General features: G+C 41.0%; 6 protein-coding genes across 13 annotated transcripts in view; 4 read left to right on the top strand and 2 right to left on the bottom strand.

Moving 5' to 3' along the window:
* Positions 1–4,532: 4,532 nt before the first annotated feature.
* Positions 4,533–5,678, bottom strand: cart3 (cocaine- and amphetamine-regulated transcript 3; the record flags this gene model as incomplete). Its single annotated transcript, XM_080425918.1, has 3 exons — positions 4,533–4,640; positions 5,260–5,343; positions 5,511–5,678. 3 exons carry the CDS (start codon positions 5,676–5,678, stop codon positions 4,533–4,535), a joined length of 360 nt encoding a protein of 119 aa, XP_080282044.1.
* A 23,959-nt stretch (positions 5,679–29,637) lies between these two features.
* On the bottom strand, positions 29,638–31,670 carry cartl (cocaine- and amphetamine-regulated transcript-like; the record flags this gene model as incomplete). Its single annotated transcript, XM_080433141.1, has 3 exons — positions 29,638–29,742; positions 30,852–30,932; positions 31,527–31,670. 3 exons carry the CDS (start codon positions 31,668–31,670, stop codon positions 29,638–29,640), a joined length of 330 nt encoding a protein of 109 aa, XP_080289267.1.
* An 8,464-nt stretch (positions 31,671–40,134) lies between these two features.
* On the top strand, positions 40,135–134,083 carry LOC308092288 (uncharacterized protein). 5 transcript variants are annotated; one of them, XM_080438138.1, is made up of 17 exons: positions 40,135–40,267; positions 58,049–58,162; positions 62,057–62,134; positions 64,229–64,745; positions 65,760–66,006; positions 66,948–67,009; positions 70,778–71,308; positions 76,502–76,633; positions 79,392–79,442; positions 82,285–84,256; positions 94,899–95,129; positions 115,843–116,019; positions 117,214–117,387; positions 117,467–117,628; positions 123,352–123,465; positions 131,185–131,234; positions 132,028–134,083. In XM_080438138.1, exons 4-17 carry the CDS (start codon positions 64,373–64,375, stop codon positions 132,531–132,533), a joined length of 4,782 nt encoding a protein of 1,593 aa, XP_080294264.1. In that variant the 5' UTR covers positions 40,135–40,267; positions 58,049–58,162; positions 62,057–62,134; positions 64,229–64,372; the 3' UTR covers positions 132,534–134,083. The 5 variants fall into 5 exon arrangements, 4 of the variants coding, with proteins under 4 accessions (XP_080294264.1, XP_080294261.1, XP_080294262.1 ...); XM_080438135.1 differs by having other exon boundaries at positions 62,057–62,150; XM_080438136.1 differs by having other exon boundaries at positions 40,158–40,271; positions 62,057–62,150.
* Positions 134,084–143,340: 9,257 nt separating this feature from the next.
* Positions 143,341–191,583, top strand: iqgap1 (IQ motif containing GTPase activating protein 1). Its single transcript, XM_080414327.1, has 37 exons — positions 143,341–143,624; positions 145,687–145,789; positions 156,914–157,070; positions 157,876–157,953; positions 158,322–158,398; positions 159,595–159,662; positions 160,429–160,542; positions 161,656–161,834; positions 161,994–162,081; positions 162,308–162,465; positions 162,624–162,708; positions 162,823–162,986; positions 163,407–163,567; positions 163,677–163,801; positions 164,022–164,185; positions 171,778–171,868; positions 172,101–172,268; positions 172,695–172,837; positions 172,985–173,155; positions 173,327–173,410; positions 173,527–173,598; positions 173,992–174,061; positions 174,877–175,241; positions 176,599–176,762; positions 177,210–177,434; positions 177,889–178,029; positions 178,476–178,560; positions 179,561–179,793; positions 180,482–180,614; positions 183,266–183,368; positions 184,148–184,283; positions 184,396–184,483; positions 185,213–185,422; positions 186,220–186,386; positions 186,579–186,701; positions 189,282–189,390; positions 189,812–191,583. The coding sequence occupies exons 1-37, from the start codon at positions 143,555–143,557 to the stop codon at positions 189,923–189,925; spliced, it is 4,986 nt and encodes a 1,661-aa protein (XP_080270453.1). The 5' UTR covers positions 143,341–143,554; the 3' UTR covers positions 189,926–191,583.
* Positions 191,584–192,221: 638 nt separating this feature from the next.
* Positions 192,222–245,525, top strand: crtc3 (CREB regulated transcription coactivator 3). 4 transcript variants are annotated; one of them, XM_080424186.1, is made up of 15 exons: positions 192,222–193,733; positions 200,213–200,323; positions 201,830–201,960; positions 207,692–207,751; positions 220,964–221,026; positions 222,619–222,722; positions 229,371–229,409; positions 230,536–230,621; positions 231,288–231,337; positions 233,763–233,983; positions 235,254–235,519; positions 236,657–237,022; positions 238,263–238,346; positions 239,053–239,263; positions 241,153–245,525. In XM_080424186.1, the coding sequence occupies exons 1-15, from the start codon at positions 193,602–193,604 to the stop codon at positions 241,356–241,358; spliced, it is 2,130 nt and encodes a 709-aa protein (XP_080280312.1). In that variant the 5' UTR covers positions 192,222–193,601; the 3' UTR covers positions 241,359–245,525. The 4 variants fall into 4 exon arrangements, with proteins under 4 accessions (XP_080280312.1, XP_080280311.1, XP_080280314.1 ...); XM_080424185.1 differs by having other exon boundaries at positions 229,359–229,409; XM_080424188.1 differs by lacking the exon at positions 220,964–221,026.
* Positions 245,526–259,414: 13,889 nt separating this feature from the next.
* The window catches only part of adamtsl5 (ADAMTS like 5), a 32,291-nt gene continuing 21,221 nt past the window's right edge, over positions 259,415–270,484 (top strand). The window contains exons 1-2 of the mRNA XM_080438975.1: positions 259,415–260,189; positions 270,035–270,110. Of these exons, the coding sequence (XP_080295101.1) occupies positions 260,173–260,189; positions 270,035–270,110 (93 nt within the window). The 5' untranslated portion in view covers positions 259,415–260,172. The remainder of the gene's footprint in view (positions 260,190–270,034; positions 270,111–270,484) is intronic.

Genomic DNA, 270,484 nt, shown 5'->3' with positions numbered 1-270,484 from the left:
TTTATATGAAATCCATCCATAGGTATGACAATTCTGTCCTTCAGCACGCAAAAGTTTCATGTTAAACCACATTGTCACCTGTTATGCTGAATGACAGTACTGTAGCTTTAATATCCCTTGTGTTCACTCACTAGTTTATAATATACTAGTCCATACCCGTGGCGCACATGATCATTCATCAATGAAGGTCATTAAATACCAACCACTCCTACATACCATCTCAGAGCTATGGTTATAGGTGCAGAATGTTTGTTTTTATATTTGGCAGCCTAGGACCCACATTTGGCAGCCTAGGACTGGTTGTTAGAGGGCTTCATCAACTTGGGATGCCCAAAAAGGAGGCAAAAATGCTGGCAAAGTATTGCTGTCTCTGCTATAATTGGCAGCCTCCATATATGGCGGAGACGTTGTTACTTACACCCATAGAGTACTTTCACAGACTGAGGCAAACATGCCAAGGCACCAACCTGCTCTTCAGGAGCAGTTGCAGTAGGATGTATTTTGCTCAAGAACACTTCGACACAAAGGCAGGAGAAACCAGGGATCGAACCGGGAACCTTTCACTTCAAAGATGTCCACTCTAGCTCCTGCCAGTGCTAGCCCCTTGTATGTATACCACATGAAAATAGAAATGACCAGTTGCAGTGTAACAATGCATACCGTAATTATAACATTAAGTATCAGGTAATAATGCAATGTAAAGTTTAGCCGCAGGCTCAAAGTAAAGTGATTTTTTAAATATAGTTTATATGGTATATGGTTTATATAAAGGGAGAGTGAAATTTAACTTTTAAACTTTGACATTTGACCTTTGAAGTGATCATTATATAGCGTACTATTAATAGACCATGAATTATATTTAATAGATGAAAATTCTATTCTGTTCTAGTGTAACAACTATTACATTTTAATGTTTTAGCTGTAAGAGAAGACAAAAGGATGCCAATCCTGGATCCTATCTCCTGTTTCTGTAGCGTGAGGCGGCTTAATATACAAGTTCATCCCCAAGCCATGCAAGTACACCATGTACTTGATGATGATGACGCTAGTATGTCGCAAGGACCATATCCCCCAATCCATCCTTGATGTTGAGCAGGGGGGCATTGGGTCCCATTTTTACAGTCTTTGGTATGATCCTTCCGGGTGATTGAACCCCGACCTCCCAATCTCAGGGTGGACACTCTAACCACAAGGCAACTGAGCTGGCTACGATCCAATTCAATGGTACAATCATTCATGCCTGATGTGATGTAATATGATATTACTTTTACAAAGATAGCCACTGTTTAATGAAGATGATTTTAAGCGAAACTGCAGTTTATTTTCAAAATGTTTATGGATTCCTTTTAAATTAATGCTTTGTTTGATATCTTACTGATTTAATCCTATGTGAATGATATAACATTTTACCTCATGTGTCAGTGAAACCATGTTGCATAGTAAAGTTACACCCATGTTCTTTATGGGTCATTTATCTCTTTAGTATGGAAGCAATCTAAGTTCAGGTATCCTGTACATTTTTAAAATCCTGTTTTTACACTTAAAAACTGCTAAAAGAAAAATACAATTGCTGCTAATAATAATAGGCTCATCACCCATCCTATCCCATCCCACTCCTATAATCAAAAAGGCGCTGTTTATGTGCACATGCGCGTGCATGTGTTTGGGTCACCACAGCAGACCTACACAAATATATTTCAGGGGTCTCATCATCATCATCATCTGTTTAAAGTCCGCTTTCCAGGCACCGCTGGGTTGGACTGCATTCTCGCTATGGCTTTCTTCCACCGGGAACAGTCCATGGCCATCTCGTGATCGATGCCGAGTGCTTTCATGTCAGCTAACACGGTCGTCTGCCAGGTCTTCTTAGGCCGGCCAGTGGGTCTTGTCCCCTCCAAGTTAACCGACATCACTTTCTTCACCCAATCATTCTCTTCCTTCCTTACTACATGTCCGTATACATCGCAGTCTGCCTCTCCTCACCACATCCACTATGGACTCCACTCCCATCTTCTGTCTCAGCTCTGCACTGGTCTTTCTCTCCCTGAGTGACACACCGCACATCCATCTGATCATCTTCATCTCTGCTCTGTTCAGCTGCTCTTCATAATCCACCCTCAGGGCCCATGTCTCACTTCCATACGTCATGCCACTTCTGACGCAGGCCGAGTACACTTGCCCTTTCATCTTCAGGGATGAGGCCTTGGATGTTAGGAAGGGCATGAGTTCATGAGTGCACGAGGGCATGAGTTCCCTGAACTTCTTCCCTCCACTTCTCTGGCCTTTTGAAAGGCAAATTTCCCCCCTTTCAATTTGCAAAGAATTTGTACACTTTGTCCAAATTGCTCAAGGATTCTTCGACTTTTAGTCCTGCGCTCCATTATTGACCCAGATTAGGACCACTATGCCCCCCCCTCCTACAGTTGTATGCATTATCTTACAGGGAGCTTCAGGGAGCACATGCCCCCATTCACATCAATGGGGCTGCAAAGTGAGCTGCTTCAGGTTCCTCTGGGTTCACATCAGCGAGGACTTGAGCTGGTCCCATCATGTGGGTGGCAAATGGCTCACTTAATATGGAAGATACTCTACAAAATAACATAAGGGCATTGGTGACACGTCAATAAAAGTCTCTTAGGGAATTGTAATTGCTGTTTTATTGTTTTGCTACTTTGAAAACATAATTTATTGACCCTAATACAATTAGTGTTGAACTGCTGTAATAAGAGCAGTAAGCTAGTGGAGTGACTCACTACAGAAGTCACTTGCAGTTACGTCAGTAATGTATTGTGAAATGGTCTGAACAGTGGGTGTATCATGGAGCAGGTGTTGCTGTAAGCTAAATGTGCCTTTCCAGCTATGCATAGTATTCCCTTGGTGACAGTAATATATAATAATACAACAGAAAGAAAAGTGGGTGGCCAATGCGATTGACCTGGTTGCCCTTATTCATGATTCAAGATGTGTGTGTGTGTGTGTGTGTGTGTGTGTGTGTGTGTGTGTGTGTGTGTGTGTGTGTGTGTGTGTGTGTGTGTGTGTGTGTGTGTGCGTGCGTGCGTGCGTGCGTGCGTGCGTGCGTGCGTGCGTGCGTGCGTGCGTGCGTGCGTGCGTGCGTGCGTGCGTGCGTGTAGCCTACAGTATACAATATGTGGTCGTTTGCCTGTTTCTGTGTGATTGTTTATGCTCAGCTGCAGATGCAAACAAACTTTTATATTAAATCAATGCAAATAGTTTTACACACATCCGCAATCCCCTCTCTCTCTCTCTCTCATATACTATATATCTATATATCTATATATCTATATACACATATATAACATGTTCCTTCAAACACACACACACACACACACACACACACACACACACACACACACACACACACACACACACACACACACACACACACACACACACACACACACACACACACACACACACACACACACACACACACAGTCAAATGAGGATAAAACCTTTTAAATGAATTTTAAATCACAAGCACAGTAAAAAAAAAGTATTTGGGAATCAAGACTCTTTATTTTGGTAATTATCCATTATTTTGACACCTGTTGTAGTCATGTTCTTGTGGAGAAAGGTGAAACGTAAAACATTTCCACAGTTGTTAAAGTGCAATATTTGCATTCTCAATTCCACTCCAGAACTCCAGTCTTTTACAAACAAAAAGCTTGTGTAATATCATTTTGTAAGAGGGCCAATGCCAAACTTTCTTCTTCTTTTCTAAAGATAGATCTCTCATTTCTGAACAAATCTCATCATACTATGACAACATTGATTGGAGATATATGAATAATGTATTTATTCCGTTTTAGAGGATTGTAGCTTCGATATTACTCAGTGAATTAGCAAAATAATTTTGTTGTATACCACCCAGTGCATGGTTCTCAAACTTTTTCATGTCACGGTCCCCCAAATTCATATGTATTTGGCCTTCTGAAAAAGGTGCGCGCCAGATTATTTTTTAAATAGCTGATCTACAAGCTCACGACACTTGTGAGCTTGTAGATCAGCTATTTTTAGATAGCCCATGTAGGGTTATGGTGGTTAAACTGAATTATATTAATTAATTCTGCTGGGGCTGGAACTGACGGGGTTCCCCTGGAACCCCATCAAGGACCCAGGGGGTTCCCGGATCCCACTTTGAGAACCACTGGTATAATCAATTAGTAATATCCTACATAGATTCAGAGACCATGTCAATTAACTTTACACAAAAGAGGAACATTTGGACTAATAATCCTTAAGAACTACCACAGCCACTCCAATGCTTTACAAAACAAGGTGTGACATTGTTTATTGTGAGTCATATACATAAACATTCAGTTAAACACAAACTATTAGTATATAAGTTATTTAGACAAGTCATTCAAAATGCGGCCCCTATCTGTTGCTTCTCAATAAGCATTTGTTGTATAATAAAAAATATTAATATAATAAATATTACATCATATATAACCGTGTAATGTATCCATCGCTTTTTTAACCAGCCCCCACATGTTCAAATCTTGATAAGCTCATAAGCATTTAAGCAAGAAAAAGTTACAGAATGCTCTCCGTGGACAGTCACACTTCTTTCCAATCCTGGAGCCCTTCCTTATGGCACACTGCTCTCCTACGTCACACTGAGAGGGATAACACAAATGCAGAGGTGGTCACATTTTTTAAAAGTATCATCAATACTGCAATGTATAGAAACAAGTAAAAGTCCGGTGAAAATAAATGTACTTGAGTAAAAGTACAAAAGTATTGGCATCAAAATATACTTCAAGTACCAAAAGTAAATGTAGGCTACTCATTATGCAGAATGTCCCAGTTCAAAACATTTAGAAAATAGCCAATTTACAAGCTCACAATGCGTCGCGATGCGACGCATTTCAAATAATTGTAGCTGGGTAAAAGTAGCAATATTTGCCTCTGAGATGTACTGAAAACTGGAAATACACCAGTTAAGTAAAAAAATACCTCACAATTGTACTTAAGTACAGTATTTGAGTACATGTACTTTGTTACTTTACACCACTGCAAAAAAAATATATTAAATAAATAATATCGCCATTGTTCATTACCAATTATATACAGTATACTGACTCAAAAACTCTAGTACTGCAGCATTATTTTTTGAATAGATCAAATATGCTCTCTTAGAAAGTTGTTATAGCCTTTACTGTAAATGTAACATCATATATAATATCGTGATTTTAGATGCGTCTAAAAGTAGACCTATATTTGGTTGGTATTTACCGTGGGAACTTGCCCAAATTTCTTTTCCCATAGTGGTAGTCGTTTCTTCTGCAGCTTTTCAAGAACGTCTTGGAGAGCTCCAAGCTGTTGAACAGATAAACGAGACAAATGTGTGTAATAACAGGCAATAAACAACAAAAGTTACCACTCGATCAAAACATTATTTTTTGTTGTAGCTCAGTAATAATCAGACATATATAGGACTAGCTGTCACGTTAATCACGGATGTACCATGGAAAAAACACTCTTACCAGCTCCTTTTCATTGGTCAGATTGGGATCCTTGGGGTAAAAGTCTCGCAAGGCTCTGGAATCAACATCTACTTGTGATTCGGAGTCTAGAAGCTCTGATCCCAGAACAACGGACAGAAGCACCGCGCACACAACCACAGTGGCCCACTGCATCCTGGAGCTGTCCATGGTCCTGACGCACCGCGACGCACAGTCACAATGTGAGGATCTTCACGCTCCACACACCTTTTATGTGATTCTTCTCCTTCTCCTTGACTACTCGCTCCACCTTTTTTTTTTACCCATTGATTGTTTCCTGCGTAAGAGATGTCGTGGGTGAGTCATTGCGCTCAAGTTGCTGGGCAAATTTGCCAAAAACTTGTTGGCACTGAATTGACTGAAATAGCCCACAAGGCAATCAGGCAACATTTAGATTGTCTAGATTGGAATTCTAATTCTTACATTGTGTCAGCCTAAGTGAAGATAAAGCAGTAACAGAATCACGATGTTTTACAAAAGTAAATGGATGGTGTAGCCTATTTCTTGGTATGTTGTTTACTTAATATATATATACTTTTCCTCCCATAATACTTATGGACCTACAGTATAAGCATTCATGCATTACTGTTGGATGGTCAGATATAACCAAACAGTGAGTTTAGTTTTTGTTTTGATACAAATGCTGTTTCCTCTTTAGGCTTAAATTCATAATATTCATATATTTAATGAAAATAAACTATTTGAGGATGAAAATGAATGGATGTGGCAGTTGTAGATATTCTATGATTATGGCTAAACAAGCAATTCCTTTTCTGTATAGCCTATATGTTTTGTAATAATAACTAGAAAAAGTGCTCCTCGGAGCACAGGTCTCCGCCAGGTCAGGTAGGTTATTGTGGGCCAACAATGTTGGGAATTTGCCAATCAGGATGGAATATGAAAAATCGGACAGAACCATCTTGATCACTTGACTATAGAGATAATGGGTACCGATTTGCATGATGATTGGACAACATTTGTAGGAGTAATACAACAAAGAAAAGTTTTGAAAAAATCGGCCTCCTGGTGGCGCTATAATAGGGCAATGTTAAAGGGTGGCATTTGTTCTTCAACTTAGTGCGAATGTGCTTGTAAAGTGTCACCTCAATCGGACGCTGCGTTCATGATTTGTGGCATTTTGTTCAAAACGGGCCACTTCTGCAAACTTTAGATGTCATTGTTAGCCAATCAGGATGAAATATGAAAAATCAAACAGTTCCATCTTGATCACATGACTATAGAGATCATGTGTACCGATTTGTGTGAAATTTGGATAAAATGTGAAGGCTTAATATCCAAAAATGTGTTTTACATAAGTCGGCCTCTTGGTGGCGCTATAAAAGGCAAATGTGAAAAATGCAGGGCGGATGTCTTTCCTTGGCCTCTAGGGAGTGTGCGTGAAAAGTTTCACGCAGATCGGTGCAGTTATAGTTAAAAACACAAATCAGCCTTTTATAGCGCCACCATGAGGCTGATGTGAAAAATGGCAGGTGGCATTTCTTCCTCGGCCTAGTGGGAATGTGTTTGTGAAATTTTACGGAAATCACAAGCTGCGTTTATGATTTGAGGCATTTTGTTCAAAACGGACCAATCCTGCAAATTTTGGAAGGCAACCTTAGCCAATGAGGATGGAATATGGGGAATGGGACAGATCCGTGTTGATCACATGACTATAGAGATACTGTGTACCGATTTGCATTACGTTTGGATAAAATCTGTAGGAGTAATGTAAAAAAAATTGGTTTTGAACAAATCAGCCTCCAGGTGGCGCTATAACAGACCCATGTGAACAATTTGAGGCAGAGGTTCTGAATTGGCATCCAGGGAGTGTGTGTGCACAGTTTCGGAGCGACCGGGCCAACGGTGCCGGAGATTTGGTGCTAACACACAGACAGGACACACGGACGGACGGACACACGGACACACGGACGGACGGACGGACGGACAGGGGCGAAAACATACTCTCTCGCCATGCCTTTCGGCCTGGCGGAGACAATAATGATAATTATCATTATTGTTATTATTATCATAATCATCATCATCATGCGTGATAGTCACTGTATCCTGTTGTAGCCTAATTGAAAATTAAGGATGGATTGAAATGGGAATACTGACTGAAGTATAGCCTATAGTAGCCGACATAGACTAATCTATTGCTAATAACGTACGGACCATGGATGTTACCGTTAATTAAAGTGTGATTACACGTAAAGATCTTTTTCTTTTACATTTGAAATCACAAGCACAGACAGCCCCATCTGCACCTCCAACCACAAGCTAATGTGATTTTACATGATCTGAAGCAGCCATGACTTCCACTGCCCAAAGCCAGGTGATAAATCATGATGCATTAAAGGCAACTCTAAATAAACGTTGATGTATATTGTATCCTTAATCATGTGTTTGAGACAGTTGCCTCTAGTTATCCTGGCTCAGACCAGGCCAACGCTCAATTATTTTAGTGTCGCCTGCTTCTGTTCTACCAGCAGGGACTGAGATGGAAGAGCTTTTATTGTACTGAAGACTGTGTGACTCATTTCTCTGTCTTCGATTTTTAATGACTTGAACACACAATTTTACATTTTATTTGCAACAACGAACCATTTCAATTTAAAACACCATTTCATTATCTCCGCCATGCCGAAGGCCAGGGCCAGAGATTATGTTTTCCCGTCTGTCTGTCTGTCTGTCTGTCTGTCTGTCTGTCTGAATCTGGAGATAATCTTGCAAATGACTGATCAATGCCCAAGTTTCTGTGCACGCTGCCAGAAGGCCAAGGATGATCATGGATCATATGAAGGCAAGCCTGGGAACCATCAGTGGTTGCTGTTTTCCACATACTTGTATTTTGTTTATTTTACACTTGGATAAACTCCAGTGTCTCCTCAGCTGTGAATTCTACCAAAAACAACTGCAGCAACTGTGTTTGGTGGCTGAATTTCTTCCATGTTTGACATGATAAGTTGTGAATATATATCAATATATATCTGACAAAACAATACAAGTTTATCACTGTTGTGTTCCTTTTATCACTCCCCTCACCCCCGGCATTTAAAGGCAGGGTACTGTAGGTGATAATTCTTTTTTTCTTCACTTAGTAATTTGAGTTTCTAATTATGTATTCTTGATGCTTTAACCCACTTGTTATATTTTTGGACAACTCTTGTGGCTCAATTAAGGAGATGCCTCAGCCTTGTGTTTTGACCATGCATGAATATGATTTTCACAGGAAACATTTGAATAGTGTTCCTTTCTTCTCATCACACTGATGTTGCCTATTTAAACCCCCAACCACTTCTTCTACATTCCTAATGCACCACCAACCTAACACCTAGCATATGATAAGTGCCTTCCATCCGAATATAACTAATCTTCTCACCTGTAACAACTCCATGTAGTGGCATCTGCACAACCCTGCTATGAAAAACTGACTAGTTTATGACTCAACTCTGTTTTTCTTGTGTGCAGCTTGTAGCTCTGACTACTTTGATCACTCTGCATCCGCCCACACCAAGCACAAGCCCTAATGTTTTGCCTGCTGCTCAACTACCAGACACTCCAAATGAAAGGCGATGGGCCACACAGCTCAACTGCACTCCTCAAGGTCGCCTTGTTTCATGAACTTGTTCCTACTCAGTTTAACCACCTGATGGTAAGTTAGTTCTCTTTCCTGCATTAGACTTTGGTGCATGTCTACACCTGGAAGCAAGGCTTTATTTTCCATGAACAATGTGTCTTACTCTTACAGTAGTTTGTACAGTATTGTGTTACTATGTCACCACCAAGACAACATTTGTTTGTATAAGTTTGTTGTAGTTATCATGAGGTCCTCCAACATCAGAATGCTCATTACTTACAAACAGTGTCTAATTAAGATGCACGTCACATCCTCATCCTCTGTTTGAGTTCTATCAGTCCTTCTCTGGTTTAGTGTTTAAGTGTGATAATGATGACTGAGACAGAGCCGATGTTGAGTTGACCACATTGTATTTTGACAGACTTTTGAGATGTGCCTTGATTCTTTGGACTAATGGGAAGATTGATTCATTTAATACTTTATTAGTCAAAAAAGTAAACAGCACGGAGGGTACAGTAAAACATTTAGGCTAAAAGGATAATACAAAAACGTCCTGGGGAATATTAACACATTAATACGTGTCATCAACAAATACAAATAGCTATATTATTTACAGAGGAGAAAAAGGAAAAACGGCGGCAGTGTATGACCCCTCATTTCAACTTCCACTTGTAGTTTTCTGTCAGATGCTTTTTCAGGCCAGTTTTGAAAGAAGCCAGGGATTCAAATCCTTTATTAATGTCAGAGTATTCCACATTGCGGTGGCAGAGTAGTAGAATGAATATTTTCCCATTGTATGTGCTAAATTTGGGGGGTACCAGATCGTAGGTGCAGATTACAGAAGACAAGAACAATGAGTTCAAGCTAAAGGGACAGAAACAGAGTAAGAAAGTTAATTTCAAAAGTAAAAGAGCTATCCATGAACCCAGCATTATTCGCAGCTGCCACTAAACTGCCTTGTTACAGCAAAGAGCTTTTATCTCCCAGAAAAGTCCTTCTATGGAGACTGAGGGTGGAAGGTGAAGAACGGTGGAAGATAACAAAGAAGTGCAAACATCTGGTCTCTCTCTGTCTCATACAACGTCTCAATATTTCTCTTTCTCTCACAAATACAAATACCTGTGATCCTTTTTGTTTACTCGTCAAGCAGAACGTTTGCCACTCAAGGACCTTATAAAACGTTGTGTTAATTCCCACGGTGAGTCATTTCTACCAACTCTTCAGTCTAGCAAATCTTTTTGTGTCAAAAAGGTCATGATTAATAATAGCTGCCGTCAAGCAGACGGAATATGAAAATGTATTAACAATATTATTTTTGAAACAGCTTGTTATTTGTTTTGAATTTCACTCTCTGATTGGCTGTCATTTCTAATGTGTTATGACTAGATGAGTCATTAAGATAACAGCCCATTTGTATTGCCAATTTAACAGGCAATAAACAGGACATGAACAACTGCATACTTAATTCAGATGATCGCTTGTTAACATAACTTAGAATTTCCCACTTAAAAAGTTATTGAACAATTAATCACTAAAGTATATACTGTATGCTACCAGTTCTTCAGTAACCTCATAAAGTCACTGAGACATTTATTGCAGAAGGGTCTGTGCTTCAGCACTCATCTGGAAGATACATCTTGAGACTAGAGGACATACAGTAGTTGTATGCTGTTTACTGATTAATCACGGCATTCTAGGACTGATTACAGGGGTTCAATCAGAAAACTGTACATGTCTGACACAGTGTGTTTAAAAGCAGCAGGTTGCTGCTCTTATCACAACAGGATCATAATTGCCTTACTGGCTTGCTGTCCGTTGCCTCAACCATGTCCCACCAGATTATTTCCCTATTTCCTCTATGTTTGGCCTCTACTTGTAACACAGACAATTGCTGTAGACTGCAGACTGTAGGAATGGTAAGGGACAAAATCTGCTAGGTTCTTGGTTCTCCTGATGCATCGACTGAAAGAACAAATATACCCAAAATAAAAGTGGTTAACTTGCATATCGTAAGAACATTTTTCAACTAGCACATCCGCTGGACGGCAGGTGCAGGACCAACAGTGAATCATCATCATCATCATCATCAGGTCTCTTGCTCGGTGGCGGGGGCGACGCCATGCGTAGAGCCAATCAGCTTCACCAATCTTCTCCATTTGGATCGGTCCAGTGGATCAAGGCAGGAAAAAAATAGAAGTCCGCACACTGAGACTTTTCAAAAGCAAACAAGGCTTTATTGATTAATGTTTCGACACACAGTCTTCTTCTGAAGAAGGTGTTGAAAGGTTAATCAATAAAGCCTTGATTGGGAGCTTTTGAAAAGTCTCAGTGTACAGACTTTATTTTCTTTCCTAAATTGCATAACATGCCCTGATGAAATCTCAACCCACCCCAGCCTAAATTTGTAATAATTTAAAATGGATTTTTAAAAAAAAGTGCAATCATATACAGTAGCCTACAGCCACATGTTCAGAGACACAATGCAGTTATAAATGTCTTAGGAGCAGTCGGATTTCAGCATCCTCCATATACAGTATAGCTCCCATCTCTCAATGTGGATGAATAGTGACATTTGTCCATATACACAGAGAAAACAGATAAATATACTGTACAGCCTGTGTGTAATTCCCAGTTTTTATTTGTCCTTGATATCTAAAATGTTATCCATTAGTAGTTCTTGTAATATCCTATATACTGTATGAGCAATATTCTCTTTTCTTTTCTCTCTTATCTTTTTTTAATAGTCCATTTAATTCCTAACACAAGGATATTAGACAGTGAAGTATTATGTCTTAGGTAGGACACTTTTGGGCAATCATGTTCCTCCCAACCCATATGATATATCTTGAGATACCAATGCAACTGTTATGGGGGGGGGGGGCTGTTTTATAATGATGTTATGAAAATGCTTAGGGTAAACTGACCTGTGGTTTCCTAAATATGTGAGATAATGTTTTGCTAGGATAGATTCACTTTAATAAGCCCACTTTGTACTTAATAACTTACAACCTAATCCTGATGCACAATTTAGTGCATTGGGGCAATTAGACAAACAGTTATGCCTTTAAACTCAGTTACTGTCTTGGGGCATTCTGTCTTTTGCTCTTCTCTTAGCCAGATCACTCATCCTTTTACTCATGTTTCCTCTTCTCACCTTTTCTATTTTGTAATAAACACTTTCAATTCATATCGTACTTAAAGTCCTTTGTATTTTGAGCATTTGTTTATAGCAGGATACAACCATTAATCTGTGCAGGGCTGCCTAATAAGGGGCCAGGTGAGGCCCAGGGAGCCCAGTGGCCACAGGCACACTGTTGCACCAATCTGGACCAAACTTGCCACAAGCACTGTTCAGGGGTCTGCCATGAGAATAGTCTCACCAGGGGCCACATTGTACAACCTATCTTACTGTATCAGGGACAAGCAAGCCCCCAGAACCGAGAGGGAGCAGTGAAGCGCATTGGACATGCTGGCCAATCATAGGTACTGCAGCTTATTACGACTGGGGCCAGACACACGAACGAGCTAAAACGGTTTCGACCAATGGGCTTGACTCACGAGCACGGGTTGCGCATGGAGGTGACGCAAAACGCGTCACCTCCGTGACGCAAAACGTGTCACCTCCGTGACGCAAAACGTGTCACATAGGCCCCAAATAGGCCCCGCCCGTGCCCGTCACATTTCCCAACCCGGAAGAAGGGGTGAAAAGGGAGTATGCGCTGCGAACAGCCTTTTTGCATGTAGTTTAAGCGCAAGGGGGCGGGGCCGCGGGTGGCGGGTGGGGAGAGAGCCTGGCGACCCGAGCTATGTTAGTGCACTGAGTGGCAGTTGGGGCAAACGCAGTCCCCACAACATCATTTACGATTCTGTGCCTATCGGTACATAACTCGGACGGCGCTTAGTCGACTAGCAGACCATCGGCCGGTCGTCGCGTCTGGAGGCGCTCGGGCGCGACTCCTCGGCCTCAAGGTCTGCTGAGTCGGCACGCCTCCGTCATGGTCCAAAACTATACTTTATCGGCGAAAAAAGTAGTCTGGACTGCGTTTGCCCCAACTGCCACTCAGTGCACTAACATAGCTCGCGTCGCCAGGCTCTCTCCCCACCCACCACCCGCGGCCCCGCCCCCTTGCGCTTAAACTACATGCAAAAAGGCTGTTCGCGTATGCGCTGGGTGAGCAACTCCATACAAGTGGATAGGCAGGGATTTCCGGTGCCCTCTCTATTATACTCTATGATCAGGAACCCCCAGGGGCCACACATCGTGGAGGCACACCGTTGTTCCGATCCGCACCAAACCTGACACGCAATCACCATGACGTTACAGTGTCCCAGCCTATGTTTATACAAAAATGTAAGCAAAAACACACACTCAAAGTTGGCCATAGTTGGCCTTGAACAGCTGTGATGTGTCAGAAGTTATGACGATTCCTTGGTTAGACCAGTGGAATAAGAATCTTCCTGCTAGTTCTTCAGGCCAGTGCCCCAGCAACACCATGCAAGAACACATTCGGGCAGTCTGCCTTCTCAGTAAAGGGGGTAAACCTTTGGAACTCTTTACCTACGGTTCTAAAACTAGAGACGGATGGTAATGTGTTTAACAGAGGGCTCAAATTATGGTTGAAATCAAATCAACTGTGCTCACATGTATAGTTACTGATTGGTTATTTGAATGATTATGTCTTCTTTTGTTTAGTTAATGTATTGGGTCTGATATTGATTTTGATTATGTTAATTATTAGTACATGTGAGTGTCTATATGTGTGTATGCATACATATGTATGGGTGTGTATATGTGTGTATATATATATTTATACATTTACATTTTTTTTTGTACCTGATTGGGTTTTAGATTGGTGTTACTGTATTTTAGAAAAGCTTCCTGTGGACAGGTGTTAAAAATTAGCACTCGTGCTATATACACTGTAAGCAATGCATCTGGTTCCGTCCAATGTAATTTGTGATGTCCATATCAAATAAATAAACATAACATAACATAACCATTGCCTCAGACTTGTATTGATTAATTTGATAACCTGAACGTTCTCAATATTCTTTTAAATGTTGTATCACTACAGGGACAGAGGAAACTGGGTCACTGATATAATACATCAGTGACCCTGCATCTTATATTGACATATGTCATTGACAATAATATGAGATATTGAGATACGATGAGATACGATGTCTGAGTGAAATCTTGTGTTCTGTTTGTCATCTTTTATACCCATAATACTATAATGTTGTCTTATTATGGCTGCTAGAGGTTCAGTATTTATAGGAAATTGGTCACTTTTTGTCATTACATAGCAAACGAATGGGGTCTATTATACCCTCAGAATTTTGTATCTTTGCCATCTTTGTGGATCACTCATACAATGGCCTTTGACCATGTAATTGGTGGTTCACCTTTGGGGAGGGCAAAATTAAAAACATAACGTATTAAATTAGCTTTGCAGAGTTGATCAGGGTGCTGGTTATTTTCTCATGTCAAAATATAGCTCTCCAATTAGCCTATCATAATATCTGTTTTTGGCCTCTATCTGCTCTCTTGTTAACCTCTTGTTAATCAGTAGTGCTAATACATAATTCAGGGCAGGGAAACTGCTCTGTGTCATACTTGAGTGGGTGGGGAAGATGGCTAACACAAAGACCTGTCAATTGCCACCATTAAATGATAATACTAAGTTCATTACAGGCGGTCTAACAGAGTTAAAACACCAGCCTTTTATGTTTTGAGTTAATCAAATCTGTCATCTGTGTTCTGTCATGTCACGCAACATTTCCAACATGTCAGAAAATGAATTTGTCCCATTTCTATTCCCGCTTCCTTCACACAGAATAACGGAAGAGACATCTTGGCCCACACTCTACATCGAAGTCCTTGAGGCAACAGTGAAGCGCTGAATACCGGAGATCAGTGTGCAACTTAGACAAGTTCAGTCTCTGTGAGCCCAGCCCAGCACCCTCGTGCGTCATTGTTAGGTAATTAAGGGTTATGAGCATGGAACCCTTCTCCTCCCATCTGCCTACACAGCTTGCATTTGTTCTTAAATAATACAGACTCATTTATGTACTGTAATTGCAGTATGCAGAAATCTAAATCGTGACATTACTTTTTTTTAACCAGGCTGAAAATAAATGTCCTAACCTCTGCTGCTCATGTAACCATGCACCAACACACACAGGAGCAAGCACACATTATACCCTAAAAGAGCAATTGATGTTGCAAAGTTGTGACTACTTAAAAATCTTTGTTCTCCACTGCCTTTTATTGAAAAATGCAAAGAAAATAATTTACTTATTTCTTTTAATGCAAAATGGTGCATTTTAAGTTACGCATACTGTGTTGTAGGCTGAAAAGATATCCAGAAGAATGGATATGCAGCGAAATGGTAATGAGAAGGGGGACACTAGAACCTCTTGGTAACATTTTAGTAAATGTCTGGGAAATGCATAAGCTCTGTTCAGAGGGGGTTTGGGAAACCCTGGGGTCTAGGAACCAAAATGTGTTCCATATGTTGGTGGTTGACCAGAAGAAGTATAGCTCTTATACAATGCAATCCCTCTGATGAATCAGAGTATTGCTGATAGATAGTGTGCAACTTAATCAAGCAGAGACCTTTATTCTGTTATTCCTTTAAAAAAAGAAAAATGGTCTCTACCTTTAAACCTTCTGTTCTTTATTTATCTTTAAATGCCGTTTTACTCCTCATGTAAATCACTATGTTGACAGGCTTAGACTTAGATCAATGTCTGCCTTAGATATTATCACCATATATGTTGTATATATATATTGTAGTTTAAACCAATTTAAGTATTACTATTCAATGTAAAACATCATTAAGGGTTACACTTTGTGTGTTGGTATTGCATCAATACCAAAACTTTAACATGACCTCATTGCAGTGGGATGGAGTTACATTTGCAGATTTGCTGGAGGGGGCCTCTAGCCTCAAAATGTCCTAATGTTGAAATGTTGTGATGAATCTGTCCAAAGGAGTTTTGCAGTATGTAGACTTTGTTTTCACATGGTTGTACTTCTTGTCCCAGCACCTGCAGTATATTTTGGACGTGTTCACGTTCTTTTTCTAGATGCTTTTATTGGCACACATCACTGTGACTGTGGCAAAAAGTGCACATCTTATGTGAGCATTTTGGAACGATAGGGAACATGGCCAAGGCAAAGGGAGGAGTGAGACAAAGCCACATTTGAATATAAAGGACACAGAATCTATGACAGTTCTGGGGGTACAGTTTTGCAATATTTCCAGTTATGAAAAGAACTGGGATTGTAAAGATAAAGAAATAAAGGATGAATTAGAAAAATGGGAAAATAAGTCATGTTGTTATGGAACAAAGATAATAATTATAAAAACATATGTTTTGGCAAAACTGCTATTTTTGGCAACTATTTTTCCTCCTAAGGACCAGACACTGAAAAAAATTAATAAAACAATTGTTAATTTCATATGGGGAACCACTAGAGAAGTTACAAAAAGAAACCTATTATATAAGAGTAAAACATATGGAGGCCTTGGGGCTGTGGATTTGGGACTTAAACAAAAAAAATCATTTTGTACATATGAAAAACATAGCATCTGGTTTTAAACGAAGGGCTATATGGATAGGGGAGGCACTGAGCTGGACCAAAAGGAAGGGCCGGGCAAGGAGCTCAGGGCCTTATTTTAAAGTTATGTATGGTGATCTGTTGTCAAACTCTGCACACTTAAATATTGACTGGGCTGAAATGACAAGTAAATGTATATATGGTATGATATGTAATGATTTATATGGTGGCATTTTTCCCTACAAATACCTTGATGAAAATCAAAAGCAGGTGTGTATTAAAAATATTAGTAGTAAAAATATCTCAGAGAAAAAGAGAGACGTCATGTGGCTGGTCTCTGTGAGGAGACTAGCAGTACGAGCAGTAGTCAAATGGAGCTGCTTCGTTAAAACCGTTAAATGCCCAATACTAAATTGTGGTGCAGATGAGACTATAGAGCACCTGCTGGTAGACTGTCCGAGATCTAGCTTTGTGTGGGGGAAAATGCCACAAATTGGTTTTAAAATTAAGATTAATTACATTGCTGCCATGTATGGGGTTTTCGAGGAAAAAGTGTCTGCCTTAGAACAGGATTTTTATTGGTCTGTAATTTGCACAGTTATAAATAAATTGTGGAAAACCAGGTGTGCCATGGTGATTCACCAGGAGACCATCTCAGGAGAGGTGGTCTTCTAACAAATCCAAACTGAACTTAAAACACAAAGAACTCTGGACACACGAAAAAAGAAACTGACACCATGGCACCTATTAACATTGTAAAAGAGAAAAAAAAAAAAAAAAAAAAATTGTATTGAAATGCCTTGATATATATATATTGTTTTGTATTGTAATCTGTATATATGTAATTTAATCTAATTTTGCATAAATTGTAAGCCCTGAATAATTTTCAATAAAGTAAATATAAAAAAGCAAAGCGGATTATCAAGGACATAAACCACCCCAGCCACAATCTGTTCACGCTGCTACGGTCAGGCCGTCGATACCACAGTAACACATAATGCAAAAACAAGGCATTGGTTCTCAAAGTGGGCTCCTTGGGGGGGTACCAGGGGGTCCCCAGCAAGATTTGTTAATATAGCGTCACAATCATTTGAACCACTTTAACCATATTTTATACTTTGGCTATTCAAAAATAGCAGATATACAGATCTGCTTTTTTTGTAAAAAATCCCTGGCACAAAATATTTTTTAGATGGGGGGGGGGGGGTGGTCCGCAGCCAGATACATATCATTTTGGGGGTTCTTGACATGAAAAAGTTTGAGAACCACTGGACTATAAGGGATAGTTTCCACAGCCAGGCCATCAGGCTCATGAACAGCCACTGAGGCCTGCCTTATGTATGTACTGTACATATCCGCCCATATACTGTAATGTACATACCTGCTGCACTTTTGAGACAGAATCTATTCTCTTCTGTTTCTACATGCACTATTTTACACACGCATGTCCTGTCACACATTTGTATGTTTTCTTTCTCTCTCTTTTTAAAATCTAGAGTAGCCAATTATTATAATTTTTTCTCCCCAATTTAGTTATGCCAATTAATTCCACCCCACACACATTTCTGCATCTTGTCACTGTTGTTGTATCCTACTGGTTCACCTGCCAGTGAGGAGCCGCCACCGGGAGGACGCAGCGCCTCCGTCCTACTCCTCCCACACAACACTCCCTGCTGACAGGTGTCTCCCCAGCCCGTAGGAGTACACGCAGAGATAGACAGACAGACAGACCGTTATTGATCCTGCACAGTGAATTCATTCACCAGAGGCAGCACAGCAGTTGAAGCTGCACTATGTAACTTTCCTGGTTTACCCGGATTTGAACCCGGGTCTCCTGCACAAGTGCTGACATTTCTACCATTGAGCTAATAGAGCCTACCTGCTTGCTTAGGGATAAATTGAATCTTGTGTCAAACCAGAAACAGGATGGTGTCAAAGGTCATGTCTCACCTACTCACCTCTAAATATCTCAATACAAGAGCAGGGAGACCCCCCCCCCCCCCCCCGGCCGGTTTCCTTCCTGCGAACATGGCCCAATTGTGTTCGTATATCGGCATAAAAGGGACAGAAACAGACAGCCACAGACATCTACATATATGGGCATAAAAGGGCCACAGACAGACAGGTACAACAGGTATTCTGAAAACAGGTACAACGGGTATTGGGGCATGTATTTCCCACTTTTTTCCTGGACAGAAAATGCAGATACATACAAATATACATTGTAGTGTGTATGTATACGCACGCACGCACGCACGCACGCACGCACGCACGCACGCACGCACGCATGCAAGTATAGAATAAATACATACAAAATTGAATTAATAGGAAATCCATAGGAAATCCTTATACTGTATATTCATTGCCACCTTCATTTTAGGCTCATATCTAAAAAGCAGTCTTTCAACAGTGATACATCTATGGGTTATTATTCTTGTACAGCAGCCTCTGTTAAGCTGAGGGAGTTAAAAACGAATAACAACGAAGCCCCCAAGAACTTTACAAGTGAACCTTTAGAAAGAGATTCTACAAATGTGTTGCTGCATGACAAAAGAAGTAGAAGTAGTAAAGAAAATACCAGAGCTCAAACAGTGTAATACGCCTGGAAGGTAAAGATGAAACTGAACAAGGACTAGAGCCGAGTTCGTCTGAAGTCCTTTCAAATATTCCAAAGACCTGCTGGAGGAGAAGGAACATGACAATTTGAGGTTTATGTAAGACATGCCTCCCATGCTGACTGACAGGCCATTGAGAATCCTCAATCCTAAACGTTATCACATGAAAGCTGTTGTGGAGTCAAATGAAAGCCCCCAGGAAGAAACAGTAATGAGAAGCATAATAAACGTCATATATAAGCCATGAAATAGAAAAAAGTAAAGTCTGCAGACTAGAAAATGCTCCCATAGAAATGCATTGGCAAAACACAAAAGTTTGAGCATCAGCTCTTCATCAGCTCTTCATCAGATGAAGAGCTGATGAAGAGGATTCTGATGAAGAGACATCAAATGTGGTGGTAATAAATTGCTATGGGAGCAGGGTTCCTTTGTCCAGCAGACCAGCAGTATTTATCATTTGGATGGTAGTCGTAAGATAGGCTAAAATGTATAGGGCCCTATAATTTACACTGCTATACCCTCACCCGCTGCCCACTAGCCGTGAATTACTGCCCACTAAACGTGAATTACGGATAAGGGAGCTGGCACTGTCCCTAAATGCTATTTTGCGGCCACTATACTCCCTATTCATTATGCCGACTGCATTATTTGCGCTTGGAGGTGCGCCCGTGGGCGTGTTGTTGCATTATCCCCAAAATTGCTATTTTGGCCACACACGTTTGGGAAAGTGTATAGCGAGACAATCATAGGCCACATGAGCACTTCAAATGGCCATTAAACAATGTGCATATTTATATATGTTGGCTATTTGAAAATAGTCGATCTACAAGCTCACAACCGCAACTACCATTATTTACAAGCAACTTTACAGAAAAACAAGCCCAATGTGGCTTATAATAAGCAGACCTGGCAACACTGGCAGAGGGAGAGAGGAGAGCATAAGATTGCATTGCGGATAATGGCTTGCGCAGTCTTCTCTTAAAGGCAATGGCATCTGGCACGGTGATTGGTTTTATTAATGTAACGCCCAAACCACATCTATGCATAATGTAACGGGTAGTGCAGGTGATGTTTTGCGGCTAAGGCAGGTGTCCAAAAATAGCAACTTTTGCACGGGGACGCCCCTTGCGCACTCCTAAATCCTCAAATAGTGGGTATAGCCAGTATTGACGATTATAGGGCCCATAGTTTTCAGGGTGGTAGATGACTATATTCCCTTGTTCCCTAATTAGAGATGGTTAAATTTCCAAAATATCAACATGGCAAACTCTGCATTTGTTTGCATTTGTTGATATTGGATGAGACACAAAATATACTTTAAATGAGTATAGATATGAGATGATAAAACATGGCAAACTAACTGTAAGTTGTGTCATGAAGTAAGTTGGAAACAAAAAAAGTGCAACTATTTAGATTATAAGATCAGTTGAGGAGATGCTCACATTCATTTCCATTGTGTATCTGGATGTGAAGATCTGCTGTGTCACATCATCACAGATTAAGCAAGGCTGAGTGATTGCTAGGCCACTGAGGTAAATACTAATAATAATAATTGTGGGCGGCCATAGACCAGGTCAGCATGTGTCGATGAAGTGATATCTGTCCCTGAGCAAGACTCTTAACCCCAAATTGCTCACAGGTTCTCATTGTAAACAAGACCGCAATGACTTAATTGAACGACCTGTTAAAAAAAGGATTATCCTTATCCTTATACATATTGGTCTGTATGCTGTAGATTAGATTGTTATTGTTAGAAACCTTTTTATTTTACACCTCCTACAGCACTGCTCAAAGAGTGGCCACACAGTATGGCCATAAGACCCCTTCAAATCCAAGTAATACATTTAACATTTCCTATGTGATGCCAACAGCAGGCATTCTACCAGTGATTATATTCGCACACCGTTATAGATGCTCCAAATGTGTATTTACTAAATTGAATTATTATAAACGGAATATTCAACGTTTTGACCTACGCAGTCTTCATCAAGTACATGGATGAGAACGCTTTCAAACATTAACTTACATAAACCATCTGCAGTTCCAGTACCTACATAATGTGTTAATTAATTTATTCAACAGTATTAGTTAAAGGCTTCTGTAAGCCTCACAGAATCATGTTAAGTATCACAAGCCAATCTAATTAGGTGGTACGTGACTGTGAGACCACCTCAGTGATCAGCCGATTTTATCACTTTGCCAACATCCCTGTTTTTTCCACTCTCATGTAATTTTGCCAGAAAAAAACTAAATCCACTGTTTAACAAGCCCTGAAAGTAATTAGAGTTGGTAAATAATTAATTCTGGTTGAAAGTTATTGGAGTTGTTGTAATGATTCACATTAGTCACTGAGGCTTTTCCTCTATGTTGGCGGATCCTGCTACTGAGGTAATGTCTTCGGGCTCAGAATCAAATTAGAACAATTTCTTTGTTAGGGGAATTATTTTGGACCCAAAGGTCATTAGTGACATGGTTTAATCTCCTCCTGAAGCATCATCAGACTCAGAGTCACAAACAAACAACAAAGATAACTTCAAATGAATCTGCTGAGTCATATGACTAATACTTGTTCATTACAAGTACATATCAAGGAATCAGTATGAATCAATAAAAGATCAAACTATCTATGGGTGTAAAGTGGTATTAAAAAAGAACATCCCTATTCTGGGCATGTCATAATAGGCAAACATTCGGCGAAAATAGGCAAACATTCACTAAACATAGCAGATCTACAAGCTCACAATGTGTCACAACATGCTTTTTGAGCTTGTAGATCTGCGAAGTATTCATTTCTGTCCAAATTCAAAATCCACAGCCATCAGAAATTTGGTGTATGGTGCTGATCATGAATGACATTGGCAACATTATTATTTGCATCATGCTATAATCTGGGAGTTTTTGCTGTGTTTACATTTGTTTGTGATAGGCTTATGATTGGCGTAAAAAAATATACTGTATGTTTTAGATATATTCTTGACACATGACCTACTGTACAGCATTAATGTACCAGTGGAACAGTTAAAACTCACAGAAACACACTGTTTGGTTTTCCATTGCTCAGCTGCCAGCATCAACTTACTGTCTTATGACCACAGTGTGGCAGTGGTGTAGCATGGCTTGTGCTTGCAGAAAACATTAAGCAGAATACAATTAAACTGGATGCAGAGCATAACTAGTTTGTTCAATAGATGGAGAGTTACATTGTAACTTATCAAAGAACAGACATCAATTATTTTGGAATGTAATAATGAATAAGAAGATAATAGATTGTTTCTGTAATCATTTTTGCTATGATAAGAGCGAGAGAGGGAGAGAGAAAGAGAGATGAATATAGATAATTATTATAAATGCGGATAGTGTCATTCTGATACCAGGGGAATATAATTTGTCCTGAGGAGGATGATGGATTTGCACTCAAGTGCTCTCTGAGTATTATTCCCAAACCAAGAGGATAAATGACAACATTCTGAGCAGTTTACCCTCTGGTAGATTGTTTGAATGAAAAATAGAGAAAACAAATGTTGAAGCTCACAAATTGTTTGGGATAGCGATGTTGAGAAGTGTTGCAGAGAATAAATGTTTCTTTGTGTGGAAAAACTATTCTACACAACTATTACAGTACTAATTTACTGGCCATAGGCTATATGGAAAAACAAAAGCTAATAATTACATTTTAAATGTTAGAAAGTTGTATTTCTGCTTTCTCAGTTTTTAAAAGCACAGCAGTAGAGAGAATTTCTTAAAAGAAAATATTTTGGACCTGAGGCAACTAATGTTGTGTTGACCTAAACTATTGGAGGAAAAACAAGCGCTTCAAGGTGCATGCATGCTGATGCACTGCCGCTCCTATAGAGTGTAGTGTCTAACGACCCTGAAGGAGTGGAAAATGACACATGGAGCAGCATGTTCAATACAATCTATGAGAACAAATGCAAGATGCTGGAATTACATTTCAAACAAATGGATTACCATAGATATTTTCATTATTTCAACAACCAGCTGAGCTGACTCGCACAGAAAATACAAACTTACCTATTGCTGAAAGATATTTGTGATAGATCCTATTCATAAACTCAAATAGCTCACAGAAACATTGTGTGTGTGCAGGGATACTGTGTGTTTTGTGGAACCTCAGGAACATGACCAAAAGCTATAAACATGTTCATAAACAAGAACCAGGAGACCTGGTACTGCAAGACCCCTAGTGGTTGAAATCTGAATGGCCGGGCTTCGCATGACGTGTGTCCCTTCTATGTCCCTTCTATGACGAAAGAGGGACAGACTTTTTTGGCTGGGGCCGGGGGACAAAGTGACATACCATGTATGGAGAAAACAGATACAAAGCCTCATGTAAGCCCGACCCCTTGGGTCTGGCAAAAATAAACAATAGTAAATTGTATTTCATAATACTGAGCTGCTCCCTTTCGTCTTGAGTAGTCTATTACTAGCTGTCACCAGGTTCTTAATTCTTAATGACTTTTTTTCATTAAAACAGCATTTTAAGATGCTGTAAAATAGACAGCAAAATTAAACTAACTAAACTAAGTAATTAAACTAACTTAAACTAGACTGGACTGGACCAAATTGGGAAAACGGTTCTGCCCTATAGTGTCTTTTACAATGGGCCTTCACATTAGATTAGCTGCAGACAGACACACAGACATGCACAGACGCACTCACTCACTCACACTCACTCACTCTCTCACTCACTCACTCACTCACTCACTCACTACCCCCCCCCCCACACACACACACACACACACACACACACACACACACACACACACACACACACACACACACACACACACACACACACACACACACACACACACACACACACACAAGATCACAATATTCTCACCTGCCTGGCTAATAATAATAATAATAATAATAATCAGTTGTGCACAATAAGGGTCAATTATACGCCAGCATAACAAATGAGTTACTGTGGCACTGATGCACTGGGGCTTCACTAATCCCATTACAACATTTACAGCAGAGAGCCTTATCACTGCACACGTTAATTGGTAACACAGTGTAATTAAAATTAACCATGTGCAGCACATTGCCTTGGATATTGCAATGGATGTAAGAATTGAGAAATGCCTTTATTTTTTTTATTAACAAATATCTTTATTAGATTCACAGTATTGACATGAAGTCAGTCAGACATTTTCTTTTTTTTTTCATTTTCTCCCTTTCCCCATCCCTCCCCCATATTGTTATTGCTGTCACATTTTCCTTTTCAAAAGATAAAGACAAAAAATCTGTAACAAATGCAGTGGAATAAAGAAATGTACCTGACAAACAAACATGTAAACATGGTTTAAAATTTGGTATAGACAGTGGAATGTAATAGAAAATAAATAATAAATGTAATTTAAAAAGAAATGTTCACAATAAAAGCAGGAAAAATTAAGAAAGAAATAGTTTTTGAGAAATGCCTTAATTAAACGTTTGCAACTTCCTTTAGAAAAACATGGCATTGTGACAGGTATTGTTATGCAAAATGTAATGTTACAAAAATATCTTTAGTTAGGTATTTTAGGTTACAGTATGGGAGATTAATCAATTATGTGAGGTTGACCACATAAACAAGTTAAATTCTGTAAAGATCCATCCCTTCATTTAGCCAAATAGAATATAGCAGGGGTCTTCAACGTTTTTCAGGCCCAGGACCCCTTAGCTGAGAGAGCGATAAAGCAGGGACCCCCCTACTACATATTGGATTCATGTTAAATGTGTGTTTTCAGACATTTAACCACTTGAACCCTCAATACTTTGTAAACTTGGTCTGCCCTTTTTTTCGTCTACACCAAACCCCTTTGCCGAAAATAGCCGATCTACAAGCTTATCAGCGGCTAATGTTCCCCCCAGATTAGGGATGCGAGTGTTTAAATGGTTAATGTATCACAGGCCCCTGCAGTATCTCTGAGGACCCCCTAGGGGTTCCGGACCCCCTGTTGAAGACCCCTGGTATATGGTATAGTCTATGCCAGGTTCTGAAGGGAAACACTGTAGTAATTGGGCGCAGCAACCGTATAGATTACTTCCATGCCATTTCATCATAGGGGAAAGGTTAAGAGCAGATCCATTAAACATGGTCCTTTGGGCAATCACCAAATAATTATCGCTTGTGTGTGTCTCTCTGTCTCTCGCTCTGTCCTCACCCTAGTGAGGTCATAAATACAGAATATGGGTCAATTATTCATCCCTATATCTCAGGGGAAAGATGTACTGTCAGTCTTGAATGATAACAACGGAGGCTGCCAATAATCAATATCAGCCTACACAGTAATGATCTAAGTGTATTGAGATGTCTTCTGATTTATTGATCTCATTTTGGTACCAGTATGACTCAACATATAGGACCTGTAAACCCTACAGGCTGATTTTGTAGTTGTTTTTTAGGTCAGGTGAAAAAGGTTATAAATTAAAAGATATCAGGCTGCATAAGACTGACCTTACAGTACACCGTGATGTAAGCTAAGCAACACAGCTGTAGCTAATCAAATTTATATTGGGTCTGTTAGATTAAATCATTTAGGTGTGACAATGTGCATTGGGAGCACCGTTGACTGCTTGCACATCCCATGGCTCTGGGAACACTAAAATCGAACACAACCATTATTAATTGTATTGTATTGTGTTGCTTACTAGCCTGCCATGTTTTTAATCTACTGTAGTTTTTAACCTGAACTAAAAAACAAGCTACAAAACCATCCACATACAGTTCACGTACAGTGTACATATATTAATAAATAGATAAACAACACAGACACACACACACACACACACACACACACACACACACACACACACACACACACACACACACACACACACACACACACACACACACACACACACACACACACACACACACACACACACACAATTATGTTGAATCGCATGCACTCTATGTTTTTAAATGTGTGTATGTTTTTAGATGTGGAGCCCAGAAAGTCAAGCTGTGCTTTAGGCCAGGGCACAATTAATGGCAATCCTGACAAATCAATCCAGATGGGAATTATAAGTGTGGCGCTTGCGCACAATGTAACAGCACTTTTAAATGTACAGCTTTTCAACATCCCCATTCAGGCAAAAGAATCCCTGTAACACAAAGGGTGTTATATATGTTATTTACAATTACTGCCCATGTGGAAAATGTTATGTTGGTAAAACCACACGCGCCCTCAAGACGCGCATAGCGGAACACCGCAGTTCCATCAGATGCAAAAACTTGGTATACCCTGTTGCAGAACATTTTCTTGAGGCTGATCATTCTATTTCTGCTCTCCGCTACATAGGTATTGAAAAAGTGCCTGTCCCCAGAAGAGGAGGTGATCTGGACAATACATTGCTTAAGAGAGAAGCCTTTGTGATACACTTTTTGAATACCCTAACTCCAAATGGCCTTAATTTCGATTTGAGACCTTTTCTTTGAGAGTGAGTAGAGCTTAAACGTCCACCATAGGTTATCCCAGCCTGGACATGTTTCCCCCTACTCCTCTCTGCAATCAATTGGGCTCAATTTGTATTTTTTCTTGTTTTTTGCATCCTATATTACATTTGAGAAAAGTCAGCCCTTCCTGTGCCCCGGTGATGCCAATTTATTGTTTCGGTATCAACACAACAACAACATATCACATGTCACTACAACACTAGCCACAACATTTATACTCGCTTTATTTACGCATTGTTTCGTCTACTTTTCATTGCTCACTATACATTTGCCTCCTTGGAGCATAATTATTTTCGTCCAACAATATTTTGGCACAGTAGCAACCACACCGGAAGGGGAAATCCTTTAGGACAGCGTTTAGCGTTAGCCAAAAATGTCTCATAGTAGCCTACTTACAAATTATGTCTTTGCAGTCACCGCGGTAATGTCCCTATTCCCACCACAGTCACGCTATTTTCATGCCATGTATATCCCAAACAAAACATTATTACCCACGCTATCGTCTTACTGTCTATAAACAACAATTCTGCGGGACCAAAAGTTAGGTTGCCAGATTCTGCAGGAGAAACAAGCGACATCACGCTAGATGGGAGGCCCGCGCAGCGGGCCGAACTTCTAGTTGTTATACATTCCCTTTTTCCTTCAGAAAGATATCATTAGAAATATATTATTGGAATTTTGCTTCTTTAAAACATTTTTCCCCTAAAGGTTTTTCCCACCCTCAACTGTTTGTAATATTATTAAGTATCATTGAATCCTGTTTCAGTATGTTTTTTTGACCCAAAGCATCAAACAGACAGATGACACAAGGTGGTTCTCCCTTTGCAGTCTCTTGTCCAAGAGCTCTTCACACTTGAGTTCTGGCAACTGTCCCCTTTATTATGGAGAGTTCTTGATTCAGGTCTCTTTTTTCTGTCTCTTAATGTTGGTTGTGTTCCCATTTGTTACCATATATTCACCATATATTCATATGTCTCAGAGTGTCCCAGCAACATGTATTTTTGTGTATATTGTTGTTGTGTATTTAATATTCAATCTTTTATATTCAATATTGAAGTTTGAATAATGAAATGATGAAATGTGCATAATTCACTGTCATACTAAAATAGTGTGTTGGCCACTGGTCAGTAATGGGTAATTATCCACCCCACCCATGCTGATGGGTAGATTGAGGACACTCCCATGTAATGAACACACCTTTGTCCCAGTCCCTATATAAGTGATGAGTGCATTCATTCTCTGTTGAACCCTGAGGAAGACTTCACTGTCGAAATGTTGGTTTCATTTTAAAATAAACATTTTGCATCGTGACTAAGAGCTGTGGCCTCATCCTTTGTCAATACCAATCCTGACAAATAAACAGATAAACTGCTCTGGGTGACATTTTAGTAAGACACACATACACAGGCTCCACTGTGAGCTGTCTGATAAGATGAAACCTTAAGAGGTCTATTCTTTACCATTTCAGAGATAAATGGTAGATGTTGTATAGATGTATAGATAACACATGTAAGGGACAAGGAGAGCTGAAAAGAGTCTGTTAATCTAATATTAGTATTACTTACTTAACCTTTATCTAATCAGGGAGGAAAAAACTAATTGAGGTGAAAAGTCTATTTTGCTAAAGTAACCTCAAGATAGACAACAGTACTAGTAGCCTATGTAATACATACATTAAAGCTTCAGACAGACCATTGCCACTATTTACATGGCATCAAATAAATAAATAAAAACAGGAAAAGTCTAATCAAAACAGTGAATGTCATTTTATTTCTACGCTGTCAATTTACATCTCCAAGCATTGGGGACAGTCAGTAGGAATACATCCTGATATCGAAAACATTATTGTATATTCGAGGGACAGAGAGAGGATCAGAACTGGATTAGTTTCCCACCAGACATGTTTAATTGAAGAGTTGTTTAATTGTAAAGTTATCGGGTATTTTATTACCTTTTATTTTGCACCCTAATATCCCCCACTTCCACCTTTCTACATTCTTCATCACAAACTGATACAGTATCAAGAATGTTCTGTGGGTAATGTTAAGTATCAGACTCAGCAAATCTCATTCACTACACCAGATTCACTACATACAGGTTTTTTTGTATTGCATGCTGCTGAATAGCTGCAGGCATTGAGTGAGGGAAGCATTTTTGCTATCCTTCCCCTAAAGGTAAGAAAACAAAGGACCATTAAATGTTATTACAATCTTTATGGCTCAGAAGCATTTTCACCTGCTGAGCATGTTAACATGTGCTGTAATGAGTTTTAGACATGACAATATAGTGCTGAGCTGCTAGACCAGTAAATATCTATTTTGTCATATGGATTATTACAAAAAGTACAAAGATAATAATAGTAGGACTACATTCTTACACCTACAGTATGTTATCAATACACATGGTTAGGTTTTTTTATGCTTTTAACAAAAAAACAAACACATGTTTGAAGTTGTGAATCCTTGTCTGAGACAAGAGTGTTTTCTGGCAGAGTGCAAATGTAGATGTAAAAAAAAGGAAACCAGATTAAATTGTTAATAAGTAATAATTAGTAATAAATGTTTTGGTAGGACATTAGGTAGAAAACTAAAATAAATGAAAGTACAATCAAGTAAAGTATAGAATATACCTTTATTTGACAATCAGGCATTACATCAGTACATTGCTAATTCCATGCTTTTCTTAAGAATACAATATTTGAAACTTTGTATTCACTGTTGAAGAATATAGACCATAAACCATCAATGAGGTCATAGAAGAGTGTGGATGCTGCATAGCCTCTTAGGGTTGTGAAGACAGGATAGTGATGGTTGTTGGTTTTATGGAGTAGTCTGATGCAGTGCTGTTGCTTTAGGTGCTTTGGCAAAGACGTTAATGTGGCTCTAGATACACTTGAGCAGGTATGAATTGCAGTTTCCTCTGCCGCAGTCACATAACCTCCCAATGCGGGGTCCATATTTCATTGCACACCTTTCCCCAATCCCACACTAGATAGAGAGAGAGAGAAAGAGGGGGGAGAGAGAGAGAGAGAGAGAGAGAGAGAGAGAGAGAGAGAGAGAGAGAGAGAGAGAGAGAGAGAGAGAGAGAGAGAAAGAGAGTTGTTTAATCACACAATTCTTCAATGAAATAATTAAAAACTATTAGTTACAGAAATATTGATTAGGTTTCCAATTAGTGGGATAGGTGAGTTGCAATGTCGCTTAGTTTAAGATAAGGAATCCCTCCACTTAACTAGAGTTAGGGCCACAGTCTTAAATGTTATTGCAATCTTAGTGCAATTACAGACTGCTGTTCTAGCATTTTCAGCTATCTTTTAATTACTGGTACATCATTGTGGTTCAATAGAGTAACAGGGAAGTGACTGATAAGCTGAGAGTAGAGGCTTTAGTTGTTCATAAAATATAGATATCAGAGAGGTCAAATCACTCACTCAAACACACACACACGCGCGGGCCCGTGCACACGCATACGCGCACACACACACACACACACACACGCACACACGCACACACACACAAGCACAAGCACAAGCACACGCACAGTCAAAGTTTTCTTTACATGATAGGCAGTTATTAAAGGTGCTGTAAGTGATATTTTTATTAAGAACAAAACATTTATTGCTAAAAGGTTTTTAACAATAAACGTCTTTTACCATTTCAATAGTAATAATCATTCCTATAGAGGTCTCCTCATCTCTCCAGCTCTTTAGCAAATATAAAATCCATTTTCAGGTGGGTTAATTTCATCCATTCATCCAATTCCAGTTCCAATTTTGTCTGCTCATTTGTTTGATCACTTGCTTATCGTGTATCCTGTATGGGTTCTACAGTATTTCCTGATTGGATAAAATTGGTATCCCTGAAAAAGTATTTTCTGTTTACTAAAGACCTGGAAAGATGCGGAGACCCCTGTTAAAGAACAAACACGCTATAGCAACAATTGGTACTGTATGGGAGCATAGAGCTATTTAACACTTATTTTAATTGAACGACAGCACTTTTAACATGTTGAAACAAACTTACATAGATTAGGCATAGATGTATCTATAATATTGTAGCCTACCATGATGGGACAATAATGAGAATAGAAATCTTACCATCGGGATACTCCCTCTTTTATCCACAAAAGAAGCACGGTTATCATGCATACTTCCCAGCAGCGCCTCCATTGCCTCCATCTGGTTAAGGGAGAAAATTGTAAACAGAAAAAAGTAGGATATACAGTAGGTGTTTTTAAATACTTTCTTTCATGCAGGCCTATGTAAAAAATATGTGAGGCCATAGTGAGCTTTAAAGGAATAGCTCACCGGGTGTCTGGTCACCTACTGTATAGGAGACCCATTTGACTACCCCAACCTAGCAACAGTGGTGTAAAGTAACTAAATACATTTACTCAAGTACTGTACTTAATTTTGAGGTATTTTTTACTTTTTACTGGAGTATTTCCAATATTCAGTACTTTTACTTCTACTCCACTACATCTCAAGAGGAAAATATTATACTTTTACTCCACTACAATTTTTTGAAAACTTTAGTTACTAGTTACTTTGCAGATATAAATGTATTATATTATAAAACATATATAACCACGTCAGCCCTATATACCCGATCTACAAGCTCACAATGCGTCGCGATGCGGCGCATTGTGAGCTTGCAGTATTGATACCGCTACTTAAGTAAGAAATGTGAGTACTTTTCCCACCACTGCCTAGCAACAACAACAAACGTAATAATAATAATTCATAATTTATTGCAGGTGGTAGGCTACTTACAAGTTCTTTCTCTGCAGCTACGTTAGGCTTATTATCCACTCCAAAGTCCTCTGCTGAAACCTCTTGGGATGCTTGTTCTCCATGACACACGACGGCCAGCAAGCCAACACACAGCAGTGCACGCAGCATCCCTGAGCTGTCCATGGTACCAGAGAGGATGATGCTGTAACTGTCACCACCAGCCCTTCTCTTTTATAGGCCTATACCAACAACTCACAGCCCCGCCCGCAGTGGTGGAAAGTAACTAAGTACATTTACTCAAGTACTGTACTTAAGTACACTTTTGAGATATTTTTTTACTTTACTGGACTATTTCCAGTTTTCTGTACTTTTACTTCTACTCCACTACATCTCAGAGGCAAATATTGTACTTTTACTCCACTACAATTATTTGAAAACGTTAGTTACTAGTTCCTTTGCAGATATAAATTATTATTATATTATAAAACATACATTAACCACTTCAGCCCTATTTTATCCACAGGCTATTTAAAAATAGCCGATCTACAAGCTTGTAGATCTGCTATTTTTACTTTTGATACTTTAAAAGGTAGGGTAGGTGATATTTTTTTTTGTAAAAAAAAAAAAGGTTAAAGTACTATATTCTTATAGTAATCATTGCTACAGAGCGTTTGTTCGGTCACAGGGGTCTCTCCAGCTCTTTAGTAAACAGAATAAAGTACATTTTCAGGTAGGTGACAAAATGTAAGCCAATCAGGAGAGAGCACTGAAAATGCATTTTCTGTTTAATAAAGAGCTGGAGAGACAAGGGACTTACTGAACAAACACTCTATAGCAATGAGTACTATCAGAATATAGAGCTATTTAACACTTATTTTAACCAAAGTAAATCACTTACCCTACCTTTAAGTATATTTGGATGCCAACATTTTGTACTTTTACTCAAGTAACATTTTGAACACAGGCCTTTTATTTTTAACAGAGTATTTTTATATTGTGGTATTGCTACTTTTACTTAAGTAAAATATGTGAGTAGGCTACTTCTTAAACCACTGCCCGCCCCTAAGGCCATGAGAACAAGTCAACCATGTTGCCAAAGACTTCAGTTTGAAGGATCGTTGTTCCTATCTACTCCTGCTTTAACCTGCAAGGCCAATCGACATTCCGAGAAACATTTTCTCAGTGCATCCATGTATAACATTTCTCAATCAATTGGTTTTTCTCCATAACATCAGTTTATGCTCGTGGTGATGGATTTTTATTGTGTTTATTGTGTCTCCCCAGGACCCAAGCTAGTGAACATAGCAGATCTACAAACTCACAACGTGTCGTGATGCCACTCGTTGTGAGCTTGTAGATCGGCTATTTTCACTACTTCTTAAACATTTGTTTTCTAATTTATGGAATTTCTTTGATTTTATTTTTATTTATTGATGACATTCTTTTGAAAACCCATTGCATATTTTTGCAATTCATGGAAATATTGTATTTTCTTACAAAAAAACGAAATTAAAAACGAAATGTAGAAAACAAAAAATAAAGGGGCATTTACTCGCGACCCATAAACATTGGCCGGGACCCACATATGGGTCCCGACCCACTGTTTGGGAAACAGTGCTGTACAGCACGTAATCGTAATCATGTCTGCTATAAATCTCACAAGTGATTTTTTTTCCTCTTTCACCCCATGTAGCCTAATAAACGCAGTAAACCCCTTGAGACGTGAAGAAAGGGTTAATCTGCCCCTGCGGAGTGCGGACTGCTGAGCATTACACTCTTCCATTTCAAATATTATCGATTTACAATAAAAGCCTGCAATAATAATGTTCTGCCCATAGGGCAGTGCGTGCCTGCGTGCGTGCGTGCATGTGTGTGCGGGCCTTTTCTCAATATATGCGCAGTCAACTTTATCCTTTTAGCTCAGCTGTCTGACTGTACCTCGTGCTATTTACATTTCTGTCTATATAAAGTATTCAATCAATAAATAAAAACTTTAGCTAGTGTCTGTGTTTTGTTTTCGCATTCCTAAGCCAATAATTTGATGATGGGTTGTGTATTTGATAGTCAATGTGGAGGATTGGGGATGTGAGGATATCATTATGTCCATCCACCAGATAAGCCACATATCAGCCTACAACAGCAACAAAGGGGGAGTTGACTGCCTTCATAAGGTCATAGGCTACTTATCCTTTTTCTTAAACTTTTATTCATGTAAAACATTGTGTGTTACTTGTGTAACCCTTGGCCTGGGTCCTGTCCGCCTCCATAGGTCTTGGTCCTCTCTTCCTACAGAGGTCTGGTTTACCCTATCCACAAGTTTCCTAGTGGGTGGTGGGCATCACTTCCTGTCGATTTGATCCCTGATACCTGATCAAATCGACAGGAAGTGATGCCCACCACCCACTAGGAAACTTGTGGATAGGTCTTGGTCCTCTCTTCCTCCAGAGGTCCGGTTTACCCTATAGGCCTTGCCGCCTTGGTCCTCTCTATCTCCAGAGGTCCGGTTTACCATATGGGCCTTGGTCCTCTCTATCTCCAGAGGTCTGGTCTACCATAGCTCTAAAGTATAATGTAGTCCTAATAGTAGCATTTTCCTGTGATGTCGCAAGGACACTATTTCCACGTCTACCCTGGCTTTGGTGTTTCACGCAACAATCTAAATACTGAACCAACCAATTTAAAAACTGTCTGGGGTGCTCACAAAAGCCTGAGTAGACAATAAAATGACTCCCTTAAACAGTCAAAAAGAGCTATTCTGCTCACAAATCGTTAAAATGTGTGACAGATAATAATAATAATAGTAGTAGTACTAGTAGTACTAGTAGTAGTAGTAGTAGTTGTAATAATAATTATAATTATTATTATTATATATGTGTCCCCTTTAGTTGTTGTATTTGCCAAGTACATTTGCACATTGCACAATTTGTCTTCTGCATTTACCTATTAATTTATAAGCTATTAGGCGCAGTAGGCATCTATATTGAGCAGTTGGGGTTCAGAGTCTTACTCAAAGACACTTCGACACTAAGCCAGGAGGAGCTCGCGATCGAACCGGGGACCTTACGATTCCCAGATGGCCACTCGACCTTCTGAGCCACTGTCGGCCCCCCTTTCCCTGTGGAAAGGTGACTGGTCCCTAGAGGAACGTTCATGAGCTCAAATGATTTTGAGAGCATGAATGCGCTCAGTCAGTTTAATGAAAATCTGCCACTTCGATTTTTAGATACATCTTATGCACATTTGGAAGACTTGGCATTAAAGGTAGTGGGAGAGGAAAGGTCATGGGATCACCTCACCAAAATTCTCCAGGGAGCATAAAGGTGCACAGTTAGGGCGCGCCCCCACCAAGAGTTGGCTGGCTGCTGTTTGCAGAATCTGCCAATGCATTGTCAATGCAAATGCGTTGATTCACGCAAGAGCAGATTTTTCCGCCTCTCGCGCAGACCTTGCGTTTATCTGCTCTCCGCGACTAAGCATAAAACTGCTGGAGGCAGGCGCTGATTTTCTCCCTCTGTCCAATCGGGTGAGTGGAAGGCGGACTGTCTCAAGACTCAGGAAGCAACATGGTGCTCAAGGCAGCAGGCAGTGGGTCCTGAAAGTGAGTGACAGGCGCGACACTCCCGTTTTTTAGAATCCGCTGGCTGCAAAAAACTGTGGCCGCGCACAACCTGCGTTTATCAGCGGCCAGCCAACTCTTGGTGGGGGCGCGCCCTTACATAGCAATCCAGCCAGTTATTTTCAGGGATAGAAAAAGTACTCAGATCTTTTACTTAAAAGTATCAATACTGCAGGGTAGAAATACTCTGTACAAGTCTGGTAATCAAAATGTACTTGAGTAAAAGTAATGGACCAACATTGCAGAAAAAATAGACCACAGACAGAGCAATCTGGGAACCCATCGCCAACTGAAAATGAAAAACAGCGCCCTCTGCTGTTTGTTCTATGTCTGTTGGCTCTGGGCGGACGAAAACGTAACACCAGAGCGCAAGGAAACCGGTGTTTGTGTATGCCTTCAGCGCATCACTTCCGGTTGGTGCGACTATGTTTTCATTCCCACTAACAATATTTCTACACGGAACACTAACACCACTTCTCCCAGAGAACATGGATCGTTTTGGTTATAAGCCCACTTGTTTCTATGATGAAAGAGTAAGTTAAAATGTGAATATCTTTCCGTGGTTTTGTCTGCTCCGCGGACGCTATTGTTAAATTAGTTTCGGTTTGTTTCGAGGGGGGAAGGATCGACGGACACGTGAATCCCGCCCACTACATTTGATTGGGTAAAGCGCGGCCTGCTTCCTGATCTGAAGGCACGCCCACTTGTAGCCAATGCGCACACGTTATGACGAGCCTTCACGACAGATTCCAACGCAGAGCAGAATCTGTTCTTGAGAGATTACAGACAGAGCTGCAGATGTTTACACAATTACAAACCTACATTTTCCCATAAAGCTTGTATTAAGGGTACATCTAAACAGTTATTTTCCTTAAGTTGCTGATAGTAACGATAGGTTTTTAGGCTTGTCCTCAAGTCTAGCCTCGCTGGCGGCAACTCATGGCCTCAGGCCCTCAGCATTTCTAGAAATCCTGGCAATGGCCCTGAACAAACCTTACCAAAGATTAGTTAATTGACTGTAAAATGAAGTATGAGAGCAGCAGTGGTGGACAGCAATGAAGTACATGAGGACTGTAGCCTATAAGCAAATTTTTGGAGTAGGTAGGCCTATCTGTACTTTACTTGATACTTTCACTCTAATATATTTCAAAGAGAAATATTGTACTTTTACAACTACAAACTACAACTACAACTACAAATATTGTACTTTTACAATACAAAAAAAAGTACATTATGAATGAACCACTTAAAGGGATATTTCACTTTCAAAAAAACTTTGGGTCATTTTGTCGTCTACTCAGGCTTTTGTGAGCCCCCAGACCGTTTTTAAGTTGCTTGATTTAGTATTTAGATATTTGATAATCATGTTATCAGACACGCCCCCTTCCTATACAAACCCATTATAACTTCAAACTCCATTTTTAACATGTTAGATTCATCAAAAACACCCGTCCTTGGTTCTGGCGACTCACCCTGCCCTCCCTAATACGTGAGGGGGCCGTGTTTTTTCGATAACTTTTTTCATTTATTTTATTTAATTTTTTTATTGTATTTCATTTTCTTCGTTTTCCAAAAAAAATATCAAAAATAAATGAAAAAAGTTATCGAAAAAACACGGCCCCCTCGCGTATTAGGAGGGCAGGGTGAGTCACCAGAACCAAGGACGGGTGTTTTTGATGAATCTAACATGTTAAAAATGTTTGAAGTTATAATGAGTTTGTATAGGAAGGGGGGCGTGTCTGATAAAATGAATATCAAATATCTAAATACTGAATCAAGCAACTTAAAAACGGTCTGGGGGGCTCACAAAAGCCTGAGTAGACGATAAAATGACCAAAAGTTTTTTTGAAAGTGAAATATCCCTTTAAGCCCTATTTCTCACCATAGTAAGAGAGAGAGAGAGAGAGAGAGAGAGAGAGAGAGAGAGAGAGAGAGAGAGAGAGAGAGAGAGAGAGAGAGCTTGTAGATCGGCTATTTAGTTTTCTTTTTAGTTTCTGGAAAATCATAGATTTTTTGGGGGGGAAATGTCTAAATTTCAATACAGCAATGGATTGAAGAAAATGGACTTTGTAATTTGTAGTTTTGAATACTTAGTATTTTTTAAAGCAAGTATTCCAGTACTCAAGTACAAATTTGACTGAGCAAATTTCACTTGTAGTGGACTAATATTTGACCAAGTGCTGGGGTTACTTTGAGAGAGTAGTTGAGAGCAAGTGTGCCTGCAGAAACCAGCAGAGGGCGCTGCGCCTGCAGTTTCGCCGAGAGAGGCGGCTATATTCTATGGAGGGTGTTTCCTGGAACGCATACTTTAGGATTATGAAGAACACACCCAGTGACATCAGTGAGGTTTGAAGACGAGAGAGTGAGAGAGAGAGAGAAAAAAAAGTCCCTGCTCAAACTATGTGTGGCTTGCAGCGGTTGCAGAGAAGAATGAGGAACAAGGGGGCCGAAAAGGTCCTTGCCAATTTTTTGTTGGTGTATAATTGCCCACTAGAGAAGTGCGCAAAAGTGTACGAACACAGTGTAACTTCGGGGCCAGGGGTCTTCAACGTTTTCCCAAACTGATGGGGAGATGGAGCAGGGCCCCCATACCCTACCTCGACCCCATATATTGTATAATTATGTATACAATTGTGTTTCATAAACATACATCATGTTATTGTGCATTGTGCAATACTAAGCTATTAAAAATAATAGACAGATTAATATATTCATGCTTTTATATTAAACATACATGTACAGGGTACAGTGAGTAGGGTGGCCGCACTGCCATTTATAAACATACCTTATTACTGAGAACAACAATCTGTCAATTGCACAATAATCATGTATACAAGCTATTACAAATGGACAGAATCATTTATAGATATCATCATTTATTTAATTCATAAATGTGGAAAATGTTTTAAAAATATATGAAGACAAATGGACATTTAAAAAAATATATATATAACAAATATTTGTATATATATATATATATATATATATATATATATATATATATATATATATGTGATCAAGTTTTTATTTTATTTTTTATTTTATTTTTATATATATACACTAGGCCATTATGAGCACTTTAAACCTTTACTGTATACATTGAAAATAGCCGATCTACAAGCTCACAGCGCGTTGCGAGCTTGTAGATCTGCTATTTTTTTTAAAATCTTGAAGTAAAATGTGAAATATTGAGGATTTTTGAAACACTAACAACACAAATCTGGTACGGGGCTCCCTGGCACAAAACATTTTCAGATGGGGGTTAGGGACAAATGAGGCGCAGTTTATGGAGCTAGTTCAGGCCAGGCAACTCAAGGGATTGGGGCAACCGATCAGGTGACTAGGTCACATGCTCTTTCCTCCTGATCGGGTGGTTATAGGTACTGTGCTGTTACCTGCTCACTCTGGCTGCCCTGTCTTGCTGAGCCGACGTGCGTCGTTACTGCTGCTGCTGCTGCTTGCTGAGATCTGCTACCGCTGCTCGCTGCTTACCTGCTGCTGCCCATGAAAGTCATCCCACCCGCCTCCCCGGCATCCACCTGTAGGCTCTGTTTCTAGATCCCCATGGGGGTTTAATTCATTCCCTGTAAATGCTATTTGGCATGTAACATTCATTAAAATGTTATCCTTACAGGGAATGAATGGATTCAGAGGCCTGACGCCAAACCATGCTTCCTCATGCTTTCTATTCCATGCTCAAGCTTGCTAATAAATATATATTCTAATCCAATCTAAGAGTTGTCTGACTGAAATACATATTAATGTGAGGGTCCATGGGGGGCTGTGGGGGCCGTGGGGGGCTGAGATGCTCTCAGCAGGAGGAGAAATGTTCTCACTAAATAAGTGTAGAGGAATATCTTGTGGAGTTTCAGCTACTATGCATCCCATAAATATATAGCTTATAAGGATTTTTGTAAATATGGCAACTTAGATGTAGGCCTACATAGTAGCCCTGAAACATGAACCATGGCTAGCCTACGTAGGTTTAAGGACTAGCCATTTCACTCATGATACAATTTCTCTTTCATAACAGATACATGTGCCAGATAATCCCCTACAACAAAACACCAAGAGAGTAAAAAAACAAAAACAAAACGTTTCAATCATTCAGTCCGACTTCACTATATAATATTTTGAGAAATTTAAAGTTTAAAATACAAAAGTTGTAGTAGGCTAGTAGTTGTGAATTAGCAAACTGGACATTTAGACTGAATGTTTACTTTATCCTCATCTTGCGCTAATGCACGCAACTGTTTCGCCAGGTTTTATTTTTGTTGTTTCTCATAAGCGTGCAATGCATTAGCCCTGAAACATGACTGTCATACCATGACAGTCATGGTGCCGAGTCCCCCTGGTCTAAAGTTGTGTTCGATTTTTTCACATTGCCATCTCTCACATAAACATAAACGTTCAGATTTCAAATATAAAGTGCTTACCACCGAGCCACGGATGTTACAAGGCGATGCGGACCGCGATGAGTACCCGTATCTCCCGTATTGTTCAATAAAAAGCATTTTAATCCCATCGCCGGCCATTTTGTTTTTAGTTTTTTTTTGTTTTGTAATGTATCAGAGTGCAATACACCTCCCAACCATTAGTGTCGCATGGTTGAAAGTATCGGAGACAATTTGGAGAAAATGGCCGGCGATGGGATTAAAATGCTTTTTATTGAACAATACGGGAGATACGGGTACTCATCGCGGTCCGCATCGCCTTGTAACATCCGTGGCTCGGTGGTAAGCACTTTACATTTGAAATCTGAACGTTTATGTTTATGTGAGAGATGGCAATGTGAAAAAATCGAACACAACTTTAGACCAGGGGGACTCGGCACGCTTGTATACAAGCGTCATGTGAACCATGGCTAGCAATGCATCTGTTGTCGTCAACAACACAGCCGTCTGTGCCTTGACTTCTGTGCGTTGACTCTCTCCCCGCCCCCGCCCCGCCCCCTTGCTTCAACTTCCTAGAGATGGGGACGGCGCTATTTTTACTCTATGCCTCGGTACTTCACGTTACTCCAGTCTCAGATACACTCTGGTGTTTGGGAAGAATGCACATTCAATTCAATTCATTCAGTCATTCATCTTTACCCCTTTTACAGGGGCGCTACACACATCTGTCCTCAGTCCAGACTGGAAGGACAAGAAGCATCTATCATCTAGTAGGTACATTATTTACTATTTAAGCTGCCAGGTCTCACCCTTTGAGAGTGAGAGTCACGCAATTTAACCTCTTCTCACGCCTCACGCCACACTTTTTCCCCGCACATGACGATCGTCTCGTCTGTCCCAAGCATCATGGAACCGAAAGTTCCTGGTTTTTGATTTCTTTACATTTACAACTCTCACATGTACATAAACGTTCAGATTTCAAATATAAAGTGCTTACCCACGAGCCACGGATGTTACAGGTTCATCCGACCCACGATAAGTACCCGTATCTCCCGTATTGTTCAATAAAAAGCATTTTAATCCGATCACCGGCCATTTTCTTCGAATTTTCTCCGATGTTTTCAACTGAGCGACACTAATGGTTGGGGGGTGTATTGCACTCTGATACATTACAAAAAAAATATAGAAAATGGCCGGCGATCGCATTAAATTATGCTTTTTATTGAACAATACGGGAAATACGGGTACTTACTTAGTTACTCGCGGGTCGGATAAACCTGTAACATCCGTGGCTCGTGGGTAAGCACTTTACATTTGAAATCTGAACGTTTATGTACATGTGAGAGTTGTAAATGTCAAAAAAATCTAAAACCAGGAACTTTCGGTTCCATGACTGTCATGTTTCAGGGCTAGGATGGACTGGAGAGAAGAAGGATCCGCCATTGTTTCCTTTTTGCTTGATATTGTTTGATGGCGAAACAATCATCATGACTAATACACATGAAAGAAGACCCTTCACAGCTAATAGAACATTTTTAATTTTAAGAATCGGTTCAGAATTGAATGAGTAGGTCTATAGTTAAATGTGAAGCTCTTTCTGCTATACATATGCGTCCATGCGTTTCCTTTTTGCCACACATCTACACTTCATGGAGTAGGCATAATTTTTTTTGTACCGAATTAACCAAATGAAAGTAATAAAAAACGGAAATAAAAGGGGAAAAACGCGAAAAAACGAAGATTTTCGCCCGTGCATGTGTGGCGTGTGTGCATGTGATGACACTAAAGTCTCACTCCTAGATTTTCCTGAAACTTGGCAGCCCTTAACATGTTCAATCAATCCAGACTTGGATATTAATATCTGGATGTAACTTTTTAAACTTTACTTAGAGAAGCTTTTGAAATTATGCACTGAATTGATGGTTTTGGAACAGGGCAGGTTCTAGGGGGGGCAGGGGTGGGCAGAGCCCATCCAAACGTGCATCCTGCCCACCCAATCAAAATTGGGGGATTTTTTTTTTTAATACGATTTTTTTTTTGTCAATAGAAAAAAATACCACAACATATATCTGTAACATGTATTCATTTTGATTGGGTGGGCACCATAGACTGCAGGTGGGCACCGTGGGCAGCATTTTAGACCCACCTGAAAACAATCTGTGCGTCTGCCTGCCTATGTGTTTGTGTGCTGTATACGAAGGGCGCTAGCACCCTGGGGGCGCCGCTGTGTTGACTGGGCAGGCTCACTGTGCGCTTTCCCGTGTGCTTGTGTGAGACTTTCTTCATTGTGTTTGTGGAAAAATGTGCGCTGTAGAGGAGATAGACTGAGAGGCAGATGCTAGATCCTAAACAGTGGGAAGAGAAACTGTGTTAAGCCCGTGAGTGGAGATGTTTTCAGAGCCTTCTGCACCTCAGGCCTTGTGTCCAAACGACACAACTCTGTAGCACCACGTTAGAACTCCCTCTAACACTATGGACCAGAGCTACTGTATGTCACAGGGAGGTTTCATAACATGCCGGCACAGACATGCTCAATAGTCCATGAGCCAGAGCCCCAAAATTGAGCAATTATTATCGAAAGAGTGGGCAAAACCAAACCTATATTAAATTGTTCAGAGGGTCAATACGAGTAAATAAATGTATGATAACCTCACCACAGGAGCAGCTTTTTCATGGTTATCACACATTTTGTTATTTTCCCCATACGTACATGACAGGTGAAAAAATGACAACATTTAAAAAAGAGTTATCATAATGAAACTTCCTGAGTTGATTACTTACATGAAGACAATGATTTATCGTATTACAAGTTTTCTGAAATTGTATATTTAAATATGCAAATTAGGCATTTAGTCCATGAGCCAGAGCCCCAAAATTGAGCCAGATATTGAATATTCCCTCGTTAAAAACCTTTGACTCCAACATCTTAACAAAATGAAATAAGTATGTTGACTCTGGCTTTGTCCAATGTTGATTCTGGAAAGTTATGCAAATTTGGGCATATTTTCCTAATGCCTAATTAGCATATTTAAATATACAATTTCAGAAAACTTGTAATACGATAAATCATTGTCTTCATGTAAGTAATCAACTCAGGCAGTTTCATTATGATAACTCTTTTTAAAATTTTGTCATTTTTTGACCTGTCATGTACATATGGGGAAAATTACAAAATGTGTGATAACCATGAAAAAGCTGCTCCTGTGGTGAGGTTATCATACATTTATTTACTCGTTGCGAACGCGGGAGGAGGCGCGGCGAAGCCGCGCCTCCGACCAAGTGGAGCTTACTATGTAACCCTGCTTGGGTTGTGTCTCTGTATCTCTGTATCTCTGTGTCTCTGTGTGCACTGCCTGTGTGCAGCTCCTCTGAGATAAGTAAATGTCCAATTTACACGTACCATACATCAAATGAAAGGTCTTTGAAAACTGAACACACCTGTCAAGGTTGCGTTTAAGCCCGCCCCTTCCCCCGGAAGCCACGCCCCGGAGAAGGCTCCTAAAAACTCCCCATTGAAACCCCATGTTAAATGAAAAGTGCCCGAATCGCTCCCAAACTTTTTCTACCCCCCCTAAGTGGGGGTCTACGAACAAATACATCGGGCTCGGATTTTGGCTCCGCCCCCCGGAAGTGGGTGAAACAGGCACTTCAAACACTTTGTTGAATTGTTCAAAAACATTCAAAGTTTTTTTTTTGTGAATTTGTATTTTTCTAAGATGCTCCTTTTAACGCAGATTTATTTATTTTTTTAAATTAATTTTTTTATTGGTTACTTTTTTTTTTATATTTTTTTTCATTATTTTTTTTATTTTTTTGCGTTCGCTTACCGCGTTCGCGCGTCTTACTTGTATTGACCCTCTGAACAATTTAATATAGGTTTGGTTTTGCCCACTCTTTCGATAATAATTGCTCAATTTTGGGGCTCTGGCTCATGGACTAAAGCAGGCGAAACAAAATAAAGGTGCATGCATCTAACATTGCTCTGCAGAAAATAAGTTGCTGCATGTGAGGTTAAGACGTTAGTATATCATACTAGCTTATAGTAAGTTAGACACGGACTGAGCTACAACAGCATGTTCATATCATGTATACTTTACATTACTTAATACCATTTTTCATATATTGTTTTGGACAAAATAGCCAATTGCACATCGAGGTGCCCAGATGTCCCTAGTGCCCACCTATCCTGTATCCGATTTGAACATGCTTGTACAACATTTCACATTTAAGGCCTCATTTGAACAATTGCTATAAAACCTGTGGATGTCATTATGGCATAAACAATAAGGTGAAGGGTACATTTTGGAGGTTCAAATCATCATGTATAGCCTACTTATTTCATACCCTTTTCCAAAGCATACTTTTATTATTTACCTTTTCACATTTTGCAAACAACTGCCAATGTCAAACTGCAAAACATACATACGTAGACAATACATATCTGATGTATGGCTGAAGCATTGCATTTAATTTCCTTGTGATTATGGTCTGAATATAACTTTTTACAACCATGTTACAGTAAGTGTGATGTAGTAGCCTAATGCAGGTGTAAGACCAATGTGTTTGTATTGTGTTATAGGTAGAATGCATAGTTTTCTATGCATTTCGGGGGTTTTGGGGGTTTTGACTCCAAGACAGATACAGGCATGATATGGTGAGACAGACACAGACATGATATGGTCAGACAGACATGATATGGTCAGAGAGACAGAGAGACAGAGAGACAGAGACATGATACTGGTGAGATAGATAGATAGATAGATACATACATACATGATACTGGTTAGATACCCACCCTAGTACTACTGGCTGTATCTGGGCCTGTTTTGGAAGTCAAATTCTCATTTTGGCAGTGGTGGAAGAAGTACTCAGATCTTAAAGTATAGCAATACCACAACATAGAGACATTCTGTTATAAGTAAAAGGCCTGTATTCACAATTTGAATGGTAGGCATGCCAGCCTTCACTCACGCTGGAGAATGATATAGAGGTACTGGAGGATGGAGGTAAGTAGGCCTACATCTGAACTGCCTACCAGTGTGATAGGCAGTAAAAGCACAAAATTATTGGCATCAGAAATATACTTACAGTACAAGTAAAAGTACTCATTATGCATAATGGTCTATTATTTCACATTTTTATATATTTATTTTAATTGGAATTGTATTGGAATTAGTAATGCATTATTTGATACAGGATGTGACCTAGGATGACACGTCAATGTTGTTGACAGCAGTTACTGGAACTTCCACAGAAAAGGGAATTGAAATCTCAGGAATTGGAAGTGTGGCCTGGTTGAGTCATCATTATTAGGAAATGTGCCCATATAATAGCATGTGTCTGCTCACTCATCCGTTAACATGAGGTTAATATAGAAGGCCGGATGAAGTAAGAGACATTCTCAAAAACACTCAAACACTCAAACGCTCTGCCCACTAGCATTATATTTCAGTTAAATAATTACTGTTAATTAAGGGCTTGATTAAATGTGTTGCGCATAGTATCGTGGAATGAAATATATCAAGCCTTTAACAGTCATTATTTAAGAACATGGACAGTTAGTTTATAAAGGGTTATGAGTATTCTCTAATAACTCTAATCATACAGAGTTATAAGCTGGTCATAATGTATTATAGACCTGGGATGCATAGTGTTAGTGTTACCAAAAACACAAATCTCAGCCCATATCCCCTCCCAACACAACAGTGGTCCCCAGGTTGAATCTAAGTCGGGTTGTGGTCCCTGGTTCACAATCAGTTGAAAACCCTTGCTCTAGCTGACTCTAACAGTTTATTTAATCTCAGCTGTGCGTGTTTCTTTTAAAGTGGTTTTGCACCCTGAATGCACACAAACCAAGGTTATAATAGTTTTGGATTTTTCATTATAGTTTAGTTTTAGTTAGTTTTGAAACATTTTTTCTAATTCAGCTAGTTTCAATTCGTTTTTAGAGCCGCTTTGCTAGTTTTTATTTAGTTTCTCTTTTTGTGACAACGCTTGGTTTTAGTTTCTTTTTTATTAGTGTTAGTTTTAGTTTTTTTCATACTGTGGGTTATTTGTCAGGTGCAGGATTCAAAAAGGTCAGAGTATTGTGTAATAAGAACTCAACAAAAGATACCATTTAAAATATATATATATATATTCAGTTACTGTTGGACAACCAAACCATCCACACAACTATAACAGTCCACAATATAGCAGCCTTAAAGGGATACTTCACTTTCACATAAAATAAACATTCAAAAAATATATTAAAAATAAATGAAAAAAGTAATGGAAAAATCACGGCCCCCTCACGCATTAGAGTGTCCTACTAATGTGTGAGGGGGCCGTGATTTTGCCATAACCTCTTTCATTTTTTTTTAATATATTTTTTTAATCTTTATTTTATGTGAAAGTGAAGTATCCCTTTAAGTGCAAAATATACTGTGCCTGCTACAAATCCAAATAGCCATACAACATAAGAACACAAACCCTTTCATGAGACACACAGGGACCAGGAGTCTCAGGTTTCTGGGGTGCTCAGAGAGGCTGCCTTATCAAGGTACTCGCTATAAGCCTGCTTATGGACGCTTCTCAAGTGGCCTTTCAGATTTGTGTATTTTTTTCCCAGCGGTGGAAAAAGTACTCACATTTCTTACTTAAGTAAAAGTATCAATACTGCAATGTAGAAATACTCTGTTACAAGTAAAAGTCCGGAATTCAAAATTTACTTGACTAAAAGTACAAAAGTATTGGCATCAACATGTACTTAAATTACCAAAAGCAGAAATTACTCAAGTTATATTATTACTCAAGTTTTCAAATGTATAAAATGTATAAAAAAATCTTTTGAAAATTGCAGATCAACAAGCTCACAATGTGTTGCATCGCAACGCATTGTGAGCGTGTAGATCTGCTATTTTCAAATGGCCGAAATGTATATAGGGCTGAAGTGGTTAATGTATATTTTGTAATAATAATCTAAATCTACAAAGTAACTAGTAACTAAAGATTTCAAATAATTTCCCCTCCATCAGGCATCCCGGCTGACCAGGGGGAGGCATTACTGCATGTTTTTTGTGAGGGTACCTACCCTAGGGGACACAGGGAGAACATGCATATAGATTGGTGCACATGCACATAGATTGGTGAAGCAATAGGAAGCGGCGCTGGAAATCAACCGCCTGGGTTTGGATCCGCCCTTCTAGACCATCGATAGGGCTCGCTCTTTCAGGCTAGGGCACTGATGACGTGGAGCACTGACGCAGGGCACTGATGACGTCACCGTGTCGCGCCACCGTGCCCCCGGCACTAGTGTTTATGCGGAAATACTAGTCTATAGTTTTAAAATATGTAGCACACTGGCATAGACACTATGGCACATTACATTTAGGGCTAGTCATTTGTAACCTGACTCTGCCAGATGGCGGAGTCAGGTTAAGTCATTTGGGTTTCTGGTCAAATGATTGACCAGTTATTTTGTCTGTGACAAAAATAAAATATTGATGAAAATGTCCATCACAAGCTGCCATGCTGATGACCCCTGCTCATACAGCATCAACAGCTGACATAGAAAACAGAACATTCTCTCTGTTCAGGTGATGTTTATACATCTATGTGTGGCCAGCAGTGCAGACACACCCCGTGGGAGAGGATATAATGAAAGAAATAGGATTTCCAGGCCCGGGCAGCTGGCGTAGCCGTCCGGGCAGCCTAACAGCGTGTCGCGGGTTCAAATCCTGATCCCAACGACCTTTGCTGCGCAAACTCCCCATCTCTTTCTCCCCATTTCCTGTCAGTCTACTCTACTATATACTATCAAATAAAGGCAGAAAAAGACCAAAACATATATATAAAAAAAAAAGGGGGAAATAAAAACATTGTTTCCAGGGAAGGCACTTTTAAGTTTTTGAACGACAACAGTCCATTACTTTTAGAGGTGATAAACACTTATAATCGACCTACCAGACAGCAAGGGTCAATCACAGGGGTCGGCAACCTTTTTGACATGAATTGCCAAGTTTTCATTTTCTTGATAGTCAGTGTGCCATATCAACTAGGTTTAATTATGACACCACATCAAAATTGTCACGATCCGTGACATGTTCTGTTTGCATGTTGTGTTTTCATGTAATCAAATGCTACAGCTTGGAATCAAAACGTCGGAATGCCTCGGAAATTACATATGGCGGCTGCAGAGTAGGTTACACTTAGACACCGACACTTCTGAATTAAGTGATTGTGAATGTGATTTGTCATTACAGTTTTCATGTAATCCATAAAGGTGTGACTGTTAATTCCTTGTGTCTTTAAGTTGTGTTTTTATCAGCAGTTGCCAGTTAATTAAAGACAAATACAATGTTGTTGGATCTGCGTTCACCAGACCATTCAGTTGAATTAATCCAAAACACAAGCGATTGATGTAATGTAAAGTTATCTACAACCAGCAATATGTGGGCGATAATTACACACATCAACTATGATTTTATTTTAAGGCAATCAAATGCTACAGCTTGGCATCTGAACTGCCTAACAGTGTGATAGGCAGTAAAAGCACAAAATTATTGTCATCAGAAATATACTTACAGTACCAGTAAAAGTACTCATTATGCATAATGGTCTATTATTTCACATTTTTATTTATTTCTTTTAATTGGAATTGTATTGGAATTAGTGATGCATTATTTTTTTCATCAGTTTAATGTACAGTACTTACTTACTTACTTTCCAGCACTGCATTTTGGTTCTTTCCATAATACAGTAACAGTGGCCCTGAGCAATTTGGTGCCCTAGGCAGGATTTTACCTGGTGCTTTGATCATTGTAATGCAGTCAGAGTCTGTTACTTCTGTGGAACAGTTAATTGTGTGCTCGCTGCAGCAGCAGCGAGCACACTATAGACCAATTATTTGTTTACCAACATTGAGACTGGATGCACAGGTGATTGTTTCACGCAATCAATTCTCAACCTGTTGTTTCGGGGTACGCTGATTTCAGCACACCCCAACTCCCTCTTGTGTGTTGGCTGGTGAGGCATAACCTCTTTCATTTTTTTTTAATATATTTTTTTAATCTTTATTTTATGTGAAAGTGAAGTATCCCTTTAAGTGCAAAATATACTGTGCCTGCTACAAATCCAAATAGCCATACAACATAAGAACACAAACCCTTTCATGAGACACACAGGGACCAGGAGTCTCAGGTTTCTGGGGTGCTCAGAGAGGCTGCCTTATCAAGGTACTCGCTATAAGCCTGCTTATGGACGCTTCTCAAGTGGCCTTTCAGATTTGTGTATTTTTTTCCCAGCGGTGGAAAAAGTACTCACATTTCTTACTTAAGTAAAAGTATCAATACTGCAATGTAGAAATACTCTGTTACAAGTAAAAGTCCGGAATTCAAAATTTACTTGACTAAAAGTACAAAAGTATTGGCATCAACATGTACTTAAATTACCAAAAGCAGAAATTACTCAAGTTATATTATTACTCAAGTTTTCAAATGTATAAAATGTATAAAAAAATCTTTTGAAAATTGCAGATCAACAAGCTCACAATGTGTTGCATCGCAACGCATTGTGAGCGTGTAGATCTGCTATTTTCAAATGGCCGAAATGTATATAGGGCTGAAGTGGTTAATGTATATTTTGTAATAATAATCTAAATCTACAAAGTAACTAGTAACTAAAGATTTCAAATAATTTCCCCTCCATCAGGCATCCCGGCTGACCAGGGGGAGGCATTACTGCATGTTTTTTGTGAGGGTACCTACCCTAGGGGACACAGGGAGAACATGCATATAGATTGGTGCACATGCACATAGATTGGTGAAGCAATAGGAAGCGGCGCTGGAAATCAACCGCCTGGGTTTGGATCCGCCCTTCTAGACCATCGATAGGGCTCGCTCTTTCAGGCTAGGGCACTGATGACGTGGAGCACTGACGCAGGGCACTGATGACGTCACCGTGTCGCGCCACCGTGCCCCCGGCACTAGTGTTTATGCGGAAATACTAGTCTATAGTTTTAAAATATGTAGCACACTGGCATAGACACTATGGCACATTACATTTAGGGCTAGTCATTTGTAACCTGACTCTGCCAGATGGCGGAGTCAGGTTAAGTCATTTGGGTTTCTGGTCAAATTATTGACCAGTTATTTTGTCTGTGACAAAAATAAAATATTGATGAAAATGTCCATCACAAGCTGCCATGCTGATGACCCCTGCTCATACAGCATCAACAGCTGACATAGAAAACAGAACATTCTCTCTGTTCAGGTGATGTTTATACATCTATGTGTGGCCAGCAGTGCAGACACACCCCGTGGGAGAGGATATAATGAAAGAAATAGGATTTCCAGGCCCGGGCAGCTGGCGTAGCCGTCCGGGCAGCCTAACAGCGTGTCGCGGGTTCAAATCCTGATCCCAACGACCTTTGCTGCGCAAACTCCCCATCTCTTTCTCCCCATTTCCTGTCAGTCTACTCTACTATATACTATCAAATAAAGGCAGAAAAAGACCAAAACATATATATAAAAAAAAAAGGGGGAAATAAAAACATTGTTTCCAGGGAAGGCACTTTTAAGTTTTTGAACGACAACAGTCCATTACTTTTAGAGGTGATAAACACTTATAATCGACCTACCAGACAGCAAGGGTCAATCACAGGGGTCGGCAACCTTTTTGACATGAATTGCCAAGTTTTCATTTTCTTGATAGTCAGTGTGCCATATCAACTAGGTTTAATTATGACACCACATCAAAATTGTCACGATCCGTGACATGTTCTGTTTGCATGTTGTGTTTTCATGTAATCAAATGCTACAGCTTGGAATCAAAACGTCGGAATGCCTCGGAAATTACATATGGCGGCTGCAGAGTAGGTTACACTTAGACACCGACACTTCTGAATTAAGTGATTGTGAATGTGATTTGTCATTACAGTTTTCATGTAATCCATAAAGGTGTGACTGTTAATTCCTTGTGTCTTTAAGTTGTGTTTTTATCAGCAGTTGCCAGTTAATTAAAGACAAATACAATGTTGTTGGATCTGCGTTCACCAGACCATTCAGTTGAATTAATCCAAAACACAAGCGATTGATGTAATGTAAAGTTATCTACAACCAGCAATATGTGGGCGATAATTACACACATCAACTATGATTTTATTTTAAGGCAATCAAATGCTACAGCTTGGCATCTGAACTGCCTAACAGTGTGATAGGCAGTAAAAGCACAAAATTATTGTCATCAGAAATATACTTACAGTACCAGTAAAAGTACTCATTATGCATAATGGTCTATTATTTCACATTTTTATTTATTTCTTTTAATTGGAATTGTATTGGAATTAGTGATGCATTATTTTTTTCATCAGTTTAATGTACAGTACTTACTTACTTACTTTCCAGCACTGCATTTTGGTTCTTTCCATAATACAGTAACAGTGGCCCTGAGCAATTTGGTGCCCTAGGCAGGATTTTACCTGGTGCTTTGATCATTGTAATGCAGTCAGAGTCTGTTACTTCTGTGGAACAGTTAATTGTGTGCTCGCTGCAGCAGCAGCGAGCACACTATAGACCAATTATTTGTTTACCAACATTGAGACTGGATGCACAGGTGATTGTTTCACGCAATCAATTCTCAACCTGTTGTTTCGGGGTACGCTGATTTCAGCACACCCCAACTCCCTCTTGTGTGTTGGCTGGTGAGGCGCGTCCTAGCTAGACCTGATAGAATGGGTTTCATTGCGCGCATACTGGTTGCACGCATACTGGTTCTTATCAGTGTGACGTCATCTGTTAAGGGGTCTATAGTTATTCTCATTTATTTCTTTATTATTATGTTTGGGAAGAATGCACCGTTGTGAATTCATGAAAATGTAAGTACTTTTACGTATATTTTGATGATAAAACGTGTGTGTATTTCAAGCTCCAAAACTACCACCCCTCCACACACACACACACACACACCATACTCCACCGCCCCCCCACCACCCACACCACATGACATTGTATGTGGACCCCAGGAAGACTAGCGACCGCGGCAGCGGAAGCTAATGGGGATCCGAATAAAGAATAAAGAAGGAAAGAAAGAATGACATACCCCTCCCTCTGTCATACTTTGACTATTCGGAAAAAGACGATCTACTAAGAAACCCTAGTTACTAGAACTTCAACAGAAAAGGGAACTGGAATCTCAAGAAGTGAGTGTGGCCTGGTTGAGTCATCATCTTTTGGAAATGTGCCAGCAGTTACTGGAACTTCTACAGAAAAGTGAGTTGAAAAGGGCCATCAACTGTGACCTTTTTGTCAAGATACAATAATATTCAGCTTCAAAGATTAGGACTTGGAGCTAACTTTAAACTGAGGCCATCTGTTTAAAACATTAAATGCATAGAGTAACTGTCATGAAGGGCGTTTTGATTACCATGATTACACATATTTTTTCACCAGATTATAAGTAACATCTGGTGATATGACACAATACCTTACATGCTCATTCTGCATGCATACAGTTGTCATAGTAAACAGAACATTCTCTCAGTTCAGTGTCAAGACCTGTCGAGACCTGCAGACATTGGCGCCAATCCGCACCCAAGGAGAAAGCCAAGCACCCACCCACAGGGAATGTGTCGGTCGGATGACTATTGTGTGATACTGTGTGTTATTGTGAACAGATTACAGGGAGAGAGTCAAACTCTCTCCCTGTAATCTGGGTAAACCCACCCAACATAAATCGGCATCCATGCCTGCAGAGATGGTGGTTGCAGAGAGGCAGGTTTTGTTTGCAAAGCAAGTGGTTCTTTGTGACCTTTGTGACCATCCTCTGCTCTCATGAGAGAAGAAGAAGCTGTTATCTGCATTTTCATACCCACACACACAACCGTTAACTTTACCTTGTCAAAACAAGATGACGCCGGCATGCACAGCAGCAAACTTAACCCTGTCAAAACAAGATGGCACAGAGATAAGTCGACTTGCTTGGTCTCCATACACACAACCTTTGATTTCCTATACTAACATATCTGGTCAAAATTCATGTCAGATCCTGTCTCTTCCCTCCTCTCTTCCCCCTCGGCAGTGGTGTAAAGTAATAACATTTTGAGTTTTTTTTAACTTTATTGGAATATTTTCAGTTTTTAGTACTTTTACTTCTACTCCACTACATCTCAGAGGAAAAAAATGTACTTTTACTCCTCTACAATTATTTTAAAACTTCACCACGTCAGTGGTGGAAAAAGTACTAAATATACTTAAGTAAAAGTATCAATACTGCAATGTAGAAATACTCTGTTACAAGTAAAAGTCCGGAATTAAAATTTGACTTGAGTAAAAGTACAAAATCAACATGTACTTAAAGTACCAAAAGTAAAAGTACTCATTATGCAGAATGTCCCATTTCAAGTTCTCAGATGTATAAAAATATTTTGAAAATAGCAGATCTACAAGCTCACAATGCGTTGTGATGCGATGCAACGCATTGTGAGCTTAGATCGTCTATTTTCAAATGGCCCGAATATGGGTAAGGGCTGAAGTGGTTAATGTATTTTTTCTGTAATAATAATCAAAATCCTCAAAGTAACTAGTAACTGAATTTTTCTAATAATTGTAGTGGAGTAATTGCCTTTGCAGACAGGGTCCGATTTTTATCGTTGCGTTTTTTTCGTTTGCCGCATAACGCATCGGATTTGGTGTGCAATGCTGTGCGTATTCTGAAAGAAAATCTCTCACTTTCCTGGAAAAATAACAATAGTCACCGCCCCCTATTATTATTTTTTAAATTGTATGGCACATACATACACTGAATAATGTCTGACACTTTCCCTGGCGTGGCTTGTACAGTAGAGTGTATTGCTCAAAGCAGTGAAGCAGCTTGAAGACGTTCCACCGTGGCCCGTGCATATTTGGCCACCACCTGCATTTCTTCAGTGTTTGCCAGTGGATTGTCATGTGATGGGATAGGCTTATCTTTGTCATGAATCACACCAAAATGTTTGTCGTGATGATTGGAATAGCCACCTATGCATTTAACGAGTAGGTAATTTCACTGAGGGCATTTCTTACTCCAGGGGTTTCCACATCAGGGGGTAGTAGCGCATCAGGTGTGAAACCAAAACACAGATGTTCACTACTATCATTTGTATTTTATTCTATCACTATACATCATGTTATATCATTGACCTATATGGTGTTATATCCACAAGGATGGGATGATTACAAAAGGTTATGTCTGTATCAGAAATGACTTTGGGCAGATGGGAACTGGGAAACTATTGTTAAACTTGGTGAGTGACACATTACTTTACCTGGGCGACACCTTCAAATAGTTGTAATTGAATGTTGACATGAAATAATAATCCTGTTTAGTTTAGTGTTTCAGTGGCGCGAGCGTTAAAAATACAGGTTGTAGAAGTGACAGCGCTACTCTGCGCCCGTGAAAAGACTAGGATAAACGTGCCAAGGATGCGCCAGTGATGTCACTATCATGCCATGTCACTATCATGCCATGTCACTGAGCCTCAACCTTTCTCCGCTGTGTGGAAAGCGAGATCATAGACTCGGCGTTGCCTGCGCATATTTATTTGTACAATCAATCCATAAACTTGTAATTCCCGGCCGCCTTCTCATGGTACAGTACATGTCCGGTCCGCGGCCCGGTGGTCGGGAACCTCAGTCTGACCTAGGCTAGTCTGGGAGGCTTCGGCTCAAAGCCTGAACAACAGGGGCGCGGCCACTGAGTTCTGATTCAAATCAACAGCCAATGAAGAAAAGGGGGCGGGATCCACATGCAGTGGGTGTTACATGTAAATAGGAGCGACGGGAAGCAATTTCCCCTTGAGAAATTGCGGCCGCCATTGTTGTGTACTGCTGTTTGCCTCTCGTCAGACTTTTTAGACGAGTTGCACAGCTCTCAGACCGGTAAGAGGAGTGTCCGCTCAGATTCTGAGCGTAAGTTACATCCCGCCCACAAATACCAGGGCTCTGGCCCAGAAGTTCCTCGCCGCTCCCGTTTGTATGCGAGGCGAAAAACTTCTGGGAACTCAGATTAGACCTAGGCTACCCCATCCTTTAATTCAGTGCGCCCTGAAAACGTGCTCAGCTGCTTTCCATAATCATTTTGCCCAAATAAGGGAGTTGTGCACCCCTCCTTGCCCCACCACGTTTAGGACAGATATAGCCAGGAAAGGTTGGCGTCACAAATTACCTGAACATTTATGAAGTCATAGTTTTTATTGACAATGTGTAAACATTAATGAGGTGGCTGGTGTGTGGGATGTGACCTACTCCAACCCGATCTCCTGCAGTCCAAGAGCACCCGCACTGACAAAGGTATGGCATTTGAGCATTGAGTTTCTCTCTGAGGTTCCTTATTATGATACAGTAGGCTATAAGCTCAATACCAAGTTGGGAGACGTCACTCTAAGGGAAAATATTCCAGCGGTCCCAATATCTCGCGCGGCCTAGCCTACTGTTTAAATATGTCAGAGGAGCCAGATGCCATTATATTAGGCAACAGAGATCTAAAATATTGCCAATGCTCTTGTTTAAATATGTGATGGGGATCTATATTTTAAATATATTAATTTAACAACGGTAAAGTTGTGTCTTTGTATTCGCTATGTTGTCATACTGTAGAGCAGTATATGGGTGCTCAGATATATAAACACAATGAGCCGTCAGATATGATCATTTTATTTATATGTTATTGATATGACACAAACGTCATGATATTTTTATAATGTGTTTGATATGGCATTGGTCAAATAGCATGTAAATTAACTGATTTCTTATTGGCCAGTCCAAAAAAACGCATGCGAAAAGACGCACAAATCAAACTGGGGTCGAAAAAAAAAAACGCACCACCCTACGGCAAATTCAGACCCGGTGTGCATGAGTTCATAGAGAACCATGTGTTCATTAAAAAAATTATATTGTCCGTTTTTTCCAGACGGAAAATCGCACCCTGTCTGCAAAGGCATTAAAAGTACAATATTTGCAAAAAAAACTATATAGAAGTAAAAGTGGAAATTGGAAATACTCAAGTAAAGTAATTGTACTTAAGTACAGTACTTAAGTAAATGTACTTAGTTACTTTCCACCATTGACTTTAGTTACTAGTCCCCACTAGTGACTTTGTAGATTTTGATTATTAATACAAAACACACATTAACCACTTATATTTCCTCATATATTTTGGCCATTTGAAAATAGCCGATCTACAAGCTCACAATGAGTCGTAATGCGATGCATTGTGAGCTTGTAGATCTGCTATTTTCAAAAGATTTGTATACAATGTATACATTTGAAAACTTGTGAAATAGGACATTCTGCATAATGAGTGCTTTGCTGGGCATCGGTGCCCGGATTTACAAGCCAGAACTGGGTGAAAAAAGTGTGTGTGTGGGGGGGGTTTCTATCTTTGTATCTGGAAGTTGAACCCAGCTCAACTTGAATTTGTAGCTTTGTATCCTTATATCTTTTGTAGCAGCTACAAACGTTCGATGTTGCTTTGTATCTTCATGGCACTGGCTTCCATTGAAAATGAATGGTAGAGTGTATCTTTGTATCTGCCTGTGTGAACGCACAATAACAGGCCGCTTCACGTTTTGGTGTATAACTTGTTTCGAACCTTACCTAGGGGTACGAGAGGACGGCAATAAAAAATCACACCCAGTCTGGCGTGACGAGTGCCTTTTAAGTTAATTTCATTAAGCTATATGAACTAGTGGAACAATGTTTAATCCCTGTCCATTCATTTCAAGGGTGCTCAACAGAAGCACAAAAGGGTGGGGCTTAAGCAGTAACAGCCTGTCCCTATTGGCCGTCTAAGAGCACCTAGCAAGTTTGGGACGTTTAGCATGCTGGGAACTGGAGTTATGGCTGTTTAAAGCCCAGCCAATAGTAACACAGACAGGGCGAGGCTTAAGCAATCCCAGCCTGTCCCCATTGGCCGTCTAAGAGCACCTACTATGTTTGGGAAGTTTAGCATGCTGGGAACTGGAGTTATGGCTGTTTAAAGCCAAGCCAATAGGAACATATAGGGGGTGGGGCTTAAGCAATTATAGTCTGTCCCTATTGGCCGTCTAAGAGCACCTACTAAGTTTGGGAAGTTTAGCATGTTGGGAACTGGAGTTATGGCTGTTTAAAGCCCAGCCAATAGGACCACAGAGGGGGCGGGGCTTATAATAATAACAAATTGCATTTTTATAGCGCTTTTCCAAGTGCTCAAAGCGCTTTGCAATGGTTCATTCATTCATTCAGGGGGCTTAAGCAATCACAGCCCGTCCCTATTGGCCGTCTAAGAGCACCTACTAAGTTGGGAAGTTTAGCATGCTGGGAACTGGAGTTATGGCTGTTTAAAGCCCAGCCAATAGGAACACTGTGTGTGTGTGTGTGTGTGTGTGTGTGTGTGTGTGTGTGTGTGTGTGTGTGTGTGTGTGTGTGTGTGTGTGTGTGTGTGTGTGTGTGTGTGTGTGTGTGTGTGTGTGGGGCAGGCAGTGATCTAGAGTAGTTCGCGAAACAGAGGCTTGGTTCATAACAGACGGAAATAATTATAGATATCAACAGACACTATAAGGGAGGCCATATTTCTAGCTCAACGAGAAGAGAGGCAGCCTGTGAGTCCAAAGGTCGCTGGTTCGATCCCTGTCCCAGACGATGTGTTGCAATTTTTAAAGATAACATAAAATGCCTTTTTGAGAGTAGTTATTTTCAATGTATATCCTATTTCCTTGTGAAAATAGCCGATCTACAAGCTCACAACTTTTTGGATAGCAACGCTTTGTGAGCTTGTAGATCGGCTACTTTCACTAGTTTCGGTTCCGAAGAGACATATAATTTCTCTATTGGTAAATGGTTTGTGAACCCGATCTCTGTGTTAGTGAAAAAGGGACTTGGTTCACGACAGAAGGCAAGAGTTTATGATCTTCAACAGACACCATCAGGCTGGACGAAGCTATAGCTCAATTGGCAGTGTGGCAGCCTGTGAGTCCTAAGATCAAGGGTTCGATTCCTGTCTATGGCCATGGGTTGAGGTGTCCATGAGTGAGGTTCTTAACCCTGGATACTGTTTCTAGTAAGAGCAGCTCTCATGAGGAAACCTGACATCTTTGGATTAGCTTCACTCATTAGAATACATTGGCCTATAACCTAAATGATGATGGCAATTCATTACAAAATGCAGTGATCGTGCTAATGGCCTCCTATTAGCTGTCATTGAATAGCTATAGATCAGCTGTTATTGTAGGTGCTGCGTTACTGTTGAATTATTATGTTATGTTATGTTATTATGTTATTGTAGGCTTGTAGGGTGCTGGGTGACTGCTTCATTTTCTAGAAGGAACAATTCCAACAGGTTTTTATCATAGAAATACATGACAGACAGAAGCTGGCAGCTCAAACACTTCTGTGGACACGATGCTTAAGAATTTAAAATGTTCCAGTTTGGTGCCCCAGAGTTCCCAGGTGCCCAATCTTCCGAGGTGCCCAGATTTCCTTAGTGCCCACAATGTGCCCACTCCTCTGGTTAACCTTTCATTCACATGATAATTGTATAAACATTTATTATCATTCCAGAAGTGTTCACCACAGACCAGAGTCTCCAACACCCAGCCTTCTGTCTATGAAGAGTGACTGGTCCAAAGGAGAACCTCCTGAATTCAGTAATAAACCTGGACCTCCACACACAAAGTATGTGAATGAACAGAGTGCATCTTTCTCATATAAGACAGATAATATGTATCTACAGTATATACATGGGCTACGATACTGATATGTGATCTGATGCTGTTCTTAACATTCTTTTAATAACATTCATTTTCCATTATAAATGAAAATAAGCCAATTCTATAAAAGTAGTTAGTTGACAATAGGACTGACACAGGTAAGAAGAATTTGTGAAAATTAATGATTACAAAGAGGTCTGTAATTTTCTGACAAAAAAACATACTCCAGTACAGCTGTTTTTAATCTCTGGTGTCTCTCTGCTCTTCTATTGAAATGTTTACATTCTGTGGTCTAGGAGGACACCTGCTGGTTGATAAGAGCTACTACATGCATCTGCATCTAGTGTAGTCTCAGCTTTATGTTGGTGATGTTGAATCACCTCTATATTATGATCGTGATCATCATTGCTGTAGAGTGTTTGTTCAGTAACAGTGTTAAATAGCTCTATATTGTGACAGTAATCATTGCTATAGAGTGTTTGTTCAGTAACAGTATTAAATAGCTCTATATTGTGATAGTAATCATTGCCCGTAAGGGTCCATTTGGTTCCATTAGTACACTCACAGTGTTACAGACCTGTAATAAGGAATAACATAATTGAACCCAATGTGTCACATGATCACAACATGTTGACAGCTTGTAGATCTGTGTCAACCTCCCACTATGGAGTATAAGGGGGCGTGTCCACATGTGTCAACCTCCCACTATGGAGTATAAGGGGGCATGTCCACATGTGTCAACCTCCCACTATAGAGGCACACAGGGACTACAAATTTCACGCCCACTATTGAGACAGTGCACCCACGCAAGGTCCGTTAGAACGATGTACTGCAGCTGTCTATGCAATCTCTATGAGATTATTATGAGAGTTAGCCTACTTTTAAAATGATCCTACATGAACTGGAGTTGAATAAAAATATGTTTCCAAATGTATAGAGTGTCTTTATCAACATATCTTCTTGTTTTCTCAATAGTTTGTGTTTCACATTTAATTTGTCACTTGGATGGGTTACCCATAATGTTAAAACAGCAGAGGCGAGACGGCAGACAGACAAGTAGTCGCATTTCAGTGACATTGAAGAGGAGAATTCTCATCCCAATCCAATCCCGACTGACTTTGTTCATGTATATATTTTCTCATAGATAGGCTTATATACATTTTCTGCCTACCGCGGAGCTCCGACGGTATATGAAAAATTAAAACGTGTGGGTTTACCGTTGTTGTATTCACTTGCCTGAATGTAAGTTGGAGAAATAACCCAACTAAATGGAGGAGTGATATATCCCGACATTTTCAACTACTTAGTGAATTCTCCAGGTTAGTATTAATATACAAATAGTCTTGCAAGATGCTGTTTGGATAATTGTCCAAAAATAAATGGCCTATAAAAATTATACATGAGATCTGGGTATTGAAAACCTTAAGGGATGCGTCTGTGACGAATATACCATGCGACCACTTAAACTTTAGATTTCAGATGCTAGAACTTTTGACACACTGATGGAGTGAGTATATTGTAGTATAATGTGGGTTTTATATTGAGATGGCAGGTATGTCACATTAAAAAGGACAAATAAAACAAATGGGACACTTTATTAGAACACAAAAAAAAACGCTACAGCCTCAGTAGTCAACCAGTGAAATTACATTGACAGCTGTAGTACATCGTTCTAACGGACCTTGTGTGGGTGCACTGTCTCAATAGTGGGCGTAAATTTTGTATCGAGTATAAGGGGGGGGGGGGGGGGGGGTGTCCACTGGGGCTTTGTTCTTGGCCTACAATCATTTCCAAGCTCCCAAGTTGAAAATATTTGAACTCTCATTAAACAGAGAAAAACGCCACACGTGCATTTTTGCTATTTTGTCTCATTTGTTTGAGAAAGTAGGTAGCTGATATATTGCACTTTTACCTTAGCGCTAGGTATACTCTTGGTCGCTTGTTTTTGCAGAAAGAAAATTTATGCTGTATCCAAACATGGCAATTCAATTAAATGTTATTTAAGTGTCAAATCACAACAAGTGGTCTCAAGACACTTTACATGTAGAGCAGAGACCCGACAGTCCCACCCTGAGCAAGCAATTTTGCAAGAGTGGCAACGAAAAACTCCCTCTTAGCTGGATGAAACGTCAGGCAGATCCAGAGTCTAGGGTGGGAGGGGCCAGGCTCTGGGGGGTGGGGGTAGAGGAGAAGAAGAGATTGCGACCTGTACATAAGAGAGGTAAACAAAACAAATGCCATGTGTTATTTAGATGTGTCACAGTATGTTTTGTTATAAGTTAAACAGTATGCTCACATTGCCATTGTGTTGGTGGGAGAGAAGGGGGGTGTAACATTGTATGTCATATAGCAGGATTAGAAAGTTAACTAGATAATTGTGGAAAAAAAATATATTATATATGAATTATAACTGGATCATAGGATCACAAAAAACAATCTGCAGTACAGAATATATAGAATCAGTTATAATACTATTTTTATTGTCATTTCTCTTCCACATATGGTACCATATTAACTTTTCTTTAATCAATAAGCACAGTTACCCATTTTAAACCCATTACTCATGGGATATGCATACTGTTCAGTTCACACTGTGCTCCATATAAGTCTGTTAGACTTGAACAGCAGTTTTAATTGGCAAAACAAATGATAACAACTTCACCTTTTCCAAACATGAAATAAATGAATGAAATAAATGACATCCATTAAAGGATTTTAATATTAATATTATTTAGCTTAAATTATGAACAGTAAATTATCACTTTTTAAGCGACATGAAATGAAATTAATTATTGTTTTAACTTATCCAATGAATAAATGAAATGCATAGATTGTTCCCTTTTAGCAGCATGGCATGAATGCAGTTCTACTGCACTAGTCTGAACCATAGACTGTAAAAATGAATGGACAGAGTGGTTTCTACAGACAGATTTTTCAGCGATTTCAAATCCACCATCTTTCTATATCCGGTCGGAAATGCTAACGGAAATGAATGCTATTGGCTGCAAGGGGTGGGTCTTTACTCGGTAGAACCAGTAGAAACCCTAGAAGCATACCCTACTTTATCATTCATTTAAAGATTAATGGGACCATAATTTACTAAACACATATCATGATGGTTTAAAAAGGAGTTTAAACTAACGATTGAAAACATAAAATGTTTATGAAAAGGTTTACTAAGGTAATAAAATCAAAGGTAAAGTTCGCCCAAAACCTCATTGACTCAATTGATTGTATTGAGATTATAATATCGCTACTGGAGAAGGTGAAATAGCGACATCTGCTGGGCCTTTAATAGGAACAGCAGGCTGAACGAGAACCTGGAAGTGAGCTTCAATTCCAGCGAAGCGGGTTTGCCCCTTGGGCTGAACACAGTAACCTTAAGTAAAACCTCTCTTTGACAAACACAAATAATACAAAGTTATCCAAATGTAACATGTACACTTTTCACAACAACATAACATTACTCCAATTGATTTTTGTATATATAATATTATGAATTAGTGACACCATATTCTATATGGATTACTAATGTATTTGGTGTGACATTTATGGGTACATGGTGTTAGTGTAACCAAAATACATGCATCCATCGTTAAACCTTGAATCAATTTAATATTGAAAGGGCTGTCCACTGTGTGTGTGTGTGTGTGTGTGTGTGTGTGTGTGTGTGTGTGTGTGTGTGTGTGTGTGTGTGTGTGTGTGTGTGTGTGTGTGTGTGTGTGTGTGTGTGTGTGTGTGTGTGTGTGTGTGTGTGTGTGTGTGTGTGTGTGTGTGTGTGTGTGTGTGTGTGTGTGTGTGTGTGTGTGTGTGTGGCAGTAATATTCATGTTATTTTTTGGTATTCTGCTTTATTTTAGCAGTGACAAAGAGCAGAGACAGAGAGGATGCCCTGCAGCAAGGAGCCTGGCGTGGGATTTGAACCACGGCCGGCTGTGGTATGTTCTCTACCAGGTGAGCTACCGGGGCACAACCCTCACAATGGCCCGGATTCACTAAGCAATTTACGACCATATTTTGATCGTACCGGCATTTACGACAATTCCTACACTAGTAGTCAGATTCATTCATGTTTTTTTGTCTGTGATTTGAGCGGAAAATCCGACTGTTCTCAAGTCAGCCCCGAGGCTGTCTTACCAGGGATCAAAGCTGTGCGTATGTCGTCAGAATGCTTTATTCTTCATGCAAAATCAATAACAACAGTGCCAAACCTCAAATAAAATATAACACATATAAAAAAGAAAAAAAATATGTCAAACGATGTAGGCCTATTGCTTGTAGCCTATGTATAATATAGACATGATGCAGATTCCACCACTTTTTATTTATTTTCTAGGCTATCAGTTGCATTTAGAGCTGAATTATTAGGTCCCTCAGTGTGATTGCCAGTGTCGGCCAAGCGGGCCATCTCAGCCAAAGTGTCGTGTAATAATGAAAATAGGCTATCATGCTTTAATGAAACTGCGGAGGCACTGACGCACCTCCAGTGTCCGTGTTGCGGTATTAATTTATAATACTGTAGGCTACTGTATATTGATCACATGAACACCACACACAACAGCCTAATAAATCTTACCATCTGATGAGGAAACTAGTGGATGAAAGCTGTGTCCAGAAGATCCATTCCCCATTCCGACATAGAGCAGTGATATATTAATCCAAAATTAACACATTGAATCAATAAGTAATCAATAAGCTCTGGTCCATAATCGGATAGCAGCGTTCCACTTGTATGCCCTGATGTAGTGACATGTATACATGATCAATGATGATCTAATGATGTAGTGATATGTATACATGATCAATGATGATCTAATGATGTAGTGATATGTATGCATGATCAATGATCAACTTCTAATGATGTAGTGACATGTATACATGATCAACGATGATCTAATGATGTAGTGACATGTATACATGATCAATGATGATCTAATGATGTAGTGACATGTATACATGATCAATGATGATCTAATGATGTAGTGACATGTATACATGATCAATGATCAACTTCTAATGATGTACTGACATGTATACATGATCAATGATCAACTTCTAATGATGTAGTGATGTAGTGACATGTATGTATACATGATCAATGAGGAACGTCTAATGATCTAGTGACATGTGTGAAAAAGGGATTAGAACAATGCAAATTAACTTCTCAGGAACGCGCTTGACGTTTTACGACCAGCTAGCAGCCGCCCAGATTAATCATGACCTACACCTGTGATCCGCACGTTTGAGGCATATACGCACCCCTTTGTGAATTACACGTCAGTTTTAGCTTACAGAAAATACACCTTCCTTTAGGAACTTTATTTACACCTTATTTATGACCAGCATAGTGAATCGGGGCCATTGTCTTCTAATGATGTAGTGACATGTAGACATGATCAATGATGATCTAATGATGTAATGACACGTAAACATGATCAATGATGATCTTGATGTAGTGACATGAAGACATGATCAATGATGATCTTCTAATGTGTAGTGACATGTAGACATGATCAATGATGATCTAATGATGTAGTGACATGTAGACATGATCAATGATGATCTAATGATGTAATGACACGTAAACATGATCAATGATGATCTTGATGTAGTGACATGAAGACATGATCAATGATGATCTTCTAATGTGTAGTGACATGTAGACATGATCAATGATGATCTAATGATGTAGTGACATGTATACATGATCAATGATGATCTAATGATGATGTAGTGACATGTATACATGATCAATGATGATCTAATGATGTAGTGACATGTAGACATGATCAATGATCAACTTCTAATGATGTAGTGATGTAGTGACATGTATACATGATCAATGATCAACTTCTAATGATGTAGTGATGTAGTGACATGTATGTATACATGATCAATGAGGAACGTCTAATGATCTAGTGACATGTAGACATGATCAATGATGATGTTCTAATGATGTAGTGACATGTAGACATGATCAGTTGTTGCTTATGTGCAGACATTCAGTTTGACAATGTCTCTATCTCCCCCAGCTCACCTCTTCATCTGACCAGCCAATAGAAACAATTTGATTACCACCACTTCATCTGACCAGCCAATAGAAACACTGACTTAAATTCAACAATCAAAGTTCCACGTCCACCGACCAGGACCACTGATAGACATCCGGCGTCAACATGGGGGGTCGCATTTCTGAATGCTCTCGCTCTAGCGCCAAAACAACGGCAAGGATTTTCCCACATTTTCTTCTCTTCCTCCTCTGGATTACGGATTCGTACCTTAATTCACCACGGAATTTACACCAGATGGAGATGGAGAAAAATGTACTTGAAAAGAAGGAATCCCATAACGATTTCTACCTGCACAACGGTACGGAGCGGAAACATCTTGGTTTTGGTACTGGGGCTATATACTCCACGTTGACCTCAAACCCGGATCGTAAGAATAAACCCCCGAATGGTCGGCTGGATCGAAGGTGTATGATCTTCCTGTGTCTACTGCTTTCGGGAGACATTCAGCTCAACCCTGGTCCTGTCTTCAAATCCTTCAGTAGGTTTTGTGATCTGAACGGCCTCTATCAGCTAATTACTTCTTCTAATTATGGGAGAAGAGTCTAGGACGTGTGGAGTGTAGTCCAGGGTGTTTTAGGGAAGTGAGAAGAGTCTGGGACGTGTGGAGCGTTGTCCATGGTGTTTTAGGGAATTGATAAAGAGTCTAGGACGTGCAGAGCGTTGTCCAGGGTGTTTTAGAGAAGGGAGAATAGCCTGGGACGTGTGGAGTGTTGTCCAGGGTGTTTTAGAGAAGGGAGAAGAGTCTGGGACGTGTAGAGCGTTGTCCAGGGTGTTTTAGAGAAGAGAGAAGAGTCTGGGATGTGTGGAGTGTTGTCCAGGGTGTTTTAGGGAAGGGAGAAGAGTCTAGTACGTGTGGAGTGTTGTCCATGGTGATTTAGGGAATGGAGAAGAGTATAGGACGTGTGGAGCGTTGTCCAGGGTGTTTTAGAGAAGGGAGAAGAGTCTAGGACGTGGGGAGTGTTGTCCAGAGTATTTTGGGGAAGAGAGAAGTGTCTAGGGTGTGTGAAGCATTGTCCAGAGTGTTTTATGGAAGGGAGAAGAGTCTAGGACGTGTGGAGCGTTGTCCAGGGTGTTTTAGAGAAGGGAGAAGAGTCTGGGATGTGTGAAGCGTTGTCCATGGTGTTTTAGGGAAGGGAGAAGGGTCTAGGGAGTGTGGAGTGTTGTCCAGAGTGTTTTAGAGAAGAGAAAAGAGACTAGGACGTGTGGAGCGTTGTCCAAAGTGTTTTAGAGAAGGGAGAAGAGTCTAGGACTTGTGGATCGTTGTCCAGGGTGTTTTAGGGAAGGGAGAAGAGTCTAGTACGTTTGTTGTCCACAACGTTTGGACAATCAGTCGTTTGTAATGAGGGTAGGCAGCAACCAAAAGTCAATGATTAAATGCTTTATAACATGTTATACTTCTTGTTATAAAGCATCATAGCATATAATTATACAATGTTACAAACTGATATAAAATGTTTTTTTTCACCAACTACTCAATTTTCATTCCTTTTAGCTTCAGAGAAACACTTTGTCGACCGACACCAGCCTGACCTGATTCAGAGAGTGAAGATGGTGGATCCCATCCTAGATCTGCTCCTTGCTGATGATGTCATCACCGATGAGGGCTACAGTAATGTGAGGTCTAAGTCCACCACTCAGGAGAAGATGAGGGAACTCTATCCACTCCTGAACTCCAGCAAAGCCAAAGACATGTTCTACAAAGGTCTTGAGGTACATGAGAAGTTACTTCTCAATGATATGTAAGTAATTTTCATTTACATTCAGTCCAAACATTGCATTCGTATGAGAGATTAGAAGATACCTTTTCAGGCCATGATGCTTTCAGTGTTAATATGAATCATTATCATGTATCCTCTTCATTTCTAAGAGGTGCAGTTGTTTTTATGTTTTTATTGTTGTGGTGCAAACATAACATGAGCTCTAAGTGAGGTGATCTTCAATAGACAACAACATTTCTTCTGGAGATGTTGTCTTCTCTAATACAGTCATTTTCACTTTGTTCATTATCAGTATACTGCATACTACTGACAGATGTTTGGTGCTATAGGGCCATATAGTATTTATATAGGATTGGTAGATTTATATATATGGTATTTATATAGGATTGGTAGATGTGTGTGTGTGTGTGTATATATATATATATATATATAGTCATCTAGCATTTTTTTATTCATTTTTTCATGTCATATGAAAGCAGGGAATCATAGCAAAATAATATTGGTCAATAAGATTGAGTGAATAGTTTTGAAACTACAGCTTATAGAACTGAAGTCAAGTTAAAACAGACTAGTGATACCTTTCAAAACGATCGGGTAGAAATAGCGGATTTTACTGCGATTTCGCGATGTTTGGATGGAAACTAAGGATTTTGTTAGCAATGCTAGCACATGCTAGCTCTAACCTTATATTTTAATACATGTTTATGCATTTATTTCATATTTACATGTCGATTTAAGCTCTGAAATTTCTGTCAGACATACTCTGGTACGTGAAGAGTCTAACTGGGCTATAAACTCATTTTGTGTAAAAAAAAATATTTTTGAAAAAAAAAAGTTTTTCTCCTTTCCTGAACAATGGGCACCAGCGAGATGACTGTCCTCCAGTCAAAAATGGTCACATATATATATAATAATGGTAGATTTATATAGAGTTAGTATGACAATCTTTTTACATTTCACAGCAGGGATGCTCAGCCTTCTCATCCAACACAACCTGAAAGAGCAGCTGCATCATCTGTCTCAGGTGAATGTTGTCTAAAGTTGATTGAATCTAAAGGGAGACTTTTCATTTAGGTTTATCGTGACGCGTTGTGAGCTTGTAGATCTGCTATTTTCAATAGACAATACAGCCAGATCTGAATGACTGTTAAAGCAGTTTGTGTAAATGAGTGAATGATTAAGCACCTAACTTGTAACATTGCAACTAGGCTATGTTAGATTTTAATTGCTTGTCATTGTCACTTGGAAATAAAATAGGTGTGCATATCCATGATGTAATATTATAAAATGTAATATTTTCACAGGGATTATTTATTAGTGTGCTAGATATACATTTTGGAGTGGATACCAGATACCTGTCAGATGGTCAGACAATGCTGCTCCGCAGGTCTAGATGGAACAAACGGGTGTAGCCAAAGTCTACACACCCTCAGACCTGACAAAATATCTGAGCGGGCCATACACTGAAGTCAAAGTCACGATAGAATGATAAATGCCGAAAATTACGGTGATCCTGCTGTACACCCATTATTTGGTCTACACCACTTTGATAAATGAGGGCCAATGTTTTGAAGCCATCAGATTCAACCTCTCACGGGCCAAACACATAGTATTAGATGTCCTGACCCAGAGAGACCAAGTCCTTGCATAACGGGAGCGGCCACAGCAGGATCTGTGTGACAATGGCCCCAGAAATGTGAGATACCCCTAACCACATTCAATACATATACATATACATTTTAGGCCAGGGACTTCTACTCAAGTGAATTTGTTAAAAAAAAAATCCACCCTTGTTAAGTGAAGTCAAAATAAAACTAATGTGTGATACTGTATATTTCATTACAAGCCCTCATATGTGTTGCTATGACAATCCATATCAGAGTCACTACAAAGTAAAGAAAACACTCCACATAGGTTTACATGTCCGCGTGTGTTCAAATCACTATATCACATATTCCCATTCAAATATTTACATTCTCTTCTAGAATGTAGAGGAAGGTCCTGGCTTCAAGTATGCCAAGTTTTAAACCTCCCAGGGCTTCCATTGTGAATCTACATGAGTTTACATTCCTCAACCTCCAGACGGCCAGGACCCCAATTTTTTGTTTGGGCTGTGTATAACTTTTCAAATTTAAAATATTTTTATACAAGAATCCATGTATGGGAGGCCTTAGAGATAGAGATGAGGAGAAACAATGTTGTGTTTGTTCCTACCTCCGGTAGGGGTATCTAAAAACGAAAGCCCTTTTTGTCTGTTTGTCACTGCCCTATGTCAGCTGCAACAACTGCTGCAGTCAACTCCTTACGTGGCATTGTCACAGGCTTGTCACAATTACGTTTTTTTTTTTCTCAAACAAGCTCAGTATTTTGAGACATTATGCAGTATTCTTTTAGAATTCTGGATGAGGCCATGTTCACACAGTCCACATTGTGTCAGTGGGCTGCCGTAGCTTAATGAGTAAAGAGGCCTTCTGGGAAACAGAAGGTAAGGAGAGATGCCATGTGTGTTTTGTTTAACTTTTTAAACTTTTTCTTAGCTGTGTAAAGCTGACCTTTAATTATTAATTAATTTTAATTAATAATTTATTTCACTGTTTTATTATTATTAGGGCCCGAGCACTGCACAGTAGTGCGAAGCCCTATTGAAATTGCAAAGATTATTATTATTATTCCCCCAAATGAATCACGTTTTTGAGGGGCAATACATACTCAAAAAGTTGCGCAACTTTGCACACACATCACAAAAAGGGGCGTGGCCTATTGGCTCAATAGCGCCCCCTACGGTTTCATCTACATGTATGAAAATCGGTACACACCTGTATCATGTCGCAACTTACAAAAAAGTCTCTTTGAGCCATGACCTAAACCCAACAGGAAGTCGGCCATTTTGGATTTATAGTGCCGATTTATAGTGCCGACAACCCACGGGTTGTACTTTAACAAACTCCTCATAGGCGGATTGTCGGATCCGCCTCAAATTCGCTCAGAGGACACAAAAGACCTTAACAGTGAAAAGTTATCAAAATCTTTAGTTTTCGTAAAACGGCGTGACCGTGGCAAAGCGTCAAACTTCAACACCAAACAGGAAGTGAAAATAGCTGATCTACAATTCCTATTGGCTGGCCTTTAAACAGCCATAACTTAGGTTCGCAACATGCTACCGTGTACAAATTTGGTATGTGGACTAAGACCACCAATAGAGCACTGAAGTCTTACGTCACTGCCACTAGAGGGCGCTGTTTCACGGGTTCATGGTTTTATTTTTTGTGCTGAAATCCCCATTTGGGAATCTTAGATAATGTCATATAAGAACTGTGTTCCAAACATAAACACACCACCCCGGCGTTTTTGTCAGGGGGGTGGCTCTGCATCGTTTATGATATTCATTCATATTTGATACAGCCTGTTTCTGTCGAAAATGGAATGAATTCTGCCTTAAAGGTCTTAAGAACTACTACTTCCGGGTCTGAAATCACTGTCCGTACAGCAGCCGCGTTCATGGGAAATGTAGTCTTTGGGTTGTTTGACTTGTTTCTAGAGTTTATATTGTGTTACTCTTTGGGTAAATGTTTCAGTCGATGCTTCATATCCATATGAGTAAAATCACCGGGTTGGTGTTTATTTTTGGAACACAGTTCTTATATGAAGTGATCTAAGATTCCCCAATGAGGCTATCAACACAAAAAGTAAAGCCACAAACCTGAGAAAAGCGCCGTCTACGGGTTGTGACGTCAGGACTTCGGTGCTCTATAGGGACGAGCTGTAATTTCTGAAGCCCCGCTCCCTTTGTCTTCCTATTGTCTGGGTTTAAACAGCCATAACTCCAGTTTGCAGCATGCTACCAAGTCCAAATTTGTTTTTTTGGACTTAGACCACCAATAGGGACGGGCTGTTATTGCTTAAGCCCCACCCCCTCTGTCTTCCTATTGGCTGGGCTTTAAACAGCCTTAACTCCAGTTCGCAGCATGCTACCGAGTACAAATTTGGTATTTGGACTAAGACCACCAATAGGGACGAGCTGTAATTGCTGAAGCTCCACCCCCCCTTTCTTCCTATTGGTTGTGCTTTAAACAGCCATAACTCCAGTTCCCAACATGGAAAACCTATGGAACTCCCTAGATACATTTAGAAGGCCAACAGGGACAGGCTGAAATTGCTGAAGCCCCTCCCCTCTGTGTTCCTATTGGCTGGGCTTTAAACAGCCATAACTCCGGTTCCCAGTATCAAAAACCTACAAAACTTCCTAGGTAAACTTAGACGGCCAATAAAGAGAGACTGAAATTGCTTAAGCCCCACCCCCTCTGTGTTCCTATTGGCTGGGCTTTAAACAGCCATTACTCCACTCCCCATTATCGAAAACCTACGAAACTTGCTAGGCACACTTAGACGGCCAATAGGGACAGTCTGTAATTGCTTAAGCTATGTAGCCTAACCTTTCAGCTGATTGCCATACAGACTTATATCGTGGACAGAGCTGCGAGGGCCCGTTCATCGATGCTTGCAGCTTTATTCAGAATTTAATTTAATTTGTCTATTGCTGATATTATGACACTTTTTCAGTACATAATTTTTGTTGGTGATATTACTTGTTAGATTCAGATTTGTATTACTAAACATACATTATCCACTTAAACTCACTATATATTTTGGATTTTTCAAAATAGCCGATCTACAAGCTCACATAGCGTCGTTGTGAGCCTGTATATCTGCTATTTTCAAAAGATTTTTATACATTTTGAACACTTGAAATGGGACATTCTGCCTAATGAGTACCTCTACTTTTGGAACACAGGAGAGGTTGGAGGGAGGATGGATTCTGACGCTGTGCCGAAAAAAAAAAGAAAAAAGAACGAGGCTCCTCCGGAGTTTGACGACGACTACCTGAGGGAAGCGGAGAAGAACCTGACCAAAGAGGAGAGAGAGAGTCGCCGACTGGAGAGCTTGGCTCTGAAAGAGAAAGGCAACGGTCGGTTCAAAGCCGCGGAGCACCGGGAGGCCGAGCGCTCCTACACGGAGGCGTTGGGCGTATGCCCGGTGTGCTTCAGCAGCGACAGGGCGGTTCTGTTCTCCAACCGGGCCGCCGCACGCGTCCACCTGGATCTGAAGGACCAGGCCATCGCTGACTGTTCCAGAGCCGTAGAGCTGAACCCGGACTACATGCGGGCTATCCTGAGGAGGGCCGAGCTCTACGAGAAGACGGACAAGTTGGACGAGGCTCTGCGAGACTACAAGACGGTCCTGGAGAAAGAGCCGGGACAGAACGCAGCCAGGGAGGCCTGCATGAGGCTGCCGCGGCAGATCCACGACAGGGACGAGAAGCTAGGTAAGCTGAAGGACCTGGGCAACATGTTCCTACGGCCGTTTGATAGTTCTTATTTTTTGCCATACCTTTTTGAACGGTTTGTCACACAGACTTGTGAGTCGCGTCACTTGATTCGGTTGAGAGTCCTTGTCCTTCATTGGAGTTACATAACCCCGCCATGATATGCGTTTAGTAAAATATGATCCTATTCATTCTTTTAATTAATGATAAAGTAGGGTATGTATCTACATTACATTACAGTCATTTAGCTGACGCTTTTATCCAAAGCGACTTACAATAAGTGCATTCAACATAGTTAGGGAACGAAACTACCACTCACCAGAAGTATTAAGTGCATTATCTTCTAAAACAAGCAACTAAGAGTATACCTAGCGCTAAGGTTAATAGGGACAGGCTGAAATTGCTTAAGCCCTGCCCCCTCTGTGTTCCTATTGGCTGGGCTTTAAAAAGCCATAACTCCGGTTCCCAGCATCGAACACCTTCAGAACATCCTAGGTCTACTTAGACGGCCAACAGGGACAGGCTGAAATTGCTTAAGTCCCGCCGCCTCTGTGTTCCCATAGGCTGGGCATTAAACAGCCATAACTCCAGTTCCCTGCATGCTAAACTTCTGAAACTTGCTAGGTGCACTTAGACGGCCAATAGGGACAAGTAATCGCTCTGGACAAGTAAGCTGTAATCGCTTACGCTATATAGCCTAACTTTTCAGCTGATTACCATACAGGCAGAGATGGGCGAAAATACATTGAAAAGTATTTTGATACAAAATACAAATACTGGGTCAAACAATTGATCAAAATACAAAATATAAATACAGGTCAGAGAAATGTATTTGAGATACAAAATACAAAATACGTATTTTGTATTTTGAAAATACACAAAATACATTTAATAAGAAATTATGAAATGATTAGTTATTTAATATATTGATTGCCAAATATTAAATCAATTGCCTGTCAGAATTTCTAAGAATAAATTGACCATACAAGCAGAGTGTTTTTGATGTTGTTTGGCTTTGGAGCATGCAGCCTAAATGTTTACCACTGTGTGTGAAAGCGCATGCCAGAGTTACCGTTATCATCAAAAACTAGACAACTATGGCATGAGACTGAATGCACAGCTGCCTCTACATCTGTACTTCAAAGCCTGCAAAACCGCTCTGCCAGCCTAATAATAATAATAATGATTAGGAGAAATTCTAAGCAAATCAAAGTGCTATAACTGTATCAAACATCCACCACCACCAAATTACATTGAAAAAAGTGGCAATTATCTTTGAACTGCATGCTGTATATACATAGCATCACAAATAATATTAGGCTTGTCTGACCATTTATGTGTTATGCAGTAATTTACAAAAGTAAACTATCTTTAATGCATAAGGAAACCAAACCTTGTGGCTGTGTTTGTCATATCCATGGACATGGTGAATAAACAAAGCTGCACTGCACAGATTCCACAACTTTATTTAGTAGATTATTTAGTAATCAATTCACATCAAGTAAAAAACTGAAACTGACTCCACTATGCTGGCTTCAGTGGCTTGTGGGGGTCAGGTTTGTCAAAAATAAATACAAAATTGGCATGGACATATATTCCAGAAACACATACAGCCCTATTCTGTGTGAGATTTGAACAAACCACTAATTACGGAATTAGGACTAGGCAAGAGGCGTTTCCCCGCAAAATTCGGTATTCTGTGGCACCCCCCTCACCCGCCAAACACCTGAGCTACCCGTTACATTATGCATAGGTGTGGTTTGGGCGTTACAATGATAAAACCAATCACCGTGCCAGAAGCCATTGCCTTTAAAGGGTCTACACCATGAATTTCATTTTATTTTTTGGTTTTTAGTATTTTTTGGGCTCCCCAGTGTCTCTTGTACCCCAAAAAATATTTTTTTTTAACATTCAGTCATTCATTCTCATTTCAGAGATTTTCAGAATGGGCGTGTCTGAACAGGCCATTTCAGAATGTGCAATGCAAGTGATGTCACAAACATCAATGATGGCAAACCCAATGTTAAATGAAAAGTGCCCGAATCGCTCCGAAACTTTTTCTACCCCCCCTAAGTGGGGGTCTACGAACAAATATCGGGCTCGGATTTTGGCTCCGCCCCCCGGAAGTGGGTGAAAGAGGCACCTCAAACACTTGGTGGAATTGTTCAAAAATGTTCAAAGTGTTTTTTTTTTGATTTTGTATTTTTCTTAGATGCTTCTTTTTTTTTTTTATAATTTTTTTTATTAACAGACAGAATTGCTCAGTAGCCCCCCCCTGCCCAAGAGGACGTTTTGGTATTGCAGCTGAAAGTGCTGTATAAGCCAGAGACAATTGACTTGGGATGAGTATATCTGAGTGATGATTTAGGCTCAAACCTTTTGAAAAAGGTTTGAGGGACATACACCATATGATATTAAATATCAAATATTTTTTTTAAATTCATGGTGTAGATCCTTTAAGAGAAGACTGCGCTAGCCGTCATCCCCGATCCAATATATGCTCTAGCCTATTTCCCTGTCTGCACTGTTGCCTGGTCTGATTATTATAAGCCACATTGGGCTTGTTTTCCTTTTTTATTTTATTTTATCCAAATACATTTTTATATTAATTTGTAGCCTATTGTGTTCACAATAAGCTTGTCATATTAGTCAGTTCCGGAATATTATATGAAAGCCATTTAAAATATTTATACTATTGGTACACACCAGCTGCTCCCAAATAATTAATTACATCATGTTGCGACAACGCTCCTACAGGCACCCATGGACCTCCAGCTGGTCGACCACAGGGCCGGGCGGTGGTACACAGACATACAGTAGCACATGGGTATAATAAATTGGACAGTTTTAGGAAAGGTCTATATGTACTCACTGTTATTGTTCTATTTCCACCATTCTAATGGATTCCAGGGGTGTGTAAACATAAGTAGCTCCATAGTTTCCTCTGAAGTGACGCAGTTAAAGTTAACTTACATCCATATTGTCCCCGTTATCTTTCATCATCCACCTTTGTTCAGTAATCCCGAACAGAGCTACACTTTAAGTTTACATCAATCATCTAATAGCCTCTCAAACCCAGACACATTGCTGCGATGCGTATGTGCGTCGCCTACCTACCCAAAATAACAGACATACAAGTTATCAAAGGCGCTGCGTCATGTCGTGTCGACAGCTTACAGATCTGTTATTTTGGACAGCATAAACAATGAGGCGTGCGCACGCCACGGAGTAGCCTAACACTAAACCAAAAACATTACATTACGTGGTCAACAACATACTAGACATGTAACTTGCTTGGAGCTTTTAATGCAGTGGTTCTCAACCTGTGGGTCGAGACCACAATGGAGCACTGCAACGCCTGGCGAGCTTGTAGATCTGCTATTTTCACAATATTTATCTGTGGAACCGAGTCAAACAAAATGGGGGGGTCCCCAGTTCAAATATGGTTATTTTGGGGGGTCATGAACATAGCGTTTACGCGGGGAATATAATAATAATATAGGCTAATATATATAATATAGGCTATAATATAATATTCACCCGCAGCATGGGTTTAACGAGACAGCAGCCAAAATGAAAATCACACTAGATGATCGATCATCTTATAAAAAATGTAAGTGCTTAAGATTTTAGCCCAAACCCAACGGGACCCGACCCGGCCCGTTGGCACCGGCTGAGCCGGGTCTACGTTTTTTTTACATCCAAATAAATTCACATATTAATTAATTTGTAGCGTAGGCTATTGTGTTCACAATAAGCAACTTGTCATATTAGTCAGATCCCCAAGAGTATATGAAAGCCATTTAAAATAGTTATAGATTCTTACACAGCTGATGCCAAATAATTAATCAACAGGGCAGCGCAACCCAAAAGTAGGTCAAATCAATCAATCTGTCTTGTCATGACGGCAGCAGCGGAGAGACCCCTTTAAAGTTTAAACCATAACATGACATCTTCAGACTATTGAGCTTTCTTCATGTCTTTTTCACCTCAAAGTAAATGTTGGATTATTTCTTCAAATGAGAGCACAGGCAGCGGGCAGTAGGCCTAGAAGGTAACATTGGATGTGATTTCTCCATCGCAAAAATGATTACGGTTATTCTATGAAACATATATTTCATAGAATAACCATAATCATTTTAAAAATGGTTATGGGGCAGTGTATATATTTATATAGCCCTATTTGCTCCAAGCTGTTTTTTAAATAAAATATAGACTGTTGGAATAGGGTAGAATGACTCCTGTTCTTAAGGAATTACCAAGATTTAATGAGAAATAAGGCTTCTTTAGAAAAATGACTGACGGGCTGGGCTGGGCTGGGCCTAATTTGTCAATTATTAGTCGAGCCGGCTGAAATATTTAGGGGATATGAAAGCTCTAGTTAGTAGTTTGAAGTGCTCATGTGGCTAGTTGCTTCTTTTTGTTTTCATAGACCTGCGGTTGCTTATTTCTCGCCAAGGCTGGCAACACGGCTCATGGTCCAACGCACAAAGCCATTGTAGTGTCTGTGTGCACTTGGCAGGTGCTTTTAGAAACCGGCGGGTGGTATTAGATTCCACTATCCCCCCTCCCCAAGCCATACCCATGTGTGTCTGCAGAATTGCAATGTGGGGGATATAGCAACAACACGCCCACGGGCACACCTCCACGCGCAAATAACGGCGTCGGCATAATGGTGACGGGTAGAGCAGGTGCTAGAATAACCTATTGGGGCGGCGCAGCTCCATTATCCGGATTTAACGTGGTTTAGAGGGGGGAAAAAGTGCTGGAGAATAGGGCGGATAGGGCCTAGCCCTAAATGTGTAGCCTACTAGTGGACAAACATATGTATTTCCGTACTCATTAAATCAGTGTCCTACCTATTCTGAAAAAAAATATATACCTGGACACTGGAATTTCAATTACTGGTAGTGTGTGTGCTCGTGCTCATGTCATGATGAGTCAGATATATCCATATTTGGAGATCGCTGATGTCATCAGTTCAAGGTCCAAAGTTGTGCTTTATTGGTGTTCTCTCTCTCTCTCTCTCTCTCTCTCTCTCTCTCTCTCTCTCTCTCTCTCTCTCTCTCTCTCTCTCTCTCTCTCTCTCTCTCTCTCTCTCTCTCTCTCTCTCTCTCTCTCTCTCTCTCTCTCTCTCTGATTGTGTAACATTTAATAAGTTCAGCTTATTAAACTGATGATTTTATTGTGCAGATTCTTCAGAGCCCCGTGGTTCAGTTCATGCCATTAATGAAGCACATGATGGAGGCATAGTGGTGGCTCCTGTCATCTCTGGAGCTAACATCGGTGGTTCAGTCAACATCACTGTCAACACTACACACCAAGGTACACATTGTAACAAAAATCACTGTCACCACTACACACCAAGGTACACATTGTAACAAAAATCACTGTCACCACTACACACCAAGGTACACAATGTATACACTACTGTATTGTTTACCAGGCTGATGTTTCAGTTCTACTGGCAAAATATATCGTCTCCAAACTTGGTTTGTGGACATAGACCACCAATAAGGGCCGGCCTCAATTGATTAAGCCCCGCCCCCTCTGTCACAGCCATAACTCCAGTTTGCAGCATGCTACCGTTTCCAAACTTGGTTTGTGGACTTAATAATAATAATAATATAATAATAATAAGGGTAATAATAATAATAATAACTAGAAAATGTGCTCCTCGGAGCACAAGTCTCCGCCAGTACTGTTCCTGATTAATCCTGTCTTACCTATTCAAATACTTGTCTGTCTTCTTCATCTTCATTGTCTTGAACAGTTTCAGCAGTTGATTGGTGTGTTTGATCAGCTTTGGCCTTCTGCGCCTTTGTTTGACCAATGTTAGGTGTTCTCAGAGGGACACAACGTTTTTTGAAGTGACACACCTATTTATAGAATTGTATTTCGTCATGCATTCCTCTAGCCAATCAAAGGCATTGGTGTCAACATATTAATACGTATTAAGATTTCGGTCTTGTTGTGGGATCAATTCAACTCTAGTCCTCTTCTGTGTTACTGTTGTAGATGAGTATGCTTTCTTAGCTTTGGCCTTCTGCGCCTTTGCTTGACCAATGTCAGCTGTTCTCAAAGGGACACACACACGCACGGACGGGTGATTTGGACTAGAAGATACTGTTCCAATCAAGATTGATTGATCCTGTCTTACCTCGCTTCAAAAACGTAAACGGCTTTTTGAAGTGACACACCTTTTTATTATAGGATTGTATTTCGTCATGCGTCCCTCTAGCCAATCAGAGACATTGATGTCAACATATTGACACGTATTAAGAGTTCGGCTTTGTTGTGGGATCATTTCAACTCTAGTCCTCTTCTACGTTACAAATGTAGATGAGTATGCTTTCTTAGCTTTGGCCTTCTGCGCCTTTGCTTGACCAATGTTAGGTGTTCTCAGAGGGAAACACACACGCACAGACGGGTGACTTGGACTTACTGAAGGTACTGTTCCAATCAAGTCTGATTGATCCTGTTTTACCTCACTTCAAAAAGTAGGGGCTTTTTGAAGTGACACACCTATTTATAGAATTTTATTTCGTCACGCGTCCCTCTAGCCAATCGGAGGCATTGGTGTCAACAAATTGACACGTGTCACGTGGAGCTTGCCCAATGTTAGCTTGGCTAACAATGTTTGCTCACACAAAGCGAAAACATATTCTCCACCTTCGGCGGAGACAATAACGAGGAATCCAACGGTATAGATTGGAACTCAATCCCACCACCGGAAGTGGGTCAAATTGCAATTTTGCCCCCACTATAATCATTTATTTGACCCTACCTCCCGAACACAAGGTCGCACATACTTATTTCGTTTTTGAGCGGTGTAGCCGCTCCTATAAGTGGGTTTGGGACCTATCCGTGGCGAAAGTTTTTCTTTCTGTTGCGAAAATGTGTCTTTCGCTGTACTGTGATTGGCTGATTGGCTGTGACGTACTGTGATTGGCTAGCGAGACGCATGATGAAATTAATAACTCATAAATAGCACCACTCACTTCAAAAAGAAAATACTTTTTTTTTTAAGTGAGCCTCCATCACTGTGATGACCACTGTTGTTTTTGAGCACCGAGCGGTGCAAATATACAAGTGTCACAGCAAAGGGTCTGAATACTTATCTTTGCAGGACGTGCTGTGATTGGCTAGCGAGACACATGATGAAATTAACTTAAAACTTCGCTCATAAATAGCACCGCTCATTTCACACTGGGTGTGATTTTTGGGCGGTGAAACCGCCCCTATAATTGAGGTTTGGATATTTGTACAACAAATCCTGCGCTGTGATTGGCCAAAAATGTACCCCGCCTAACCCTGCACCGTGATTGGCCAATCACAGTCTATTCAGGACTGTGATTGGCCAGTGTCACATGACACATGTGCATAGCCCTATATAAGAAACCATAACTTTAAAAAAAACATACATTTGTTTTTTTTAAGTTATGGTTTCTTCCAGTGTTTCAATAAATGTATTTATTTTTTGTACATGATTGGTTGACTCCATTCAGTATTGTGATTAGCTAGCAAGACACCGCCCACTTCACACAGGGTGTGATTTTTTAGTTAGCATCCTACTTACCATAGGGAGCCGCCCCACCCATCCCCATATAAGGGCATGACTGCATGGCCCTGTCTGCAGTCACACCTGTGTCTGATTTCTGTACAGAAATCACACACAGAAATAAAGTGAGAGAATGAAGTCAAGAATGCCTAAACTAAAGTATAAAGATGGTGGAATACCAGACTCCAAACATGAAAAAACACGGGTGCAGTGGCGTAACGGAGGGGCAGCAAGTGCTGCGGTGCGGGGGGGCCACCAGCAGGGGGGGGGCCCCGCCTGCGTTGATACAAATATTTCTACAGCAAAAAAAAAGAAAAAGTTGATTTATACGCGCGCGGTGTTGTGCACGCACATGTACGTGGGCCTCATGTGAAACTCCCGCGGGGAGGCCCCGCGATTCTGCGTTACGCCACTGCACGGGTGGGTATTGGGGGGGGGGGCTTTCAGGATGGAAGTTGTTGCCTTTATGTGCGTTTATGAGCCACACGCTCAACTCTGACCAATCACTGTCTCACATCTCAGCTTTGACAGGAGAAGACGAGGCAAGACGAGACAAAGCCTCCAAACTGAAAGGTAATGTGTGTGTGTGTGTGTGTGTGTGTGTGTGTGTGTGTGTGTGTGTGTGTGTGTGTGTGTGTGTGTGTGTGTGTGTGTGTGTGTGTGTGTGTGTGTGTGTGTGTGTGTGTGTGTGTGTGTGTGTGTGAGACAGGGCCTCAGTCCGCTTCTCCGGAAGTACTCTGCCTGAACACGGGGAGGCTCTTGCACATGGAAGGACTAGAATCTGTGGGTTGTCTCCTGGCCGGGCTCCTCCTTCGTCTCACCAGGCCCAGGACCTGAGCGCTGCGCTGCGCCAGATCCGGTGCACCGCCCCGATCCAAACATTTCCTTCTGGCGTGATGGTTCCTTAGGTCGATACCACTAGATTGGGCCGTCTAATGGTATTAGCTCCACTTGCGGTTTGCTGGAATGGCCCTCCTAAAGGCCTCACCGTGGGTTTGTTGGGCTTCTTCCTCACGGAAGACACATCCTGGGGCGCCAACCCATACTGCTCCCGGTATGCCGTCTACATACCGGCTGTCACCCGTCTCTCCGGTGGTCACCAAACTATTCCTGGTTTTCACGTAGTCTAATTCCTATGAGCCACTATAAATAGAGTCACTAACTATAAAGAATACATCACATGGATGCACCTGGGATGTATCATCAGTGTTGTAGCCTGGGGTCATAGGGTGTTTCGGGTCTCGCAACATACACCCTCGCCCAGGTGACCCAGCCCATAATTAATTATTATTAGGGCCCGAGCACTGCACAGTAGTGCGAAGCCCTATTGAAACTGCAATGATTATTAGGGCCCGAGCACTGCGCAGTAGTGCAAAGCCCTATTGAAACTGCAATGATTATTAGGGCCCGAGCACTGCACAGTAGTGCGAAGCCCTATTGAAACTGCAATGATTATTAGGGCCCGAGCACTGCACAGTAGTGCGAAGCCCTATTGAAACTGTAATGATTATTATTAGGGCCCGAGCACTGCACAGTAGTGCGAAGCCCTATTGAAACTGCAATGATAATGAATCGTGTTTTTGAGGGGCAATACGTACTCCAAAAGTTACGCAACTTTGCACACACATTACCAGTGGCGAAAAATTACGGATTTTAAATATATCATAAAGGGGCTCAATAGCGCCCCCTACAAAAGCTTGTGCTTCAAGCCCGACAATACGGTTACACCTACATGTATAAAAATCGGTACACACCTGTATCATGTCCCCACTTACGAAAAAGTCTCTTGGAGCCGTGACCGAAACCAAACAGGAAGTCAGCCATTTTTTATTTATAGCACCGTTTTTGTGCATTTCAGGCCGCGTTTACGCTTTAACGAACTCCTCCTAGGCGGATTGTCGGATCCGCCTCAAATTCGCTCAGAGTACACAAAAGACATTAACAATGAAAAGTTATCAAAAGCTTGAGTTTTCGTAAAACGGCATGACCGTGGCGAAGCGTCCAACTTCAATGCCAAACAGGAAGGGAAAATAGCCGATCTACAATTCCTATTGGCTTAGCTTTAAACAGCCATAACTTTGGTTCGCAGTATGCTACCGAGTACAAATTTGGTATGTGGACTAAGACCACCAATAGGGACGAGCTGTAATTTCTGAAGCCCCGCCCCCTCTGTCTTCCTCTTGGGTGGCCTTTAAACAGCCATAACTCGAGTTTGCAGCATGCTACCGAGTACAAATTTGGTATGTGGACTTAGACCACCAATAGGAACGATCTGTAATTTCTGAAGCCCCGCCCCCTCTGTCTTCCTATTGGCTGGCCTTTAAACAGCCATAACTCGAGTTCGCAGTATGCTACAGAGTACAAATTTGGTATGTGGACTAATACCACCAATAGGGATGAGCTGTAATTTCTGAAACCCCCCCCCTTTATCTTCCTATTGGCTGGCCTTGAAACAGCTATAACTCCAGATGGCAGCATGCTACTGAGTCCAAATTTGGTGGGTGGACTTAGACCACCAGTAGGGACGAGCTGTAATTGCTGAAGCCCCCTCTGTCTTCCTATTGGCTGGGCTTTAAACAGCCATAACACTGGTTCCGAGCATAGAATACCTACGAAATTTGCTGGGTACACTTATACGGCTAATAGGGACAGGCTGAAATTGCTTAAGCCCCGCCCTCTGTGTTCCTATTGGCTGCGCTTTAAACAGCCGTATCTCCGGTTCCAAGCATCGAATACCTCCAAAACGTCCTAGGTACACTTAGACGGCCAATAGGGACAGGCTGATGTTTCAGCTATGTAGCTTAACTGTTCAGCTGATTGCTATACAGGCTTGTATCGTAGACAGAACGTCGAGGGCCCGGTCATCGCTGCTTGCAGCTTTAATTATTATTATTATTATTGTTGTTTGTTTTTAATATTTAGCACTTTGAGATTTGGTTCAAATATAAAGTGCATTACAAATAAAATGTATTATTATTATTATTATTATTATTAAAATCAAGACATTGTTTTCATGGTTTCATGCTTCTGTCAGCTACAGAATATAATAGGATATTGGTATATGACACTTAACATTAACTTGTTCTAGTAGAGTATAGTTAATGTTTTATTGTGCTTTAGTTACATTATAACTGATTGATTATAGAATAGTTCATATAACATTAGACATAATCATGGATTAAACCTGAGTGTGTGTTGCTAGTGTGTACTATATTCTGAGTATAGGTTGTTTCAGCCTCAGTAACCACATCAAAACACAAATCACTGTTTAATGTTGAGCTGAACATTGCTATATGCTAAACATGACCTTAATTTGAATATCAAAGCAACAAAACAGACCAGGATTTTATCATGCCTTTTTATCAGCAATAGAATTGGAGATTTCACATTTAAAGTGTTACATGTTTCATTACAGATTTGGCGTTGAAAACACAAGAGGATACAAAGCTTATTGAATTCTACCGAAACAAACTCCAAATGAATGTTGAGGAACCGTTCACATGTTTACCCGAGGGGTCAGTCAAACGGACAGATAAGGAGGATTTTGAAGTTTGCTACACACATGTCAGCATCATACATATGGACGACACAGAGATCAGCTGTGAGCATGAGGTGAGACAGATGGAGAGAAACACATGGCAGGAGATCCAGCAGAGTGAAATGGTGATGAAGAAAGCAAGGCAGGAGATCCAACTCAGTGACATCTTTAAACACCCTTCTGGAAAAAACAAACGCATAAGAACAGTGATGTCTATTGGTAATGCAGGAGTTGGCAAAACCTTTCTCATACACAAGTTTGTCTCTGATTGGGCAAAGAAAAAACATCAAACTCCTCACCTCACATTTGTGTTCCAATTCCGCCACCTGAATTTGCTGCAGGGACGACGGTTCAGTTTGGCACAGCTAATTCACGAAGGCATCGATGCAACCAAATGCATCCCAGAAGAGGCTCTTAATGACATCTTCACCAAGCTGCAGAAGTCAGGAAACTCAAATTATGACAACAGCCTCTTCAAACTTCTGTTTGTATTTGATGGTTTAGACGAAAACGTCCTTCCGCTGCACTTTGAGAATAAGCCTAAGTCTAACCATGAATACTCTGATGACTTCTTCCGACCCGTCCCCCTGGAAGAGCTGCTGGTAAACCTCATGAAAGGGAAACTGCTTCGCTGTGCTCACATCTGGATAACCACTCGCCCTGCTGCAGCCAAAAAGATCCCATCTCAGTTTGTTGACATGTTGATGGAGGTGAAAGGGTTCACTGATGCCAAGAAGGAGGAGTACTTCAGGAAGAGATTCAGGAAGAAATTGAGTGATGAAAAGGATGATGAAAAGGATGATGAGGAGCTGGCCAGCATAATCATCTCACACCTGAAGACATCAAAGAACCTCCACATCATGTGTGAAATCCCAGTCTTTTGTTCGATGGCTGCCAACGTTCTCTATAACCTTTTGAAGACAGATAAGAAGAAAGATCAGCTGCTGAAGATAGATGAGAAGAAAGTACAGCTGCCAAAGACCATCAATGAGATTTACTGCTACTTCCTGATGGATCAGACAAATAGGAAGAAGCTGAAGTATGATGAGACATATGAGGTCGATCAACAGCAGCTCATGGAGACTGACAGGGTGGTTCTTCTGAAGCTGGGCAGGCTGGCGTTTGAACATCTGGAGAAAGGTAGCATCATTTTCTACCAAGAAGACCTGGAAGTATGTGGTCTTGATGTGAAAGATGCATCACTGTACTCAGGAGTGTGCACAGAGATCTTCAAAGGAGAGCGTGTGCTCTTCCAGAAAAAGGTCTACTGCTTTGTTCATCTGAGCCTCCAGGAGTTCCTGGCTGCAGTCTACCTGTTCCACTGTTTCACAGAGAAGAACATGAAGGTACTGAAGACATTCCTTGGGGGGGAGGGGGAAGATATGACCCTGGATGTCTTCCTGGCAAAAGCCATGTACAAAGCCCTGATGAGTGAAAATGGCCACCTGGACCTCTTTGTCCGCTTCCTTCATGGCCTCACACGGGAGTCCAACCAGAGACTGTTAGGAGGCCTGCTGGGTCAGACAGAGAACAGTCCAGAGATCATCCAGAGAGCCATCAACAAGCTGAGGGAGATGAATAACCCCTGGGCCTCTCCTGACAGATTTATCAACATCGTCCAGTGTTTGATGGAGTTGAACTACCACTCAGTACATGAGGAGATCCTACAGTACCTGAAGTCAGGGGACAGATCAAAGACAGAACGGTCTCCAACGGAGTGTTCCGCTCTGGCCTTCATGCTGCAGATGTCAGAGGAGGTTGTGGATGAGTTGTACGTGGACACATACAACACATCATATGAGGGGCGAAGGAGACTGCTCCCAGCTGTGAGGAACAGCAGAAAGGCTCGGTTAGTAGTCATGTGAATAGAAAACTTACTAGAACAGAGTCAGTCTACCTTCACACCACTACACTATAACTAGAAATGGTAAACATAAAACATTGGACCCCACTTTGAGTTCTAGGCGGTCCCCATCAAAATAAGGAATGGTTTAAACACTAAACCTATTTCATACTTCAGCTATTTGAAAATAGCCGATCTAAAAGCTCATGTGTCGCGACACGCGTGAGCTTGTAGATCAGCTATTTCGTCTTTCTAATTTTTACTTGAACAATTGAGAAACATTTTGAATAACTTTGACATTTTTAACAGTCTTCTCTTATGGGGGTCCCTGACACAAAATATTTTCAGATGGGGTCAAAGACATAATTTTCTTTTGAGAACCACAAATGTAAAAGATCCAGCAATAACCACATCTGTCTGGGTCTCACATAGTGACTGTGGTGTTGTGTTTATGTATAGACAAATCCACAGAGCGCTGCCCTGTAGTTGTGCATTCATTATTGCGGCATCAAACGCCTGCTGCGGTTTGCATTCTGCTCGCTTTACCTGCTATTTTAACTAAATGCTCTGGCAGATACAAAGTGTCACTGACGTGCATCAAGTTATGACACTTGTTCACATTGGAAGTGTCAAATAGTTTATAATATTCTGCTGCACGACGACAGCTGGCGGGGGATGTACCCCACATAGACTTGCACGCACGCACGCACACACACAAGAATAAAGAATAAAAGTACCTGATCCAGCAGCAAATAAAGAAATAAAGTTTTAAGGTCTACTTTTCTTTAGTGTGAACTGTGAAGAACGATGGTTCAAACGTTATATTCCCAAAAATAGATATCCATTAAACTGTGAGTGTGTAGGCACCACCTGTATGAGCCTCATTCATTGTTTATTTTGCATCGGGAGTGCCCTCGCATCCACCAACACATTAACTCCCCAAAAAGTCAGGCTCACTTCAGAGACAAGAAGTAATGTAACACAAACTTATTGCACTCCTCTTTCACTGTCAGTGAAAGAACAGTGGTTAATTCACAGGTGAAGACCGCTATGTGATTGTTGACAAGATATTAACGTGTGGAGCAGGCACGTGCAGGGGGGGGGGGAGGGGGGGGGGCTTTTGGTGCTTGGGAACCTGCCCTTTTGCCTCTGATGCCCAAAGTGCCCTTTTGCCCTGTTCTTTTTTGTAACACCCGTGGCCCTTATCAAGAAATTTGACAAATAATTTCACTATCATAATTATTATTTATAATATTATAATTTAAATAAGCTGGCTGCCATCAGTCAGTTTTAGTTTTCACTAATATAATGCAGTGATGTCATAGTGCCCCTCCCACCTCGTTAATCTTGCAGCTGCATTGCAAACAACTTGAGACAGGCACTCCGCAAGCATGGTAAGTTCACTCCCCCATCAATAAATTGTTGCTTTTACACTTTTTTTGTGCGGATAAGCTACAACACTAATCCAATATCTTAAAGTCGGTCGTCGTCTTTGTGATGTGGTTGAAATGATTAATAATTGCTGTGCAGACAAATATTATAGAGTATTTGACACTTCCAATGTGATCAAGAGGCCTAACCAGTGACACTTTGTATCTGGCAGAGCATTTGTGTCCGGGCGTATCTGACATTTAGTCATCACGGCTGCTAATTGTTCAGCAGAGTAGAAAAACCTTGGTTGATTCGTTTTTGTCTCAAATGTGCTAAAGCCACAGTAGCAATCCGGTAATATCAGGCTACTTTTCACTTAAATGTCAGAGCTTAACTCGGCATGTAAATATGACATAAATGCATCAATGTGTAAGTGAAATCGAAAATATGTCTTGGTCCGCCGAGAGTTCGCCAGGAGTTAATAGTTAAGCTAATTTCATTGTGTTAAAATACGATAGAATGCTAACGAGCTAGCTAGCCAGTTAGCCTGCCGCAGGCAGCTAGCTTGCCATTGTATAGTTGTTGTAAACAATAACATCCCATCCCATATGGATGGGATACAATACAGTGGACTAATCCACTGTATTCAGCAAATTCGAGAATAAAAACGCTTCTTTATCGGGTAATCCGTTGTCGTGGATCCACACAGCTCCCAGGCCTTATGATACGCGGTAGAAATTCCGGGTCCAGATCTATGCTGTTCTGGTGCTTTTCCGGGTGGGGAACTGCTGGTCTGGAACCAGCATCCTATCCAAAATAAGCGAGGCAGGTTTTATATTGTATATTCACTGAAGGATTCACTGTATAATACATAACTATCAAATGCTTTCGGCCAAAGGGTGGCGCTAGATGAAAGGCTGTGAGGTCACTTCATCAGTAGGGTTCATTCTCCAGGGAGCATCAATGTGACAATCCTCACATTAGATTTTCATCATGTTTGCAAGTGGACATTTTGGTCTAAAGGTGGCACTGAAGACAGATCATGTGGTCAGTAAAAGCAGTAGGTTTAATCCTGTGGGGAGAATGAATGTGATCAACAAGTTTCATGACAATCTGACCAGTACATTCAGAAATGTTGTGTGACAGTGAACATTTTGACCTAATGGTGGCACTAGAGGAAAGACTAGTTGGTCACTAAAATCAGTAGGGGTCATCCTCTGGGGAGCAGGAAGGTGAACAGCCTGTATTTATATTATTTTTTACAAGATATGTTGTTGTTTATGATGTTTATGCAAGCTCTTAATGTGCTGTGTTGCGACATGTTGTGAGCTTCAGATCTGCCATTTTGGCTGAATGTTCACCCAGAATAGATTCACTGGCCAAATGGTGGCGCTCTACCTTACAATATGTGCAACATTTCTAACTAGATAGAAGATCTCTTCATTGACAGTGAATGTGGCCTAATAGTCCTGTAGCAGAGGCCCTCCGATTTTGTTTTTTCTTATCTTTAGGGTCTTCCATTAATTAAATGGATTGTTGTGAAAATTTATTTTGGGGCAAAATTCGTTTTTTTGGCTATTCTTTAGAACTACCCCAGTCTCTGAAAAAGGCAAATCTGAATAGGGCAAAGGTAACCAAATATGCTATAACTTGAGAATGCTCACTCTTATCTTCATCAAATTTGCTGAGGTATGAACCAGGTTTCTACCCTACATCACCAAATAGTCAGAATGTAATTTACCTAAAGAAATACTGCAATATAGTCCTTTAAACATACCTTTAGTTTAGGCGGAAATTGTACTTTTGTAGTGAGGACTCCTCTTCTTTCCCTCATTTAGAAAAAAAACATACATTTATGTCAAATAAGCTGTTACTGCATAGCCTAAGATGCTATTAAACAATAACCAGTGGTTGTGTGGAGAGATCTAGTACAGTTTTATTGCAAATGAGACTTCTTTAGACATACCCCTAATCACAGTATTTGTGTAATGCTTCTCTGTATTGAGGCCTGCAATTCTCAACAAAATTAATTAATCTATGCACCTTTGATTTGGATGTGTATATAAAAAAGTTCTTACTACTGAAATCATAAATTCATATTTCCATTAATTAATGACATGGCTTCATGTTGCCCCTGCCACACACACAGTGGCGGAACAACTGAAAGCCGGGCCGGGAGGCACAGCGCAGTGATCAGGCCCCCCCTGCGCATGCACGCACGCGTGAGGGATGTGCTTTTTGGGGGGCTTTTTGTCACTTTATTTCGGTTTTAGGGTTAGGGTAGGGTTAGGTTAGGGTTATGTTGTTTAATTCTTATTTTTGCCTGATTTTACCGATTTATTATCTGACGGCCCGGGCCCTCCTGGGTCGCGGGCCCGGAGGCGGCCGCCTCCCTGGCCTCCCCGGACGCTCCGCCACTGCACACACAGCAATCATGTGTGAGTGTGATTGAATATGGTGCTGTACTTTGCTCACATACATAATTGCCTCAACATTGCCCCAAATGGTGCCCCAAAATCACAACAATAGATATCCAGGGAAGGTTAAACAATGCCAACTGAGAAGGAATTTGACTTTTAATTTGATTTGTACTTTTATTTGGTATATGTAAAGTACAAAAAGTAAAGTGTTATTCCAACATAAAAATAATAACGGGTGCATATATGAAAAAAAGCACCGTACCCTAAACATTTTTAACAAAATGTTTCTCAACAGTTTTTTGTAGGTGTCCTGAATAACATACTAAAAGTTTACCAAAGTTTGACCACTTTTAAGGTGTTATTTTCAAGATGGCATCCAAGATGGCCAAAAAAACATTAAAGTAGCTTAATTCCTTCATTATCTATCCTAGACAAGTACGTGTCTAATCCCATGTTTTGGGGGCCTGGGAATCCAATTAGATAATTGTGAAATCCAATATTTTGTTTGTGACTCTATTAAAACACTCTGAAATGGTCACCCGTTTAACTAATTAAATAATAAATGCCTTATATTTCTTTTTTACTGGAACAAGGCTTCAAGATATCCTCAAAACACAACAAAACTAATAGTCACAATTTGCAGTAATTCAGAAGGTGGTGGCAGAGAATATTGTCAGTTGATAGATAGTATTGTTTTCAATATTGAAAGGTTTTGGATAGCTCTGTGGATCAAATTTAGCCCAAACTAAATTCATCTTTGACTATACACCCCACCCCAAAAAAATCTCTCTGCACCCCTCCCCTTATCCACCCAACTTCATAACTCCTCCCCTACATACAAGAGAATATTTATTTTTCTCGTGGACAAGCGCAGTGTCATCTTGTAGACACAAGATTTTGAAAAACATTAAATAGATGTTTTAACACATTAGGAAGGCAATCAGTGTGAGTGTGCAAAGAGGGGTGGGGGTGGTTATGGAGGTTAGTGTAGAGCTGTCAGAACCGAGTATCTACTGGGTGCCTAGAGAGAGGGGAGTATGGGGGGTGGGTCTGGTCTAGAGTTTAGTGGGCCTAGGGTTCCCCTCAGGTGGGTAGAGGGGAGTATGGGGTCACTGGATTGCTCCCTGGGCACTTGGAGCGCAGATGAGCCAAGTTAGGAGCCAAGGAGACCTTGAGCTTCTCCTCTCCCCCATGTCCGACGTGCAAACCCTCCAACAGAAATTATAGACCTCCACATATTGCAAGACTGTGTCATATACATATGTATGTATGCTGGCCCCAAATGGACCACCTGGCGGGTCTGGCTGGCTCCTATGCCCGAGATAGGCGCTCGTGAGTTAGCCTGGTAAACCCCCCCTCCGGAAAATCTCATTTCCATTTGATTTCAGGAAGGAGTCTGGCCTGAAGGTTTGTATGGGCGTTTCTAGCGCATTACCAAAAAACCGAGCCTATCAGCGTCGTCGCTCATCGTTCTGTGATTGACAGCGAAAGTTGGCCAATCAGGTGGCGAGTTCGAGTGAGCCCGAATGTCACCGAGTGCAGTCTGAGTGCAGCTGACAAAACACAAACGGCAGCCATCTTTTCTGTCCGCTATTATCTCCGCTGTTTTAAAACTTCAAAAAGCTCTCAAACTTCTATTTTGAGGCACGGAATTTACTTATAAGATATCGTTTGGATAGAATGTAGTTGTTTAACTTCATACATGTGGTCAATTAATCATGACAGAGCCTATTTAAAAATAAAAATTTAGAGAACCGGCAGGGGCGGGCAGTGACACACATGTATCCGAATAAGGCAACCTATTTTGGGCATGGCCGTCTCAAAAGTCCCGTTGCTTCACATTAGTCTGGAAGTGGTAAAAATGCACTGGCTGAAGTGGGACACTGCTGATTGGCTGAAGGGGTTGTCAGTCAACGGTAATACTCCCGCCCAACTCCAGCCCACAGCCACAATTGCAGAATGGGCGATCATGCCAGACTCACTCCTGAAATAAATTACAAATGAGATTTCCGGAGGGAGGGTTTACCAGGCTACTCGTGAGTGGGCATAGGCGTTCGTGAGGAGGGTCGGCCCCCCCCATAGTGGTGGTGCATGACTGTGTGTCAGGCAGACAAGGGTGTATGTCGGACTGGCTCACAGGAGAGTCGGTGGTGGCTGACCATTAATATTCCCAGGGGCCCCCAGTGACTTATCATTATGGCTCAGAGTGTCCTCTCCCCTCTCCAGAACAGCTCCAGAACAAAAACTTGGTGTTTGCCGAAAGCAATGCTTGTTTGTTAGATAGCAGCAGAGAGACAGCCCCCTATGGGCGTGGAGGTCGGTTAGATTGGGATTCTATGGGGAGACTGGAGCCCAGGGTGTCATGGGCTGTCCCCCTATACGGACCTTCTTGCTGTTAAAATTATCCAGAAAAAAAGATCAAGGTTCAAGCTTATTGCCAGCAGTACCAATCACAAAATAAAGACATGTAAAATTTATTTTGCACTAAAACCTCACACAACTACTAGTCTCAGGAATAAGGAGATGTTTTTGACAAGCACATCTGCGCCTTATCCACGCCACACTCCTCCACCACCCCTGCCTAGACACCCAGACACTAGTCTCGCGTGGCCAGACTGTTGCCTCCCACAATTTTCTAATGTTTCCGGTCATACAGTCTGGGACTCGGAAGCTCTGATCATGATTTGAATATAAACCGGATGTGAAGCTTCCTCCCCACTTCCGTTTCGTCTTTACAGTCGCGCAAATTTATCCGACTATAAATCAAAATCATTTAAGTATATTTAGCTTGCTGCTTAGCAGAAATGGAAATTAAAAAAGAAAATGTAAAGATATTTTAAAATATATTTTCGTGAACGGAAGTGCCAGTTTCCTCAATCGGATTTTGGGAGTTGTAGTTCCAGACTGTATATGGCATTCGGAGATTGTGGAATAGTTGTCTGGCTACGTGAGACTACCCAGACACTAGATACATGTTGTGATAGCTCTGTACTGACTTGCACACCCTCTTAGGCCCATAAGGGGTCATTTCTCTCCACTGTATCCCCACTGAGGAGTCCATCTTCCCCATAGACCAGACAAGTGGCCATTGTTTTTGAGTGTAGCGTTGTGAGCTTGTACATCGGCTATTTTCACAATGTTTGCCTCTTTCTTACCTAATATTTGAGATAATATTGAGTCTTAAGAGTAATTACATTGTAACTTTAGAAATGTGCAGATACCCTGTAAACACTTATACTGTATGTTGGTTTGTTTACTGTTGAGTGATAAAACAATGTTGCACATCAAGCTAACCATCTGGGGGCCCCCCAAAATCATTTGGGGGACCCCCAGTTTGGGAACCAGACACCTTTACAAACAAATTGGTGAAAACATTTCTCGTGAGGAATTTCTTCCAAGATTTGTGTAATATTCCCAGTCTATCATATTGGCAGCCATGTTTTTACAACTGTCACAGTACCACCCAGTAATAATCAGGGTTGGGAGGGTTACTTTTAAAAAGGAATCCCCTACAGTTACAAGTTACTTGCTAAAAAATGTAGTCAGTAACGTAATCCCGATTACTCCATTTAAAAAGTAACTACTAGTTACTTTCAGTTACTTTTGGATTACTTTTAAGCAAAACTCTATTTAATTAGATAATACAAGTTTTACCATTGATAGACAAGAATGTTGAGCCTATGAAATTAAGATAAGGACAACAGAAATATGGTTAAGGTCATTTAATTGTTAAGAATTTGACCTCTCAGTTACATTACTGTACAGTCATTATGTCAACTAATAACAGATCATAAGAAAATGCATCTTGACCTACAGTACGATTTTGATTGTTTGACAACCAACACTAGCTCATTTCAAATAACACAACCGTCCCCATGGGATCTAATCTCCATCCATGTGTGGTCAAAGTGGCAAATAAAATCTCTTTTTGACATTCCTGGCTGACACTCATTTAGATAGACATGGCTATCTAAAAGAGTTAAAAATTTACTAGACAGTAAAGACTCAAAGAACTCAGCTCTATACAATTATATTTATACCGTAGGCTACTCTTTAAAGGAGAGATCCGGACATTTTAAGTGTTATCTTTGATGTGTCGCTAATCACTCACCATCATTGAAATGGACGTTGAGTTATTCCAGAGAGTCCTGTGTCATGCAGTCTGGCGACCACCTCCGTGGCATAATGGGAGCCCGTGTAAGAGTGAAATTCGTCGTTTATAATCGATTCAAAGTCTGTTTTTTTTCTCCTAGTACTCATTGTGGAGTCTCATGATACCCTAACAGGCACTGAAAGTCCCCGACGAGCTAACGCTAATGCAGAACGAGCTAACGCTGGTTGCTTGTTTCTCTCCCTGGCAACACCGAGTTGCCAGGTTCTGGGAGATAAAGGCTAGATAAAATAAATAAAATTACAGGCACAGACTATATTCCCTAAGGCTATACACAGACTAGATAAAATAAATAGAATATACCAAGTTACTATCAGAACCTACTAGTAACAATCAGAACCAAAGAAAGACACTTTAATAGATGATAGTCCCTTTAACCAAACCATCTGATCAGTTTAAGGTTAAGAGTAAAGGCTTTTATGCAGGAACATCACTGCAAAGAGGACGGAAAAGAGAGCCACGAATAACATCTGAAAGAGAGTCAATCAAAAGTAAGCCGTGGGCAGTGCTCAGTGCTGTATTTCCGAAAGCACCCCTAGTATCTCCCCGTCTGCAGTGTTGCCTGGTCTGATTATTATAAGCCACATTGGGCAAATTTTTCTGAAGTTGCTTGTAAATAATGGTAGAACGGTTGTGAGCTTGTAGATCGTCTATTTTCAAATAGCCAACATATATAAATATGCACATTGTTTAATGGACGACATATATAGCTTTGAAGTGCTCGTGTGGCCTTTTATAGTCGCTTCTTTTGGGCTTGTTTTCATAGACCTGGTTGCTTATTTCTCTCGCAAAGTCTGGCAACACAGCTCCTGACACAGCAGCAGCCTCCACTGTGAGGATTTTACACAGAGAGAGGTGCGCGCTGCGCTCAACTCCAATCCATTGCCGTCTGTGCGGAGTGTGCGCTCTTGCAGGTGGTTGTTTGGTGTTATAATAATTTATAACTTGTTTGTAAAATTAATGAGGGGAAGGGGAGAATGTAATCCTCCTGTAACGCCCGTTACAACACCCCCGTTACTGTAATCCAGATTACACATTTTAAAATGTACTCTTAAGACGTTACCGTTATGTTTTTTTTTTACTCTGATTACGTAACGGTGTTACATGTAATCCGTTACTTCCCAACCCTGCTAATAATTAATGTATTCCTTAATGGTATCAAAATAAATCTTGAAAGCTTCAACAGAATGTGAATTACATGTATAGGTGATGAATTCACCAATCCTGGGCATTATGGCATGTAGAAAAGGGAGAAATGTCAAATTACTAGGGCCGGGACTTTATCGCGTTAATTTCGATCAATTAATTACAGAAAAATTATCGCGTTAAAAAGATTTACACATTTTAATCGCACCTATTTTTGTCCTATCAGAAGCTGTAATGCATGACCCCTTCCCACGCGCGCGTTTGTCCCGTTTAGGGGGAGGGGGCGGCGGTGCGCTGGGGGGAGGGGGGGGGGGGGGTGCACGATGCTGTGCGGGTAACATGCGCGCGCTTGTAGATCTGCGATTTTCACATGGTTACTGTATGTTTTATAATAATAATCGAAATCTACAAAGTAACTTGTAACTACAGTTTTCAAATAATTGTAGAGTAAAAGTAAAATATTTGCCTCTGAGATATAGTGGAGTTACTGGAGTAGAAGTAAAGTATTAGAAATTGGAAATACTCGAGTCAAGTGCAAATACCTCAAAATTGTACTTAAGTACAGTTCTTAAGTACATGTACTTAAAGACGTATGCCAAAATCCATTTGAAAAAATTGCTTTTCTCTGTTCTCAGGTCAAATATTGATATGCGATTAAAATGCGGTTAATTGCGATTAATTAATTACAAAGCCTCTAATTAATTAGATTTTTTTTTAATCGAGTCCCAGCCCTACAAATTACATTACGTTAAATATGCTTTTAACCAATTGCTTTAATATATAATTGTACTTATAATCACTTGACTATAATTTATATATGCTAATTGGATTCCTAGATCACCAAAACATGGGGTTATGCACCAAAATTACTTGTGTAGGGCAAATAATGAAGGAGTAATGGTCTTTTAAGGAACTGGTGGCGGCCATCTTGGAAATTTGACATTTCTAATGATCAGACTTTGGTAAACTTTTGTTATTAAGTACACCTGATACTACAATAAACCATTGAGAAACCTTTTGTTCTACTTATTTTGGGGTCAAACCATATTTGCACCCGCCTATAATGTTTTATTTCCAGAGAAGGGGTATGTCTAAAGAAGTCTAATTGTCTCCGCCAGGCCGAAAGGCATGGCGAGAGAGTATGTTTTGCCCCCTATCTGTGTGTGTGTGTGTGTGCGTGTGTGCGCGTGCGTGCGTGCGTGCGTGCATGCGTGCGTGCGTGCGTGCGTGCGTGCGTGCGTGCGTGCGTGCGTCCGTCCGTCCGTCCGTCCGTCCGTCCGTCCGTCCGTCCGTGACCAGCTAATCTCCGGCACCGTTGGCTTGATCGCAGCAAAACTGTGCACACACACTCCCTGGATGCCAGTTATGGGCCTGTTATAGCGCCACCAGGAGGCCACAATAACCTACCTGACCTGGCTCCGAGGAGCACTTTTTCTAGTTTGCAATAAAACTGTACTAGATCTCTCCACACAACCACTGGTTATTGTTTAATAGCATCAATCTGTTTGATCATCTCTGATTTTACATTTAATCTTTACAGACTTGTTGGCTTTGACCGCTACCAACAGCTCGAACACGCACACTATGAAGTTGTGGCTTCAGCTCTCAGCTCTAATCCTTCACATCTAACAGAGCTGGACCTCAGTGGGAACAAACTGCAGGATTCATTCACAGAGATGCTCAAAGTGAAGAGGCCTCATCGTACGGATTCATTCATCGAGCTGCTCTCTGCTGGACTGAAGAGTCCACATTGTAGACTGCAGATTCTAAGGTGAGATTATTTTACCAGCATTATCTTTATTAATTATGTTTTGTAATATCTGTCTATCTGTCTAACTGTCTATCTATCTATCTATCTATCTATCTGTGTTGTTTTCGGTGACGATAACGACTGATTTAGTTAACGCCCCTTTTTTCATGACGAAGACGAGACGGTGGCGAGCTAAACAAAGCTCTTTGATGACTAAAATATAACAAGACATATGTGTCATTTTCGTTGACAAGACGGGACAAAATGGTTACTGGGTGGTCTATCTGAAGTTCAAAATGTATGAAAAGCTCAAAATATTATAGCCACCCTTCAGTGTGTTTCTATGGGGGATTAATGGCCAGTCATAGGGAGGGTTCTAGGACGCATAGCAACATCCGGCTCTGTGATTGGTTGGGATGCCGGCTTACTGGGGCATGTATGGCTCATGTGTTGTTGTCAGCGTGATTGAGTATGAACTCTGGTTGTTGTGAAGAGAGTGGCCTTACGATTACTTACCCCCATACAAGATTTGTGTTTAGGGCTGTCACGATTATGACATTGTACTTATCTAGAACACTACTTTGAAAATTGTCACACCATCACTAACGTTGGGTATATTTTACCCGATATAATAAATTCCTTAAAAAAAACTCATCAAAATATATTAAAGTATAACATTACATGTCAATTTGAGGTAGCCTACTCTTCTTTAACACATTCACTGCCAGAGGTTTTCTAGAACAGGCTGCCAGGCATTTTAACCATTCTGTCTCATCTTTGAGGACCCACAGACTATTTTGTGCTATGAATATGAACACATGGAATATCTCAAAACAAAGATTAGAATCTCTTCTTTCATCTGGAAAAGAAAATGAGTTGATAGCATGTTCCGTTTTTTAGCTATTGGTAGTTGAATACAGCTTGTTTTCACAAAAGAATGCTGCATTTCTTTAGAATCAGAGTTATGAGCATTTTAGTGAAAGAAACACGTTAGAGGCATAAAAATGGTTTCAAAAGGGATTTGACTTTATGTTGCGCCTTCATTGACATCAGTCATGTATACAATACTTGTTTATAAAAAATACATTTTAAAAAATGCTTTTGAGTGTACATTTATAGCTCTGTTTCACTCCAAAGTGCAAGCTTATTTCAAACAAAAAAAATCAACTCAAGTTATATACATCAAATAATAAATAATAATAATAATAATTCAAAGTTCAAAGTGCAACATCAATAAATTGGTCATCGAGAGCTTCATGAGAACACTTATTTTCCAGTCCAATATTCTATACTGCAGTGGTTTTCAAACCTTTTGTGCCCAAGCCACACCAATGGGCAAGTAAAAATCTCAAGCCACACCTGTATTCATAGCAACAAATAGCAGATCTACAAGCTTTTACTGAGCTTGTAGATCAGCTTTTTTTCCTTTTATGCCATTTATGAAAATAAATAAATACAAATAAGGGATGCCAGGGCATGACTAGGGTTGGGACCCGGAACCGGTTATTTTTCTGACCCGGTTCTTTGAAGAACCGGAGCCGGTTCCATCGTATTTGCATGAACAGTTCCCGCAAACGGTTCCTGGAATTTCGCATCTGTCTTCATTTGGCTCAGCTGTGTGCATTTCAAGCGACTGTGGTGACGTTACGCCACCACCTACACGTGTGAGTGGGGTGGATACGTCCACTGATCTAGGATCAGAATACCACCAGTGTCCTTCGAGTGTGACGGAGTGAATATTGTCAGCTCAGCAGCATATTGAACACACAAAAATCCTCACAAGTGTGGTTGCACTTTACAAGAGAGGAAAATTAGCATGCAAAGTGCATGAAATGCAGTGCAATCCTTTCTTGCAAAGGTGGTAGTACGTCGACTTTAAGTAAATCTCTCCACCAGAGACACAAAAGTTAATCTTATACATTGTACCGTGTCGAGTCTCCGAAAATCTTTACAAGCCAACTCTGTGGCCGTTTCACTATCTCGCCCCTAAACACGGTCGCCCCGGATTGCAACTAACAGTCTGGGGTGAGCGATCTGCGCCTAGCGGTCTCGCCCCTAAACATGGTCGCTCCGGATCGCAACGAACGGTCTGGGGTGAGCGATCTCCTCCTAAACAGGTGGAGAGCGTTTATTTGTTAAGGACGCCCATGCATTCTCCACTGTTGAACGTGCACCCTTTAAGTGCATATCTGCATGCACATAATTATATTGTTGTTGTTAAGTTGAAATAATAGTTGTACAAGTTGTAATAATAGTGTTGTATAATTATTTTGCTGTAGTAATCAATTCATTATTATATAAGTATAATGAATAACATAATATATATATTTATATGTATATCTGTCTGTCTTTCTGTCTGTCTCTCTGTCTGTCTGTCTCTCTCTCACACAGTGAGATGTCTCTGTTCACAAACATTTGCAACCAAATAGACCTGATTCAATAATCTATGCAGTGGTTCTCAACCTTTTCAGGCTGTGACCTCCATAATAATCATATATGAACTGGAGACGTGAGCTCTGTTGTGGTCCCGATCCACAGGTTGAGAACCACTGAAGCAGCGACGTCAAAACCTTTAGGAAAATAGCCGATCTACAAGCTCAGAAGTTGTGACCTTGTAGATCGGCTATTTTCACACGGCACTGTCTGTGTGTGACTGTCTGTGTGTGTGTGTGTGCACAGAGACACACATGCGAGCCGAGCATACCTTAGTCCTCTCCAGTGGCACGGATCTATCCATATAACAAAGAAATAAAACTTCATCCACGGAGTCACAGCGACGGTGAGGCACGTGGGCAGTCCCATAAAACCCTCGCCCGCGCGGGCTGCAAGATCTCTGGATCGTGGTGAGTTTTTCTTTATTTGTTTTCAAAACAACAATGATGGCGGCGCGATCAGAGCAGATCAGATAACGTGCACGTGGACCGCTTACCGTCTGTCCTGCCTGTGTAACTGGTTGGCGCGTGTGCACATACGAGCACAAACGCGAGAATGTCACGGGAACACGCTTGCCTCGTCTCTCAATCACGGGCAGATCAGAGTCAAAATTTGTCAACTTTCGGCTAGTGTCAGGAACAGTTCATCCCCCGCGCGCGTGTGCACGTACGAGTGCGAGAATGTCACGGGCACACGCTTGCCCCGGCTGCTCTCACTGCTCACAGCCTAGTCTAGAGTCAGAATGTGTTCAGACTGTTCACTTTCGGTTTGACCGAGCGGAGTGGCGGACTCCCTGACGTTATCGCGGCTTTAGTGTTTTGTAATAACGTGTTTTGTGTGATCACGTGACTTCTCCGTCATCTAGATGAATGATATTAACCCACGATGTGCCGAACGGCCCAATCCAATGAAAACCACTGAAAAGACCCTATCCCGAGAATTCTCGGGATTGGCAGTAAACCGCTGGATTTTATATCCCGAGAATTCTCGGTATTGGCGGGGAATGTGTTAATATTTCAACATGAAATTCCCCCCCCCCAAAAAACGAAAAACAGAACCTATAAAAAGCAGCAAAATCGGTGAAAAATTTGGGTATTGTTAAAAAATATTCCTAAAAAACAAAATAATGGAGCTGGGAACTTTTCCTTTGGTTCACCCATTCCTGGGACATGTGAGCTGTGTCCAGTGAAGGCACAGTCTAATTGCATCAGCTGACCATTGTGGGAGTATGGGATTTTTCTTTTACCCTCAATCACTAACATTGGGTGAAATTCACCCGAAGACCTGCCTGTAGAAAAAGACAGGGATGGGGGAAACAAACGTACCTTCTATGACGTCAGCCCACATTATGAAAATCATATAATTATAATTGTTTGGGTGAAATTCACCCAACGTTAGTGTTCTAGGGTTTAATTATCATACAAATAATTGTGATCAGCAATAAAATTTTGTTGCTTTTAATTCATTTTAATTATGTGGCTTTTTGGCCTTGTAAACAAAGGTTGCACTTGACAGATATGACAAAAACAATTAAATACACAAAGAAATTACTGACAATGACCGATACCAATAATCAAAATAAATAATGAATAATATAAAAGCACTTTGTAACCTTGTTTGGAAAAGCGCTATATAAATAAAATTCATTATCATTATCATCATAATAATATTTAATATTTTACACTCAAAATATGTTACAAAATAGTGGAAACAGCAGAGGCTATTTCCACTATTTGTATCAGGCCTATTTGTGTTGTTAACATATTTCAAAAATATTCAATTTTTTTCACAATTAAGTAATATTTGAAGATCTACAAGCTCACAATGAATCACATTGCGAGCTTATAGACCTGCTTATAGACCTTGAATTTGATGTGTATAGGGCTGTGTATAGTGGATAAACCGATTTTGATGCACATTAAAGCATTTAGCTGGGGACACCCTGGAACCCCCTCAACCCCCTGGGTCAGGCGGTCACTCGTTCTAAATATAGTCCAGCAGTTTAAGTAGCCTAACATTTTTGGAAGAATCGTTCACTTTGTGATACAAGCACCAAATTTTGCACAAAGTTTCTTCTGGACCTACTTACCAAAAGCCTGTTAGCCACGCAAAAAAAAAAGGATATGGCCGCCATTTTCCAAAATGGCTGCAGGCGAAAGACACTTTATGTGGTTTTTGACTTGGATTGTGATTGGATAATCCAATGTTGATTATTTTGGCATCAGAATATAGTTTTGACTCCACCCCGTTAGCCACAGGGAAAAAATCAATATGGCTGCCATTTTACAAAATGGCTGCCGGCGAAATACATTTTATATGTTTTTTTGACCTGGATTGTGTTTGTATAATCCATTGATTATTTTGGCATCAAAATATAGTTTTCACCGCCCCCCTTACCCCGTTAGCCACATAAAACAATATGGCCGCCATTTTCCAAAATGGCTGCCGGCGATGGATTGGACCAGATGTCATTGGTTTCTCAATATGAGTCTGCATCTCAGGTCAAAGTAGCCAGTGAAGATGTCAGACACCATGAGCAGTCTTACCAGTCTCAGAAATCCCTCAGAGACAAGGTCCAGAAGTTGCTCTGTGTGATGAAGGCAACCCTTTTCAGGAGGAGTCCAAGATGTTGTTCCAAAGATACAGACTTGCTCATCAAAGTAACATAGGACAGACATCGTATTGGACATTTACTTGAATTCCAGTCTGAAGATTGAAACCCGATCCAAACGAGGAAAAGGGGTAGACGCAGAGTGACTGACAAAACTAAAGTACCACCTAACTGCTGCTTCTGCTCTCGTACAGTGAGGACGCTTTTTGCTGCTCGCTCTGCCCTATGCTTACATTCCTCTGCTGATATCCATGTTTTATTTTTATTTTTTCCCCTGAGAAACCACAAATGGATCCTGGATATTTATAAACCCATGGGACTCTATTTCTTCTATAGATACAAGCTTTTGCCATATTTCAATATAACATTTTTCGACCTATTTGTCGACCTCCAGTGACTGGGTACGTGGCATATAGCCAAAGCTAATTAGCATCAGGATGTACCCGACTTTTTCAACAGAGGACCAAAAATTGCTTCAAAGGATTGCAGTGCTGGAAACGGAATTACACCGTTTAAGAGTGAATGTGGAAGTAAATCAACATTATGGAATTCCACAGTCTCAGAGCAACGGACAAGACCATGCCAACAAGCAGCCACCTAGTGTGGTTTCCGAGAAACCCCAGGACAAGGCTTTCTCATGGAATACTCTCGGGGCAAAGCCAAAGGATTTGAAGGGGCGAATAACTGGCAGAACTCGGAGCCCTGTGATTACAGATCTGACCGGCTGACCTGCGCTACCACCCGCGCGTCACCATCATCGATGCCCCCGGACACAGGGTACCGCGTCTTCTACCCCCCTTCAACAGTGGAAAACTGCCAAAGGGAGATCTACAAACAAATCTCCCAAAACATCGAGTGCTGAGCGTCAACAGTGGAAAACTGCCAAAGGGACATCTACAAACAAATCTCCCAAAACATCGAGTGCTGAGTGTCCTGTGCAGCTGGGAAACAGATTCACCCCATTGCTCCAGGACCCCAGATGCCCGTCTGATGACAGACAAAACAAATCCTCTTCACCCAGCAGGGTAAGAACCAAGAGTAACTCGGAAGGAAAAAGGCTATATGGTGAGCCTGAATTTCTGATCATAGGGGATGCCGCTGTTAAAGATGTTAAAAGCATGATAAGAAGAAAGGCAAAAGTGTTATGCTTCCCCAAAGACAAAGTCTCTGACATGAATGACAGAATTCTGAATCTTGTCGCTGAACATCCAACGGTGAAAACCCTGATTTTGCACGTTGGCACATGTGATACAGAGGACAAACAGTCAGAAATCCTAAAACATTTCACGGCCTTATTCAGCAAAATCAGCTCACTTGATGTAAAGGTGTGCATCAGCGGCCCACTACCACCTACAAGAGGCGGCGATGAACGTTTCAGTAGACTGTCTGCACTGAGCAAATGGCTTTCAACTACGTGCACCAACAAATCTGTACATTTTATTGACAATTAAAAAATTTTGGGGGATAGAAGACACCTTTTTTCTTCGGATGGCCTTAAATTGAACAAGCTGGGAACAAAATTGTTTATGTCAAACCTTTTCTACAATGTACCTATGTCTTCGCTAACCTCTGCCAAGGCCAGAGCACAAGATTCCAAAACAACAGATAATGCTCTGTTATCTGCTACCGCTGCTGAAGAATGTGAATGGCTCTGTGTAGATGAATACGCTGCCACACCACCCCCCACCGCTGCAGCTGAAGTGGAGGGGGGCGCCACACCCCTCCCTACCAAGGATGGTGGAGGAACATCCATAACAAATGAACTCTCTGATAGTGAAGACTCGGAAACAAAAACAAAGGACAGCGTACTGAAAACAACTGCTGATAACAGCCTAAATCCACAGGAGGAGATTGCCACGGCCCCCGACGTCGACTCTGCAGCCACGGTCATGCTGGAAGAGGAAGGAGACACAGAGGAGTCTCTCAATGAGGAAGATTATCCAACTCCATCACCTTCCTCCTCCTCATCATCATCTTTTTCCCTGTCCCCAATACCTCTTCTGGAGTTCACCAGTAGCATGAACGACTTGATTAGAGCAGGGATTAGACTCACCCCCCAAATCAAACGCCAGGCCCAACAACCAACAACCGTGCCCTGCCCCCCAACCATCCCCCCTCGACGGAGCCATCGCAAGAACAAGAACGTCCTGTCGGCTTCCCTAGTCTAGAGAATACATTTGATTGCTGAGATAGGCAGGGTCCATTATGCATAGCCAAAATCATGTCTGGGCCCAAGGCTATTTCAGTTAGCCTTGTAGAAAACAAGGTTTACAATATTTCCACTGTTATCTCAAATAGAGTTTCCAGGACAAGGAGTGACTTTAAACACTCTGCAAATATAGCAAATTTAACAGGCATTCCCTGTAGAGGCAGTTGAATGCCTTAAGCTAAACTTGGCCCTATTTAACATCGGGTCACTTAATGACAAGTCTTCCTCTGTAAACCATATTATCTGTAAAGAGAAACTAGATATTATCTTTCTAACAGAAACTTGGCTTGGTTCTGATGGAGCGGTGCTCCTAGCTGCAGCATGCCCACCAAAGTACAGTTTCATTCACTCAGGACGTGAGGGAAAAAGAGGAGGTGGTCTGGCGAATATCTTTTCTGACACTTTAAAATTCAAACCTCTGACAAACCTTGGCAGTTAAAATCATTTGAATACCAGGCCACCATATAGGAGAGTCAATCCTCTGTGCTTATGATTAGTATGTATCGACCTCCAAAGTGCAGCAAAGCCTTATTTCTAACAGAAATATCAGAACTTTTATCTATCTGTTCCACTAATTATGACAGAACTCTGATTACTGGAGATGCTAATCTGCATGTTGACATTGTTTCAGATGTTGTGGCTATGGGTTTCCTACAGTTACTGCACAATTTTGACTTTATGCAACATGTTGTTGGGCCAACACATAAACATGGCCATACCCTGGACTTGGTGATCACTAAAGGTTTGAATATCACTGTTGACAGTATTATTGATAAGCCCGAACTAACAGACCACTATTTATTGTGTTTTAATATGACTGTCTCTGATCTAGGGAAAAACAATACAGAATATACTATAAAAAAAACGTTTTTTTAGCTCATCTGCAGCAAACGAGTTTCCTCGTCATCTGGCGTGTGTGCAGGTGCCCCCCCTATTTGATGCTCCCTCAGTGAATGATATGGTTCAACATTTTAATCTCAAATTAGAGTCAGCTCTCGACATAGTGGCTCCTATGAAAACTAAAAAGAAACTTAGCTCTAGAGTAACACCCTGGATCAACGAGCACATGCGCTCACTCAAGAAAGAATGTCGTAGAGCTGAGCGAATTTGGAGAAAAAACAAACTCACTATCCACCTAGAGATTTCAACAGTGGCCTATAACAAAGCACTGCGCTTGGCAAGGCAGGCATATTTTTCAGGCATTATCAATGACAACAAGCAAAATGCCAGTCTTATTCTCTACCATTGAACATCTCTTAAACCCCCCCCAGGCTTACAAGGAGTCGCTCCCTGCTTCTAAAGCTAAGTGTGATGAGTTCGCATCCTTTTTTGAAAACAACATTTTTAGCATTCGAGCTGGTATTATGAATGCTGCTGCTAGCACTGCAAATGCGGCAAATGGTGCATGGTGCAAAAATGTAGATCACTCCAGAGGAAGCAAGCCTAATATCATTCTGCGCAATGAATGAAGAGGAACTCCGTAAAACTATATCACAGATGACATCATCATCTTGTTCACTGGATGCAATACCCACCCCGTTTCTCAAAGAGGTTTTAGACAGTGTGATTGGAGATATCCTAAGAATTGTAAACAGCTCTCTACTTTCAGGCGTCTTTCCAGACTCACTGAAAACGGCTGTAGTCAGGCCGTTACTCAAGAAACACAACCTTGATCCATTGGTGCTGGGTAATTATAGACCAATCTCTAATCTGCCATTTCTGGGCAAGGTCTTAGAAAAAACTATCTTTCATCAACTGGATGTGTTCCTACAGAACAATAAGGTTCATAACAAATTCCAGTCAAGTCATAGCACAGAAACAGCACTTGTAAAAGTAATTAATGATCTTAGGGTGTCCGCTGACGACAAAAATGTATCTGTTCTCCTACTCCTTGATTTAATCGCTGCTTTTGATACGATTGCTCACACAATTCTATTACAACGCATGGAGTACTGGATTGGTTTGTCAGGCACAGCCTTGTCTTGGTTTTACTCTTACCTAACAGGCAGAAGCTATTTTGTCAGTCTAGCTAACATTGACTCAGACAAACACGACATCTGTTCTGGTATTCCACAGGGCTCAATTCTGGGTCCCTTATTGTTCTCCCTGTATATACTACCGCTGGGAGAACTCATCGCCGATCACGGAGTGAACTTCCATTTCTATGCTGATGATACCCAGCTGTATCTTTCAGTAGCTCCAGACGACCCCTGCGCTCTAGACCCATTGTTGACCTGTCTGTCCAGTATAAAATGCTGGATGAGTGAGAACTTTCTTAAGCTAAATGAGGATAAAACAGAAGTTCTCATAATTGGTTCCAGTGAGCAGAGAGAATCAATAATAAGTAGACTTGGTAACCTGGCTGTAGAAAGTAACACCACAGTAAAGAACCTGGGGGTTATTATCGATTCTGAATTTAATTTTAATACACACATTAATCATGTCACCAAGATTGCTTTCTTTCATCTTAGAAATATTGCGCGAATTAGAGACTATCTGTCGTTAGACGATGCAAAAACGTTGATCCATGCTTTTGTTTTCTCTCGGCTTGATTACTGCAACGCACTCTACTCTGGCCTGCCAAAGAAAACAACTGACAGATTACAACTTGTTCAAAATGCGGCAGCCAGAATTTTAACTAAAACTAGGATGAGAGAACATATCACTCCAGTTCTAGCTTCACTACACTGGCTCCCGGTTGTTTTTAGGATTGATTTTTAAATTATTTTAATAGTTTATAAAGCTCTAAATGGTCTGGCACCTTCCTACCTCTATGACTGCCTAGAGAGATATGTTCCAAACCGGCCCCTCAGGTCTTCAAGTGCTGACCTGCTCGAGGTGCCTACAATCACATATACAAAATACGGTGAAGCAGCATTCTGCTATTACGGACCGACAGTGTGGAATAAACTCCCAGACAGGCAGCCTCTGTCGATAGCTTTAAAGCACAACTCAAGACCTATTTCTTCACTCTTGCTTTTAGCTGATTCTTTGGTTGATTTTTAAGTCCTCACTGTATTGCCTATTTTAATGTTGTTTTATGCTTTTGCTTTTATTTTATTTTATTTTTGTTTGCTTTATTGTTAAATTGGTTGTAACTGTAATTGTATTCTTGCTCTGTAAAGCACTTTGAGCTGCATTTCATGTCATGAAAGTTGCTATACAAATAAAGTTTATTATTATTATTATTAACTGGAAAAGCTTCCTGCGAGACAATGACAACAAGACTGAGATTTTGGGGTTTCTAGCTGACAAGATTATGTCCGGACAATGTGGTGATTGTGACCAAAGGAGAACATGTTCTTTGCAACATAACTGAAAGCCTGGAAGGATTAAGTCCTTGCAACCACAAAGAGGCTAATACCAGAATCTTCCTGCATGCCCTGCATGCAGTTGAGCAAAAGAACAAATCTGTGTTGATTAAGGCCTGTGATATAGATATTCTTGCTATTACAGTCAGTGTTTTTGAGACTCTCCAGGATGCAGGCTTAGAAGAGCTGTGGATTGAATTTGGTCATGGTCAGTCTATCAGGTGGTTACCAGTTCACGATTTGTGACCCTTTTTTTTTTTTACTACATTTTTATCCCACCATTTTTTCACCCAGTGCCAATTATCTAAGTAATCCTGGGCGCTACACTCCCGAACTCATGCCTCCTTCAATGCATGAGAGCTAGCAAGCCGCTTCTTATCACCTGACAGGGGAGAGGTTCCCTGGTTAGACGTAGCGCGTGGAAGGAACACGTTATTCCAACCAGTTCCTTTCCCCTCCATCAGGCACCCCGGCTGACCAGGGGGAGGCAGTATAGAGACCAGGATTACAGCATGTTTTTGTGAGGGTACCTACCCTAGGGGACACGGGGAGAACATGCAAACTCCACACAGAGAGGATTTGTGACCATTTTTGACTGGAGGGTAATCATCTCGCTAGTGCTAGTTCTTCAGGAAAGCAGAAAAACTCTGCCAGCATTTGTAACGATTTTCTTAACTTTTCAAGTAGTCACAGAATATTTATCTCCAGTATGATCGATCCCCTGATGGTTGCTAATCACAGAGGGTTTCACTGTGCTTCTGCGAAAAAAAGAAAGAAAAAAAACACGACCTCCCATTCGCTTGTTATACGCCGTTGAAAATAGCATGTCTCGCCAAAGTTACATCACAGCAACACAGGAGCCGAGATACAGAATATTTCCCAAATACTTTAACCAGAAAGTAAATGGAACAGTAAATCTTTGGATCGCGTTATCTCCTGATTCTGACGTCAAGAGAGTTCTTAACACTCGCATGACTGCCGTCAGCCCATCCCCTACACAATCCGAGTTAAGGTCAAAATGACCGTTCGTTTCCTGATATTCCATTGGCCAGTCTCTCCCCTCTGGCTCCAGACAATCCTGACACCTTGTCCCCCGCACTGTGGGGCACAGCGGGGGATTGTCTTTAAAATATCTATTAACATTTCAATTCCACTCAACTCAGTGAGCTCACATATATTGTCAGACTACATGCAGGCAGAACATTATAATATAGGCTGGGAATATAACTGGGAACGTGCATGTGTAACTTCACTAACTTGTAATAGTAAGTAACTGCAGATCATGTCTGTAAAATCTTTATATAAAAAAAGTGTATAAAACAGTGCGATCTGTAGCGGTACATTAAACTCTTGAGTGAAACATGGATAGCCTATATGAACCACTGAAGCCTCTGTCTAATTGTGTGACAGTTTCCAACTCTCCATTGTCCAAAACACATGGATATCTCTTGACAAACCAATATTATATTCATAATAATAATATTCACATAATAATATTCACATTAGTTGCCTAAGTAAGCGTCTCCTCTCCTCCTTCTGTCTCCCTGCAGCGCAACAAGTGAACACACATCGGTATGTTTCACATATGTGCTCAATCCTGCTCTACTACTGCGCAAAATATATTATCTGCAAGCATAAAACAGTCGCTGCGTGACGCGCTCGTACATTGCTCCGATCAAATACAACATTTAGTGGTTAGAATTATGCGGACAACGCAGTTGTCATTTTTATTTAATTATTATTAGGCCTAGAGGAGAGAAATCGCTTGACCAGGTGGACAGTGAAATGCAAATCATCCATTAACTTGAACAATGACAATCTCTGGGTGGTCTGAAGCGCTCTCTGAATGGGGGGGAGAGAGGGTGAGGGCGGTCAAAATAGCTGCAGAATAACGTCAGAGATGGTATAAGTGTAGCTAATTTCATATTTAGAAAACGTTTCAGATTTAAAAAAAAAAACAGAGATGATTTGAATCGAATATTTAGGAAAAGCCATGGAAGGGGAACTTCCTCAGAGCTTCATGAGAGAAGATAATCCACTTTAAATTCTCAAAATCGTTCAGATTGACTGGTTAGTCGCACAAGTGTTAAGCATTATACAGTCTGATAGCAGTTGGCATGAAAGAGAGTCTGTACCGCTCCGTATGCATGTTCGGGGGGAGAGTGAGCCTCTGGCTGAAGGTGCTCACCCTATCCTGCAGCTCGCCATAGAGTGGATGGGAGGGGTTAACCAGGATGGAGTTAAGTCCCTAATCCTCCTCTCTGCGACTGACTGCAGCCCTTCCATATGGAGGCCAACCACAGAGCTGGCCTTCTTTATGATTTTATTGAGCTTGTTTAGCTCCCCGGCCTTGATGGGGGGCATCAAGGCCGGGGAGCTAAACAAGCTCGCTTCCCCCTGGATGGTAATGGGGGTCCTCCTCTTGCTCCGTCGGGCATCTATCACCAGCTCTTTGGTCTTCCTTGTGTTCAGCACTAGGTGATTTTTTTCAGCCCATTTGGTGAAGTTCTCCACCACACACCTGTAGGCCTACTTCTCGTCATTGGGCCTCATGCAGCAATAAGTTCCTAATGTTTCCTCTTACATTTCTTCCTAAGTGAATTCCTAAGAGAAGTTGAGTCAGATTCCTGAAACGTTCTTAAAAGGCAGAATTGTTCGTAACTATGTTCTTGATGATGAAGAATCCCAATCCTCATAACTTGAAGGGGTGTGCCAGTTCATCCTAATTACCATAGGGAGCCTCCCCACCAATCCCCATATAAGGCATGACTGCATGACTCTGCCTGCAGTCACACCTGTGTGTGATTGCTGCACACAGAAATCACAGGAAACCACAGAAATAAAATTGAGAGAATGAAGTAAAGAATACCTAAACTATAAGTCTAAAGATGGTGGAAAACAACTCCAAAACAACTCCAAACATAAAAATTAATTAATTAATAGCTCTGTGGAGGTACTTCTGAAGTGAACAGTAAATTATTTTATTTAATTAGTGTATTTTATTATTTCGCTCACATTAATCAACATATCACCACTAGAGATCAATGTACATTTGCTGAAATTAGCTGTTAAAAATGTTATCCATATTTCGTGTTCTGGAGTAGCGTTAGTAGTGGATATAAAACATTTTATTACTGAAAGCTGGTGGGTGGATATGGAGGGTCTTTAAGGTAGCAGCTGCTTGGTATGTAATGGGGTGGAAATAGGGGTGTGGTGGGTGATATGGTGGTGCAAGGAGGGTTGTGGGGGGCTATGGGGATGGGTATGACGGGTGGGTATAGGGGGGCTTTCAGGTAGGAAGGGGACTGGAAAATGGGGGTGTGGCGAATGAGGGTGGGTTGGGTGGGGGGTTATGGGGTGGGTATGGGGCTTGGGCTTCAACTCAACCGGGTCCGTTTGGGTTAGATTGTAATTTCAGACCCGTCTCAAACATTTTCATGTCAAGGACCCCCAAATTCACATGCATTTGGCTGCAGACCCCACCTGAAAATATTTTTTGCCAGGGAAAAAAAAACAAGATTTATCAAAATGTTTCGAAAATAGCCGATCTACAAGCTCAAAATGGCCAGTAATGGGACGCGTTGTGAGCTTGTAGATCGGCTATTTTCAAACAAAGTATAAAATAGGGTTAAAGTGATTAAACTGTTCCTCGTTTGCTGTGGACCTCCTGGAACTCCCTCAAGGACCCCTGGGGGTCCCCAGACCACACTTTGAGAACCACTGCTCTAAAGATATGATAAAAAAAATATTATTGTAATTTAAATCCTATATTATACAACTTTAGAATTGAAGAAACTTTGAGAATTAATTATTTTTGCACAAACATGTCAGACTTAAGAACTAAAAGGCCACCCTAAGAGTGCTCTTCAGTGTGTGTAGATTCTGTTCTTATCTGAGAACATATCACAGCTAAGAAAACATTGGAGTATACCAAAATCTTCTTAAAAACTTCTTAAGTGGGTTTAAGAAGAAATTTCCTCTTAAGAACGGTTGCTGCATGAGGTCCTCAGTGATACAGCCCACAATGGAAGAGTCGTCTGAGAACTTCTGGAGATGGCATGTTCCAGATCTGAAGCTGAAGTCAGAGGTGTAGATGGTGAACAGGAAGGGTGAAAGCACTGTTCCCTGGGGAACTCTGGTGCTACCCATTGACACGCCAAACTGGCAGCCTTGTAGCCGGACATATTGTGGCCTCAGGATGAGATTGTTTGTAATCCAGGCCTCCATGTTGTGGTCCACTTGCATGGATGTAAGCTTCTCAGCAAGCAGGGGGGGGGGGGGGGGGGGCTGGATGGTGTTATTTTTTTTTGCCTGGGGCCCATAAGTATCAGACCTGTTGAAAAACAGATAGAACTTATTGGCTTTATCCTGGCTTTACCCTCCACTGATCGGCCGGTGGATTGCTTGTGGCCGGACATGTTCTTAAGACCTTTCCACACCTCTCGCGCATTATTTGGTGCCAGTCTCTCCTCTACCTTCCTCTTGTAGGCGTCTTTTGCCTCGCTGATCCTCTTCTTCAACTCCGCCTGCACCCGCTTCAATTCCGCCCTGTCACCGGCCTTAAAGGCTCTCTTCTTTTGGTTTAGAAGAACCTTCAAGTTTTCAGTGACCCAGGGTTTGTTGTTTGAAAAGCAACGTACAGTTTTGGTGGGTACAACATCATCCACACAGGATTGTATATAGTCAGTAATACAGTCTGTTAATCCATCGATGTCCTCCCCGTATGAATCATAGAACACTCCCCAGTCCGTAGCCTCAAAACGTCCCCTCAGTACCTCATTGACCTCTGGTGTCCACTTTCTCACTGTACTAGTGGTCACTGGCAGTTGCTTTAGCATGGGCTTGTACAGGGATGTGAGGTGAACCAGGTTGTGTTCTGATTCACCCAGCTTGGGCAGTGCTATGCAGTTTTATGCATCCTTAACATTTGCATTGAATAGATCCAGTGTCCTGTCCTCTCTCGTACTTGAAGTCCCCGGATTCACTCTGGTGCGACTGGACAGAGGTGGAGGGAGCGGTTACGGTGGTGTATGTGTGTACTTAATGATCTCTGATGTTGATCCTATTCCGTCAAACTTAGGATATGCGACGATCCCATCATGAAGACCATTCTATCTTCCCCGCGAATTTGGGTGCATTCTACTGTTTTTGGTTTATGTGCCTACTAAAGGGCCAGGAAGAGCTGCACAGGCAGCAAAACCCATGGCTGACTGTGTACATGGACTGCAACTGCAGTACCCAGAGGCACCAGCAATTTTGCTTAGAGACTTGAACCAGTGTTATCTGGACACTGTGTTGCCAGGATTTGAACAGTATGTCAAGGATGCGACTAGGAAAAATAACATTCTGGACAAGTGTTATGTGAACATTCCACATTCATATGTTGCCAAGGTTGGGCCGCCTATATTGACCTCATAATGTTGTGTGCATGACTCCAGTTTAAGTCAAAACTGAAGAGAGGAAAGCTGGAGTAGAAAGTAGTAAGGACATGGACAAATGAAAGCATGCCTGGACTGTACAGATTGGAAATTTTTTAGAGATGGTTCATTGGACAAAATAACCACAGTTACAAATGATTATATACATTTGTGTACAGCTGGTTGTTCCTACAAAGGAAATTAAAATCTATCCAAACAATAAATCATATGTGACCAAGGACATAAAAGATGTAATAAATGAAAGGAAAACAGCCTTCATAAACAAAGATTTCGGTGCACTTAAATTGACAGAAAAAAAGCTAAAAACAAAAATGAGGCAGGCAAAATTGACACATAGACAGCATCTAGAGGATGCGTTTAAAGCCAACAATCACAAAAAGACATGGGATACTATGAAATCCATGACAGGAATGTCATCCCCAACCAAACCTATAGTGACAGACAATAAACTTGGCTTTGCTAATGACCTAAATACTTTCTTTGCCAGAAATACTTTCTTTGCCAGATTCGAATCATTAGGCGATTGCTCTAAGTGCACTGAAATACTTAAGGCTGTAACACCTGCCCCCTCAGACAGAATTATCATCACTGAAGAGGATGTCAGGAAAGTGTTTCGGTGTACTAACACAAGGAAAGCTAATGGGCTGGACGAGTGCAGTGCTTTTCTCCTCAAAAACTTTGCATCTGAGTTGGCTCCAGTGTGGCAACCAATATTTCAAACCTCTGTAGACACACACACAATTCCTCTGTTTTGGAAAACCTCACACATAAAACCATTACCCAAAATCCAATGTCCAAAAGAAGATAAGGATTATAGACCCATAGCTCTCACTTCAGTGATCATGAAATCACTGGAAAGAATACTGTTGCAACATCTTGTGAGTATAACTAAAGACAAATTCGATCCCTGTCAGTTTGCTTATAAGAAAGGTTGCGGTACAGAGGATGCGGTTGTCACACTGGTCCACTTCATTACAAAACACCTAGATGAGTCTAATAAGAATCATGCAAGGGTGCTGTTCTTAGACTTCTCTTCAGCTTTCAATACAATACAGTCTGATATTCTGGTGTCAGAGATGGTACAGTTGGAACTGAATCCATACTTAATTCACTGGTATGCTTCGTTCCTTACTAACAGAGTACAGAGGGTGAAAGTGAACAGAACCCTCTCCTCAGCATTGACTACTAATGTTGGTGCTCCCCAGGGTTGTGTAAGCTCAGCTGTACTTTTCACCCTTTATACTGACAGCTGTCGTACTGAAAAATGTCGCACTGACACACCAGACCATACATGGGCAACTGGCGGCCCGGGGGCCACATGCGGCCCCCACCTTCACTTAATGCAGGTTAATATCGGAATACTGATATATTATTGATTTCAGCTACAATTCCAAACATGCAAACATGACCCGCTTTAATCACTTCAGTCTATATTATAGTAGCTTAATGACTAGTATTAAAATTCTATTGTCTTTTTTATGTCCACTGTATTTGTATTTACTTTTATAAAGTATAACTAAATGCATTTGAAATTAAATAAAAATGTTACTTTTCAGGATTCCAATTAAAAAATAGCAAACAAATTCAGGATTCCAATTCAAAAATAGCAAAAATAGCCGATCTACAAGCTCAAAACGCGTCGCACTGCAATGCTTTTGAGCTTGTAGATCGGCTATTTTTGCTACTTTTGTGTGACATATAATGGCATTAATTTACAAAAAAAGTTAAAATACGGAGATAAGAGGTGTCTGCCCGACAGTATATGCAATGTGGCCCTCTGGAGTGAGTGTGGAAATATAGTGGCCCTCTCCATCATCAAAGTTGCCCACCCCTGCACCAGACCAATACATTCTAAAGTACTCTGATGATACAGTTTTGATTTCTCTCTTAGATAGTTCCAGTGATCCTGGACTGAACCAACACAGAGTAAATAAGGTGGTGGAGTGGAGTGATAACAACGCTCTTATCATTAACACAAAAAAGACAGAAGAGATTGTTTTTGGTGCACCACTGGAGATACACAGATCCCCCATTACTATTCATAGTGAACAGATCAACCAGGTATGTTCGTATACATACTGTACCTAGGAGTAGTAATAGACCATCTTTTGTCATGGAAAGACCAGATTGAATCAGTGGGTAAGAAGACAAAGCAAATAATCTATTTCCTTCGCCGTCTGAGATCTTTTGGTGCTAGTAGACAGATTCTTCTTTTGTTTTTTTCTGTTATTATGAGTGTTTTTCAGTACTGTAGTACCACCTGGTATGGATGTCTTTCTGTAGCTTTAAAGTCACAACTGCTGCAGCAACTGAACATTTGTTCAAAGATTGTTGGACAACCACTTCAGAGGCTCTATACATCTACGTATAATAACAGTATGTTAAGGTTGGCAAGTAATATCACTTCAAACACTAGCCATGTTTTGTATAGAGAATATAGGTTGCTGCCTTCAGGAAGGAGAAAACAAAAATACATAGATAAAGATGAGAGCACCACATGTCCACCACTCAGCCTACCCCTGGCCTAAAACTCCTGATTAAGCCTCAATGTCGTCTGATGGACAAAGGATCTCTTCAGTTTGACATTATTGTATGTTGGAACACCGTATTGATTGTTTTTTTTTTATTAGGCAAAAGAATGTAAAACAACACAGTTACATTTATAATACTTTTGTCTAAAAGGAGACGACATTGAGGCTTAATCAGGAGTTTTAGGCCAGGGGTAGGCTGAGTGGTGGACATGTGGTGTTGCTCTCATCTTTATTGCGAACGCGGGAGGAGGCGCGGCGAAGCCGCGCCTCCGACCAAGTGGAGCTTACTATGTAACCCTGCTCGGGTTGTGTCTCTGTATCTCTGTATCTCTGTGTCTCTGTGTGCACTGCCTGTGTGCAGCTCCTCTGAGATAAGTAAATGTCCAATTTAGACGTACCATACATCAAATGAAAGGTCTTTGAAAACTGAACACACCTGTCAAGGTTGCGTTTAAGCCCGCCCCTTCCCCCGGAAGCCACGCCCCGGAGAAGGCTCCTAAAAACTCCCCATTGAAACCCCATGTTAAATGAAAAGTGCCCGAATCGCTCCCAAACTTTTTCTACCCCCCCTAAGTGGGGGTCTACGAACAAATACATCGGGCTCGGATTTTGGCTCCGCCCCCCGGAAGTGGGTGAAACAGGCACTTCAAACACTTTGTTGAATTGTTCAAAAACATTCCAAGTTTTTTTTTTGTGAATTTGTATTTTTCTAAGATGCTCCTTTTAACGCAGATTTTTTTTGAAAAAAAAAAAAATATATATTATTGGTTACTTTTTTTTAAAATATTTTTTTTCATTCTTTTTTTTCTTTTTTTGCGTTCGCTTACCGCGTTCGCGCGTCTTACTTGTGTATGTATTTCTGTTTTTGCGTCATGTAAAATGTGTGTACTGTTAATGTGTTGCATACATGGCTGCTAGGTCGCAAGACAAATTTCAGTGTGAACTGACAATAAAGTATTATCGTATCGTACTGCAGCTCACAAAGTGATGGAAAGTGGGCAGGGTCCTTGACAGTGACGCGTGGTTGAAGTCCCCTGACACCGCAATGAATGCACTGGGATTCTCTGTCTGAGATCTCGCGATCTCAGAGTGAATGATGTCACACGCTCCTTCCGTATTCGCTGAAGGCTGAATGTAAACAACAAACACGAGGGCATGGGAATATTCACGGGGCAAATAATAGGGGCGCATACTAATAACCATCTATTCAATGTTCGGGTTAAATGTGTGAACTCTTTACTACTTTAGGTACAGTTGCACAAGGTGACCCCTTGTGCAACAATAACTACAACTAAACATTAGTGTCTTGGCCTTTCCAAGGCATGAACTGTATTCTTCTTTGTTCCTTCAATGATAGTGTGATGAGGAATGCTCCCCTAGTGTAAGTTCTAACAAGCACCTTGGTGCAACTTAGACACATCATCAGGGATGTATCCTGGGGTCATTGTATGTTTTGGGGTCTTTCAACATCATACACCCTCGCCCAGGCGACCCTCTGTGATGACCCTCAGCACCTGGTCATGGCGCTATCGGTAGCGCCCGTCTTCCATTGCTTTTGGACAACAGCTCAAGATGTGCTCCAGCGATCCTCCTTTCTGGCAGAGTGGGCACAATCTAGTGTCTGCCAGGCCCCAGTGGAAGAGGTTGGACGGGCTGGGGAGGACATCGTAGACCCACTGAACCAGGAATTTTATCCAGTGTTGCTCAGACTTCCATAGCTCTGTCCACCAAATATATCATTTGTGAACGCAGCCTCAGTCCTCACTCCTCCCCAAGCAATTATAAATCAAGGTCAGATTATATAAGTCACCTGTTGGTCTATGTAGAGCCTTCAACCTACTCCTCCTGCCCAACACACCCTGCTGACAGGCTCCGCCCCCAGCCCTCAGGATTACGTGCAGTGACAATTATCACCCTCCCCGCCCGGCTTCCCTCCTCCGAACACGGGACAATTGTGTCGATATAGACGCACGACAAAGCCGGATGCACCACGGTGGATTTTAACTAACAACCTCCTCGGTGGTGGGCAGGCACTTAACCACTGTTCCACCTGCCTGACCTTGATCATTATCAATATGAACAAGTTATGTAAATGTCTAGAAAACTATATTTTAGTTGTATTATCATTAGTTTTCTTGGCAGTGAACTTTGTATAATATTTTTTGATCAACTCTTATCTTATATTTAATCTGTTATTACAGACTTGTTGGCTGTAACATCACTAAGACAGGATTTGAAGTTCTGGCTTCAGCTCTCAGCTCTAATCCTTTCCACATAAAAGAGCTGGACCTGAGTTACAACAACCTGCAAGAATCATCACTACTGGAGCATCTCTGTGCTGCACTGAAGAGTCCACTTTGTAAACTGGAAACTCTAAGGTCAGACAATTTACAATAATGTCTTTGAACAATTGTCATATTATTTATGTGATCATATATATATATACACACACACACACACACACACACACACACACACACACACACACACACACACACACACACACACACACACACACACACACACACACACACACACACACACACACACACACACACACACACACACACACACACACACACACACACACACAGTTGAGTCTATATTTGAATACAGTGAATGAGGTTGATTTCATGTTAATCCACACTAGTATAATAATAATATTTAGGCACAGTGACTATGGACAGCCAATCTGACATAAAACATTTAAAACTTAAACACCTCTGATTGCATTATAAGTGGTTGAAAGCTTTGTTAGATCATCATCTCCTATTTTTGAATATTATATGCATTGATATTAACTCTTTGACTGCCAGATATATATAAATAAATGAGGCGATTCATTCACTGCCAGCGATTTTTGGTTTTCCTTACCTTTTTCAACTAGTCACAGAATATTATAAAAAGTCATCGCGACCCCCTGTTCGCTTGTCACAGGCCGTTGAATATATATATATATTTTTTTTTTTTAAGATACAGCCGTTTTCCCAAATACGCTAAGCAGGAAGTAAATGGTGGTGGAGATCTTTTGAATCTCTCCTGAATCTGTGTGACTTGAGGATGAAAATGGTCACTCGTGTGTTAGAGAACAGCGCCATCTAGTGGAAAACCACTGAAAACTAAAAAGTCGTCTATGGCAGTGGGTTCATTTCTGAACACTAACCATATTAAGAAAATAATATCAATATAATTTCAAAATGTATTACATTAAGACTTATGCTGGTCTACCTGCTTCTCTTATGCTATACATATATTTTTTATTTATTATATATAAAGTATGTTTAGAATCTTTACTTAACCGCTGGTCCTGTAATTATAAAAGGTACAAGAACTTCTCAAAATAATCTGTTTGTAACTAAAACCATCCGTTAGTAAATTACTTAATCTGTTGTGTTGGTAATGGGTCCTAAAATCCCACTGGTAGTTATGGTTTCCTGTCTCTTTGCTGCTTGCTGAATAACTAAATAAGAATATTTAGATCATGTTATTCCTGGATGCCAACTCTTTCCAGGACTTTTGTCCCTACTCAAAAACACAGACAGTCCATCAAGATATTTAATCTGCTATTACAGACTTGTTGGCTGTATCATCACACAGACAGGATGTGAAGTTCTGGCTTCAGCTCTCACCTCTAATCTTGTCCATCTGAAGCAACTGGACCTCAGTTTCAACTGCCTGCAGGATTCAGGACTGAACTTGCTTTCTGCTGGACTGAAGAGTCCACATTGTATACTGCAGATCCTGAGGTAAATAATGTGTTTTCTCTCTGTGTGGATCTCTACTTGAACATCAACAGCAGTTTGTTAAATATTTATTTCTCTGCAGCTTGTCAGGCTGTGAGGTCACAGAGGAAGGCTGTACTTCTCTGGCTTCAGCTCTGACCTTCAACCCCTCCCATCTGAAACAGTTAGAGCTGAACTTCAACCATACAGGAGTCAAGGGCCCGGAGTCTCCAACAGCCAGCAATGACAAATCATCATACTCAAGGTAAGATCAATGGGCCTCATTCAGCAATAAGTTCGTAATGTTTCCTCTTACATTAATTCCTAAGTGAATTCCTAAGTGAGGTCGAGTCAGATTCATGAAACGTTCTTAAAAGGCAGAATTGTTCGTAACTATTTTCCTATGATGATGAATTATAATCCTCGTAACTTGAAGGGGTGTGCCGGTTAATTCCAATTATCATAGGTAGACGCCCCATATATCCGAATTAGCATCCGAATTACCATAGGGAGCCGCCCCACCAATCCCCATATAAGGCATGACTGCATGGTCCTGCCTGCAGTCACACCTGTGTGATTGCTGCACACAGAAAAATTGACATGCATTTGGCTGCCAGGGAAAATGTTTCAAGATTTATCAAAATGTTTCAAAGATCTACAAGCTCAAAATGGGCAGTAATTGGATGCGTTGTGAGCTTGTAGATCGGCTATTTAAAAAAAAAAGTATAACATAGGGTTAAAGTGGTTAAACTGTTCCTTGTTTGCTGTGGACCCCCTGGAACTCCCTCAAGGACCCCTGGGGGTCCCCAGACCACACTTTGAGAACCACTTCTCTAAAGATATGATAAAAATAGTATTTTAATACGACCTATATTATACAATTGTAGAATTAAGAAAACAGAAGAAACAGTTCATTTGCACAAACATGTTACAATTAAAACAGGATACATCTAGTGCTGGCATTCTGTACCATTTACGCTGATATGTTTAGCGCTGTAGTGGCCACGACAAGGACGCGGATGTGTACGATGGTCAATGGTCCCGTCTAACGCCTGGAACAATAATATCTCTCACGCGCACCGAAAATGGCTCGTTTTCACCACTGTAAAAAGTTAAGGAGATTCGGAGGTTTTTATCAAGGAGATGTAATGGGAGTGGACGGGAGCCAGTTTTTTTTTGCACCCATCCACATCTGTCCCTTCCATTTTAGAGGCACCTAGGTGATTCCAAAGTTGCGCTAGGGCGCCCCTTGTGGAGAAAAAAACAAAAGGAAAAAAATGCTTAACAGTTATAACCGTTTATGGCACTCCAGGCATGGCTTTTCAAAAACGGTCCGGACCGTTTTTGGCACACAATGTGTTAACACATTGGGTGCCAGAGGTTTATTAAAATATTATACGTTCAGTGCCTGCATTTCTTCCATCCACTTACGTTTTACGTTTCGTGCTGTAGATGCCCCGACGCGGAAGTCCATGTAAACAGAGCGTGCGTGCGAGACGGCGGAGGGTCCCGACTAACGCCTGGAACAATGATATTTACAACGCGATCCTCCATTGCAGCGTGATCGCCGATCGAAAACGGCTCGCTTCCACCACGTTAAAAAGAAATGGAGTTATTAAGCTTTTAGTCAAGGAGATAACATTGGAATGGCCGACCGGAAGGATTTTTGACATGGAGCCACATCCAGCCTCTCCTTCTCAGAAACTCCTTGGATGATCCCAAAGTTTCGCTTTAGCACCCCACGTGGGCCCTATGTGTAAAAATAAAATTGGGTCAAAAACGATCCGGACAGTTTACGGCACTCCTCGTTTGGATTATGAAAAACGGTCCGGACCGTTTATGGCACTCGATGTGTTAATAAAACACTGGCACTTAATGTGTTAAGAACTCAAAGGCCACGCTAAGAGTGCTCTTAAGTGTGCTTAGATTCTGTTCTTACCTAAGAAACAGATCACAGCTAAGAAAACATTGTAGTATAAAAAAATCTTCTTAAAATCTTCTTAAGAACGGTTGCTGAATGATGCCCATTGACTACATCATCTGCATACATCTGGCCATGAACAGATTTTTTTTAGGCTTTTTCTTTAACACATTGGGTGCCAGAGGTTTATTAAAATATTATACGTTGAGTGCCAGCATTTCTTCCATCCACTTGCGTTATACATTTCGTGCTGTGAGAAGCCCCGACGCAGAAGTGCATGTAAACAAAGCGTGCGTGCGAGACGGCGGAGGGTCCCGACTAACGCCTGGAACAATAATATTTCTAACGCGATCCTCCATTGCAGCGTGATCGCCGATCGAAAACGGCTCGTTTCCACCACATTAAAAAGAAATGGAGATATTAAGCTTTTAATCAAGGAGATAACATTGAAAACGCCGACCGGAAGGATTTTTGACATGGAGCCAGATCCAGCTTCTTCTTCTCAGAAACTCCTTGGGTGATGTCAAAGTTTCGTTTTAGCGCCCCACGTGGCCCACATGTATAAAAATAGAATTGGGTCAAAAACGGTCCGGACCGTTTTCGGCACTTCTCGTTTGGACCCTCAAAAACGGTCCGGACCGTTTTTGGCATTCAATGTGTTAAAAAAGAAGAAAAATAAAGTACAAATCATAAAAAAAAAAAAAAAAAAGATACAGAAATTTAGGAAGTATATTCATTTTAACGGAATTTATGCGGCCTGCGAGTGACAACGGGAGAAGGGACCAACGTTCAAGATCTTGTTTGGTACGGGTTAAAAGCGGGGAGAAGTTATGCTCAAAAAGTTTAGCAAATTTGTCTTTAACGGTTACCCCCAAATAGGAGAAACCGTTTCGAGAGACTTTGAAAGGCAATGTTTCAGGGCTGAGGTCTCTACGACCGCATGAATTTGTTCCTTTCAGATTAAACTTCAGTTAATACAGTTTTAACTACTGCAGGAAATACACATAATATGGAAATAATTATACGCAAACTTCCCTTGTAGTCTAGGACCTGGCTAAGATATGTATGCACTTCATTTAGGAGAGAATATCTCAACTGTTCTTGGCTAATATGACCCCAGGGAACAACTTAGGAACTGTGACTAATTCTCTATCCGGGGCGAAATACCCGAAAATGACCACGCCCTTTTTAAAATGACCATAACCGGTGCACTACTTCCAACATGGCTCTATCTGCTAAACCGTTGGAGCTACAGATTTACTGAGGTGCTCAAAATGTTCAGAATACTTATGTTTAGTGAAACATAGTAAAGTGTAAAATGTCTAATTTGATATTTGACAGAACAGCTAAAAGAAACTAAAAACGTATTACAGTCCAGGGCCATAGGGATATTTTTGCGCGAATCAATCTAAGAGCACCACATTTGTCCCAGATGTAATCCAGGGCATGCTCTAATGAATTAGCAAGGGCGCCCGAGCCAGCGACCTTCAGGGTCATCATAGTGGCCAAATCCAATATGGCCGCCACCTGACAACGTTTTTGGCTATAACATTTGAACCACATTTTGAGCTATGAATGCAAACTTGATGTCTAAATCACGTTTTTTGACAATTAGAAACATGTTTGAATGTTTCCACTCCACTGTGGCTGCAAAAGTCATGTAGTGGACACAGCAAATGCTGCAAAACTGAAGTCTGTTACATCTCGATATATAGATGTTGTATGATTAGAACATTAAAAACAGTCATCACCCCGAGAAACAGTCATCACCCCGAGGAATCAAAAGGACTGTGTGTGTGTGTGTGTGTGTGTGTGTGTGTGTGTGTGTGTGTGTGTGTGTGTGTGTGTGTGTGTGTGTGTGTGTGTGTGTGTGTGTGTGTGTGTGTGTGTGTGTGTGTGTGTGTGTGTGTGTGTGTGTGTGTGTGTGTGTGTGTGTGTGTGTGTGTATATAGAGTACGGTACAGTATGTATCAGTTATTGCTGTTCTGTTGTAGTAACGCCAAGACACATTCCTAGCAACGATTTGTTGTTTAGCAATTAACTTTTCTGATTCTAATTTGAACATATTGTTCAAATTCCATACACCTTTGACTATTATGATAGTATTCACTTTATGCTCAGCCTTGATGTGCATACTGTACTGGCTGTTGTTGTATCATTTGGATTCTATAGTCATTATATTGTTTCGATAAAATGACATTGTTTTCTCCAGTTTGATCTTAACTCATTCCTACAACTACTGTATACACTCAATCTGGATGAAACTTTATGTTACAGTACATGTTACATAATGTTACAGTTAGGTATAGTGGCCATATTTGTAATAAGCAAGTCAGAGTGCTCTAGATGGATTCAATCTTAAATATAAGCATTCCAATGTGTTTCTAATGCTCAAAAAGCATAAAGTAGACACCAAGTTTGCCAAAAATTACAAAGATAAGGTAAGTGAAACAAATTTGCAAAACTAATATTTATTTGAAATATGCAAAATATAGGTCCAGCCACACCCAGTCATAAAGGTAAGCATTACAACATGTTTGTAATTGTCAAAAACAGGATTTAGACACCAAGTTTGCTCATTTATAGCTCATCTGGTTCAAAACTTTTAGTCAAAACCTTTTTCAGGTGGTGGCCATACTGGATTTGGCCACAATGATGACCCAGAGCGTTGCTGGCTCAGGTACCCTTGCTAAATCATTAGGGCATGCCCTGGGTTACATCAATTTAGGTGCTTTTAGACTGATTCACACAAAACTATTCCTATAGCCCTGGACTGTAATGTGTTGGCAGTTTATTTTGCTTTTTATAGCTGTTCGGTCTTAAAATATCAAATTAGAAATATTACGCTTTACTATATTTCCCTAAACATAAGTATTCTGAACATTTTGAGCACCTCAGTAAATCTGTAGCTCCAACGGTTTAGTAGAGCCATGTTGGAAGTAGTGCACCGGTTATGGTCATTTTAAAAAGGGCGTGGTCATTTTCGGGTATTTCGCCCCGGATAGAGAATTAGTCACAGTTCCTAAGTTGTTCCCTGGGGTCATATTAGCCAAGAACAGTTGAGATATTCTCTCCTAAATGAAGTGCATACATATCTTAGCCAGGTCCTAGACTATTGCTAGAAAGCCCGGATAATTCTACAAGGAACACGGCAGTAACACAGGGATTCCTATGCAATAGACCCTTTATCCTCTCAATGAGCACAAAATTGACTGCTTCTGTGGAATGGCGGGCATGGAACCCAAACTGCAAGGGATTCAGTGGGGTATGACCTTTGTCAAGATGTTTAATGATCACATTGGCATTCCATTTCTCTGCCACCTTTGAGATGACAGGGAGGATACTGATGGGCCAGGCCCATTTCAAGTTCGAGCCAGATTTAAAAAATGGGTGTGAAGGTGGCCGCCTTCTACAATGATGGAACTTTACTATACCTGATTTACAAGTTGACAAGTTGTGTGATATATATAATATATATAAGCTATAATGATTCATTATAGCTTTAGTGTCCAGCCCGTACACATCTTTAGCTTTGGAACAACTTAATATTCCAAGTCTACTGGTGGAAGAGGATTCCATCAATATTAAAGTCATTTTCCCATATAACACAATGTGAGAGGATCCTACTCTCTTCAGTTTACTAGACAGAGTTGTTTGTCGACTGCAGTGTCATTGTTTTATTTTTTTGTTTAGTTTTTGTTCGGGTCAAAAATATTATGAGCCAGAACCTAAACCTTACCTTAAATAGTAAACAGTTCTGTCTGTCTGTCTGTCTAATGCGTCAACAAAAATATTTTATGTACTATATTTAATAAATACCCTTCATCCGCCACATTTATCAACACCCGACCATTCTTACTCTATGACTGGCAGGATGAGTGTGATTCATAAAGGCACACACACACACACACACACACACACACACACACACACACACACACACACACACACACACACACACACACACACACACACACACACACACACACACACACACACACACACACACACACACACACACACACACACACACACACGAAATACTTTTCTTCCTCTCTTCCTACCAGGGTTCGTCAGCAGAGACCAGGCTCTCCTGCACCCAACTATGTCTCCATGAAGAGTGACCGGTCCAGGGGTGGACTTTTTGACTTCAGAGTTCAACACTACACTACTGATCTGAGGTCAGAATGTAAAATAGACACAAAACTAGGAGCACAGGTCTCCGCCAGGTCAGGTAGGTTGTTGTGGGCCAGCAATGTTCGGAATTCGCCAATCAGGATGGAATAGGAAAAATTGGACTGAACCATCTTGATCACTTGACTACAGAGATAATATGTACCGATTTGCATACACAAAATGTGTTGGAGTAATATAGAAAAGAAAAGTGTTGCAAAAATCTGCCTCCTGGTGGCGCTATAATAGGGCAATGTTAAAAGGGTTGTTCATCAACGAAGTGCGAATGTGTGTGCAAAGTTTCACCGCAATCGGACGCTGGGTTCATGATTTGCGGCATTTTGTTCAAAACGGGCCACTCTTGCAAAGTTTAGATGTCAATCTTAGCCAATCAGGATGGAATATGAGAAATCAAAGAGATCCATCTTGATCATATGACTATAGAGATCATGTGTACCGATTTCCGTGAAATTTTGATAAAATCTGAAGGCTTAATATCAAAAAATGTATTTTACTTTAGACGGCCTCCTGGTGGCGCTATAAAAGGCAAATGTGAAAAATGCAGGGCAAAGGTTTTTCCTTGGCCTCTAGAGAGTGTGCAAACAAAGTTTTACACAGATCGGTGCAGTTATTGGTAAAAACACGAATTGGCCTGTTATAGCGCCACCATGAGGCAGATTTGAAAAAAATAAGCGGCATTTCTTCCTCGGCCTAATGGGAATGTGCATGTGAAATTTCACGGAAATTGCAAGCTGCGTTCATGATTTGAGGCATTTTGTTCAAAACGGACCAATCCTGCAAACTTGGAGGCCAACCTTAGCCAATGAGGATGGAATCTGGGAAATCGGACAGATCTGGGTTGATCACATGACTATAGACATACTGTGTACCGATTTGTATGACGTTTGGATACAATCTGTAGGAGTAATATAAAAAAATTGGTTTTGCACAAATCGGCCTCCTGGTGGCGCTATAATAGGCCAATGTGAAAAGGGTGCCATTTCTTCTTAGGCCTTGCACGGCAATCTGACACTGCATTCATGATTTGAGGCATTTTGTTTAAAAACCTGCTGGTGGCGCTATAACAAGCCAATCTTAAGAGGGTGGCATTTGTTCCGCAACTTAGTGTGAAAATGGGTGCAAAGTTTGACCGCAATCGGACGCTGTGTTCATGATTTGCGGCATTTTGTTCAAAACAAGCCACTACTGCAAACTTTAGATGTGAATCTTAGCCAATCAGGATGGAATATGAAAAATCTAACAGATTTGGCTTGATCACATGACTATAGAGATCATGTAATTTTTGATAAAATCGGAAGGATTAATATAAATACATTTGTTTTACATAAGTTGGCCTCCTGGTGGCGCTATAAAAGGCAGATGTGAAAAATGCAGTGCAAAGGTTTTTCATTGACCTCTAGGGAGTGCGCATACAGAGTTTTACACAGATCGGTGCAGTTATAGGTAAAAACATGAATCGACCTGTTATAGCGCCACCATGAGGCTGATTTGAAAAATTCCAAGTGGCATTTCTTCCTCTGCATAGTGGGAATGTGCGTGCAAACCTTCACGGAAATTGCATGCTGTGTTCATGATTTCAGACATCAAAACGGAGCACTCCTTTAAAGTTTGGAAGACATTTTTAGTCAATCAGGATGGAGTTTGGAAATTTTCAAAGACCAGTTTCGTTTACTGACTATAAAGATACTGTGTACCGATTTGCGTGACGTTTGGACAAAATCTGTAGGAGTACTGTGAAGAAATGCTATGACAGGCCCATATGAAACATTTGGGGCAGAGGTTCTGAATTGGCATCCAGGGAGTGTGTGTGCACAGTTTCGCTGCGATCAAGCCAACGGTGCCGGAGATTAGCTGTTCACAGGCGGACACGCGGACGGACGGACACACACACGGACACACACACACACACACACACGGACACGGACGGACGGGGAGCAAAACATACTCTCTCGCCATGCCTTTCGGCCTGGCGGAGACAACAATACATGATTTATTCATCAAACTCTACTGAGCCATTTCATGTCATGAGACATATAAATGGTCTGGTTCTTCATACTTGTTCTTGGCCCACCTGAAACATTTGAGATGTGGGACCAACCATCTCGATAGTGCAGCGGATTAGCAATGAAATTGTGAACTTTTTGTAAGAAGCGTGAAACCTTCAGCATAGCTAGTAAATGCCATAACATACATTGTCAGATGGGGAGGGAAGTCAGATAAATCCATGATGGCGGCCAGTCCACTGGGTCTAAATGTGAAACACATAATTGTGGAACTAAATACGGCGGAAAAACATTTAAGGCGTTCTTTCCGACTAATTTGGGGTTGCCCATTCATTTGATGATATTGATGAGATTGCCAGAACCCAAGGACATACATTAAATCAAGGTCAAGGTCAAATTACATAGTAATAAGTATATTTTAGCTCGGACACTGGATTATACTGCAATATAGTGAAACTGTACTTCCATTTTGTGACAATATGAATAATACAAATCAAATTAACAAACTAAACCCATGGCGGTAGTCTATTTCAATACTATATTAATAGTAAATGACAACAATCAAGGTTCAAAGCTTTTTTTATTGTCACATCTTGCGTACAGGAAAGACAGAAAAAAGAGACAAAAAAAGTTGTGATCATAATGATAATGGAAATTATCAAAATGTAACAGTCTCCAGAACAGAGGCACAGTGCAGTACATTTGAGTGCAGCTTTGGCACACTTGCATCGTCCATGCACCCTTTCGTGTAGTGACAGCGGATTAATTAATTTTTGATGCTTCAGAGAGAGTGTTCCAAAATGGTTGCCACCCAGTTGTTTCCTTTGCAGAGAGTACTTTGTTACTGTAATGAAGTACTTTTTTCGGGTATCTGTACTTTACTCAGTATTTATTTTTCGGACTACTTTTTACTTTTACTCGTTACATTTTAACACAAGTATCTGTACTTTCTATTCAATTCAATTCAATTCAAATTTATTAAAGTGTCAAATCACAGAGAAAAACAAGTTGTCTCAAGACACTTTACATGTAGAGAAGAGATCCGACATCCCACCCTGAGCAAGCAATTTTGCGCCAATTTTTTTTTTACTCGATACATTTTCAAAACAGGCTCGATGCTGAATATTAATGTTGCGCTGCAGATCAAAGGAAAAGAAGCGCTCATGCATACAGTCGGCGGGTACAACGTCAGTATAGCTCTGGCCAGAGTGAGTCACACACACCGGTGTATGTAACATACTGCAAATGTCTACTTTCTGTAACTAGACTAAAAAATAAAACTAGCGTTGACTAATCATATTACAAGATGCTCTTATTTTGAAATAGTTTTCTCGTTTTTAGAGGAAGTGTGTTGTGTTGCTGCCATCATGACGCTGGTCTGTAAACTTGGAGGAAATGTAAACAAGAACTCACACGTAGATTATAAACGCAGATTTGGGCCAAAATTCATATTAATGATATGGAACCATGCTCCTGTGACTTAAACAATGTACAGTACTAGAGGTCCGGGCGCCCTACGGGCACCCTGCCCCCTAGCCGCGCACAGGTCTGTAGTGAGGGCTGGCTTATTTTGGGGTTACAAAATCGTGGGGCAAGACAGGTCAAGTTTGAATCAGCAGGGGAACAGAGGACTCCACTTCCATTGGTTACATAAAGTTCCTAGCCCTCTGCTAGAGGAATGTTAATTCATTAATTAAGTGTTTGTTACACTGCCATTTGTTGATTCTGAATAATTACCTTGACCTCGACCTAAATGCTTACCTTGAAATCTGGTGATCTCGAAAGTATCACCAAATGAAAAGGCAGCCCCTATTTGGTTGGAAATTATACTTTAAACATTCTACTGTGTTTGGTTCCAAACTTAAATTGGACAAGCGGTTTGACCTCTCACGGTCCTCAGAGGTCAAATTTGACTCCCCATCCCATCTGAAAATTAACATTATGCCATATACTAACTATGATGAAAGTTTCATGCTTCTTACAAAAAGTGCACGCTTTGCTAAAAAATGGGAGCTTAACCGCTGTACTATAAGCCAAGTTTCCACAGTTAAAGTACTGGTCCATCATGTTGCTAGAGCTACCACTATTAGGCCGGTGTGCTTAGAAAATTAATTTAGTTCCCACGTCTGGGCATCAACGCATTTATGTAATACCCTTGTGGACTTTGGGTTAAAGGTTTTACGCACAATATCCTGCAGTTTTTTTGTCAGAAGCCAAAAATGTACTGAATTTGTGCTGTTCTTCTCAAATGTTTTAAATAATCTTTCAATTATGTTTAGAAACATCTGTTAATTTATTTTCATATTTGTAAGTGGGGACTTAACATGTGTGTGACTTTAAACACTCGTACTCAGCACTGCCTCTGTGGGTTGAGGCTGGAATTACAGTGATTCACTAACATGTGTGATTTTTCACACTTCCATTGTTGTCAATGATTAAGGCCCCAGGGAGCTTTTTCAGTCTGTAGGACAGCCATGTATCAGGCACTTACATTCAGTGCCAGAAAAATACATTGGGCCTCATGCAGCAATAAGTTCCTAATGTTTTGATGAGGGTGGGTTGGGTGGGGGGTTATGGGGTGGGTATGGGGCTTGGGCTTCAACTCAACCGGGTCCGTTTCGGTTAGATTGTAATTTCAGGCCCGTTGAAAACTCTAAAGCAGTTGTTCTCAAACATGTTCATGTCAAGGACCCCCAAATTGACATACATTTGGCTGCAGACCCCCATCTGAAAATATTTTCTGCCAGGGAAAATGTTTCAAGATTTATCAAAATGTTTCGAAAATAGACGACCTACCAGCTCAAAATGGCCAGTAATGGGATGCGTTGTGAACTTGTAGATCGTCTATTTTCAAACAAAGTATAAAATAGGGTTAAAGTGGTTAAACTGTTCTTCGTTTGCTGTGGACCCCCTGGAACTCCCTCAAGGACCCCCGGGGGTCCCCAGACCACACTTTGAGAACCACTGCTCTAAAGATATATGATAAAAATATTATTGTAATTTAAACCCTATATTACAACTGTAGAATTGAAGAAACTTTGAGAATAAATTACAAAAAAAAAATCACACTTAACTAACTGAATGCCAGAATTATTTCTGGCTGTTTCTGGCCAGTGCGACTTTTTTTTTAAGTAAAAAAAAAAGTGCTTAGGAAGCGAGATACAGCCTTTTTCAGTAATAAATTAAACAAGGAGTGGATGGAGCTGCAATCTTCAGATAATGATATCTTGGGTTCTGACAATTTTTCTTTTTTTACTATTTTTTTCAAAAACACGTGAAACACGTGATTGGCACGTTGCACCATAGCGGTAAAACACGTGAAACACGTGAATGGCACTGAATGAGTTAAGAGGAAATTTCTTCTTAAACCCACTTAAGAAGTTTTTAAGAAGATTTTGGTATACTCCAATGTTTTCTTAGCTATGATCTGTTCTTAGGTAAGAACAGAATCTACGCAACTTTCTTAAGAGGGCATTTCTTCTTAAACCCACTTGAAGTTTTTAAGAAGATTTTGGTATACTCAGTGGTGTGTTCTACCGTGTCCCGCTGTATACGCCGTATACAGTGTAGATTTTTTTTGGGAAAAAGCGTATACAGTCTACTAACCATTTCATCCATTGAAAACGCGCTAGCGTATACCCACGACCATGCGCATCTCGTGCAGGGAATGATTATCGTATACCTCCGAAAAAAAACCTAGACCACACCACTGGGTATACTCCAATGTTTTCTTAGCTGTGCTCTGTTCTTGTAAGAACAGAATCTACGCACACTGAAGAGCACTCTTAGGGTGGCCTTTGAGTTCTTAATGTTAAACGCTATCAACACATAATTGTAGTTATGCTATTGCAGAAATGGGCAGCAGAATAAACGATCATGACACTGAATATTGCAATTTCAATTAAAATGTATAGAATTAATGCTAATTCATTGCTCTGTGTTGTGTAAATGTCTTTCCATGCCATCTTAAAGGGGACACATAAACTGTTCCTTGTTTGGCTGTGGATCCTGACTCCCTCAAGGACCCCTGGGGGTCCCCAGACCAAACTTTGAGAACCACTGCTCTAAAGATTTGATAAAATTGTAATTTAAATCATATATCATGTAATTGTAGAATTGAAGAAAAAATAAGACAAAGTTATTTTGCGCTTGGGCTTCAACTCAACCGGGTCTGTTTGGGTTGGATTGTAATTTTCAGCCCTATTTAAAACTCTAAAGCAGTAGTTCTCAAACATTTTCATGTCAAGGATATATCACACTTAAAAACTCAAAGGCCACCCTAAGAGTGCTCTTCAGTGTGCTTAGATTCTGTTATTTCCTGAGAACAGCTAAGAAAACATCGGTATATGCCAAAATCTTCTTAAAAACTTCCTAAGTGGGTCTAAGAAGAAATGTCCTCTTAAGAACGGTTGGCGAATGAGCCCCAATGTTCTCTAAACATACCTGACGCGATGCTTTGGGTTGTGGTGAGATACAAAGATGTTTGGAGCTTTTGAGACACCTTGAATTTTTTTCAGCTGTCTCACGTGGTACAGGCGTTGCCTCACTTTCTTTGCCACCGCCTCTGTGTGCATACTCGAGGTCAGGTCCTTGGTGATGTGCACGGTGAGGTACTTGAAGCTGTCCACTCTCTTCACTGGCCCTCCGTTGATGAAGAGAGGTGTGTGAGGACCTTGTCTCTGTGTACAGAAGTCCACAATCATGTCCTTTGTCTTATCGACATTCAAAGTGTTTTTAAATAGTTATCCTGTCTTGAGTTCTTATCAGTCCGGTTATAGTAGGGCACTTTAGAGGCTCTGTGAGCACCCCAAAAACACATCTCTGTAACCTGTTTTTTTAGGACCCTAAAGGTGTCTAGTTATGATTTCTTCTTGTTGCCGTTGTCAACTAATGTCCCATGGGGTTTATTTTTAACCATTTCTGACACCTACCCCCAACCCAAACCATAACATGGAGATAACAGAGAATACCATAACTCTTGAAGTAAACAACATACAGCGACAAATGAACACATTTTTCTATATCATTTTGACCAAAGGGATTCATTAAAGTGGTTATTTTAAAGATTCAAGCACATCTTGACTCTTATTTCAGGACATAAACAGACAAAAACTAGAAGAAAATGTTCAAATCACAATTATCACATCTATATTTCTCTTTGTACTAAACTTTTAAGGTGTATTATTTTTTACCATAGGTTTTTTTAGGACCTTTATGGTGTCTAGTTAAGATTTATTCTTGTTGCCCTGGTCAAATAATGGCCCATGGGGTTCATTTGAACCCTTTCTGACACCTATTCCCAATGTGTGTGTGTGTGTGTGTGTGTGTGTGTGTGTGTGTGTGTGTGTGTGTGTGTGTGTGTGTGTGTGTGTGTGTGTGTGTGTGTGTGTGTGTGTGTGTGTGAGACAGAACTACGTTATTTTACATAGACAGAAACTTTAATTAAGGAGAAATGTTGCATCTACAGCTACAAAAATAAAATACTTTGTAAATGTAAAAACAAGAACCATTTCTAAGCCCTCTCCTCCAAGCTGGGCTGGACAGGCTTCCTGGTCCAGATAATGTAGTGGAAATAATACTACTACTAATAATAATAATAATAATAATACTACTACTACTACTACTAATAATAATAGTGTCAGGTAGTGGAGACATTGTGTTAGACAGTTAAACATTTATTCATTGTTGTTCTACTTCCTACAGTGTGAATCATGGAGGAGAACACTGGATTAAACCTCAACTCCTTACAAGATGTGAGTGTCTGTCTGTCTGTCTGTCTGACCGGGGTCCCCCAGGGCTCTAACCTTGGCTCCCTCCTTTTTTCCCTCTACACCAAATATGTTATCTGATCTATGGTTCAAATGGTTAATTAAAGCTGAAATCTGGAACAAATTTTAATTAATAATTTTAATATATTTTGTATGTTAAACACTTAAACCCACATCATAGACTGGAGTTCCTCAGGGCTCTACAACAATGGCTCCCAAACTGGGGATCAGGACCTCCAGGGGGGTCCTCAAATTATTTTCGGGGTCCCTAGATAATTATGTTAAAGTGCAACATTGTGTTCTCACTCAACAGTAAACAAACCAACAAACAGTATAAGTGTATACAGCCTACAGGGTATCTGCACATTTATAAAGTGACATTGCAAGGACCGTTTATGCCTTTTTAACACTAAAATAAAAAAATAAAAAGACCATTACTACGACAAACGTAACCAACACACTATACAATAAAAATGGCGAAATAGTTCTTCATGTTCCTCATGTGGTTCTAGAGAACCTAACGTTCTTTGAGGAACCTTTAACCACTTAAACACTAGTATATTTAGCATGTCTTAATAGTTGAACATTCTTCAAAAATAGCAAATCTACTTGTATATCTGCTATTTTCAACAGACATTTGGTGTAGAGGGAACACTGAACAGACCAAGTATAGAGCCCTGAGAGACATCGGTCGATGAAGGGTTAAACTGGTTAAGGGTTCTTTATAGAACCATTAAAATAAATGGTTTCTTAACGTTTACTGTGTTTTTTTCATCAGATTTCCATCGTCTCACACTGGACACAAACACAGCAAACAGCACACTCTCTCTGTCTGAGAACAACACAAAGATTGAATGGGTGGGGAGACGGGTTCAGTATCCTTATCATTCTGACAGGTTTGATACACTGCCACAGGTTCTGTGTACAGAGGGTCTGACTAGACGCTGTTACTGGGAGGTAGAGTGGAGGGGAGGGGTTGATATAGGAGTGACTTACAGAGGAATGAACAGGCAAGGAAATGGTGGTGACGCTAGGCTTGGAGAGAATGACATGTCCTGGAGTCTGTACTGTGATAGTATCTATGACGACAGTTACACTGCCAGACACAATGGGAGGAAAACTGTCCTTCCTGTCCATCCCTCTGGCTCCAACAGAGTATCAGTGGACCACAGTGGTACCAAGGTCTCCAGAGTAGCAGTGTATGTAGACTGGCCTGCTGGGACTCTGTCCTTCTACAGAGTGTCTTCTGACACACCTGTACACCTTCCAGAACACATTCACTGAACCTCTCTACCCTGGGTTCAATGTTGGTGGCGTTATGTCTCTGTGTGAGGACATACAGGGTGTGAGGAAAGACAGGGAGTGAAGACAGACAGACAGAGAGTGAGGACAGACAGACAGGGCGTGAGGACAGACAGGGTGGCAGTGGTGGAAGAAGTATGCACATTTTGAACTTCAGTAAAAGTACCAATACCACAATGTAGTAGGTGTGTACCAATACCACAATGTACTAGGTAGTAAAAAAAATCTGGTATTCAGTAAAAGAACAAAAGTATTCACATTCAAATATACTAAAAGTAAAACTGTACTGAAAGTAAAAGTACTCATTTTGCAGAATTTCCCATTTCACAAGTTTCCAAATGTATAAAAATGCTTTGAAAATAGCCGATCTACGAGCTCAAAATCTGTGGCTTTGCGACACGTTGTGAGACATTTTCAAATAGCCTAAAGTGTGCATAGGGCTGAAGTGGGTAATGTATGTGTTGCAGGCCCGGATACAGAAATTATTAACCGGGGGGGCATTAATAAATGCTGGGGGGGGCGGCTTCCTCGGCGGCGAAAATTTTTCGTGTTTTTTTTTTTTTCGTCTGTTTGTGTAATACTGCTTCCTATTGTTCTTTTGGGCTTGTTTTCCTAGGCTTCTTTCTCTCGCAATATCTGGCAACACTGCCCATGGAAAATCAATTGTGCAATGATACATGATGGAATATGATTAAGGATTATTTTGATTATGGTAAACTCACATTTCATATCATGACATAAATGTAGCTTTCTTTTTTTTTTTTTTTTTTTGGGGGGGGGCAGTCAGGGCATTTGGGGGGGCATTGCCCCGGCCCTGATGTGTTGTAATAATAATCAAAATCTACAAAGTAACTATTAACTAAAGTTATGAAATGTAGTGGAGCAAAAGTACAATATTTGCCGCTGATATGTAGTGTAGAGTAGAAGTAAAAGTATTTGAAATTGGAAATACTCCAAGTACCTCAAAATTGTACTTAAGTGCAGTACTTGAGTAAATATACTTAGTTACTTTACACCACTGCAGGGTGGGGGTTACAGAATCAATGTTGTTCGGTTTGTTGGGGGGACGGGTGGGATCCATTTTTATGGGTCACGAGTAAAGCTTATTTCTTTATGAAAAAAATAATCAATATCAAACATTTAAGAAGTAGTGAAAATAGCTGATCTACAGGCTCACAACGTGTCACATTGAGCCACGTTGTGAGCTTGTAGATCTGCTGTTTTCACTACTTTGGATCCCGTGGAGACGTAAAATCTCTCCTTTGGGTCTGGAGCTAAAACGTCTGGGAACCACTGATCTAGAACATTTAAACACGAATAACGAATAGTTTTATTTATAATAGAAACATGTACATTTACTCCAATGGTAGGGATGTTGAAAATCATTGTATTTGTCCTTTAAAATGTAATTTCACATATTTTTAACTTTTTAATGTACTCGTATCTTCAAGAAAATGTAAACAATGTTATTGCATTTACATTGTGACAATGTTATATCAATGAATACAATTGTGTTCATAAATAAAATAAAAACATTCTGGATGTAAATCTGTGCAGTGAGGGTCATGTCATTCACCTGTCTGTACTGAGCTAACACACACACACACACACACACACACAGAGTGTGATGTGCATTAGACCACCGACACTTGTACACAGACCCGCATTAACCGTGGAACTTGTGTTCCACGGCCTGGAGCCTGTAGGGGCCCTGTGTGAATTATGTATTTTTTTAATTTTTATTCAAGCCTCTTGCATACCGTCGCTGGTACTGGTGTGTCACTTCTACTTCCTGTAAGTAGACAAACAAATAAAACTACTGTCGACTAATCATTACAAGCAGCTCTTATTTTGAAAACCTCGATTTTTTGAGGAAGTTTGTTTCTGTTAACCAGTATAACTCTGCTATCATGGAAGCATGAAAACATAGTCGCACCACCGGAAGTGAAAGGCTGAAGGCAGACCAAAACCCCGGTTTCCTTGCGAACGTCCCAGAGCTTCCTCCCAGAGCCAAGTGAGATAGTAAAAAACAGCAGAGGGCGCTGTTTTTCCTTTTCATTTGGCGATGGGTTCCCAGATTGATCTTACAATGAAGGTGTGTGTGTGTGTGTGTGTGTGTGTGTGTGTGTGTGTGTGTGTGTGTGTGTGTGTGTGTGTGTGTGTGTGTGTGTGTGTGTGTGTGTGTGTGTGTGTGTGTGTGTGGGGTCAGAATTTATTGAGAGGATAGCCCCTTGAGATGAAGCATCTCATTTTAGAGGGGGTCCTATGCACATACATAAAACATTACATACAGTACAAGTACACAATAAACACATGTACAGATACAGTTAGCTTGCTCACCCTCTCCCACCCACACCCCCATTCACCTACTTGTTTTAAGCAAAGAAGTCGAGAATACAGTACTATGACCTATCTCAAAATCAGAGATAAACGTATGTACAAGCAGTATTAAAAGCATGAACAGGTAGTTTCGAGGTGTGAATACAGGGAAGTCCTGAAGCGGCCAAGAGAGGTAACTGATCTGAGAGAAAGAGGAAGGTTGTTCTAGTCAGATGGAGCTTTCAGCTTTGTAATGGAATGACCTTCGTCCAGCTACAGAACATATTCTTTTGGGAACAGTAAAATAGGGATGTTGTGAATGTCTAAGCGGGTATGGTGATTATATGGTTCCAGAGATTGTTTCAAGTAAGAAGGATAGTTAAAGTGAACACATTTAAAAAGGAATAGGTACCAGTGATGTTGCCTTCTTGCCTTAGGCTGCAGCCAATCAAGCGAACCTCAAGCGACATCAGTAGCTCCAGGAAGTTGACCGGGGCATCGGACTGCAGATCAGCAGCCCTGTTGCGAGGACCCGGAGTCCCGGCATTGAATGGAATGTCCCGAGGACACCAGTCTGTGTCCGACCACACACGAGGAGGACCCCTACGAGGCCTGCCACCACCTGTGAATTATAGAAATAGATAATTACCATAAAATATTTACACACACACACACACACACAAAAGAACAGGAGAACTGTTGCGCCTTTCTTTGTCCTTTTGATGAAGATTAACTGCAGGTGCGGTGGTCTCGAAAAACATAAAGGTAGGCTGACAAGGAGACTCGCTCACTGCATGAAGGTATAGGAAAAACTCCTTAGACGAGACTTAAAGAAATTTGTTTTCTTTATTTTATGATGCCCATAGTGTGCTCGGTGCTCAGTGAATTAAAAAGCAAAACGTTTTCAGTCCTCCCAGGACCTTCGTCAGTGCTATAGTGGTTGGACACAGACAAATACACTGCTTTTATATGGTGCTTGATCACCTCAGCTCAGGTGCTGAGGATCACTACTCAAGGTCATCACCATGGTTACCATAGGGCGTGGACAGATCAATTGCAGACAGGAAAAAAACAGGATTACACATTTGTGTTACATTTGAATCATGAAGTTCACTTTGCAAACAGTTTATGCATCCAATCCAGTCATGTCAGAATTCTCTTGATACACATTTTTGAATTTTTTTTTGTTAAAACAGTCACATTAGTAACATTTAAGGATTTTTTGAAATAAATTATACAAATTAGTACAAAATACTATATGCAGGGTTCCTATAGGTAGCATTGGAGGGAAAGGTCTTCATTCATGCCACCCGGGTTAACAGATTGCAAGTGAAAAATCCATCTGGATTCAGTTTGTAAGAGTTTGGTGTCTAAATCACCACCTCTTCTGGATTTTTTAACTTGTTCTATCACTGAGAATGACAGATCTGCTACAGAGTGACCGGCTTCCATAAAGTGTCTGGCAATAGGAGATTTAATGTCCTTGCGTCTTATGGCACTCATGTGTTCTATAATGCGTGTGCGGACTGGTCTGGATGTTTTGCCTACATACTGGAGATTACATTTACAGGAAATCATGTAGACTACATGGGAAGAACTACAGTTGACAAACGTGTCTGATCGTGTATTGTTTGTTAGTGACTGCACTTTTAAATGTGTTCATTTTCTTAGAATATTTACATGCTACACAGTGTAGACAAGGGTAGAAGCCGGTGACTCCATCAAGCTGCCCCGTGTGTTGTTGGGGGGGTATGTAGCAGTCTGCTTTCACCATATAAAAAAGTTCCAGTCCCACACTAGATAGAGAGAGAGAGAGAGAAAGAGGGGGGGGGGAGAGAGAGAGAGAGAGAGAGAGAGTTGTTTAATCACACAATTCTTCAATTAAATAATTAAAAACTATTAGTTACAGAAATATTGATTAGGTTTCCAATTAGTGGGATAGGTGAGTTGCAATGTCGCTTACTTTAAGATAAGGAATCCCTCCACTTAACTATAGTTAGGGCCACAGTCTTAAATGTTATTGCAATCTTAGTGCAATTACAGACTGCTGTTCTAGCATTTTCAGCTATCTTTTAATTACTGGTACATCATTGTGGTTCAATAGAGTAACAGGGAAGTGACTGATAAGCTGAGAGTAGAGGCTTTAGTTGTTCATAAAATATAGATATCAGAGAGGTCAAATCACTCACTCAAACACACACACAAACACACACACACACACACATGGGCCCGTGCACACGCACACGGGCACACACACGCACACACGCACGCACAAGCACACGCACAAGCACACGCACAGTCAAAGTTTTCTTTACATGATAGGCAGTTATTAAAGGTGCTGTAAGTGATAGTTTTATTGAGAACAAAACATTTATTGTTAAAAGGTTTTTAACAATAAACGTGTTTTACTATTTCAATAGTAATAATCATTCCTATAGAGGTCTCCTCATCTCTCCAGCTCTTTAGCAAATCTAAAATCCATTTTCAGGTGGGTTAATTTCATCCATTCCTCCAATTCCAGTTCCAATTTTGTCTGCTCATTTGTTTAATCACTTACTTATCATGTATCCTGTATGGGTTCTACAGTATTTCCTGATTGGATAAAATTGGTATCCCTGAAAAAGTATTTTCTGTTTACTAAAGACCTGGAAATATGCGGAGACCCCTGTTAAAGAACAAACACGCTATAGCAACAATTGGTACTGTATGGGAGCATAGAGCTATTTAACACTTATTTTAATTGAACAACAGCACTTTTATCAAGTTGAAACAAACTTACATAGGCAGTATGTATCTATAATATTGTAGTCTACCATGATGGGACAATAATGAGAATAGAAATCTTACCATCGGGATACTCCCTCTTTTATCCGCAAAAGAAAGACGGTTATCATGCATACTTCCCAGCAGCGCCTCCATTGCCTCCATCTGGTTAAGGGAGAAGATTGTAAACAGAAATAAAGTAGGATATAGGTGTTTTTAAATACTTTCTTTCATGTAGGCCTATGTAAAAAATATGTGAGGCCATAGTGAGCTTTAAAGGAATAGTTCACCGGGTGTCTGGTCACTTACTGTATAGGAGACCCATTTGACTACCCCAACATAGCAACAGTGGTGTAAAGTAACTAAATAAATTTACTCAAGTACTGTACTTAATTTTGACTGGAGTATTTCCAATTTTCAGTACTTTTACTTCTACTCCACTACATCTCAGAGGAAAATATTATACTTTTACTCCACTACAATTATTTGAAAACTTTAGTTACTAGTTACTTTGCATATATAAATGTATTATATTATAAAACATATATAACCACTTCAGCCCTATATACCCGCTCACAATGTGTCGCGATGTGGCGCATTGTGAGCTTGCAGATACTGAGCTTGCAGATACTGTTACTTAAGTAAGAAATGTGAGTACTTTTCCCACCACTGCCTAGCAACAACAACAAACGTAATAATTCATAATTTATTGCAGGTGGTAGGCTACTTACAAGTTCTTTCTCTGCAGCTACGTTAGGCTTATTATCCACTCCAAAGTCCTCTGCTGAAACTTCTTGGGATGCTTGTTCTCCATGACACACAACGGCCAGCAAGCCAACGCACAGCAGTGCACGCAGCATCCCTGAGCTGTCCATGGTACCAGAGAGGATGATGCTGTAACTGTCACCACCAGCCCTTCTCTTTTATAGGCCTATACCAACAACTCACAGCCCCGCCCGCAGTGGTGGAAAGTAACCAAGTACATTTACTCAAGTACTGTACTTAAGTACACTTTTGAGATATTTTTTACTTTACTGGAGTATTTCCAGTTTTCTGTACTTTTACTTCTACTCCACTACACCTCAGAGGCAAATATTGTACTTTTACTCCACTACAATTATTTGAAAACGTTAGTTTCTAGTTACTTTGCAGATATAAATTATTATTATATTATAAAACATACATTAACCACTTCAGCCCTATTTTATCCACAGGCTATTTAAAAATAGCCGATCTACCAGCTTGTAGATCTGCTATTTTTACTTTTGATACTTTAAAAGGTAGGGTAAGTGACTTTTTTTTTTGTAAAAAAAAAAAAAGGTTAAAGTACTATATTCTTATAGTAATCATTGCTACAGAGCGTTTGTTCGGTCACAGGGGTCTCTCCAGCTCTTTAGTAAACAAAATAAAGTACATTTTCAGGTAGGTGACAAAATGTAAGCCAGTCAGGAGAGAGCACTGAAAATGCATTTTCTGTTTAATAAAGAGCTGGAGAGACAAGGGACTTACTGAACAAACACTCTATAGCAATGAGTACTATCAGAATATAGAGCTATTTAACACTTATTTTAACCAAAGTAAATCACTTACCCTTCCTTTAAGTATATTTGGATGCCAACATTTTGTACTTTTACTCAAGTAATATTTTGAACACAGGCCTTTTATTTGTAACAGAGTATTTTTATATTGTGGTATTGCTACTTTTACTTAAGTAAAATATGTGAGTAGGCTACTTCTTCCACCACTGCCCGCCCCTAAGGCCATGAGAACAAGTCAACCATGTTGCCAAAGACTTCAGTTTGAAGGATCGTGGTTCCTATCTACTCCTGCTTTAACCTGCAAGGCCAATCGACGTTCCGAGAAACATTTTCTCAGTGCATCCATATATAACATTTCTCAATCAATAGTTTTTTCTCCATAACATCAGTTTATGCTCGTGGTGATGGATTTTTATTGTGTTATCCTTTTAGCATTATTGTATAACTGTGTACGCTTTGTATACTTTTTGCAAACTGTTAATCAATCAAAAGCACTGCAAACAAATTTCTGCTAGGCCTTGTAATGAGAATGCATTTTGGATACTGTACAGCAGTACCCAAGCTAGTGAACATAGCAGATCTACAAACTCACAACGTGTCGCGATGCCACTCGTTGTGAGCTTGTAGATCGGCTATTTTCACTACTTCTTAAACATTAGTTTTCTAATTTATGGAATTTCTTTGATTTTATTTGTATTTATTCATGGAATTCTTTTGAAAAATCATTGCATTTTTTTTTTTATTCATGAAAATATTGTATTTTCTGGGATGAAAAATGTTTTGAAAAAACTAAATCTAAAACGAAATGTAGAAAACAAAAAATAAAGGGGCATTTACTCGCGACCCATAAACATTCGCCGGGACCCACATATGGGTCCCGGCCCACTGTTTGGGAAACAGACTGTGCTGTACAGCACGTAATCGTAATCATGTCTGCTATAAATCTCACAAGGGATTTTTTTTTCTCTTTCACCCCATGTAGCCTAATAAACGCAGTAAACCCCTTGAGACGTGAAGAAAGGGTTAATCTGTCCCTGCGGAGTGTGGACTGCTGAGCATTACACTCTTCCATTTCAAATATTATCGATTTACAATAAAAGCCTGCAATAATAATGTTCTGCCCATAGACCACCGAAGTCCTGACGTCATTCGTTCATCCCCAGGTTTGCGGAAGTAATTTCTCTATGGAGAATAACATTGGGTCATCTTAGAATCGTCTCATATAAGAATTGTGGTCCAAAAATAAACAAACTGTCCCGGCGTTATTGTCAGGGAGGAGGTTCTATATCGTTTATGATAGTCAGTCACTTATATTTGATACAGTCTGTTTCTGGCGAAAATGTAACTAATTCGGCGAATTAACATTATCGAAGTAACATTATCGTTTTCTCACCGTCAGTTGATGCTTCATATCCATAAGAGTCAAACCGCCGGGGTCATTTGTTTATTTTTGGAACACAGTTCTTATTTGACGCGATATTAAAGACGTCTATGGGATTCAGAATGGGGGTGGAAAACTGCGAACCAGGTAGACAAACAAAGGATGTGTAAATGACGTCAGACTTCGGTGGTCTATTGGGCAGTGCGTGCTGCGTGCGTGCGTGCGTGCGTGCGTGCGTGCGTGCGTGCGTGCGTGCGTGCGTGCGATTCTATCAATTACACACCCCATGAAGCCTTGAATTCATGGAGATTGTTTTGTTTTCGCATTCCTAAGCCAATAATTTGATGATGGGTTGTGTATTTGATAGTCAATGTGGAGGATTGGGGATGTGAGGATTTAATTATGTCCATCCACCAGATAAGCCACATATCATCATTGACTAGCCTACAACAGCAACAAAGGGGGAGTTGACTGCCTTCATAAGGTCATAGGCTACTTATCCTTTTTCTTAAACTTTTATTCATGTAAAACATTGTGTGTTACTTGTGTAACCCTTGGCCTGGGTCCTGTCCGCCTCCATAGGTCTTGGTCCTCTCTTCCTACAGAGGTCTGGTTTACCCTATCCACAAGTTTCCTTGTGGGTGGTGGGCATCACTTCCTGTCGATTTGATCCCTGATACCTGATCAAATCGACAGGAAGTGATGCCCACCACCCACTAGGAAACTTGTGGATAGGTCTTGGTCCTCTATTCCTCCAGAGGTCCGGTTTACCCTATAGGCCTTGCCGCCTTGGTCCTCTCTATCTCCAGAGGTCCGGTTTACCATATGGGCCTTGGTCCTCTCTATCTCCAGAGGTCTGGTCTACCATAGCTCTAAAGTATAATGTAGTCCTAATAGTAGCATTTTTCTGTGATGTCGCAAGGACACTATTTCCACGTCTACCCTGGCTTTGGTGTTTCACGCAACAATCTAAATACTGAACCAACCAATTTAAAAACTGTCTGGGGTGGTCACAAAAGCCTGATTAGACAATAAAATGACTCCCTTAAACAGTCAAAAAGAGCTATTCTGCTCACAAATCGTTAAAATGTGTGACAGATAATAATAATAATAGTAGTAGTACTAGTAGTAGTAGTAGTAGTAGTAGTAGTAGTAGTAGTAATAATAATAATAATTATATATGTGTCCCCTTTAGTTGTTGTATTTGCCGAGTACATTTGCACATACCTGGAATTTGTCTTCTGCATTTACCTATTAATTTATAAGCTATTAGGCGCAGTAGGCATCTATATTGAGCAGTTGGGGTTCAGAGTCTTACTCAAAGACACTTCGACACTAAGCCAGGAGGAGCTCGCGATCGAACCGGGGACCTTATGATTCCCAAATGGCCACTCGACCTTCTGAGCCCCTGCCGGCCCCCCTTTCCCTGTGGAAAGGTGACTGGTCCCTAGAGGAACGTTCATGAGCTCAAATGATTTTGAGAGCATGAATGCGCTCAGTCAGTTTAATGAAAATCTGCCACTTCGATTTTTAGATACATCTTATGCACATTTGGAAGACTTGGCATTAAAGGTAGTGGGAGAGGAAAGGTCATGGGGTCACCTCACCAAAATTCTCCAGGGAGCATAAAGGTGCACAGTTACATAGCAATCCAGCCAGTTATTTGCAGGGATAGAAAAAGTACTCAGATCTTTTACTTAAAAGTATCAATACAGCAGGGTAGAAATACTCTGTACAAGTCTGGTAATCAAAATGTACTTGAGTAAAAGTAATGGACCAACATTGCCGAAAAAATAGACCACAGACTCAGCTGCAGATGTTTACACAATTACAAACCTACATTTTCCCATAAAGCTTGTATTAAGGGTACATCTAAACAGTTATTTTCCTTAAGTTGCTGATAGTAACGATAGGGTTTTAGGCTTGTCCTCAAGTCTAGCCTCGCTGGCGGCGACTCATGGCCTCAGGCCCTCAGCATTTCTAGAAATCCTGGCAATGGCCCTGAACAAACCTTACCAAAGATTAGTTAATTGACTGTAAAATGAACGAAGTATGAGAGCAGCAGTGGTGGACAGCAATGAAGTACATACCTGAGTACTGTAGCTTACATAAGCACATTTTTGGAGTAGGTAGGCCTATCTGTACTTTACTTGATACTTTCACTCTAATATATTTCAAAGACAAATATTGTACTTTTGACACCACTACATCCCTATCCCTAGGAAGGGAAAAGTACATTATGAATGAACCACTTAAGCCCTATTTCTCACCATAGTGAGAGAGAGAGAAAGAGGGGGGAGAGAGAGAGAGAGAGAGAGAGAGAGAGAGAGAGAGAGAGAGAGAGAGAGAGAGAGAGAGAGAGAGAGAGAGAGAGAGAGAGAGAGAGAGAGAGAGAGAGAGAGAGAGCTTGTAGATCGGCTATTTATAGTTTTCTTTTTAGTTTCTGGAAAATCTTAGATTTTTGGGGGGGGGAATGTCTAAATTTCAATACAGCAATGGATTGAAGAAAATGGACTTTGTAATTTGTAGTTTTGAATACTTAGTATTTTTTAAAGCAAGTACAAATTTGACTGAGCAACTTTCACTTGGAGTGGAGAGTAATATTTGACCAAGTGCTGGGGTTACTTTGAGAGGGTACTTGAGAGCAAGTGTGCCTGCAGAAACCAGCAGAGGGCGCTGCGCCTGCAGTTTCACCGAGAGAGGCGGCTATATTCTATGGAGGGTGTTTCCTGAAACGCATACTTTAGGATTATGAAGAACACACCCAGTGACATCAGTGAGGTTTGAAGACGAGAGAGAGAGAGAAAAAAAAGTCCCTGCTCAAACTGTGTGTGTGTTGCAGAGAAGAAGGAGGAACAAGGGGGCCGAAAAGGTCCTTGCCATTTTTGTTGTTGTTGTATTGCCCACCTAGAGAAGTGCGCAAAAGTGTACGAACACAGTGTAAGTTTAGTCTAAAAGAAACACCCCGCCGTGGAGTGAGTGAGTGGTTTAGAACACAAGACATGATGTCTCAGGAGAGGATGTCAACTTCAGACGAGACGGACGCGCTGCGGCCCGGGCCGAGATATGGGTGTAAGTTAAACTTTATACTCACCTTGAGACCGATGACAAGTAAAGAAAGGTTTCCTATGCTGTGTGTTATGCCAGGGTTCCTGACGTGACGTCTCATGATGCGCAAAATCAAACTCTTTCAAAAGTTTATTTCTTCAAAGACATTTGTGTTCTCTGTTCTGTCAGCATGCTTTAGTTTAGAGAGTTGACTTCCGCGTTTTGATTATCATTGATTGCTGAGTTGAAAGGCCTGCATTCATTGCATAGAAGTTCAGTGCAAAAAGTATGTACTCAAGACAGTACTGTACTATAGTTTTGAGGTATTTTTTTTCTTACTTTACTGGAGTATTTCCAATTTTCTGTACTTTAACCACAACTCAGAGGCAAATATAGTGTACGTTTTACTCCACTACAATACTAGTCACTTTGGAGATTTGTATTATTATTACAAAGAAAAGTACACTACCCACTTCAGCCCTATACACATTTCGGCCATTTGAAAATTGCCGAACTTGTAGATCTGCTATTTTCAAAGGATTTCTATGTATTTTATACATTTGGAAACTTGTGAAATGGTACATTCTGCATAATGACAACTTTCTACTTTTGGTACTTTAAATACATTTTGATGCCAATACTTTTATACTTTTACTCAAGTACAGTTTGGACATTTACTGTAATAGTATTGTATTGTAGTATTTCTACATTGCGCAGTATCGATTTACTTAAGTAAAAAGTGTGAGTACTTTTTCCACCCCTGGCATTCATTGCATTGCAAGTTTAGGACAATAATTAAGTGAACAACTTGACATTAACATTCCGATACTCCCCATAGAGTTATAATGATACTCCCCCATTCACAATCATAAATCAGATGTTAAAAGCAATAGATGACATAATGTGGGTGGAACTAGTCTGTGCGAGTGAAAACATCTCAGAAAACTGAGAGGAAGCTACTAACTCCGACCCTGTTAATAAGCACTGCCTAAGTAGAAATGTCATCATGGCCCAATATTCAAAGAAGGCTATATGTACTGGAAACCAGTGGTTCTCAAAGTTGGGTCCTTGGGGGGGTCCTAGGGGGTCCCCATTAAAAGTAGTTAATATAGCGTCACAATCATTTTAACACTTTATCCTTTTATACATGTATATATTCAAAAATAGCGCTGCAAGCTTGTACAGTACATCTGCTATTTTTGAAATATTTGGAAACATCTTAAAATTGTTGGGAAGATTTTGAATAATTTAGATTTTTTAAAAACACAAATCTTCTATAATGGGGGTCCCTGTCACAAAACATTTTCAGATGGGGGTCCGTGGCCAAATATATGTAAATCTGGGGGTCCTTGACATGAAAAAGTTTCAGAACCCCTGCTGTAAACTGACTGATGACAAAAAAAAGCCCCTTTGGCTTTGTATTGCGCGCGCTCTAGCCCCCATCCCCCTCTCTCTATAATAAAAAAGGGAAGGAAAAACTATTTTCAGTACTAGTGTGCAGGCGGGGATCCGGGTCCATTATGTGTAATACCACCATGGGAATCACCACGTCACCCAGACCCACATCATTGTTTTGTTTTCTGTCTATGAATAGGCGCTGTGCTGTCATTTAAAGACAAAAGCATATTATCCACTTAGTATCTCCAAACAGCCTTGAGCCTATTGTTTATACACAGCCTAGATTGTATGTAAACCTACACTCATTGCGTTGTAGAAAAATACCTTTTATGAAGCAAATCAGCGGGTGGAACCTTTTTTAGAGGCCAAAAGAGATGTAGGCTATGCATGGAAACTAGGCAACGTTATGCAATCACACCCTGAAACTGTTTCTGGAAAGTGTGAGACAGCTCTCCCATATCCCTTGGTGAATGAATGGACACAAACACCTGATTTCATGATCACAATCACCTTTAATTATTATTGTTAGGCATTATTATTACTATAATTGATAGTTGAGACAAGGACACATTGTGACATAATGAGAAATACAGAGATTTGCTGTGTATCTTTGAATGCATTGCTGTGCAGTGCAGTGCTGTGGCATTATGTACAAGTATTTACTCTGTATGTGTTGGTTGGTTGGCAGCTGTTCTGGATGGCGTGGAGCGCCTCACGGCAGAGGAGATGGACGAGAGGCGGCAGCAGAACATGGCCTATGAGTACCTCTGTCATCTAGAGGAGGCTAAAAGGTAAGAACTGGACAACCTGTTAAACATGTATTCGCTCACCTCTGAATGGACATGCAGTCTGCGACTCTGCGTGTGTGCATTCTTATGTATGTGGGGGGGTTATACGCTCACATCGACCTAACATACTCTTGGCTTAAGTTTACTGCAGGCAAGCATTTGTTGTGCATGGATTCTAGCAACCAGCTGTTGTAATGAGGGTTAGGGTCCTTGGCTTATCGAAGCCGCTGTATCATTGTATCTCATCCTGGAAGGCTCTAGTCTAGACAATGTTTTCACACTTTTGGCCATTATAAACAGAGATGTTTATAATGTGCAATCTCTCCAGTAGTGCATTCAAGACTAAGGCACTAAACATTTCTGAAAAGCATGAGTGAATGATATTAATTCTAGGTTGTAGGACTGGGATAAGGTCTATAACCATATGGTGATGGTTACAAAGTGTTACAGTTACTTATTGCTCAGAATCCACGAAGATCGAGCTCAGGTGCTTTACTAGGCATGCCGCATGTGTATGGTTGTGTGCATGCGTGTGTGTTAAGGCCCCAAAGTGGTCCGACATATGCAGAAGAGGAAGGACCAAGCAAGACAGGAAGTGACTCGGTCCCTGTTGATTTTAGTATCTCCCCGCCACTGTTGCTACAGAAACGCACGGTTGTCTTGGTAACAGGTTCCGGTGTGAGCGCTTGAGTCATTGAGCATACTCACTGGTGGATACCAGATAAAGTGGAGAAGTTAATTGCATTACTGCAGTGCACCCCCGTGCATGCCCCTTGTAGACATACTTAATTGCCTCTCTCCCCTCCCTCGGTCCCTGTCCATCCGCCCTAGTCAGCCAGCCCATAAGAAGACAGACACCTTTACACCCCTACGTTTCTTGTGTTGATTCTGCACATTGTGTCTGTGCTTTTGAGGATGTTTTGCTCTGAGCTGCAAATATTGACCCTTATAAGGAGTCTTCAGAGAGATTTTCCGATCCTACCGAGGTACCAACTCCGTCATTGGTATGTGCATAATGTGCATGTCATTTCTCCATTGGGTGAACAGAACATTGAGTTTCAGGTGTTGCAGGCAGGCCACCTGAAGCTGCAGGGTTAATGCTGTGGGCAGGAATGCTTGGTGCGTGTGCTCATGCAAATTGTCTGGATGTGCATGTGGTATGATGAGAATGTCTCTCATTGCAAAGGTGCACAGCAGGGTGTGAGAGTCTGTGAGCTTGTGTTTGTATGTATTCACATGAGTGAAGATGGCTGTAGAAATTGTGGCTCCATCCATCACGACTATTGCACTGCCAGTCTGCCACCACAGTGTGATTTATCTAAGCAATGCTCCAAAGTCATGGCCTGTAACTATTTGATGTTTCTCAATTTCTGCCAATGTGCTCATTCAGGTATCACATACTTCACCAAAATAATAGAATCCACAAAACGTAGGTGTTGGGCAGCGAGGCCCCAGCTAAGGCACATGCCGAAACACTTAGGCTAGCTGTGGGTACACATCTTGTGTACGGAAAACATGAATTAAAAAACAATAAGTACTTCGACTGAATCAAATATGGTTAGGTGACCTTTGAAGTTACTGTATTTGATGTTTAGTCAGCTTGCTTATTGTGAGGGATGCAAAATATAGGCTATCACTCTCGTGACCATGATTCCATCAAATTAAATGTTAATGTCTGTTTCATGCCACCTTCTGTGCAGGTTATCATCCCATACATTTGAATAGTCAGTGTTTAGCTCATATCTCTCAGCTCCTTTATGATTAGATAGTATATACTGTAAGAGTGACACCATTAAGTTTTGAGAAGCAGGAAAGTGAAACATTGTCTCACGCAAAGACTACCGTGATGTACTATGTTGCCCTTGTGAATGGCACTGTCTGGCACTTCACTACTCCAGTGGAACTGCTGATTTGTCAAAAGTGTGGTTGTGCTCAAACGCATACATGCATTAATGTGTGTAACCTAACCATGTAAGGTTAAGGTTTGCTACTTTGTCTTCCTTGTGAGAAATTTGTGTTAGACCAGAGCAACACTTCTGCATATGAAAGACATTTCTCAATTCATACATTACACAGTCCATTTCATAGATATACAGTTCATACACAAAATAATTTACCTGAAAAAATGTAGGTTGTCAAATACGAACATACTCAGATCACACTTCATGCTAAGTAAGTATGAAGTGTTGCATAATGCAGCAGGGCGACTAACCTCAGTTGACCCTCTCTGTATGGATATTGGTTAACAAATCTTAGACTTAAGAGCTGTTGTTATGCTAAACCTGTTGATATTTTAGCGAAGTGTTATTAATGCTAGCCGTCCAGCAGTCTGTTATGCGTCTCTCTTTTGTTATCTCTTTGAGTCTTTTTTTTAATGTCACTCTCGTTCTCTCTCTGGGAATGCAGTTGGGCTGCCTTCACTCTTAATCAAATCATTGTTAATAACTATTCGAGATGACAGTGAAAACTGCCTAATGAATCACTGCCTGATGTTTTAAATGTAGGGCACATATGGGAGTCAGTCAAGCAGCTTCTATCCTCCATAGTCCCTTGTTGTCATCATTCCTCACTTGTTTTCTCACTTTCACCTGCATACAATTCAACTGGAAATACGTTGCATCACATGGTCTGTTTATACAGGTTTAATTGTACAAACATTGAACATAGAAACAGAGTTAACTAGAAAATGTGCTTCTCGGAGCACAAGTCTCCGCCAGCAGACCTGTGCTATTTTAATAGCACGGGTCGTCTTGGTAGAACGGGTCGTCTTGGTAGAATGCGTGTGGTTTTTGGTGTTCTGCTGAATATGTAGTGTGTGCATCTAAAAAATGTTCTTCTTGAAGCAATGTGTCATATGGGAGTCCTCGTAATTGACTGGTTTGTTCAAATGCTTGTCTGTCTTCTTCATCTTCATTGTCTTGAACAGTTTCAGCAGTTGATTGGTGTGTTTGATCTATGTCAGTTTTCTCTAGTGCTACATAATGTATTTGATCAAGGTGGCCAATTGTTACAGTATTCGGCCTTGTTGTGGGATCAATTCAACTCTATAGTCCTCTTCTGTGTTACTGTTGTAGATGAGTATGCTTTCTTAGCTTTGGCCTTCTGCGCCTTTGCTTGACCAATGTTAGGTGTTCTCAGAGGGACACACACACGCACGGACGGGTGATTTGTACTGGAAGGTACTGTTCCAATCAAGACTGATTGATCCTGTCTTACCCCACTTCAAAAACATAGCTTTTTGAAGTGACACACCTATTTATAGGATTTCATTTCGTCATGCGTCCCTCTAGCCAATCAAAGGCATTGGTGTCAACATATTGACACGTGTCACGTGGAGCTTGACCAATGTTAGCTTGGCTAGGAGGGAGGTGAACACACAGCGGGACGAAGCGAAAACATACTCTCCGGCGGAGACAATAAAAACTAAAAAGAAGGTGATAAATAAATAAAATGATTTGATGAAAGCAACAACTATTTGTGTAAAAAACTCAACTCAACTAAAGGCATGAAAATCTACAAAGATGGGCTAGCTGATGCGTAAACGTGACATTCAACATGACAAGATGCATGAAAATTAGAAGAAAGCTAAAATAAATTCAATATAAAATATCCTTGATGGCGTAGAAGATGACATCAGAGTAAAAGTGAGAGACAGGGTGGGAGTTAGAGTTAGAATTAGTTTAGGGCTGGGAAATATGTCTCAAACCAATATCACAATAATCTTATAGATATAAGATTGCAATGGATTGTTTTTTGTGAAGAAAAAAAACACAATCGATTTAGACAACAAAATTGTGCATTGCATCATGATACGGTTCCTCTGAAAGATGATAAATGAATATGATTTAAATGGATATTGGGAGCTCTTGTGTGTGGATACAGGATATTCTATATATTTTTTGTTCAACACTGAATTATCACCCAGCCCTAGCTTACACACTATTAAATGTAGGTTATGTTGTTGTTTTTCTGAGATTGTCCTCTTTAAAGGGGTTGCATCCTGGGCATCAGCGTGGTTTAGATTCCATGCTACTCCCATTCCTGACGCAAGCCTGTGAGCTAACGCACTCGTATAACAGCATTTAGACTCTAAAGGCAGAGTGAAACTGAGAAGAGTATGTTTTACTTTTGTGAGGGGAAGTGGTGACATGCGTGTGTGCAAGCACTTGTGTGTGTGTGTGTGTGTGTGTGTGTGTGTGTGTGTGTGTGTGTGTGTGTGTGTGTGTGTGTGGCATGTGTTTGGCTGCTGCTTGTGTACACACTACACACAGTTATAGTAATTCTGTGTGGTCGTTGTTTAGCCCCCAGTGTGAGGTAAATGATAGCTTTGTTTCTGAACTTCCAATGGAAGGACTAAGAAGAAGAGACGAAAGCTAAGTGAAGGGGATTTGCAGCTGAGGGAGTGCCAGCTTAATTGTGGGTGATGTGGCATTTACCTCAGAAAACAATGCACTGCAGAATCGGTCTCCCTCCAGGGTCCCCACGGTCATGAAATGTCTGGAAATATTTTGAAATTATAAAAAACTTTTTCCAGTCCTGGAAAAGGTTTGGAATTCATCAAGGGTCCTGGAATATCCTGGAAAAACATTTGGCTATGCATTGTTTTTGGCTATTGATTTTGTTTATAAAAAACGTTTTCCAAAACATGTATATAACACGAAATATGTAACATTTTTCTCCGAACGGGCTGCGTGATTGCAGCCTAATGTATACCGGACGTGACAAAAAAGAACAGATCTACAAGCTTACAACATGCTGCAGAGTGTTGCGTAGTTAGTTAGTAAATTTGGTATGAAATTTGGAATGGAAATTATACCATTCTATGCTTTATTTTTGCTACACTGCCTGTCTTTAGGCATTATTACATTATTGCGCTGAATGATTGTTATTTAGGCCTGGAAATTTGGTTAAATATTCTGGAAAAGTTTTGGAGAAGTTTTGGAAAATCATTGGTAAAAATGTGTGGGAACCCTGTCCCTCCCTCCATTGATCCCCTAAATCCTCCTCCCTGTGCCTTTCTAAAAAAACATTTTAGTGTAGGAATACATGATCTCCCTGGAAAACGTACTTCATGGATGCTTCACAGCATAAGCAGTCATTCCAGTCCACTATGTCAAGTTTTTAACCATACCTCGTCATACTTCCAACAGCGTAGATGGCTGCTGTTCTATTGGCAGAGTTGCACTGGTTTTGCCTGCAATCCTAGCTGCTTAGGTCATGGAGAAGTGTGTGTGTGTGTGTGTGTTGTACACACAGTACACTTCTGCGTTAGAGAAAAATAGAGATGTAAGATTATGCATCTCATGTCAAAAACAACAAATATTTGGCCAATCATGCGACTTGAATATCTTTAATGTTTTTGAACTAACCGCTCAGTCGACACTGCCTAAATGAAAGTTGTTGATGAATGAATACTGAAGTGGCTAATAGGTTAGCGGGCCTCTCTTTTTTTGGTTTTATTATACAAATATGGCCTCCATGGGAGATGTAGCTTCCAGTGAAAGTTTGAGAATTAGTAAGTGTGAATGGTTATTGATGTTGGAACACAACGAACATGTAATTGCTACTGTATAAAGTTCCCCATAACACACTGGGTATTTGCTTGCAATTTCCTGTTTACAAATAATTTCAGTGCACTCTTGCGTATATCTGTTGTTGAAATTGGAGTATTATGTAATATAAGCCAAGGCTCTGCATTTGTACTGTATGCACAAGAACGATGTCTGCAAGCAGGTGAAACTCCCTGACTCGTGGTGATAAGATCTCTCCTCAAGAGACTTCTGTGGTCCTGACAAGTGTTTAGTCTTCCTTAGCTTGCTAAGGAGGACCTGTTTACTAGGCCAGTTAAAGTAAGGTCATTGTTGACAGTCAGGACACCGTACAAGTTCCATCACTAGGGGACTTCAGTGAAAAACACAACATGTCAGCTTCAAACAGAGGCAACATCAGTCGGAGAGAGAGGGTGAGGGAGGGAAGGATTAGGCCTTCATAAAGGCCCACAGAAACACTGTCCCCCCACCACCCACCCAGACCCCCCTCCTCACCGTCTCACTGTGAAACCTGAGGCTAGAAGTTACTCTTCCTGTTTAGATATTAGTCAGCCAAATCCCAAGTGTTTACTTTGAATAACATGCAAGTAGAGTGGGCTCAGAAGGAACGAGCTGTACGGGTATGTATGATGTGGGGAAACGTGTTGGCATGCCTTAACCACTTTAATTTTTTAACCACTTTAGGCACGACATTATATGTAATGCCTGTAATGCTCAAATTAAAATGTGTTTCCCAAAACCAAACACTTCAAAAATAGCACATCTACATGCTCACAATGTGTCGCAGACACGTTGTGAGCTGGTAGATAGATAGGCTATTTTCGCTATCCGTCGTACAAGTAAGTATATAGGGCTTAAGTGGTTTAGTAAGTCAGGACCCCTGACCCTGCTTCAACAGCCTGTCTCCCCTCGTCTGATCGCTTTTCCTGTTCTTGCAGCTGCGTCAGCCCTCTGCTGGTACTTGGTTGCTAACCCTTTTTTGACCCAGCTGGGGACACTATGGCCCTAAATCCTGGGCTGCACGGGTCAGATAGGACGATCTCATGAATAATGTCCTCAGTGGGACGGGTGCCTCCCTCCCTCCTCCCTCGTCCCTCTCCTCCAAGGACAGGATGTCTCTCTATAATTGGGACAAAGGTTACATGTATCAGTAATACTGTGCTTTCACCAACGGCGCCAGATATCCAATGTTTCACCTAAAGATACTGGAAACACACCACACACACGCACACGCTGCGATGAACAGTGTCCTCTCAGCTGTTCTCGAACTGTATGAGTGTGGCTAACTGTGCAGAGGTCAGTCAGTGCAGGATTCCAGTGTTGCAGCAAAGCATGTAATGGACAAATTGGCTCTCACTCTCATCTCTTTTTCTGATCCCCTCTTTTTTTCCTGTTCTCCCCATTCCTCTCTGTCTGTCTTTGTGCTCTGTATTTCTGAAATGACCTAATTTGCTTTAATCCCCCGTATAGGCAGAGAGTTTTTGTTCTTCTTTGGCCTGGTAAAGAGATCAGAGTGATATTGTTGATAACCTCATTTATTTTCTAACACAAAATGGCTGCTTGGCTGTGTACATTATGTCCTGATTTAATTAAACCCCTGTTCAATGTCACAATGAGTGAGGGAGAGAGAGGGAGGGATAGAGCTCGAGTAGAAAGAAAAATGGATGTGTAACTTCTCATTGTGCGGTGTGTAGATAAGGAACACCAAACATTACCCATTTTCCTCCTGGCACTGTGTAAACAATACTTCCCTCTCATGCCTTTCTCACATGCACATGAACTATGCATGTACACGCGTACAGTGCTGCAGCTTACCAATAGAAAGGTACATGTTTGTAATCAGCTAGCATCCTGCCCCTCGTCTCACTCCAGCAAATTTCAACTAGACCTGAGCCTAACCATTATTTTCATATTAGATTCATTTGGCAATCATTTCCTTCTATGAATCTATGTGCTATTAATTTAGTAAATAATAGTGCACACTCCGCTTTAGTTAATGTATTAATGAATACATTGATACTAAAATAAGTTAATTAAGTAAAGAATTATGACACATATATCAGACACTTATACATTGCTTAGTGCTGTATGTTAAAAACATAACTTATTGTTATGTTTTCTCAGATTGAAAACAAACAAAACAATATGCATATGCTGACCCCAGTGAATCCACTCTCATGGGATTGTATGTGTTTGCTCTCTGACCACAGTAAAGTAATGGTTTATTGGATAAAATGGCTAGATTTAATCTAGCTTGCTGAGGAAATTTAAGTGGATTTAAATTCATTATACTAGGCTTCAGGGGTGTCCGGGTGACACAGGGATGAAGTTACTGCCCACCACTGTGGAGAGTGGGCTTCAATTCCTCTGTGGCTTGGCTCTAACGACCACAATTGGCCATGTTCGCTGGTGGGAAGCGGGAAGGGGGGAGTGATTTCTGCACTAGTGACTCCTACAGGTTGGTCAGGCGCTTGTTCAGCAGGGAGCAGAACTGGGAGGGATAGCGCGTTCCTCCGACTGCGCTACATCCTCCCGGTGCAACTCCCCACTTGAAGTGGTTGGCGACTGGAGGAGACATGTGGTTGTCTACAACACACCCTCCCCAGACCAAACAGAAGGGGGTGGCACTTGGCAGTGCCAGGGACTATACACATGGGGGGAATTGGCAAGGACTAAATTGGGCAGTAAAAAAGATTAGAATAATTCATGCAATTATACTAAGCTTCTTCAAGTAGTCTATAGATGTAGTAATATGGACAGTAGCTCTGACTGGTGATGATATCTCCCTGGACAGAACAGTGGTCAAGTAACAGCCTTTTCCTATGAGGTTGACCTTCGAACGATGCACTGGCTGAGGTTTCCTGCCAGATAAAGTGAATGTGACATTGGACAGGAACACAGGATGCCACTTCAGACGCTTATGGTATTTGTCGCTGTCGGGTGGAAACCTTGTATGTACAAAAGGGTATGGGAAAAGAACAAAGCCACAGACTTAACCACGACTTCCAGTATGTCTTTTATTTCATTTGTCCAACAGAGAGGGCCTATTCATCCTGAGAAGGGCATAACGTGTTTTTTGTTAAATTATAAATGATCCTTTACTGTACCTATCCATTGTACAGTAGTATCTTGTTAATGGCAGGCTCTGTTGATTGTGTGTCACACATGCTGAGGAAGGAATACTTCCCAACTGTTTGTGTTGTTTGATACTGTTTGGCTACTACACGACTGTGATTCGCCAATACTTAGCTTAAATTGTAACAGTCTGTACCTGTGCATTCCAGAGAAGCCGTGCATATCTGTGTCCATTTCCTCATGTCACACATGGCTTACCTGTGTCATGTATGCAATTCGACCTTTCTTTTTTCAGCTCCGCTGTTGTTGAAGTTCAATTGTCGACATTCTAAAATCCCTTTCATAGCTGGTGTTGTTATTGGTTAAGTGGAGGGTGTGTCTGTGTTTGTGCTAGGTTGGGAAGGGTGTGTGTAAGCCTGATAAAAGAACCATTAGTATGGAGCCTTTATGGAGCCTTTCACTGCTCCAGTGTGGAGTGAAAGGAGGGGGTTGTTCATGTCTGGCCAGGCCAAGCTCTGTGCCCTGGCCTGGCTGCGCTCGCCTGAATAGGAGGCCTGTGTCGGGAGACCCCATGTCATGATTTCCTGGGAGGGGAGTTGTTTCAGCTGGTAGTTGTCTATGTGTGCGTGTGCATGTGCATAAGCTTCTTGCATGTGTGTGCGTGTTCTGAAAGCATGTGTTCATTATCTTACTCGGGATATAGGTAACCTTGTTGCAGTGAAGTCCAAGGACAAAGTTGCATAGTATCTTAGAGACAGAGAAAAAGGCAGGAGTGGGGAGAGGTGGGAGAAGGTTTGCCTTCCTCAAAGGCCATGTTTGACCATACTCTCTGTCTGCTGTCGTGAAATGCCTCATGATAAATCCAGGCTTTTTTTCATATCAGCTCGTACAGTACTCTTATAGCTAGTGCATAGGAAAAACAAGGAAGTGGATTTTATCATAGCTGCAGAATGGCGATGTGTTTTGGGGATATTGACTAGTCGTTAGTAGACTGTAGCTTAGTTACAGCTTGCCTAAACCAAACAATCCTTAGGACAAAATTGTTTTATAGTCTATGCGGCTCTGCTTTGGGTGCTAACGTTAGACTGCCCACTGTATACAATGCTGAAGGGTAATTAATTTTACCATCATCCTCTGACACACTTTGACATAATTGTTCCTGAGATTCAGACTTTCTTCAGTGGACAAAGTGTGTGCTGGCCAATATATCGATATTATATCGATATTGTGAGTGATATGATATGAGACTAGATATCATATGGGATTTTGGATATAGTAAGATCGTGATATGGCATTCTGTGTTGTCTCTTCCTGGTTTTAATCACTTAAGGAAGGGGCGGCTGAGTGGGAAACGGAAGGTTCCTGGTTCGCGCCCTGGCCCCGGTCTATGTTTCAAAATGTTCCTTAGCATGACACTTAACCCTTAACTGCTCCTACATCGCTGGGATAGGTAAATGCAGAGGGCGAATTTCATGTGTGTGCCAATATACAGTGACAACACATACCCCAAAGGAGTGGGGACCAAATTATTTAATTTTCTCCATGAATTAATTGCCATCTGGTTGTGTTTGTAGTCCGTTCAAGCAAGGTTTGTACCTCCTAACCTCCTCAGACAACCTTTCTTCAAAACACGCACCCTGAATTTCTGACCAGTCACACTCAATGTTCGCATTGGTATCTTCTGAGATGGTGTTTGTCTAGCTGGAGGTGCGAGAAGTGCCGAACTTCGACAAGGTTCATACGACCTTGCTGAACTTCTTTTCGAGAAGACGTATGCTGCAGCCTTTAGTTCTTGGAATTTGTATAGGCAGTGAAAAGTGGTAAAGAGTTGTATCACTTGTTACTGGATGTTGACAATGTGGGGTGCAGGAATCCAGTCGGCCAGGCCTGCCCTAGTATAAGAGCTCCGTATATCTGCCCTGTGGCCCATGGCTGACACATGCACACTGCAGGAATGTGACTCCACACACTATGATCTCAGGGAAATGAAATGTCACACAGTGGGAATGTTGGGAACTCATCATTTAGGAAGATGTTGTTGTGCAAAAAATAGCCGATCTAAAAGCTCACAATGCATTGCATTTGCATCGCGACATGTTGTGAGCTTGTAGATGTGCTATTTTTGCTTTTTTTCAGAAAATATTAGAAAATCTGCGCCAACAGTTTAATAAAGACATGCCCAAAATGGGGATAACAGGTTGAAAATGGTTAACTGTTGCAGCTCTATTGGACTTCATGGTCCATTTATTGTACTACATTTGAAAAATGGAGGGGATACATTTTCCCCCCAAATATTGATTATTTTATTAAAATCTATTTATTTTCATAATCCTAATTGTCTATCCATTAACAAATCGATTATTCATTGAATCGTGTCACTCCTAGTGTACAGTATGTATAGTGTGTGTTCTTTGCATGCTTTCTTTTTATGCTGTGTTCAAATGGGAGCTATGGAGCAAAGTTGTATGGTAGCTCTGACATGTGTCTCCTGTGCTACTTGCAGATGGATGGAGGCGTGTCTGGATGAGGAGCTGCCCCCCACCACGGAGCTGGAGGAAGGACTGAGAAACGGTGTCTATCTGGCCAAACTGGGCAACTTCTTTGCCCCACGCACCGTCTCCCTCAAGAAAATCTACGACCGAGAGCAGACACGCTACAAGGTAAAAATGCCAGCATGCATGATTCATGGAACTAATTAAGTCAGCATTGGGAGTTTGATTTGGTGCTAAAACACGACCAGCCCTGCTAGGGCTGGCCAACAAAATTATTTTCTTATCGTTAATCGGGTGTGTATGTATCAGACTGATGTAACCGGGCCCAAAGTACAGCAGTTGCTGACAGTCGGCGCATTGCTAAAATGGCACCACCGTGCTGAACTGTCAGTCTGTAACTATGACCAACCTTGGTGCAGAAGGAACTCAGCATGTGAAACATGGCTGCCATGGTTGCTGCGTTGATGGAATGCCTCAGTATCCAGGCCCGACTGCATCAGTCTGAGCCCCTACGGTGCGGACTGATACGTCAGTAAGAGGTGGATAATCTAGGCAAAGACAATTGCCCGGATGATGTTCTATGTGACTACCACAAGTTTATTAGCTCCATATTAGGTTAGATGTCAAATCAAAAACTGCTACCTTGATGACTATGGTGGTGTGCTACTGTATTCTGTACTTATATTAATTCTAGTGAGTAAGGGTGCCTGACAAACATTATTTTGTTCCTGAAAGCTTGTTTGTTTCAGTTTTTTGTTCCTTGAACTGATTTCAAGCCTTAGTCCTAACAATATTTTTTACACAAACTAATTATTTATCTTAGAACTTTTAACTGCTTGAAAGAGTTTAGTATTTCATTAGGACAGAGCCTCAGTTTGCTGTAACTCTTGTCTCTGGGGTTCAGTTCAGTCTACTCTGTGAGGTGAAATGGACAATGTGTTTATGTGCTCAAGCTGAAGTTTCTCTCCCACAGGCAACAGGTCTCCATTTCAGACACACAGACAATGTTATCCAGTGGCTGAATGCCATGACAGAGAAAGGCTTGCCTAAGGTAGGTGGGCTAGACCATCCATTAATTTATCCATTCTCTCTCTCTGACTGACTGACACACACACACACACACACACACACACACACACACACACACACACACACACACACACACACACACACACACACACACACACACACACACACACACACACACACACACACACACACACACACACACACTTTATGTGCAAGCTTACCTGTTATTTCAAAGACAATGCCAAGAGATGTGAAATTGCTATTGTGTCATCTGTGGTTCACTACTGTGAATCACACAGGCTTGCATAGCAGGCTGGGACATGCTAGAGTGCATCATGCAATTGATGGGGACACCGCGTAACTCTCTTTATTGATTGACTTGTGTTCCAGATCTTTTACCCAGAAACCACAGACATATACGACAGAAAGAACATGCCACGCTGCATTTACTGCATACATGCTCTCAGGTATACTACCACATGTGATAATAACATTGAATGAACCTTCTTATAAACTTGATGCTTCTTTCTCCTGCTTCTCTCTCTCTCTCCTGCTTATTTTCTCTCAATCTCTCTCTCTCTGTCTCCATCTCCATCTGACTCATCCTGTCTCTCCCCAACTCGCTCTGTTTGTCTCTCTCTAGCTCCCTCCCCCCTTCTTTCAGATGCATTTTTTCTTTTAAAAAAATTATCTTGCCCTGGGCCATTATTCTTTACTGTATGTCAAAGTCAACACAATCACACCCAGTTACTAGAGCACCAACTGTGCTCTAGTAACATGTGCAGCTGAAAAAGTATATTGTTGCTGTCGGGCAGAAAACTCTTTTTGTGTTGTTTTTTTGTAAATTAACGCCCTACTTGATCATACTACAGCGTCACACCAAAGCATCAAAAGTAGCATATCCACTGCGTTTTGAGCTTGTAGATCTGCTACTTTTTGGAATTTGAATCCTGAAAAGTAACAGTTTTGGACATGCGGTTTCCACCCGACAGAGACGATATATTCTCCTGGATCTATATATTTCAAGTCTCAGATTTTTTGACACTTTTATTAGGTGAACGGGGTGGTTTTTCAGCAGGGAGGCATTCAGAGCTATAAGGTGAACTCTCCTCTCTGCTAAGCAGTGGAGCTGTTTGTTTTAATAGAGCATTCCAGTAAATGTAAAATGGATGCAGGGTCCAGAAGCTGTAAATCTGGTCTCTGTAGTCAGGAAGTCAACGTGTGTGTGTGTGTGTGTGTGTGTGTGTGTGTGTGTGTGTGTGTGTGTGTGTGTGTGTGTGTGTGTGTGTGTGTGTGTGTGTGTGTGTGTGTGTGTGTGTGTGTGTCCTCAGGGTAGATGACTGCCTGTTTGTTGAATTTAAAAAGCAGCCCCCTCCCAGGTGGCACACAGATGCCAGAATTCTGCCACAAAAGCTTGTTTATAAACCAAAGCCATAGAAAACAATGTGATCCTGCTACCTTCCTATACACATGATGGCAGAAGGCCCAGTGACCTGTTAAAGGCTCTCTGCTGGCCTCTCTGTGTGGGAGTGTCTGTATGCTGGTACCTTCTTGGCCTCTTGTTCTTGTGTAATATGTTCTGTTCGCTCCACTCTTCTCGCACTCCTTGTTTGCTTTTGGCTTTGCCACTGTGCTCACTTTTTATATTACTCCTCCTCCACAGTCTGTACCTGTTTAAACTGGGCCTGGCCCCACAAATCCAGGATCTGTATGGCAAAGTAGATTTCACAGGTAAGAATCGACCGAGCGAGCGCGCACAATCATCTCTAATCAAGTCAAGCCTCCTTTTCCCCACTGTACATTTTGTATTATTGTTCAGATCATTAAATGTCCCAAATCATGGATCTTTTCTCAGTTGTTTGTTAAATCATATTTTACACTGTTAACCACTTAAAACCTATATACAGTACTATACTGCACACCCTTACAAGGGGCTTTCAGCAGGCAGCCGTCTGTGTGGAGGAGCTGCTGGCAATGTGAAAGTCATTAGTAATTGTGAGAGCTTTTCCTGTCGATTGGGTTCCCGCTCAGCTCCGTGTCCCAAAGCCAGAGTCAGACATCTGAGTCGGGAACAGGCTGTCTCTTTTTCCTCACTCTAGTCTAGGCCCTGCTGTGTAACTCCTCTAACCCAGAGGTTCCCAAACGTTTCAGCTCAAGACCCAAAAGCTACATTTGGTGTCTCTGTGGTACCCAAACATACTAAAATACATTATGACTTAACCACTTAAGCCCTATTACAAAAATAGCGAAATATTAAAATACCATATCTACAAGCTCAGTGTTGTTTTTAGTTTTTTTAATCTTTTGAAATAATAATGAAAAATACTTTTGTAGGAAACATATAGGAAATATATATTTACTCGCAACCCATTGTTTGGGAAACACTGCTCTATTGTAGGCCCTGGTGTGTAACTCCTAATCCAGCCCCCATGTTCTAAACCCTCTCTCTTCTCTTCTCTTCATACATCTACTTCATCTCCTATCTTCTCTCTCTCAGAGGAGGAGATCAACAACATGAAGAGTGAGCTGGAAAAGTATGGAATCCAGATGCCCGCCTTCAGCAAGATTGGCGGCATCCTGGCCAATGAGCTCTCAGTGGACGAAGCTGCATGTGAGGCGGGCTCAGATATCACTGGGAATGGGCAGAGCTTAAGGGCCATGTCAGCATCCCATTGCTGGGTGTTCTGTTGTAGTTTGTGCCACGCTGTTATTAGCTTCCGGTCTTTTGCATTTTAAAATGGTCACAAATCTCAAGACATTTGAAAAAGGTTATATCCTCCGAGCGGAGTGGAGTGAAGTAGAGACAATCTCGGTGCCCAAATTGTTGGGTTATGTTAATGTTAGTTTAGTTTACTGTCACATGCATGATTAAAAAAAATCAAATGCAGCAAATGCAATGAAAAGCTTGTGCCCTGGCTACTCTCTAGGACAGTGTTGGGCAACAGCGATAATATTTCGCCCGCCAAATTATTTTGTAAATAATTTACAATAGCTGACTTTCACTGTCAACTTTACAATAGCTGACTTTCACTGTCAACTTTACAATAGCTGACTTTCACTGTCAACTTTACCTCTTGAGAGCAAAACGTTTCACATCCCTTAAATTATACATTGTTTCTCTCCGTTCTAAAAGACCTTGAACCATGAAAGCGCTTTTGTTCAAAAAGGAGTATGACTGTCTGTCTCCAGATAGAATGTTCTTTTGAAACTTGCCACATTCAAGGTTGGGGCCTGCATAAAATGATTACATAAGCATTTCTGTATGCACATGTAAGATTTGATTCCACATGATATCAGTTGTGATACCATACACCTCTTTATTTATTAACTTTTATAACAAAGTTATTATTGCATACAAGTTGGTTTGTTCCAGGTCCTAAATTAACCATTGACTGTGTTCTGGCTCACCATCTAATGGCTATAAAAAATAAATTGTCCCGAGGCCAAACTTACTTGCCGACCCCTGCTCTAGGATAACATGCTGTACAATGTATCTATACAACAAAACGTGGTACAATATACAAACGAATGTGAAACCGTACATTGAGTTAAACTTATACGCAATCACCATTATGCACATATAAACATACAGTATATATCTACAATAACTACATATCAACATAGCTGTCGGGCCTGTATGTCTCAGGGTGGAAAATATTGCAGGACTTGATTTCACCAGTGTACGTGAAATCAAGTCCTCACCTCATCCCTCTCCCACCCCCAGTACATGCTGCCGTGATAGCCATTAATGACGCCATTGACCACGGTGTACCGGAGGGCACTATGGCTGCCATGCAGAACCCCAACGCCATGCTGGTCAACATGGATCTGAACTCCGCCCAACACTACCAGGACATGCTCAACCAAGCCAAGGCAGAGAAGGTGGCCAACTCGCGCAAACGGGTATGAATCTTGGCAGAGCATGTATGATGAAAGTGTCTCCCCACGTTTATTGGCCTCCCTGTAATTAGGACAGTAATAATGAGTGATAATGTGATGTTGGTTTGGTCTGGTAAACTGTTGGTTTTAGCATGCGGTTGTTGTGTTGTACTCCCGGTGCAGCTGGGCGAGAATGCAGACGCAGAGAGAGACATCTATGAGGAGCTTCTCACCCAGGCTGAGATTCAGGGCAATGTGAACAAAGTCAACTGTAAGTCAACGTCAACACATGCATCAACATCCTCCTGATTTGGTCTTTGCGATGATATCTTGACATAAGCCCTATATATACTTCATTGTACATCAAATATTGATAATAAACAATCTATAATTGAGATGAGGTTGAAACAATTTGGAGTATTCCTTAAAGTGTCACGAATAGCAAAAATTAGCTATGTATAATATATCCTATGTTAATATCAACTCTACCTTGACAGTGAGCACTGCACTGAGTGCAGCAGAGCAGGCCCTGCTGAGTGGAGATTTGGACAAGTTGTTTGAGGCTCTGAAGGCTATGGGCATACAGAACCTGCAGGGTCAGAACAAGGAATGGTACCTCAAACAGCTGCAGGCTGACCGCGAGAGTAAAGAACAGGTAGGATCCTCCCATTCTCAGTGTTTTCATTTAGTTTTATTTCTATTAATTATAATGTATTATTATTTCCTGGTTTGCCAAGGAGAAATGTAATGCTACTGTAGATAATTAATGATGACTGTGACTATCCTGTTTCCATATCCTGTCTACATTCCAAGACTTCTCCCGGAGAAGCCCTGTCCAAGGACGAGCTGCAGAGTGGAGTGAATTTATCCAATGAGATTGCGGAAGGCTACCTGAAGAGTATGCACTGCAAAACAAAATGAAACATTCTTTCACTAATGTATTCAGATCAGAGTATCTTTTTTTTCCCCTTTGAGTTGGTTCTGTGTTTCTTATGCTTTTGTGTGCATGTAGTGTTGCAGGCGGTGGAGCGAATCAATAGTGCCATCAGTGCGGGGGTAGCAGAGAAGACAGTGGAGGAGCTGATGAATCCAGATGCACAGCTGCCAGAGGTCTACCCCACTGCTGCAGACCTCTACCAGAGAGAACTGTCCAGCCTGCAGCAACAAAGTTCAGAGGTACACGGCACACTCTTGGAGAGAGAGAGAGAGAGAGAGAGAGAGAGAGAGATCTTCTGAAATGACATTGGATTTATAACGGCATTTAAAAAAAAATACACACCAAAAAAAAACAATATTTGTCATAAAACTGAATTTACATTATATACATAAAATGCAAGGATGCCATAAATGTTGGCCAGAGCTATGCTACTCATTTGTGTGATTATACAATAGTGAATATCAATGCTTTCCAATGGAGAGTTCCTCCATAAATCCTTTATAAATGTAGACATACTACAGAGCCCTGTGCATGTTGTATCCTTGAGAGTATCAAACTACACGTTGTATGCTAGATGAACTCTGTGTTTAGCTTGTAGTTCCACTACTGTTTATTGGCAGATTGAAGTATGAGCTGAATTTGCTGCCTCTGTCCCGCAGGGTTCTCTGTCCCACCCGGAGTTACTGGTTGCCGTGGAGATGCTGTCCTCGGTAGTACTGATGAATCACGCGTTGGATGTTGGAGACAGGGCTGCCCTCTGGAAACAGCTGTCCAGCTCTGTTACTGGACTTAGCAATGTGGAGGACGAATTTGCACAGAGGTGCGAGCACACACACACACACACACACAAGGAGACCCATCACAAGAGCGCAGTGTCATTTCCCTTCTGTGTGTTAGGGGTTTTAATGTGGTGTCTGCATGTTTCTCAGGTACATGGATGAGCTGATGCGTTTGAAGGCAGCAGGCAGAGAGGAAGGCGTTGACTATCTGACGTGGAACGACATCCAAGCCTCCATCGACAATGTCAACCAGACCGTACAGGAGGAGCATGAACGTAAGACACACATACACCCCCCCCCCCCATATTTTGGCGTATTATTTTTCAGCTTAGGAGTTAAGGATTACAAGTCTAATCACTTTATGTCCACTGTATTTTCCTTCACCACAGATGATACAATAACACACAGAAGTACTGTAGCAAGGCTTTTTCTTGAATAACAACATTATTGCAGACTATGATGATTTACTAAATGACTTGCTGTGTGTGTGTGCAGGTATTGCAGCCATTGGTCAGGTCAACGAGGCCCTGGATGAAGGAGATCTCCTGAAGACCCTGGCGTCCCTTCAGGATCCCTCAGCCAAGCTCACTGATGTGGATCCTTCGGTGGCCCAGCACTACTATGACAAACTGTTGGAGGCCCGCAGAGAGAAGGCTCATGTAAGAACAACACACTACAGCATAGGGCTGGCCAATATATCGATAATATATCAATATTGTAATATGAGACTAGATATCGTCTGGGATTTAGCATATGATATGGCAAAAAATAGACTTTTCCTGGTTTTAATCACTTAAAGGGCAAGACCACTTTGGTAGAGGTTTGGGTTGTGTAGTTACCTCGCCATGATGTAACTCCAAAGGTGGACAAGAAATACAAAATAATTGCTGCATTGATTAGAAATTGATAATTCAAAATATGCTCCCATTGACTTACATTGTTCAGTAAAACAGCTCTCAAAGTCGCTCTTTTAGCATGCAAACGAATGTAAACAAAGTCGATTCAGACAATATAGAACATCACCAAACCCAGTACTGTTTTTTTTTTAAATAAAAATGTTAACTTACTGTTGATTTAGCTATTTTTATTAGAAAGAAAACCTGGACTGGATCGGCGGATCCGGATCCGGATCTTCAAATAGTAAAATCATCAGGAAGTTGACATTTTTATTAAAAAAATAAACAGTACTGGGTTTGGTGATGTTCTATGTTGTCTGAATCAGCTTAGTTTGTGTTCGTTTATGGGCTAAAAGAGTGACTTTGAGAGCTGTTTCAGTGTACAATGTAAGTCAATGGGAAGCATATTTTTTATTATCAATTTCTAATTAATGGAGCAATTATTTTTCATTTCTTGTCCACCTTTGGAGTTACATCATGGCAAGGTAACTACACAAACCAAACCTCTACCAAAGTGGTCTTGCCCTTTAAGCCTTATTTTATACTACATGACATTTGAACAGTAAAAAAAGTAAAAAGTTGCAGATATACAAGCTTGTAGATTGACAATTTTTGACCATTTCTGAGATGATTTATTATTTATATCATATTATCCTCATAATATTGATATTGAGGTATTGGGTCAAAAATATTGTGATATTTGATTTTGTCCATATCGCCCAGTCGTACTTCAGCATTTGCTGTTTTTGTGTGGTGGCAGGGAAACGCCACACACCAACTTGACACACAGACACAGAAGAAGACATTGTTAATTCTCTGGCTAGTTCCTACTTGAAATACCTGGTGGATGGTTACCTGCAATGGTTGCAGGAGACCTTTCACTTCTGGCTTCTGCTGTTGAGTCAATAGATTATTTGTTCTTCCATTGTTGAGCCATACCTCCTCAGTTTAGCAGCTGTTTGCTTTGAATGAAAGCATCCCTGGTTGCCATAGAAATATTGACTGTCAGGATGAGGTGCAGACAGAATTGCAGGCAGTAATCGTAATAATAGCCATTTCAGTTTGGGATAATGAATACAAAATAGGTATTCACATTTGGTTTCTGAAAAGGCACAGGTGTACTTGACAGAGGTGTTACCCCTCTACCTTATTATTTCCTGGTTACCTCCTGTTTGGTTTGCTTGGTTTGCTCTGTATAATAGACAGGCAAACATTATGCAAACATGTGGCCCATTATGCAAACACTGCCTGTCTACAGTTACCTCCGGCTTTCATCTGTCTTTTCAGCAAGTTAAGGTTAATATACTTTGTTGCATGATTGTGTCACTCAACAAAACGGGCATATTTTCAACGGATGAAAGCGTTGTGTTTTCATGTGAAAATACATAATTTATGTTGTGCGATGAAGTAGAAATTAAGCCTTATTCAGTGCAAGGTTGCATTATAATATTATAATGCAATACACGTCAGTAGTTGCTTCAGTAATAATGGTAGAATAATGGTAGGACCTGTTGATATCACAAGCCCAGATCTGACGGCGCACATTATAACTAAGCCTAACTCTAACCTCATACTAACATTTTTCGGAGTAATGGGCCATCAGACTAATGGACTTGCTAGTGCAACATTGTTAGTATGTTATAATCTTGGGTTGTTGTTACTAAAAGGAGAAGCCGTTGGTGATGATAATCCTCATGTCCGTAAATAATTGCACAACACTAACAGACAGCTTTCCCAGGGCTGTGGGCCGATGAAAAGCTCAGTTTGTATTTGATGCTCTAGTGACATCAAATAAATTAAGTCCAATGATCTACAGAACTGTGACACTGAAAAAAGACAGCCACCATCTTCGATGATAAGGGAAAAACACATAAACTGCATACTAAACACAATTTGTTGGAATGAAAGTGAGAGGAAGAGAAGAGAAGAGAACAAACCACAAACTGCACCACCAATAAACTCCTAGCCAAACTCGAGATGACTCGGCATGGCCTGAGCAAGGCTGTGTGCCAGAGGAAGTCCTAATTCATTCTTATCTGATCCAGACAGCACAGGGGGCAATTCTTAAAATTAAAGTTAACGATGAACCCAATGACTGTCTCACAGTCCCACAACACCTCACAGAAGACCATCACACATAAGCAGAGTGACCATAGTTCACTGAATAAATGGGACTTGTGTAAACCAGAGGTTATTGAAACTTTTCTTATCGAGGACCCCAAAATGATCTATTTGGCTGCGGACCCCCAAGTTGTTAAAATGTTTGAAGAATATTCCCAATGTTTCGAATGGTTTCAAGATCCTTTTGAAATAGCAGGTCTACAGTCTCACAACACATTGCATTTTGAGCTTGTAGATCAGCTATTCTCAAATAGCCGCTGTATATAGGATTCGAACCCCCTCATGGTCATGGACCCCTGGGGGTCCCCTCCGGACCCCACTTTGAGAACCATTGGATTAAACGGTACACCCAGTCCACCAGCTGTTAAACGCAGGGCACCAAAAGGAACTGTGAAACCACCTAAAAAAGCTGATAATGGGAGCTTTTGGCTTTCTGGGACATTCGAGTCAAATTTCGAAAGCAATCTGATGTTGCCATTTCTTATTTCATTTACATAAACCACACATCAGTTTAATTGCAAATATGAAATCAGCTATTTTTGGTGTGCGACACTGCGCGCAACCAAGTACAAATCAGGCAGAAGGCTCCATGTGATTCAGACCGCTCATCCCCTCATGACTCCTGCAGACAGCTAGTGATGTCATGGTGTAATCATACTTTCTCTCCCTGCTGTCTACTCCCACCCCCACTCACTTCCTGTAGCCTACATCATGTCTGCATGGGCCACACACTTCACGCGTATTTCCTGGCTTTCAAGCTTACGTGACTTTTAACTTCACTTGATTCACTGCTATGTGCTCATTACCTGTCCTCTGGTTAACCCTTCTGTCTTTGTTTCAACTCATCTTTAATTCCAATAACATGTTATGGACTCAACCATAGATATTTTTGGTTGGGATCCATAACAGAGTTCATGTGATTGACAGGGCTATATGTGTTTTCTAGATACAGGACCATAAACGCCCTGCTCTCTCTGACTCATTTGCCTGTGCTATCATAACCCTGTGAGGTGAGCTGACGATTGTGGATCTGGTATGTGCATGTCTGCTCTGTTTTTGCATATGATGTCACTGCAGAGCACCATATTAGGGAGGGGTTCCTCTCAAAGGAAAAAACAAAATGCCAGTGGAGTTGGCAGGTGAGTTCAGGGGACAGTGAGTTTAACGCATGAGAAGTGGTACAGACCAACTCTGAGAAGCCTGTCCTATTCAATAAACCTTAATAGAAAGGAGTTATTTCTAAGCTAATGTTGTTAAAGGCCTGTAAATAGCAACAACTCTGACGTTGTATCTGTTTTCTGGATCTCTTGTCTTATTTTATCCTGTGTAAATATAGATAATGTTATCAAAGTTGCATTTCAAAACACTTGGCTGCAGACCACAGTATTTGAAATGTCAACAACCATTAGTTACAGTACATGTGGAGGGCTGGAGGCATCATGTGGGAACTTTATGGTTGTTTGTTGCCGAGCTCCATTTCCCCGTCGCACATTCAAGAATGGGAGCAAAAAAATAATAAAGGCAAGCTATTTCCCTTCGCGATCCTTTCTGTGGGCAGTAGGAAATGACAAGCCCCCACAGAGCCATTTGCTTCCATAAAAGGGCAGAAAGCTGACAACTATATTAGATAGATCCATTCCAAACCTTTTGAGCCATTTTTGTCCTACACTTGAGCTGCCGTGTGGCCAAAATCACACATGCACACAATATGCGTTGGTTATTGTGAAGAGATTTATCTGTATTGGCCAGGCGGAGATGGAGGAAGTGGTTAGGTCAGTGGGAGCTCCAGCGGGATTTCAAAGGGCCGATGTCCCTCATGTCGTCGCTGTCGGGCAGAAACCTCTCAACTCCATATTCAAACTTGTGTTTTTTCGTAAATTAACGCCCTACTTGATCGTACTACAGCGTCACACAAAAGCATCAAAAGCAGCAGATCCACAAGCTCGAAGCTTTTAGCTTGTAGATCTGCTACTTGTAGATCTGCTATTTTTGAATTTGTATCCTGAAAAGTAATTTTTGGACATATGAGGTTTCCACCCGACAGAGACGATGTACAGTATGTAACTGGGGAAAGAAGCAGTGGGCGAGTTGGCATCGAGCGAAGCCAATGAAGCCAGTTGGGAAATGCAGATTAAAGCCTAATTTATGCTTGGATGATGATAAAAGTGTTGTTTGATATGTGGATTGGATTACCAAAGGTTTTCAATTAGTCTTCGGGATTAGAGACAGAAGTAGCTTGGTGCTCAATGATGCGCTGCAGTTGAAATTGATTTATTTCTTACTGGCTTGTGTCGCATCACTCATGTACAATTACAGTGTAGTCAGACATCTTAGCATCAATCTGCATAGACTCTGGGCTGAGCTGTATTGCCTAAGTCAACAGTCCTGCCTAGTCTACAGACTAACAGGCAGAACGTAGCCCTTTTGACTAGTTGGATATTTATCACTAGCATTTACAGCAGTGAGAGTATGGGTAGAATTTCTTATAATGTGCTGTGTTCTGCCATTTAAGCATGTCTTTGCCAGCTTGCCCATGAAGGATCCATGCTTATCATATCAGTCATATTAGTCAAAAGAATGGCACACTCTTTGTCTAAGGAAAGGTTTTGTGGGACAAAATGTGGGAGGGGCTGCTTTCACTTCCTCTATTTCCATTACCAGTAATATCTTGAGAGAAGTAATTTTTTACCATGGTCTAGAAAGGCTCTTTACAGTCAGAGAGATTACCAGCACTTATGGAGTGATTTTGTTTGCCCGGGCAGCATACAGGAACATGTTTTGGCACAAAACAAACGGAAGAGGCTCTTATAGAGTCCATGGGAGAGGCATCTTAAATGATCCACATGGATACATCGCTTACGCATTGTGTACTAACTAGATCATGTATCACCACCTCTCAATTAGATGCAACAATATATACTGTACATATCCATGCAAATGACACAAACATTATTTGTGAAAAAGGTAGACTAAATATAAAAATAAAGGTAAGCACATTCCATAGAGATTATACTGTATCCACATTATTCCAAATGTTCACATCAGATTGAAACAATCACAACAACAAAACAATTGAATGTTACAATGACAAAGAAGAGCTTTGCTCTAAAATGTTCTGCATGCTGCATTGCTGCCCGTGCGAACTAAATAAAAAGTGCCTGACGGACGTTTCGGTGAGTGTTGGTAATCCCTCTAATTACCAGTAATATGTTGGAAAAGTGTGCTACTAGCCTACTACTCTAGACTGTAGACTAAAGCAAGTTACACCCAAATTCTGCAGTCTTGTGCCTATGGTTGCACCACACCCTGTCTAGTACGTACTGACAGTTGAAACACTCATCTCCTACAAATACTAATTGTACTGGCACTAACTGCAAACGGAGAAGCGCTAAATAAACTCTTGTCCTAGTAAGGCTTAATTTACTATAAAAGACAGTTCCACTTGGGCTGCAGAGTAGCATAGAGTTAAAGTACTCGGCCACCTCCATAGAGACTTGGGTTCTGCCCTGCCTGAGGGCAAAAGAACTATCAGAGGAGCACGAGATTGTTTACACACCCTCCCCGGAACGGTGGGGGATGGACTGTAGTATATGGGGGGGGACTAAATTGGGAGAAAATGGGGGGAAAATAAAGGAGAGCTCATCTTGCAACTGGAATATGCTGCATATGTTGGCTGCCCACCCCCTTACGTAAGAAACCACACCTTCAGATCAGGTATCAGTCCACCGCCCCCTACTTTTTATCCACCCAAAAGCACGATCAGAGGGGGTGGGACAGAGAATGAGACAGTGAGGCTCAAACCAAATGAGTTGCGCTTTTCGGCCAGCTCCGGAAACCAGTATCAGCGGGGTGGCCAACAGCATGCGCATAAACATGCATACACACACACACACGCCCCCCCCACACACACACACGCCCGCCCCCACACACACACACACACACACACACACACACACACACACACACACACACACACACACACACACACACACACACACACACACACACACACACACACACACACACACACACACACACACACACACACACACACACACACACACTCTCTGAGCAGAGGAGAGAGGGTGCCATCTGGATGCAGGCATGGATTACTACAAGAGAGATGCCACAATGTGTTGATGTTTTGACTTCTTTGTGGGATGTAGGGCTGGGCAATTAACCAAAAATATACTAAAACAATTTTTTTACATCTAACCAACTTAATCTTGATCATGTAGGTTAATTGATTAATCGAGAAGCAGGTTTATTTGTGATATTTAAAAAAGGATCTTGTTTATAGCAAACTAAATTGATTGAGTGTGATTAACCACCTGTCCTGTATTATACAGTACTTCTTTGTACAATGGTGGAGTGCAAAAATAGTGGATAATAGTGGATATCTACAAGCTCACAACGCATCGCGAAGCGTTCTGAGCTTGTAGATTAATCATATATTAATCATATCATAATCAAGGAAAAGTTTGAAATAATCATATCGCCCAGCCCTAGGATGAACCTTATAATGTTATACATTGAGTCATGTTCCAACACATTGCCTGCCAAAAACGTTTATAAACATTTTTGAGAATTTAGCTGTTGCCTGCCAAAAAAAATCTAAAATTGTTCTTAATTTTTGGGGGTTTTAAGTTTTTCCGTTCGTCACAAAGAACCAGGAGATAACATTTTCCAAAAAGTTGCTGCTCCATTCACTTCAATGTTAAAAGATAAACGGACAAAAAAAAATACATTTTTCCTATGTTTAAGCTGTAAACATGCTGGCAGTCTGTCAGTAAAAAAAAAAAAAAAAACTCTGGCAGTTTAAGAGTTAAGCCATTGATGCTGGTGGCTTTAGCGAGTTTCTTACATTGTGTGACAAATAATTAGTAATGTGCCACTTTGGAATCAAGGATACTGGTGATGTTCTGTATTGCTTACTTTCCTCACAATTTTTTTTTTAATCTTTGAAGATTTCAAGATGTGTCAATTAATCTAGTAGCTTATTTATCTAAATAGATCCTTAGTTTAAAGAACCATATTTGTAGATAAAATGTAAATTTGCAGAAGGCTTATCTACTTAGTTGTCATCCATTTAGAGGCAATATGGTGTTCTCAAGTGTCATTAGGTGGGGTGTGTGTCTGTGTGTGCACGCATGTGTGCGTGCATGCACACGTACTGTAGCTCCTTCCACAGGGAACTGATTCATTTCTCTAAATATTCTTGTGTGTGTCCCTAGGAGACCCAGGATCCCTCAGCTGTCCTTTGGTTGGATGAGATCCAGGATGCTATACTCACGGCCAACAAGAATACCCAGGAAGCACTGCAGTGTAAGAACACACCTTTTAGACACGTCATGTTTGACTCATAATTCTTACACCCCTTTTGTTGTGTATGCGATTATAGGCTAAAACAAGATCTCACTGTTGTGAGCTTGTAGATTGAAAATAAGTCTTTATGTGGTTAAACAGAAAAGCAGTGGGGTTTGTCCTCTTTTGGGTGTTGTCAGAGTTCAGAGAGTGCATGAAGAACTATCAGTGATCACGTTCTCTGTCCCTTCAGTCTCACAGGCCATCCAGGCCATCAACGAGGCAGTGGACAGCGGTGACGCGTCCCAGACCCTGGCTGCTCTGCGCGGCCCTGGGGTAGGGCTCTATGGGCTCACCGCTGAGTGTTCACAGACCTACCAGCAAGACCTGAGCAAGATCAAAGAGGAGAAAATGAAAGAGGGTAAGGAAGGAATTTGGTGTTTTTCCTTTTGACCAAAATGTGCAATCATCTGTTATGTGCATATGCTTGTTGTCAATGAATAAGAGTGAGAAAGGAAAGGAAGGAGGGAATGAAGAGGTGGTCGGATGGGTCAACTTACTAACCAATAATGACACGCTGGCCATATTTTACAACTCGATAGAATAGCTCAACACACGTATCCACGCCCGCAATTTATGTAAAGAAAAAGCACACGACAGCTACAGAATTGACGATTGAGGTATTAGCGGTCAGAAGTCATGTTATACAGTAGAACATGAAACTCCCAGGCTTTATGTTAACAACATAAAGAACAAATTGGTAAATCCTATGGCAGAGTGCATTGCAAGCTCATTTCTGGGTTTTAGGACTACAAAGTGTAACACTCTATGATGTTGCTCTCTCCAGGTGATAATGGCAGTGAGTGGATGAAACATTGGGTGAAGGGGGGACACAACTACTATTATAACATGAAGACAGGAGAGGGCACCTGGGTAGAACCTGAGGGATTCCTCCAGAACAACACCCAACTCAACAAGGAGGACATCCAGGTAGGTTACTGCAGTGGTTCTCAAACCTTTTCATATCAAGGACACCCAAATGAATATGTATTTGGCTGCGGACCCCCAGCCAATGATGCATTATCACTGCGCTCCAGCACTATTCTAAACGGCTTACTTTGTGTGTTTACACATCAGTCTGTAGTTTCCGGGGTAACCACAGCCTACAATCGAGAGCAGCTGTGGATGGCCAATGAGAGTCTAATCACTAAGTTGCAAGCGCGATGCCGTGGCTACCTGGCCAGAAAACGCCTAAAGGAGCGAGTCGAGTTCCTGAAGACTCAAGACCCAGCTATTAAATGCATACAGGTGAGAGAACATAAACAACGAGATACAAGGCAGGTTTAAAACTGTATACACTCTGTGCTCATAGGTAAAATCTTTCTCTCACACACACACACACACACACACACACACACACATGCATATCTGGAGTGCTTTGCATTGTGACCATCTAACCTCTCTACCCCCCAATCCCAGGCCCACTGGAGAGGCTCTAAGCAGAGGAAGACCTTCAAAGACCGTAAGCAGTATCTGAAGGACCATAGTGATGATGCTGTGAAGGTACAGTAAATGGCTGCCATTGACCTCTGCAGTACTGCATGTTCTGAGCAGAATGTTTATAGCTGGGTCAGAAAGTACTGATTTCATAATCCTTTCTTCTCCCCCGCCACTACCAGATCCAAGCAATGGTTCGGATGCACCAAGCACGCAAGAAATATAAGGACCGCCTGAACTACTTCAAAGATCATGTAAGCATAATCCAACAGCAGCTTCAATCTCTGATACATATACTGCTGCAAATTGAGTCAGATTATAAAAATGTTTTACTACCACTATTCATCAGAACCGGGAAGTTATGTTGTACATTTTAGGTCACAAAGGATGGCACTGAGAGTAAAATGAAGTGCCTGTTATAATGAAAACGTTAAGTCAATCTTGCCTGTAGATCAGTCCCCTGATGCACCAACTGACATTTACTCCCAGTCCTCTGGGACATTTATGGGATCTGAATGCTCATTTAGCACTCAATAAAATGCCCCAAAAGTCATCTGCATACGCTGAGTCAATGTGGGCCTCCACGGGATTGTCTTGTGTCTAACCTTCTATTGATCAGTCATGTGATTGCATTTGCTCTGCTGCAGATCAAAGATGTGGTGAAGATTCAGGCTTTCATTAGAGCCAACAAAGCCAGGGATGACTACAAAACACTGAGTGAGTAGGATCACAAAATGGTGTACGGTCATGATAATAATAATAACACAGTGATCAGTATTGATTGATGATTTGAGTATGAATTATTGAGAAGTGCATTTTTTATATTCTTTTAAAATGTCTTATATAGCAACGAATCAAAACATACTAATAACTTTTTATAATTGACTAAATCAATTCATCTCATTAACCACTTAATATTCATTTTGAAAAATGTTTACTGTGCAATAATCACAACGTTTCGGCCATACAACCTGGCCTTCATCAGTCACCTGATGAAGGCCAGGTTGTATGGCCGAAATGTTATTATTGCACAGTAAACTTTTTTTTTGGAGCTACAGCTGTGTGCAGACGTTTACATTTTTTAATTTTATTCACAGTTACTTATTTTGTCTTGAAATATCTCGCACCGCAACACATTGTGAGCTTGTAGAAATATTAATTTTATTAAGTGTTTTACATCTTTTATAATGAATTAAATCAATTGGTTCGATTAACTGTTGCACCCCTAGCTAGGAGTAGATTTTTAAAGGAGCACTAAGATGCCATGTGCAGCTAGGGTGAGTTTGCATCCTCCATGGCAGGGCAACTTAATGGTAAAATGTATCATTCTCAGCCTAAGAAACAATTTGAATGTTGGTGTACCGTACATTATTTAAAACATATTAAAGATTTTTTTTATGTTTTGGTCCAAAAGAAATCGCCTACTGCTCCTTAAATTTAGTTTTGACTGAACAAAATTAAAATGCCAAACAGAAAACTGAACTGCAGTTTGAAGCCCACCTATACATAATTATGTCCCCCTCTCGTCACAGCCAGCGCAGATGACCCGCCGATGGCGGTGGTGCGGAAGTTCGTCCACCTGCTGGACCACAGCGACCAGGACTTCCAGGAGGAGCTGGACCTCATGAGGTTTCGCGAGGAGGTGGTCACCAACATCCGCTCCAATCAGCAGCTGGAGAACGACCTGAACCTGATGGACATCAAGATCGGCCTGCTGGTGAAGAACAAGATCACGCTGCAGGAGGTGGTCTCCCACAGCAAGAAGCTGACCAAGAAGAACAAGGGCCAGCTGTCCAACCTGATGATGATGAACAAGCAAAGAGGAGGCCTCAAGGCCCTCAGCAAGGAGAAGAGGATCAAACTGGAAGCCTACCAATATCTCTTCTATCTCTTACAGGTAAACATACATTTGTTGAAGTTCAAGAGGGTTTATTTGCCATTTGTACTAACCCATTCAATCTGGGAACACATCTGTCATTTTTAGATTTCTTTGGGCTATTAAAATAATAGCAGATATACAAGCTCATAGTGCGGCACAGAGTGCCGTGCTACAAGCTTGTAGATCTGCTATTTTTTGAAAAATCGTGGGATTTTTTTGCAAATCTTTGAAGATATATATTTTGAAAGCGAACATTTGTAACTCAAATCTTTGCTTCTGGGGAGGGGGGGTCCCTGGAACAAAACATTTTGAGATGGGGGTCTGCGCCGCGGCCAAATACATAATAATATAAATAAATATGTTGTTCCAGGGACCCCCAGAAGCACAGATCGCAGTTAAAAATGTTTTCTTTGAAACGTATAGATATTTTTTTTTTTGGCATTTTGTTCAAAAAAAATGTTTTGCTAAATTAGACCTGCTGGTGGCCAATGTTAAAAGGGTGGCGTAAAATCTGAAGGAGTAATATCCAAAAATGTGTTTTATATAAGTTGGCCTCCTGGTGGCGCTACAAAAGGCAGATGTGAAAAATGCAGGGCAATGGTTTTTCCCTGGCCTAGGGAGTGCGCATACAATGTTGTACACAGATCGGTGCAGTTATAGGTAAAAACACGAGTCGGCCTGTAATAGCGCCACCATGAGGCTGATTTGAAACATTTCAAGTGGCATTTCTTCCTCTGCCTAGTGAGAATGTACGTGCAAAATGTCACGGAAATTGCACACTGTGTTCATAATTTGAGGCATTTTGTTCAAAACGGAGCACTCCTGCAAACTTTGGAAGCCATTTTTAGCCAATCAGGATGGAATCTGAAAAATCTGAAAAAGCCGTTTCGTTTTATGACTATAGAGATACTGTGTACCGATTCGCATGACGTTTGGACAAAATCAATAGGAGTACTGTCAAAAAATGTGTTTTGCAAAAAGCGGCCTCCTGGTGGCGCTGTAACAGGCCCATGTGAAAGATTTGGGGCAGAGGTTCTGAATTGGCATCCAGGGAGTGTGTGTGCACAGTTTCACTGCGATCAAGCCAACGGAGCCAGAGATTAGCTGGTCGCAGGCAGGCAGGCAGGCAGGCAGACAGGTGTGGCGAAAAGGGAACAGTATAGTAGATGCAATAAATAATTCAGAAGTGCAGATTAGTAAACTTTTTGGTAAAAAATGAAGTCCAGTGTTATATAGTAAATCTATACATAATAGATAAGAGCAGATGCCGGTGGCTAAATGATTTACCTTTTGCAAGCAAGTAGATGTAGAAGGAATTAAAGCTGTCTGTTTTGCCACATTTAACCATTCATCTGTCTTTCTCCCTGTCATTCAGACCAACCCCACATATCTCGCCAAGCTGATCTTCCAGATGCCTCAGAATAAATCCACTAAGTTCATGGACACTGTGATCTTCACACTATATAACTATGCCTCCAACCAGAGAGAGGAGTACCTGCTGCTCAAGCTCTTTAAAACGGCCCTTCACGAGGAGATCAAGTGAGTATGACGTTCTCTGCATGAGGCCTAATGGGGGGGGGGGGGAGCAGCTGTTAACTACTTAAACAAAGAGGAAAGATATTATAAAATGCAAAGAATGGATTTTATACTTGTCCGTCTGTACTAGAGTACATATGTACATATTGAGTGACTACATATTCATGTTTTTACATGCAATGCTTATATTAAGTATTGCCTATACATAGCATAGCACTATATAATCACTGTTTGATGACTGTAGGTAAGTACTCATAAGACATAGGGAAAGGGAATGCACATTGACTGCACAGTGAGTGGGTGCATTATTTTAATTACCAGATCCTTATATCCAGGCAGCATTTCTTAAAAAAATGTAACTGTTTTTAATGTGTTATCTTGACTCCTGTAATGCTTGAATTTCCTCCCTGGGATTAATAAAGTGGAATCTAATCTAATATCTGTCCACAGATCTAAAGTGGACCAAATCCAGGAGATTGTCACGGGGAACCCCACAGTCATTAAGATGGTTGTGAGTTTCAACCGAGGGGCGAGGGGCCAGAATGCACTGCGACAGATTCTGGCACCGGTGGTCAAGGAAATCATGGATGACAAAGCTTTGAACATTAAGACGGACCCTGTTGACATCTACAAGAGTTGGGTCAACCAGATGGAGACGCAAACTGGAGAGGCCAGGTGAGAGACATGAGGCCTGGATAGAAGTCCTGCCTTTGTCTGATCCCACTTAATATCTTGTCTGCAGCAATGTGTGATAGGGGATCCGGCCTGTCTGTTTGTTAGTTTGTATGTGTTTGATTCTTAGCAAGATAACTTGAGAACGGGTGGGCAGATTTTTATGAAACTTGGTGTGAATGATCAATAAGTTACCCTGGTGATGTTTTTGGGCAAGGTCACAATCTGAAGGAAGGGATGTAGAACAAACAGTGTTTGTGCAGACACGATTTGCACCCCTAGTTGCATTTGTTTAATATTGTTCTAGTACCATGATCATTAACATTTCAATAACAGTCAACAATGGTCTTTTCTTCTCTCTTTCTACTACATGTACACTTTACCGTTATTTCTCTTGTTTTTTTTTACATGAACACTTATTCCCCATCCACCCCTTACCCCTCCTTATCCCCAACAGTAAACTGCCATATGATGTGACCCCCGAGCAGGCCATGTCCCATGAAGAGGTAAGAACCAGACTGGAAGCATCTATCAAGAACATGAGGACGGTCACAGACAAGTTCCTGTCTGCTATCGTTGTCTCGGTGGACAAGATTCCGTAAGTTATTCGACCTTACTGGTAACTGTTGTTCACACAATGTGCTGTGACTAGTCTAAACAAATAAACCCTTCTGTGTTGTCCATATTCATAAAAACTATGTTTTTACATGCCAGGTCCTTCCATGTTTTGTTTATTTAATACCAAAAATGTTGCATGCTTCCACGCTTCACCTGTCATTCCCTGGTATGAATTGTGAGGTGTTGTGCAATTGTGCATAAAGGGTTAAATAAAAGTCTGCAAAAATAGCCATGCACTTACTTTTACAGTGGGACAGCTCTTAATTATTGCAGTTGCAGACTCATGAGAGACAGGTATCTGTGTGAGTGCAGACAGTGAGATTGGGCACTTGAGCAAGTGTAATGTAAGAGCAGAATGGCCGCTGTGTGAATATGGTAAATTCCAAGCCTTCAGTATCTACAGTCTATCTGTATTGTGTTTCCCAGATATGGGATGCGTTTCATCGCCAAGGTGCTGAAGGACAGCATTCATGAGAAGTTTCCAGATGCCACAGAGGATGAGTTGCTGAAGGTTGGTCTGCTTATCTAGCCTGGTATGGCCAGACTAATATCACTGATTTGTCTGGTTTCCAGGCTACTCCTTATCAGCTGGAGTTGACAACATTGTTATTCTTCCATCCTGGCAAGCTTAAAAAGCATTGCTCCTGTTCCTGTCCTCTTGACTGAAACACCTCTCTCTCTCTCTCTATCTGTTCTTGTCTTGTTCATTCTTTTTGTGCCTGTACTTATCATTATTTCCTTTCCCTTGGTTTATTCTCCCTGGCTTTGTTCCTTGCTGTCTGACTAGTTCCAGCCTCTTTGTTGGGGGTGTCCTTCTCTCTGCCTGCTGAAAAAAGGTGAGCCACACCAACTCTCATGGCTCTCCTCCTTTTTCCTCTTCCTTCTCCTTCTCAGTAATTCCAACCAGGGATGGGAATTGTAACTCCTTTCCTCAGTTTATTAACCCATCTAACCAACAGGCCTAAAAAGAAAAAAGATGGCAAAAACATGGATGAAACTGAGAACAGTTTTAATGTTTATGCCTCATGTAACCCTGGTACAACCCCAGTTTATTACATAGAAGTTATTGTTTTTCTTTTGTGGCAAATGACTCTGCCTTTCTATAGACGAATCCACAGACGCGCTGCCTGTAGCTGCCTGTAGGCAGCCATCGCTGCGGTGTCGCGGTGTAGGAGTGTTGACACCGCAGCTATGGCTGCCTACAGGCAGCGCGTCTGTGGATTCGTCTATAGATGTATGGATGAGCCAACTCTTTTTGTTGGTTTAATTTGGTTGAGCTAATTTGGAGTAAGAAATCCATCAGTTTAATCATTCCCATCTCTAATTCACACCTACTAATCAATGAAAGATGGAATACTACGTATGGATTTGTTTATTAATAATATTTATAATAATGCATTTATTCGTCTTATATGTTAATATATTTCTTCTTGTTTTTATTACGTAAAATGTTTTAATATTGTGTGTGATCATTTAAAATAAATGGATATTTAAATGATGTTTTTGTCCAGATCGTGGGGAACCTCTTGTATTACCGCTACATGAACCCGGCCATCGTAGCCCCGGATGCCTTTGACATCATTGACATGTCGGCTGGAGGTCAGCTGACCACGGACCAGCGGAGGAACCTGGGCTCTATTGCTAAGATGCTGCAGCACGCTGCCTCCAATAAGATGTTCCTGGGAGACAACGCCCACCTCAACCCCATTAATGAGTACCTCAGTGCCTCCTACCAGAAGTTCAGGTCTGACTCTTCAACGCACTGACTGACCCACCTGTTTGTCTCCTCCTCGTTTTCTGTTTGGCAGCTAACTAGGCCATGCAGTATGTATGTACAGTGCAGTATGTACACATAACATTTCGTTCTGTTTTGGCGTACAGTAGAGAGCAGTGGCTTTCAAACTGTTTGTGCCCAAGGCACACCAGTGGGCATGTCACAAACTCTAGGCACACCTGTATTCATAGCGAAAATAGACGATCTACAATGCAACGTGTTGAGAGCTTGTAGATTGGCTAATTTCATACAAAAAAAAATAAGTTCTGAAAAAAATGAATTAAAATCTATTTTTTTAAATCACATTTTCACCTATAATTACATGCTCAAAATAGCGACACCAGATTGATAGTGGTTAAAAAAATATGCATTGTTTTCTTTGGGTATAGAATTTGCCTCTGTATTGGAAAATGAGAGCTGACAAAGTACTGATATTATACATGTAAAAATATATCACAACTTTTTGTATAGTTTTATGTTACAATAATAATGTGTGGTTGTCACAAAATCCCAAAGCACACCTGGACTTTTCTCATGGAACACTGTTTTTGGAACCACTGCAGTAGAGTTCAAAGTTTGCATGGTAGAACATTCACCTTTCCCAGTTCTCCACCGTTTGTGTGTCTCATTTCATTCGTCGTCCCATCTTGCATTACAGACGTTTCTTTTTGGCTGCATGTGACGTTCCCTCGCTGGAAGATAAGTTCAACGTGGATCAGTACTCTGATCTGGTCACCCTCACCAAACCTGTCATCTACATCTCTATTGGAGAGGTCATCAACACTCATACAGTGAGTCTAAACTGTATGAACGCTCTCATGGCTAATTTATATTTGACACTCGCGTCAACATGTTGAATATGTCAATTGTTTTCGAGTGACCAAGGATAAATTAGCCTTTACACATCCCTCTCACTGTCATCACCCCTGAGATCACCCCACCCCATTCTGCATGTGCGTGTACACGCATGCTGTTATTCATTCAGACTTTTTGGTATCTAAATTGTTCATTCCATGGTATAAGATAAGACGCCAGAGGCAGCACAGCAGTTAAGATACAGTTACAGGGCAAGAGAAGGTACAGTAGATACAGCAGGGTAAAAACATCACACACAAAAGAAACATGAACAATAGTATACAACAGTATACACCCTCAACACAATCTTGCATTACGATATGCATCTACATGTAACTTGAACACTTAAGCTCAAGCTCAAACTTAAGTACATTATAGTACTTTGTCAAAAGCTGGCTCCAGACCAATCCAAATCGGCCCGACTTTGGGCCGATTTGGCTTCGGGAAGCGTCGGCCAGTCGGTTAGGGGTCCGTCGGGGGGTCCGTCGGGACCTTTTCGGCCGACCCAGAGCCGACCGAACATGTTCAGCTTTTTAGCCGACTGGCAGAGCAGTGGCAGTGACAACAAAGGGCTGTCGGTGTTGCCAGATTATGTGAGAGAAACAAGCGACCATGTCTATGAAAACCTACATTCACTGTTTCTCGTTGTTGCTCCCAGAGAGAGAGAGAGATTGATTGATTTGACCTACTTTCGCGCAGTTTTGGTGTGCAACACAACCCTCGTTTAAGTGAATTGCTTTCACCTGCTGCTGCTGTGTGGAACGCAGTGGTGGAAAAAGTACTCAAATGTTTTACTTAAGTAAAAGTATCAATACTGCAATGTAGAAGTACTTGAGTAAAAGTACAAAAGTATTGGTATCAAAATGTACTTAAAGTACCAAAAGTAAAAGTACTCAAATGTTTGAAAATAGCAGATCTACAAGCTCACAACGCGTCGCTTCGCGACGTGTTGTGAGCTTGTAGATCGGCTATTTTCAAATAGCCTAGGTATAAAATAGAGCTAAAGTGGTTACTGTATGTTTTATAATGTAATAATTTATATCTGCATGTTCTTGTATGTTCCTTTTTTATTATTATTTAAAAACAATAAAAAATCGTGAAAAAAAAAAAAGCTGTAATTATTAATAATTAAGAAATACTATATTTTAAAGAGTGAAAAATCAACTAAAGTCATTATTAGTGCAAGTTCATTAACATTTCATTTGAATGAAAATTAATTGTGGGTAAAATACATTATGTGAATCTAATGTGATTAATGTGACCCCTACTTCAGTCAGTGAAGTCCAGGGCTGAATGTGACATATTGAGACCTATATAACTAAATATTGGTCATTTGCCAACACATTATTTTGTGAAATAAACGGGTTATATTTCACAGATAGTTATACTATTCTTATAATATATTAAAATACAATGATCCTTAACCTTCAAGTTAAATGCATTATTTCCGTGGACTTAAAAATCATTTTTGGACTTAAAAATCATTATTATTTTTTTGGATGGCCTTCCTGCCCTGGCAGGAAGACCGGGCAGGGCCTTTCCAAAAAACACCAAAGGCCAAGTGGCCTTGCCCCTAAAATGACGAAATTCCAGGCTTGAATGCAATAGATGTACTCTGAGTCTGTTACAAGTAAAAGTCCAGAATTCAACATTTACTTGAGTAAAAGTACTAAAGTATTGGTATAAAAATGTACTTAAAGTACCAAAAGTAAAAGTACAAAAATGTTTGAAAATAGCAGATCTACAAGCTCAGAACGCGTGCATCGCAACACGTTGTGAGCTTGTAGATCTGCTATTTTCAAATAGCTTATAGGTATAAAATAGGGCAAAAGAGGTTAATGTATGTTTCATAATGATTTATATCTGCAAAGTAACTAGTAACTAAACATTTCAAATAATTGTTGTGGAGTACAAGTATAGACAATTGGAAATACTCCAGTAAAGTAAAAGTACCTCAAAATTATACTTAAGTACAGTACTTGAGTAAATGTACTAGTTACTTTACACCACTGCACGTCAGTGAAGAAAAAACGCTGGGAACATCCCTAAGTGGCTTTGCAGGGAAACAAGCCCAAAGTCGCTTATAATAAGCAGACCTGGCAACGCTGGCACGCTAAAAGTCAAATTAGCACATGAATGGCCAGTCGGCTGACAGACTTAAATGGTAACTTTTGCCAACCGAATACCAGTCTGTTGCAGTCTGGAGTAGTCTGCAATAGTCTGGACGAGTCTGTTTGGTGCGGAGTTGCCTATACAAACGTACGAAGAATAGGGAGAATAGACAGAAGAATAGGGAAAATAGGCAGAAGAATAGGGAAAATAGGCAAACTACAATCTTACAACCTGTCGCTTTGCGATGCATTGTGAGTTTATTTAATATGCTATTGTTGCTATTTTTTAAAATGTTGACATTTTAGATTATACATTTTTCTTTAAAAATTTTGTTTTACATTTTTGAAAATGTTCACCTGCCCTTTAATGCCCAAAAATAGCGACACCAGTTAAAGTGGTTATGGGGTATTTTTGTATTTCTAATTTGTGTGACTGATAGTGCTGTGCTGTCTACACAACACATTTTCTCTGTTAGTTGCTGCTGGATCATCAGGATGCCATTGCTCCAGAACACAATGATCCCATCCATGAGTTACTGGAGGACCTGGGTGAGGTGCCCACTGTTGAGTCCCTCATCGGTAAGTAGAGTTTCTTTGTAAATGAAGTTAGATTTACACCTACAGTATATTATTGCTGTCGGGGCAGACGCCTTGTATCCCCATATGTAATATTTTTACATTTATTCTAGGGCTGTCAAAATAGCTGGGTTAGCTGAGTTAATTAATTTATGGAAATAATTAGATAAAATCTTTTAACGCTATTAATGCATGTGCAGAATGACCTGCCCCATACATCCCATAATTCCACCCACTCTGCACTAGTTGTCGCTCACAATGTGCTCTGAATCGTGATTTTTGAAAGATTTTGGTAATGACATTCTCAAATACAGGGATGCCAGTGGTTAAGTCTGTCTTTGGGTTTTATAAATATTTAACCAATGAAAAGTATTAACAAGAGCTTGTGACTAAATAACAACACAGGTTCTTATTTCCATTTCCGGAAAAATAACAACATTCAAGGTTTTCGCCCGACAGCAACGGTATTGAAAATGAAATGATAGAATATTGGTCCATATACGCTACAGCCTTATCATATAGTATAAGGCTCCCTTTGTGACGAACATGTCTGTTAATCACTCAGACAAGCCGCCGACTATTCAAGTTAGATTTTTTTTTGCTTTTGCACATTCCTAGATGGAAGCATAAGCCAGGTCTCCCCCCCCCCCCCCCCCCCCCCACCCAAAGCAACAGGATATGCCTTTCTAGTAGAAAGTAAACTATACCAGACAGTATTTAAACAATATAGCATCATCCTTTGAACTGCACATCACTCAAAGCAATTTGTTTTCCGTTCCTAGGTGAAAATCCCCTCCCCGATGGTGACCCCAACAAAGAGGTGATGGGGAAGACGGAGGTTTCCCTCACACTTGCCAACAAGTTTGATGTCCATGGAGAGGCCAACACGGAGATGGATGCCAGGACCCTCCTGCTCAAGTGAGTCATAAAGTATTAGATCGCATTCCTTCTGAGACTTAAACAAGAATGCGCAGTGTCATCAAGTGTATGCCATTATATTTATTGTTTTCGTACGCTTTACTCTCTCCAGCACCAAGAGGCTAATCGTGGATGTGATCCGGTTCCAGCCTGGGGATACTCTGACTGAGATCCTGGACTCTATGGCCAGCCCTGAGCAGGTCAGAAGCAGGGGATTGGACGGGGATGGGGGCCATTACACTACACTGCAACATATAACATATAAAAACCATATCAATCAAGCCATTAAAAAACATACAAATAGAGTCCTATGAAAAACATACAAATTCAAATGGATATAAGGACTACCAGGTCGACATCTATGTCCTCTCAGTCCAATCCTCAGGTGTCGATAGGAAGTTGTTAGGTGTGCAGTTTGTGAAAGAATCATTAGCTTTCATTGCCTGTCATCTGTTATCTGTTGCAGTGAGTTACTGTAAGGGATGTTCACATTATAAGTCACAAATGGTTAACTTCAGTGCTGTTTCATGGTGTGTATGTCCATTCTCTGCTACAGTGAGTCATACTGTTCTCCTTCGGTTTTGTGACATCATGAACATAGTGGAGTGAGCTATGATTGGTCTACTTTTGTGGGGACAAACATGCATACATGCTGTACATGCATACAAAGACAAACCCTGTTCTAGACATCTCAACCTTCTGCCATGTAAAACATTTAACGGTGTGCTGTACCGTTTAATTAAGGATTAGTAAACTTCCTTCCTCTTAATGATATACTTGTTATACCTTAACGGTTTGGATCCCCATTACTTAACAGGTACTGAAGGATGACGTTTTTGGTGGGTAGGGAATAGTATTTGGAATAGAGCTATTCATATGCAATCTGAAAATGTACATTCATACAACTGCTATGATTTCCTGGGTGACAGGAAGTGGAGTACCAGCGTGCGATGCAGAGGCGGGCGATCCGAGATAAGAAGACTCCAGAGAAGATGAAACAGGCCAAGCCCGTGGTGGACGACAGCCTGACGCTGCAAGGGAAGAAGGACAAGATTAAGAGCAACCTGCAGAGGTTGGCGGAGCTGGGCAAAGTTCACCCTGAGAACCGCTACCAGGACCTCATCAATGACATAGCCAAGGTATAGCTATGTCATGTAGCAACAACAGTCTGTTATTACTAGAAGACACGTGAAAATGCTTGTCAGCTGTTTTCACCACTAGCCATTTTTAACCATTTGAGCCTTGGCATCCCTGTTCTGGGGGAATGTTTGATTGAAAATAGCTGATCTGCAAGCTCACAATGCATCCCAACAGAATGCTTTGTGAGCTTGTAGATCAGCTATTTGTTTTGGTGTAGAGGGGGGAAAAGAACAGTACAGTACAGAGCTGACCCCGGTAAACTAAGTATTAGTTTACTACTGTAAGTATAGGGGGTTTAAGTGGGTAATTATTACAATAATTAATTAAAAAAATCGTAGGCTGGCTCGCTAGCTAACTTACAGCTGTTTCTCAGATAGTTTGTTGTTTCACAGGGCAACGGTTGGTCACAATGGTTGTAATGTTCAGGACGGCGGGGTTAATGTTTACAGAATGAAACGTATAGAACTTATAGAAACTGCTTGTTATATTTTTGTACTGTATATGGATGGGTTAACCATTTAAACCCTATATACTTTGTCGACTGGGGTCCTACAAGGGTCTATGCTATACTTGGTCCCCTGCTTTTTTTCACCAAATGTCTGCGATGCGTTTTGAGCATCGCAATCTGCTATGTTCGGTGAATGTTCGTCTATTTTCATCGAACGTTCACCTTTTATGACATGCCCAGAATTGCTAGCATTCAAGTGGTTAATACCGTTAAAAGTACATTTTCTTTCTTATTATAATTTATTTACATGTATTCTTTTTTTCTCCTTTTTAATTTGTTCATTTACAGGACATCAGGAATCAGCGGCGGTATCGTCAGCGTAGGAAAGCAGAACTGGTGAAACTACAGCAAACCAATTCTGCCCTCAACTCAAAGACCACATTTTACAATGTGCAGATTGACTACTACAATCAGTACATTAAGACATGTATGGACAATCTGGCCAGCAAGGGGAAGTGAGTGGGATTTCCTTTGTTTAACCTCTTGAACCCTCTATTCTTAGTAAAACAGACCTTAGCTGTTCTTGGAACGCTTTTTTTCTGTCTACAGACTTGACACCAAATCTCCTCGCCAAAATTAGCCGATCTACAAGCTCAGGTTAATTACAGTATGGATGTTAAGCTCTTCATCATCTCTCGCCTCCACAGGTTATCAAAGAAACCAGGTGACAACAAGACTAAGAAGAGTAAACAAGTCTCGCAAAAATACACTGCCGCTCGACTCCATGAAAAGGGCGTGCTGATCGAAATAGAGGACCTGCAGACAAACCAGTGAGTTCTACAGTTACAGTTATGCAATACCCCTTTTTGTGTTGCCATGGATGACGCATAACCGTACACACATTTTAGAGGTTGTTTGAGTCTAATGCAGGATGCATGTCGGTAAAGCCAGACTCTGTTAAGAGGTGTTGCCTGCTCTGACAGCAGTTGTACTACATTCTATTTCAATTTGATTTGATTATTTGCACAAAACATAATAAAATACATAAAATGATACAGACATCATGTTATACATAAAATATTATCAATTACAGGTAGTAAATAATAATAATAATAATAATAAACATAATTTATTTAGCACTTTTCATACAGAACATGCAACTCAAAGTGCTTTGCATAAAATAAAATAAAAACAAAAAGCAGGAGGGGCACTCGAAAGGCACAGGAATAAAGTATCTGCCCACCAATGGTGAGTCTAGAGGTGCAAATCCACCGCGGTGCATCCGATTTGGCCGAGCATCTATATGAACACAAATGGCCTTGTTCAGGGGAGGGAAGCCGGCCGAGTGTTCTTTGTTGCTGCACGTATTCCTACAGGCTAGGGTAGCGTCTATCAGCGGGGAATGTTGATTGGGAGGAGTAGGACGGCGTTGAGATGAGTCAGTAGGTTGCACCAGCAATGACGACACAGAAATATGTGGGGAGGAATTAATTGCCATAATGACAGTGGGAGAGAAAGGGGTAAAATAAATAATTGGCTACTCTAAATGATATGGGGGGGAGAAATAAAATGTAAAGCACAATAATAAAGTTGAATGGATAATAAAATGAAATAAAATGCCTTACAATTGTGAGAAATGGTATAGAAATACAATACAAAAATGTTGTTTAAACAGAGTCTGCCTCTGTAATCTCTTTATATAAGGTGTTCCATCATTTGGGGGCATAATTGAAGAAAGCTGCATCTCCAGTTTTCCTTTGGGTAGGGTTATGCATATCCAGCAAGCCTGCAGTAAAGGATCTAAGGGCTTGTAAAGGAACATAATACAGGTGGGAGTCTATGAGTTAGGCTGGTCCTAACCCATTGGGAGCTTTGTAAACAAATGGAAGGACTTTAGAATTGACTCTGAAAGACACAGGGAGCCAGTGTTGTCTATGCAAGACTGTACTGATGTGTTTTCTGGTTTGGTTAGCAGTTATCAGCAAGGGCCCAAGGCAGCTCCCTTGTGCAACAGCAAAAGTTATGTCATTCTGTATTTCTCTGACATACTGTATGTTCTCCAAAACTAATAAAAAATATTCTTCTTGTACAATATGTTCAAAACCAGTTTAGAATGCGGTTCAAACACATTCTGAGAGGCCAACTGATACCTTATTAGCATCCATGCTAATTCTTAGATTACTAAAGTTTCAAGTATCTTGCTTAGAGGGTAGGTTAGATATTGGTCTGTAATTGTATAGAACTCCTCCATAATCAAAAATAAGCTTATTCATTAGAGGCTTCACATGAGCAGTTTTGAAGGCATCAGGAAGAACTCCCATTTCAAGGGATGTATCAATGCTATTCATGACCATTTTTTAAATGCCATCGAGTAACATTTTATGAGTATAGAAGGAACAGGGTCAAGACAGCAAGTGGAAGATTTACTTGTAGCTACAATCCGGTGAGGTACTGAGTTTGCTAGGGAATTATCTCACTGTTGCCTTTCACAAGGTTGCCTGCAGAGGTCACCAGTAGTTGTAACAATTTCAGCTCTGATAGTTGTGATTTTATTGTTAAAAATAGCAGTCCATCAATAGTGGAAAAAAGTATTTTAGAAACTTAAACTTATTTATTTTCTGAGATTATTTAAGAAAAATAAACCCTTCTCGTGGTGTATTATACTGTAACTAGGTATTGTTTGTTCACATTGTTGGTGAACCTCCAGTCTAGTTTTTCTCCATTTCTTAAAGTCTTCTTTAGTGCTTCCTATCCCCAGCCAGGTTTTTACATGATGAAAGGCTAACTATACGCACAATCGCACATCAACAGTGGGTGCTAGATTAAGAGAAGAACACACATTTTTGGTACACAAAACAAATTAGCCAACAGTTCGATCTGTGGTGGATCTTTGTCAGGTCATGTCATATTTCACATTTGATTTTGATTTTACTTTGATTGGTGCCACCTTATTTAGGGCATTTTTGGTTTACGGTGGCAACAATTTTGTCTAGCAAGCAGCTCGCACTACATGGATCAAAATAACTTAAAAGCTTAGATTCACTCGTCACTTTCTGCAAGAACTGCTTTTGGATCATGCACTCTTGTGTTTTGAGCTACAGTCAAAACAATGTCACATACAGTAGTGTTCAGAGACAGAGATATGAGACACCGAAGCATTGTTATCAATGATTATACCATATGGTATTGTTATACCATACAGCAAAGAAAAACTAAAACGTCTATGGTGAATTATATTTGATGGATATAGTAAGTAAGAAAGAAACAAACAAACATATAGGTGGGTGGGTGGATGAGGCCATGGTGGTGAGAGAGGAAGAGAGAGGGCAATGTAATTCTTTATTTAATCATTTTCTTCACATATATGCTAACTCGTTCCTTCCTGCCCCTGTCTTTGTATCTCCCATCAGGTTCAAGAATGTCATATTTGAGATCGCTCCATCAGAGGCTGTTGGAGTATTTGATGTGAAGGCCAAGTTCATGGGTGTGCACTTGGAGACGTTACAATTAGAATACCAGGTATGAACATTTTGTATTTCAAAGACTGTATAGATGCAGTGCCGTTATGTGTTTGTCACCTTCTCTGTATGTATGTGCTTCTACTGAGTAGCACTAATCAATTATTGTTTATTTTGTACTAAAATGACTAATCGCTGCTTGTGTTAGTATATTCTTCATTCTGCGTCAAATAGAGCTTGTTGATCTGCAATTTTCACCGACTGTTCGCCTATTTTTGCGGAATATTTGACTATTATTATGATTCACCAGGACTAAGGTTCATGTGGTTAATATTGTCCACGTTTATTATAAACTGTTATCCTAGCTATCTTGTCTATTATGTATATTCGACAATCTCACTGAATTTATGCAGATAACTACCTCAGGGACCATGATTGTGGTGATCCTTCAATTATATTTTCTTTGATTTTGTTTCCCTCAGGATCTTCTCCAGCTCCAGTATGAAGGTGTTGCTGTGATGAAGCTCTTTGACAGGGCTACCATCAATGTCAACCTGCTCATCTTCCTGCTCAACAAGAAGTTCTACGGCAAATAGAGGGATGAAGGAGTGAGGGGCTACAGACACTGATGCACAAAAAAACACCCCACTTACAAAGCAGTACTGAAGCCCTGTTCAATCACCATTCTAGATATCCTAGATGCTCTATTCTGTACTTCGCTTGTGTGCCTATGCAAAATTGTTGTTGTTATTGTTTTATTACTGTTATGTGCATCACCATATGTGCTTTATTGTTAAAGGCAAAGCAGTTCGTGCATACTGTACCAGCATAGAGTGGAGGTTTGAGGAATTGTTTTGCTTAGTCTTTTCTGTTTCGGTCCAAAAAAGAAAATATTTGTTTTGCTTTAGACATTACCACCAACATGTGCATGGGCTTTGATTAATTGTAGAATGTACATTTTATGTAAAGAGATACATTTGTATTTTGTTGTAGCTACTGCTTTACCTGGTTGCCTGGCTGATAGACTGCAAGCCTAATATCACTATTTTCTCCACCAATACCAAAGATCTATGCTGTTTCATACTGTAGCAGAGCTGCACTGCTTAACATTGTGTATTTTGATAGTTATGATCTAGTCTTTACCATCTGACATAGTGCCTTTTTGTGTTCAGTCTTGCATTACTGCCTTAGACCATTGCAAGGTGTTATTATTCTCACAATATTGTGTGTTTGTTTGCAATGGTCTAAGACAATAATGCAAGTAATGTTTAATTTGCCTTATTTCTATATTGGTAAATAGACATGACTTTCTTCTGTCAGTAATGACTTGGATTTGATACCACATTCTGACTTGACTGGGTTAATTTATACTTGTGTTGTGCAAAATATGAATTAGTCTTAAGCATAACCTGAATTTGTCGTGGACTCGACTGAGGTGAGTATTACTACTACATCCCTGATGCACAGAAGGAACCTACAGCGTCTTCCATCAGCCCTGATGCAGATGTGCAGTTAAATCACACAGGTGTGCAAGTGAGCATGTTCGTTTGCTTTCTCAAATGACGTGCAAAAGTGTTTATCTGAAACACAGATCATCCTGACTAGCAATTCATTAAACAGAGATTTTAAATCTGCTAATCTACAAACTATGCTGTATAGTGATAGATTAAACGGAACGTTGATGACAGAGAATTGTTTTATAGTGTCATATGTTAAATAGATTCAGCAAGCCTGTCCTTATTTATATTTTATATGTTGTCAGTCCTCAATATATTATAGTTAACATTTGCAAAGTTAAGGACAACATGTAGAGGAGCTTCTCAACCCTTAGAGCATGTGCAGTATTATGGTTAATTTGACTTTTGGCTCCAGTAGATGTCACTCTACTACACTATCCTTATTTTCTTAAAGTATTCGATTTATTCGCATTTGATTTATTTCAAGAAGCCTTTAAATGAGATACTGCCCTGATCAGAGGAACAAGATGTTGATTTCCTTGTTGTAAAGTATCCCTGTTTGGAGTTTTGACACTGTTCCCTAAAATTATGATCTGGGAGCATGTTCTGTGTATTAAATTTATTTTACATGTTTTAGAATAAAACGTTATAGCTCCTGGATTTAGGACTGTCAATGTAACGTAATATTCTCAATCTATCTCAAATGAATGCCCCAGTACTGGGCCCGAAACATGTGTGGTCCCAATGTTGTGTTGTTGCAGTCATCCTAATAAATAAAGGATTTGTCATATTCATCACACCAGCTTTTTACAAACGTCTGTTGTCATTATTATTGTCATCATCAGCAGTGATGGAAGTACTCACATGTTTTACTTAAGTAAAAGTATCAATACTTTTATGTAGATCTACTCTGTTACAAGTAGAAGTCCCGTATTCAAAATGTACTTGAGTAAAAGTACAAAATTATCTGCATCAAAATATACTTAAAATACCAAAAGTACTCATTGTGCAGAATGTCCCATTTCACAATCTTTTGAAAATAGCCGATGCGACCATTGAGCTTGTAGATCTGCTATTTTCATATTTATAGGGCTGAAGTGGTTAGTGTGTTTTGTAATAACCAAAATCTACAAAGTAACTCGTTTTTTAAGTTTTCATAGAATTGTTGAGTAAAAGTACAATATTTTCCTCTGATATGGTAGTGGGGTAGAAGTAAAAGTATTGAAAGTTGTAAATACTGAAAACTCAAAATTGTACTTAGCTACTTTACACCACTGATCATCAGTTTCAGTAGTAGTGGTGGTAATAGTAGTAGTAGTAGAGTCTATTTGTTATTCTTTTCGCGTTTTGTCGCCGCCTTGTGGATAACATGTGAACGGCCAGTGTTACCAGGGGTTGTGTTGGTGTGTTTTACTCAGTACTACGATAACAAGCCAGGGCACAGATAGATAGTTGTTGGCTTGGCTCCTGTACTGTAAGCGGCGGCTATTCCGGCTAATGAAGTGAATTTATTGTGAGATCTCACATCAGACGTCAGTTGGAACGGGACGGACTGACCATGGCTTATCTTTGGAGTTTGTTTGGATATACCACAGATGTCTGAGAGGTCTATATCCGTGGATTAACTGAAGAAGACCACAGTCAAATCGCGTTGTTTTATCAATTCGATTTGGTACATTCTGGATTATACTGATCTTCTGCGAGATTTTTGTGGCTTTCCATCCAAATAAGAAGCAGTTGTTGGCTCTAGTTTCATTTCAGTAGCCCCCCGGTCGGTCGGTCCGGGACCAGATCGATCGGCGGACCACTTGTTGAGATGTGGGATTCTTCTTCTTGAGCAAACCTTTGCCCCTAACGTTATGAGTTATTGTCCGTGCACTCTCTCTCTCTCGAGCATTGCGCAATTAACACACGTTATTAAGTATCTATCACAGGCGGTATGCAAATGAGCTGACTGTTAAAAAGTTGAAGGAGTGCTTTCTGTCCAAATCATCTTAGAAATTATGCTGACAATAGCAAACCTATGCTATCTAGCTAACTGCTAACCTAATGTCCTCGTCGGGTTCAAACATAAATCACTTGTTTTGGTGAAATGTCCGGTCTTATTCTTTGGCCGCTGGACTCGTGTAGCTAAATAATAATAGCACAGCATTCTATAAGGACCAAATCTGACTACTTTTGCGGCCAATTTTCTATTTGATGGGTTAGTCCCATTTCGCACGATAGTAAACAAAAATATTAATACATTGAACATTTTAAGGAAAAAATATATACTATAGGAGAGGGGAAAAAAACAAATGTAACTTCACACAAATAACTAGTGAATGTTGGCATCTGTACTGTCACGAACTTCTCTACGGCGACAGAGAACTTTCTTTAAAGGCTAGGACAAAGATCACGGGGATGGGACGGTGACGTTGCAAACGGTCCGGGAAGTGTAGTTAGATTGTAGTTTCACGGAGCCCCCGTGAATCGCTTGGGATGTGACGTCACTGTCGAATCCTTGACATATATTTTTTATTCTAGGTTAAAAAGGCAGCTTTTAGCTTTTAGCCACGTTAGCAGCAACGAGCTTGGTTTGCAACAACTAAAACTTCACGTCGACACCACACACACACACACACAGGCTGAGCCAACTATGTGTGACACAGTTCTCTGCTCTGATGGATTCAGTGAAACATGATCTAAGCGTGGTGCTCGTCAAAACATAAGACTTCCAAAACACACACACACGCGCACACTGTGTGTCAACACACAGTTTTTACTGTCTGTCACTGGAAGTTTAGTGAAGGAAGTGCGGCCCTGCACACACACCATGTCCGGATCCCCGGGCACGGGTGCCTCCAACCCGAGGAAGTTCAGCGAGAAGATCGCCCTGCACAACCAGAAGCAAGCCGAGGAGACGCGGGCCTTCGACCAGCTCATGACGGACCTCACCGTGTCAAGGGTAAATAAATAAACACTTGTTTTCATTGGGTTGTCCTTTCATTTTGCCCCCCCCATGGCCCGCACAGCGGAATCCACCAGAGTGTTATACTTTAGCTCACTGTTTCCCAAACACTGGGTCGGGACCCATGCGCGGGTCGCGGACCCCATTTTTATGGGTCGCGAGTAAACATCCCTTTTTATTTTTTTGGTTTCCTAGATTTTGTTTTCAATTATTATTATTTATTTTTAATACTTTTTTTTATTTCAAAATAATTTCATAACTGAATACAAAAATTTCAAGAAATTTCATAAATTAGAAAAAAAAACGTATGAAATAAAAGCCGATCTACAAGTTCACAACATTGTGAGCTTGTAGATCTGCCATTTTCACTAGTTTGGGTCCCGGGGGAGACATCAAATGTCTCTTTTTGGCAGTTTTGGGTCTCAAGCTAAAAAGTTTGGGAACCACTACACTAGCTCACAGAGTAAATAAAACGTCTTCATAGTGGACCATTTCCTCAATGTGTTACAATAATGATTTTGAGCTCTTCTGGCAATGGCAAGTTGTCTTGGTTTGACAGTCTGTGTGTGTGTGTGTGTGTGTGTGTGTGTGTGTGTGTGTGTGTGAGAGAGAGAGAGTGAGTGTGTGCGCTCGCGTGCAGCCATTGACAACATTGTTGTTGACACTCGATCACGGTGTTTGATGCTATATTTATTCAACAGGTCCTTCACTACAGGAAAACTGTGCACCTGCTGATGAAACCCATTTATAGGGAATCATCCTCTTGCCAGACCAGAAAGCAATATAAATAAGGTCCTATGTAAATAAATAACTAACTAAATTTCAAATCAGCTGCCTCTGAACAAGACCTGAAACTGAAAGTGTCCCATCATCTCAAATTGTGCAATGAAAATCTAGTGGAAACACTGTCACATCTTTGAATTCTGTCATCTAGATTCAATTCTAGCCAAAGCTGGCCTGTTGTGTTCCAGACAACAGTCATTTGGATCCCCAATGTTGAACCATGGTTGCACAGGTTGTACAAGCAATAGAGGGTAGCTCAAAGGGGTTTGACTTGTCACATAACTTCATATCTGACCTGTCTTGTCCTCATTGTGCTTCAAGAAATGTCTCTGTTATCCAGGTTTGCAATTTCTCAACCCATGAATTTACTTTTCTCTAAAAATCTATCTCAAGAAGTTTGCAAGCATACATGACACATTCCAAGACATAAAAACTGTCCTCTGGGAGAAAAAAAACATAAAGCTTCCATTCAGATCACTACCAAACTATTGGTTCACAATGTGGCCTTTTATGTGAGGGAGAGCTTTAAATGGCCAGCCAAAGAGGATGTGGTTTTGAGGCTATACTGGGTTAAGCTTGCCATAAAGGTATGAACTGTCAGTGACCCTTATGAGACAGAAAGGCCCAGTGACTGCATCCAGTCAACGAGGCTGGCAATAGAACAGGACACGCTGCCAGCAACGGCTGGAACTTGAAGTAGCTCCTTCAACATTTGCAGTGGTGAACAGAGGACTGGATTTAAAATGCACTGAATTATAAACGGTTGTACCCTACAGGATCGGAATCTGTTTATTCGCCAAGTACAGCATGTACATGTACACACATAAAGAATTTGGCTTGGCACGTTGCTGTCTTGGACACAGCAATCAGGAAGAATTACATGGGAAAAAGATTGCGTGGTAACTGTGCAGCATGTGTGTATGTACATATATATGGTAGAAAGACTGTGCAGCATACTCTGTGTGTGATATATATACAGTTTAGATATATATACCGGTGTATGTATATATATATATATATAGAGAGAGAGAGAGAGAGAGAGATATTAGGGGTGCAGCGGTTTTCGGTTTAAAACCGTACGGTTCACCCTGCACGGTTCAATACGCCTTAATGAACCGTGGATTTTCGGTTTTGCCAAAAAAACAACATCACTCTCTGAGTTCCCTGTGACCGAATCTAGCTGGTGTTGCTCGTCAAAAACAGTCGATCCACAAGCATAACAACTTGTTGTTGTCCTACCACTCGTAGTAGGAGCTCATTAAAAGTAGTTATTTTAGTCAGACCAGTCCCAACAAAGTACTCCATGACTGTAGATTGGAACTCTTCTTGTAAGCATGATAAGCATAACATCCTTATGCAGAGATTAAATGTCGATGTTTATTTGACGTAAACTAAACTTTGAGTGATGTTTTTCTTTGCGACAGTATCTCCCCCCTTCCCTGCACAAGTGTGAGGCATAGTGACATAAGGTGCATTTATTTGCCTTGAGCATAATAATGAATGTAAAGTCTGTGCAGCATGTACATACAGTATAAGGTAATTTTACAACTCTGAAACTGTTTCATGAAGTCTACGGTATATTAGGGGTGCAGTGCAACAGTTAATCGATTTAATAAATTGTAAAAAAATAATAGTTTTTAGTCAGATAATTGTCAGTAATAGCAGATCTACAAGCTCACAACACATTGTGATTTGATGCGTTGTGAGCTTGTAGATTGTCTATTTTTGAAATTTGTTTTACTTGGACACTAGACACTTTTTCTTTGAGCATTTTCAAAATGGCAGGCAGATAACTACTGAGCAATAATTCATATGTCTTGTCATATAACGTATACGTTAAACCTGTTGTAGACTCAATAGGTAAACTATTGTTGTAGACTTTAAAATGGGGTTGGGGTGTTCATAGTCTCGCGTAGCCGGACAACTATTCCACAATATCCGAATGCTTTATGGAGTCTGGAACTACACCTCCCGAAATCTGAGGCAGGAAGCTAGCATCTGTTAGTAATTTCCGTTAACAAAAATATATAAAAAAATATCTTTACATAAAATGTTTTGATTTCCATTTCTGCTAAGCAACAAGCTATATATGCTTCGATGATTTTTATTTATATTAGGATACAATTGCGCGACTGTAAAGACGAAACGGAAGTGGGGAGGAGGCTTCACATCCGCTTTATCGCTTGATCATCAACAGAGCTTCCGTGCTCAAGACTGTATGACTGGAAGCATTTGAAAATTGTGGGAGGCTGGCCACGCGAGACTAGGGTGTTCTTTCGATGTGGGATATAAGATGACAACCCTGTAATTAAAAAAAAGTACAGGTCATGTTCTACTTGACCAAAGGTCATGCCCACTTGCCCAAAAAGTAAATCGTCCATTGTAAAATATAGGTAAATTTTGAGTCTTTTTGACGATCCACAGAAGTTTTTTTCAACGCAGATGTAAACAAACATAGTCTCGGTGGAAAGACGAGTCTCTCTTCTTTGCACCTGGAAAAATAAACATTGTAACCGCGATCGTACGTTCTGTAGTTGGCAGTCAAGCGTTGGATTTGAGATGACGTAATATTACGTCCATTCATGGCAGTCAATGTGTTAACAATTAATTGACGTATTCAACCCAAGTAGCCACTGCACGCAGACTGTGTGTGGGGAAGAGAGAGCTCTCTGGCCATGTTCAAGTGTTTATAGACAGATATCTTGTGTTGTGTTTTATCGCGAACTAAAGACAATTGCTTCCCCACTCGAATGCACTTGCCCATTCGGGTAAACCTAAAAGCAAACTCCACTTGCCCAAACGTTTTATTTACTTGCAATGGCCAGTCAGGCAACTGTAAGTGTCAACCCCTGTGTAATGTAAGCAACAATGTTTGTTGCTTACATAATTAATGATGGGTGTATTAGATTTAGGTGGGCCAATGTGCAAGCATTGACAATAGTAATCTGTCAGTGTTGTCAATGCTTGCAAATTGGCACACCTTCGTAAATCTAACCTTACCATTATACATTTCACTAGCTGCAGCTGCATTGCTTACATCACAGTGTACTAAGGTGAGCCTGCCATGTTCTACCCTTGTGTAGTTTTTAACCTGTAGAGAAAAACAAATGGCAAAATCAGCCAAGGGCTTCATTCTCCTTTAATCCGCAGGTCATGTAGAGTATGAAAGAATTCACGTAATGCTTTGACTTTTTATCAGACAAAATAATAAAAACGATTGTGAAGTGTCTGACAGCATTAACCACGGCCACTAACATTTGTCTCTTGTTAACTTGTTTGATTTTCTACACATGAACTAGGCCTTGAGACACAACAAGTCATTGTCCGGCTTGTGTGTTTTGTTGGTATTCTCTCAGAGAAAATGATCTCTCTGTCCAGTCTGTGTAAATCTATTGATAAAAATAAAATGAGGCCAGTCTTTGAGATTCAAATTCTGCCCTTTCAGCGGTGTAAGGAAGAAACGCCCATCCAATTTGCTTATTCCTGATCACAATTGATGATTGGGACTGTTTACCTTACCTTGGCAGAACAAGCCGCCTTCTGTTCTCTGCGAGTGGATCCTTGTGGCATGTTGGTGGTGAGGTGGTTTGCCAGCCATGTTGCCATTTCCTAGAATGTAATATTCCCTATGTTGTAAAACGAATCACTTTGAATGGATGATGTTTATGCCTTTTTACAATTTCCTTCCATCTAATAAACCCATTGGTTCAAATGCTGCACTATTTGTGGTATGAGAAAGTTTTTTCTTATGCAGAATGGAAGCTGTTGTGATTGGCCGAAATTATTTTGTCACCAGTCTGCTAACATTCATCCTCCTATCCCCCTTCCTCCTATCCTCCTATAATTCTACAAACCTCTGTCTGTCCCCAAAATCTCTTCTGTCCGGTTCTCCTCAGTGGCTGGAGCAATTGATTTGCATTTGCACACGGCCATTGGGACGCGCGTGAGTTAGAGATGCGCGGATGGCCTCTCACGTCACCCGAATCCGCATGTACAAATTAATTATCCGCCCGTTATCCAACCGCAATAATTATATTATCCAATTTAAATATCCGCACCAACCGTTTTTCCCGTATGTCAAAATATAATTATTTTCGGGTATTCCCCGTTAGTTTTAGTATTAGTTGTGCGATGCGATCACAAAATGCATTGATTTAGCCTATGGGATGTCGGTGCGTCTTTTTTTTTATTTTTTTACCGGTGCTGCTCTGCTGCGCTGAACATACAGAGCGCACTGCTCTGCTGCACTGAACATACAGACTCTGTGCGGCATCCAACATACAGGCATCCAACATACATGCGGCATCCAACATACAGAGCGCACTGCTCTGCTGCCAGCGCAGCACCGGTTTGAAAAAAAGAAAAAAGACGCACCGACATTCCATAGGCTAAATCAATGCATTTTGTGATCGCATCTCACAGAGGCTGCTCTACACACTCACACAGACACAAGCACGCAGAGATTTAGCTATTTTATGGATAGATATATTAGATGTCATTAATTTATTTACCGCAATATTTCACCCGCGGTTTATCCGATTTTAATTAATAATTATATTTGATTGACCCGAATCCACCCAAACCGCGGTTAACTGCGGCAACCGCGGCTAAAACCGCGATCCGCGCATCTCTAGCGTGAGTGTATGTTGCAGTCGCCAAGTCACTTTCCATCCCTGATCTACTGTTTGTGCACAGCCAAGGGCCCAGCATTGGCCTTTGAAATTGAGTCTATATAGGAAGTGACAGTTCATATGAATGGCCTGTAGTTTCGCTGTTTTACCCCTGCTGGTGTCAGAAATATTTTTTCTCAATGCAAGTGGGTGGGTTTTTGACGAACTTTAGACTTGATTTTCTTACCTTAATAAACATTGTCATAAATACTATATGCTTCCAGTTGCTAGTTTAAAGTCTTCTTTCAATCATCATGATATGCGTTTTGGTAAATTATGGTCCCATACTGACGATAAAGTAGGGTATGCTCTAGGAGGGGCGGGATGATTTGATTGACAAGCTACACAACCAATAGCATTCATTTCCGGTTGCATTAGCTATCTATGACGTGATATGACACGATATAGAAATATGGCGGATTTTAAATTCCTGAACAATCGGCTTAATTTACGGTCTGTGTAGAAACCAATGGGGTCGCTTTGTCATTTTTACAGTCTTATGTGCACAGCGCATAACCCACACTGCACATATTTTGGGTGCTCATATCCCCCGACGGGTATGGTCTAGTATGCTTAACTTATACCTCACCGTATGATGGTGCCGGCACTGCCGTGTGCCGAAAACAGCAGATCTACAAGATCACAATGTGTCGGGATAAATCAGACTTTTAACAGTCAGTATTGCCTGTCCTTGATCAGAGTGTTGCCTGAATACTTGGAGAAGATGATGTTTGTTTGACTCCGATTTTTGGACACTTTATTTGTTTAATTCCGGGACAGTGCACATTAATGAACATTTAAATCAATACACATGATTGCTTGTAAATATGCCGGATTTAGCTAGAAGCTAAGTTCCATCCGTAGTCCCACATACCTTTTCCCTTGATCCCAAGTCAGTATTTTGGATGATTTTCTTTCCTTAAAATGTTAAGCATATATGCGCTCAATGTGGGGGGAAAAACAGACAATTCATGTGTACGTAACTAACTACGTATGTCCCATCCCCCCCCCTCTGACCAACAGGTACAATATCAGAAGATCCAGCAGCTTCGTTTGTCTCAGTCACGGGCACAGTACTACGGAGGTTCTTTACCTAATGTCAATCAAATTGGCAATGCCGGCATTGAATTTCAGGTGAGATCTTAACTGAGTACCTTTGCCTTGGGGGTACATTATCATTTCTTAAGTTGTACTAATTTTGTTTTTGTTAGTTGTTAACCGGCTCACCTTGTTAACCACTTTAACCCTAGCATCCCAATTTTGGGCATGTCATAGACAAAAATAAATACATCTATTTCTTTCTTATTTTTTTCCGAAAATTGCCGATCTACAAGCGCACATGACCTTGTAGATGAGCTTGTACATCTGCTATATTTGGGTGGTTAAGTGGTTAAAGTATTACTATCTTTACCAAACACAAGTTCTTGTTCTCAACCTGGACTTCCTCAAAGCCAGGCTTGTTTTGACAACAATGAGACACTCTAATATTCTCGGCACCAAGAGCTAAAACAGCCCAACACTGTACTGTAGTTTCAGAAGTGCAAAGCAGCTACTCTCTTGGGAACGTTAAATCATTCAGATGTCCTTATGAAGACAGGCAAAGACAGAACAGTAGATCTGCACTCTCTGCTGCAGCTCCAAGTCATTCTCAACTCTCCTTTAAGAAGTGCAGTGCTGTACGTAAGCCAACAGTGCTTCTCTGTAGCAGTGGGCCTGTATCTGTGTCAGCTCTCTGAGGAGCGAGCGAGGCCAGGGCACAGAAGCTCCAGCTGAAAGTACCCTTGTTGCCTGGAAGAATGGCCCTTTTGAGGTAGACAAGAAGGTAGTGCAGCGATCCCTGCGCCATGCCCGGGGTCCCGAAATCTATCCCGGTTATGGCGAGAGAAGGCCACTCTCAGCTGTGGAGACTTGGCTTTTCATCCCAACCTTTTAGGAAGGATGCTCCACGTGCTCAGGGTCCTTTTTTTTAGAGCGAGATTAATCTAGTCGGCTATTATTTGACTTTTTAATTGTGCAGCCGATGTGTCCCAATTTGAACCACTTTCAACCTGGCGTCTCTATTTTGGGCATGTCATTATAGTCGAAGATTTTCAAAAATCTTCTAAAATAGCTAATCTACTTGCAGATCGGCTATTTTTTTTAAAATCCACTGTAAACATCAGTAATTGGTGGTCTAGGACTCCAAAATTGGGACCCAAAAATCTGGCATTGGTCTGGGTCTAAAGTGTAGTATTTGTGTACAGGATTCTGAGCCTGATGTTGTAGCTATACACTGTAAAATCCTGAGTGTTCATTTCATTCTTGATCCATTTGTTACATTACACAGTTGTACGTTCTCAAAAGTAGAATTAACATTCAGGATTTATGTATAGCAGGCTCAGAACCCTGTACACAAATACTAAACTTTAGATGCTGACCGATGCCTGTTTTTTTGGGGTCCAAAGTCTGATTGTCATTACACATTTGTACATTCTCAAGAGTTAAATGAACACTGAGGATCTACAGGCTAAGCGACTGGAGATGACAAACAGATTTATATATATTAAAATAAATCATTTTGGGTAATATATATAATTTATATCCCTTCCTGTCTCCTTCTGTGTCTCGTTCACTTTTTTTAATGTACCGTCTCTCCCTCAGGGTGGCTTCCCCTCGGGGCTTGACTCTCTCCGAGGGACACGTCATCACGGGCTGGTGGAGAGGGTCCACAGGGATCGAAACCGCATCAACTCACCCCATCGCAGACCCATCGACAAACACGGACGGCAGATATCCTTCTAAAACAATCTCACTCCACCACATGTAGACGTTATCTTAACCCATTCAAACCGGGAACGCATCTGTGTAACCACTTTATCCATATCTTTATACTTTGGCTATTAAAAAATAGAGTGCTGCGATGTAGATCTGCTATTTTTCAAGATGTGTGCAAATCTTTGAATATATATATATTTTTACACTTTTACATTTTTTTACGATTTGCCGCACTACGATCTTTTTTAATAGCCAAATAAAATCTAAAATGACAGAGATGCGTTCCCGGATTGAATGGGTTAAGACACTCGTCATAGCGATCCATGTGTGTCTTGAAAGTGGGCATTGTGGCTACCAGGTGGTTGGCCTTGGTTGCCAGGTTTGATGTCCACGGTGTGGTTATAGCTGTGTGATGAAATTCACCACTGTAGGCTGCTGTTTATGTTGAAGGTGCAGTTATCATCATCACTATGTCATTTCTGGTTATTATGATGACCAGAAATGTGATGCAAAGTTGGTGCTGTTCATTTATGTTTAACAGCAACTACTGTATGAATTTGTGTTTGTGTGTCGCACACCCATTTAGCTCATGTAGTTGTCTGTGTTCATTAGATTGAAGGTGGTAGTGGGAGGATTCACATTTGCCAGCTTTTGTGTGTTGGATGTCTGTAATTCACTGAATGGGAGAGAAGGTAGAATTTTACATTTAGATTTAAGCTGTCATCCATCACCAGCCATCTTTTAATTATCTTCAGAATGGGGATTTATAATGGTGTCATTTAGAATTATTGTAAAGGGCTGTCAAAATTGACGTTCTATTCGAATATTTCTTCCCCAAAAAAACACAGTTGTTGAAAATGTTTAACCTTTGAAATTTTAAACGTATACATTTTTTATATTATTAATATTGTATGCTGTAAGACTTCATTTAACACATCGACCGCCAGAGGTTAATCTCATAATGTACTCACCAGTGCCAAGGTGTTTTTGTTGTTTTTTTGTTTTTTTTCATGTCGCCATAGATCTTGTTAAAATCCTTAAGATTGAGATTGAGCCGGTCTGTTTACATCCGCGAGATCTCCCTGTATCTCCCAGTGAAGATCGCGTGTCAAACGGGGTATCCATGTTGTAGTTAGAGCGGATTACGTTAAACAGTGAAATGCGAGGAGAAAAAACTACAGGAAGAGAATTGAGTTTCAGTTTCGTCTGTAGAACGAGGGCGGACGTGATCGTCAAAACCGGATCCCAAATAATTCCGTTTCCGGTCATCAAACCGGAAACGGAAGTGGATCAAAAAAATTCCGAAAGTGCACCCGGACCGCGCATGCGCGAAAAGACCGCAGCCCGTAGGGCTACGGTCTCGGCGCTTAACAGTTGGATTTAACGGACCGTAGGACTACGTTCTTGGCGGTTAATGTGTTAAAGACCACAGACCCCTCTTACTTTGCGCCGTGGTTGATGAGAAATTGAGCGAGCTGGAGCGAGATCAGATGAATGATTCCTCCTTAATATCGTATTCTATAGAGCACCGAAGTCTCACTGTGTCACTGCCGCTAGAGGCCGCTATCCCAGAGTTATTTTTCTATTGGAATTCCCATAGGGAAATCTTAGATTGTGTCATGTAAGAACTGTGTTCCAAAAATAAACAAATCGGCCTGGCGATTTTACTCATATGGATATGAAGCATTAGCTGGCTGTGAAAAAGTTAATACAAAGAATAAGAAAAAAAAAAAAATCTCCAAACACAGACGTTATCAAATGTAACTCAATATCATAATCGACTCAGAGTCCCATACCTGATGATATCGCTGGGCTGATTTTTTTAATTTTTGGAACACAGTTCTTATATGACGCACTCTTAGCTTTCCCTATGGGGATTGATGTCAGGACTTTGGTACTCTGCTATAGAGTCTATAGCCTCATTTTAATAAAGGCTTATTATGTTTAAATAAAAGCCTGGGCTATCAATTGAAGTTTTACAGAGAACGGACATGCACCATCTTTTCCTTGACATGAATGGGAATTTAACCAAGTTAGAGTCAATATAGCCTGCACTTTTGTAATGTTTTTGTTTAAATACAATTAAGACACAAAGAATTGTGAAGAAATAAGTTTTACCTTGAAGGATAATTCCAGACAGGTTTTAGACTGCTCTCATTGCAAAACTTCGGTCAAATCTGGTTGCAAACTTTCTGTCATCATTACCAAATGGATCGCCCGTTTCAGCTTGACCGACATTATAGTTTTATGTGCATTCATCTAGCCGTTCTACCCATTGGAGATCAAGATCAAGAGAGTGGTGTAACTTGAAGTGTAGTCTTGCAGTCTGCAGACAGATTGTACTGTCATCTCGGGGGGCCAGCTAATGTTCAAGGTTACAAGGGCCCATGGCCACACAAGAACACGCAAGGCAGATTAGGTTTGGAAATCGAGTATTCGTTAATGGCCCTAGTATTGAGCAGAATGAGCACAGTTGATTTAATCTAGAATTCCCACATGTAACAAATCAGTTTGAGTCTGACCAATCGTCTGTTCACAATGCATTGTGTCATGTAACTGAAGTAACGGGTTACACTTTCAGGAGACAAGAAGCGTAGTTGATCTTCAGATCAGAGATGGACAAAGACTGAGACATTTTACATCTGAACCCTTGGGTTAAGAGTGTAGAAAGATACAAACTCGTTCAAGTGTGAACGCATCTACTGCGTTTTAGCTGTGTAAAATGGTCATAAGTCATGGAAATTACAGAGCAGATGACGTCAAACAAGAACAAAACAGTGCAAACTTAGCCTCAGGGGTTAGTAATTATGACAGATCGCTTCAGTCACCTCCAGGAATCCTCAGATAATCAAGTACACAGTAAAATCATCAGTGTTCATTTAACTCTTTAAGTGTAGAAATGGACCTCTATGCTCTCAGAGTTAAATAACACTGATGATTTTACTATGTAGAGCCAAGGCTTCTGCAGCTTCACTACATACCTGTCTACAATTGGAATAATATACTGTACCGAACTCTGGCCCCCTAACCTAATGATAATTCAGGGGAGAGGCTTGTTTCTCTCGTTTTTAGTTCTGAATGAGGATTGATCATGGCTACAAATACTATAAAATAAATGGTCTGTTAGGGGATTTCTTTTAATGTTTTCTATTTTGCATACTTTTTTTGTAGACATTTTTGTTTTATTTACACAGGACAGTGTAGACTAGAGAGTCATGCAACTCAAGGCTCCTGCTAGAATAAAACTGGGGGTGCTGCGATTATGTGGTTGACACAAACCAGTCCGCTACTGGAGTGCCCCTGGATTGAGTAAAACAAATCTTTCTGTGTTTAGACTGAGGACAAGTGAGGGAAAGATGCCAAGTGAACTGTTTTTAGGAGTTGACCACTGACTTAATCAATGCGTCTGAGATTCAGTTTGAGACATCCATACTTCTGCAGCATTGCACACTTCTGTGGCTTTTCAGATTGTTGACAATTCTATGGATTTCTCATGGAAGTCTGCTCTTGTTAGTATGAAATGTGGTAGCCCATTGCTGTGTGTCTTTGTTTTATGTGGATGCAGCACTCATTATTGGGAGAGTCATTTAAGTCTAGGATGACAACAAATTTTAACATCAATCTTTTGGTGACTGTCCATTCTGAGTGAAGATGGCAACTTATATCTCTCACATATTTGCAGAGGAGGATGAAAAGTGCATAAATCTCTCCTTGATGATGCATGATGCATTGAGGGGCTGCACAAATATGGGAATATTAGTTCACACAATTAAATGATTGTTGAAGTTGTCAGTATTGGAAAGCTTAATTTAAGAAAAACTCTGTGGCATTAGATGAAAACATACTAAGTTGAAAGCAACACGCACGTCCCGCTTTCTTTTTCTTTAATTAACATTTAATTAACAAAATTAACATTTCAAAGAAGAAATGAATTCCCGCACACACTGATTACCTGTGCATTGAATTGGTTAAAACAGATTGACATTTTGGTCGCTAAGACCTTCCTTATGATGAACTCTGAAGCCAATAACGGCAGTTCTGCATCCACCATTGAGGAGCTTAGCGGAAATGAGTGCATGTGGTAGATATCGTTATATCGTTACAAAATATTCAGGAGAAAATATCGCAATCTCTTTAATTTGCAGATAGCGTGCCGCCCTACTCTGGGCAACAGATACACATGCGTTAAAAGCAAGAGATTGTGCTGTTCTAGTCATGGTGAAACAACCAGTGATAATCACATAAAGAGGAGCTGGGCAGCTGCCTAACTTGAATCTCACACCAAACCTTTTTTTAAAGGGCCATATGTCCCTCACAGTGGAGGCTTGTATTTCACAAATGAGCCAAACCGTATCTGCACACAGTGAAATCCTTGGTATTAATTTCTGAGAGTGTACAAATGAAACTAAATGGACCCTTACAGGACACTGTCAGAGTAAAATTAACACTCTTTTGAGTGCAGTAACTAAGACGACTGACCTTCTGGAAGAGAACCGAAGAGATTAGTCTTAATATCTGTTCTTGTTTAATGGTAGCTAGACTTTGACTTTTCCGTTCTACACAAATCCTGGTGGGAGTGTGTATAGATAAATGGGATCTACACAGCGAGCTTTGGGATCGAGATATGATAAGCTGGTTATTTTATATATATATATATATATATATATATATATATAAAAATATAAATAAAATAATCATGTAGGGCTACAGGCATTGTATCGTTCAGTCATTTAATTTGATAGCGTATGTATTTCCCCATATATTTGTAATCCCTCTGTCAGCCTCTCTGTCTCGGATTGTTTTCTCATCTATGTTGCATATGTCAGCAGAGAAGTCTGCAGCTTTGAGGAACTTTCTGCTATAAGTCCACCCATTTCCGGTTGTCAGACTTTGATTTGTGAGTTTGAGCTCCGTTGATGTAGTAATTTTGTTGGAGCACATCGACCAGTGAAATTACTTGTTGAACAGGATTATTCCATGTGCTACACAGCCTGTTGGCTAGCCAATAAGATCTCCTCTATTGATGTCTTTGTTTTATTTAAAAAAACTATCTTCTCTTGTGATTGTTGGTGATCTGTGACAGGGGTAGAATTAGACTCTACAAATGTAGAGACGAGAGTAGGCCCTTTTCTGCCACTATTGTACCTCCACTCTCATCAACTTGCTTTATGCTTTCGCACCCATTAACATTTCAATCCTGAGCCACTTGCCAAAAACGTCGCAGCTAGCGATGGCTTTAGAAGCTTTTCTCTGGCAAACACTCAAATAGACTGTCAGCAAGGCACAACAACCCCCTCTGAAGTCCTGCCCTGTTAGAGACAAAGCCAGGAACTCTACATACTAGGCACTTGCTACAAAATCATAATGCCATCATTGTTTCATCAACTCTTTGAACAATGCAGCCCTGTTGTTCGTCATTCTTGCCATCCTCTATGCTGAGGTTTTAGATTAAAACGTATTTGTACAATATAACTTTGTATGTTTTTCTTTGAACATGTTTAACCTAGTCTGTACCCTCAGGATTCATGTCGTGCATTTGGGACAAAAGTTCTCCTCATACCACATCCTTGATTTGTATACACTGATGCCTGTTGTGGCTACTTGGGTACATGTATTGTATTGCAGAGGTTGAGTCTATGTCAGGCTGGAGGACTTTGCTACAATGCCCTCTAAACGCTGTGTCTGTGTGAAAGTAACAATGTCATTAGTCTAATTATTGTCACAGTTTCCCTTAACTAAAGCTCACATGGAAAGCTCTCCGTATGCTGCAGTGTACCTGTCCCCACCTCCAGACAACAACTGGAGAAGGTGAGTGATGAATTCTTACAGATTTATTCTTCTTCCTCAGACTAATTTTGTAGAATATAATGTGTTTCTTCTTGCTGGCTTATTTCCTGTGTCATGTCACTCTAGGACCCAAACAACAGCCATTGTGGTCAATCTCAAACCAGAAATATATCCACTCCTCGGAGGTTCCAATGTGTCAGATGGACACATTTGCATGTGTGTTGTGCCTTCATTGAAATTCCTGGTGTATTCTAACTTATCAGGCTGCTTTTTTAACCTGTGTCTGCTGAAAGGAGTTTGGCAGCCTTTTGGTCAAAATATCATGCTTTACACCCTGCTATCATTGTTATCAAAGTATTACAGTAACAGAAGATCTCTGATCAAACAAATTCATTCTGTGTGTCAAAAACAACAACACTAGACTGTCTTATCCTACAAATATATTAGCTTCAGATTTTCTTTTTCTCAGTTCTGCCTGGCCGTACCTCTCTAGTGCAGTCTGTGTAAGCAGTGAAAGGCTTTTCCTCAGTGTTAAGGCAGACTGAATTATAGCCCGCAATAAAAGGCGGGGCCAAGCCCCTCCCCTGATCACTTCTCTCTCGGTTGTGTTTTGAATGTTGACTTGGCTGGCTGCCAGCCACCCTGCCTTGTCTTCTCCCACCCACTGCATTGCCTCGGCTGAGACGCAGCCTGTCCCTGGCCTCCATGTTGCAGTGCACAGTAACAGCTTGTAAAAGTGAGAGAGGTCCACGCCCTCTTGTCGTTGTTGACAGCAGGAAACAGGTTGGCTGACAAACGTCCTGACCGAGCGAGCAGACATCACAGCGACCTTGTGCTCTGTGAGAGGGTTTGTTTTTGCGGGAGCCATGTGGCACAAACCATGAAATACTTTTTTATTTTCCTTTGTTTGTTTGTGTGTGTGTATGTATGTTGTGGATCCACACTAAGTTGTTCAGCAATACTGACCACTCTGACCCATAATCCAATAGATTTGGTTTGAAAAAGCAAAACCTGTTGACCATCTAAGTCTCCTTTTGACATTCTAGTAGGTATATGACAATTTCATGGTTTTGAAGATATTTCTCAAGAGCTCGAGTGTTTCCCATCACCATATTTTAATCAAATGTTCACACATCCTGGTAATTTTAAAAGCATTGAATGTTTTGCTCTGTTTTGTGTATTTTACTTTAATTTTCCTTCCCTTTTTCTTGTCTAGCTCTTAACATTTCTGTCTATGCAGCCCATTCTGACCCAGCATTAGTAAATCCAACATCCTGACCTGCTCCCTTCTACTTCTCTCTACCAGAGCGATCTCTGTAGCTCCTCTATCTATCCCACCATACATCTCTCTCAGCGGGATTGGTGTTGGCTCCATCGTGCCTCTGCTGGCCGAGCTGAACCTCCTACTCTAACCTGCAGCAGATTGCCCTCACAGTGTGTAACAAGAATATGCTTCCCCTTCAGCGCTGGAGCTATAGTCCACTTGACTGTGTTACAAGCAGTGATGTACAAGTTTCCCTTGGCTGGAAACCACTGTGTCCCTGGGGGGACAAGAACCAGAAGGCTTGGAGAAAATCCAACCCATCTGCTTACCATCAGAGCTACAAGTGATGAAGTTTGATTGTTTTCTGCGTTTCAGTGATGATTTGAGCATTTAGTGAGTATGGCCAGGTTATGTTAAGAATGTATTTCCGATCTGGTCTGGTACATTGTTCTTTACGTCTGACCTGGATATCTTGTCTTGACTAAAGGCTTTTGCTTGGAGATATGGCAGGCAGTGCACTTCTTTGGCCTGCTCCTGCTGGTAGCATTTATCACAATGTTCCTAAGGAAATGGATTGGCCATGAATCCTTTTATCCAGTTATGATCTGCCAGTATGACACCACTGATGCCTAACAGTTTAGGGTGATTTACAGAATATACGTTTTGCAGTACACTTAAAAAGACAAACAGACTGCACTGTAGAGATGAATGTGACATGTGAAAGTTGACTAGTTAGATTAGACTTGGCTGAAATTATTATTAAATACCCAGTGTGGTCTCATTCCATTTCTAGTGAATATCAGGCCAATTATGTCTATAGTAGTCAAAGGCTAAATTATAGCCTATAGTATTAGTAGTAGTTGCTTTGTTGACTTAATCAGGCAAATAGTGAAAGATGGTGATGGTCTCTAGACGAAGCTATGGTCCTAATAATTAGTCCCCTTGTAGAAGGGAATGAGCAGCTTTTTAATTACATCCTGAAATGGACAAAACAAAACTTGTCTTCATCACCTAAGAGGAAAATTGTGACATGGTAAATGAAAGCCAACAACTGTGGCTTACATCAAAGCTTGACCGATATCCTACTATAGCCTGCTATAAAATGAAGGAACCTCTGTCCATCATTCTGTCTGAGCTGCATTTTCTCCCTCAATGGGTTGAGCAATTGATCTGAACTTCCACACAGGTATTTACCATTGGCATATAAAGAGGGTGACAAAGACAATTTTTTACTTTTCCCAAATTTAAGCAGTTTATTAGTGTTTTTGTGAACGGTCCTAGCAGGCTATGGAATGGGATCTGTAGTCGTGGTTGCGGTCCCACAGCCCGTTTGGATGGTGTGTGGAAATGGCGGCTATGGACTAGAGGTTATTAATTCACAGCTGTCGCATGACTTACCAGAGAGCATAAAAAGTCTATAAGTTGAACTCAACCTTGTGTCACTTAAGGCAGTTAAAAAACATATGGATCAAGCAATGCGCCAGAGAAATGCCGTTGGACAAGTATACGGTTCTCACACTCTTTTGCACAAGAACGATGAGTCCAGTGGACAATACAGTAGATAGGCAGTAGTACTGTGCATCACTTGTACTGTAGGAATGAATCTAAAGGCTCTTGTCTTGTTGCATTGAGAGGCCGTTCTCTTGCATTGAGAGGCAGTTCTCCTGTAGTCGCTCTCAGGAGAGAGTGGGGCGGGAAGTGTTTACAGCACTGACCACATCTGCACTGCATTACCACTAGGCAGCCCTGGAAGAGAGCCACAAATCCCCTTAACCCTTTTAGTGCTGTAACTGCTACTACAGTACACTCTGAGACCTGATCTCTGGGTTTTTAGCCATTTACACTCACAGTTTATCCTCTCAACCACTCAGGATTGACATCAAGCTAACCGTTATGAGGGGAGTGGATGGGATCAGATCAATTAAAAAGAGCTGTGCAGGAAGCATGCAATAGGGAGGGATGGGAATTTATATGATTTTTTTTATACTAGTGCCATGAGCAATATTGGTCCAACTCTTTATCAATTCCCAATTTGATTCCTGATCAGAATCAGAATCAAACTTTGTCACATTACAAGTAACATGGGTGAAATTCTTAATTGTGCAGGCACATCAATGCAGTTAAATCTTAAGCGTGGAAAAACAGAAGACCTTTTACACAGGTTTTCAACCGTTTTATATCTCTGAGTCTGTAACACAGTGTAGAAGGGGCATGTATGTTTGCCTAATAACAGTTTGAACATATTATATGTTCAAACAAAAATTACAATGCTCCTTATCTTTTCCCTTTCAACAGCATTGACACATGACAAAAAACATGCCGGCATTGATAAAAGGAATTGATAAGCTCGGAGGCATACAATGTCAATGATTTCTCAGAGTCAACTATTCTGATACTGTATTGATTCCGGTTCCCTAATCCCATCCCTATGCAATACACTGTGTGTGTGTGTGTGTGTGTGTGTGTGTGTGTATATGTAGTGTATGTTTGTGGCTGTTTATGCGGTACCTTCGTTGTCATACTTTTGGAATCGAATTGACTTGTGACAGCTTTACAGCTAGTGTTACAGTGGTGGGCTCAGAGATGGAGCAGAACAGTGATTTGGGATTGTCAGGAATGAGAGATATGCAGGGAAACTGAGCCGTTCACACAGCCTCTAACTGCTCTCTAACCGCCATCTGCCATGCAATGATTTAATCATTTCTATGGATTGATGAGGCATGTCCCCCCCCCCCCCCCTTTGGAAATGAATGCTAAGATTTTCTCACATTAATATATGGATGTTTGAACTTGTGACCTTTTGAACGGAGTCGGGTCTTGATTTTGTATTTGGTGTGTTAAGTCTGTTGAATGTCCCGTCACTCTGTACGGTTCCAAGGGGAGAGAGTAGCGGATGGCGTATCAACGTGGGATTTCAGTGAACACTGGATGCTGCTGGGTCACAAAGCATCCTGGATCACAAAGCATCAGCTGTGTCTGGGTAAAGAGTGTCTTGTCCAGTCTCATCAGCGGTGTCTGGCTAAAGAGTGTCTTGTCTGCGCCTCATTGCTGTGTCCAGTCTAGAACCTCTGGATGTGTCCCTGCGGAACACAGCTGCTGCAGGTCATCGACCAGGGTCACAGGCTTCATCTCAGTCCCACGCCCTCCTCCTTTTACACCCACCCAGCTCTGGGCTGCTCTCTTCCCATACCAGCCTCTCAAGGGATAGGATGTTGGACCAAGCTCCCCGGAGATGGGGGCTTCATGGACGCCCTCCAGAGGGCAAGAGCTTAAAATGTCAAATTCTGCCTCTGTTGTGGGATTCTGGGATAAATTAGTTCCCCACCAAGGTGGTCCAGTTACCACCCTTTCTAATAAAACCAACCAGTGTACAACATCACTCTCCCAGCCTAATGCATTGGACAACAATGGAAACAAGTCCCCAGGACTTTTTGTGTTTTCCATTTCTTTTATCCTTAATGTCACGTGCTGTTTACATTTCGGACAAAAAAAGGGACGAGGACTGACAGAGATCTCCATATATGGGCATAAAAGCCGTCATGATGACATCAGGGATGCCCATATATGGGCATAAAAGGGACAAGGACTGACAGATACAGAGATCTCCATATATAGGCATAAAAGGGACAAGGACTGACAGCTACAGAGATCTCCATATATACTGTAGGCATAAAAGGGACAAGGACTGACCCCCCCCTGCCTATGCTGCAGACAAATATCTGACAAGCTGTTGGAGATCAGATATTTCCGGGGGAAGCTCTAGCACAGGGGTTCTCAACCTTTTCAGGCCGCGACCCCCAAAATAATGATATTATAAACTTCTTTTTTTTTTTCTTTTTTACATTAACCAAAAAATCTGCCGACCCCCCCCCCCCCCCCCCAAATTATTTGGCGACCCCCCTGGGGGTCGCGACCCCCAGGTTGAGAACCACTGCTCTAGCAGATAGGAAATAGGAACAAGTAGAACATGACGAACCCGTGCGCATTTTGGAGACGTCTTTCCAAATAGCCAGTGAGGAAATAGAGAGAGGAAGAATCATTTTCATGCAGCTGATTCTCAGTAATCAGCAGAATGTGTGAAAAAAAATATATGTTAATACAAGGCAATCAAGTGTTATAGCTCTGATAAGTAGAACATGAAGAACCCGTGCGCATTTTGGAGACGTCTTTCCAAATAGCCACTGTGAGGAAATAGAGAGAGGAAGAATCATTTTCATGCAGCTGATTCTCAGTAATCCTCCCACTATAATTGACAAGCAAACTCATGGAGACGAAATGATTGCATGTGGAGGGTATCCAAGCAGACCCATGGCCCAACTAACTCCAAACTTTTCACAAAAATTCTTCAATATTCTGCCTCCCAGCATACCTGCTTCCCATACCGTTACTGTACTTGCAGGATGTACAATTATATGAAACGCATTATGCCCCAATACTTATGCAAATCACTTCGCCAGCTCGCAATTTACTTCCGGATGGTTCGTTTCACCAAACTGAGCACCTTTGCCACATCAGTCAAACGGGAAAGAAACAAGCGCTGCCGTGGTCTATGCAAACGAGCCCAAATGCGCGCCCAAATAAGACCAAAATCGATTATACAAAAGGCAGACCTGGCAACGCAGGCTACGCCAATCATGTGACAGAGATCCACAAGCTATGGGCCAGAGACCCATGTGCCAGACGCGAGCGGCCCTTTTGCATGTAGTTGAAGCGCAAGGGGGCGGGTGGGGAGACAGTCAGCGCACTGAAGTCAAGGCACAGACTACTGTGTTGTTGACGGACAACAGATGCACGCTTATGAGAAACAACACAAATAAAACCTGGCAAAACAGTTGCGTGCATTAGCGCAAGATGAGGATAAAGGAAACATTCAGTCTAAATGTCCAGTAATTCGCAACTACTACTACTACTTTTGTATTTGAAACTTTACATTTCTCTAAATATTATAAACTTTCAGGACAGCGTAATACAAATATAATTTTTGAAAAGGCTACTATAGGCTACAGTGAAGTCGGACTGAATGACTGAAACGTTTTTTCTTTTTTAACTCTTGGTGATTATCTGGCACAGTAGTTGTGAATTAGCAAACTGGACATTTAGACTGAATGTTTCCTTTATCCTCATCTTGCGCTAATGCACGCAACTGTTTTGCCAGGTTTTATTTTTGTTGTTTCTCATAAGCGTGCATCCGTTGTCTGTCAACAACACAGTAGTCTGTGCCTTGACTTCAGTGCGCTGACTCTCTCCCCACCCGCCCCCCGCCCCCTTGCGCTTCAACTACATGCAAAAAGGCCGCTCGCGTGCCAGACACCGTATCTTAGCAACAACGAAAGCGCTCACTCTCATTGGTCGTGTCATCCTGAGGCCAGTTTCCAGACAATGGCCTTGCTGTCGCCATTACAGGCAGACGCAGCAACAACAGGGCTCCGTGAGAGTAGGGCGAGCTGAGCTGGCTATGTTAAACATCTTATCAACAACCTGTATGAACGTTAGTCTGGTCAATGTCATCAATGCAATCTAATTAGCCCGTTGAACAGTGTTATTTTGGTGTATTTTGTGACACAATGTCACGTCCAAATGATCACTAGCTCCATAAAGAACCTCTCACTCCGCTATACAGCTCCGAGATGAGGTTCTATGTCGTTCTCATCCAGGATCGGTGGAACGTCCGCCAAGGCTCCGCTGTGTACCCTTTTGTATACATCGTAACCCAAAACTAATGGTAGATTCTAAACCGCACGGGTGTTTAAGGTTTGGTCGGCTGCATAATATTTTAGGTCGGCAGCGAAACTACCCATTGTAGCCAAACCGGGAGCAGTACTGGCAGCGGACGTAGGGGGGTTTTCCGGGTTGAATGGGAAACATGGCCACAGGCTGACTAAATAAGCGATTTAAACGGGTAGTTTCGCTGCCGACCTAAAATATTATGCAGCCGACCAAACCTTAAACATCCGTGCGGTTTGGAATCTACCATTAGTTTTGGGATACGATGTATACAAAAGGGTAAACAGTGGAGCCTTGGCGGACGTACCACCGATCCTAAAACCCCTCACATTTGTACAGTACTTGAGTACAAACAAATGTACATTATCTATCTATCTATCTATCCATCAGCATAAAACGAATATTCTATCTATCTATCTATCTATCTAACTATATATCTATCTATATCTAGCTATATATCTATCTATATCTAGCATGTCTGTCTCTCTGTGAACACATTACTTAATAAGATGTATGATGATTCATTATGTTATATGATTATTAGATAATGATTATACGTGCCCCATGATTATTATAAGATCATATATCTTAATCAAATATAATAATCATATGATATAGAGCTGAGGCCGCGCGCAGCGCGGCCGAAGTTCTAGTCAGCAGAATGTGGGTCTTAATTCTGTGTATCAAAAATGATGTTAATACAAGGCAATCAAGTGTTATAGCTCTGATTAGAAATGTCAGATGTCATGTTAGACCTTTCCGTGGTGGAAGAAGGGAAGATGCACAGCGCACCTTGATCTTAACTTAAAGGTAATGGCAGCCGATACTCTGATTGGTTTGATGAATGTAAGGCCCAAACCACACCCATGACTAATTCAGGGCGCAATTTACTGTCCTGGTAGCAAACCAGGGTTGACCACGCCTCCAGGTCTGAAGACCTAAGGCCAAGTTTAAAAACGCCTTCTAAATCCTAACCTTGTTTTCAGAAAATCTCAATGTTTTTATTCAAAAAAATTAACACTATTCCTGTTGCTATATACATAGTAACATCTAAAATGACACGGATGCTTTCCCAGTTTTAACTGATTCACTGCCAATCACGTAGATCTACGCGAACCTATTTAAAGCCGCCACGTGCCAATCGCGTAGATCTACGTGAAGTAAAAAATAATAAAATAAAAATGTTTTTCCAATTTGACCCAAAGACCAAGGAGATATGATTGTTCAAAGATCTAGACTCCTATCCACTTCCTTGTTAACTTAAAACTTAAAAATTCTGTATCTCGGCTCCTGAGTACTTTATTTTTTTCAATGAAAAACTCTGGCACTGGCTAAAAAAATATGAAAATACCTCTGGCAGTTAATGGGTTAAAGGTATAACAACGTATAGGCTTTCCCGGTCTTAATGGGTTAAAACATAAGGCTTTCCCGGTCTTAATGGGTTAAGACGTAAGTCCTTGCGGTAATTAAGATCATCTGGGTATCATCTGGTATTTTGTATATTTTAATATCGTGATATGGTATGAGTTGTCTGTTCCTTGTTTTAAAGGCTGCATTTCAGTAAAGTGATATTTTCTGAACGGTTCTAGCTGTTCTATTATTTGCCTTTACACACTTTAATACAGTATATAGGCTGTGTGTGTGTGTGTGTGTGTGTGTGTGTGTGTGTGTGTGTGTGGGTGTGGGTGTGTGTGTGTTCCATATGGCTTTTGCTGCAGTGCTAAGCCTTAATACAGTACAGGGGGGGAAAGCCAAACCGCTTTACTGAAATGTGTCGTGAAGCTGCTGTCATCTGAGGAGAGCAAGTTAAGATCTGTTGTTCCTGTGTGTGTGTGTGTGCGTGTGCACATGTTTTAGTTTGTTCATAAATCCCTGGACAGGGATAAACAAAGCCAAGGATTTGCCCGTAGTCCAGAAGATTTAGTGTAAGCTTACCATTTTAAGCTCACTAGCAACTTTGATTAGGACTCTAGTCTTCAGTAAATCTGAGTTGGATTTTAGTGTGTAGGGACAAGGGAGGACCTAAATATGAAATATTCATACATACATACACACATGCATACATACATACATCCATACTACATTCATACATATTCATTTTGACATTATTGATGTTGAATTTGTGTTCTGGGTGATTTTATAAGGTTTATTCCACATAGAATTACAGATCAGTTACCAACAGAATTACAGATGAGGGAAATGATCAAAATGAAAGATAGACAGGGCCTAAAGCCTTATTGGATTTTAGTGTATAGGGACAAGGGAGGAATGAAATATTCATGCATGCATGCATACATACAGTACATACATACATACATGCATACATACTGTACATACAGTACATACATACTACATTCATACATATTCAGTTTGACATTTATTTCGGTCTTAAGCCATGCACAGAATTAGTCACATTAAACATTTCCAAAGAAAAAATAAAATTCTTGGATCAAAAAGGTGTAGGCTGAAGCCGTAACTTATAATGCCTACCCTAGAATATGTGGAATAATCCTTATAAAATCATATAGGGAAATTATCAAAATGAAAGATAGACAGGGCCTAAAGCCTTACTGCTGTGGAAATTAAGTTTCAGCTTCACCCAGCTGATGCCTGCTCTAAATGGAATTTTCTGCACAAATTCACTCATCTTAAATTTCCTCAGTTTTTCCTCAGTAGCGCAAATTGCAAAACCGAAAGTGCATCTCTCAAAACAATTACAAACGGCACCACACAATTGATTACCTGAATGACAAGTCCTTGTGTTATTGTTTACAAACAAGATAATCAAAATGCTTAGCCCTGTTGTCAAAGTAACTGTATAGTCTGTAAGTACTTTCCTATGTTGACTATATAGCAAGATGCATTGCAGTTTTTCTACACCTTGTGACGTTCCTGTGTCGAGGAACGGAAACAAGTCTCATCCATATGACAGCAGATATCCTCTCTTTCAATGCAGCACTTCACACATCTCCCTTCACGAGTCAAGGCACTGCTGGGTGTATAGTGTTGAATATTGCATGTGCATATTTCTATATATTTATTTTTCTCTTGCCAACTTACTGATGGTGTTGCTTTGACTGTGATGTCTTTCCATCATGTTGCTTTGCCTGTGATGTATTTCCATCATAGTGTATACAGTACTTGCAGTACTACAGTACTTTCTTTTCTTGTCCAGTAATCCAGTCCAGTTTATTTCTTTTATTTTTTTAATTTCAATTCAGTTCTCAGAAATGTACTAAAAGCAACTGAGAAAAACTGGAGCAGAGGTGAACACACCTCAGTGTTGATATTATGGTGTGCATGAATCGTAGTACAATTTTCCAATTGCTTGTGTCGTGCCTCTGAAGTTTATGGTAGTCCATCATATTGTTGGCTCCAGATATGTCTTGTGTTAGTAGTGAACTTGCCGAATGGATGTTGTACAACTAAATTATATGAGACAAGCTGGAAAATGTATTTGGATGCCAACAGGAGTCGAGCAGGAAAATATAACCAGTAACAAATGGGTGGAGTACCATAGCTCATCGGCATTGTATTGCCTAGATATTACACTTTGCCCAGCGAGATAAATTTAGACCAGTACACCAGCTTTGAATGATAGACAGACACTGTGACTAAAGGCAGATGATATGACAGGTATGGAGGCGTTGTCACGTTGTATAACTTCCTCTTTTTACCTGGCTCATTAAGAGTCAAAGAGCATCGCACATCGTGCTGCTAGGTCCCACGTGGCCCCCTGTAGTATGACAGGAACCCTACAGGCTTTCATAGCGCTTCATTTCTTTTTCAAATCTAACACATGGACTGTATTTAATGTCATCTTCTCCAGTCCCAAAAGAGTGTGTGATTACTCAACATAAATTATTATTATTGAACACTAAAGTACATTGACAAACCAAAACCAAACCAACTACCATTAGTATTGACATTGAGGGTTTTGTGGGTCAGCATGGGGGGTTGCATGGCTGAAAATAGATGTTATAGTCATCAATAGAAAGCCCGTCTGAGTTCGTCAGAGTACCCATTTCATTGTGGAGAGAGTATGTAGTGGTGTGCAAGTGATTATCTAGTCTACAGTGGTTGTTGCAGGATACATGTTGTCTAGGCTTGGTGAAGTTCAAGCATGGTTTTTGCTGAATGTTGCAGATAAATCCACTTAGTCACTGACCCCCCGCCCCACCCACATCCCCATCTCCAGTGTTTTGGCTATGACAGTGACTCTTCAAATCGGTTGTTTATGCTACTTACATCGCTCTCAGAGGCTAACCGTTCCCTGCAGAGTGGGTCGTATTTGTACTGTGCCATTATACATGGGAGAACAGCTCATAATTGTTCATATGCTGCTGTGTGGCTAAAGCTGCCCCCTCCCCCTCCCCCGCCCCAGCACCGCTCACTCTTCGTTTCTGTTATGTCTACAATGTTTATCCTCTTACTTTTTGCATTCGTTATCGTCTTGCACCCCCTTCCCCCTTTCCATTTATTTTGTCACTTCAGCCTGTATTTCCTAGTGCAGGGGCGATGAGCAATATGGATCAATCAGGAAATCAATAAATACTGTATATATTTGTTAAACCATAATTTTAATTGAGAGCGAGAGAGACAGGAAGCAGAGATGAACAACCACCACTTTTTGATCTACCAGGTGATCAGATTGGGATATTGAAGTAATCAGTTGAGTTGATCAAAAATAACCATTATTAACCATTACTGTTTGATGTACATAAAAACGTTCCCCCAAGATAGTCAGAATGTATCATTACTTGAGTATTCATGTTAAATTATTGACTCATTCTTTGTTAGATTTTTTTAATTATTTAATTATTCTAATTAGCAGCCTAAGATGAGACATAAAGACAATGGTGTTTTCACTGTCTGGCATTGGGTAGTCTTGCGTAGCCAGACAACTATTCCACAGTCTGCGAATGCTATGTAGAGTCTGGAACTACACATCCCAAAAGCCCAGATAGGAAGCTGTCATCTGTTTGTCATTTCCATTCACAAAAATATGTTTTAAAATATCTTCATTTTACTTTTGAATTTCCATTTCTGATTGAGCAAGCTATATAGGCTTCGATTATTGTCTCCGCCAGGCCGAAAGGCATGGCGAGAGAGTATGTTTTACCCCCCGTCCGTCCGTGTGTCCTGTCCGTCCGTTACCACCTAATCTCCGGCACCGTTGGCCCGGCCGCTGCGAAACTGTGCACACACACTCCCTGGATGCGAAGTCAGAACCTCTGGCCCAAATGTTGCAGATTGGCCTGTTATAGCGCCACCAGGAGGCCGATTTGTGCAAAACACATTTATTGATACTACTCCTACAGATTTTGTCCAAACATCACACAAATCGGTACACAGTATCTCTATAGTCATGTGATCAACACGGATCTATCCGATTTCCCATATTACATCCTGATTGCCTAAGATTGGCTTCCAAAGTTTGCAGGATTGGTCCGTTTTCAAAAATCATGAACGCAGCTTGCGATTTCCGTGAAATTTCACATGCACATTTCTATTAGGCCGAGGAAGAAATGCCACCCTTTTACTATTGGCCTGTTATAGCGCCACCAGCAGGTCTAATTTTGCAAAACACATTTTTGGAACAAAATGCCTCAAATCATGAATGCAGTGTCCGATTGCAGTGAAAAGCCTAAGAACAAATCGCACCCTTTTCACATTGGCCTATTATAGCGCCACCAGGAGGCCACAATAACCTACCTGACCTGGCGGAGACCTGTGCTCCGAGGAGCCCTTTTTCTAGTTTTGATTTGTATCCTATATTGAAATTGTCTAATGGGAGGGCCGGCCGGTGGGTGGCAGACCTCTGACGTCACATTGACTCAGCCATAACCATCTAAGGAGTTCCCAATGCAGCTACACCGGATCTTTAAACCTCTCACTCTCACACTGCAGGGTCGGCAAAGCCCCACCTTATAGTCGGGAGGTGCATTGTCAACCCAAAATTATTATCGATTATCCTGTAGTCTGATCCCAGCTTAAATCGATAGGTGTTCCCAGCTTTGGTTTTCCCCCAAATGTTCAACCACCGACTGAAATTGACAAGTAACCATGTACTGTTTTTACACTACTGTATGTATATTCAATGACTTCATTTCTTCACTAAAACATTTTCTTTTCTGGGCCTGTAGTCTTTTGTCCTAAGAAACTAGATGTGTCTCTCGGTGGCTCTGGTGTGTGCCCACTAAACGTGTCTGTCTTGTGTTTTCCTCTGTCTTTCTCTACTGAAGGGAACAGCAGCCATGGACTGAGGAAAAACGCCCTGGGTTTAGATTATTATCCCAACTCAACAGGTGACCCATGACCCCTTTCTCAAGTCCCATCTGACTCTCACACTTTTTCTCCTGCTAATTACTCTCCCTCTGTCTGTGTGGGTGTGTGTGTCTCTGTCTCAGATAAACTCATCAATGTCCACACTAATGTATAATTTTCCAATTTCCATCCTTAGTAAATCTGCCCATTAACAGCTTATTTATGTCTTCATCTCTTCTGAGGCACTGGAATACAGGGTCACAGTCTGAGCTCAAGACCCTTTTATGGTTGGTTGTTCCTCTGTACTTTTTCTGCCTTTTTTCCCTGTTCATTTTAGTATTTGTTTAACACTAATGAATAGTTCTTTTCTCACTAACCCAGCTTTAAGGACACATGACACTTGTCAGAACGGCGCAGCTAACAACAAGGCTCCTGATCTACATCTGATACATTTTCTCCTCCAATCTGTCATCTCCACTTCTCTCCAAGTGGGACATCTGTAAAGCATGTTTGTGAAACAGAACCATTCCTTCTGTGAATCCATGTTTTTGATGCTGTACAAGCTCACTCTGTTGTTTAAAAACCACTTGAACCCTGCAGTATTATACGTTGTTGACTGGGGTTCCCCAGGGGTCTTACCTTGGCCCCCTCATTTTCTCCCTTTACACCAAATCACTTTGCAGAAAATAGCCGATCTACAAGCTCACACCTTGCAATGCGTTGGGAGCTTGTAGATATGCTGAATGTTTTCCTATTATGATGACATGACCAGACTTGGGACGTGTGTGTGTGTGTGTGTGTGTGTGTGCGCGTGTGTGTGTGTGTGTGTGTGTGTGTGTGTGTGTGTGTGTGTGTTTGTAAAAGAAGGGTAAGTGTAACCATAGAAGTGACGAACTGAAGTCAGTTTGAGAACAAACATTTTAAATCACATGAGTAGCTCATAGCAGCTTCTCAGATTTTAGATGGTTGATTATACAGTATATAATCTGTTCCTACATTATAAGTGAAAGACTAGGGAAAGTGGACATATGAAGCTGTGAATTTACAGTCACAGTGTCAGGAATAAGCTAATAGGAGAGAATGTTAATTGTTGAGGAGCCAATCTACCTGAAATAAAATCAAACCAAATCACATGAAGAACCACTTGTAACCCACTAATATACTGTATTATGCACTCAAGTGTCAGTATTGTGCACAGAGGTTGTTTCTTAAATGCATTTTTGCGAAATACTGTTGTAAAATAATGCATGCCCCTGCGTGTAGCCTACTGTCAATGAGAAACATAATCCTTGCACATAAACTTTGCACATGACATGTGCTATGTTTTCCCCTGAAAACCTCTCATAATTATTTTCATTTTTTTAAAACATCTCCAAAATACCTGTGGGCTACATTGCTTGTTTTGTAAACCATCAGCTAGCGTTCTGCCAATCCTCATAAACAGTCAACTTGTGCAAGTTATCCGAAAGAAAGCATGTCAGGCCAGCTGCAGCCTGCAGGTCTCAGTAGGTGGTGTGTAGGCAGGCAGAGTGCACAATGACTCACTGACCTCCCAGCCTGATAAACTATTTCTCTGTCCAAGGTTCTACACAGCGTAATGGTTTGTTCTCTTCCTCCTCCTCTTCCTCCACAGAACCAACTCAGACTCTGCTCTTCACACAAGCGCCATGAACCCCAATCCCCAGGACCCCTTTGGTATGAATCATCAAATGGGTCGAGTTCCCCCCCAGCGTAATGGTGAGATGTTGTGATTCAGCCATGCACACACAGTAAAATCAAGAATCAAGAAGGGTTTTATTTGTCACTAACTTACATAAGTAAGTTAGTAACAAATAAAACCCTTCAAGCAGCAAAATGTCTGTGGAACCTATTCCGCAGAACTGTGCCAACATAACAATACAACTCAAAATCCTCTGTATTAAATGTGTAATTATTATTTACGCTTTTCAAATTTGTATTTATAATTTTTTTTAATATTTACACTCTTAACTCATTCACTGCCAGGCTTATTTCAAGCTTGTTGATCCATATGCCAAAGGCATTTTGGGTCAAACGGAGAAAAATATTTCTCCGTTTACATTTTAACATTGAAGTGGATGGAGAATTAACTTTTTGAAAATCGTTTTCTCCTAGTTCCTTTGAGATTAAAAAAAAAAAAAAAAATACGTCATTGGCACTAATGGCACACTGAAAACGGCCGTCAAAAGACGTCATTGGCACTATATGAGTTAAGGCCCAATGCAGAAATCTGGGTTAGATTTAAAACAATGACACACTGTCGCAGCCACTTGTCGGACACCAATTACAAAATAGGTGTCATAGAGAAGCTGTTCGTTTTTTTTTCTGACGCCTCCATCAGAGACCATGTGGGCTATATGGCCGCCTTTAACAGGACGAGGTGTATGTGTGTGTGTACGAGTGAGAGTGACCCTGGGGTCCAAGTGGTGGAACTCACCGCGGAAGGATCTATTTTCAGATGAAAGTAACAGGACCAGGTAGAGCTATTTGTGGTGTCTGGGACTCACGGGTTAGTGTAGGAAATGCATCGCAGAGAAGCCTCACTTGAGGGGCAGTTGTTAAAGGACCATAGTGGTGCTCTGACATGTTCAGCCCACTGACAATGACTCATGGTTTACTTGACATTACTGCTGACCGTTTCCAAAAGCATACTCTGTTGTTGTTTTTTGGAGTACGGTACTTTCAGAGATTGTTTTGCTTTATCTATGACTTAACGAAGACAGAATGATCAGCTTGAGAACCAGAGGGTATATAACCTGACATTTTTTATAATACAAAAAATATGTTAATTATTCTAAAATCAAACACACAGTCATACTACTATTTAGTGGTATGCTTTGGGAAATGTTTAATGTCAAGGAATAGTACTGCGAGTCATAGTTAATGGGCTAAACATGCCAGACCACTGTTATGGTCCTTTAAGTGCAGCTTAACAGGACAGGGCTCAACTGTTTGGCTTTTTGTAGTACCAAACAAAGTGAGGTGTCCAACCTGTTCTGAAAACATAATCTGCTGATAATGGCATGGGACATTTTGGGGGGCTTTTTTGAGCCTTTGTTTGATAGTCATAGTGGAGAGACGGGAAACATGGAGAAAGAGCAGGGGATTGACACTCTGCAAATGGTCTAGCCTGCCAGGAATCAAATCAGGGACTCGCCACCAGGCATCAGAGACCATGTGGCACACGCCCCAACCACACGGCCATCGGGTCAGCCCAAACGTGACACTAAAAACTGGAACAGTTACATACAGTTCACACAGTGCTTCTATATTGCATTCATATCTTGGAAATCATTGCGTAGTTTATGGTGTTTGTGTTTCTCTCTGTCACTCATTAACAGAGAACACTCTCCATCCATTTACCACCTTTTAGACTGTCAGATATAACGACTCATCAGTGCTATATTTCACCTTATAGAATTTGCATTTCATCCTATCGAAGACCTTCATGCACTTAAGTTAAAATATACTGTACACACACTTCCAATTTTCCATACTTCAGCTTCCCCATACTGTAAACCCCTACCTCCCCATACAGCTTCCGCCTGAGATGGAGAGCATGAACCATGGGTAGATGTGGTACTGTACAGTATGTGATAGTGTTGTCAACTTTATCAGATCTCAGATCTGGCCAGACATGAGGTAGATCGGGGCGTTTCTCCTTCTCTCGATTACTACTCTCTTTGTTTAACCAGCAAGTTTAAACAGGATATTGGCTAAAGCTCCGGGCCAAGTACGAGTTTCAAATACAAACAGAATCGGTGCTTAAACATCGCTTTAAGCATTCTAATTGGCTCACCTTAAATCAAATTGGAGGAGTAGGGCTGTGGTCTGTGTAGGTACGAACCCGTGTGTGACATGGCTGCCAAAATGACTGACAAGAGGAATTGCAATTTTTACGATTGTACCTGCATAAAACCTGCGTAGACCTACTGTCAGGGCAGAATTGGTCTTCAGAATCTTAAATGCCATCAGACCTAGAAAAATTAACTTTTGTTTTACTACTATTACAAGTAGGCTGGTGCTCGTTGGGTACCGGCCTACTTGGGAATGATGGAAGTCGGGAACGATGCAGGTTGGGAACGCATGCACCACCCGTTTATTCAATACTCGTTGTGCTTGTTGTACCCGTTATAAGAGTACCCAGTGCACTACATAGTACTTAGAGGCCATGACGTTGGTATTATGATGTCATATTGATGACATCAGGGATTTCCATATATGGGTATAAAGGAACACTGACTTGTATGACAACTCGCTCGCATCACTCATGTCTCCACGTCCTCATGTGAGTCTTGCATGCAACGTCACTCACCCAGCACCTCACTGGCAGCTCAGCTGCATGTGCACGATATCTAGCGGTGCGCTTTCACTTCTGATAGCTAGGAATATCTTTAGGCCTGCTGTAAGCTCTTGTAGATAAGCCTGGTAAATAAGCTCTTTCTGTTCTAGGCAAATAGAGGATGTTAACACATCTTGTCAAACTGCATCTTTTACGTGGGATGGCTGACCCCTTTGGTGATGTCATCAACACAACGTCAGCAGTTTTTGATGACACCAGGGATCTCCATATTTAGTCTTTAGCAATCTGGGAACCCATCGTCAAAAAAAAGGAAAAACAGCGCCCTCTGCTGTTTTTTTGTCACCGCCAGGCCGAAGGCATGGAGGAGAGTATGTTTTACCCCCTGTCCGTCCGTCCGTGTGTGTGTGTGTCCGTCTGTCATCAGCTGTGATTGGCCAGCGAGACACATGACGTCATACCTACCTGACCTGGCGGAGACCTGTGCTCCGAGGAGCACTTTTTCTAGTTTACCTTTGGTTTGACTCTGGAGGGAGTGATTAACTAGACCTATGCTGACTGGAAACCGGGGTTTTGGTCTGCCCTCAGCCCTCCACTTCCTGTGGTGCGCCTATGTTTTCATTCCCACTAACAATATTTCTCCACGGAACACTAACACCATTTCTCCCAAAAAAACATGGATCGTTTTGGTTATAAGCCCGCTTGTTTCTATGATGAAAGAGCAAGTTAAAATGTTACTAACTTTCCGTGTTTTTGTCGGCTCAGAGAACGCTATTGTTAAATGAGTTTCGGTTTGTTTCCAGTGGGAAGCGAGCGCACAGATGTAAATCCCGCCCACTACATTTGATTGGGTAAAGCGTGGCCTGCTTCCTGATCTGAAGGCACGCCCACTTGTAGACTAAAGGTACTTACACACCGGGGGCGATTTTTTTCATGCGAATAATACGTATTTTTTTTAAAAACCTTATAAAGTCAATGCAAGCTTCCACATCAGTTTCGCGGAGCGAAAAAGCATATTTTATTTATTCGGGCCGAGTCCGAATTTTGTGTATATTCGCATAATCGCCGGTGTGTAATGACCTTTACACGCATGTTCTTGAGAGATTAAGTCTTTAGTAACCTACCAATTAACTGTCTGATATGCGGTGGTACTCCCTTTCTCCCTGACAGTTTGGTTCTGGGCAGCTGCTGGTCCGACCGAATTTCCACTTGGCACAAGTTGCACAACATATCCCCGGGTCATCGGCGACACACGTGCAAAGTTTGAAGTCTATCGGTCGGACGGTGCCCGAGTTATGTATATGCACCCCATGCTGGACTGAGCTGCCCACATACGGCTGTATAGTAGCCTATACAGTATGTGGCCTGCTTTCATAGCCTACCACCATAACTCCCAACACTCCCGATTCTCATAGTGTCTCCCTTTTTTTAACCCTTTCTCTAGCTGTGCTCATGATTTGTAATTTCTCCTGTTAAGCTCCTGATTTCATGCCCAATGCGTGCTAAAAACAAAACAACCCTGCCTTATGTGCATCGCTCGTCACGCACTCACTCAAACCAGCTACTACAAAAAGTGTTCCCAAGAAGTTTTTGATACTTGGTGCTAAACCTTCCCCTTTCTAATCTTAATACAAACATATTCTGACCACTAACCACACACACATGCATGTTTGTCTCACTGTTTGCACTTGATATTTTTGTGATGTCAATTTTAGATGTTTTTGTACGTTCTGTATTTTTCACTCATTTATTTTATTGTGTGCTATGAATTCAAGACCAATTAAAATACATTTTAATTCCACATCCTTTTATTTATGTCATAGGCTTACTGTATTTCATATGGGGGCAGGGTCATTCAGGGTAGGCCATTTGCAGATACCCCATAAAATCTCCCTCTTATTCACAGGCTAAAATATGCGTATGCTAGATATGGAAGAACCTCTAGATATGCAAGAGCAGTTGTTCCGTTGCATGATGTGTAGTTGTGATGTGTGAAAAACTCAAGCGGGTTCTGGAAAAATCTATACATGCATACACGTTGATTTTATAGGTGCGTATTGAAAGCGGATACACTCCGCTGGCAGACAGTGAATGGCAGAATACATTATTACCGGAGTTGAAGCTGTTCTGGGAAAATGTTTACTGGTGTGAACATTTTCCCACCACAACATGCAAAGACATTAAGGGAGGGAGGGACTCGCTTTGAAAGCCATTAGAGTTATTTTGACATTATTAACTACTCCTGATATCTTTTTTCTTTTCTTTTTTTAAACTACACACAAATGTAGTTCCCAGATGTTGACCCCCTGACCTTAGACAATGACCGCCTAAAAAATCCTTCTAAATGAAGCCAGGGACACAAGCCAGCCATTTTTGGTCCCAGTTGAGTCGTTTCCATCCCAATAATTGCACCTCTGTAACAAGACACGGTCTGAAGGCACATGAGGTGAAGCAGGACTGTTGGCTGTACTCCTTCTGACAGCCTCGAGAGCCACATTCTCAAGCTTGATTTACATTAAGTTGCGCGCCGGTTTCGCACCCTGAAAAGACCAGATCTACAATGTGCACAATGCTGTTCACATTGCAAGATTGTAGAACGGCTATTTTCGTAGATCGTAACATAGCACGCCATCAAGTTTAAATTTGTACATCATCTCAACTGCCTTCCTCCCCCCTCTTCCTCACTCACACACTTTCATTGTACACCCATGTCCATCTCTCGGTCCCGATCCCTTAACCCATTGAGACCTGTTGCTACCTATACGTTGTTATACCTTTGAATCCGGGAGCAACCTCTGTGTCTCATTAGTTGTTGCTATACATATAGTAACTTATTTTTTTAGTTAGAATTTGAATGTTTTCAGAAAACTGTGGTTAGGTTTTAGAAGGCATTTTTAGAATCGGCCTCAGGTCTTAATGGGTTAAAATCCAAAACAAGTTGTTTTAAAATAGGTTGGTTGTACCATAGGTTGGTTGTAATAGGCTAGTACGTTTTGGTGCAAGGGTTGGCGATCGTCTGCACTTTAAGCTCTGTAACAGGAGGGGGGGGGGCGGGTGTTGTCATGTTTATACATTTTGGTGTTAAATTAATGTTGAATTGCACATGTGAAGGTGCATGTCAATGATTGGCTAGTTCTGGTACATCCCATATGGCTAGTTAGATCCCATAAGCCAGAGGGACAGGTCAGAGTTTCACTCCACAGCCTCATGGGATGTTTATCCCATAACCTGGAGGGAAGAAAAGTGACATAGTTGTTGCTGACTTATATTTGCAAGATATTCATGCCTACTAGTAAGTCTGATTAGCTATGTACAGATTACACAAAGACGACAAACACAAACACACACACACACACACACACACACACACACACACACACACACACACACACACACACACACACACACACACACACACACACACACACACACACACACACACACACACACACACACACAAACCACACACAGGGGCGAATGCATGAGATAATGCCACCAAAAAAAGCATACAGTATACAGGAATAGGAAATGTTACGGTTAAAGAGTTAGACCCGGAACAAAGAAGAAAGACAAAAGGGAGATGTTGGAGGAGTTCATATCTGGCATCCGGCCTGCTGTGTGGAAGAAGAGAAAGGGGTTCTTTGTGGCATGGGAAAACAATGGCCCTCTCTTTATTCCTACCCTGTCTGTGGTCACCCTCCCCTACACACACACACATACACACACACACACACACACACACACACACACACACACACACACACACACACACACACACACACACACACACACACACACACACACACACACACACACCACTCTATGGCTGTGATCCATAATAACTTAATGCCCAGATGTTGTGTTTATGAAACTGCACAGTAATTGCAGTGTTTGCTGAAGAGACAGTTCCTGTTGAAAGGGCTGATTAGTATGTCAGAGATGCTGGATAATTTCTAACAGCTGGTAAACGTTTAATATCCTCTAACTTTCCTCTGCTTTTGTCCTTCTCTTTCTGTTCTTTCTCTCTCCCTCTCTCCCTCTCCCTCTCTGCGGAGGCCGTGATGCAGCCAGTATGAATGAAGCAGAGGTGGATGGCTCAGGAGACAGTGAGTTGAACTTTTCCTTTGGTAACCAGTGGTGTAAAGTAACTTAAGTACATTTACTCAAGCACTATACTTCAGAACAATTTTACTTTACTTGAGTATTTCCATTTTTCGATAATTACTTCTACATCTTAGGCAAATATTGTAGTTTTTACTCCCTCCATTTGGTTGCATTTGTACACTCGGGAGTTACAAATGGATAAATTAACAATGAGGATTTGACTGTGTACTGTACATACACATACATACACGCACTCATGTTCGAAAAATACGCTTAGAAGAACATGGAGGCTTTGAGCTACCCAAATACGAATTAATGTGGTGTTGCGTTAAAAACATGTCACCTGAGATTCTTAACCGAATGCAAGCACGCCATGCATTGCAGAAAAGAGATTCTATAACAGTAAATAGAATGAAACATTGTTCTGCAATTTGTGCTCTCTTCTGCTCCATATTTGACAAATATAGCAGGCTATTAGCGTGAAATATTGCTCTGTGGATTAATTTCCTCCACAGTTACAGTACATAAAAACATACATGTGCAGTATGTTGAGTATGTGTACATCTGGGCCGTGCATTTGCAGTGTGCGGTCCATTTTGCGTTTGCGTACTTACTTTAGGTACTTTTCTGATCTTAAAGGTGCTGTTAGTGAGTTTCTATATTATATTAGTATTCATTGCTATATTGTATTTGTTCAGCAACAGGGCTCTCTACGTCTCTCCAGCTCTTTAGTAAACAGAAAATGCATTTTCAGGTGGGTTGCTATTTTCATCCAATCAGGAAAGGCTACCCATTTATCAGCTTAAATGTTGTAGTGTTGCAGTTCCAGTTTTGTCTGCTAATTGTTTTGATTCATCACTTCCAATTTAACTTTTTTATCCTCTATCCGTTCTTTCTCCTGATTAGATTAAATTGGTATCCCAACCTGAAAATGTATTTTCTGTTAGTGTTTACTAAAGAGCTGGATAGATGGGGAGACTCCTGTTACTGAACAAACACGCTATAGAAATGATTATTATCAGAATATATTTGAACAAAAGACTATCACTTACAGCACCTTTAATACACTCTACACAGTAATTGGTGTCTGCAGAATGTATGTGATCTGTGTATCTTTCTGTGTTGCAGTTTTCTCCTTCCCCTCGCTGGCTAACGAAGAGAGTCTGATTGGTGTCAGTAAGCCGTTGCCCAAGCAGCTGTGGGAGGCTAAGAAGGTTGGTTCTGCTTATCTTGACATTAAGCAATTGTTGTGTAGACTGTTCATTAACCACTTAAGCCCTATAGACTTTCAGAGTACGACAAATAGAGAAAATATCAGATTTTTTTTTACTGTAATGACATGCTCAAAATGGGGACCCAGATTGAATGTGCATTAAGCAGATGTTAAGTGATCATTATAACCAGTCACTCACAGAAGAATTTGACTCCTTAACTTTTTAGGATTCTCTTCTTAAATATCGAGGTACATCCTTTGCCAAACAAGGAACTTAATGTTTTAGAAATGTGTATTTGATCATCGCAACTGGCCTATGATAGGCAACAGATGGTCTTAACAGATGGCACTTAATCACGAGACAATTGAGATGATCCAACATTGTTTCTAGGTTTGGAGTTATGTGAGATTATGTGCAGAATAAATCATACTTTGTCTAAATGTTTTCTTTTGGATTGACAAGACATATGAATTCCTGGAGAGTGAACGCAACTAAAAATGGGTCAGTGTGTGCCTGTAAGACGCGATTTCCACATGATTTAGTTTTTCTTTGAATTTGTGAGAAACTTTTGATTTCTCACAAGTATGTGTATTTTGGAATACTTTTTTGTGCCCAAGTTATGAATTGCAGAAGGTCAGTTCACTCAACGTTCATTTTCTCTTGCAGGTCCAATCCCTTGCCTCACGACCTAAATCCTGTGAAGTGCCTGGTATCAAGTAAGTCTGAAGAGAAAATATCAGGCTCTACAGTACCGGCGTAGTTTAATCTGAGAGTCGAGAAATATTTCTCTATGACTAAATGTTAATATTTATTGTACAGAAGAACATGACTTATGTACAGAATGCAGGAACCGCCAAGTGCTTGAAAACTTTGTCAGGCCTCCAACAATTATGACAACAGACACATGTTTCTTCCCCCTGAAATAGGAAGTCTTTATACCCATTTTCAACTTGACACACATTTTTATGTGCTGAATCAATTTCTGCCGAGTGCTACGAGTCACTGTTTTGTCATAAATTGAGTAATTGGCATAATGAGCTAATGTAATATCACTTAAACCCAAAGAAACTGATACAAAGGGTTTTTCAATTGATTCTGGTAAATCTGGGTGTGCTTAACACATTGACCGCCAGAGGTTAATCTCATAATGTACTCACCAGTGCCAACGTTTTATTGTTTTTTGTTTTTTTCACGTCGCCATAGACCTCGTTAAAATCCTTAGGATTGAGCTGTGCACTGTTTGTAAACATCGCGGAGATCTCCCTGCGTGTACCAGTCCAAACCACGTGTCAAACGGAGCCGCCATGTTGTAGTTAGAACGGTTTATGTTAAACAGTGATCAGCGAGGAGAAAAACTACAATCGAAGAAAATGGCGTTTCAGTGTGCGCTTTAGAATGGAGGCCTACGGGATCTGCAAAACGTGATCCTGAATAATTCCATTTCCGGTGGTGTTACGATGAAATGTGCCGTACTAGAAAATTGAAAAAAGATTTTTTTTTCGAAAAAAAGGAAAAAGCACCACAGCCCGTAGGCTACGGGATCGGCGCTGTACAGTTGGATTTATCGACCCGTAGGCTACGGGCCCGGCGGTGAGAGTGTTAAGAACATACTGAAAATCTAGGAAAATCGAACTGCCGCAAAAGTGTCATTTTCAAGATGGCGTCCAAGATGGCTGACAGGAGCTTAAAATGGCTATATGTATTACAATATAACCCAGAAAGGTGGTTTTGGTGTCTAACCCTAGGTTTTGGGGCTCAAGGAGTGCGACTGAATCATTGAAATTACCTTCAGGTATTCATTCATTGACAAATCCAAGATAGCACCCATCCCAAGGTGATGTCCTATTGTAATAATGCAAAAACATTTTAGGAAGAATGTATCTATTACTCCTAACATTACTTAACTAACAAAAAAGTAGTCGAGTAAACCAGGTTTACCAGCCCATTAGACTCTTGTCAGTATTCATACATTCAGACATTCAGGTGTTACAAGCGACGAACCTGCGGAAACCTTCTTGCTAAAGGTGTTATATTGCATAATGCGACGGAATCTATGTACATTCCACCAGCGACGACAGCCATTACTTGGCTGTCGTCGCTGGTGGAATGTACATAGATTCATCAATCACCTGTGTGGTCTGGTTTGGGACAATGAATGCGTTGGCACAAGGGGAATTACATTCGCTCATTATGCTAATTACTCAATTTATGACGAAACGGTGACTAGTAGCACTCGGCATACGGCAGAAATGGATTCGGCACACAAAAATCATATAGAAATAACACATGAAGTACTTTTCCTAAAAATGCCTACCACCAAAGTTTTTTTTCAATTTCCGGTCCTGACTATTATGAGAGAAGAGGGGAAGCCACAAGTTGTTGTTTTTGTGACAAGCAGGTTTGCCACATATTGTTACTGTTCTGTTCTGTCCATCTGCCCGTGTGTTGGTGTAATGCAGACACCAGTGAGTCACTATTGGTCTCTCTACTGCTACAGTCTCACTGACTCATCGTATGAGCACAGGTGGAAATAATAGAATTGAGAAAAACATGGGAGGGGGGGGGATCCTAGGTTGGAGTAAGTAGAACAGAATATAGGAAAGCTCTCACTTTCTTGGACATAATAATAATGGATTTTATTTATAATGCACTTTGTATTTGGATAAATCTCAAAAGTGCTAATGGGCATGGAATTAATTCTACACCACTTAATTATACAGGACAAGTTTCCATTCATTCAAATGGCTCCTGACTGTAAACGTAAAGCAATTCTTTTCTGAGTTAAACCTTGTATTGTTGAGGTACTTTGAGTGATTTTTAATCTCCACCAAGAGATTCATGCGTTCACCCCTGTCTTTTTGTCCGCAGCTAATCTCGCATGCTACTATGTCGATCAGCACCATAGTTCTTGTGCATGTTGACAGCAGGCCAAGGACAGCAGGCCAATTGTTAAATATTTTTCAAATCAATGCACAACATGTCATTTTTCGGCATTATCAATAGCACAAAAAGACAGAATAATTGCAGAGCAATCATCCCGCCAGGCTTTGGAATACACAGGCTATGGGCCAGATATTTACTGTCTATATTTGATATTTTATATATTTGATGGATTGATTGATATTCTCTCCTTTCCTGTAGCATATTCCCCTCTCCAGACCAGAACATTGGGCTGTCCCACTACCAGGGCTCGTTGAACACGGGCGGTTCCCTGCCGGATCTCAGCAATCTGCACTTCCCCTCTCCACTCTCCACCCCGCTGGACCCAGAGGACAATGGGGGGTACACCAACCTCAGCGGGGGCAGCAGCACGGGAAACCTGCCCGCTGCCATGATGCACCTTGGTATTGGCAACTCACAGGGTGAGACCATTTGTGTGTGTATGTTTATATGTGGATGTGCTCAGGTGTGATGCTGTTTAAATATATGGTGGTGGTTTAAATACATGGCATGCATTTGTAGGAAAGCTGTCTTTACAGTGCCATTACATTGTCGCTCTGTCCACGCAGCACTTCTAAACACTTAAACCCTATATTCTTAGTTGACTGGGGTCCCCCCAGGGATCTTTATTTTTCCACATCTTTTTTCCTCCTACACTAAATCTCTTCGCCGAAAATAACAGATCTACAAGCTCAACAACACTTCAGTGTTGGGACGCATTGTGAGCTTGCAGATCAGCTCAATGTTTGCACCAGAATAGGGATGCTGGTTCAAGCGGTTAAACAGACAGTCGGTGCCCAATGCAGGTCCTCTAGGGATGAGACTGCAGTGAAGTCTCATCATTTCCTCTTAATTTTTGGGTTATTTATCTTCATTTTTAGGCACCATCCAACTCGCTCCTAGAATCCTTCCAATCACACTCCCAGCTTGACAACCCACAGCAACATAGCAGAGTGTTAGGAGTGTCGTCCTTGTTCTATCGTGTTGGGTCTGTTCCCATGTCCCTCCTCTGCCAGCCACCCGCACATTAGTCTCTCTGTCTCCCAACAGCCTCACTCTGAATGCTCCCGCCTAATCTGATCACATCCCCCTCTAAACCCCTCTTAGCCTTCTGTGTGTGTGTGTGTGTGTGTGTGTGTGTGTGTGTGTGTGTGTGTGTGTGTGTGTGTGTGTGTGTGTGTGTGTGTGTGTGTGTGTGTGTGTGTGTGTGTGTGTGTGTGTGTGTGTGTGTGTGAGAGAGAGTGTTTGGCCTTCCATGTTGAAAACAGTGCAACTTGGCTGAGCTCCAAAGTGCCACACATGAACCTTGACCTCTTTTTTTGGCTCGCTCCAAACAGCTCTTTTATTTTGCTCTCTGTTTTCCCTCTGTTCTTTCTCTCACATTTTTCCTCTCCTCTTCTCTCTCCATCTTTCTCTCCCTGTCCAGTTGCACAATAAAGTCTAGTGTTTTGGGGGCGGGGATTGGCAAATATGCTGGAAAACCTAGTACACGCACGCTCCATCATAACTTCCATGCATTCCCTTTTGTCTCTAAAGACCCATATCTGCCCTGGATTCTCAGTTTGTTATTTTTTCCTTATTAGTCCTGGTCCAACGTGTTTTCATTTCTATTTGAATGTGTTTGTCAGTAACAGTACATGTTGCGACAACAAAGTGTGACGACGTCCTGCTGTCATTTTGTCTTCCCCACAGGCTTGTCCTCCTCTCTGAGCAACCCCTCTATCCAGGCCTCCCTCAGCAACTCTCAGCTGCACTCATCCCTCAGCAATCCCTCCATCCATTCCTCCCTGCGTCTGTCCTCGTTGTCCAGCCCTCCGCCGGCGGGCATGAGCAGCTCCCCTCGGCGGCGGCCCGCGCCCATCAGTCCCCTCACCCTGTCGCCTGGCGTAGAGCAGCGCAGGGGCCTGGCCAAGCAGCTGTCGCCCACCATGTCCCCCTCGCTCTCGCCCATCACACAGGTACAGCTGTCACACAGGAGTAGCCATCACACAGGTACAACTGTCCAGTGGTGTAAGTAACACCACTGAAGTACTGTACACTTTTGAGGAACTTTTAACTTTACTGGAGTGTTTCCCATCTTCAATACTTTTACTTCTACTCCATTACATCTCAGAGGCAAATATTGTACTTTTTACTCTACTACAATTATTTGACAACTTTATACTTTGTAGATTTTGATTATTACAAAACATGCATTAACCACTTCAGCCCTTTGTACTTTTACTCAAGTAAATTTTGAATACTGGACTTTTATTTGTAACAGTATTTCTACATTGTGGTATTGGTACTTTTACTTGTACAAAAATTTACAAAATGTGAGTACTTCCACCACTGCACCTGTAACACTGGAGCAGCCATCACACAAAACACCAGACACTGGCGATGTTTGATGTTGACCTTATAGAGCATCGCAGTTCCCGCCCCCTCCGGGTGCCGGAAGAAAAAACTCAATGCATTTTTCCCATTGACATTTCCAAAAATATTTATATCTATTAATTTAAGCCTCGAATCAAGCCATCATGACATGACATGAATCATGACCATAAAACGTTTGATTCTGTGATTATTTATTTTTTTAAACGGCAAAACAAGGGTATTTATTAAATATAGTATATCATATAATTAAATATAAAATTAAAAAAAATCACAGAAAAAAACGTTTTATGGTCATGATTCATGTGATGTCATGATGGCTTGATTCGAGGCTTAAATTAATAGATATAAATATTTTTGCAAATGTCAATGGGAAAAATGCATTGAGTTTTTTCTTCCGGCACCAGGAAAAACCAGGAAGTGGGCGGGAACTGCGATGCTCTATAGGCCCTGTACTTAATTGAACACGTTCCCATGGGCTGCACTAAATATATTTACATAAAATAGCTACAAGCTCACAGTTGAGAAGCGTTGAGCTTGTAGATCTACTATTTTATGCGAATGTTCATCCCTAGAATAGGAATGCTAGGGTTCACAGTTGGACTCAGGTACAAACTATTGTGCATAATTATGACAGGAATCAGCATAGACTCCAGGTCTAGAAGGTGAATAGTGCTTCCGTTCCACCCCCTAGTGACTCCTGCTTGTACTGTCCTGTTTAGGGCGTTGCCTTGGATACCAGCAGCATGCCAATGGAGCCACCTCCCCCTTATCCACTGTATCAGCAGTCCCAGCATGCTGTGGGTCAGGGGCAGCAGCGGCAACACCAGCAGCAACACCAGCAGCAACATCAGCAACAACATCAACAGCAGCAACAACAGCAGCAACAACAACAGCAACAACAGCAGCAGCAGCAACATCAACAACAACAGCAGCAGCAGCAACAACAACAACAACAACAACAACAACACCAGCAGCAACAACAACATCATCAACATCAACAACAACAACAACATCAACAACAACAACACCAACAACAACCTGTTTCCCCTCTGCACAATATCGCACTTGATTTTACTGGCAGCCCTGTAAGTGTTCATTGGGCCGTCTTTGTCAAAGTCTAGCTAATTCCCAATACTCAAATGTCTGCCTCCTCCATCCTCCAGCATGACCCGGTAATCATTTGCATCCTAAATGTTGATTTGCTTTTTGGGCGAGGAGAGAGGATCAGGGTCAGTGTATTCATGTATCCTATGCTCCGGGGTGGTCCAGCGATCCAGCTGTGGATTGCATCATAAGTAAGTGTCGTCACTTCAAAATGACACGAGGAGTGTTCCCATTCCTTAAAGCAAACCCGATCAATTCCTCCATCCTCGCCTCTTCTTCTCGCCTCCTTGCTCGGAGGTGGTGCTAAGGTGCAAGGCAACAATGCGTCACGCGGGTGGAGGATGCGAGGAGTACGAGTATTGGGATCTGGCATAAGTCTGTCTGTGTGTCTCTCTCTCCATCTCTCTCTCACACAAGTCTTTATTCACTTGTGCGTTGTTTCAACTGTGAGTGTTTGTTATTTCTTAAGTTCTTTAAGTAATGTGATTTGAGTGAATTTTCTACAGAAAAAAAATGTGGTTGAACTTTGTCACGAGAAAGAATAGAGTTGTGAAGAATGAATGCACAAAAAAGTGCATTCATGTCAGCCAGCGTGATGAGCACTTGCATTTATAAAAGCACACCATGTTGTTTTCTACTATTCTTCCCAGATCTATCAATCGCAGTGCTTGGCTTATTTTCAACTCCTCAGCGATCAAAAGTCTTACTAGCCACTGCTGACCGACATTGTTCATTGTTTTCTTTTTGCACAAATAATCTATCCCTTTCTTTAGCTTTTCCTTATTAAAAAACGTGGCTGTTTTCAGCAGTCTTCCAAAAGAAAAATAATGTACACTGGATCAAGCACCACAAGAGATTTATTGAATTACCACCAAGGTGATGTTTCGAGCAAAGTAGCTCAGACTGAGGAAGAGCTAGTATGCACGAAACGTCATCTTGGTGGTATTTCAATAAATTACAGGCGGAGCTTGATCCAGTGTGAATTGACATTTTTTATTTTTTAAGACTGCCAGCATCTGGTATTTTCTAACTTTGAATGTGCGGGCTTTGTTTACTTTTTGTTTTCAGCATAAATGATACATTGTGTTGGGTCGTTATTTCTGGGTTATTGCTTAAAATGTCTGTGCCCTCCTAGCTGTACACCATGTCCTCCCCCCAGCAACTGCAAACAACATGGTGTGCCATCTTCTGATTTGTGTTTTTTCCTTGTGCCTCTGACAGCACAACAACATGGCGGGATTCTTCAGTGACCCCTTCATGGAGTCCCAGTTCTCCAGTCGCCAGGGAAAAACCCTGCCTTATCAGGTATAGCCCTTGCCTACACTAGCCACTTGGACAGTTCACACACAAACTACTGTAGTAGCAGCCCTTAGTTTGCAATTTATGCTAGGCTGTAAAGCAAGCTGTTTGATGGTTTACACAATGGAGTAAATAAGGTTTGCTGTTACTTAATCTGTTGCGGCTGAAAACGCGCAAGTGGAATAGTTTCTCGTGAAAAACGTGAGTCCAGTATGAACTACTGTACAATGCATACAAAGTGGAACCTGATGTTCAGCGGACCCCAGGAATATAGCAGGACTCTTTACTTCTGCATTTAGGGATTGGGGTTTGACTTGTCCACAGGCTCTAGTTGCAGCACTAGTGACTTTGACTGGTTGGTCAGTGCATGTTCAGCAGGGAGCAACATTAAGAGGGTGTGCAGAATCCTTCCTTTACTAAATAAGTTGCCCCTCACTTACAGTACACATTGTACAAGTAAAATGTACAATTTAGGCCTTAAGCAGACGCTTTTATCCAGAGTGAGTGCGACATATTCACCACATACAGTGTCACATACACAGCACATATTCAACCTCTTCCAAACATTATCATTAGCAGCACCCCTTCACTTTATGTATAAAATATTATTCATAAAGTGTTATGGTTTTTTTTCTCTTCTGCTTATCATCCTCTCTAACTCTCTCTAACTCTCACTCCCTCTCTCTTCTGGTTCCCACTCTGATCGCCGAAGTTGGACCAATTCAATCTGTTGGAGAATGCGATGTGCTCCACAGCGGGGGGTTCTTTTTTCGACTCTTCGTCGCCCTCTTCGCTCTACTATTCCCAGGCGGCCCTCGCGGGGTTGGCTGGTAGCCATGGCAACCTGCAGGATCCCCTACAGATGAGGTCCAACATGATGTTCTCCAACTGCAGCGGAGGAGTTCCCAACATCATACTGACTGGTGGGTGTTACAGGAAGTCTGGCTGTGTCACATGGAATTTAGCCTCGGAAACCCAGGCTTTTTTTTTGTTACAAAAGAAAAAAAGCCTGGGGGAGCCATGCAGGAACGATGGTCTTGGACCTTGTTATCTCCTAAACAATCAGAGTGCAGAGGGGCGTCGCTCTAAATTTGGTGACGTCAGCGTGCTCCGTGCACAGGCCGGGGGGGGGAGGGGAGGGGAGGCGGGGACATAGATTGGTGAAGCAATAGGAAGCCACGCACAAATCCGGGCGGCTGTGTTTGGGTCCGCCCTTCAAGACCATGGATTGAGCTCGTAGCCTCAGGCTACATGGAATTGGTTTGTATGTTTTTGTATAATATTCAAGTACATTTTATTTGTATAGTACATTTCATGCAGGTGCTAGTCTCGTGTAGCCAGATGATCAGAGATCTCTGCCTACTGATATGCCTGTGACATATACATTCAATGAATGGGCTAAAACTGTGTGGAAACTGAAAAAAATGACAGCATCGCCGAACCAATGCAAAGACTTTAGGGCGGTCCTTTATTGTGACCCTAGGTTTTCAAAGCAGTGGGCGTAGGTTTGTCAGTGCTGATTTTCTACACATTCAAGCCCATACATTGAATTAATATTTCCGCAGATGTATCAGTAGGTGGATGTAAGCTGGTGAGCATTCTCACTGCAGCATTTTGGATGAGCTGGAGCTAACCAACAGTCTTTAGGTAGTCTAGCAAATAGGGTATTGCAGTAGTCAGTAATAACATGTACGCAAAATTTTGTATGCACCTTAGAGATGTTTTTAAAGGTAAAAAGCTGTTCCACTGCAACTTCACATTACTGGAACAGCTTTTTACCTTTAAAAACATCTCCTAAGTTCAGTTCTGAATCCATGATAACACTCAGATTTTCGACCTGCTCACTAGGTTTCAGAGACAGTGATCCCAAATAGTAAAGGATCTTCTGCCTCTTCTGACCTTAAGCAGCTACTACAAGGATTACAGTCCTGTCCTTATTTAGTTGTTGAACAACTGTGTGTCATCAGAATGTATTAATATGTCAGGATCAACAGTGTAAAAGGTTGTACTCAGGTCTAGCATCACTAAAATGGAGGGTTTGTTTGTTTGTGTCTTTGTTCAACTTAAGTTAATTTACTACTTTGGTGAGGGTGAGAGCACAGAAACGTGCTATGTTATGTTTAAAACTAGATTGGTACACATCATATATAGACTGTGGAGGGATAGGTATCTATGCAATTGTTTTAGATTTCCAAGTATTTTGCTCTAGGGAAGATTGGACATTGGTAATGGTATATAGTTTTGTTAATCACCGACATATCAAGGTTAGTATATTATGAATCGTATGTAGAGTGCAGTTACACAGACTGAATTTCTTGCAGGAATAATGTTCCAGGAATGGGTGACATGCTGAAGGTGCTTGCTGTATGCTTGCATTGCATGAATATGAACTGTTGCACACAATACTCTTGTATGTAAAGTATGCAGTCATGTATGACAGCTTATGGCTAATGTAGTGTTTTGTTTTCACCTTTTTAAATTGCGACTTAACCCATTAAGACCTGAGAAGATTCTAGAAATGTCTTCTAAATCCAAAAAAAAAATTGAAAAAAAAAACCCAATGTTTTTTTTTCCTCGATTTTTCAAAAATAGCAGATCTACAAGTTCATAGCGCGGCACTCGGTGCCGCGCTATGAGCTTGTATATCTGCTATTTTTGAATAGCCTAAAGAAATCTAAAGTGACACAGATGCGTTCCAGGTATCAATGGGTTAAGAAAGAAGTTAAGACCATACCGCCGAATGAAATTTGTTGGTCATAATTTCATTCAAACTTTTCTCTCTTTCTGTTTTTGTCTGTCTGTCTCTGCATAGACGACTCTAACCTCAGTCTGTCAAAGGACATCAGCAGTGCCCTCTCCGCTGTGCCAGAGTGTTTTGACTCGGAGGGCGGCTTCCCGCTGGAGGACGAGCTGCGTATCGAGCCGCTCAGCCTTGACGGGCTGAACATGCTCAGTGATCCAGACATGGTACTGCCAGACCCGTCTGTGGAGGACACATTCCGCAGTGACAGACTCTAAACACGTGCCCATACAGACTCTCACACTGTAAACACCAGGGATCGTCGGGTTACACACACACACACACACACACACACACACACACACACACACACACACACACACACACCGAGCTGCAGTACATGTTTGGTGTACAAATCTAATTATGCATGCAGACTTAGGGCCGCTGTGCATGTATCCACTGCCACTAAGATTTGGTAAATGTGAAAAAGTAGTGATTAGCAAGTACACGCACAGATGCATACAAACACACACACCCATACCCTTTGTCAGAGTAACAGATTTGTGAACAAACGCTGTTTACAAATGCTTTGTTTAAAATGGCTCTCACATGTGGTCACTCATATTTGTGTACAGTTATCTCTCTATCTCTCTCTCTCTCTTCACCACTCATTCATCATGAGCACTGACAGTCTGCTTCATTCAGCTGAAATGTCCCAGATTCCACTGGGGTCCTGTGACCATCAGACACCCAGAGTCATTTCCTTTCCAGACACAGTCCCTCAGCTGTCCTGGAAGTCCAGTAAGGTTCTCAACCAAGACCAAGTGGTTCTCAAACGTTTTTCATGTCAAGGACCCCCGAAATTGAGATGCACCCCCACCTGAAACCATTTTGTGCCAGGGACCTCCATACAAGATTTGTGTTGTTAAAATGTTTCAAAAATAAAACATTCTTCAGATTTTGTGAAAATAGCAGATCTACAAGCTTGTAGATTGCCTATTTTCAAATAGCTGATGTGTATAGAGTTAAAGTGGTAAAACTGATTTTAATGCTATATTGGCAAATTTTGCTGGGGACCCGCTGGAACCCCCCCAAGGACCCCTGGGGGTCCCCAGACCCCACTTTGAGAACCACTGTCTTAGACAGCAAGTGGAAGCACAGTGATCGCACAATCCAGCACCCCCCACCCCCTCACATCGTATTCAGCCCGCCGAAGCCATGGTTACCCTGTCACCATGGCGACACACCACATCGACTCGTCACTGTGCTGGATATCACACCAGAGATTTTTAGCGCTCAATGTTTAATTGCGTACAGCCGCTGCCTGCATTTAAATGACCAGAAACCCAGAACACAAGCATAGTTTTGCTGCAGTTAATATTGTGAAATATGGTGCTAGGGGTAATGTCTCGCAGCCCTCTGCCCTCCGTTGGGATAGTCAAGTTATATAAAAGTCAAGTCATGCCATACTGTGTAATCGCAGTCTCTTGAACAATCATAGGTTGAAATGAAGACTAAAAGGATCTTATCTTTTATTTGCAGAGCATTATTTTTCAATGCACTGCATTGTTAGTTTGTTTTTTTACAAGAACAACCACACATTTTTTTTGCCACAGCTCTACGTATGTAAGCCTCAATAATTACAGTCTGACAAGAATGTATTTTCAAACTCTAGACAAGAAAAGGGCAAACTGTTTACAAAGATGATATTTTTTAATAAGTCGATACAGTAATACTCAAATGAGTATACAATTTTTACCAAATTTCTGATGAATTGTATAATTCTAAGATGTATGAAATGGGATCCTATATTTTTGCTTGCAGTCTCAATGGATAACCGAACTGACTCTAGATCAGTGATTTCTTCCTGGCCAAGAGCCATGGCATGTGCAGTAAGGGTCTCTGACTGCACTGGGACAATGTAAAACATGAAAAAAAAGGAACCTTTTTTTAAGCTCAGTTGTTTTTCAATCTACTTCTATCTATGTATGTATTATTCATTACATAAGAAATGTTTATTTTACATTTTGTACTGACACGTAATACCGCTTGTACTTTTGTTTTAAATCGCGTGTTTCAAATGAGGGGAGGCAATGTGCTACTGTGGATTGATGTTTTTTTTAAATGTCTGTGATTGATTCATACTTTGACCCCTTGCTGCGGTGACTACCCCCTCTACATTCAAAGTCAAAAAGAGATTGATTTGGAGAGCCCACTGTAACACTGTGGACATAGGATTCATATAACTTTGCATTTAACACGCTTTTTTTCTTCTTTTTTTGTTGCACTGACTGGCTCCCATTCTTTAAAGTATGAGTCATATTTTTTACACCTGCATATTTTGATGATAATGGATGTATTTGTATAACAGATAGCCCAAAGATAAAATGTTAAGCTGAATATGCTGAGGTAATTACTACAAAGCCACGATGCTTTGTTACATGAGGAATTATGTTTAATACACATAAAAGGTACACACATTTTCAAGCCACAGGTGGCATGTTATGTTCCAGTGTGGGACGAGTAAATCTGGTCTTGTATCATCTGGGCCAATAACAATGTGTTTTTGCTTCGTAACAACAAGCCTGGTAATTACATTACAATATTAACTGTGTAATTACTAGCCATTTGGTATTTAGTGCCCTCTGGTGTTGAATATAAAACCAGTTGTCTCAAGTAAAATGTAACGAGAGAGAACTCAAATGTTTTTAATTTGCTCAGGTAAGTGTGAATTTGAAACAATCTCTTGCCTATGCACCTTACAGCTTCTCATTTATATTAATTGGTGGAATGTGACCTGTTGAACAGGGGCATGTAATACATTATGCAATGTAATCCTTTTTATATATGAATTTAATAGCAGTTTTCCTCAGGAGACTTTTTCAGCGGTGTGTGGACTGTGGAATAACATTTGAAAGAAGCACCAATAGCACTAGTGTCCACAGTGTGTACTTTGTAAAATCCTGAGCATTAATTTAGTGTAGAAATGTAACCTGTTGGTTACATTTCTATACTCTACCCTGAGGATTTTACCGTGCAGAGATCATAGTTGCGTAAGAAGACCTACTTTTTCAGGGTCCATCGACTGAATTTATCAACAGTGATGTCCAGAACATTATTCGATTTCGTCTTCAGTTTTTTTCCAATTGTAAAAGATATATATTTTTAATGGGTGGTACAGTGCTGCATGGCGTTGTATGTGTTTTTCAGTTTTATGGGAAGGTGATATAACCACACGGTGTCCTGCTCTGAGTGTTTGACATAGGTTAGGTGGGGAGTTGTCATTTGGGGTGCCAGGGAATGGCAATTGCCACCTCCGAGCATTAACATTTAAACTCACTCAGATCTTTTGTGGACATTTTCTACACTTTTGAACGTTTTTTTTTTGCAGTCTCAATCCATCTACATCTGACACAAGTTATAGACACACACGTTTATCTTGTCTGCAACCGTATATTCATTAACCACTTTCAACCTCCCATCCCTATTTTGGGCATGTCATTACAGGCCGAACAAACTTTTTTCTTTTTTTTCAAAATAGCAAAAATAATGGATCTACAAGCTCGCAGCACTGAGCTTGTAGATCCATTATTTACGTTATTTTTCAAATAGGGTTTAAGTGGTAATTGCTTTAGCCATCCCCCAGTTTTTTTTCCTAAAATGACGCCTCTGGGGGGAAACCTCAATGATGTTTTCTAACTGGGTTTATATCGTTGGGTTCGGCTGCAGTACTTCAGATCTGCTTTGTATCATTTACATGAAAGTGACAATTCTCTGGAAACCATGTATGACAGGTGTGTAATCATCTCCCCCTTTATGATAGGCTTGTCTGTTGGACCCACCTTGTTTGAATGCATTTTGAAGTGCATCCTTTCCCAGTTGAAAAGCCTGTCTTTTACTGCCTTAAGCTTAATTAATACTTTGTTGCACAATGGTGTCGCTCGCCGAAAATCAACTATTTACAAACTGGTTTTCACTTGTAAATTGGTTATTTTCTGCAAGAGACACAGTCATATGACAAAGTATATTAGGCTTTACTTTGCTGTACTTCTTATTTTCACAGCCCACTGTAAACTTTATTTGCTAATGTTCCTGTAACTGTGACCTTCCTTTAATCTGTTCTGTAGCTTTATTTGGCATTACTGTACCTGGTTGTTTTCAGACGGTGTCTTTTTTTGTTGTTGAAGGATTTCAGAGGGGGCTTTTTTTGTTGTTTTTTGTTTGCTGTCTTACTTTTTTAGTTACCTATTAAAATGTACAGTTCTATTATTTAAAGAATGTTTTGTGTCCATTAGTGTTACTACTTTTTTGTAATTTGTCATTTGAGATTTTCTTTCTTTTTTCAGATATTAAATTTGAATATACCACAAGGCTTTTTTTGGTTTGTGATGTATGTTAATAGTGGTTAACCTTTTGATTTAATATAAACAATAAAACCCTGAAATATGTAACAAGTGATAACGTGGTCTCTTTGCAGATTGTTACTTTGCTCTAATATCTTCTGGTGTTAACAGGTGTGCTACCTGTTGTGGCCAGCAGATGGAAGCAATGTGGTGTAGATCTCTGGTGCGGGTTATGTCCAAATTGGGTCTTACTTCATACCAATAGGTGGGTTCCCCAACAGAACAGATACTCCTGATGTTAAAACCTGAATCTTTGTAACAACGTTGCTGATAGAAAACCTTCCATCATCCTCCTCGTTGATATGTATCCTAGAGAGAGCATCAGTGAACTGGAGAGGAATTGCTTGTTAGGGTGTATTCATATTGAAATGGTTACTTTTAGGATGCCAAAGTGGCCCTCTGATGATGAGCATTGTGTAACTAAGTAACTATCAGGGTAGTCTTCAAATGAGTTGGTATTGTACTTGAGTGGTTTTCTACACATTTAGTATTGAACTTGAATAATATTTAAGTGAAATCAGTGCTTTTACTTGAGTAGGATATTCTACTACTATTTCCACCACTGGTTGTTTAGCTTGGGAATTGGAATATGACAAGTCGCAAATCTTGAGTTGAGTTTCCACTAAACAAGGGAGGACATCTCTTGCATCAGATATTGTACATGAAAGCCAATAAATAATTGGAAGAGCATTTGGCACTTTAGGCAATTTGCATTAAAAATGTGTGTGTTGTAACTGATTGTAGTACAATCTATGTTGTTTGTCCACCCGATGGAGAGTTAATTGCAACTATAACAATCAGAGTAGGAGTCCCTTGACTAGGGAGACCTCCAACCACTGCAGATGTGTTAGTTATGTTGGATTAACATACTGTACTCTTCCATTCAGAAGTTACAGATGGCAGCTTTAAGTACACTGTAATCTTCTGTCATCTCCTAAAGACCCTGCACTTCAACTTGTATTCAGCATCTATTTTGCCCTATTTGTGTGCTACTTCATCAAGGTTGTGCTTGTGTACAGGTACATAAGAGTAAAATGAATTTTTGTTTGGCTTCCTTCGTGCATGTAAACATTGTTTTCCAGTTTTCCACTATAAAATGAAAGGGACTCAGTTGAACCTTTTTGCAAGCATATAGAATTGCAAGCAACTAATTGATAATAATTATACTATTTATAATAATGGCATAATACAGTACTTGTATTTTTGAACTATTTAAAATCTGTAATTGTACTTTGAACTATTTAAAACCATTTTTTTGTGCAGGTACAGAACGGGAGTTATGGCATTGCTGACTTGTAGGGCAATGATTTGAGAGGGGTTTCTTTTCATTCCAGCAACATTCATCCAACAGCCTGCAAAGTTTTCCTTTTATGGCAAAGTGGATGGCAGTCATACATTGTTTCTTTTCTAGAACTCAAATTGGAGTCAGATGGTGATAATTTAATCACTGTCCTGTTCTCCATGCCAATGTGGAGAGATGATGAGCAGTGTTCTGTGTATGTCTAACAACAAATCCTCTGTTCCTCCATCAATGAGGTGAGAGAGATGAGAGCTGTCACAGTACCGTAACAACATTCCTTCTTTTTTTTTCTTTTTCCTACCTCCTGCCTTTTCCCTCGCTCATCCACCCCCCCCCCCTCCACACCGTAAAATCCTCAGGGCTTTTTTTTGTTTGTTTTGGTTCTAGAGTGTAAAAATAGACCCTTACGGGCCATTTTGGTCAATTCTTTACATACTCAGGGTTAAATTAACACAGGATTTTTTTGCTTTGCACCTCCCCCTTGTCTGTCTGTCCCTGTCTGTGGTTGCCCATTAAAGCAGTTATTGCAGAGTTTGACAGCACTGTCCTTGTTTGAGCTCTGAAGGATTAAGAGTATCCAGTCGACCCTTTCTCTGTAATTCTGGCTGCTTGCCGTCTCTGGGCTGTGACAGCACAGAGCTCACTAAGGCTGTGGGGCTCCAGGCAATGACCTCAGTAATGCCTGCTTCAAGCCCATAGGCCCCCAGCATCCTGCACACTAGCCTGCTTCAAGCCCATAGGCCCCCAGCATCCTGCACACTAGCCTGCTTCAAGCCCATAGGCCCCCAGCATCCTGCACACTAGCCTGCTTCAAGCCCATAGGCCCCCAGCATCCTGCACACTAGCTTGGAAGGGTATGTTGGCCAGAGAGCTCTGATCATTCACTGAACTGTGTTGGAGTGACATCACTACATTCACACACACACACACACACACACACACACACACACACACACACACTCACACTCACACTCACACTCACACTCACACTCACACTCACACTCACACACACACACACACACACACACACACACGTGGTATTCCCTAACAGATGGACAGTTCAAGCTGCAGAAATCCAGACAAACCTTAATTCCGTGACACACTGAGTGTGTCAGGGCCTTTAAAGTCCCAATCAGTGATACAAATGTAAACAAAGCCCCACAACTGAAGATTACACATAGCAGTGGATACATGTTTCTTTTTTACTCTCAACGTAAACATTGGACCATCACTATAGGCTACTTGAACCCTAGCGTTCCTATTCTGGCGGTGAACATTCGGTGAAAATAACATAGTTTCAGTAGATAGACATTTTTGATCCCGCAGGGGAAATTCAATTGACAAAGGCATTGCAGCAGTTAGAAACACAGGGCAGATACGGAAGAAAAAAGGAGCTACAGCTGATCGTAATGGTAATGATGACGCAAAAAGATGCAGTATCAATACAGTGTCAACTAGAAAAAGTGCTCCTCGGAGCAAAGGTCCCCACTGCCCGTCAGGTAGGTTATTGTGGGCAAGCAATCTTCGAAATGCGCCAATCAGTGGAATGACATTTTGTTCAAAACAAGCCACTCCTGCAAACTTTAGATGCCAATTTTAGCCAATCAGGATGGATTATGACAAATCGGACGATCCGTGTTGATCACATGACTATAGAGATAATGTGTAACGATTTGCGTGATGTTTGGACAAAATCTGTATGAGCAATATTAAGTTTAGTGCTGAACAGATAATCACACCATCCAGCCAGAGATGAGTGATTCCACTGAGTGGCGTCAGTGGCAGCCTTTCTTACACTCTGAGGAGGAGGATGTTACTGTGTTCACTTGCCAACTGGTGGGACCTTGGTGAAGCCCTTGTTTAAAGTAATTAATGAGGTCTATTGAGTCAGAGGGAGTCGAGGCCTGTGGTCGCGACAAACCATTGACAGGCCCACCGCAGCATACGCCCCTTAAACTGTGGTCCAATCTATCAGCAAGAAGAACATGTGTACAAGTTATTAACCCTGCCACAGCCATGAGTGACAGGGTATTGTAATTTACCCTTTGTCAAGTACCGCCCATGGTCCCGTTCCTCTTCACAGCCATTTGTTGCTGTTGTTTGGCTCTGACAAAAATCCTCTCCTCCATCCACTACCATCGGAAAAAACTTGTTTTTCAGTTGCCTGAGTGTGTGTGTTGTGTGTGTTGTGTGTGTTGTGTGTGTGTGTGTGTGTGTGTGTGTGTGTGTGTGTGTGTGTGTGTGTGTGTGTGTGTGTGTGTGTGTGTGTGTGAGAGAATAACTTGGGAATGGATGGGGGGGAATCATCCGTAGGCTACGCCCCACAGAGATGTTTAGCCTTTGTGTTGAAAAGGTCAAATGTCAAGGTCACGATCAAGATGCATGTGGTTGCTGATATGTTCCTTGTGCTGTTGCATAGCAAGATATGTCATTGTAGGATGGGTTTGCACCCCCAGGTGGGTTTCATTTGATATTCATTTGACTCTCTTATTCTTTTCATCTTCTCTATCATCTTGAATTGTTTAAATTGAGCCCCGTCTCACGAGTGGAAGAAGTTGTGTGTTGTGCATAGTTTATTGACTGTACTGTAGTAATATTGGCCTATAAATGTACATTGTAAATGTCTTGCATTCAAAACCAGCCATACTTGCAATGCTCTGCTAGCCCCTCTGCTGTTAACTGTGACATCACAAAACATGATAAACTGGAATTGTTTTTTGAATGTTGGGCTGGGGTGGATTTCCAAAATGTATAAAAATGTATTTATGGTTTATGAGAATGCCAAATTCTAACATACAGTAGGTACAGTTTTTCCCATTATTTTATTTTCCAGTGCCCTGTCTAAGATCGGAGATGTCCATTCAATCTTTTCCTTTTCAGCGATGCTATTTTTTCTTTTTTGCCTCTCTAGCTGTTTTCTCTGTCAGATTTGTGTGTTTTGCAAAGACACGAATGCTAGACTTTTATTTTTGACAGTCAGGGCCTCCCAGTGAGTGAGTTTACCACATGTTTTTCTGATGATGCTTATGTGGTTAGTATGTAATGTACCACTCCTTTCATGTTGTTTGTCGATTTCACACAGGCTCTTGCACAATAAACTCGACTATCTTCTATCCAGCGGGTGTGGTGAGTTAAAACATCCACAGAATGGATTTCTTCAGGTGCTTACATTGATAGACAAGCTGATACACAAATGTGTGCTGAATATTTCATCCTGGTTTCATCTGAAGGCCAAGCAGTTCACAGTGTGCTGGCATGGAACGAAATTTAAATTCTCTAGTACCGGGGGTTTTCAAAGTGGGGGCCACAGCTCCCAGGGGGGCCATTTGAAAAGGAGAGGAACATTAAAAAAATTTAATGTAAAAAAAATTTATGTAAAAAATATATATATACTGTATATATTTATTTTTTCAATTCAAATTAACCCATTTTGGGCGGGAACCCCTATGTGTTACTATACCTTTCAGGACGGGAACCCATACGGGAATACATATTTGAAGTTTTTCAGAAAACTTAGGTCAGGATTTAGAAGGCGTTTTTAGAATCGGCCTCAGGTCTAAATGGGTTAAATGAGATTGTTGGTATCCCTCATGTCGTAAAAAAGAAAAACATTGAACATTTTCGAAACTGTCTAAGTGGCTGGAGCTGCCTATACTGTAGGCAGCTTTGCTGATGAGGCATAGTGTTATTGAGGTTAGGGTTAGGTTTAGGTATAGCCTACTGAGATTAGGGTTAGGTTTAGGCATAGCTTAACTGGGTTAGGGTTAGGCAGCTGCCGGTGCCGGAACCTAACCCTAACCCAAACCTCAGTAAAAATATGCCTAAACCTAACCCTAGCCTCAGTAAAAATATGCCTAAACCTAACCCTAACCCTAACCTCAGTCAAACCATGCCTAACTCTAACCTCAGTAAAACCATGCCTAAACTTAACCCTAACCTCAGTAAAACAAGGGAACCAGGAGACCTGGTACTGCCAGACCCCTAGTGGTTGAAAGATCAGAGCACTACGTCACGCTAAGCTTGGCCAATCAAAAAGAGGACAGAAGACAGACCTCTTTTATGCCCATGTATGGACGAAAACGTTTGGAGAGGGGGACCGACAAAGCCACATTTTATGCCCATGTATGGACGAAAACGTTTGGAGAGGGGGACCGACAAAGCCACATGTAGGCCCGACCCCCTGGGTCTGGCAACTATGCCTAAACCTAACCCTAACCTCAGTAAAACGATGCTATATAGGCAGCTCCGGTGCCGATGCCACCAGAGGCACCCTGCAGCTTAGGACACAACCGCCGCGGCAGATGCCGCTGCCGGTAAATGCACTCGCTCCTTCTAGATCTACAAGCTCACAACACGTGAGCTTGTAAATGGGCTAGATGGGATTTCGCAATAGAAATTATAGCTTGGCATGGAAAGGTTTGGAAACCTGTGCTGTCTAGTATATGTGCATCAGTCTGATGTAGTGTGTGTGTGTGTGTGTGTGTGTGAGTGATTGAGTGAGTGAGTGCGTACGTAGGCCTACATGCTACAGTATACAGACATTTAAGTTCTGCAAGCACATGCTCTGGAATACAGATATCTCCCATCTAAAGTTGTAGTGCCCAGGAATGTGCCCCTTGTTTGTTCCTCTTTTAATGACATGGTGTGTGCCTCACCACATAGCTTGAACATGGTGCACGTTACTTCTACTAGAATGTAGCCTACTAGAGCGTTTGTGGTTGCAGATTGTTTGATACACCTCGCATGACATAACCGAGGTTATCGCACAGATCTGGGCACACACACCCACAGGTATTGTATCTCCATATATGGGCATGTGATGTGCGCATTTGTGCTGAGTTTGGGAATGTCCATATTTGTGCTGATAGTGACAATTATCAGCCTGCTTGACATTGCCGAAGTTATTGCGTTGACAACATGTCACAAAAATGTCCAGTCCATATTTGGGCGTATCTGTGTGCCCACCACAGACAGACACACAACTTGAACTTTAAATAGTAGATTGACTTTCTAAACTGTTGCAGTGTGTACATCAAAGGTTGAGGGAACACTCAGAATGTCAAAGAACCCTTTTGAAGTTACTTGTTAGAAACAAATAATCTCTCAGGTCATTAAAAGTAATAAAAATGGGTGTCTGGGTGGTTAAGTTACCGCCCAGTGCCCATCCCCGTGGACACTGGGCTTTGATTCCCCTGAGGTACCTCCAGGCTTGGCACTCCAATGAACACAACCATGGCATGTTCACGGGTGGGAAGCCAGCAGGGGCAATATGTCACTGCACTAGAAAATCCTTCAGGTTGGTCAGGGCACCTGTTCACCAAAGAGCAGAACTGGGAGGGATAGCGCTCTATGCACAAATGAGCCTAATGAGTTTCACCGGAAGGCACACCGTTTTTTTCTTCTTCATTCAACCATTTATTTTCTCGGAAATACATTGTGTGCAGAGCCCTCATTTTCAACGATGCTGAGATTACACAAGGCATAATACAACAGAGTAATAACATTGAAATAAGAACAGCAGGATAAAACAAGTTGTGTACTGTGAAAACAATCAAAGAACAGAGTATGAAAACAATAATAAAGACACCTTAATTAAAACAGTGAAAATTTAAAACAACACACTAACAAGCAAGTTTCTAAATTTCCCCAGTGAGATTGTGGAGGAGACGTGGATGTCAACACCCTCCCCAGACCAAGAGTAGGCCAGGGGTTAGCAGTGATAGAGACTATACATGGGAGGTTGGCATAACAGCTAAATTGAGGAGACAGAAAATGAAGGGGGAAACAATCCTATTGATAAAAAAAAGTCATAAAAAGAGCTCAAATCTGATTGAAAATTAAGGCTCAGTTTTAGCATCAGCGAAACAAGCTCCTAGTTACCATCCCTGTTTACATGCTGTGGCCTATATTTTTAGCACATTGGGACAGTGTCACAGGCAGCTATGCCTATGGCTTTGAGTAGTGACAGAAATAGCCTCCTGTGACAGGACCAGGATCAACACATATAAACATATAAACTTTATTCCCTGAACAGGATGACTATCAAGCCTCTCATGTTCTCTGTTTTGACACTGAGCTATGTGAGCTATGAATGGAACATGTTTATATGCCATTAATCACTTAAACCCTATATACAGGACGTTGTTGAACGGGGTCCCCCAAGGGTCTAGACTTGGTCCCCTCCTGTTTTCCCTCTAACCAAATCTCTTCGCTCAAAATTGCAGATCTACAAGCTCGCAATACAACGCTTTGCGAACTTGTATATCTGCCATTTACGGCCCAAATGTTTGCCTATATTTTCCGAATGTTCGTTTATTATGACTTGGTTAATGTGGCTTTTGCCAACATATACGTGTTGTTATTCTTAGCTACCACAGTTTTATACAGCGACACTGGCAACAGCCGTTAAGCAAATTAACTACCATGTATATAGCTGTTCTTTTCAGTTTTATGGTAAATGTGAAGAAGTTACTCAAACAAACACAGAGTCACTGTCACACAGTGGCCAGAGGTGATCAGAAACATGTTCTGGAGTTGACTCAACCCACAGCTATGTTTACTAGCCTATAGATGTTTGGGTTGAGATGAGATGATGTTGAGAGGAGGTCTAAACCCTCACCCAATCTCTCTCTCTCTCTCTCTCTCTCTCTCTCTCTCTCTCTCTCTCTCTCTCTCTCTCTCTCTCTCTCTCTCATATACACACATACATAAGTGCACGCTCACATGCAGACACACCATCAGGCTCTTACACAGACAGACTACTGTGTCACTCAGATAAACATGAGTTCTCAGATGTACAGATGTATCTGTTCTGCCACAGCCAAGCAACAATGTATTTGTCTTAGATGTCAGCTGATTTCTGGTTGTAAGAAAAGCCTGTGGCGAAGTGTAGAGATTGTTGGACCTCACATGCAAAGGAAACATGCTAAAACAATGTCCCGCATCACCTAGAACAGGGGAGACAGATGTTTCACATCCAGATGTTCTGTTTATGACACTGCACTGGGCTTCAGATGGGGCTGGGCTGGGTGAATTTACAGGGGGAAAGCGCTCCATTTACTACATAAGCATGTATGATTGTTGAAATAACCGTATTCCCAGATTCTGTAAAAACACTGTTTACACAAATGGTAGTGATCTATTAATCTTAGTCACATTACAGTGACGACGCTAAACCGCCATATGGTTGTGACATTGGAGCGTAAAATGTGCTGCCTAAAATCTTCTCACAGATGTTCCACCTATTTTACAGTATTTAAAGTAGACTTTGAAGTCACATGCATGCAATAGAAGCATGCTCACCTGGTATTTACTGTTTTACTGTAAGTGGCATGCTTCAGTTTTTTTTGTTTTTGCTTTCCCTATGGGAAAACAAGTAGTCAAATTATCATGGAGGTTGCATATGATGAATGACCCCTGTTGTAACGCTGAGAGGGAACAAAATATACCGTGTCAAAGCTTGCTCAAGTAGGCTACAGACAGTACTGATGAACAAGCTCTGTGCATGCAGATGCTTAATTTATATGGCGTCGTATGACAGTGTTGCATGCCAAAAATAGCTGCTCTACAAGCTCACAACATGGCGCGATATGACGCATTGTGAGCTTGTAGATCACGCAACAGCGTCGTACGATGGAGTTTAAATCAGGCTTGACGGTCTGGAAAGCATCTTTCTTTTGAGGACTTCATACCTGTGTGTTACACACTGTGTAATTCTCTCCTACCTTCATGGCGGCTGTGGCAGTAAATCAAAGTTGTTGTTCACTTTTTCCACCTTCTTTATTTTATGAACTTTATGAACCCCATCTGTCAGATATTCTAGAGTAACCGCCCATAGAATAATCCTGCTACAGCCATTAAGCAACCTCCTCCATAACGTGTCATAACATAGCATCCATAATATAACTTGTTGCCACGGTGATAAAGGTCATTTTGAGAGTAGGCTACTAATGCGTCTGGAGACAGTTCCAGAATCAGCCAGTGAAATCTATAGGATGAACTGTTGAACACCTCCATGGTCTTAGCTAATTAACACCACCAAAGAATTGGAATGAGACAATTTAGTCACACATGCAGAGAACAAAGTGTCCTGGCCAAGAAGTTCTCTACCAGGCAGAACAGGAAGTGTCTCTAGTTTGAATGTCTTGCAATTATTTGCAATATGCTTTTTTTAATTCACACGTTTGAGCGTTGTCTGGCACATGTCATTTTGTAGAAACAACCAGTGTGCTTGGAAAACACATTTTCCCAAAAGAGTTGAAGTTAATGACATTTCCTGTCTGATAACTGGCATTTAGCAGGGGGGATGGGGTAGAACACATACATGCAAGCAGACATAAAGGCTCCTGCATGCACATAAAGTGTGCCTTCCAGAGCAGAGGCACCAGGACTCGTGAGTGAGGACAGCTGTCAGTGAAAGACCGAGGTGGATTAGCGTAGCAGTACTGAAGAAACGTGTGTCCAAACTCGCCATACCATCCTAAAGCTGACCCACTTTTACCATGTGCTGTACACTGTAACATTCTCAGTCAGTGTTCACATTTACGGTTTCATTTGGTAACATTTGTACACTGAGAGTTAGGAGAGTGGATTGGTGTGTGTGTGTGTGTGTGTGTGTGTGTGTGTGTGTGTGTGTGTGTGTGTGTGTGTGTGTGTGTGTGTGTGTGTGTGTGTGTGTGTGTGTGTGTGCGCGTGCACACGACTGTACGCACAAATACATGCACATTACATTAAACATTTCTATCTTTTTAAATCTAAACTATTGAGGACGAGACATAGGCCTACTTCAAAATGCCAAATAAAGTTACTTCCATGAAAGACATAATTGTACCACCCGGCAGTGTTAAGGCTGCATGTAATCCTGTGATATATGCCTCTTCTTCACCCCAACACCAATCATCACTCATCAGTGCTGTGTGAAACCTTCCATCCAATACTGGCATACAGCCAACCTTAGTAGAAAGAGACACTTAAGGAGGAGAGAGACCAAGCGAGTGAGATAGAAAGAGTGTTGTGGGGTATAGACTCATGATTAGCCGGCACGGCAAAAGCTGTTGTGTTAATTTGACTAGAGTGTAAAATTTTACCCGTACGCCTAGTGCCTTTGACTAACTGTGTAGTTATTCTGCCTGGAAGCCTGCACACTATAGTGCAAAGTACATAAACACACGCGTTTGTATTACTATAGTATACTTGTGAGGACATCGACATTTTAGGACAGCAGTTTTGGGTTTTTGCCATTTAGCCCTAATCCTAAAACCTAACTCATCTGTGCATGCCGGTGTTGCGTGCCAATAACAGTAACAGCCGATCTACAAGCTCATAATGGGTTGCGGCGCTGTGCATTGCTTGCAGATTGGCTATTTTCGGTGCAAGACAACAGTGTGCAACTATGTATAAATCAGGCATAGTCCCAAGTAACCCCTAAACCTAACATATAAATGTCTAATCCTAACCCTACCCCAACCTGAATCTTTTCCTAATTGTAAGCTAACTATACTAACTAGCCTAAAAATCTTTTTTTTAAATGCAATAAATATTGTAACCATGAAACAACCACTTCTGTTGTGAGGACCATGAAAATTATTCTCACAATGTATATTTCTCAAATTCTACTATACTTGTGGGGACATTTGGCCCTCGCAAGTATAACAATACACACACACACACACACACACACACACACACACACACACACACACACACACACACACACACACACACAGTATATGAATGCTGGCTTTTCACAGTGAGTGCAATGATTACTGTACACACTACAGACTGTGCTGTCGTCTCTCAGTAAACATCTAGAGGACATAAATGCTGAAGACGTGTGTTCGGCAATGATGGGAGAACTATGGGGAGGGCTGTGGAAAAACTCTGCAAGCTAGGACAAGTTTATAGAGGCCAGAGAACAGTTAACTAATCATTATATACAGGTAGACTACAGGTGGGGAATCACACGTTGCACGTTGAAGGCGTTTTGTTGATAGTCAAGTTAAAGTAGCCTACTCTTTTTCAGAAGCACCCACAATTAAAGGGGTTGTAAGTGATATGTTTTTATTTAAAAAAAGGTTTTTTGTTAAAGGTTAAAGCTCTATATTGCGTTAGTAATCATTGCTACCAAGTGTTTGTTCAGTTACAGGGGTCTCCCCATCTATCCAGCTCTTTAGTAAATAGAAAATATATTTTCAGGTCAGGATACCAATTTCATTTTTAATCAGCTTCAGTTTTATACTGTTCCAGTTCTAATTGTTAGTTTCTTTGTTTCATTACTTCAAACTTGGTATCCCGACCAGAACGTGTCTTTACTGTTTATTAAAGAGTCTGGGAGACGGGAAGACCATTTCTACTGAACAAAGACTCCATAGTCTGTGATTGCTATCAAACTACTTCAAACTTATTTTAACAAAAGAGTATCACTTATACCCCTTCATGTCTGAATTGCAAAGCTTCAACAGGACTGTTTTAGGGATTTATCTCACCGCAGGGACTGAAGAGGGATAAGTGTTAAAGCAAGACAACTGATTTTGTACAGCATATCATGTCTGTGATTGAAACTGAAATTGCTATGCTTTCTGTCTCCTGTTGCCTTCTCATGTAAGAAGATATCACACCCACAGCACTATACTGTTTAAACGGGATACATGCTACTGTCTATTTGCACATGTTTAACAGTAATCGACAGACAAGATCACAACAAGGCCTGGCACAGATAAGATTGCATTCCACTGTCCTCTGCACAGTGAGGTTAATGGGGCTCTTCAATATTGTGTCTGCATGGAGCAGGATGATAGCTCAAGGTCACATGGTGAAACTGTAGCACATAGTTTAGATGAATTCTCTCTGCCTTGGCAATGCTTAAAGGGACTTCACAGTTGTGATGGAGATACTGTGGTTCTCTGAGGCAGGGTTCACTGTGAGGCCATGTTGTTCACTTGTTTCTTCACAATAACTCAGTCATGGGGACTTCTCAAAAGCCCTACTGAACAAGACAGGTAGGAAATTGGAGATTACCTGTCTTTAATGCCAGGCTGCCTGCATTTGTGTCCCGTGTCCTTGCTGGTCTATGACTGTTTTGTTTATCTGTACAATATAAACATGTAATGACTTGCCTAATTGGTAGAAGTTACCCCATCACATGTCCCCCTTTAAAACAGCTTGCCAGAATGTGGTGAATTCTAAAAATCTGTAACGGATACTGAACTTGTCAAATATGAAACAATGAAAGAGGAGATGCCCCAGGATATCACACACCTATAGAAATAATAAGGCAATTGCAGAATTCCGGATGAAAAAGGGTATCAGGAATGAAGTGATTCAGACAGTTTGGTGTCCTGACTTGTAGACAGAACAGTCGACGTGTGTGTGTGTGTGTGTGTGTGAGTGAGAGTGTGTGTGTGGGTGTGTGCGTGCGTGCGTGCACACGTGAGTGTGTGTGTGTGTGTGTGTGTGTGTGCGCGCGTGCATGCGTGTGCATGCGTGCATGTTTGGGAGGTGACACTGAAGAGGTGAAGAGGAAGAGATTATCATGACTGGGTGAGAAGGGGGGAAGGTAATAGGTATGTTGCAAAGAAGGGGAGGAAGGTGGAAGGGGCAGAAGTTAGAACTAATATTACACATTTAACATTCATGTTGACAGCAAACAGCCTTACTACTATAGTCACACTATCCTTTGGGGTAAATTTGACCCATCCTAACTACTTAGGGGCAGTGCCCATCAATGGCAGGAGGACAATACAGTAGCCTACATGCATCTGCATGTCTTTTGATGTCATCTACAGGTTATGTTCTGCATGGCTTGTACGTGTAGCCATTGATACACCATTAGAGAGGAAACATTGTGTCACCCCTGTATTTGAAAAGCACACAAAGTCAGTGGTGTAAAGTAACTAAGTACATTTACTCAAGTACTGTACTCAAGTACAATTTTGAGGTAATTTTATTTTACTGGAGTATTTCCAATTTTCAGTACTTTTACTTCTACTCCGCTACATCTCAAAGGCAAATATTGTACTTTTACTCCACTACAATTATTTGAAAACTTTAGTTACTACTTACTTTGTAGATTTCATTACAAAACATCCATTACCCACTTCAGCCCTATATACAATTCAGCCATTTGAAAATAGCCGATCTACAAGCTCACAATGAGTTGATGCCATGCATTGTGAGCTTGTAGATCTGCTATTTTCAAAAGATTTTTATCCATTTTATCCATTTGAAAACTTGGGGGAAAAACATTCTGCATTATGAGTAATTTCTATTTTTGGTACTTTTAAGTAAATTTGTATACCAATACTTTTGTAGTTTTACTCAAGTAATTCCTGACTTTCACTTGTAACAGGGTATTTCTACATTGCAATTTGCAGCATTGAATGATACTTTTACTTAAGTAAGAGATTTGAGTACTTTTTCCACCACTGTAGCCTACATGCATCTGCATGTCTTTTGATGTAGTCTAGGTTGAAGTGTAGCCATTCACACACCATTAGAGAGGAAACATTGTGTCACCCCTGTATCTGGAAAGCACACAAAGTTATGATTTGACGCGGCAAGTGGAGTGTAGGGAAGGGGGGCGTGTCCACTCACTGCGTCTCTCTCAGTGGAATGCAGTGTAGAGAGAGGAACGTACATCAGGTGTAGCGATACCCGATAACCAACACTATCTGACAGGAGCGTCTACTATGTTGTTTGTTTGGGATTATCATTCTGGATGAAAGAAATAGAAGATGAATGAATACTGATGACTGACATTGTTCGCTGCATGGTTCCTTACGCGCATTATTGAGGCAGTTTCGAGTGAGAAAGAGATAGAAGAAACAAACAGAAGCTTGTAGAGGCTTATAAAAAAGGAGCTATCCGCAAAGTGAAACTGCATGGACTTTATACGTGACAGACTGCTGTAGTAATGTGCCAGAAATAGAATGACAGATATTTCTGCTTCGTAACATTGTGCGTTGTACCTGCACCTTCTGTGACCAAGAATAGCCTTTTAAGTCGGCATGACTTAATAAATTATTATGTGATTATTATTAAGAATCAGTTTAATTCAGCTGAGCGTTTTTACACAGGCGAGACGTTTTACTGTGTCCCAAAAGAGCGCATGTGACGCGCATTGGGACAGAACGCTTGGATCAGACGAGAAGAGAGGTTTGCAGTTTGGATGGACGCGTTTTATGGTTGAGACAAAGTTTCTGAAAACTCATACTGGGGGGGAAACAACTGAAATGGTGAAATACCTGGATGGTGTTGCTGTTGTGTTGGGATGCTTCACCTCGGGACAACATGGTGCCACGGGAATGCGTTTAAAATGCGAGCTGAAACTTTTCACATCATGATGCCAAATTTCACCTGACTGCGAAAGAGACACCTTTTCATTGACCTACTATGTCATCATTACTTAGGTAAGATATAAGTTTAAAAAAAAGCTTCTATTCTGTGTTTAAGTTTCATTATAGTCTATAAATCCTCTAGTTTCCCAAATACTGGGTCGGGACCCATTTGTGGGTTGCAGACCAATTGTTATGGGTCGCGACCCCTTTATTTTTTTGTTTCCTACATTTTGTTTTTAATTATTATTATTTCAAAACATTTTCAAAAAAGCAAAATGTTTCTTGAATTAAAAACAAATTCAATGATTTTTCAAAGGAATTTCATGACTAAATTAATTTAAAATACATTTAAAAAAATCTAAGTAATTAAATAAATTCACACGTGAGCTTGTAGATCTGCTATTTTCACTAGCTTGGGTCCTGGGGAGACATCACATTTCTCTTTTGTCTTAAAGCTGAAAAGTTTGGGAACCACTGCTCTAGTCTAATGTAGTCTACAATGAAGTTATCAGACAGATGGAAGTGCATTGCGTGAGACAACTGAATCAAGGTGATTTAGTAGGACCTTTAAACCTGTTCCTGTATAAAATGCATGGGATGGGAGTTGATAAATCCCAGAGGCAGGTTGAGGTATTTCCTCCGTGTAGGGCTGTCTGTCTGTAAAGTCATTCTCTATATCAGATACTTTGTGCAGGGAGACTGTCTTTATCTAAAGGGTAGCCTATTGTAGATTCACAATTTGCCATTTGGCCATGTTGCTTTGGCAATTAGGCTGTTTCCCTGTAAATGCATGAAGTCATTGCATCACGGTGAGCACTGAGCACACATTCAAATGCAGGTCTATGCACTAAAAACGTTTCTGCTTTTATTTATCTTTTCACCAAGGTGAAGTTAAAAATGGAATTCTAAACACAGGCAGCTGTTTGTTATTTCCTGTACATTCTTTCTGAAGGCAGATTGAATTTGGTGTAATTATGGTCAGTGGATGAAGCAACACTCCGGCCTCTGAGATTGTGTGGAGGGCATGGCATCCCCTCCACTCCACTCATCCTGCTGCACCACCTTTATCTGCCAAATGTCATGGGCTATAAATACTCTGCTCATATTTGATCTAATCCCATCCCCGCAACAACAACTCCCTCTCTGGAAAATAAGTGACTGGACAGTGTCAGAATCCTCTGTTCCAACGGCGCCTTCATGTTCATATTTGTCTCATCCCACGTGTAATGTTGTATTAATTATATCCAGAGACAGTGGAAAGCATTTTCACGTTGTTTTCCAAGAATAGCATACATTCTTTGCTGTGATGATGAGAATTGGATTTACAAACAAAAACTAATTGCATTCATGTTTGATATCCATCTGTTTATAATTATTACATACTGTAAGATCAGACAGATGTGGTTTCTGTGCACATTGTTAACAGGACACAAAAATGTATGCTTACCTCATGTCTATCAAAACAGTAGCCTAAAGCGGTGCTTCTTCTCAACCCTTTCTGGATCAGGGCCCACCAGGCTGTCTCCACCTGTTTGCGGCCCACCCATCTGGCCACTTAACACGGCAGCTTTTCGGCTGCTGTGTTAAGTGGTTCAGATGGGGTGGGCCGTGTTCATTTTCAGACCGTGTTTATCCTCCTATCATTTGACAAAGCTCTGTGGTGGTGTGTGAGGGTGGTGAGCCCAAAGCTGTTCTGCCCGGTTCTCCTCAGTGGCTGGAGCAATTGATCTGCGTTTGCACACAGCCACTGACCATTACTGTGTGCATCAAACAGCGAAGCCCGTTTTCCGTTTTCCCCAACCGTCAGCTGTTTATTAGCGTTTTTATGTACAAGAATGTCGCCATGGTTACGGCTGCCCAGCTGTGGGATGGCCCTGCAAGCTACGGGACAGGGGCGTCACTACCGTCACGCAGACAACGCGGTTGCGTTGGGGCCCATGACGTTAGGGGCACCTCCCCACCCAGAAAAAAAATAAAAATATATATATATATAAATAAAAAAAAATGAATTAAAGGGTAAGACCACTTTGGTAGAGGTTTGGGTTGTGTAGTTACCTTGCCATGATGTAACTCCAAAGGTGGGCAAGAAATCAAAAATAATTGCTCCATTGATTAGAAATTGATAATTCAAAAATATGCTCCTCATTGACTTACATTGTATGGTAAAACAGCTCTCAAAGTCACTCTTTTAGCACATGAATGAACACAAACAAAGCTGATTCAGACAATATAGAGCATCACCAAACCCAGTACTGTTTGTTTTTTTAATAAAAATGTCAACTTCCTGTTGATTTTACTATTTGAAGATCTGGATCCGGATCCGCGGATTCAGTCCAGGTTTTCTACTTATTAAAAATGGCAAAATCAACAGGAAGTTGACATTTTTATTTAAAAAAAAAACAGTACTGGGTTTGGTGATGTTCTATATTGTCTGAATCAACTTTGTTTGCGTTCGTTTACGTGCTAAAATAGTGACTTTGAGAGCTGTTTTACCATACAATGTAAGTCAATGGGGAGCATATTTTGAATTATCAATTTCTAATCAATGGAGCAATTATTTTTTATTTCTTGCCCACCTTTGGAGTTACATCATGGCAAGGTAACTACACAACCCAAACCTCTACCAAAGTGGTCTTGCCCTTTAAAAAATAAACCTGGGTGGGCCCTTAACATTGTAATTGTTAAGTAGTTGTTACAAAACCGTTGTTTATGTACCCGAAATCCGTCACAAACCCGCGAAAAAAGTATCAGAAACCACTAATAACCGCAAAATTTTCCGGGCGCACATGCGCGTTCATGAGGGCCCGCTGTGACCACCTCGCGTCGGGGCCTACTGTTGCCTCGTTACGCGACTGCTACGGGATGAATGATCAAACTGTGGGGGGGGGGGGGGGGGGGCACAACGGGACGCGTGCCTGGCCATGCTTACACTCAAACTCATCTTTCAAGGTTTGAAAGAAAAACATTATTAATAATATTACTGTTATATTATCATTAAAATCTCAGTGTTGTGCAAATTATTTGGGGGCCCACTTGCGATGTCCTCACGGGCTCGGCCCACCAGTGGGCCCCGGACCACAGGTTGAGAATCGCTGGCCTAAAAACCTTTTTTTCTTCAGATCAATAACACCATGTATGTTTATTAGAAAGACAGAGAGACCTCGGGGAACGTTTCTTGATTATAACCTTTGGAGGAATGTTTGGGAAGGAGCCATATCCACCCTGAGAACAGATTTAATCTACTTACCATGGAACACTGAGCATGATATAGCTTAAAGACAAGCACTGCAATTTGATGTTACGCGCAATGATGTCACGCTCTCTCCCCCTGGGTTAGAATTTCAGTCAGTTCCCAAAAGAATATCAATACTTGAACAAATGACACGATTCCAATTGGGCCCATTTATAACTTGATTGGCTTTTGCTTAGCCTTATTTGTCCCTGTCAGCGGAAATGAAATAACAATGACATTAAAGGGCAAGACCACTTTGGTAGAGGTTTGGTTTGTGTAGTTACCTTGCCATGATGTAACTCCAAAGGTGGACAAGAAATGAAAAATAATTGCTCCATTAATTAGAAATTGATAATTAAAAATATGCTCCCCATTGACTTACATTGTACACTGAAACAGCTCTCAAAGTCACTCTTTTAGCCCATAAACGAACACAAACTAAGCTGATTCAGATAATATATAACATCACCAAACCCAGTACTGTTTATTTTTTTAATAAAAATGTTAACTTCCTGATGATTTTACTATTTGAAGATCCGGATCCGGATCCGCTAATCCAGTCCAGGTTTTCTTTCTAATAAAAATAGCTAAATCAACAGGAAGTTAACATTTTTATATTTTAAAAAAACAGTACTGGGTTTGGTGATGTTCTATATTGTCTGAATCGACTTTGTTTACATTCGTTTACATGTTAAAAGAGCAACTTTGAGAGCTGTTCTACTGTACAATGTAAGTCAATGGGGAGCATATTTTGAATTATCAATTTCTAATCAATGCAGCAATTATTTTTGATTTCTTGACCACCTTTGGAGTTACATCATGGCGAGGTAATTACACAACCCAAACCTCTACCAAAGTGGTCTTGCCCTTTAAGGCCTGAGGTTCCGATTCTACAAAATGTCTTCTAAATCCTAACAGTTTTCTGAAGAACGTATGTTACTATATCAGTGGTTCTCAAACTTTTTCTTGTGAAGGACCCCCAAAAGGATATGTTTTTGCCCCCCCCCCCATCTAAAAATATTTTGTTCCAGGGACCCCCAGAAACAAAGGTTTGAGTAAAAAAAAATTGCTTCAAACATTTATGTATTCAAAGATTTGCACGAATTCAAATTCAAGAGTAGCAGATCTACAAGCTCATAGCGCTGTGTGCCGTGCTATGAGCTTGTATATCTGCTATTTTTTAATTGCCAGTATAGAATATGGTTTTAAGTGGTTACACAGATGCATTCCCGGTTTTAATGGGATAAAGGAGACAGTTCTCTTTGAAGAAGGCTGCACTGTGGCAAGGTTCAGTTGGCTCCAGATAAGAATGTGCTGCCCATGCAGTGCTTGCTTCTGAATGCACGTTCCCTGTCTGCACACCTTGTTGTGGTACCTACTGTAGATATGGCCTGGCCAACGTATCTACTCGAAAGAAATTATTGTTTATGTCAATATATTATTATATGCTTTTCTAGACAGGCACAGGCTTCATTTTTGACTTGTAAGATGTGTGCTGTAAATATAGCAGACCGGCCCTTCCTGAAGACTACAGCCCTAATATCTGCCTTATTGGACAAAGGGGGAGTCCCATTTGATTAACCACTTAAACCCTATATACTTAGTTGACCGGAGTCCCCCAGGGGTCTATGCTAGGCCCCCTCCTGTTTTCCTTCTAGTTTTGCTGAATGTTTGCCCCAGAATAGGGACGCATATAGGATTCATGTGGTTAAGCCGTAAATGTTTGGAGACGCGGTTTTGAATCCAAGTGGTTACATAAAGTCTGCTGTGCTGCTATACACTTGGTCTCTTCTGTTCCTGGTGTGCACCTAAAATGGTTATATAGTTCGGTCGGTGCACCGTCCAGTGTTTTGACCATTGTCCTGTGCCCGTTGCATGCAGCTGTGCATCCATCTCATGTTGTGGGTTCATGACTCTATATGACCTGACAGAGGTTCTGCCTCAGTCCAAGTGGTTGTGAAAAGATAAGCTCATAATCCCTGAGGTATGACAGTTTTTTCCCCCAAGTTTGTTCTGACTAACCTGAAAGAGGCTAGTAAGCCATAAGGCAAAACCAGGCAGAGTTGGTATACAGAGCTGAGTCGAAGTAGCGTGAGAATAAGGGAAACAACATAATTAATGCAGCCTACTGTTTCTAATTTAGTCAGCAACCAAAGTTCTCTTTGGTTGTGGATACAGACTATACAACATTCCATTCTATTTTACATTTGTGCAATAAAATTGTTTTCACAGTGTCGAAGGAAATCTGCTACTAAGCGGCATAGTTTGTGGTTCACACAAACTTCAGATGAATCTACTGTGTACTTAACTGCAAATGGCCAGTAGAAGGGTATTATAACATCCGTTAACCACTTTAAAGGTAGGGTAAGTGATTGTATTTTGTTAAAATAAGTGCTATATAGCTCTATATTCTGAGAACAATCATGACTATTGAGTGTTTGTTCGGTAACAGGGGTCTCCCTGCCTCTCCAGCTCTTTAGTAAACTAACTGGAAAAAGAATTCGGGTCGGATACCAATTTTATATTTTACTCGCACACACAGGATACAGGATAAACAAGTGAAATTGGAAGTAATGACAAAAAAATAAGCAGGCAAAATTGAAACTGGAACACTATCAAATTTAAGCTGATAAATGGGTACTCTCCTATTTGGCTGAAACTGGCAACCAAAAATGTATTTTCTGTTTACTAAAGAGCTGCAGAGACGGGGAGACCTCTATTACTGAACAAACACTCTATAGCTATGATTACTATCAGAATATAGGGCTTTAACCTTTTAACAAAAAACCTTTTGTTTTAACCAAAGAATATCACTTACCCTACCTTTAAACCCTATATACAGTACTTTCTTGACCAGGGTCCCCCAGAGCTCTATGCTAGGGCCCTTCCTTTTTTCCCTCTACGCTCTAAACCTCTTCGCATTGTGTAGATCTGCTATTTTCTGTTATTTTCTCTAAATGTTCGCCAAAGAATAGGGACGCTAGGCTTCATGTGGTTAATCATTGTGTCAATACATTCAGTGACATACTTCATATATCAATTTGGCCCCTTGGATAGTTTCCACTAATTGGTGGGTGGGTCGCAGCTAAATCTCTTTGGGTCAAAGGTGCTTTTCCTCACTTGGTGGGTGACGAGACAATTGGAAAAAGGTGCCCGTGCACAACAGATCCCATGATCACACCCAGGCACCATGGACGCTGGACGCCCAGCATCCACAGTCAGGTGGCTTCATTTCTGCTCTGTTAACATGATTCACGGCTCACAAGAGGTCAAAGGACAAATTTTCACCGGCAATACGCTCCAAGCAGCACGTCATTATGGCTGTAATCTAATTGTAAGATAACAGTGTGAAACTGTTGTTTATTTGTATAGGGTGGGAGAAAGACCTGTATGTTTGCATTATATTTAAGTCAAGGTATGCAAGTTCAACCATAGCAAGAATCAAGCATCAAGGGGTTTGTTTATTTGTCACTCACTCATGCAGGTACAAGCAGGGAAATAAAAATAAATAATAGTGAATAATAGTGAATGGATTGTAATGAAATAAAAGAATATAAATATATGATGAAATAAGATACAAAAGAAGGTTAAAAAATACAGGTAAGACATACGCTATCTTTAAAAAACTCCTAGCAGCAATGGGGAATGTCAGTGTGCATTCTGTGTAATGGGGGATATTACGATAGACTTATGAGAAACGGTTTGAAGAATAGTTTTTCCCCCCTCTGTGGCTTTCTAAGTTCCTGACCCCTAACTGACCTGTGTGTTAATGACAGACAGGTGGGAGGGCACCTTTCATCCAACAGGATTTACTGTATGCACCAGACTATTAACAGCACTAATGCAGGGGCGCATGGATGACTGACAGCACAGTGTGTCGACCGCATAAACACAACGTCCCTGGTTCGATTCCGACTGTAGACCTGTGTTGCATCACCTTCCTTCTCTCTGCCATTTGTTTCCTCTTTACTATCCTATCTAATTCCAAGTAAATGGAACCCAGAAAATAATCCTCGCTGTTGGGCAGAAACCTTGTATCTCCATATTTTAACTTTTTATGTTTTTATTTTTTCATAAATGAATGCCCTACTTCGTCGTATGACAGTGTTGTGCGAAAATAGCCGACTTACATCCTCACAACACTTTGTAAGAACATTTTTGAGACGCTTGTGGTTAAGTCTGTCTATGAGTTTTATAAATATTTAACCATTGAAAAGCATTAGCAGACCTTGTAACTAGAGCCTTGTATTAGGGAGTTCCGCCAATGAGGGGGCAGAAACAGTGCCGGTCACGTGGTTCATGTAAACTGGAAATAGTTACAAACACTCATAGACTCCAGTGCATTCCGTAAACTTCCGGTTAAGGGCTTTGTCACTAATCACCAATAGAAGGATTATGTAGAAGACCTGGCCCGATGAAGTGAACGGAGGTGACGCAAGACGCAACTCTCCTTGAATGGCTCTGCTTGTAACTAAATTATAACATATTGGATCCATTGTGATACAGGTTATTTTTTTTCCATTTCCTGAAGTTTCCACCCGACCCGTCACCTGATATATATAAAAACGAAAATAATGTATAGGCTAATTCTTTCTATACCAGACGCATGTTTGAGTGCTGGTCTTGCAGTTTTCTATAAAAATTTGTGTCAGTTACCAAATGATTGCTAAGCATGTCTTTGAAAATGGTCAACAGAAGAAGAATATAATAATAAAACTGCTGAGGAGATTAAAAAAAAACATGCAAAGCTGGAAGAGTGCTATCAGATTTTGAGTGCTGTGATATTTAAGTGGAAGAGTTGGATTAGGATTTGTATGTTTGTTTTCCCCTCTGTCATCAGAAGGACTAATGTCAGTCAAAATAAACAACTGTCTTGAATTGATTACAGCCATTTCCTTCGTCTGCCCCAGAGCTATTCACTAATGTGCTACTATAGCCTTAATGAGAACAGGAGGAGGTGTGGTGACCCCTACTCACCTTTATCAGGGCCCCATGGTTAGGAGGCCAACAAGCCAATGACTTGTCTTCTTTCATGTTCACCATTTTCCTCTTAAGAATGCTTTGTGGACTCGCCACACCAAATAACAAATTACAGTTGGTTCTATCAATGCATTTTTGATGCAAAATATAATACGAACATTAGTTTCATATAAAAATGCCAGATTATCCCGTTTCATCTTCCATAGAATACCCACTACTCTAGTATTGCTTGTACTTCTCTAAGGTGTTGGAGGTACAGTAGATGGAGAAACTGAAAATAAAGAGACCAACTGTCAGGCCCTAAGGCAAATATTAATATTCACCGCTGCTGTTTCAATCAATGAGACCCTCTTTGAAGGCGAGTCCAAATACCAGTTGATATGAATCCCCCCCACGTAATGCCTAGATGGGCGTGGGGGGCTCTGAAGGGAAGGGCTGCTCAGCCAAGTGTGGGGGAGATGTGTATCGTTTAATTGGACAGGGCAACTACTGACCTGGTCCTGAGCCAAAACCCAGCTCCAAGAGTTTCTGGACCCAACTCTGTGTACAGCCTAAGAAGAGATAAGCGAGATAGAGAGAGAGGGGGAGCTAGGACAAACTGAGAGCGCTAGATGAGAGAGAGTGAGGGGTAGATGGAGGAGAGTGGAAAAGAAAGACATTAGATGAAAAGATAATAAAGAAGTGGAGGTTTATTTTACATTTCCAAATATATCCTCAGAGAGAGAGCGACAGAGAGAGAGAGAGAGAGAGATGACACAAATGATGTGTGTCCGATAACAGAATGGACCACTTTATGTGTACTTGATTTATTCAGACTACTCATAAATAGATGGCATGTTCTGTGGCCTGTCTGCAAAACAGTGCCAGGAAGCAAACGAATAAAGGGGCTTTCCAAGAAGTCCAAGAAGCATTTCTGAGAAAAGGCACTTTTAATCTTTTAATGAGTCAGAGAGAAAACAAGGACAGAAGGTGCACGTCTCAAGGGGTTTCGGTGTGTGCAGTCTCAACAGATTCCCTCGAAGGTGATTGGTGAACGAGGACATGCAGGGCCGATGATGACAGCTAGCTAGCTGAGCAAACAGCACAGACTTCAAAAGCACCTTTTCATGGCCTCTGCCTGACGAACCCAAATATCTGGCGTCTTCTCATTGTGTGGCACATTTAACAGTATTAAGGGTGTACTTTAGAGATTTGGTTCTGCGGTGAGTTAGGGGGTAGGGACTGGGGCACAGTGTGAACACATGCAGGAGGCACTCTTTTCAGACTGTGTGGGAGTTAATAAGGAGCCATATGGGGGTAGAGAAGGAATTAATGATACCGACTGGAAGGGGGGGGCATTCCTGACCTTGGCTCCTGTCCCCAGGGGCCCCCGGGAGCATGGCAGCTTATTTGTGGATATTATCAATGACCTAAAGACCTACGCACCAGCACCCTGTTTGAAATGTCAGTTCTTTTGTCTGTGTCTGTCTCTTTATTTCCACAACCTTTTCCTCCCCACCTTTCCCTCTCCCTTTATCGTTCTCTCCTTCTTTCCTCATTTCACCTCACCAAAATCAAAGTGTTAATGCATCACTGGAAAAGTGTAACAGTGGAATCATTCGGGACGCTCTGGATTGTACTGTGCGCATGCCCTATTAGCAAATTGTGTGTGATGGATGTAGCTGACCAAAAGTGTTTGTTTGTTTGTTTCTCTCCGTGTCTCCAGGAGGCTGACGCTATGGCAGGTGCTGACCTTTGTGTCATTGCTGGTCCCCCATGTCTGCTTGTCCTCCCCACAGAGTGTAAGTCAGAACAGCCCTGGAGCTTATCTACACACATCATTAACACTAGCCACTGCCATTCCCAGAAAGACAGACAGCTAGTCTCCTTTAGACCTTGGGACCTGGGTACACATGGGGCAATGAAACAGTTCACATACTGTAAGGTTCTTGGTTAACCATTGAATTCCTATTTTATACATCGGCTATGAATATAACTGATATATGAGCTGCTATTTAAGGGGGAAAAAACATTGTAAACGAATGTATGGCTATAATATTATATAATATTTAGTTGTATTTTACGTTGTAAGTGAATTCAAGTTGATTTGTCAGGACTTACATGATGAAACCATGATGTATGCTAACTTTACTAATGCAAACAAATTCATAACAGC

This window comes from Gymnoscopelus braueri (assembly GCF_963280865.1).
Source record: "Gymnoscopelus braueri genome assembly, chromosome: 1".
Classification (NCBI taxonomy): Eukaryota; Metazoa; Chordata; class Actinopteri; order Myctophiformes; family Myctophidae; genus Gymnoscopelus; species Gymnoscopelus braueri.
The sequence above is the reverse complement of the archived record's forward strand: the minus strand, read 5'-3'. Positions and strand labels throughout refer to the sequence as shown.

What these genes read in the sequence shown, in the direction of transcription:
- crtc3 (XM_080424185.1), top strand. Translation starts at nt 193,602, where the DNA reads ATGTCCGGATCCCCGGGCACGGGTGCCTCCAACCCGAGGAAGTTCAGC. An exon ending in GACAAACACGGACGGCAGAT is followed by an intron (nt 201,961 to 207,691) that starts ATCCTTCTAAAA and finishes TAAAGCTCACAT; the next exon opens with GGAAAGCTCTCCGTATGCTG. An exon ending in TTGATTTTACTGGCAGCCCT is followed by an intron (nt 237,023 to 238,262) that starts GTAAGTGTTCAT and finishes TGCCTCTGACAG; the next exon opens with CACAACAACATGGCGGGATT.
- LOC308092288 (XM_080438138.1), top strand. Translation starts at nt 64,373, where the DNA reads ATGGGGGGTCGCATTTCTGAATGCTCTCGCTCTAGCGCCAAAACAACG. An exon ending in TGTAAACTGGAAACTCTAAG is followed by an intron (nt 116,020 to 117,213) that starts GTCAGACAATTT and finishes CTGCTATTACAG; the next exon opens with ACTTGTTGGCTGTATCATCA. An exon ending in GACAAATCATCATACTCAAG is followed by an intron (nt 117,629 to 123,351) that starts GTAAGATCAATG and finishes TCTTCCTACCAG; the next exon opens with GGTTCGTCAGCAGAGACCAG.
- iqgap1 (XM_080414327.1), top strand. Translation starts at nt 143,555, where the DNA reads ATGATGTCTCAGGAGAGGATGTCAACTTCAGACGAGACGGACGCGCTG. An exon ending in GGATGACTACAAAACACTGA is followed by an intron (nt 174,062 to 174,876) that starts GTGAGTAGGATC and finishes CTCTCGTCACAG; the next exon opens with CCAGCGCAGATGACCCGCCG. An exon ending in TCATCAATGACATAGCCAAG is followed by an intron (nt 185,423 to 186,219) that starts GTATAGCTATGT and finishes GTTCATTTACAG; the next exon opens with GACATCAGGAATCAGCGGCG.